Raw genomic sequence first — 221,259 nt, forward strand, 5'->3', positions numbered from 1 at the left:
TGGAAAAAGCCCCCCCCCCAAATACTCTTAGGTGACAGAAATCATTAATTTGTTAATGAAAAAACTTTTTGGGTGCACGGATGTCTCTAAATTGAAACTCTCACCTTTCTTTTACAAAGTTCTGCTCTGACAGGCAGAGACAAGGAAATGGTGGCAACGAGGAGAAATCTGACCAGCTTCTTCAGCACTGAAGGCTGTTTGTGAAAGCACTTCAACTTATGGAAAGTAAAAAAAAAAGGCTAAGCCCACCAAGCTGCATCCAGCAAACAAGCAGTCAGTCAGTGAAAATTGTAGCTTTAATCCAACCTAACTCACTTTGGGAGTTAAGATTTAACATCCCAACACAAAGATATTATTTTTACTGCTACTTTCAATTTTGTTAAAACTGATAATGAACAAGACATTTCACTGTTTCACTTCTTTTTCCCCCCACTAAACAACTGATGTAAAATACAAGCTTGGACATTAAAAAAGGTAACAAATATAGTGTAGATATACTTTAATACTAAATGTTAATTATTCAATATTATATCAAAAGCACAGTGATTTTAGTGCATAAAAAATGTGCATAAGGATCAATAATACAAGAAAGCAAAATCTTATAATTCATCTTAAACTGGTTTCTTTTAAATAACAAAATTAATTAGTTTTTGTTCATAAACATCACCTTTTCTAAATATTTTCCAAATAATTATCTTGAAGATGCTGTCTTGAAACTTGTGATTACAAAACAAAAAACTTTTTTTTCTATTTCTAAACACCTACAGTGGAAATTGAAATTGTGGGTCATTGGCTCAGTCATCACCTTTAAGGCTTGCCTGAAAACGTTTTCCAGTTGTAGGTAGACTGACTGGAATAACACATCCAAATCCTGTCAAGTCAACTGATATCCGAGAATGGAAATTATTAGAACTCCAAGAGAGAGGCCCTTTATCACACTTGGGAGCTGCTGGGGCTGCTCTCTCAAGGTTAGGGTAACCCTGCCTTTATGAAGCCTTTCTTATCTGGCCAAAGATCAAACCAAGAGTTTGATCTTTGGCCAGTCAGTGTGTTTTAATTTCTTCTCATATTCTGCAGTGAGCCTTGACAAGCCATGTTTTAGGGGGGTTTGGTCCAGCTCTGGAAAGTACTTCTGTTGGTAAGAAACATTTATCATTCCCTCAAGGCTTTGGCTTCATATCTCATATTAGAACTAAGACATGAATCAGTTTATACAGTGACAATATATAAAACTGTTTTTATTCCATGTTTGTTTTTTGAAATCCTGATTGCTCAACAAAAAAGTATACTAAAGTCACATGGTGCAGGTTTTATTATGCAATTACACTACCTATAAGTGCATTTTAAGCATATTGTTCCTATTACCTACTTTTGTTTGGAACATTATTGTGACTACGGATTGAGTACAATCAACAGGAATTCTTGTTTTGCACACTTTGCAGCACATAGTAAAAAGCAGACCTAAAATAAACCAAATTATAGCAAAAATACTGCTTACTGTTTTCCTCAGTCTTTGTAGTCGGGAGGTTCATCAAATCTCCCATGAACTGGCTAAAAACATTTGAAATGGCATCATGTTGCAACACTCCATCTGTCACAGGCTTAGTGCACATGCAGTGAAAATAAAGCCAGAAGCTTGGACTCTCTGCTCCTTCAGCAGCTTTTCAGTGCTGGTTTTTGAGGAAATGATCGGGTGTTTTCGAGCATAACTTTAAAAAGTTATCAAAATTCAGGACGGAGGCCTAAATGCAGACTTCTGAAGTGCTCAACGTTCTAATATATTTCAGAAGTGTGGACACATATTGCTACCATAAACCCATAGTGCTTGTCTTATCCATCATTGTTATACGTAATATACAAATATCACTTCAATAACAGGGTTGTATCTTGAGTAATATGACTGTCATCATGTTCAGCTACTTTTCCACCCTTACATGCTTTGTCATCAAAAGCACACAGCGAGAAGAATATCAGCACCCAGCAGCTGGTTGTGTAGATAATAGGCTTCAGTCAGTCCAGCTTTCAATAGCAGCTGACTGAGCCCACTGTGACTGGGCTTTCAGTTGAAGCAAACACATTAAAGTAATCTGTCTCGGTCTCCATGGATGCGTTTTAGAGGATGGTTGATTTATGAGTTACGCTCGGGTTACCTAGCTCTGCCCGGCTTGACCTGAGTGAGACCTGCAGATTAAGCAACCATCTGGGAGCTGCAATCTGAGCTCAGAAAAGAAGAAAGAGAAAGGCCAGGTCAGAAGAAAGTTTTCACTTTTCTTTTAAACTATGATATTGGGTGTTTAAAAATGCACATGAAAAATATCTCTTCAACCATTTTAAAAAAAAGCAAATATACCCATTTTGTGAGATACTGCCATTCTTGTTGCTTTAAGGGCAAATAAACTTGTAATTTTTACAGATTATTTCTCTTTTTTTATTATGTAATGAAACCCGATATTTAATAATGGTTTCTATTACTAAATGTATCTACTATAATCACATTATATAAATTCCCCTTCTTTAAAAACAAAAACAAAAAACAAAAACAAATTTTATTTGAATAAAACACCAAAATTTAAAAGCAGCGCAAAATTTAGAAGCAAAACAGAACAATCCCTGGTACAACAGGTCAGTCCTACATCATGCCCAAAGGATGTTGATCTACTCTTTACTATTGTGAAATCTTCCTTTTTTTAATTTTTTTATTTTTTATTTTTTTTAACTTGTCCTGTCCAACAGCTGGGCAAATAGATGCGAGCTGAAGGCGTCTTGTGTTGGACATATTTTACTTTAACAACAGGGGTTATGAATCTTCTGACAAACCAGAGGTATGTCTGAATAAACCCCTTTTGTAATCTAGGCCAAACTTTAATTATTTTAATCGTATTTGAAAATCTTTGGTGTTGGACGGGACGGAAAAGGATAGAAGGGTGATTATAGAAAGAGGGGGTAAAACCATGAAGCAGCATAAAGCAACAAGTTGCTGGATGGTTATAATCTTTACAGTGAGGTTCAGATGTAATACAAGTCTATAAGGGCGGGGCCTGTCCACACACACACACCCAAATCTTATAAACACATCTGTTGGCTCCAAAAATGTTCACGTTAACACAAATACTGTTCACACACGCATACTCATGCCTTCAAACCAACTAGTGTGAAATATTTAATTCGATCAAGCAAACTGTTTGTGCAAAGATGAGCTAACACCTGTGCTCAAGTGAGTGTTTATGTTCTTCTAAAATGGATGATGGAATGTAAAAAGAAGGAGGAGTGCCCAGCCATCCCCACACCAAGACCCCCCCGCCGCAGCAGCAGCGGCAGCCAGAATCCCCCAACACCCGCACGGCCGCAGATAGAGACCAACCGCCCCCCGGGTGATCACATCCACCACCCAGGCCAGGACCAGCAGGACTGCCACGGGGGCCCCTATTGTGAAATCTTCAATGAAGCAATCCACATATGACATCATTGAAATAAATCATGAATCCATTCTCATCCCCTAATGATACATTGCTGCTGAGAAGCTATAAAGGTGCGTTCACACCACATGCTATTTGCGCATCAGAGACGTCAAGTTTAGATGTTAAGTTAATATTCAGGTGTGATCAGAGGTCCTGTGGTGTGGTTCTGAGTGTCAGATGTGGTGCAGCGGTCTGGCAGGAGTGTGTTTTGGGCGTTGCAGCTTGTCCAGAGTTCAAATAACTGAACTTTGGCAAAGAAGACAACCAATCAGGGACTCAGCTTTGATGACGTGATCAGATTGAGGAGTCAAAAACAAACATGGAGGAGAATACGATCGTTCTCCTCCTGAGCCTTTGATACTTATCTTATTTGACTCAAGACTAAAAATGTACTCTAATTATATTCTTCAAGAACATATGTTGATGATTTCATCCACTATGAAACCAGAAAGGTTTGTGGAGTATAAGTCCTGAGGAGAGTAAAGCTCAATTATGGATTGTGTCAAAATGCTTTCACTGTAATTTTTCCATCTTCTGTTCGGAAAATGTAAATCCTAGATGCTCTGTTGAGTTTTTTTTTTTAATTCATTGTCATTTTTTTATAAGTTGTGAAATTTAAAGCTTCTCTGCAAGTTTCATAAAAAGGGTTCTTCAGGCCTCAGTGGTGACAGTCTTAATCAGTGTTTAGCACACAGCAACTGGTTTCCATCTGAGAAAGCAATAATAGCTCCTAATACCATCATCAGGACTCCTGCCCTGTCAGACAGCACACACCAGGATCAATTTATGGCAATTACACTAATTTTAGAAAAAAAGCCTTTCAAGTCTCTGTGACCTTTTGTCGGGACAACTCATTCCCTCAGTGGTTGGGGGGGGGGGGGTGCGCATACCACATGCCTGCATAAGCCCCCATGCATTGAGACTCTTGTTTTGGTTCCCATGGGACAGAACATTTGTTGTGAATAATTCCCTTACTTTTGCCGTCTCTCCAAAGAATCAAACCCAGGCCTAAATGCAGAAGATGCACTAATAGAGAAAAATCGTAAACATGCCTTCTCCTCATGCTCCAGCTGAGCTATCATCAGGGACCCCCCCCCCAATCAGTCGACCACAGAAGGCAAACAACCCACCAGTGACAGCCGTGACCATGAACTTGTCTGCAGGCAGTCAGAACTGATTGCTCTCTCTCTTTTCTGCAAAGCGTTTGTTCCAACGACAGCCACATACTTCACACATTACGATAAGCACAGACCCCACATATGTTGAACTTAACGAGCATTCAAAAACATGAAATCAGCATTCCATCAGCTGCTTTCGTCTCGTCCAGGTCATTAATCAAACCCCAAAGACAGTGCTGCCGCCACATCACAAGGATTACAGGGACTCGCACTGTTTTATATGACATCATGGTGTATAAGAACTCCAACATGAAGGCCTCTGTCAATGCGAGTCTTCGTTGATGTCATCAGACCATTATAAAGTAGATGTCTTTGAAAGCACTTTTAATCAACATCAGTCATAGAAAACTGATCACAGTGCACGTAATGAAGATACTAATAATAAGTTCAATTGAATGCATTCAAAAATGCTGTCTAAAGTCGGAAAAAAAAATATTTTTGTACCCTTAAAATGTTAAAAAAGAATATCAATAAATGCCACAATTTAAAACAATGTCTGTTTATAACCAACTTTGTTTAAAAAAGGATGCATTCAGTACCAGTCATAAAATACGCATTTTTACTCTTACTATAAAGACAAACTAATTATCTTGATATGTAAACTACAACAAACATGTGTTTACTACTTTATTTAACTCTATAATAGTTTTACTGTGATTTTTCTAATGTACTAGTCATATTGTCATTCTAACCCTCTTTTTTTATCTTGTTGATCTGTAATGGTAATTATTGCGGCATAGTTTTTAAAACCTAATAAGTTCTGAAAAAAAATATGAGTTATAAAACATGAAAATCAAATATTTTAGTAATTGTTAAAAAGTAAAAAAAAAAAATTATGTTAAAAGCAGCTCAGACTGCTTGTAGATAAAGGACTTTAGGTGAAATAAAAACGTCCCTTTTTAGACAAGACTCACACTTACAATTTTGATTCCCCTTTCTCTGACAACATAGTCTTTTCTCTTTTAAATTGACCGTTTATGAGATCAGTAGGAATCAGGTGATTCTGAGGCAGCTTTTCACATCGGCTTTGCATTTTTTATGGGTTTATCAAAGTTCTTTTTCATGTGTAAATTTTTTTAAACAGTAAGGTCTGGTACACACATTTGTTTTGTCATTCCGCTGTTCAAAAAGTGTCGATTTGGAACCAAAAATGTGTCACTCTTCAGAGTTTCTTTGTCGCTAAAGATAAACTTTTGAAAATAGAGACTGTCAGTCAGTGTCGTTTGTGCCCCCCCCCCCCCCACCCTTGTGTCAAGCTCTTCACTCATGCAAGATGCATGCAGAAAGGGGAAGAATCAAGGGCGGGGCTAATCAGCATCAATGGCCACACCCACGCAGAGGAAATTTTGGAAACACAGCCTTCAGATAGACGTGGACTATGGCTTTTTAGGACATTTAGGGATTGTGATTTTGGTTAAAAACTTCATGATCATAATTAAAACACCACTGGGAAAAACATTTTTAAAACAAAATTGTCGACGGGGGACTTTAAAACCCGGAGTATTGAAACGCAAATGAGCGGGGGAACACTGTATACTACCATCAGATAATGTCTATGGGGAATCATTGACAAAAATCCCCCAAAACTATTTGAGTAAGGCATTGTGAAGAGTTGAGGTTGGATGGCCACAAATCCCAGGCAATAACTCCCAGCAGGATGACAGTAGCAGACGGGTGCTAAACTAAAGGACTGTGTTAAGAACAACATCAATGAAAAACACCTGTTAGTCCAGGTTTGCAAAAAGACCGCAACTAAAGAACAAAGTGTTTGGAGTTAGGCACTTCTCAGAAGTGGGGTGTTAAACTGAAAACTACTTCATTGCCATCTGAAAAGATCATTTCGTCTTCTCCCCAGCCTAAAAATTTACTGCTTTTACAACAATATGCTCACTGTTAAAGAAGTCAGGAAGAAACATCTGGATTCCCCACGTGTCAGACATATTCATTCATGCGAAACATCCCTGTGATTTTAATTTTAATAAAACAGACCGCAGTATTTAATCATAATGGCACTACAAGGTTCACCTAAACTGAGCTCCAACAGAAGATGGATTCTCGGTTATAAATACATCCCAGACAGGATTTACAAATCCAGATGTCTGCCAGGACTCATTTCCCAGGTTAGTTCTTCAAATGGACGGACTGTGGTGGCCACTTGATGAACAAATTCAATATACAAATAATGATACACCAAGACATATGCGGAAAAGCAAACAACACACAAACAAACGAGTTTTTGTTCAAACTTGAATTAAACTGAAGATATAATATTTATAGCAGGTCCTTCAGAGGAATGGGGGGCTGCTAAATATCTGAATTTATATTAAGACAAACCACAGATAATTTAGGCCATAAACATCTAAAACAAAAATGATAGACAAAGTAACTAATAGCTTGTATAAAACAGTTGAGGTTTTAGTGGACAAAACAATAGGTTTTTGCATGAAATCTTATACAAGAATTTTTAAGCAGGCTTGGCTTATTAAACTGAACTATTAGGTAAATTAAACAAAAAGTGACTTTGTGAAATGAGTGGAAATTTATTTGAAATCAATCAAAAACCTACATAATAAATCACCTCAACTCAGCAAATCCAGGCATACATCCCAGTATTTATTGGGACCCAGTTGCCCCCCAAAGGGCCAAGAAACCCTGAAAAATAAATTAAAGAAGAAAAGCAACACACTTGTGAAGATATTGGCTCTCACCTGTGACATAAAGTACTTAAAAACCTCTAAAATTCCCAGTCATAATTCCTGGCTAAATGAGAACAAATTCTCTAAGCGCTGATAAAATATGTTTTTGTAGCTTTTGGATACAGACAGACTAAAAGACTGCCCAGATGAAGAAGCAGAGATAGCAAGGAGAAGAAATCAGAACACAGCAAGTAGGAGGAGGACTTATTTGTTGGCTGTTGTCCTTTGTCTATCAATCACTTTATTTATAAAGCACCTTTTATTAAAATGCTGTAAAACACAAGGTTCTTGGAATAAAAGATGAGGGTATTAAAAACAGTGAAAGGTCATAGGACAAGAAAAGCAACAACAATAAAAGACAAAACTAGGAAAAAAAGGTTGGGGCTAATACTTTGAAGAGACCCTGCATTTATTAAAAATTCAGAAAGGGAAAAATTACAAACATTAAAAGCCATAAAATATTTAATAGTCAAATTAAAAAAAGCATGAATTAATTAAATTAGTTATTTTTAAAGATTATTAATGTGCAGCGAGGGGGTTTTACCGTCTTAAAACATCTATTATCCAACTTCGCAGATTTCACCCATCACGGGTTATTTTAGGGCTGCACGCTGGAGCAGTGGTTGGTGCTCTTGGCTCAGAGCAAAAAGACCCCACTTCAATTTCTGCCTGGGGGACCTGAATCACCAATGGGGGACAGCCTTTCTGTGTAGAGTTTGCATGTTCTCCCTGTGCATGTGTGGGTTTTCTCCAAGCACTCAGCCTTCCTCTCACTGCCCCAAAACATGCTTCATAGGTTAATTGGTAAACTTTACATTGTCCATTGGTGTGAATGTGAGTGTGCATGGGTGTGTGAATGTGGCCCTGCGACAGATTGGCGACCTGTCCAGGATGTCCCCTGCCTTTGGCTGAGATGGGGTCGGGCAGCACTGTGACCCCGAAAAGGACAAAAATGGGTTTAGAAGAAGAATGAATGGGTTACTTTTAGACTTTTTTGCTAAATGCCAATAAATGTACAAAAAAGCAATCCAGGGTGTAATGACTTTATCATTTTGTCTCCAGTATATAACAGTTTAAGCGATGTTTAAGATTTATTTTGATTTCCCAACCATTTTGCCACTAAATCAGTATTTTCTGGTCTTTTAACACATCTCCTAAAACAGGCCTGTTTTTACCTTTCCTGTAAACTCAAGCTAGCTCCTATTTTTATCTCTCATGCTTTTACCCTCCTTCTGTCACTATTCTTGTAATCCCCTGTGCATACTTTCTGTGGCACCACTCCAGATGTTCAGCAGTGTCAAAGGTGCTTCTTAGATCCTTCCCGTCTCTTGTTTGGCATCAGTCCATTCATTTCCTTCAGTCTAGTTCACCCAGGATTCTGACCAAGAAGGAACAGTTCTCTTGAAGGCAACATGTTTTGCTCACGAAATGAGAGCATCCGTGATGACAAGCAAACACAATGTTCCAGAGAAGAAAGAGTAAATGGACCAACAGAAATTTTATGAATATTAAAAAGATCCAAGTTACATTTCGATTCCATTCATTCATTCATTCATTCATTCATTCATTCATTCATTCATTCATTCATTCATTCATTCATTCATTTATTCAATTTTGATTCCAGGATAGAAAATTAATTATTTCGCTGAAAATCGAGACCCTCATTTATTAAAAAAAAAAAAGAAAGAAAGTTGGTTTATGATTATAATAAAATATCTCTGTTTTCAAAATAAGATGCTTTTAAATTTGCATAAGGATACTTCTGTTCCCTCATAACATTCATGGAAAAAGATTATCCCAGTTCTGAGCTTGGAGCTCATAGTAAACTAAAGGTCTTGCAAACATACCAGCGGTTGGTTAATACTGCAGAATCAAGCACAGATGGCACACTTACATAACCGTAAGGGAGCTGGTGTTTTATCCATGCACGCTGTCCAGGTACACTCTGGTACTTAAAGTAATACCTTTTTACAGATTAAATAACCAAAATGTTTGACTGAGATGTGGATTAAGATTTTACAACAGAGATATTAAATTAAAATAAAGGAAATTATTTTGCTCAGCATAGTTTCTGTATGATGGTCCAACTAGTTTAACACAAAAATTGACAACATTGTTTCCCTGATGTAAAAACAAAACAAAAACAATGCTATAAGGTTAAAGGCCGTTAAAATATTTTTTTTTTCCTGAAAAGTGGATGATTTTTGGGAGAAGTTATTCTTAATTTTTAGAAAAATTACTTCAATTTACACATACATTCATAGTTACATAATAAGTGCATTTTTAGGGAGGTCCAAGAGCACAGGGGGTAGTGGGAAGTATGAAAACATTTAATCAATTATGTTCTGAATAAAATCCCATATTCAAAATGTATTCCAGTTTTACTCTGACTTCATCTTTAAAATCAGGAAAATTATCATATATCATTACTGTTTCAGGCTTGGTATCAGCGGTGAGTTCATTATACATTTTACGTGAAAGCATGACTCCTATATCTCTTTCGGTTTGGATTAGGCACTGCTGTCCAAACTAAATAAATGCTTCAAAAAGCCCCATGGCAAAGTCTGGTTCAAAACAGTAAACAAATGGAGTCGTTAGAAAAGAGACGCATGTAAGACAAAAGGCGAAATGGAAATAAAAGAGATTTTTTGGTATCGATGTTTATACTCCCAAGGCTCAGTCACATGACTAAAACAAATATTCAAACTCCTGCTCCTCTGCAGAAACTATGTCCTATAAAATGACAGATTTTTAAAATTGTGTCTAAAAACTGTATAATCATAATTAAAAGACCACTAGGAACGCTTTTAAAATAACTGAAAGGATTATCTGAGTCGGTTTCTAGGAGTTTCATCAGTTCACAGGAACATAAACCATGGAATCATTTATTTTCACAAGAGATATGACTTTCTCAAAACTTCACGGACTAAGACATTTCAAGTAAACAAAGCAAATGCTAATATAAAAGACAAAGAAAACACTATGTAAAGAGTGTCTTTGCAGCAGTCTAATATGAAACCACACATATAACCAGGCTTTATAGCCTTGTAAACTCAACACACCACTTAAATGAATCACTAGGTTTAAAAGACTGAATGTCTCAACTTTCTACCCATGTTTTTACTTTAAGAGACATGGGTATTTTACCTGAGGGGAGTATGTTGGTTTATGGGCATCCCCCAAGGAAGCATTATGGGTACTACAGTTTATTTTAGTTTATTTTCGTACCTTCTATTAGGCAAACCTAACATAGGACTCAGATGGACATAAATTCTATGTGAACACATACTGTGCAGTTAAGTACCAAGAAACAAGCAAAACATTTAGCTCCAGGCATGTAAACTTTAAACCCCGGTGGGTCAGTCAGCCCAACAAGATGTTGCCTATGTTTTATGCCCCAACGTTAAAATGATAGGTGTTTGCTTAACATTTTCAAAACCAAGTCTGGCGCGTTTCTAACATTATTAAAAGGAGTTTCCATTAAAACGCACTGCAATAGAACCAGACAGAGAGAAGTCACATTTCCATTCTGATTTAAATCAGGACAGATTTCTCTGGTAGACTTATTTTTGTGGTACATTTCCCTAAAGCCACCAATGAAACAACCTCTGTTACTGATACAACAGATATGACTAGGATGGTATTTTTCTCAATTCATAACAGAACTAACATGGGAAACGAGGACATAAAACACCAAGTACATTTTCTTTACCCAACTATGATAGAGGCGCTGGCCCTCACCAACCCTTTAATTCTGTCTATTCCACTTTCAGTCGTGACACGAGAGAAAGGCAAATTAACATTTTATGGCGAGGAAGTAACCAAAGAGAACAAGGTAGGAGGCATGGAAAGAGTCAAGATAGAGGAAATTTGACTGAGAAAGCAATGACACGGCCCGCCATTCACACAGTTGTAAAAAGGCTGCTAAGTACACAAACAAGAATGTGTAAAAGGATGATAAAGCAGTCAGAGACTGATGTTCCTCATCGAATGGGGCAGGAAATGGAAAAGATAAAGAAACAGAGGAAGTACTTGACTGATACCTGCTGCTTACTGTCTACTCAAGAAAAAAAAAAACAGCCTCAACGTGAAGATACAGAAACATAGTCACGGATATGTAGACAGCTCCTTTTAAATAAACTTCTTTAATGTTATGGGCAGTAAAGTTGTGTCACTTTGTTAAGTGTAATTAGGCATTTAACAGTATATTATCAAAGGAAATCAAGAAACATTTTTTTTAAGTTGCTAATATTAGATACATATATTATAAAAAATATGATATGTTGCAACAAGACTAATAATATATGTTACCACGTTAAAAGCACAGGTATGTCATGTTGACCAAAAACTCAGAAACAACCGTCTCAGAAGGAGTATACAACAGTTTCCGTTTAAATGTGCTTTTCTATTCAAACTAAAGGGAACAGACATTTGTTACACTAGCAGATTTCAATCAATACAACAAAAATGTACCAGATGTTTGCCCAAAATGTATGCAAACTGAAGAAAAATACTTTCACTTTAGTTGGAAATGCAAACATATACAGACATTCTGGGAAGGAGTAAGAAAAAGTAATCGGATTTGTTAACGTACAACTATGAATAGATGAATGTATTATAAAGTCTAAAATACCATTATCATAGTTGTAACTAATGTAAATGCTGAAAAGAATGGAAAGTTATTTTCTTTTTATTCAATAAAAAAGAGTCTGGCACAACACAATCTAAAGTAATTTGATAATGCTGAAGTAACCACCTTATTGTAGGGCCTTATTTATTTACCTACTTTATTTTTAAATCAATCAATCATGCACGGAAAGAGTGTTTTTTTAGTTAGTAATTTTAATTTTACAACTACTATTAAAAAAAAAAAAAACGTATGTTGCAAACTTGTGATGAAACTCATATCTTTGCTCTTGGATGGAGATCTTGTCCATCCCCAACAGTATGTTTGTCAGCAAAGTCTAAACCTTTTCACAAACTTGAAAGGCAGAAACCACAGAAGCTTCACATATGAAGCTGGAGACAGTTAAGTCTTTTGCTGTACGAGTATGAAAAATGAGCCACACTACAGATGACAAAAACATTTGTTTCCAAATGGATTGAAGGAGCACCACAAGTTTAGTCTGAAGTTGTTCAAAATGTTGTCCATCATTTGTCCTGCAGCTTTGGAGTTTGACATCTGCGTAGGAATCAGTGCTGCTTTCAGAGTTCAGCACAGAGCAGGATTCCTGATCGTGGTTCATCCCGACCATATGGAAGTGATAATAGGTAAAAGTATTTATTTAATGTATGATATATGTAATGAGTTGGACAACAATTTACCATCATGCAATTATATAGATTACTGAGCTGGCCATTTACTATGGAAAAGTAAATATGCCCCCCCCCCCTTTTTATGTTAATTAAATGCTTAAGTAGTTATTTTAAATGCAATGAAATGACTAAATTTTCCCTTCAACAACAATTCAAATCTAAGGGAAAACATGAGCTTAATGGTTTTTCAGTTGCTGTTTTTTATTTTATTTTTTGTAGGCAGGAAAAACATTTAATATAAATCATTTGTAATGAAAGAATTCAAGTGATCTTGCTTATAATCTGTTCGCTTAATGACTGAAAACAGGCAAATCAGACAAACTTTGTCAGATCTTGTGTGTAATCATCTGGTTATAACAGTTTCATAGATTTGGCATTTTTAGGACATAGTTTCTGCAAAGCAGCAGTTGTTCCAACCACCGTGTCTTTGTGCGACACAGAAAAGGTGAACGGATGGACTCTACCTGCCTGGTTCCCACCATGAAGCATGGAGGAGCAGGTGTGATGGTGTGGGGATGCTTTGCTGGTGACACTGTTGGGGATTTAATCAAAATTGAAGGCATACTGAACCAGCATGGCTACCACAGCATCTTGCAGCGGCGTGCTAGTCCATCCGGTTTGCGTTTAGTTGGACCATCATTTATTTTTCAACAGGATGACCCCAAACACACCTCCAGGCTGTGTAGGGGCTATTTGACCAAGAAGGAGAGTGATGGGGTGCTGCGCCAGATGACCTGGCCTCCACAGTCACCGGACCTGAACCCAACGGAGATGGTTTGGGGTGAGCTGGACATCAGAGTGAAGGCAAAAGGGCCAACAAGTACTAAGCATCTCTGGGAACTCCTTCAAGACTGTTGGAAGACCATTTCAGGTGACTACCTCTTGAAGCTCATCAAGAGAATGCTAAGACTGTGCAAAGCAGTAATCAAAGCAAAAGGTGGCTACTTTAAAGACCCTAGAAAATGACATTTTTTCAGTTGTTTCACACTTTTTCGTTATGTATATGATTCCACGTGTTAATTCAGTTTTGATCCATTCAGTGTGAATCTACAATTTTCATAGTCATGAAAATAAAGAAAACTCTTTGAATGAGAAGGTGTGTCCAAACCTTTGGTCTGTACCGTATGTCCTCCGTTGTGAGAAAAATACCCCAAAAATGTTAAAAATCACCAAAAACATGACTTTTATTGGAGCGGGTCTTTAAGTGAAATTGGTCATATAAGATCACGCACTGTAAGAAAAAAAAGAAAGAAAAGCTGAACATGCAGAATTGAAGTGAAAAAGTCCCACCCCTTTTTGCTAGCCAAAAAAAAAAGTATAAACTGTTACAGACATGAAACGTTAAAGGTCCCCGATGACAACTCTTGACAGAGCCAAAATTGTATCCTGCAAAATGAAGTTAAACTCCATTGCTCCCACCTGTGCATACAACTTAAACTTTTGTGGTCATTAATGCACACAAAACCAGCAGACACTGACAGAAGACTGAGTTCCTGTGAGGAGGTGGGAAATGTTTAAATCTGGGGGGACAAGTCCACATGTATCCAGCCACACCCTATGCTTTCCCCTTTAAAGGTTAACAGCAGCAGCCATCATGACTGCCATTTACTTAAATGGCTAATACAAACACACACCCTCACACACCAGATAATCATGACAGGATGCCGTGCATCTACCCACTCCATCGTGCTCTGACGTTCTCATCACCTTCCTCCGCACAATCAGATTTCCTCCACTTCACGAGCCTTATAAACAAACACTTTAAACGATAACATTTCGCAACACTTTTTGCAACTAGAGGCAAGTGTTGCCTCAAAACACCCTCACATAGCACCGCGGTAGAAGTGGCAAATGTTCCATAAACACAAACATCTGCCAATTTGCTTATCATTTAATCTTTAAGCTAATATTTCCCACTCCGGCTGTCATTCCTATCTTCTCTTTCACTTTTTTTGGTCTTCCATCTGTTACCCAGCTGTTGGAACAGGAGGACAGGGGAGAGGAGAGGTAAACGCTCCACCCATATTTTTGTGTCTCAACAGTCTAGCTTTCTTCCAACGAATGTTTCTTTGATGGGTCTTCCCAGAGCCTGACCCGGCTTTGGTTTCACCCCTCTGCACAAACATCAGAAGCCCACAGAGCACAAATACCAAACATTAACCCTGGACTCTCAGCCTTCGTGCTAATTCTAGATTTATTTGCGAGACCAAAATAACCTCCACTGTTTCAAAGCACCTAAAATCAATACCATCCAGTTCTGTTGCAGGAACAACAACCAGGAGACTGACAATAAAATGACAAAAAAGACACTTCTTTAGTAATAAAACTAAATTAAAAGATAAGCTATTATTACCCTAAATACAGTCTCAAAGCAGGCAATAATGTCTACCCGAAAGCAGGCTATTAAGCAAAGGAAGCACGTCCAAACGTGTCACTCATCAGCTTCTTCCTTCTCCTCAGTCTCCTGTCAGCCTCCGCCTCTCTGACAGACAGGCTTAGGGCCGGTGTGGGGTTGACAGCGCGTAACCCGACCCTGTCCAGAGCTCGCTTTCTCACTCTAATGGTCTTGGCTCACTCCCATTCCCAATGTTGGTTTAACCTAATGTTAATGTGCCCCTTCTGTGCTTCTGACACTAAGTTCTGTTCCTTGAGGTCTAGCATATGTCAAAGCCTCTGTCACCTCCGTTGTCACATGCAGTTCTTACAAGGCACCAACTTAAACAAGAGAGTCTGCATTTGCATATATGCAGGAACAGATGCTGCAGCCTGGCACAGTATGGAGAAGACAGGCAAGAGAGGGACTGCTGATATTCTGACAACTCAATAGATTTGATTTGATTTGATTTGAAATGGTTTATTTCAAGCAATCAAATAAGAATAATACACAACAACAATACAATCATCAGTTATCCATTCATACAAAGACGAATCAAACTTAAGATAATTAGACATATTAATAAATATTGCTTGAAAGGGAGCGGAAGGAAGCAAATTTATATAATCCCGCCCTGTTATACCCTAACTAATTCATACATGATTTATCATTATCCGGTTCGTAGCTTTTATCAGACATAATTAATAATCCCGACGTATCAATAAAGCACGTGACAAAGATGAATTACTTAAATTATTATGGGAAAAATAACTTTTAGAAATCAACATTGCAAATTCAGATCATTTATCCAAAATATATGCAGATTATGTTACTTATAAAAGTCATATATATGATTAATAAAAATAATAATGAAAATAATCCTGTATCAGTAGATGACGCAAGAGTTGTTATTGTAAGAAAAACCATGTTCTTTAGCACAGAAAACAGAAGAAATGACAAACTAACAAATATTTATATTATTGTAAAACTTACAAATCAAAGTCAGTTCTTCCAGTATTTGATAAGCACATGCATAAGTGCACTAAGAGGGCTTTGTTTTTGAAGTCATTATGGTTCAAAATATGAGCACTTGGCAAAACAATAGTTGGCAGCAGCTTTTTATAAAATCGTTAAAAACAAATATTTATCGAGTGACAGATGCTGATGTGAGTATACATGTTCTCAGAAAGAAAGCGCTACTACTATCTAAACTCCCTGCTTTTAAACGACTTTTGAGGACAAAACATGAGGGAAAACAATCAAGAATAGTCAAGACAATTGGTGGAAAATTTTACATTAAAAGTTAAAAACATTATCTTCTTGTTACCTGCAGGAAAGTGTTACAAGTGTTGGCCCCAGAGCAAGGCAGATTACCAAAGAGTAATTTATATATGCAAGTAAGTTTGTTCAGTAAAAAGAAAAGGCTTTTCTAAAACCTTTCCAGATTTTCTTCCCTGGATTAACCAATTTATGAACCGTGGGCTCCTGTCACACTTGGAGCAGTACTGGTCTGGAACACTTAACTTCTGGCAGTCTGAAACAAAATGATTCCGAGGCAGAAAAAGAAATCATTACCAGTCCATGTGTGTTTTTGAGAGAAACAGGATTTGTAGATGAAAAAAGTTGATCTGCAGTATATTTTGTTAACCCACAGAGATTTAACTTTACCTTTCTATTTCACTGCCATGTAATGTGGACTTGTTCTGGTTCATATCAGCATGGATCTGTGGTGAAACCACTGCTCCTATTGCAAAATCGTTGTGATACACAACATTAGAGCCAAGAAGGTTTTATGGATTCAATTCTTGATGTGTTGTTTTTTTTTTTTTTAAATGTGCTGCTGTTCAGTTATAAAAGTTCTCCAGAGAACAACAGAAGTACTTGGCGAGGAGAGAAACACACCCAGATGATTTCATAAATCAAGACTTTGAAGTTTAATGGAAGCAGAGCTGAGCTCTACAGATCCCTTATCTGCTCCAGTTTTAACACCACTTTTGAAAAAAGAACAACAATTTTAATTTCCAGCTCATTCTCTGGACACACAATTTACTTAAAGACCCCCTTCGGTCATTTTTTGATTTATTGTAAAAGCGTTCCTAATGACCATTTTGATGATGATTATGGTGTTTTTCATCAAGAAACCTTTGTCGTTTTCTAGGACATAGATTCTGCAGAGTGGCAGTAGTTCATTAAAAATTCACCTATGAGTTGTGGCAACAACTGTTGCCGCGGACTAAGCCCGCCCCCATTTTCCATATGTTTACACTCTCTTCCACTAGTTTACAGCCCCTAACACCCCCAACCTAACAACAAATCCGAGCAGTTTTGGAGTTATCCAGCCATTTGGTTCTAAGCCTGATGCCAGCTCAGATGAGGAAAACGAAGGCGTACATGGATCCAGTCGACTACAAGTGGATACACAGGAATAGAGCAGGGAGCTTGTGGCCCACCACTTATAGCACCAACATCACTGCTAAAGCTCTTTCCAAAGGCATGTTTTCATCTGCTCCTGAATAAACACAATTTTAATGAATAAATAAATACTCAGAAAAGCTTCATTTTCTTTATACATGAGAATAATGCTGCAAGGATGGGAGTGGGTCTTTATTGTGTAAACTGTGTTTTCGCCCCCAAGTTCTTCAGGAAGAGAACATTGGGCGACAGAGATGACATACGGATCTTATCCTAACAAAAACCTTCACTTTCACTGCTGTCCCCCCACCCCTATTCACACCATCTAGGCTAAAAGCCGAAGTCTTTCCTCATTCAACAGGATGCCTGGCCATTCTTAGCTTTGGTTTCCCCATCTCTTCAAACACAGAGAGGGTAGGTCTGAAGAAAAGTCCACCAGAGAGAAATCCCATCTGTGTTCTCATTCATTCTACAGGTCTGGACATGAGCAAACAGCATGCTTTCACCACCCTGGCAACCCTTTTCACTTCACACTGGCAAACCATCGGCGTTAACACACACAAACACAAATCAAAGTTCTTGACAGCCGGCCCAACACCCTCTCCTCGAGTGAGAGAGATAAACATTCTAGGAGTCACATACAGAACTAGACTTCCTGGTCCTTTGTAACGCTGGAATGAATGCAAAGAAAATCCTGGAGATGAAAGCAGGATGAAACCCGGCTTTCTAAACATCAAGCAAAAAGACAGTAGATAGCTTAAAGCCCCTGAATATAAATACAAGGGTTTAAACTCTGAAGTTCTAGAAACGTCTCTGCAGTCTAGGCATGCTTTTCTTACTATATTTGTCATGTTTAAGAAAAGCATTTAAGATCTGAAAATACACATTTATTAAAGAAAACCCTTTGATTATAATGTCTAATTTGTAATCATGAATGCCAAACTAAAATGTTTTTGGTAGCTTTAAATCCTTATCTGCAGGTAATAAATGACAAGTCCTGCTTTATAGAGCTTGATAGAGCTATTCTAAACTTAAGACTAAAGCCGGACTTGAAATTTATTTCACATATAGAACTCTTATCTAACCAAATATAAACAGTGCAGATGAACAAATTTTTCATTTTGAGCTTTATTCAAAGGCTCTCTGATGCTCAGTTCAAAGCACAACTCCTCTTTCAATTACGTGTCACGCAGACAAGGAGTGATGGGATGGAAAAGTCGAGGCCTCAATCGAGGAGTTTGCTTGGACAGATGGGACAAATATTTCTTTTTGTGTGAACATATCCTCACTTCAGTGTAGTCCTGACAGCCCCAGTGGGCAATACAAACTGCACTAGACTACGGTGTGGGTTGTCACTCTATAGAAGATAAACGGTATTCTCCCCATCTGTCTGTTTACGCTATACAACAAGCTTTAGATCTCAATTAGAGAAAGAAAAAAAAAAGCTGACATTGTTCTTTAATCAAATTAGTTGCAAGAGGTTTAACAAAGAGAATCAGTTTAAATGACGGGTCAATAACGATGTCCCCCGTCTCTAAAACAACCCACTAGAATCACTCGTTCTTCCAAACCAAACTTCAAACACAGTAGGGTCAGTTCTGATGTTTTTGCACCATATGGGGCCGCCTTAAGCGTCGGAGGCTCTGTAACAGCACACCAACTGCAAGGACAAACAGCAGACCACATGTTCTTGTAAATCAAACTCTGGCTGCTATTTCGTGTCAACAACTGACAACCAGGACATAAGAGCAGGTGATTATTGTGATCGCTTTATTGGCCTACTATTTGCCTTTTTTTGGGAAGCCAGACATACATAGTTGAACAAAGAGCCTTCACATAAACTCAAAAAATCTAAGCTCAGTTCCACTTCTTTGTTTAAAAATGTAGAAACTGCAATAGTTTGTTGTTGTTTCTTCAACTACTAAAATATTCATACTTCACCAAGATACTCAACAAATATTTAAATAAGCTTTTGATCTATTATAAAAGCTTTCACAGTGGTTAGAGCTCTTACCTCACAGCAAGAATTCAAGTCTGGGGGACCTGAAACAAAACACCAATGGGGGAACCTTTCTGTGTGGAGTTTGCATGTTCTCCCCGTGCATGTGCGGGCTTTTTTCCGGCTTCCTCTCACTGTCCAAAAACATGCTGCATAGGTTATTTGGTTACTCTAAATTGTCCCTATAGGTGTGAATGTGAGTGTGCATGGGTGTGTGATTTGTGGACCTACGACGGACTGGCGACCTGTCCAGGGTGTCCCCTGCCTATGGCTGAGATAGGCTACGGCAGCCCCGTGACCCCGAAAGGGGCAAAATGGGTTTAGAAGATGAATGAATGAATGAATGAATGAATGAATGAATGAATGAATGAATGAATGAATGAATGAATGAATGAATGAATGAATGAATGAATGAATGAATGAATGAATGAATACGCTGTTTTTAGGCAAAATCAAAAAAAGAAATACTCAGAAATCCAGTTTTAATCGCAATTTTCTTTAGATGTCCTCCATATGAAAAATGCAACAAGAACATGTTAAAAACACGATTTCACTGGAGTGAGTCTTTAAAGGAAAAACAGACAAATTGCATCAATACTTTAGGAGTAAAACAATGTAACCCGAGTCAAGCTCCTTTTCTTCTACACACGTAACACTTTTTCTTAAGTCTACAACCCCATCTCCCCAAAGGTGTGTCATAGTCACCAGCATCAGCTGTGCCCTCTTGTGGAAGGATGACACACATCTTTCTAATTAATCTAAACCCCAAGTTCATCTGAGGTAAAAAGATCACAGTTGCTGAAAGAATACATTTATCAACTTTTGTACTCCACTTTTTTCTCCCCAAGTTGCATCTTTCTTTTCTCTCTCCAAGCTCCTGGCAAATCCTGAACACGTCTCAGCTTCATGGACATAAATCAAAGGAGCTAGTTTCGGTCCAAAATATCCATTGTTTTGTCATGATTTTAAAGCCCAATAAACTTCTGTGTCCTGCATTTCTATGTTTAAGTCCAACTATGAGCCAACTTGTCACTGACATCATGGAGAAACGCTAAAAGCTTGTGGTTATTAATGATTGCTCTTAATTCCTTCACTTTATGAGCCAAAACTTGACATGAATGTATAAAACAATTTAAAGGGGGATTTAACAGGAAACTTCATAACCACTAGATAAATGCTTTTTCATTTTGGAGCCCAGAGAGCTCAAACTGAATCATCAAAAACCTTTTTATAAAGAATTTACATTCTAATTTTTTCACGTAAACTTTGGATTTTTCTTCAGTGGTCGGTCACTATAAGCAAACTAAACAAAGGAAAAGAAATGAGAAGTGTAAATTCCCACTGTGATCATCTTTTGATCTATTTTAAATTTGTTCCTAGTGGTCTTTTTTAATTATGATTATGCTGTTTTTGCCCTGAATCAAAAACCTTTGTTATTCTTTAGGACATAGTTTCTGCAAAGCAGCAGAAGTTAATTAGAAATTTGCCCCCAAGTTGTGGGTGGGACTGTTGGAGCACAGTAAGTTCACCCCCTTCCCGCCACTTATTCGTTTAAACTATCTCCTACTTACTATCTCCTCAAAGCCCCAACCTAACATTGCCGGTGCAACAAAAATGGCGAGCAATATCGGAGCTATCAAGCCTCATAATTTTAACCCAGATTCCAGCTCTGATGAGGAAAACCAGGATGTACATTGTTGTCATCTACAGGTGGATGCATCAGAATAGAATGGAGCAAGGAGCTTGTTGCTTGCCGTAGAAGCTTCTGTGTCAAGTCTACAAGCTTTTTTCAAGGGGATTTACGTCTGCTCCTGATTCACCTGATTCTGAATTAAGAAATACTCAGAAACAGAAAATTTAAGCTCAGTTTTCTGAATTTATGTCCTCCATGATGAGAAAAATGCCACAAGAACATGTTAAAAACACCAAAAAATAAAATTTTCATCAGACTGGGTCTTCAAGTATCTAAGGAATCTCTAAAATATGGGCTTCAGTCTTAAAACTAAATGACTTCAATAAACATCTTAAAAATATTCTTTGTTGAGATGCAACTGATTTCATTGATTTGATTCCATTTGAATTTTCTTTGGAATAACCACAAATTAACATATGTTTTTAAAAAATCAGGATAGTTTTGATTCAGTCAAAGAAAATCCCATAGTTAAACAGTCTTTTGACAGTTGATAACATTTGAGTGTGTGTGTGGACAGGCCCCGCCCTTTTTGTACTACATTTGAACCTTACCGTAATGATAAACAACCAGTAAACCTGCTGCTCTATGCTGCTTCATGGTCTTATCCCCCCCCCCTCATATTATCACCCTCCTACCCCCCCCGCCCCTCTCTAACATCCCTCTCTCTTCTTCCCTTCTTTCCTTTTCCGTCCGGTCCAACACCAAAGATTTTCAAACATGATTGAAATTAATAAAGTTTGGCCTCAATTACAAAACATTCCTTTGGTTTGGCTGAAGATTAATAAGCCCGGTTGTTAAAGTAAAATATGTCCAACACAAGAGGCCCTCAGTTCTCATCTGCCTGCCCAGCTGTTGGACAGGACAAGTTAGAAAAAAAATTAAAAAAAACAGTCTTTTTCAGCACCAACAGTGTTTTTCTAATCTGAATGTGTGCACTGCTGTATAAATCGTACTTTTGGGCTACAAAAGATGGAAGAATAGAAGCACATCTGCTCTAAATTTAAGTAGTCTCTACTTAAAAGGAGACTAAACACTGTGTGGCTACAGCATTGTTCCAAAACCAGAAGAGGTGGCCCATTTGCTCCCTCACCTTCTGACGCAAAACCCCCCTTTGGAGTTGACCGAGTTTCTGTAATGTAAGACTTTAGAGAAACGTTGCTGAAGGAGCCTGGAAATCAAGGTGATTTCGTAGTGGACTCAATGAAGAGATGCTCTGGGACAACTGTAAGAACATTTCATTCAAAAATTGGAACATCAAAAACTGGTAGATGGAAAGCACTTTGTGTAGCCACAGCAAAATAAAAATAAAAAAACACTTATGACTCACAGCTGTGGAAAAGCATGGAGCTAATCTTTGAATCTTGATACTTACAACATCCTAAACAAATCATGACAAACTCCATCACAACAAATGTTCCGTGTTAATGTTCCAGTCTGTCCATTGTACTTCATTTCAGGCAAATCTAAACAACCATATCATGGCTCCCAAATAGTGCCAGTTTGCACTGCATTTTTGCAACGTATACATTACATGCTATGAAGGTCTTTAGCATCTTAAAACAAACTTACTGATTTTAATATTCTTTCCTCTATGACTTTAGTTTTCCATATCTGTCATTCCTGCAAACTTTAAATGTCTCAGTTTAGTGGGAACAATAAAGGAATTCTCCAATTTATGTGCTCCGGGGAAAAAGAGGGAAAAAAAAGTGGAGAAACAAAGAAGCAGTAAAGCTTCTAACATTATTTTGGCTCTTTGCACCTTCTATGGAAAATGATCCATTCAAGACAAAACAGGAGACAGTTATACAGCTTTCTTTATTTTCTCTTGAATCATCAACTAAAGCATCCTGATTTTTGTTTCTTTATGATGCCAAAAAAGTGAGTCAGTGAGTCATGTTTCCTGCTTTGGGAGGCCAGGGTTAAATCATTGAAGATTGCAAAGCTTAACCTCAGTAAAAATGTAAACAAATTTGAACATCACTGCTGAAAATGTAAAATAATAATAAAAAACTGAAGTTCAATTTCAATCTATTTTACACACCTTACATGTAGTTGTAAGGTTAGCTTGTTTCAAATTATTTTATAGCTCCGTTCAGAGTAAGTCATGCATATAATCAAGCAACAAGAAGAGCAACCTAAAAAAATATCTGGTCTCATAATGCAGTCTTTTAGAGGGAAGTTGGTATGGACAGTGAACCATAACTCCCTGTAACTGAACATACCAGCATGGCAGCATCATAAATTAAAGGTCATGCGTGCATTTTTCAAGCTCCTCTGCTCTTTGCTTTGGTAGACCGTCCAAAATCTGAAAACAAGAGACATGTTTCTTTCAGGATTTGAAAGTTGGACTATGTGACACAAAGCAGACTGATGAGATGTGTCAGGAACTCGTAGGTGAGGACACAGGCGCAGACGCAGGGACTCGTAATCAAATCGTAGATTTTACTTATACTCACGATCGTAACAACAATCCAAAACGATCCCGTGACAGGGACAGGGACAGGGACAGGATCAGTGCAGGCTAAATACCCTCCAGGTGATTCAGCAACAGGTGAGACCAATAAGGTAAAGACAGAACAAACGAGCAGAGAAAAAACAAACCGGAAGTGTCAAAACAAAACCCAACAACCGCCCTAGCCCAGAACCTGACAAGATGAAGTACTCTTGCCATTCGATTTCAAATGGTCTGACTTAAGACAGATATATCAAAAATAAGCATCAGCTCTTTTTTTTTACATATGGACATGAAAAAAAAAGCTCTTTGTTTGTAAATGCACTTAAATACATTAGAATAAGTGAAGGACTTCAAAGCTGCTCAGTTTGTCTAGAGTATAGTGAAAGAAATTGATTTATTTTTCCATACACGTGTGGGTAAATTGTGACTGCTCACCCGCGTTTTAATGATCTCTTTAAGCTTTGGGACATATGTAGAGACGTGAAATTGTAAATATAGGGAAAATACGGTAATGTATGTTTCATTATACAACTGAATTGAAAGTCAAAATTAAAAGTTCTCATAATGCTACATTTTAAGTTACTTCAACCTTTGGTTAAGTTACCAATAATTGGAATTTACAGTTGTTTCAACTTAAAAAATTAAGTCTTTATATCTTATGCCTGAGTTGGGAAAGGTTAAGATTCAGAGTTAGGATTACGTGACATTTTAAGTCACTGTAACTTACATCTGAGTTGGTCAAAATTAGGATTCAAAGTTAATCCAACTTGAACTTTTAAGTTCATACAACTTACAACTGAGTTAGAGGAACTTAGATGAATGAGTTTGCAAACTCCAATACAAAACTTAAAATATTGAGTTTAGGTCCTTAACTCAAGATTTTGCAGAAGTTTGTAGCCTTACAATTTTAAGTACAAACTTTTCTTTTTTTGCAGTGTAGATCCATGTACTTCTTTGTTATCCTCATCTCAGCTGGTATATATCTCAAACTGTACAACTGAATATCTCCAATATTGCTCACCATATTTCTTGCATTGCTAATGCCACTAGGTTGTCAGGGGCTGTAAGCTAGCGGGAAAGGACACTGCTGCTATGCAGAAACAATGTCCCATTTTAGTGAAAAACTGCAAAGACATCTTTAAAATCTGTAAAACTGCAAAAAGACCACTGGGAAAGCTTTTCCAAAAGATCCAAAGATGATAGGAGTTGGACTTTAAGAATTTTAGACCTGCCAGCCCAAAAAGATTTTATTTTTTACTTTTAATGTGCAAATATTGAATGTTGTTAACCATCTTATAAGTGGTAGTTCTGCCCAAAAAGAAACATAAAGTTAAACTTGACCACAGCACAACTAAGTCAAAAAAAACAAAAAAATAATTGGAAGGACAGAATTAAAAACTAACCTAAGCTACAAAAGAAACACAACAAAAAAAATCAATGGCAAAAATGCAAATAAACTATTGTGTCTGTTATACTTGTTATACAAAGTGAAATAAAAATGTTTTGGGTTTTTTTAATAATCTCACTGCTTTGTATAAAAGGTTCACAGTAACTTTATAACCAAGCAAAGAAAATAAAAACCCAAAAGAAGACAGAAAGAGCCAACAAAAGAAAGAATGGCTGAGATTTACTGCATCAGTAGATGAGTTTCACAAAGCCTGAAGGACCTTTGGTGGAGGAAACAAAGAAGTTTGACAAAGTATAAATACGATCAGGTTAACACGTTCTTTGTTTCTCGGCAACTATATTTTGTCTCAATTAAATTCAGACTTGGGTAGAAACTCGCACTCCATCAAACGAAAACATTTCCAGCACATGGCTGGCCACCAGAGCAAAATCAGATCCTTGCATGTGTAGAGATTAATAACATAATACGCACATAAAGATTCCCTAGACACCTAAAGGCACTAAGTTTGGATGAGTCATCTGATCCAGGGCTAAGCTGAACCTACCACAATGTTTTGCAGTGGGTAACACATGGTCACACACACATACAGAGCCCAGCCTTTGAAATGATCCCCAAGCGTCTGGAAAAATGACCACATCACGGTCAGGGAGAGGAACCATAAATTAGTCTGTGTGAAAAAGAATGGAGATCCACACAGGACAGCTCGGACAGACAACCGTTCTCATATGATCACATTTAACCTTTACACTGTGACGGCTCCAACTTCTCTTTTAGTCAAACATCTGACTCACAGTTAGAGAAAAGAAAAAAAAACAAGATAGTCCATCTACGATGTAATCCTAATGGATTTTCTTTCAAACAACATGACACGTGATAATGATGTTCCACTGGATTTAAAAAAAGCAATTAAAGAATTTTTTCCAGAACATCAAAGGGAGTAAAATCAGAAACCTGACACTTTAATCGGTACAAGCAAAACAAAAAAGTCAAAGTCTATAAGCAAATTTATAATATATATTTATCTACAAAACAACTGAAAATGTCAAGAGACATATAGAGCTGGAAACAGTTACGCACTTGTTTAATACAGACAATATGTCCTTCAGCACTCCTGAGGTCCGGGCCAAGCACAACAGCATGAACTCTCTACACAAATATGATGGATATCTCCTGCTTTACAACGTTGGACAGAAGGGGGCCAAATGCTATTTCAGCCCAGCTGTGTGAGTGCAACAAGATGAGAACAGAGAAGACAGCCTCTGTGAGTTATGATGCACACAGAAACCTGTCATTTTGCATTAGACTTGACTTGGAATGAGACAGAGGCTGAAAGGGAAGCGTTTTCTGCATCACGTTTATTAGTGTTTAACGCAAAAAGTTTGTATAATTGATTTCCTAAAAAGTAAAAAAAAACAAACAAAGGAGACAAAAAGCTACACTTCCAGGAGTGTTCCTCCAGGAGAAAGAAGAGACACTTACCTTCAAAATAACAGGGGAGTGGGCTGATGCCATACCTGTCAAATATCACTGCGACTGCGCGACGTATTCTTTGTGGTAAAGAAATGAAAAACATTTTTATGCATTTTGCAAACCAAAATTAAAGTCTACAGGCTGTAGGACCACGCACATTACATGACCGCTTTTTTTTCTGATGGAAACTTCAATCACAACGCAGGTGTGCTGATTATGACGTCAGAAGAAGTTAATGAAGGACGGGGCCAATCAGTTCAGACAAGCAGAAAGGTTCCGTTCAACTACAGCCACTTCATGGAAAGTCTTTTACTTAGGAGAAAAAATATTTAGATTGAAAACCAATTTTAATATATAAAAAATACGAATACATTTTCGGAATTGTATTCTATCTATCTATCTATCTGTCTGTCTGTCTGTCTGTCTGTCTGTCTGTCTGTCTGTCTGTCTGTCTGTCTGTCTGTCTGTCTGTCTGTCTGTCTGTCTGTCTGTCTGTCTGTCTGTCTGTCTATCTATCTATCTATATATCCTTCATTTATAATTTAATGTGGAGTCAGGGATTTTAAAAATGTATCAATATGTATTTTTACATATTGAGGCTAAAATACATATTAATGTCATATGAGTGCTTTTTCATTGTATTAGCACATTATTGTTAAGGGAAGGACTTTCCATTACAAAAGAAAAGTATTATCTTAATTGTTTTTCTTAATTCCCCCATTTAATCTGCAAGGTTGTTTCTTCTTAAAAATGATTTTACAATATTTCATGTATAGCTCAGGTAATTTTAATCTTGGTTACTATAAGGTCACAGACGGATTTTACCTAATTATAAACATATATATAGGTAATCAACATAAATATAATATTGTGTGGCAAACCAAAAAGTTCCCAGTTAAGAGCTCTGTGGAACATCATAACTAATCATGTTAAACTATATCATTTGCTATTTTAAAATATGCAATTTTATATACATTTTAAATAAATGAAAAACACTTTGAAGCAACAGAAATAAATCCCTTATGTCACTGTAACTATATAATTTGATAAATTCTGTAAAATATAATACTGGGATCCTAAAATGCAAAGCGAAAACGTATTTTTTTGGCAAACATTATAGTAAGAAAAGCAAAATCGAACTATTTCCAAAAATCTAAAACGAAACATTAAATAGAATTCTTTACTTGTCTTGGATGTTACTAAACAGCAAGTTTTATTTGGAATGTCTGAAAGGTTATTTCAGGTTTAAAGCAAGTCTCAACAGTAGGATAACATGAGGTAAAAATCTTTGAACTGTAAATGATTATGCTCAGAGATACAATCATTGAGGAGGAAGAAGACTATCCAAACAGCAGGTGTGGGTTGTAAACAGTAAATTATGCAGGCAAGTCAGTGAGACGTGCTTCGTGTTTGCATTCATCATTCTGCTCCCTCGTCTGTCTGGGATGATATGATCTCTGCTACAAAAAGGCAAACACTACCAAGTCAAACTGCAGATGAAACCAACATTGTGGATTCTACAATGGATCTCTGTCAACAACAGAGGTCTTCGAAAACAACGTGTCGCTGCCAACTCTGGGAGAAGGACCAAAGCAGATCTCGCACTGTTTCAGAACTGGCTAAAATCCAATGTGAGTTCAGAAAATGCAACAACAATAGCAAGCAATATTGGAGCTATCCAGATGCAAGTTCAAACGAGGGAAACAAAGGCATACATGGATGTAATGGAGCATCAGGTACATCAGAATGAAGCGGGGCAGAGATTTTGTGCCTTGTCGTGGTAGCTACTATGTCAAAGCTACAATTATTTGTCTGCACTTGATTCACAACGATTTGAATAAAGAAATACTTGAGACTTTGTTCGATCGCCGTCAACAACAAGCATTGCAGGTGACCACTTCTAAAGAAAAGTCTAAATGAGCGTTTATGTGCGTATCGGGCTTATCCATTTAAAACTTTTGCACTCACACGTTGCTACACAAGTTTCTGAAACTGTTTTCTGGCTCTACATACAAAACGCACAGCTATTGAACACATGCTGAAAGTTAAACCAGGTTGAACTTTGAACAGTCAGGGACTCAGATTTAGCAGTGACGTATGCATGGGGTTCTTTATAATTCCCAGAAGTCCCAACCAGATCATGGAAGAAAAATAAATAATTAAGGGGATCATATAATTCCAAGTCTTTTATATATCGGAATAGAGCAGTAGCAGAAAACGCCTGGAGCGAGATTTCCTCTGCTTAACATTTCGCACCACGCCTCTTCTAACCATAGGTGGCGGACGTGCGCTAGTATTGGGTAGCGACAGTCCAGTGAGAACACCATAGGCTAAACGCACAATCAGGAATGCATGTTTGGTGGGTTCTTGAACACCCATCACATGCCAGGTGTGAACGTAGCATTACAATTATATGTAACATTTTAGACTCCTAAGTTATAGCAAACTTTCAACTATAGTATCATTTTTCTACTAAGCAGTTTCACAAACCTGTCTGCAGTGTATTTCTGTCACTCCCGCCCCACCCCTATTTTTCCACATATAGTCCATTCTCACCATATTGGAACACACTGAAGTCTATATTCACTCAAAGCATACCACCCATTCACATAGATTTATTTGTGCTGTACATCAGGCTAAATCCCGGCCTGCTCAATTGTAAATCAAGACGGGGGTCATTCTGCTGACCATTGATGGTGGTCCAGCTCTCCCTGTAAGTGGAGTGATGTCTGCCTTCCTTCCTGGGTGGCCTTCAGAGTTGATTTGAAAGTGCTTGGTGCAGTGCATGCACAGAACATGAACTTTAAAAAGATGCTGAAACCTTTTCCCAAGAGATTTGGAATTATTAAAATGCAACTTGATCTCTTTTTTCCCCCCTTGAAAATGGCACGATTACACACTATCATTTTTCTAAAATGTCATAATAGTCAAGTTTTATAGCTTCAACCTGAAATAGGATACTGTACAGAAAATGATGTGCTTCTACTACCTCAAAATAACATGTGGGGACATTTACACAAACAACAAAAGAAAAGGCATCCATTCACTGCTTTTGTGTGCAACTTTGGAGGTAATCAAGGTCTTCATCTCCCCATCTTTCTTGCAATAATCCAGAGCTCCAAGAGCTGACATGACAGATAAAAACTTGAACTCAGATATGTTGACTGCAAAACAGAGCTGACATCCTGATAATCTTTGTGGCAAGAACAAAGAGCCATCACCCTCTGCAATGCGTTCCAGCACAATAGGAGTAAAATTCCCTTCTTCTTACAGTAAATATTGTTTATAGTGTTGTAAAAACAATATCAAAGTGTCCCTGTTCTAATGTGTCTAACCACATCCCTTTCTTATGAGAACACAATGTGTGCAACATGACACGATGGAGTCTTTGGTGATAAGTCTCGTCACACATTTGTTTACAGGAGTGAGCCTGAGAGAAAGGACATTGGATATGTGAGTGGTTCGCTGACCACATCCAGAGGGACTGCTTCATAAAGGCACAGCTTTGGTGTGCCTCACCACAGAATTCAGCACTGTCTGAATGTGGGGATTCAACTGTATCCAACAAGGTTTTGTGGGTCTTCAGAGCCAGTGTTGACTTTGTAACCTAGATACGACCACAAGTTAACAGACACGTGCCCGAGAAAAGAGAGAAGCTGAGCAGTCACGCTCTGAACAGATTTCTGCGCCTCTGTCAACCCCTCTGTGTGAGTATGAAGCTAATTTGAAAGGAGCGTGTGCGAGGAAAGGTCCGGAAAAGCACAATAAAACAAGACATCTTTAAAATCTGTAAAATAATAACTTTAACAAGGATTAATTTTCCCAAAAGCATGTTGTTTCAGAAATTCCTTTAATATAAATAAGACCTATCAGGGTTCTGGTTTTATTTTTTTAGATCCTGTTGTTATAGTATGTTACTTTATTGTTGCACATTTATACTAAACATGTAATGAAGCTTAGAAGTTAAATTTCCAAAATGTTTTTGCATATGACTTTTGATTCAATTCAATTCAGTTTTATTTATACAGCCCAATATTACGACACAGTTTTCTCAACGGACTTCATACCGGTAATTGTACAAAACAAGAAATCAATTCTAAAACACAATAGCTGATTACTAAACTAAACTAAACTAAACTAAACTAAACTAAACTAAACTAAACTAAACTAAACTAAACTAAACTAAACTAAACTAAACTAAACTAAAATAAACTAAACTAAACACTAAACTAAACTAAACTAAACTAAACACTAAACTAAACTAAACTAAACTAAACTAAACTAAACAGACTAAATTAAACTGGGCATCCCTGCCCTTAGGCTCTCTTTCTCAGTAAGGAAAAACTCCTTGAAAAGAACTGATGGAGGGATCAGTTTCTTTCCATCACTTTGGTTTGATTTGACAAGCTGAACTTTTGAAAATACACTTAATCCTTTTTAGGGTCATGGTACCTATCTGATGGTGCCCATCCTAGCCACCACCTGGAAAACCAATGCAAGCACGAAGAGAACACATAAACTCCACACAGGAAGGTCCCAACTGGGTTTTGATCCAGTGCTTTCTCGCTGAAAGGTGAGAGTGCAAACTATAACACGGTGCAGCAATTTGGCAAATTTATATCAGAAAAAAATCCTGAAGCTTTAACATCAGAAAACCTTAGATGCCTACTAAGACAAGCAGGCCTCTATAAGAAGATACAACTGCAGGTCGCTGCAGTTGTAGGGTTCAGTTCCCAAGGGGCACAATGCGCTTCATTCTGTGTAGGTCCTTGGGCAAGACCCTTCGCGCTATTGCATTCACTGCCAGGTTGCAGTGGAGGCATTTTAATGTTTTCTGTGACAGAAACAAGGCTAAAGAGCTTTTTTTCACAAATTTCATTCATTTTCTCCAAAAATACTTTTATAATCAGAGAGGGTTTGACCGGATGTGTCTGTATTTGTGTTCTTGTAAACAATGGAGAGTGTAGTTTTGGGTTAAGCTAAAGTCAAGCACGTGGAATTCTTCTGCTTCTACTTTAGGCAGAAACAACACAACACACTCAGCTACCATAGTGTAAAAACTTGGATAGAATTCTTTATTTTCAACCTAGATTAGTTTTTAAATGGACCACCAAAGCTACTTATTTTGGTCTTGGCACTGAAACTTGAATGGGATTAGGAAAAATTTTACTACTTTCATCTTATTCATTTGTCGTCTTTTACTCATGTTTCTGCCAATAGTAGAAATGTGGAATATTGTCGGCCTTTTATGAATTAGAGCTGTAAAAGTGTTTGCACTCCCCTCCCCAGTGTTTTTTTTTATGTTTAAGCAATTACGAGTTTAAAAGAAGGAGAATATTAGTTCGGTGAAATAAAGATAAAATAAAATAAAAAATCAGTTTTTATCAAATGATTTTAATAAACAAGACAGCATTCCATAAATTCCCCTAACAAATTTTCTTTGCATTTATGTGAAAACACATTTTTAACAGTGTGTGCCAATAGGAATTTTTCAATATTGGTGTGCTGCTCTGACAGTCTAAATATGCACTTGGGCAAAAAAGAGTCCATTAAGGGTAAAATGCATGTTTTTCTTGAGTCCACGAATAAGTTCAACAGCATGCTGTGAGGAAAAAAATAAATAAACTGTATATTCCACATTCTCAATGAATTTATACAACTTCATTATATAGTTATCTGTAAAAAAAAAAGTATACAATCTTGTTTTTATTTTCATTCATTCATGATTTAAAAAAATATTTATAAAAATGTCCAGTGGTTTGCATAATGGTTTGGTGGGATCTTGGCCCCTCATCACTAAAGGCCTATGAGAGAAAAAATACATAAACATTAGTCTCCTAGGAACCAAAATCAGACACATTCAACCACAAATAGAAATAAAAGCTGGGGCAATTACTGTAAAACAATCATTTAATATCTGAACATGTCACAGACAAACATGAGGTGGAAAATGAGGCTTAATTCTGCCCAGTGAAGGTTCCAGTCCACATATTTCACGACACGGGAGTCTGATGGGGCAGAAGTGAGGTCTCCGTTTGGTTACCGTGGCAAAGCTCTTGCCTCACTGATGGCCAAACATCAGCAGCAGTCTGCTCTCAGAACTCCCTCCAGACTGGCACACTGATATTGGGAGCTGTGGGCACCTCTGGAGCCACAAGGAGAGCTACAGACAACCTCAAACCAAACAGACTTTCTCCTAAATGTTGACGCTGTCTGCTGTGTGTAAACTCTGAACCCAAGTGACTTAATGGAATTGGGCAACAGTACCATCACCACACACATGGCAGCTTTGGCCAATCACATTTTAGAACCACTGTGCCCTTTTTTTTAGGCTGTGACGGTAGTTAAACGGACCATAAATAAAGGTGGAGACCTCTGTTAGGAGTAATCCATTGGTGGTTACTTGAGTAACATGTTGTCTCTCTACGAATGAGGTCACTGAGCTTCTCTCAGTTTGAGCCTGTTATAATTGCAGAATACTTTCTGTTTATTCCAGGCAAGAGGTTTGGTTTTGTTGGGTTTTAGGCTAAAAAAAGCTCTTTAAGTGATCTCACCTGAAAACAAAGATCTTTTGCTGAGTTTTCTTGAATCACCTGTGGACAGAAAACAAAGTACATAAATTCTGTCTCACAAGACAGCATGATGGCTCTTAATGAACACTGTGGCTAATTCTCCAGCTTTCTGAGATTTATATGAGGATATAAGTGTTCCCACGATGCATCTTATCATTGAACATTATAAACTGCCTTGCAGAGTCAATGTAAAGTGAAAATTAAGGAGCTTGATGTTACTGCAGCAACAATACTTAAAAGTAGCAGCAGTCTTTTTCTTGTCATTTTCAAGAAAGCAACATTAAGGGGAATCATTGCTTAGGCAGTTAATGTGTTTTGTGGGGATAAACAGCACATTTTATTTATTTTTTTCCTTCAAAAGAAGGACAAATTCACATTTAAGTCACATATTTTACTGATTACAGCCATATAAAATAAACAAAGCACTTATGAACATTAAAAAAAGCTTTAAGCAAGTCTGTCTATAATAAGAACGAGACATTAATTTTCACTCTAAGCACCAGCCATTTAGTATTTAGGAACGCAATGTTTAGATTTAGACACGACAAGTGAGAAAAACTTTCATCTCCGTTTTGGAATGCGTGGTTGACGGAATGAGGAGGATTTCTAGAATAACAGGAAATAGTTATGGATTTTCCCCTATTATTTAGCTCTCAGTTCAGGAACATCTGTTGATGTTCTGCTTTGTACTAATGATGTGGACCCCGTGTTTTAGGATAGAAAAGAACATGCACACAGCATCTTTCAATTTCTACATCCTGCCCAGAAGACATTAATCAGATCTCTTAAAAGCCAATTTGTTTTGATTTGATATCCATGGTGAGTTATTGGAACGACTCATTAAAACATACTCAAATAAAAGTTTTATTGGAGTGTTGCCTCAAAATGATCGTTTTTCTACTTTTTGAGTGCAGTAGATTGCCAACTTTATGAAAAAAACATCACAATATATTTCAATATATTTGTACGATCCAATGACAACTTTAATGAAAGAGCCACGTTTTCTCGGTGTAAATTTGCTGTCTCACTCTGACTCATGAAGTCATTGTAATGCAACCACACGGAGACATCCAGACCAGATTTCACTGAGCAGTCCTACAGGCCTCCTCTCACGTCAGGAGATGCTTTGTCACGTCTTGTGGCTGCCGGGTCTCTTTTCTTCTGTCAGCGTCTCTTCACTCTTCAGGCCATGTCTAGTTCAATATGTGCCTCATACCCTATCATAACACACCATTACCATTGCCAGGGATTAGAATAGAGCCCCCCAGGGTCTGCTAGGAAATGTATCCCTTTATTGTGTAAGATACACATTTGACCAAACTACGACCCTCCAAATAAAACTAATCCTCGCTTTGACTGGAATTCTTGTTTTATAACATCCCTAAAAAGCCGCCTTCTTTTTATTCGCATATGCAGTTGAAATTCAATGAAACAGAGAAAGAAACTTTGAGTTTTTCAGTTGTTTTACTTTTATAGAATATTTATCTCCAAATTTTTCGTTTACCATTAATTTAATGTGCTTTTTGTTAGGGCTGAAAAGCAAAAAGAGCAGTGGCTCTTTGGTATATTCAAAGTGCTTTGTGCATGTAAAGCTACGTTCATGTCGCCCTCAGCAACGTGCGTTCAAGCGGCCACTTCAAATAAGAAAAAGTCAATGTAAACACAACTGAATGGACGTTACGGGCTTCCACACTTAAAGCAGGTCGAACTCTGACCAATCAGGAACTCATATTTGGTAGTGACACATGGATGGTGTCCCTTTAAATTCACAGAAGTGCCAGCCATTTGAAAACTGATCACGGAGGGAAGATTAATAGTAGGTGTTTGTGTCCGACAGGGATTAGATGATACCAAGTCTTTCATATATCTGAATAGAGCTGTGAAAGAAATAGCCTTGAGATTTATGAGATTTTAATTTAATTTAATCAGTTGTTTTGTGTGTGAGGTGATTTTAGCAGGCCTTTTTTTAAGAACTACCTTTCAATTTATGAAAAGCAGCTTTTTTACATGTTAGGTGCATTTAGTGCAGCAACTAGACTTTAATGCTGCATCTGTCTGAAAATACCAGGTAAACAAGGTACTCATGTTAGAATTTAGCATTTCTTTCTTTCTTTCTTTCTTTCTTTCTTTCTTGCACTGCATGCTGGGAGATTGGTAGCGGCGTCAGCATGGACGGTGTGGGTGAGTGAGTGAGTTTGAGAGTTTGACAGAAAGTTTGTGTGGTTTAGTGCTCCTTTGTTCGTTTTCTATTTTGAGTTATTTACTGTTTTTAACGACTTTCACTGGTGAGTTTGGGGGATCAGCGGTTCACCCGCCTCGCCGGGATGGCGTCTCAGACGCCGTCCTTGTCCCTGAGGCATGGGATCCGCGTCCAACCCGACCCACAGGTGTCTGTGGAGACAATTCTCCTTGCCGTGGGAGACTTAGTTGGTCACGCCAACATTACTTATGCTTCTCGGATGAACAAAGGAGTGATAGTTTTTCTGACGGAGGAGCGTTTGGTATCTGACTTGATCGCGTGTGGCGTCACTGTGGGCGGGGAGTTCCTGCAGGTGTCCCCGCTCGCGGTGCCGTCGACGCGTGTCATTGTTTCGGGGGTTCCCCCGTTCATTCCCAACGACGCTCTGGAAAAAGAGCTGCAGCGTTACGGAAAGTTTGCTAGCGGTTTCCGAACTGTAGGTTTGGGCTGCAGGAGTGAGAAGCTGAGACATGTTCAGTCTTTCCGCAGACAGGTTTTCATGTTTCTTAGCTCTTCTGCTCAGACTCTGGACGTGTCCTTCCGCGTGAAGCACGGGAATGGCAGTTATTTGGTCTCTATGCCAGCACGGGAAATATGAAGTGCTTTGAGTGCGGAAACGCTGGGCATAAGCGCGCCGCCTGCCCTCACAGGGCAGCTGAAGGGCGGCCTGATGAGGCCGCTCCGGCCGCTCAGGTGGAGCAGGGGCTTGCCGCTGCAGAATCTGTGGGTGTGAGGGACCCCGCCCTTCTAACTGGTACGGATCCTGGTGAAGGTTGCAGCTCTGAGGCTGTTCAGAGCAGCAATAGTGAGGTTAATGTTAGAGACAACACTGTTGCTCCTGCCTCAGAGCTTCAGGAGGAGTCTGAAGGTGGTGTGAGTGTCAGTGTTGAGAATGTTGGCGGTATTTCTGACCATTCTAGTGGTGATAAAATGGGCACAGGGGTGACTGGTGAAGGGGTTGAGTGTGCAGATGGACAGTCTGCTGTTACTGATGATTTTTCTGCTGTGATTCCTCCTCCTGTCACCACAGACATGGAGCTGGATTCAGACTCTGACTGTGTCTCTCTGGCAGAGTCCCAGATATCGTCCGATGACATTTATTCACTTGAGGAAATCAATCACTTCCTAGAAGATTCATTTGGTAGACCAGTTAAAGTGGCTGATTATTTTCCAGATTTGGAGAAGTTCATTCTGACGTCACTAACTTTGCAGAAACAGGTTGACTTTAATATACTTGATGAAAAGAAACGGTTTCGATTAAAGAAACATGTCACTACCATTCGTAAACAGTTGAAGGCTTTGAAGGGTAAAAGCTCCAGAAGGTTGAAAATGAAGAAAAAGGGTGAAACACTGACGTAGTTATGACTGTGTGTGTGTGGATGATTCTTTTCCTGTTATTTTCTTCACTTTTCCTTCTTCACTCTATGTTTACATTTAAGGCAGGCTCTTTAAACATTAATGGTGGGAGGGATGCGGAAAAGAGGGCGATTATTAAAGACATTTTTGAAGATAAAGCTCTGGATATTTTGTTTTTACAGGAGACACATAGTGATGTACTGACTGAAGCAGAATGGGCTCTGTGGTGGAGGGGTCAGTCTTTCTTTTCTCATGGTACAGTCTTCTCTGCTGGGGTGGCGGTTCTTTTTTCACCTCGGCTGAGTCTTAATATCTTATCCGTTAGTGAGGTGGCCGCGGGCAGGTTCCTCGCTGTGAGGGTTGAACTGAACGGGTTTAAATTTTGTTTAACTTTTATGCACCTGCAGAAGGTGCTCACAGAATCCCTTTTTTCCTCACTTTAGAGGATTTTTTGAAGAACTGTGATCCAGGGGACGTTATAGTGATGGGCGGTGACTGGAACTGCACGTTAGATTTTACTTTAGATAGAACAGGTGCAGAACCTCATTTCCAGTCATCAACGGTTTTATCAAAGATTGTTTCTGATTCTTCTTTGGTTGACGTGTGGCGGCTTAATAATCCCCAAACCAGACAATACACGTGGGCCAGGAATGTGGGTGGAAAATTGAGCCTCGCTAGACTGGACAGATTTTATATCACAGACAGTTTTAGAAACAGGGTTTATGGATGTTCCATTTATCCAGTTGCTTTTAGTGATCATCATATGATAACACTAGAATTACACCTTGGATCTTCTACAAAAGGAAGTTCATACTGGCATTTCAATGTGAAGCTTCTACTGGATAGAGTTTTTTGTGAGAAATTTGAGTTTTTTTGGGAGCTTTGGAGATGTAGAAGATCTGATTTTGTTTCTGTTAGCCAGTGGTGGGAGGTGGGTAAAGCACAAATACGGGTTTTCTGTCAGCAGTATACGAGCCATTCCACAGTTGCAACTAAGAGAGCAATATCTGCTTTGGAAAAAGAAATTTCTGGGCTAGAAAACACTTGTTCAACTCATAGTGCTTCACAAGGTCAATTACTTAAGAGCAGACGGGGTGAACTGAGTTCATTTCTCCGTGAAAGGGCTAAGGGAGCTTTAGTTCGAGCTCGGTTTATCACCATCAGAGACATGGATGCTCCCACGTCGTTCTTTTTCAACCTGGAGAAATCTGTTTCTAGGAAGAAACAGATGGTCTGTCTGCGCCTTCTTGATGGGACTGTTACTACGAGTCCGGCTGCCATGAGAACTCTTGCGGTGGATTTTTATAGCGGCTTATTCGGAAAAGAGGACTGCGACAGCGACTGTGTGGATCAGCTGATGGAGGGACTCCCACGACTGAGTGACGCAGACAGGGATCTTTTGGACTCTACAATCTCCATGGAGGAATTGACTGCTGCTGTGGGTCAGATGGCGCTCGGGAGGTCTCCTGGTTTGGATGGGCTGCCGGCGGATTTTTATAAACACTTCTGGAAGTGCCTGGGCCCGGATCTACTAGAGGTGTTCAAGGATTGCTCACAGACTGGATTGTTACCTTTCTCATGCCGTCATGCTGTTCTCTCTCTTCTTCCTAAGAAAGGAGACTTAACTCTCCTGAAGAACTGGAGACCGCTTGCCTTGCTCTGTACAGACTATAAGTTGCTCTCTAAGGTCATGTCCAATAGACTTAAGAATGTTTTAGGTGTAATCATTCACAGAGATCAGTCCTATTGTGTGCCTGACCGATCTATTATGGACAATCTTTTTCTTGTACGTGATTTATTTGATGTTTGCAAACACTGTGACACCTCAGTTGGACTATTATCCTTGGATCAGGAGAAGGCCTTCGATAGGGTTGATCATATTTATTTATTTTCTGCTTTGAGAGCTTTTGGTTTTGGAGAGTTTTTTACGTCTTTGTTGGCTCTTTTGTATAAGGAGGCTTTTTGTTTAGTCAAGATTGGTGGCAGACTGAGCAGCCCTGTTATGGTTCAGAGAGGGATTAGACAGGGATGTCCACTTTCTGGACAACTGTACGCTATTGCCATTGAACCTTTTCTCCATAGGCTACGTACTCTGCTTACAGGATTGATGTTACCAGAAATGTCCCACAAACCGTCTCTTGTGGTGTCTGCATATGCAGATGACGTAACGGTTTTTGTTCGACATCAGGCAGATATTGATTCTCTGTGCAATGTTCTGGATCTTTTCCAAAGGGCTTCTTCGGCTAAGGTGAACTGGGGTAAGAGCACCGCTCTATTGTTGGGACGTTGGTCGGGCTCCACATTGCCTCTTTTGCCTGGGAATCTTGATTGGGGAACGGAGGGGATGAAGTTTTTAGGAGTTTATTTGGGCAGTGACGTTTTTCAGAAAAAGAATTGGGAGGGTGTCATGGAGAGAGTGTGTGCCAGACTGTCTAAATGGAAATACCTGCTGCTTCAGCTTTCCTTCAGGGGTAGAGTTCTTGTTGTCAATAACTTGGTTGCCTCGACACTTTGGCATAGTATGATGGTGTTGCCTCCTCCTGCAAGCCTCATCACTGCACTTCAAAAGACCGTGGTGGATTTCTTTTGGTCTGGTCATCATTGGCTAAGAGCTGCCATTCTCTACCTGCCGGTTGAGGAGGGCGGTCAGGGACTGATTGATATTTCGGCCCGTGTAGCCGCCTTTAGACTGCGGACAGCGCAGCGTCTGCTCCACGGTTTTGGACTGCCGTGGTTGGATACTGCATGTGTGCTGCTGAGGAAAGCTGGGGGTTATGGATTTGACAAACATTTGTTTCTGCCCCAGCTTCATACCTTGGACCTGACTGGACTTTCACCTTTCTACTGCTCTGTCCTACAAGCCTGGCGACTGTTGCTCTGCAAAAGGGAAATAGTTTCAACACCTGGAATATGGCTGTTCGAAGAACCCATTTTTGGAAACGACCTCCTCAACTCACAGATTCTGGTTTCTGCTACCATGAGGTCGAAGTTGAGAGATGCGGGCTGTGTGAAGCTTGGACATCTCCTAATGACTCCTGCTCCTGAGCTTTCTGCTTTTACCGGAATAAGATCTCTCAGAACATTGGAAAATCTCGTGAAGGAGATTTGTCTCTCCTTGCCTGTGTCTTATCAAACCTATGTGATGGATCCTATTGCATCTAGCCAGTGGGTGGATGGTGTGGATTTCATCTTTCCTCCTCTGCAGGTTTCTCCGGCCTGCGAGGGATGGCAGGAGGACGGAACTAAACTCCTGTCCTGGACTACTCCTCAAATAGGAACTTTTGAAACGATTGGGAAGAAGGCTTCATATCTTTTATGTGTTAAAGTTTTGAACTTGCGCTCCTTAATGGACGTCAGAGTGTCGAGGTGGGCTGAGTTGTTTGGCACGGGGTCTTCCCCGAGGGGCTGTTGGAGATCCCTGTACAAAGCTCCTGTTGAGAAACGGGTAGGTGACCTCCAGTGGAGGGTCGTACACGGGATCATAGCCACGAACAGATATCTGGTGCACCTTAATCCTGGCGTGGGGGATGGGTGTCCGTTCTGTTCTGTTGCAGAAACTGTGGAACATCTTTTTTTGCAGTGTCAACGTCTGACTGGACTTTTTTCTCTTCTTCGTTCTTTTTTTGAGGGGCTGGGAGAACAGTTTTCATCTGTGTGTTTCATTTATGGGCCAAAATATTTGGCCAGAAAGCGGAGAGTCCATGTTTTGTTAAATTTTCTTTCCGGTGAAGCCAAGTTGGCGGTATGGTTGACGAGGAAAAATCGGATACGGGGAGTTGGGTCTGACGATGTCCTGTTTCTTTTTAAAAGACTTTTGGTGGCAAGGTTGAACGTCGAATTTGGTTTTTATAGGCTGACACATGCACTTGATGTTTTTGAAAATATTTGGGCTGTACAAAATGTTTTGTGTTTCGTCAAGGATGACTCTTTAGTGGTAAATTTTTGAGTTTGTTTCTTTGTTTTTGTGTTTTTCTTTAATTTTTTGATGTGAATATTTTATTTGTTTAATGATGATTGGTCATTAAAGGTGTTTTGAAACTCAAACTCTTTCTTTCTTTCTTTCTTTCTTTCTTTCTTTCTTTCTTTCTTTCTTTCTTTCTTTATTCTCTTTTAAATTTTGATTAGGATGTCAAAGCCAGGATTTCATTCTAGTTTTGGTCAACAACAGTTTAGTTTCAATGCCCTTTTGCCACTAAGTAGGCAGGACCATTCCTTCTAGCTCCGTTGAAGATTTACCACAAATTTTGAATTTTAGGGCACTTGCAAGGCAAAATTTGGCGTTAACATCAGCTTGAGTAGAAGATGTGAATCATTTAGAACTCATTTAAAGTCTAAATGAAAAATAATGTCCACATCATAACACATGGTTTAAAATAGAAAAAAATGTTTTGTTTCAAATTGTGCAAACACCTTTAGTAGCAATGTTTCCATGTTTTTTTTTTTTTTTGCTCTTGCATTTGTCAAGAATGGTGCTTCACTTGACATTTTGACAATAAAATTGCCTTTTCTCCAGTTTCTCATGTCTTCTTACATATTTCTCTTTGCCACACAGCAGGCTTTCAGAAATACTCCATGTTTATACAATTTGTTTTTCATTTAAAGCAGGAACAGACATAACGTTTTTTTAAAAATTTTCAAGTTTCTGAGCTGTTTAGCCATATGTTGAGCAGCACTAGAACGGCGTAAATCTCCTATCCTCAGTGGGTCGTCCATGAATTGAAAACTACTTAGTTTTACTTTGGTGAGTTTCTGAGTATCGGGGCGTACTGCCTCATATATTCATTTGATTTACGGCCCACAATGTTCAAGGAGGTCTGATCTAATTCTGTCAAGTTGGAAGCAAGTGGAATACACTTGGCTGTATCAACGCCAGATCATTACTCCAACAGGGTTTACGATGTTCAGCAAGAGCCATCCATGCCTATCATCTACATCTCGATTAAGATATTGATGCCAGGAAAGGAGATTTTATAGAACAACCTTCCCCCTTTAGAAACCCTAAAGCACTTCATCCAACAGTGAAATATGTTATTTTTTCATCCCTTGTGTTCAATCTTAAAAGTTTACAATGAGTACTTTTCCTTTGCTGCTTTAATGCTGTTGTAATTCATTGTGCTAAAATGACATAGAGACAAAAATGTGGGAAGGTAAAATCATTAAAGGGAATGATTTGTGAGCTGTGGATTCGCCAGAGAGGCTTTGACCACATACCAGCAAACTGAACTAAACTGTGAATAATTGCTTTCTTCCTTAATGGGAGCCTGGATGAGCAGAGAAATCATAAAACAAGCAAATGTAGGTTTGGAAAAATAAGCAAGTGCAAAGACCCACTTGTATCCTGTTCTGGAGGCTCCAGGATGTCACTGTCTGTGTCACTGGGAATATGCCAAGGCTGTCTGATGGCCTGCAACTGCTGGTAAAACTCATCCTGAGGGGGAAAAGAGCATAATCCAAATAAAAAGACTTAGAGGACGCCAAACAATAAATATTAAACCTCATTTTCAAAATGGCTGGGGATTTGTAAAACCTCTAAATCAAAGAATTCTTTATAGCTTTTTAAAAAATGTTCAGATTTGATGAAAAAAACAACAACAAAAAGGAGAAATGATTAAAGAAATAAATTGAATTACAGTCCAAAAGGAAAAGAAAAAAAAAACTTCATATGGTTCAGGTTTTCATTTGACATACCTGGTTAAATAAGTGTTAAATAAAGATAATAACTGATTACTTTTTAGAATATATTTGTTTTGTTTTTAATTTTACAACTGTCCCAGATAAATTAAACAAATGTAAAAATAAAAAAATGTGAATAGTCAAAACAATGTCTGAAAAACGTACAACTGGTCGAACTTTTACCTTCAAAATTGTAAAATACAAAAAAATATATGTAAAAAAAAATGATTTCTCAACAAATGACTTAAAAATGTTTGTGTCTATAGCAGACTATAGCCATTTTCCCAAAAGGTGCTTCAGCCTATTTCAGATTCTTTTAAGAACTGGCTGATAGTTGCTTATGCTGAATTTTCTCTGGAAATAATATTCATAAGACAATTCTGCAATAAAAACTGTTAAGTTTGTTGACTCAACCAGGTTTACAGATAAAACATGAAAAACAGATTTAGTTTTTTTTTTTCTATTCATCCTGATTTGTAAGATTTTTCAGATTGCCTCTTATTCTAACCAGACCTCACTTTGAGGTTTTAGTTCTTCTATATGAGCCCAGGTGGCCTCAATAAAAGTGGACTTGGTGCGCTGGTGCAGTGTTTTGGATATTGTCACAAAGTGTCAGCTGGTGTAACTGTCAAGAAAAATACAAAGAGACTGTAAAACCCCTGCTTGCCATTAAGAAAGCCTTCAAAAGAGCTCATATTTAATAGCACCGCTGTTAAGTAGATCATGAAAGGAATATAAGAAATCCCACTGAAAGTACCCCTTTAATGCCAAGCTCATATTTTCACAGGGAAATGACATCCTACTGTACAGACCTCCATGACTCCAAATGAAACCCCACACGATGTGCATGTATGTGTGTGCTGGGATTCAGTCTGCCTGTATTCTGCAACTTTGCTTTCTGTCAATAGCAGACAATGTAAGACATCCTAATCAAGTGTTTTTGTTTTTACCATTTTCCAAATAAACAAGAAACTGAATTATATTCTGTTACATTTTAGGGTTTTTTGTTCATCCAGGTAAAAAAAAAAAAGCTCATGAAGGAAAGCAGCGGGAAGACAGGTCACACTATTCACACTATTCTGACAATTACAGTTACATAGAAAACATTTGTTTGCTTTTTACTCTAGCATAAATCCTTTACATTTGATTCTGTCAGGTTAGGTTATATGAACAGTGTTTAAGTCCTAATGTATAGTTACCCAATCTGATATTTCAAGTCCAATTCCCCCTAGATGTGAATAAATACACACCAATTTTTATTTTTTATTCTAAGAAATTAAAAACTTTTAAATGTGGCCCGTGGGCCACATTTGACCCACGGGCCTTGAGTTTGACACATGTGCTTTAGAGCATCCAATTAACCTATGAAGCCTTTTCTTTGGACTGTTGGAAGAAGCCAAAGTACCCAGAGAAAACCAATGCATGCATGGGGAAGATATGCAAAGTCTACTCAGAATGGACCCAGCTGGGATTCAAACCAGGGCCTTAAGAGTGCTTACCACTGCTGCACTGTGCAATATGAGTCGCATGAATTTAGGAGCAAGAAACAAAAACTCTCTCTTTTTTTTCACATCTTACCTCGGACAGGTAAGCCCGAAGACTGGCACCAAGACTGTCTGTGGTGCTCAGCCCTGGAGGGGTGAGCAGCGGACGGGGGAGTGTGGGCTGGCACGTGGGTGTCACAGGGCGGCTCCTCGACCTCCTGAACGTCACCTCTTTATGAGTTCCAGGGTTAAAACTAGAGCGTGTCAGAAAGCTATTTGGGGTCAGGGGCTTGCTGGGTGTTCTAGGGGTTTGAGTCCTGCTTCCAGGGTTGCTGGGAGACTGCGTCCGACCCATGACCAGGGTGGTGGGCTTGGTGTTTAGCAAAGGGAAACCGATGCCACAAGGCTTGCCTGAGAAGCTAGTCGATGCAGGCGAAGGCCTAGAGAGAAGGCTGGGAAGAGGAAGTGTGTCCGGTAGAGTTCTGTGGTGCAGGGGGGTGTGCAGTAGACTACTGTGTGGATTGTTGGAGCTTCGGGAAGTCATCTTCCCTGCTTCTGCCAACTTGGCCAAGTCCTTTTCAACCTCTGGTAAAAACAAAATGACAAGCCAAGTTAAAATCAAAATGCTACACTTACAAAATCCTGCTAATCCAAAAATTTTGGGTTTACATTAATTATTATTTAGTGAACATACAGTGAATCAAGAGTATAATTGACTGGAAAAAGGATTTACAAATATTACTGAGCATCAAAGTGAACAAAACCGCTTGCTTTAAATCGTTCTCTGGCTAAGGATTCATCAATATTGTAAACTCTTAGATCCAGCTTCCTCTTTTAGATTAAGTCCCAGGCAGATGTATAGTAAGCACAGCATGTTTGCTCCCCATTTCTGCTCCTGACATAAACACGTTTGTTTGCTTCTCTGGTAGTTTCAGCAACACGGCTGTTTGTAAAAGCAGAGGCTCTGCCAACAACTGAGATCAACATCTGAGTCTTTTTCCCAGCGTTTTATGCTTTTGTTCCACATTTTGGCAAACTGTATTCAAACAAAAAAGGTCTGGGAGTCATCACCCAAAAGGCATCATTTCAGAGGTGACTCATTGGGATGGGGTATTTTTAGATAACTGAATACATCTGACGTTAAATAAGTGACAAAAGGAAGCATGACAAGGATTTCACAAATGTTGTCTTCCTTGTTAGTCAACTCCAAACAAACAACATTTTTCCAGGCAATAACAGGAAACATATGACAAAATATGCAGCTTTTATGAAAAGCAGAACATGTCTGAAATAATACCCAAAATTCACATTTGGAGATTTGTTTACACAGTTGTTCCAGACTGTTAAGTATACGATGAATCAAATACCAATGTTTATTTGACAACATATTCAGCTTTAGGAGAGCTGATCATACAAAAATATATTTCTGATTTAGTTAAAAGGCAGGAAACAGGGTTTTTAAAGCTTTTCTGATGTTCAGCTTTAACACTTTTTACTGATGGTATGAGAAAGTTATGTTACAGGGTGTAAAATGAAACCCCACCGATGATTTCCCAGTCGGAGTTCTTACCACCCACACCATGGTTAGCATGACTGGTGTTATCACATCCTGCTGTAAACAGGATACGTTCATTAGCAATCTGTTCCTGTAAAGTTGATATTTCCAGCTCGAGATATTTACCATTCTAATGGTAACACCACATGTTTAGGTCCGTAGAAATTTCCCCTTTCCTCCAGAAATGATCACTCCACTCATGACCTCACTGCAAGCTAGTTCTCCTCACTTCTTGGCGTTTTAAGAGCAGCTTATCAAATGCGATTTCATTCTGAAATCCCGTGCAGCCGATCACTCTGGGATAAACAAACATGCTTTACTCTCCCTAGAAGCTAATGCAAAGTGGCAACTCCCGGTAATCACAGACACAAGATGATTGTACACACGGTATGATAGTTTGATCCAAATTTGAGTAAGACGGAAAATAAATCAGAAGAAAAAGACGAGTAGGACGAGAAGAAACAGATCGAAGCTATTAAAGTCTTTGATCAAGAAGCAGTTGCACGTGGGAGAGAGAATGCACAGCCACAGCACGCAACAAAACCATTCAGAGCTCATGCAATCGTTATTGAGTCCCTCCTCTGAAAATAAACACGCGGACTAATGACATTTCAAATGCTTGCAAACTCGTGATTCAACCCAGTTAGTCTGCATGAATGGAAAAAGAAACCTATTTTTTGGGCTTGATTCACTTTAATGTAAGCTATTTAAAGAAAAGAAAAGACAAATATGGACTTTTAGACTACAGATTTGGTGTAAACCTTCAAAATAATGAAAGCCATGCCTTTCTGTTGTCTGCTGTAAAGAAACATCCAGTTGTTTTTCAAGAAATATGTCTGTGACCAATCATGAATTCTTTGATTATAACATCATCTCATGCTGTTATATATTTACATTAAATGTAGACTTAAACCTCAAATTTGTTCTGTTGTGAACGCTACAGTTCTTGTTTTCCTAACAAATAACCTGGTTTTCATGTCATTTGAGAGAAGGAAGAGAGTAACAGCTTTAAGTCTACGTGTCAGAAAATATCAGACAGCCAGGAAGGCCACAGCAGGTTCGGTTGTCTCAGTATTCCCCATGTTGAAGATGCTAAAGAGATGTGCTTTGGCAACACAGAAAATGGGATTCTTGTTACAAGTGTATTTTTGCCAGGAAGCTGGGGATGCACTTTATTTTTTTAAAAATATTAACACAGATATAAAGGTTTTTCTTTGGCTTGTTAACAAAACTGTGTATAAAGTTGGATTTGACCCAGAGCTGCACTCAAATCAAAAAGTGTTTAAAGTGGGGATTACAGGTGTCTGAATAAGGTATGGTGTAAAGGACAATTGGGTTTATTAAAATTCTGTTTAACTTCCTTTGACCAAAATATAGGCACAAATAGCGTAAAGATGGCAAATGTGTAATAGGAACCGGTTTTATCTCTTACTTGCAGAACAAATCAAAGTTTCTCCCACCTCATAACAAATTGTCCCCTGCCTGTCTGTGCACAAAGACTATATGGGTAAACCCACCTTTAAACAGATGGTCAATAAAAATATGGTTCAAACGTGTGTTAACCAATCAGAAAATAATCATTATCAGCAAAGCATTGCACAAAACATCTTGTTACAGAGTGAGATGGGAATGGAGCTTCAATAATTGATCTAAATTTAACAAAAAAATGAAAACTTTTGTAAAACCAATGTAAACAAATACCTTTTTAATGGTAAAATTAGACCCCTTTAAATGACTATTTGTATGGACCTGTGGATAATCTATTTTGACATATTAACTAGACCTATAAATTTCACCAGGTTGGCCTTTCATCAAATCCTTTACAAGTTATCCTATAACCTTAAACAGGCAAAAGTGAAAGCAGTTAAAGCAGTAAAGTCTGCTTTGGAGCACAATTACATTGCATTCAAGAACAATAACTTTTTTTTACTAAAAAAAAAAAAGTCCTTAGTTTTCACATCTCATATATAGTGAGTTTTAGTTGTTGTTGCTGCTGGCTATTGGCCAATCCCATAAACCATAATTATTCCTTCCTGAACAGTATAAGGAGGTGAAAAAAAACATAATCATCTGTAAACATTTGCCACTTCTTTGGACTTGTGACTCTTAATATGAGATGTTTTCCTTTTAATGTTCTTGTTAGATCCAAAACTGTCAATGTCAGTCCAACTCATGAGTATTTTTTTATTCCTGGACTAGTTCTAAGAAACAAACTTTAAATATATTTTTTTTGTTGCACAGCAATAAAGTGTTTACGTTTTCCTCAATGTTTATTTGACTAGAATTTTGTCTTGGCTTAACTTTTTTTCTTTGTTTATTGTGCTTTTAAATATTAAACAGTTTGTTAAATAATATAAGAATCAGTAGCACAATGTCTGAATAAACCCTGTAACTCCTTTACAACACAGTAAATCATACGCATTTTAGGGGGAAAAATGTCTCAAGACACAAATTTAAGTAACTCAGCAGCAGTGCAAATGAAAAACATGGAACACATTAGCAGCTACCAGAGTCCAAAAGGAACCAAATTTGCTAAACATTTTTAACATCAATTCTAGTGGGAGCCCTTAGAGCAAATATTGTTTCATTTATTATAGACCATTTAGAAATCAAAGTCATGTGAAAATCTCAGGAGACAAAAGTTGCTGTCTATTTAACACAACTGACTCCAAAAAACATATTCTGGTTTGTTCGGCCGCATTATTTTGATAGTTTATTGTCTGAAAATAACAAAGTTGGCTCAGTTTATTAACTGTTGAGTCTTGGTCACACTGTGATGCTGCAGTAAAAGCAAAACTCAGGCAAACAAACAAAAAGACACCATATGGCAGAACTTCTCTTTGATTACAACTTTACGCCAGTGCAAAAACATTTCCCAATAATGGCTACGAGGAAAAGTTATGTCCAAACTGCCTCATAAATGTAACTTTTGCACAGAGAAGCTTCAATCAGTTTAGCAAAGCATTGAAAAAATGTTGACTGGAGCTGTTGTTAATGGAGCTTCAATGAATTTTAGGCATATGGAAACAGTTCTTATAATTCATCTTGACATTTTTTTAGCAAGAAGGCTAGTTTTTAATTAAGTGAGGCAGTTTTTTTTATCCAAAAGCAGCACATTCTTTGGCCGGACTCTTCGCCTGGGTGCAATATAAACTACTTTATAAGTTATAATTCAAAGTTTGCTTGCATGAGTGTAAGTGTATTCTACATGCTTAATTTTATATTTACACAAGTATTTAAACCGTCTTACCAATGCAATTTATCATTAAAGCCACAAACACACAGACAGATTAACTCATATATACAGTATGCATAAAGTCACACCACAACCACATGGCCGTCACACGAGAACGTGCAAAGAAATGCCTACCAGCGAGCTGTTTGCCCATGTTCTCCAGCTCTTTAGAGAAGAGGGAGTCTCCCAGTAGTGGGTCTGTCTGCCCCACAGAGCTCCCTCTTCGCACAGCTTTCAGATCAGTCTCCCAGACAGCCTGACGCTAGTTAGTGAGGAGAACAGAAAAAAAAACAAAAGAAAAGTCAGTCACTTTAGAAGAAAGACCCTTCAATTAACTCTTTATATAATTTTTAGCTATTGCTGGAAATATTTGAGTCGTATATGCAAGAAGAAAAAAAAGAGAGCCAATTATTATTTTACTAGCTTTAGAAAAACACAAGAAACCACAGCAAGTGTAGATGAAAGTGTACAGCACGAAGTAAACTCTGTTAAATGAATGTGGGGCACTCAGACAGTCAGAAGTGGTTCTGGGCATTTTTGGAAGTAAATCTATAGGAGCTTGTATGCAGCCTAACAGCATATAACTGTTTATCCACATCTGGGGAGCCGGAATACACTAAATTGATTATCACTTATTTGTATTTTCTTTTTTAAAAAAAATGTCAGGGTGCAAATTAAAAGTGAGATTATATCCCTTTGAAGGTTCTGGACCACATTGCTCACACCACTTATTGTCCAGGTGATTGATTGGCAAAGGAACCGGCTTGACAGTTGAGCTTTGGCAGCTAAATCCTACTATTTACTGCTTCAATAGGACATGTGGTCAGGTGATTTTCATGGACCCAATGCACATGAGCTCCAAAGCGCAGATCAAAAATGAAATTTGTTAACCATCATTTCACCACCTGTGAGGTTTCTTTCCACTAAACAAGTTATGCCAACACTTACATCACTTATGTGCTAAGCCTTTTAATAAGAGACAGAGTTGACTTAACAAAATGCTGATGCGGGCAACATCTGGGATTACTAATATGATGTCTTTCTGCAATACTTTGAGGCGTTTGAGGATAGAAAGTTTAAAGTACTTTTCATCAGATAGGTGCTTGATTTTCACCACGGGGTTGAAACAACACTCATATGTTCTTTTATTTCATGTTGAGCAACTTTTATAGGAACATTATGGCATCTTTCTCAGGTTTTCTTGGTTTGTGCAACGCAGCATGGTGAGACCAACCTGAAATTAAAACAGGCTATAAAAGGATGAGTCACAGTCTTGATATACTGGGAATTCACCCCCACTTTGCTGTTAAAACAGGCCTGATTAGTCTCCGCAATGCTGAATTGTTGCTGTTAAAGCCAGAAAACACAGAAAAGGAAGGAAAAGACAAAGAAAACAGGAAAATTCTTTGAAATAATTCTTACAGAACATACATCAGAAGCCACTTTAAGTGTTTTCAATTTGTAATAACATTTTTGAGAGTGTGAAGTTATACATCCATTGGCCACAGGCAGAAGCATTATTTGCTCTACAGGTTTAGCCATTGTATTAATAAACAGCAGCCACACAAAATGCAGATTCAGTCATGTAACCTTTCAGCTTTGTTTACATTTTTTATCCTTGCGTTGGCATCTTTTTTAGGATTGGGAGTACGGAGTGCCCCACTGGTCTCTAAAGTAAAAAAAAACTAAAAAAAAACATTTTGATGAGTCCAATTCATCACTATAATCCCAACTCTTGACAGAAGCAGCACTTGACTCTGGACTACAGTAGCAGCGTGTTACTGATTTTCCTGGCTACAAGTCAATTCTTTGGCAGCAGAAACATTGAGAAATTCTCCATGCGAAGGCTCTGCTTCTTAAATAGAGCTTAAACCGCCTCGGGGCTCTGATGTGCGGCAGCATGAAGGCATAAATTCTGTGAAAATTGATATTTTGTTTGGATTTTAAGGTAGGTTTGACTTTCAATAATGAAGGATAAAAGATGACTAGACTTAAAAAAAATACAGGTTTCTTATGTCATGGCCACAATCTACAACAACAACCACAGAAATGTTTTTTAGAGGACAACAATGTTTAAACCACTGACTGTAACAGGAACAACACAAAAGGCCTCTGAGTGTTTCAGAGGTCAATGTGAAGAAACAAAGGCCCTCCATCAAAACAGAGACTAAAGCAGAACAATAGCCTTTAGAATTCACACAAAAAAGGAATTTTATCTAAATTTTAAAAAGTACAGTATTTTTGGGTTTGTAGACATTATTCCATGTAGTTAAACCAGTCTGGGGTCTGGACTTAGCAAAACACCAACTGCGGTTCTTGGAAACCTGTACCTGTTTGATGATTACATTTCAGCAAAGCTTTGGCTTTTGAGTTGATGGGTTCACATTTTATTTCTGGACAGGATTCAAATATACTGTAGTCGCTGAATGCAAGGGGCCAGGGTCATCCAGTCGCCGGGCAAGCACCGACCATCATTCTACCACTCCAGTCTTTGGTATTCAGCATGATGTTTGTAAGACTAATGCCTAATCCAGGGCTTTTATGTGCATTCTCTGAGTCTGGTTTAATGCAGAGAATGTGACCAAGGGCACCCAACATTCAATTGAAGACAAATCAAACAGACAATCACTTGATAAAGGGAGCAGCTGAAGGGAAAAGACGTTTTATAGTTTTTTCACTGCAGAATAGTTTGATGAGAAATTTTGGAAACAATGTCAGAGTCTCATTCTTGTCAGCCATTCTTTCAAAATAACTTTCTTGTACAGTTACTTATTGTATATCCTGGCCATTTTTTCTTTTTACTTTTAGATTTTCTGGCATTACCATCTCATTTTCAGATAACAACAACAAAAAATAAAACTTATATCTCTAACTATTGCCAGAGGTCACCTAAAGTTATGCTTTGGAACCCAGATTTTAGTTTATCTTGTGATGCTACAAAACATCCAGTGGTGATATTTATTATTTTTAAAAGCCCATTTTCAGAAAGGACATATAGTGAATGCATGTATTACAGGCTTGATGAACCGCTAAAACTTTTAGTCAAATACATGAGGAATTTTGCAGCTGTAGAACCACAGAACCACAAGCCAGCTCTTAACTAAAGCAGCAAGGAGAGCAGAACATTACGACTAAATAGACTCCCAAGCTTTTTTCTTTTTTTCTTTGCAGGATATTCTAAATATATGGCATCGTCTTCTTTTCGCTCTGGAGTTTCTCAAACAAAGCCACTTACTTTTAGTTTCCTAAACAGCTTAAAATCTCCACTGGATTTACAAATTATTGCATCTTATAACTCGAAAAGCAGATCTGAATCACAGAGTTATAAAGATTCAATTTATTGTTGTCTAATAAAAACTGTGTTTGGAAGTTTGTCTAGCTTTCCTTATGTTTGTAAGAAATCTTCCTTTTTGGGGGGGGGTTATTGGTTGCATTTTTTTTAGATGATGTCATGTTTTCTTTTCAGGTTTATGTGTTTCACCAAAATCTTACCTGGTTCCATTTGTTTATCCTCCACAGCTGTCTTCAGTTAGTCAATGATCCCATAGTATATTTAAGAATTTGCTTTCAGGTCATCCCTTCATCACCCTTTTTGTTTAGCCCTTGTTTTATGTATTCAACAGTTTGCTTTTGTCATGTTTAGGCGAAACAACTTCTGTCAAGTTTATGTTTGTTTATTAAAGTTTTAAGATCCTGCCAAATGCCTGGTCTGCTGCGTTTTGGGTGCACCGCCACCATTCCCGACACATTTGCCTTCCCCTCTGAAGCTCGTTTTCCTGTATGCTGTAATAAGGACCATACAGTACATCCTGTGGACTGCAGAGTGGGGGTTAAGGCAAAGGAAACTGTAGATATCTTAAAAGTAGACACAAATGTTTATATAAGGCTGCAAGCAATTCCTTTCCTCAGATATCATCAATACATAAACAAAAATTGCAATCAAAATGTGATTTTGGTCAAGTTTTGAATGTCATCAACACGTGCATTGTATAAAAGAAAGATATGATGGAGAAGTTTCACTGCAGTTCTTTCTGCAGCTGCTGTTCTTATCACAGACATGAGCACATATGGTCGAACTTTCACCCTCTTTGTTTGGATGCTTAATGGATGCTTTAATCTACAGAGGCACAGAGAGGAGAAGGAATGCCTTTTCATCTCCTAAAGAAAGAGCCGTTATGACTTCTGAGTGATGCCAGAGGCGTAAAACTCTGCCCTCTACAATCTCTCTATCACTATGTCCAAACTTAAGGATTCATAATGTAATGTAAGGACCTTAAAAAGAAAGCAGGGTAAGCCCTCTGCTGATGCCTCTGCCAAAAAGACAAACGTGTTTGGCCTCTAAAAAAATATTTACATGAAAGCAAAAAAAAAAAAAAAAATGTAATCCAGAGCAGAAATCAAAAAATGAAATATTATGCAGCATCATTCACCTTCTAAGCCTATTTTGCCCATTTTGCCTACAGATATGACGCCCTGAAACTGTCTGGGTGGTGTCAGGCTGATAACCTAATCCGGGACACCACCAAGACCAGGGAGATCATTCTGGATTTCAGGAAGCACAGAGCAGACCCACCCTCACTTTATATCAACGGTAACTGTGTGGAGAGGGTCCACAGCTTCACCCACCCTGGCACCACCATCTTGGCTGATCTCACATGGTCCATCAACACCAAGACTGTCATCAGGAAGGCACAGCAGTGCCTGTACGTCCTGAGAAGGCTCAGGAAGAACAATGTAAGCCAGGAGCTGCTGGTTACCTTCTACCGCTCAACCATTGAGAGCATCCTGTCCTACTGCATCACAGTGTGGTTTTCCAACTGCACTGAAGCAGAACGGAAGAGGCTCCAGGGAGTGGTAAAGACAGCGAACACGATCCTCGGCTGCCCTCGCCCTCACTGAAGGACATTTACCAGTCACACTGCCTTAGCAGAGTGGCTAGTGTCATCACTGACTCCACCCATCCTGCTTTCCCTCTGTTTGACCTGCTGCCCTCTGGCACGAGGTACAGGTCCATCAGAACCAGGACAAACAGACTCAGGAACAGCTTCTTTCCACAGGCGATTCCCACACTGAACACACCTACTTCCACTAACTATTCTATTCAATTCAATTCAATACAATTTTATTTATATAGCCCATAGTCACAACAACAGTCATCTCAATGGGCTTTGTACTACAAACCACTCTGACTGTTTTCCACACACTACACTATTGTTTACACAAAATCTACATACTGCATTATGTGCAGTATGTGCACTTCTGTGTGCACTAACTGATTTAATTTACTCCCACACACAAATTTATTTATGCTAACACACACCTAGTGACAAATTAGAGTACCGGTAATCTAGGGAAAATTTAGAGTAACCTATAACCCTATGAAGCTCCAGAGTCTTCGGAGAAAACCCATGCATGCACAGGGAGAACATGCAAACTCCACACCGAAAGGCTGTTCCCCATTGGTGATTCTGTTTCAAGTCCCCCATCCAGGACTTGAACTGGGGCCTTCTTGCTGTGAGGCAAGAGCGCTAACCACTACGCCACATGTGCTGCAATACATATGCAAAACAGGACAATTTCTTTTCATAATTATTTTTATTCTGGCCTTAAAAAAATTCCAGTGTAGGTTTTTAGGCAAGGCCCTTTGCGCTGCTGCCTATCTGAGTCTCCCTGTGTCTTGAAAATACAGCATAATATCAGGAAGGACATCCGGCGTAAAACTCTATGCCAACCTGTGCAAATCAGTGAAAGCTGATTCGCTGTGGTGACCGCTGATGGGATATGCCAAAAGGTGAACAACAACAACATTTTTATTTTGGCCTTAAAGGAAAATTTAACGTTTAGAACATGTTTTTCCTTTTGTGCAAATTTGAAGGAAAAAATGAACAAATTTCACAGATAGAAATTGTTTTTAAATGTGAGGAAAAAAATCTCCTGTATTTGGTTACAACATGGGAAAAACATTAAAAGCACCAAATACAACAGTTTGGAACACAAATATCTTCCCTTTTTTTGGTTCCGGAAACTTAGAGTCAGTCAAGCGTACTTTGTTGGGTTAGAATGACATCAAAACTCACACTTCCTCTCCAAGTCAAACTCTCAATTGGTTTAATTTGGTCAACTTTGCTATAAGAAACAAACAAATCTGAAAAATTTCTGCATAACTTCATTTAAAGCTGTAGCCCTATCCACATTGGACAGCAGTGAGAGAATATAGGACATGAGAGATTACAATCCCCTTTGAATGAATTCCTGTTTTTTTTTTGTCTCCCACCTAATAGATTTTATAGTCTTGTGTACAAAGGTCAGAGGCCCGTCAGCTCTCTTACAGCCAAAAGCAAACAGGATATTGACAATAACATGGTTAGACTTTCAGTCAAGAGGGTCTAAGGACTTTTATATTGTGTGGCATTCCACCCAACTCTCATCCATGGAGGATCAGCTTCCAGATAAAGCTTTGTGTCAACAAAAGGAGGATTATTTATAGGTGATAAACTAGAACATTAGCTGTAGCAGCATCACCAGTCCCTGACCATTTAAGTTCAGCTTTCTTCATGTGATCTCTCTTAAAACTAATGAACGGATGTTTATCTATGAGAGCAAAAATCCATTCATTTACTCTGGTAATCTTTAATTTTAAAGATTTAATGCTTTGTGGTGGTGGCTGCTTTAGAAATAAAGGATATATTTGCTTTATTAATGTTTTAATTGTGATATAAAAATCTCGTAAATCCAAACAGAAAAAAAAACTGAACAGCTGATCAAAGTAAAAGCTCAGAACGTGTGTCTAGAACAGTACTTCCCATGTCCCAGAACATTTTTCTAGTGGATAAACATGCACACATAACTGTGTAGGTGTGGAGAGAGCAAGCAAGTGCCAAATATTAAAAAGCCATGAAGCGTATCAGCTTGGTCTCTGCCAAAATCCCCATGGAAACAAAAACAAACCAATACAACAGCACGACTTTGTGTCATGCATGCAGTGCTGGATCACGCTAATTATCCCATTTCTGCAAAAAAGAAGTTTCCCCTTTCAGATTTTATGACGGGAAAAGCGTGACTAAAATGTGATTAAAACATATCACTCAGCTCTTACCGAGCAGGCCTCAAAAAAATTTCTCTGAGAATTTGCTCTCCCTATTGCTTCAGGAACGCATTTGTCTTTATGGGGCAATTATCACCTGAAGGAACTGGCAGAGGAAGGGGGCCTGTTAGACTAATACCAATAATAACTATTAACAGCATTTACCTTTCACTATGACCAGGCATTGACTGCCAGACCAGCACAGTCTACAATACATGATATGTATGAGCTGTAGACGGTCATAAATGTGCTAAAAATAAACCTTGAGTTCAAACTTGCACACACACAAAAAAGCCTTAAAGGTACTTTTTTGTTGTTTTATAGAACAAATGAACATGTTTAGTTACATGGAAACAGAAAAACATGTGGGCGGAAAGCAACCATGTTAGTAACATAATAGAGGAATTGTACAAAAATGAAAAATAACTTATAGGATTATAGGGTCATAAAAAATGGGGAACAAGAGAGAAAAGAAGTATTCTTCACTAATAAAACATAAAATCTCTAAAGGTATTGATAGACTAAAAATGATGTTAAAATTTCAAAAAAATATAAAAATTGTTTATTATTGTTAAATAAAAATACATACATTTTTGAATGATTGATTTTTTTTTAAACTGTCAAAATATAAACACTGTTGCAGTTTCTGAATCACAGTTGTGCTGAAACAACTGAAGAATATCAATCAGTTTGGTGCCAAGAATTAAAAAAAATAACGTTTTCCAATATTTAACTGAAATAATAAATAGTTGTGCAAATGCTGGTACACACCATGAAATATACTTGGATAAAGATATACAAAAAGCACAAAAAAGATCAGCCATTTAATAAATTACATTGTAAATAAACTTGTCATTAAGCTCCATCAAAGTATCATGGACCATTTGAAGCTTCATGATTTCAATCTAATGAAAAAATATGACATCGCAATACCAACATTTGAATCTAAATTCTGGTTATTCCTGAATTTGTCCATCAATACTAATATTTTTACATTACATGTGTGTATATTTCTAAAAAGTTACACCCTTGTTAGAAGACATTTAGAACTGGCACAAGACGTATGACTACACTATTAAAAGTAGAGACATTTGTTAAATAAAGAAAACTTTTATGGAAAAACCTTCATTAACTACACTTGAAAAAGCATTCCAGTTAAAATGAAAGCAATTATAACATCAAACCTCTGTGCTGAAGTTGATGGTGCCTAAATAATTACAACGTATCAAAGGAAAAAGCAAAAATTTAGTTCCTCATAAGTTTTACTTTCATGTGCTGCAATGAAGGAAGCAGTTTAATCTCTTTAGAGTGGTGCAAACTAATAAAAAGATCATGTCTTTGGGAGCCTTACTTTGTTTTTCTGCTTTTAAACTTGCAACATCTACAAAAGAATGTTTAATAAAAAGACTGAACAAAGGGTAAACAGTGGTTTTAAAAATGCAAAGGATAGTACGAGGCCTAATATTTCAGATCTCTGGTCCTTAACTATCTTAAAGTCTGCTCCCAGTTAGCATGGAGCCTTTCTGCATCTGTTCCACACACGCTGCAATGCTTTGGCTCCAAACCTCTCTCTTAAAAAAAGAAAAAAAGCAGTAAAAACCTGTGTGTAACACTTAATATGAGCAATTATAAAGAAAAGCAAAGGTATTGGGTTTTTTTCTGTGCTGAAACAAAGGCACCAGCTTCTTAGCATGACGTTTTATTAATGTGTGTAATGTGAGTGTCTGCCTTTATCCCAGTCTTATGTGGTGCCAACTTAGACCACTAGATTACTTCCCTGAAGCAAGCAGGTTTTCTAATGTAACTACCCTATTGAGGAGTACTTTGTGTACCAAAACCCACAAAAATGTAGCCCTGAAGCTTAAAAAACCTGAAACAGTCTTATTTTTGTAATTAGATATTATTATTTTCTCTATTTTACAATACGCACAAAGTACTCTAAGACGTAAGCAAAGTGACCCAGGTTTCTAACTGGAGTTTATTTATCATTAATTGTTGTGTGAGCTGCAATGACAATAAAGAAGATGGATTGGTTTTACTCGGGTCTTGTTCTGTTAACAAGAGGCTGGAGGTGTTTTTTCGCTCGCTCCCACACAATGGCAGCTCCTTCGGAGAGAGCGACCCAGGAATTGATGGCTGTAAAGTGATCTTAATTGTTCAGTGATGGATGTATAGGGAGGACACTTACAGAACTTGACACTTGAGATAAGGCCTCGCATTCCTGCAGTCGAACCGCCGCTGTGTCCACCCCGGGCAACGGCGCTGCGCCAGACAACACACACAAACAAGGAGGGCAGACCGCAGTGTAACAAAATTGCACGAGAATGTGGCGAAACAAAAATATTTTGAGGCTGGAAATGTGTTGTGAAAACTTACAGGAGATGTCAGGCACAGCCTGTTCGGAGATGTGAGGCCTGAGTTCCTCCTCGGATCGGCTGTCTGATACTGTGTCCCCCTGCAGCCTAGAAACCACACACAATAAATATACACAACAGCACAAGTCAAACGTGACGAGAAAAAGAGAAATCAGTTACTTTAGATAAAACTTTGAAACAAATCTGACATTTTGCATGACTAAAACCTGGTTGATAAAAGCTGTTTCTCTGCTTCCTCCAATGATTTTGTAGATTTTGTTTCCCTTAAATCGTTAAGGCTGTTTTTTATCACAATGCATTCCAAGCCCTTATAGCTTTTCTTTTCTCCCTTTTTTTCCCTTTCCCACCACAGGGATATCTGTTTTGAGTGAGCTAAAAGCAGGTCTGAGAGATTTGGCTGTCTCATAGAGGTACTTGAAGATTTACGCTTCCCAGAGACAACAAAGTAAACTGGGTGAAAGAAAAAACAGACGGAACTGCAGTTTTTGACTTCACATGTAGCCTCTTCAAACTAGCTGAAACACAGCTGTTGTTTAATATATTCAGGGAGATCATTCAGAAACTTTGAATCCTTGCAATGACAACCTAAAAGCTAATTTTGCATTACAGAGCTGCAATCTATTTGGATTATTTCCTCTATAAATGAAAAGTCAATAATTCATCCGAGTGTATTTTATTACAGTTTTTTCTCCATATCCTTCTAATTGTAACATATTTTGTTGATGGTCTTGAACTTGTCCAAGATAACCACAGCAATGCCCTCTTAGAGTGAACAAAAGCTGTCCAACTATAACATCCATTCTTTCACCTATCAAAGCTAAAAAGCTTTTTTAATTAAAGTTATAGAGAGGGAGTGCTGTCAAATAGGTTAAAGTCCCACTCCAATGAAATTCATGTTTTACATGCATTTTTGTAGCATCTTTCTTACGATGGGGAACATATATAAAGAAAATTAAGATTAACACTGGATTTCTGAGTATGTCTTTATTCAAATTGTGGTGAATTAGGAGCAGACAAAAAAGGCAATTTGAAAAAGCTTGTGGTTGTTATATACAAACTACAATCGGCAGGTCGCAAGCTTCCTGCTCCACTCCATTCTAATGCATCCACTATCACAGATAGATTGATGTACGCCTTTGTTTTCCTCATCCGAGCTTGGATCTAGCTCCAAACTGCATGGCTGGATGGCCCCAATATTGCTCGCCAATTTAGTTGCACCGTTAATGTTAGGTTGGGGGCTGTAAGATAGTGAGACAATGTAAATGAATGGATGATGGGAAATAAGAGAAGGCTTACTCTGCAACAACAGCTCTGCCCACAACTCAGAGGCAAAATTCTGATGCCAAAGAAACTATGCCCAAGAAAACAATACAGAGTTTTTCAAATTTTGTCTAAAATCATGATAAAAAAATTATCATAACATAATAAAATCATAATCATAATTTAAAGACCACTGGGAACACTTTTAAAACAAATCAAAAGAAGATTGGAGTGGGACTTTAAAAACACAGCAGTCCAATATATCGGTAAATGTTCCCACTTTTTAATGATTAAAATGATCAAAGCAGAGATGTTCTGGATCCGTCAAAGTGAGCAATTCCATGTTTGGACAAGACTTTAGTATTTTAATATGTCTGCATGTATGAAAAACTAAAATTGGACTCAAATAGTTGTTGCTGCATAAGGTAAATCTATTTTGCCAGAACACGGGTGGTTAAACCTCACCCTGGAAGCTAATGTGGAGTAAGAGACTTGTCACCTTCACGCTGTTGGTGTGAAATCAAGTGACACCTTCTCTGGTTGGCAGCACCAAGTGCAACCGGCTCATTTGCAGCTGAGTGGAGTGAGAGTATTGTACATGTGCTTTAACACAGAAACACTGACCTGTGTGAGTTCATCTGTGGAAAAAGATAAAATAAAAAACTGAACTTTAATGTCCCTGATTGGAGGATGACAGTGTGTCGGTGTATGAAAACATCCGGCTAAGCCAATGTTAAAAGCAAAGAAGATGCGGGCAGGTTTTTTTTTTTTCACGTTGGCACTGACCCAACTATGGCTTACTTCGAGTTGAAAACTCAACCTAATTTCCTAATTTGACAAGAGTTGGTTTTTTTCTGAGCTGAAAATTGTAAGACTGGCTATCTACAGTCATTTTTAACATGTATTTTTGGGGGGGATATGGGTAAATGCCCAAAAATACTTCTGTGTTTTCCCAGAACTCTGCATGCTTGTCTGAACGCTGCAACTCTTTCCTTTACCATTGCTGTTCACGTGTAGAAAATATTGCCAGTTTGATGCAAAAACATCAAAACAACAACACTGCAGTCATGTCATTCTCCTACATAACATTTGACGACATCCCGCAACCTCTGTGAGGATTGATACTGATAAGCTGCATGAATGAAAGAAATGTAGGAAACAAATCTGAAGCGTGCAGGCTGTATAGAAAGATGTGAGCCTGCTATATCTCTAGGAAGATACCCGTCTATCTCTGACTGGCATCAATGTTGGATTTCGCCTAAACCTGCCTTTGGTATCACACCCAAAACCCAGAAATCCAGCACTGGGCTGATCACAGAGAGAAGCAAGAAGCGTGTCATGAGAAAACAACTGTGATACAGAGGAAAATAGTGACAATGGAGATGAAGATAAACACATTTTTCTGCTTCCTAGGATCACACATACAGGTGAATAGAGGCTGGTAAAAATAAAAAAAGAACATTCTTTAAAATATAGGTTGTTACTTGCTTATTTAACTGAGAACTTTAAAGAACATATGTAGATCCAAATCTTTAGAAGTTGTTGAAAACGTTACCGGTCCCTCAAATGCTAAATTTGGAAGAAAACCACATAAGGAGTTTGTCCTCAGAAATTCCCAGACTCCCTTCATTTTATGTTTAATGTTGAAGACAGGTCTGCTTTAACTTACACTGTGGCTTTGTCTAGAACTCACCAACTGATTTCAGTGCCTAAAGCGACCCACACAGAAACTGAGAAGAGAAAATGAGGTTGGGAATCACAGACAAATTAAACTGTGGTCCTCTGAGTGAAATACCTATTTTGAAGCCATTTACCCACTAAAAGCGACTGCAGCTTTGGTGCTCCTTATTTTTCCCACTGCCTTTCAAAGCAGATCTGAAGACATATTACTGACAAGTTATGAGATCATAATGATTTGTTTGAGTGAAATTGACCAGTCAATAGATAGCTGTAGTACCTCTGCTGCTTCAGTATAGCTGGTGATGCATGATGGTGCATGCATTCACTCATTTTGAATGGGGAACATTAAACTTCAAGTCATTTGGAATTTTACACTTTGAGCCATTATCTCTGTCTAATGCGGGTTCAGACCTGACCCCACCGTCTGTTTTCCAATTGATGCAAACCAGGAAAAACAAAATGCTGCAGTTCCTCAAAAGACCACTAGATGTTAACGTCAGAAAGGAGCAATTTCCTAATTAAATCTGATGTTAAAAAATCATATTTTACACTAAAAATAATTGTGCAGCCTTTTGCCAAAATAGTTTTTAAAACCTTTTTGGTGACATTTGTTTAGCTCCTATGTGTGATTAGATTGGCTGTGTTGTCAAAAAAATGTTAACCTGCCCCGCTGTCATTTTGAGAACTCGAATGATTGGGATGAAATAGTCTCAGGTCGATGTGTCCTTCCCATTTCTGGTTTCATCTACACACCATCCGGAATTCCATGGGTAACATCAGAATACCTGTGCAGTATGTTTCTTTTCCTTCTAAAGATATCTAAATTTATACCATGGTCAGGGTGAATACTTGATTCTGATTGGCTGCTGGGTGTGCATTAAAAAGTGATATACCACAGGCAAACCGCACGGTGAAAAAAGAGGTTCCGGTCACCTAGCTTAAATGTTTTGTATCACTGCGCCGGCTTCTTTAAAACAACCTTTTGCTTCATCCTTTGGACAATAACAAACGGTAAGAGGTGAACTTTCTCTCTGAACCGATGCTTTTCTCAACCCATCGGAAAGATCAGCACATATAAATCGCTTTGTATCGCCGACTCTTGACTGCAGCGGTGGTGTGGCGCCACACGTAACAAATAGTTCGCTTTTTGTGAGAAAAGCTGTCCAAATTGAAAAAAACAAGAATTAAGGACTAAAAACGGGTTTGCGTCGGACGGTTCAGGCTTTCACGGCGTGCGTTAAAAATTGATAATGCATACTTTGTCAGCCATTAACCCTTACATCAATTATGTTCTATGTTTTGATTGAATGTGTTCTGCATTGGGATGAGCGGTAAACTTGAGAGCTGTTATGTGTAGGTGCATGCATGTGTGTGCTTTGTGAGTTTGTGTTGGTTAAATACCTAAATTGTTTAGTAGTTTGTATTTTGTCTGTTTTTCTTTATTTGTTTGTTCTTAACTGTACTTTGTCATCTCTTTTTAATGTTTTGTTATTAATCTAAAATGCCAAACCCCTAAAAAAACTAGATGTGGCATCTCAAGGGACTAATCCTTCCAATGCTTAGTAAATGTTAAAATCAATAAATAAAATCTGTCTATAGTTCAGTACGGCTAATTTGATCCAACATTTGACCCGTGCGTTTGGTTTTGGGCTGTAAGGCCATGAAAACAGGCACTATAGCTGTTGGATATTGTCATGGAAAACAGCAGCTGAAGAAATGTCACACAGTTGTGTGCTTGTGGGAAAAACCCTCAAGGATGAATGCTCAGATAGTATATAATGTTAGTTGTTTTCCCATGTAAAGGCAAACTACAAGACTGGCTACTTAATGTTCACAAAGGATACATTTTAGATATTTGCTTTTTTCCTCTCTTTGTGGTATGTGCATTGTTCATTCTTCTTTCTAAAATGCACAGTAACATCATGACTCAATTTGGATTGTTTGAATTTACATTTGCATTAACCTGCTCTAGGGTTTAGCTGCTCTAGGGTTAAGCTTTGAAGGGATGCTTTGGTCTTCCCCAGAGTTCAAGTGAACGTTCACACCTCCCCAAATGGAGGGGATAACTGGAGAAAATTAACTCTGGTTTAGTTCAAACAACCTTTTAGTGAATGTGCCCTTGGGGCTCAGACATCCAAGCTGCTCTCACAGCAGGTGGCAAATGCGGAGTAGTTCTGCCGAGTCAGCAAGAATCCCCAGGTGTGTGTCAGCAGTACAGAGGATTCAAACATGCTCCTGTTGGGAGAGCCTGTGAGACTCTCTCTAATGAAGTCCATTGACCACTGTCTATTTAAAGACGATTTTCCTGTCTGGTGTGGCTTAAATGGACACTCACAGAGGTGTAACGATTCATTTTAATAACGATTTGAGTCATATCATAATTTATGGTTGATATTTGTTCATTTTGAACGATTCGATTCACTGACCTAAAGCTTGTCTTTTGCCAAGATTTCAACCAGTGTGACTCAGAGATGAATACCTGCTACTGAACAGTGCAGGTGAGCTTTTCAGATTTCCCTGTATTTCTTGCAAGATAATCAAGTGTAAATTAAACATGTGTACAAGCAAGTAAACAAGAATTAATGGTGAATCCATTCATTTTTAGTTTTCCTAAAATTCTATCACACTGTATGATCACGTCTTTGCAAAATTTGAAGTGTTTCCACACATTGGACTGGAATGATTGATCGATCATTTTTTGCTGCCATCACATGTGTGTTGTCCGCTGTGATGCACTTGGTTGTTTTTCACGAAATAGTAAAATAAATTTATTGTGCCTCAATCCAAATGGAATTTTTCCAATATTTATATAATGGATTTATTTCATTTTGAAATGATTTTATAATGGTTTAGATTGTTTCAATTCAGTTAACAACTTGCCTCAGAAAGATCGATCTTGTTGGTTTGAAGGAATAGAAATCGATTCATTGATACATCGTTACGCCCCTAACAGACACTAAATTTGTTCTACCACTGCTGCAACAAGTAACCCTTTCAAACAAGAGAAAATATACAGGAGAAACACTTTTAAGAATATTTACAGTTGCAAGCAGGAGGCCTTTGATAATGTTAATTCGTGTTTAAAATCAAACTGAAAAAAAATCGTACTAAAAAAATGACCAGACAGAAGTTTGGAACATTTACCTGGCACATCTAGAACAGATGTTGAGTGTAACTTTGGCCTGTGGTTCAGACTGATAGGAGCTGCGTCCTTGGCTGAACTTGCTGCCGGATGGAACCAGCCCCATCACGCCTTCCATCCTCAGGTCATCCAGGTCCTCTGATGGCAGAGAGGGCAGTGAACACAGAAAACAAATAAGCAAGACAAGAAAGATGGAGAGAGAGAAAAAGGGAGAAAGTAAAGTAAGCATACTTTGGTTTGTCCTGTGTCTTTTTAAATGACAATAATGACACAAGTAGAATGGAGCATCAGAGAAGGCAAAATTGTTCTCTCACACAAATGAACATAAAGTAAGAGATTCTGAAGTTCCTAAGTTCTCCAAACTCTTTGCTGTGCAGGATGATGTAGAGGTAATGGCAGCACAGAGGCAGGAAGGTGTTATGACAGAGGTCTGGTAAACTTTATCTGATCTCTCACGGTGTCCCTAACAACAAACAGGGGCTACAAAACTGTTTATTTTCCCCTTCTTTTCTGCATGTTTAAACAGAAAGTATTCTCTTTTTTTTTTTCGAGATCACATAAAACACATTTCATTTTTTCCATCTCCACACCCTGTCCGAGCAGTTCTGCTTTTCCTCAACGCACAGCTGTTCCGTATGTGGACAGGCTGTCTACACGGAGCAACTAAAAATCTGACATTTGGATGAGATTCGAGGCTGAATAAGATCATCATGACAGTGAGTTTTCAACATCAAGACAACGTCCACAACAAGCTTAAACGCTTCTGTCAGAGACAACGTTCAGGAATAATGAGGAAAGAAAGTCCAAATCACTGCAGAAATAACACTTATGAACCAGGAGGGAACAGAATAACATGAAACCAATCCTCTGTACAGCACGGGCAAATGTTTGTTAATGAAAATTAAAGGCGAGGTTCGGAAACCGCTAAGCGGGTTTGGTTTTAGGATCATCCCCCGTGAGATAACATGCTGGAGTACTTTTCCGTGTCACAGTTCTTGCCGTGAGAATAAATAGTGAGTGGGTGTTCTGGCCCGTTGCTAGGATGCATGCACTGGTCAAGCTTTGTTTTTTTTTTTCTTTCAATCTTGAATCAACATTTTCAACGCTGTTCTTCTCACTTCAGAAGAATTTCAAAGCTTTCCCAGTGAGGGGAGTTTCAGGAAATGTTGGCTTCTTACCGCTGCTGTTTCTCTTGCACATGCAGAGCAGCCCCTGACTTTGTGTTTACCTAGTTATCTGAAACCAACACTGATACATTTTCCTTTGGGGTCATGTTGCATCACCCCTGGTTTGGAGAAGAAAGGACTGGGCCGCACACCTTGCAAAGGGAGACTACATGACTAATCACCTGGATTAGATTGGATGACAGTAGGTCCTGAGAACTAGCTCCCTCAATCCATCAGTGTGGCCATCAGCCAAAATACTCTCATCTATCTTCAGCCTCCAGCAGATGTCAGGAAGAGAAAGGTGTTGAGACTTCTGAGCAAAGCAACTCATGATCTGCAACATGAAGCAACTATGACTTCTTTTAGAAACTGAAAATCAGATAAAGGAAAAAAAAGAATTAATGATTTGTTCATTTTTGCTTTATAGGAAATCCTGAAATGCAGTGAAATCAGTGAAGACAAAGCCTTTGCTGCCACCATGAAGCTCCTTTTTGTGTTGCCCGAAGGAACATAATCACATCAGCTAGAAGGTTTTAGTTTGCTTCTATTAGTTTGATCTTCTGGCAGCAATCACACACATTCGCCCTCTTGCTGGTTGTTTGTCTGTTTATTAGAAAGAATAAATTAAAACAACCTCTTAAATTATTTAAAACTTTGCGCAGAGCCGGAAAACAGACAAAAGTTAACAATTAGGTTAAAAAGTAAAACTATTTATAATTTGAAACAGTTGTTTCTTGTTTGTGTAAAAGTTTTTGCAGCAACATTGTCTCACTTTAATTTCCAACATGCAGTAAAAATAACTTTTCCATTTCACTTTGCAGCCCATGCTAAAACATTGTTTTTTTTTTATTTTGTGCACTAGAATTTAGTTTTCATCTGAGGCTGGAGTCTAATTTTTTTAATATTTATTTGAAGTTGTGGATCAAAAATGCAAAGATTTATTTGTTTAACCATTTTTTCATAATGCTGCTATTGCTTTAGAGGCTGAGCATTTCTGTAGCTTAGAGCGTAAAATCCTTTTTATTTTAAAATACCCAATTTCACAAGTAGGCCTGCTTTTTAGGACAAATAAAATAGCAATTGCTAACTATCCTGCTATCCAACTAACCGCTTTACAACCCCCAAATCATCTCGATCCAGATCAGATAATTTGCAGCTTCTTTGATCTGTGAAACTAGTCATGTCACTCCTACGGACACAAACGTGTTGTTTTAGTGTTTCCAGCGGGACAGATAATCTGCATTCCTGCCATACCCTAAAGCAGGGATATATTAAATGTCCCATTCATCATGGAATGCATGAGAGGGGTGGGGACAGAAAAAGCCACCAGCGATTTGGTCAATTTTCTGGTCGTGGGAACTGCTCAGTTTGATGCTTTCCCTCCTTCTTGTCATCTTTTCTCACTTCTTTCTCTGTGAGCCATTAGCCTTTGCACTACAGCGACACACTAGATTTTCTTTGGGTCGCGGCCTTCAATGCAAATCATTACTTGACATTTAAAAACATTCACTTGAGAAAGTGCAGCTTTCATGAAACAGCAGAAGACTTGTAGTAACCTACCCTCACCCTGAACACAACATGACCTCAGTGTGCACAGCTGCTTGTCACTTCAACTCCTGCTTTGTCTTTTCAGTCAATTCCTTCTGGTACAGACAATATGACACAAAAAAGCAGAAAAGGACTGTGGTGATAGAGAAGATAAAACTTATCTGAGGTGCTCTAAGGTCATTGAAGTAAACATGGGCTTTTGTCTGGAGGCATCCCACACACACAGAAATTTAAACATGCTCCAAAAAAAATGCAACAGAAGTCGAAACACATACTTGTGCGCTCCCAACATGCTGTTTTGACAGAAGATTATTAGAATTAGCAAAAGCTACTCTGTAATTTGATTGTTCAGGCTACCTTCAGACATAAAAGACAAAAAAGTCAATAAAAGATGAAGTTGCTGATGACAAGGAAAGTGGTTTCTTTAAAGTTTACGTGTGTTTGTGGATATAAAAGACATACCACTTAACTGAAAGATTACATCTCAATTGTGTCTGGATCTATCCATTGACAACAGCATAGAAAATAGATAAATAAAGTCACTTGACATTTTTTTGGGACTTTTTTTGAAAAAGGGAAAATAGTTGGGACAGAGAAGCTTTAAAAGTCCTAAAGTAGCCCACACTGGCTGTTGTAGAGTTGAGTATTTTTCCTGTCAGTCAAGAAAACATGTTTTTGAAACCAAATTTTACAGATCTGGAAGAGCAACAAGCCATCTACATACTGGATGAATGGATTTGCCTACTTCGGTTTTTACAGTTACTCAATCCAGACGTCTGGATTCTTTGATTTTATTTGTCTGTATTGCTTTTAAATTAAGCTGCGAGACAAATATCTAGGTCGCTGCTCAGTGAATTTCTTTACAAGCTTATAAGAGTCCTCATCTGCACATCATTTGTGTTTTTAATTAAAATCCAAGACACTTATGGTTGCAGGCCCAAACTTAAAACATTGATCAGCTTCTTTCAGAACTTCAAAAACACCAATGTGAACATTTCTTTTAAGCCAGTTCAGGGGACACTCTCAGAAAAACCTCTGCATGTCTTGAAACTGTAAGAAGATTTCTTAATCATGAGCTGGTGGAAAGTGTTGTGGCCAGCACAACAATTTAGTTTGGTGGAATAACATGTTGATATGAATGCTTGAGGCTCCTGAGTACGATTCGCCATTGCCATGACAACCACAGGTAAATGGCGAATACCTATGATGCGCTTTTCTATCTTCCTTGACGGCCCAAAATCCTTTACAGTCACAGTTCCATTCACCCATTCACAAACAAAGAATACTGGCGCCAACTCATTACCACCAGAGGCAAAGTAGGGGTTCAGTGTCTTGCCCAAGAACACTTCGACACATGGGTGGGCAAGGTGGGAATTGAACCGGCAATCATTCCGATCAGACATCAACCACTCTTCCCTATTGAGATCCTATTGGCAGATTTTCTTTAAATAAACAGATAAAACCCGCCGAGGCTAAGAAAAATGGTCTTACCAAGAATTCTTATTTTAAAAAAAAATCACTCAGTCATGTTTTCCTAGACTAGGATTATTTTGCGTTTGGAAAACTTTCTTGACAAGATTACTTTTCTTACAAGATAGAAAATAATTTATTTATTTTTCTTGAAATGAGAGTTACTTTCTAAGATTCAGTATTTGCTGTGCAAGACTGACCATCAAGATTTTGAAGTTCTTCAAGACAGACTGGTTTTCTACAAAAAGTTAGCATCCCTGTGATTTAAGCAAGTGCAAGCCCATCTTTTGGTGTAATTATTGGTTGATGGTAAAACTAACAAATACATCAGCGCCTAAACAAGCAACGTTAATGTGAGCACAGAATTTTTCTATGCAAACACAACGATAGTTTTTTTTGGGGGGCAAAAAGCAAAGTAAAAGTGATTACATTTCAAAGTGAAATGTTTAAAAGTTTCCTTGGTTACTTGTTGTACTGGTAAGGTGTCTTAAAGTAATGTTGACCCACCTAATTTATTAAATAAACTTGACTAAATGCAACACATTGACATCTTTTCATGTGTAAATTCCCAAGTTAAATCAAAGATTATGTCAATATTAAATTCACTGGTTCTGTGTAGGTGTCTTTTCCTGCATCTATTTAGCCAATCACGTGTGCACACTCAAAAAAAGAGCTCAGCGTGCTTCCCACACTAATCAGCAGCGATTAGTGTACAATGTGTTGCCCAGAAAGCCAGTTTACCCTGAGTGCATGACAGCCTCCTAGGCCCCAGTCTAGACACAACAGACGTCTGTCCACAGGCCGTCAGATTTTCACTCCCCATGCACGGTGGAGGCCATGCGGGCTCCCGTCTAACTACGGGCGATGCAGGATTAATAAAACGTGCCTGCATTGGAGGGGGAATACATAGGTGTGTGGAGTGGGGTGGGGTAGAATGGAAACTATTCAAGCAATGTAATCTCAACAAAAAAGGTTTGAGCGATGAGGAATTCCGTCCCGCAATCACTCAATCGCAAGTAAAGCCAGAGAGGAGTGGAGCAGTGTGCACAGATAAAGCCTTTGTGTGCTTTTCTCTCCAAGTTTCCATGTAATTTAATGTTGTTTAAACAGCGACGGACTGACTGGCTCTTTGCTGCTCTGCGAGAAGCTAAAGACAGAGCTGGAGTCATAATTAGCACACAAGCTTTACAAATGACTTAATGTACACCTTTGCAGAAGCAGCGACGACAGATATACGAGGTGGATTCATCCGAGGCCTCGCCACACACACTCAGAGGGGGACACATGCACCTACACACTCCAGCATCTCTACAAGCCATGGCGCTTCAGCGAGTGCTGGAATTTATTGAGTCTCATCTGAGAGAAATAATTGAACTTTCCATTCTTTCATGATCTCTGGCAACGTGAAACCACAAAACACTGGGCTGTAATTAATGTTCTGTACGTGACAGATGCTTTGCTGCTTACGGTGTGCAGCCCAGAGAGCCACACATGTGTTTGCAGCACAGTTAGACGTCAGACGTGCACATGCAGCGACACTCGCAGACCCCACACTTCTGCTGCCCTCACACACAGTACAAGCAGCATTTGTGTTTCATTAAGCCTCCAACACAAACGGCTCCACTGTGCGGTTTGTTGTCACCACCTTTGATGGGATTCGCACCAGAGACAATTTTGTTTGCCGTGATAATAAAAAGGGTATTCCAGCTTACAAATCATAATAATGCATCGCATTTGATGACACCCTCAGCCTGAAGCCCCGCCCCTCTTAGAAGTAAAAATGTGGCTGCCGGGTTCCACGCTGTCACGGCCATGAGCGCAGCAGTAAAACCCTGATCCGAATCAGATGGAGACACACATGAGCGTGGCAACATAACAGCTCTGAGGTCTGTGGAAAGAAAGTCTTATCGCAGATTTTACTGTGAACCTCCCTTTAACTGGCTTTGTAGGTGACATCGAGGCACCGCCAGTCATTATTCCAAGCATTGAGGATATTTCTGGAAAAAGTTTATCTCCTGATTAATTCTTAAGAATCCAAATGAACCTTTTCATCAATTTGGCTACCACCATAAGTTTCAAATAAAAAACTATGAACTGATTAAACAAGGTGGCTATGGAGGGAATTCTGTCAAATAAACAACACAACATGATTGTGTGAAAATTTGTTTTGCCTGCTTTTTATTGGCAAACACAGAGCAACAATCAGCTTACACTTGCATTCTCTCACACACAAACCCACTTTTGTTTAAAGTCTTTGATTATCTTTTGATCTAGTTTAAAGTCTTCCCAGTGGTCTTTTAATTACGATTATGCCATTCTTTTGCAAAAACATGAAAAAACCTGAGTTGTTATCTAGGACAGAATTTCTGCAGAGTAGCAGTAGCCTGCAAACTGTTTGAGACCATCTAAGATTTAAAACCTGTTTTTTTCACATTCAAGATATTTGACCAGGTTTGGAGTTGTTTTAACTTCTCTTTGCTCTACACCTTCCCAAGCTTTAATCAAAATCGGCACATTTGAAATTGTTTTGCCTCATTAAGAGCTATGGGATCTAGAAATAGCAAAACTATTATTAAAATCAGTTAAAATCCCTAAATTGATTTGTGTCTAAAAAAAACCCTCATTTTGTTGGTTCCATCTTAATGATGTTATTTTAAATTTCAATAAATGTTGATCATTTAGATTGAGATTTATAATTCTGGAAACAAAAAAATTAGATTTGTGTTCTAAGAATAAGTTCTAGTTTTAGATTTTATGAAGATTTATTAAGATGGGCAAACTTATCCTAAGATCAGATTCTCATGTTGTTCACATTTCCACTTATTAAACTAGTTTTTTGACGCTGTCATCAAAACGAACTATAATTAGGTTGATATAAATTCAAAAAATATGAAGTAAATGCTTGGAACTAGTTAAAAAGTACTTGTTTTGGGCTGCATAACATTCAGTTTTAAGTAATTCTAGATTTTTCTGCTTATTTTTTCCTTTTGGAATGTTTGTGTGGAACTCTTTGTTTCTAGATTTTGATTTCTTATAACATTTCTTGTTAAGCAAAAATTACTTGCTGCATGGACAGATAATTTTACAACTTTCGACTGATTTTTTATTTAAGATTAGTATTTTTCTTTCTATTTTTAGGCTACCTCTTATGACAGTGTACATCAGAAATTTGCCTCTGAGTTGTTGGCAGGACCGCTGAAGATATCCCTCCCTTTTTGCTGAGAGTTTTCTGTTTACACTCTCTCCTGCCAGCTTACAGTCCCTCACAACCCCAACTTAACATTACCGGTGCAACATGAAGCAGCATTGGAGCTATCCAGACGTACAGTTTTGATCCAAATGGCAGCTCAGACGAGGAACTCAATGGATCTGTTCGTCTACAAGTGGATGCATCAGAATGAAGCGGAGCCTGTATCGCCAATAATCTTTACATACGTCCTCCATCATCAGAAAAGTGCCACAAAAACACCAGAAACCCAACTGTCATCAGAGTGGCTCTTTAAGCACTTCTGTGCATGTCTGCTTACTTAAGTTCAGAACTCACACGAGACGTTGTCCTTCATCTGGTTTCCTGGATCTTGATTTGGAAGCAGACAGGAGGCATGAGGTCTTATGCTAAACAATCCGTAATAACATAAAGCATCCTTTCAGACAGGTCTTATATCTGCAGGATACCTGCTCTATCTACAGATGACATGCTTGTGCACCCGTCTACAATCTTCTCCCTCTGTCTGGCTGCAGCTGCCACAATACAGCATCAGTGTATCTATGTCAGTTCATCTGAGGTGCACACGCAGGATGACGGTTGGTATCAGGCCAAGTGGTGCATAACACATAACTGTGTAATGTTATGATATAAGCATAGAAACCTGGTTGGCTACGGTTATTTGATTACAGTGTTGCTGCCCTAATGCATCAGCAATGCATTTGAACCATGGAAACATTTCCAGGCTTCCACAGGCCAAAGCTACAAAGTGGCTGGAAAGACCCTCCAATCCGATCTGAGTTTGATGTTTGGAAACTGACATATTTTTGTAAAAGTTTTGATGCGGACAGTCGCTGCTAAAACAAGCTTCCTCTCTCTCTGTGCACCACTATCCTGCTGCTGTGTTTTTTGGCCTATTGTGTTTCTGTCGTGACTGTTGGTTATTTGGGGAAAAAAGAGCAAAACAATAGTCCTTATCTGCTGAAACTGACAATCTCAAATGCAGGAATGTTCAGGTAAACAACGTTATTTTAGAACTATTCAAATGATATTTACTGAGTTCTTTGCATACATGTTTATAGTCGTTATACTTTGCTACTGAATGAAAGTATGTGATTTATAAAACTAGTGGTATAAGAAATAATTACCAAACAGTTTCATACCGAGAATAAAGTGTTTATCAAAAGCCTGAAAAACTGTTATGGTTAATCTCACACTGACTAAGACAGGATACTAAGATTTAACAGTTCCAGGCACGACCAAAAAGAGGGAAAAAAAATCACTTTCCCTTTCTGAGCTCAAAAACATGGGTCCTGCATGGTGGTGCAGGCAGCGTTTGATCAAGGTTGATATGACACCTCGAAAGAAAAGAGCCACACACAGGAGCTGTAACGTATCCGGCAGTCTCTGCTTGGCGTATCACAGATCAGACGCAGCTTTATCTCTACCTCATCTTGTTCCCGTCAAACCTTCCCTGATTCTGTTTCAAGACGAGAGGTTTCACGTTTGAAAAAAGTGAAAAATGTGCCGACTCAATGGGGTCTACTTTAAAGCAAATTTTAAAGGAGAATAAAAGGATTAAAAGGTTTAGCATAATCTGACTTCCTTCTTGCTGACATTTAAAAAGAGTGGAAGTGAAAAAGCTATGACGCAAACAATAACTCTGAACACGGATTTACCAAAAAATATGTTTCTTGGATCAAAAATTGTAATAAACTGGGAAAAAGTGATAATCCCCTGAATGTAATTATCTTCTTATGAGCTCCTTATGTATGTAACTCACAAAGAAAAATTAAAAGAAAGCTAAATTTGGTCTCATTCCAAACTGAAAGAACAAGTTTCTCAGAAATTTCAGTCTCAAATTTTTGTCTTGAGTTTCCTGTGGCAAAGTGTCATTTTCGCCTTTGATTTTACCTCCTGGCTCCAATAATTGCAACTTCCAACAGGTTTGCCTTACTGTTGGAGCAATCACCCTAACGAGCCTCTGTCCTGGAAAATGTCAAATGAACCAAGCAACGCACTGGCTTTTCACTCAGAGGGATGTATTGCAACAATTTAGCCACTTGAGGGCACCCTAAGCAAAGGTTTAAAATGGAAGCTTTACACTAGAAGCTGTTTCTATGGCATCACCCTTAATGTCTGCATTAAAAAGCAAATTGTTGAGGTCCCTCCAGCTTCACTAGTGCCCTTAAGCATCTTCTCAGTTTTTAATCTTTATGTGCACACCAGAAGAAGAAAAAAAGATGAATATCTCTTTTAAGCTTGAAATGTGCCTACTATCTCTATAAAAAATCACATTTGCCTTATCTTATTTTTGTCCTTATACTTATTTCTAAAAAGAAACGAAGATCTATTGAAGGTCTTCAAATTCTCTGAGCAGCCACAGGTTTGCAGCAGCAACTCCAACACCCGGTGAGTCAGTCAGAGAAGCTGCGTCTCCAACGAACAGCATGACCAGACCTTGAAAAAGAATCAGAAATTACCTCAGTGAAATGAATCGACCTCAGAGTTACTGCCCCAGACTGTGGTGGAAAAGTCACTGGGGGGAATATGCCTAGGTTTGAGAGTTATGATCCATGAGGTTCATCACAGACCACCGGTATCCTGCTTTATGGTTGTATTTATCTCCATTATGGACTGCTGTCGTGGGTCATAACTTTGAACGACTGGCATAACAAAGGAAGAAAAAGACTCTTGAGCCCTTTATTTCTTCCTCTCAGAACTTTGTGATGGAAAAAAATCACATGAGGTTTTATGGAATACAAAAGGAACCTAAAATATGTCCCATCTGGCATGCTGACATTTTCGGTTTTGGCCTGAAAATATGTTTTATAGGGACTGATGGAAGAATTTTGGATTTTTTTTTCTCTCGACCATTCAATTAAATTCTTAATTTAATTCTTAATTTAATTCTTTACACGCATACTGCATAATAAACTAAAATTAGAAGGAAGTTTATGTATGACAGTAAAAAAGCTCATTTGATAAATGGAAAAGGGCATTTTACATTTGTAGGTAGAACTTTAATATGAGCCAATGCCACATAAACTATTTTTACGTGTTTGACGAATCTAAGCGAGTCGTATTTGATATGTTTGACAATTTCAGTATCTGGTGCAGACCTTCTGCACCTTGTCAGCTTCTTTACACCCAGAGTCTAGAAGTGCACTATAATTGGAGCACATGTCGGCACAAAATGACTGCACCGTGGATTGTTTTTCCTCATACTAAAAGAAAATGACAGCTATTGTTTTTAACCAACCTGGAAGTCAGTTTCTACAAAAGCAGAATTTTGTGGTTGTTAGCAAGAAGAAGTAATGCTTTAAATACATATTTAAATACATATCTTGTCCCACATGCTGTGTGTGCAAATGCAAAATATGCGCAATGTGGCTTTCTGGTCATTTTTGCCAAGACATTCACCCCTGCAGATGGGGCTTATTGCACGGACAAAATAGGAGGAACAAGTGAGAGGACCAGAGGGAAACCTTCACTACATGAAATATTTCAGGGAACAAATTAAATTTGGCATGCAGAGTTACGCTCTGTGCCTGCACAGGCAGCATGAAAAGCTCTCAGGCCGTTCACTGGTGAGGCTGATAGATACAAGACTTCAAGTGAGGCGCTTATTTTCAGCAGTAAGCTTTTTTTTTATAAAGGCTGCAGGAGGTGGAATGGAGGATTGTGTTGCACTAATGCCCTAAACACAAATCAAAGAAGGTGTGTTTTGACTCTGCAATGGTAACAGTGAGAACAGACAAGAGGAGCAACTCCTTGCAACAGATGGATTACCACAGCACACACACTAATAGTGAGATGAACTCAACATGAAAAATAAATCTTAGGGAAATATTAACTTTACCATCACCATTTATGTCAGTTATCCGTTCCTTTTCTGTTTTTGTAAACATTTAGTTTCAATAAAATCAAAAGGTCACCCATTATGCTCTGTTTTTTCTAGATGAGATAACAGGGGAGTATTCAAATCTGCTGAAATAGCGGCTACATTTTGTGTCTTTACCCAGAAGCTCCATGGCATCGTCCTCGTCCTCAATCTCATCTTCCACCACGGAGGCGTTAGAGCTGTTCACTGAATCAAAGGAGTCCTGGGACAACATGGCAGCCAGGAGCTTCTTGTGATGCTGCTGCTGCTCCTTCAAGCCTTTACTCTTTGTTTCCATCTTCAGACTGAGGAAGACAGAAAAAGGTTGATGAGAGGGTTGTAGTCTGAATGAGTTCTTTCTAATCTGTTAAACAATACAGTGGGGCTAAAGGTTTCCGTCAGTCACAGATTCTACAAGTCATCCCACTTAACAAGATGAGAGAAGTCTGTAATGTTCACCATACACTTCAACTGTGAGACAGAATGGAAAAAAGTTCACCTCGATACTAAGTAATGGAACTTTAGTTGTCAATGACAGAGGTCATCAGCAGGTCATCACACACTCTAGCTGCCATTTCGGTCCATTCCTCCATGCAGATCATCTGAAGAGCAATGATGTTTTGGGGTTGTTGCTGTACAACACAGACCTTCAACTTCTTCCACAGATTCTCTTGGATCCAGACACTGGCCAGAACTCTCCAGAACCTTGAAATGCTTTTTATGTAGCCAATGCTTTGTTGCCTGGACGATGTCATTCAGTCATTTTTCATCTTCTAAAAGGTTTTTTCCCCAAACCTCTCCACACATGACCCCATTTATTGTTTCCTTTATACAGATCCCAAAGCTTCATGTCTCCACCCCCATGCTTCACAGTGTTTCTCTTAGGATGTAACTCAACATTCTTTCTCCTCTATATATGATGAGTAGCGTTTATACCAAAGAGTTTCATTTTGGTATAATCTGATCACATGACATTCTCCCAATCTTCTTCTAGATCCTCCAGATGGCCTATAGCAGGGGTCGGGAACCTTTTTGGCCAGGAGAGCCATAAACGCCACATATTTTTAAATGTAATTTCGAAAGAGCCATACAATAATGTAGTGTCCCTTTCCCACACTGAGGCACTGAGACTTAATCTATTTTAAGGTTCTTTATTCTGGTTACTGCAGACCGCAACAAACGCCGTACAATTAATTCAGCAACTCCTGAATCTCTCCCGCCGAGACGAGAGCACTTCTCCCAACTTTATATTCCCCCGTCCTGCTCCAGCCCTCCCATTTCCTTATTCGGCCCATGGCTGAACCCCATTGGTCCAAACTCCCTAACAACAGGCTGAGCGACAGAACTGAGGGCCAATCAGATCTCTGCTTGAACGATGCGTTCCATGAACTCCAGAACTTTTAACGCGGCCCAACAGCCAAGTTAAACTCAGTCCGCGACAATATGTTTAAAACTAAATATACAAATGAATGTGTGCATTTGATGTAATTTCAACATTTTTAAAGTCCAATAAGTCTGTGGATTCTTTTTAATAACATTGTTATACTGTTGCTAATAAATGATGAGTATTTCTCGTGGTGGTTTTGCTGATGGTCTAGTCTGGTTGATCCGTGGTGAGTTTCTGCTTCAAGCAGGCGTTGAGACTTTAAACGTGATCGTAGGTCTGAATGTTCTGTAGATGTGAGACAGACATGGAACCAAACACACACCCACGCTGCAGGAGTGACGGGCAGCGGGTTTACGTTTTTACCATCTCTGCGCGATTCACCTGCTGCCGGTCCCCCCCCACCCCCCACCCCCTCTGCTTTCTTCCTCACACATCCCGTCCCCAAAACTGCGCGCTCTTCCTCAGGGAGGCAATTCAAAGGTTTCCGGGTGGTACAAACTCTGTGAAATAATAGATAACAGTAAACTGATATTTTTTTCTCCAAGCACCGCTACTACTGCGCGCCTCTGGCATTGCATCGCGCCCGAGAAGGACTGGTCTAATGAAAAAAAAAAAGTATAATTAAGGATTTGTCTGCGAGCCACATGTGACCATCAAAAGAGCCATATATGGCTCGCGAGCCATAGGTTCCCGACCCCTGGCCTATAGTAAACTTTAGACAGGCTGGACAAGTGCTGGATTAAGGAGTGTGACCTTTGGAGAACTGCTGTGCACAAATCCATGACAATAATGGTAACTTTTGTTACTGTGGTCACAGTTCTCTTCAGGTCATTAACCAGTTCCTCAATGTTATTCTGAACTTTTTAAGATCCTTTTTTTCACACCAGGTAAGATCTTGCATGGAGCTCCGGGTGAAGAGAGATTGTCATTGATCTTGTATTTCAGTGGTTGGCTTCTCACCAAGCTGCTTGTTTTTATGCAAGTAATCATCCCAGTGTTACTCAGGTTCACAATATTGTCCCTGGTGTCTTTCGACAGCTCATTTTCTGCAAAATTATTTCAAGGTAAAATGAAAAACTGTTCAGTGTAGTTTTCTGGCTTCCTCTTTTTTTCAGTTGAAGTGATCTAAGATAAATACTGCAGACATTTCTCATTATTCAAAACTGTCAAATTTAGGACAAACAGTTTTAACAGCACTGAGGTAGAGGCTTTTCTTTGGAGATTTGTTTTGAACAGTTTGCCAAAAAGTCATTTCTTATTTAATACGTTTAAAGATTCCTGTCTTGTCTAAAAAGCTGCATTTACTGAGCTTTTGGAACTTAGAAGATTTTTTTTGTGGTCTGATATGAAATCATAACATCTCTGTTGTCTTTCTTAAGACTCCAGCTTCCAAATAACTAACAGACTGGAGAAAAGAAAATGTTGAATGAGTTATAGATCCCTTCGCTGGACAATATTCTCACTTCATTACATTTAATTATTGAAAACATGAATAGGTCAAAGGTGATCAGCATTTTTTGTACCTCCAAAAAGCATTTGCTTTAAATAGACTGCATATTTTTGAGCAGATGAAAAGATATTATTTTAAGATAACAAAAAAGGTTTTCTGAAGGATATTGGATATGAAAGTTTCATTTCACCCATTTTATAAAAAAAAATATTTTCTTTCTCATCTTCTTTTTGCTATAATCCTATATACCAAATATCCCTGTTTTGCTTTGAAAGACAAAATACAAAAAATAAGAAATATGAACTCCTGTGAGTGAAAGCGACAAGAATATTTAAGATTTCTGCCTAAAATAGTTTGAACATTTGATGAGATGGCTTTTGACAGGATTTTTGCACAATGCAAAATGGCGGTGACCCTACTTTATACTCCTTAATTTCTGGCACAGATTATTGTTACTGATTAGTTTTGCAACCAAACTTTTATTGCATTTCCTTTCACAAGTTACACTTCCCATGTAAATACATTTGTCCAGTTTGTTTTAGTTCATTATCAGTTTAAATAGTTACAATTTTTCCAGTTACCAGTGTTGGTCAAGCTGCGTGTTACTGCAGGTTTGGCCGGTCCTGCTCCTGGAGCCACATGGCTTTGGAGTCGCTATTGAAAGTTTTTTGAATTAGTAGCATAAGAATTTTTTTTTTTAATCAATCTAAGCAGATTATTTTAAGTACTCCAGACAGTGTCAGGATCATTCTCTGATCTCTTTTTTTTTTTTGGTTTCTGAAGCATCCTCTTGAGGATCAATCAATCAATCAAGGCTCTTGCGGGGGGGGGGCGATGCCCCTTCCTGGTGTGTAGAGCCGACCAAAAAAACAAGGGTCTTCCAAGCTTTCCGGTCTTGTGCCAGAAGCTCAGTATCCTTCATAGCAAATGCTATGAAGGATCTTGAGAATAGAACAACACAAACATCTTACGGTCTTCTTAGGTCGACACAGATCATCTCACAGGTGAATCAGCCCAACAACTCCTTCACCCAGCAGATTATCCTCTGAGGTGATTCCTCCCTGTAAGCCTCACATACAATAACCTAATGGGATTAACCGTCTGCTGGGGCCTGCTTGTGATTTATGGGTTTATATCTTGTTCAATCTCTGGTCACATGCAGTCATGTTGAATGATACACAAACACACACAGACAACAACAGAAAAGACTAATAACTAAGTTCTATTCTTACTTAACACTTAAAGACATTATTTTTATTTTGATCTTTACTTGTTCATCCCTAGATTAAACCCATATTACTGGTGAAATGTCTACTTGGATGGAATGGAGGGGGTAGAAAACGAACAGGAAATGTTTTAAAGGTGCATTCAGTTTTGCACAAATGTGATCGATCTAAAAATAACAACTCATTTTAACCCAAAAAAGTATTTCATGCTGCTCTAATAACTTGTTTCCTTTTATATAAGGGCCTCCATCCAACCATTTCTCTGGCAGTGGGGAATCGGGAAGCAATCAAAGACACCCAGACCTTCCTCTCCCTGATCGCCTCCTCTAGCTCTTCAGGGAGAACACTGAGATGCTTCCAAACTAGCTAAGAGATTCAATCTCTCCAGGGTGTCTGGAGTCAGTTACAGGGCCTCCTCTTGGTTGGACATGAATAAACGCTTCATCAGGAAGGCTTCTGGGTGTCAATCTCACTAGATGTCAGAGGCTCCTCAGCTGGTTCCTTTTGATGTATAGAAATAGCAACACCACTCTGAATTCCTTCTAAAGGACTGAGTCTCAAGTATATTTTTGAAAATGGAAGCATCAGACAAAATAACAAATCAAATTTGTGATACCATATAACACAAAAGAAAATATTGTGGATTTCCCCTTCAGGTTTTTCAAACCACCAGATTGTCTCCTATATATGTGAAGCTTTGGACAAATGGGGCAAGTGACGCACCCTGGACAAGCGGGGAGGGATTCTTCTCCTTTTTCTTATTCTACGACTAGCCGATGCTCGCCACCTACAGTTGGAAGAAGTGCGAAATGTCAAGCCGTGCAATACGCCTAAATTTAGCTCCAGGCTTTTTCTTTCCGAAATATGAATGACTTGGTGTCATAGAATTCCAGCCGGGCACAAACCGCAACGTATACCTCCCTGAGCAATGTTCACCGACACCAACACTAGAGTTTTGAATGTGGAAGCCCAAAACGTGCGTTCACATGGACTTTTCATGAAAAGTGGCCTTTATGAAAATGTTTCTGAGGACGGTGTTTACATAGTTTAAGCGAAAACCAAAAATGCATTCCTTTTTTTTTCTATTCTGTTTTTTCCCTTTTGGGGTCACGGGGCTGCTGGAGCCTATCCCAGCCACTTGTGGGTGAAGGCAGGGGACACCCTGGACAGTCTGTTGCAGGGTAGAATGTCCTCAATCACACACCCCTTCACTCTCACACTCTCACCTAGGGACAATTTAGATCAACCAATTAACCTATGAAGCATGTTTTTGGACGGTGGGAGGAAGCCGGAGACCCCGGAGAGAACCCACGCATGCACAGGGAGAACATGCAAACTCCACACAGATTGATGTTCCGTTCAAGTTCCCCCAGCCAGGACTTGAACTGGGGGCCTTCTTGCTGTGAGGCAAGAGCGCTAACCACTGCGCCACCGTGCAGCCCGAAAAACAAACCAAAAATTTTTTTTTAAACCAAAACTAAAAACAAGGTGATTTGGAAAAGACATACTTCATTTCCATTCTTATTCAAAACTAATAGAGCATCACGTAAACCATGTTGGATAGAGGATTCTAAGTGGGATAATCAAACCACAGTCAGTCACAATGTCTGCAGTAAAACACATGAACATCTGTTTGAACATCATGAACTTGTTTTACATTTGCTATGCAGACTGTCACAAAACTCAGACGTCCAGTTGCTGACCTTCTAGCTGGGCTGTTGTCTCTGCTGCTCCAGTATACTTCAGTTTTAACCCGGGGGACTGGAGGGTGCAGCATCTCAGCAGCCAGCGGGTCAGCATCATACTCCTCACGCCCAACCCATTCCCCCACCACCCGAGGGCGCAGAACTGAGTTGAATCCTCCAAAGGTCTAAAATAGGAAGCAGAAACATAAAAGTAAAGCAACTTCAGACAGACAAATGAAATAGCAACACAAGCAAAGGTGGAAGTGGATGGAGTCAAGGAAAAGCTGGGAACTTGACCTTAGGATTCTAAAAACAACAAATAGGTTTTCCTTCTGAATTTATAATGGCGTCCTTCACACTAGCAGCATTTTCGCATGCAGCAGAGCTGCCGTTTTTTTTTACTCACAGCAAACCAACAAAATCACCAGGATCAACACAGAGGGGAAACAAACCTCTGCTTATCCAGGATAAATCCACTATGCTGTTCTATTCTGATGAGTCTGTGTGATTACAGCAGGTTCTTAGTAATGAATACCTTTTTATAGGAAAAAGAAAAAGGAAATATATCCACCAAGCAAAAAGTAAAATCCCTTAAAAAACACATGCTGTGTTTCTAATCCTGAGCCAGCATTTCCAAACGGATCCAAGCATCTCCAGCCTGGCCAGCTTCTGCTCCATTGTGTTGGAAGAGATTGGAACCAGGTGATGAAAAAACCTGTATTCACAGATTGGTGCAGTGATGTGCACAGTGAAGCAAAAAGATGGAGAATTTGCTTCTAGAGGTAGATTACACTGTTGGATCGGGTGCTGGGCTCCAACCAAGTTATGAAACTGGGTTTTATTTCACACCGCAGGAAGAACTGAGCACCCGACTTTTCAATACCTGTGCCAACAATAAACTCAATGCAGTTTGTTAATTTTAATAAAGTTTCATATCTTCTTACCTGATCAAGTTCATCGGAGAAGGCAATGCCTGCAGAGAGAAGTGAAGGAACTGCATTAAAAAAAAATCAACTTCACTACCAGGTGGAAGCATGAAAGATTGAAAAATGATTATTCATGTTGTTAATGTTGGTTTTTATGCCATAAAGATGAGCTGTTTCTCAAGCGTGTAAGTCCCCCCCTGCTGGATTATTTTTGTACTCAGCATTGGCCCAATTTTTCTGACATTTGAGCTTAGTTTGTCATTTTCAAACAGTGGATATGAGTGTTTTCTCTTTACTGACACCATAAATGATTCACTAACTGTTGAGCAGCCCCATATATTAAGATGTAGGCAACTACAGTCTGACACAAGCGTGCACTCTGCTGAGGTGTGGCCACTCACTGCGTGACAGGCTCTCCAGGGCCTTGCCCAGCTTCTTGCTCTCCTGCAGAATGTGGCTGAGCTCATCAAAGTCCCGGCTTTCCCTCCAGTCCCAGGACGGGCACTCGACTGACCGTGGCACTAGATGTAACAAGCATGGATTAGTCCCGTTATAGCTTCTGTGCGCCCCCCCCCCCCCAGTCTTTGGGAATCGCTATGAAACAAAGTGAAATGAAGCACTGGCAGAAAATTCATCAAGTTGTTTCCAGAGGCGCAGAGCTCAGCGGTCTGCTTGCCAGGGGGTGGGGGGTGGGGGTGGGGGTTGTCAATCTCTTTGATTAAAAAAATTACCAAAACAGGAGCAGGAAATGACCCACATACTGAACTGACATCCCCTCCAGTGTCCTTTCTCCTCCTCTGGTTGATACTTAATTCATAAAGTATCAAACTTTATCATCTTGAACAAAAGAAAGTAAAAAAAGAGACTTTATTGCTGATGCGATCATCAGCTATCTGCCCACGTCTACCATTCTTCTTCTTCTTCTTCTTCTTCTGCTTCTCAATCCCAGCTGAGTTTGGATCAACATAACAAAACCAGCTGGGTGTGCAGACATGCCAAACAAGTCCTGATGCTACTCTTTCAAACATTACTTTCTGTCAGAACTGTAAAGAAAACATACCTATATCCACTTATTGGTGCTAAGAGTGAAAATCAACCTTTTTTCTGTCATTTTCACTCAAAGTAAGTCAGTAGTGAGTCTTTGACAGTGTTCCTGCCACAATCTGCCATGTTTACCCCGACTAAGCAGCTTGGCAAAGGAACACCCATAAACAGAGAAAATGTTTTTGCCAATAGCAGACTGGGAAAAAAGGAAAAACATGTCTCTTTTGTTTGCCAGGAAGGGTCTTCCCTTTCTTGTATTTCCCTGCCACAGAAAACAACTGCTTTACTTTAATGTTTAATATTATAGAGGTTTAGGATCAGAGCAGCAATATGAAAGCTTTGACTAAAAGGTGCTGCTCTCTGGAATTTTTCAAGCATTTTTTTTACAGCTGTTGCATAGTTTTGTAGCATTGTGATGCGAGGCGCCTCTTTGGATTTTTTATTTTTTTCTGGCCTTGTCAAAACATGTGTGCATGTATTTTTAATGCGGTCTGGCTAAAAGACTGGCTCCTTGCAGCCTGAAGGGTCAGCAGAAACGCAGCTCGTGCTCCTCAGATGAATGTTCCTTCAAGTACTTCTCCGCTCCTCCACTCGCCTCTTTTTTAGCTCACTTGTGTGCGCTCGTCTTCACGCCTGCTTCCTCTTGATTGTGAGCAACGCTCCAACCACATCCTAAAATAGACTTGGTCTGGCATTGATAGAGCACAGTCCTAAATTATTGAAGAAGTCTGAGGCTCTGCTTCCTCCCCATTTGACCCATCCCCACTGCCTCCAGACTAATGCTTCATTTCAGCGTCACAGCTACGGTCATTTACTTCCAAACTAAATCAAAAGTTTTTTCAGTTTTGTTTCTACGTTTTGTGAATAATTCATCAGTGAGGAGCAATGTGCTAAGATGTGTGGTAGTATTTTTTTTTATTATGGAGGGTTCCAAGAGGAAGGACACTGTGACTAACTTTAATTAGATATAATTATAACAAATTAAAAATGGAGATTAAAATGAATGAAGCATGTAATTGAGCAAACAAGTGATACAACCGGAAGAGAAAGAGTTGAAGACATGTATAAATGGGAATTGCAGGAAAAGCATTTGTAGAAAGGTCTTTTTTATATTGTATTATTGATGAAGGTAAAACTTACAGGACTTGGATTCTGGTGAAGGTGGAGAGATGCTTGAAACAGCCAGGTCACTTTTCGACTTTTTGGGTTTCTTTGGGTGAATTTGCCACGGCTTCTCAAAGTTGCTGTATTCCCTTCGAGTATTTTTATTTTCTGTAATAAGAAAGAATATTGATTCAGTACATGCATTCAGTAGCACCTTTCATCTATAAATGCAGCTTACAATAAACATATTTAAACCCCTTTTTCTATGGAAAACCAAATTAAATAAAAAAAGAAAAAGAAAAATACGCTTGGGTGAGGCACAGCTCCCTGCTGTGCTCCGTGCTGGAGAGGGGAAGGGGAGCGGGGTTTCTCTGCACCAACAGTCCCCCCTACAACTCAGAGGTGAAGTTTTTAATTAACTAGAAACCATGTCCAAGAACACAACACAGGTTCTACATTTAGGGCAAAATCCTAATTAAACCACTGTGAATGCTTTACAATAGATCAAAAGACGATCCTCTTCAATCTTTATGTTTGGAAAATTCCTTCATTTGACCGCATTCTTTAAATCACTATTTGGAGTCATTCTCTTAAAAAAAAACTAAGCTTTGTCACTACTTTCTAATTTTTGAGCTTCCTTGTACCTGAAAGAGTTTCCATGGGAAAGAACTAATTCATTACTGTTTTCTTTTTGTCCTACAGTCCCAGGAATGGAATTCTCTCTTTTTAAATACAAAATATTAACATGTAAACAAAAAAATAAAAACTTGACTGTCAACAGAAAAAAGGAGCACTTTTCGGTTATGACTGTGCGCCAACATACTAGCAAAACTTTGCTGGATTTGTAGTATTAGGGGTATAGTATATACCCCGGGCCAGATCTAATATCACACTCATAAGCACATTTAATCTGATCTTGCGGGCTAATTATAATTACACTGCGGGCCGAATTTGGCCCGCGGGCCTGAGTTTGACACATGTGCCCAGGATGGTTCTACAGCCCATGGGCCTTGTTTGCACAAGTTTTTGATTCATAGATTTCTCTGTCATGAACTGTAAAGGGAAAGTTGCAAAATAGACAAATGTTAATGATAATAATTTTGCATGTATTCATTTTCCGTTTATTTTAATAATTAGCTGGCTGAATTTTTAAAAAATGTTTTGTATTTATTCTGTATTTTTTAGAAATGCACTCTGGCAAAGTGTTATACCTTTGAAGCAAAAAATTGAGTTAAAACTAATCACCAGATTGTAGATTTTTATTCTCAAACTCTGTTAAAGTAAAAACTCACATACTGCATTAGAGTAAACATGACATCAATTGTAGAAAACAGAAGTTTATGGTAATTATTCTGATTTTGCAGTGTTTGGACCAACCTGGGGAGCTCTGCGCCCACAGCGCTGCAGAGCCAGAGAGAGCTCTGTGCAGTTTACCAGGGCTATCTTGCTTGGTCTGCAGATGATCGATGAGAAAAGGGATCGGATGATCTGGAGTCTCAGTTATCAATTTGGTCATCAACTCCTACAGAAGCAGAACAAAGCATAGAAGCATTAGACAAACGCAGAGAGAATGGAGTCGGGTGAGTGGTGCATCCATCAGGCTGACAGAAACACCCAATCCTCACTGTGCTTCCAGGATTTGTTGGGTTGCTGACTTCACTATCTAAAGGAGCAGAAACTGCAAGCAGTTGCAACATAATCCCTTTGTATTCATGGTACAGTCGAGAATGCACTTCTCTCTGAGTCAATATCTGTAAAAGCAAAAAGTCAGGGCAAACAAGATAAGACTTTATCCCTGTGGAAGCCGGCAGTCCCCTTCTGAGTCAATTAATGTCTGCGAGGTTCTTTAAATTCAAGACAAAAGTGAAAAGAAGTCAACAGAAACTGCACTATTTGACTATTTAATGTTGCTCAGTGTCTTTGTTTTGATGGAGCAGCTTCACATTTATTGGATTTGATGGGAAACTGCTGTCCGCACAAAACCCTACAGATTTTTATTTTATATACATTGTGTGAATGTAACATGTTCAGAATCTTAATGCGGCAAAACTGCTCATGAGGAGATTACCAAGACACTGAACAAATGCATTTTAAAACAAATGCTGAGAGGATGGAAGTTAAATCTTACACTACCTTCTAATTGTAGCTTTCAAATCAAGCTAAACATTATTGCAAATGCAAAAATATGTACACTCTTCCAAGTAGCAGAGCAGAATTGTTGCTTTGCAGCAGCTGTAATGAGAATCTGTGTCCCACTGAAGCAGATGGGCGAAGTGAAAGGAGCATATGTCTTGTTTGGTGGGAGTAGTAGCGTGCCCGTGCAGTATTTGGCGTGTTACGAGGGTGAACTCAGTTTGACCAGATAAAGGCAGCCAGAGCAGCTCAGGCTGACGGCCGCAGTGAAGCCGAGGAGCGGTAAGTGGAACGCAGTGAAATGGCAGTAATGTACGGCTAATGTTGCCGTGTTTGTCCAAGTGTTCGTGCTACAAGCAGAAGAGGTGAAGCCCCACGCTCAGATGACCGTTGTGTGTTTGCCCTTGCCATCATGTGCCTGCCAGTGAGTGTGTTTTGCAGGATGGAAGGGGATGCAGGGATACTGACTAGTCTTGGCTGCACTGCGTGTGCTCAGAGAGCTAATCAGGTAATTGTTCGGGGGGGACATTCCATGCCAACTCCTGCAGCTCTAAGAGCAAACAGCATGTGGACAAACAAGCATGTTGACATGTTTTACTGCGGACTGCCTGTCTACAGCCCAGAGTGGTCTATCTACCAGACAAAAAACCGCCTGAACACTTTAAAGAGAGAAAAGCTAACATTTTAAATTCATCGAGTCAAAAAACGATGATACTATTTTGCTAATTTACTGATGCTGGAAATTTATAATAAAAACTCCAAGGAAATAGATGACAGGAGGGCTTTTAGGAAAACCTGTAATTTTTACCAAAGCAAGAAGAAATGACAAAACCATGGACAAACTGTTAATGTTAAAAAATCAATCTTTTGTGGCCACAATTTAATAATTTGTGTGCTCAAATTAGCATTTTGTATGTACAAATGAGTATTGTGTGGGAACAAAGGAGTATTTTGTGCTCACACAAATTCATAGGAGGAATTGAAGATACAAAAAAAACAATTTGTGTGCACAAAATGCTAATTTGTGCCCTCACAATGCTACTTTGTTTCTTCATAATACTAATTTGTACCCACAAAATGCTTATTTGTGTTCTCAAAATGTAAATTCACAAATTCACAAATTCTTAATTTGATGGAACAATTTCATTTTTGTTGTTGTTTTTTGTAATAAAACTTATTTTTTTTAAAATAGATTTGAAAAGAATACGTACCACTTTAAAAAAAAATATTTCCAAAATATTCTGTAACAGGAAATGTATCAAAGAAGAACACTTTAAAAATACTTTTATTTCTATTACTGTTAATGGTTTGTTTTTATGAGCAACTTTAAAGATTCGGCTTCTCCAGAAAGCTTTAAAAGCTTCAATAGCAACAAAAAACCCATCTAAAAAAAAAAGAGAGGACATTTGAGAAGTATTGGTTTGAAACAACAAAACCAATACAAAACACAGTTCTGCCAGTGACTTTGCTTCACTGGCAGAACTGTGTTTACACGCTGCAGAAATCTTCTTAAAATCTCAGTCATAAAGCCAGGATACTGTGATGGCCATTTTGAAATCTTTTAGGATTTTTAGAATGTTGTGTTTTTGAAATTCCAATATATCAAAGCTTCTAGCTAAATCTAGCTAACGCTCAGTTTAACCCAGTTTACTCTTTTTATGCTCCCAACTGAAGCAACATCTGCCCTGGAAATGTATGTTTTTTCAGCAGGAAAAATTACAAGTATCAATTGTAAAGGTCAATTGTTTTAGATTAATTCGTCAATTGTACTATTAACTACTAAATAGTACAATCTAAAAAAAAAAATTAATAAATAAATAAAATCCAGTTGAATTTATTTTTGGAATTAATTTGTTTATTTTTGACAATTTTTCTCAATAAATGCAGTGCATTTAAAAAAAGAGACAGAAATGAGATCTGGGTCCAATAGTTTGAGTAAATGTCTGAAACAAAAGGTTCCTTAAACTTTTTGACCTTCAGTATGAACCCTGAGGTCAGCTAAAATGAGACACACACTTTACATCCTTAATATTCCTGATGACCAGATTCTGTGACTCTGACTGTGTGGGAGAGAAAATCATTACTCAAACATATAAACTGCTTTGTTCCCATCTAAAAAATGCCCCTATGTGCAGGGAGAGAAGTAGAGCTTTAGCGTCGGCAAAGGCGGCCTATTAGCGTGGCATGAGGTGAGTCGAGGAACACAGAGGGACAGTCCTTATCGGTGGAGATCTGAAGCACGGGCAGATATCTGCATGCCTCAGCCAGTTTCATTTGGTCCTAGTAATTGACAAGCTGTCAGGCAGCCAAGAAGCAAATGGCGTCCTTGGAAGCTCCCATGGACTCCCTCCAGGAACATTAGCAGTCATGATCTCGGGCTGACACTTCCTGGAGCATCGAACCAAATCTCTCTGGATGAAAAAGTGGAAACTAGCTAAAAAAAAAATAGTTTCGAAAACCTTAAATGTGGGGAGGCTAGTTGAGGCAAAAGAGTTTAAAAGATGGAGATGCTTCTGCAAAAACACATTGAATAAAAAACATGTGAGGACAGTTTGAAACTCTTCAGTATCTTTTAATTGAGTCAGTCTTGTTACATTTGTAAAATAAAAGGATAGTACATAAAAGAACCTGGGGTAACAAAGAGAAGTTCTGAATTACAGAAAAAAATGTGCTCTAATTAAAATTCATACCTTTAACCCTTTAAAGCAGAGCTTTAGCTCCAGTGTTTTACGTTCTCTCAGCTACTGTAACTCAACTGTTTATGCAGATTACGTAATTCCAGCGGGTTCTGAAGCACAGAAAAGCAACTTTGCTCTGATAGACCACACTTTATGTTAGTGATGTGTTGTGCCGCTTTTTTCTGCGTCAGAATCAGCTGATTCGCGTTAATTGTGTAAACAGTCAATGATTTATATAACGTCAAAGAGCGTGTGTTATTTCGGTGTGGCCGGTGACATACATGATGTTAAAAGGTTAACAGGTGGCCTCTGACATTGCAGTCTTTCAACAATAGAAAAAAAGAAAAAAAAAAGTTTGATCCAAAGTTTGTCCTGCAGGTGTTTCCATAAATGTCTGGCTTGTTCTTGATCACTCCATATTTTTAATGTCGGCACTTTTCTGTTGTTCTCAGGTGGATCTGGAATAGCTTAGATTTATGTTTTGGGTCATTGTCTTGTTGTAGGATGAGCCTGACCAATCAGTTGTGAACCAGTTGGAATTGTGTGATGCTGCAATAGTAGATGTTAGCTTAGGAGGCCTCTGACCAACACAGCCCCATACCATCACACTGACCGACTGTCCCACACTGTAGAACCATCCTTTCATGTTATCAACAATGAAAACAACTCTGTGCCATGAATCAAAAGTTTGGATTTTTATCAGTCCAGAACATCTAATTCCAGTTTTCAGTCATCCAGTGATGATATTTGGTAGTTTTTTTTACTTTCTTCTGTCAGTTCAGCAAGCACTTTCTTGCTGCAACTCGGCCTGTTTACTACAATAAAGCTGTTTATTAATTTTGTCCTGTGAGATGCTGATCATGCAGGTGGTAATGTTCAGAAACTTGTCTTTTGGTTATTCCTATCCATAGATGTTCATAGAGCTTTATTACTTAAGAAAGTACTTATCCCAAAAGGGCTCCTTTCTTTATTAGACCAGCAGTTGCAGCTCATCCATTTCAGTTTTTAAAAAACACTTGAAAGGAATTTCTGCATATTTGTGTGAGAGAAAGAAGTCATTTCTTGAAAATGGAACCATAAAAAAATAACCTGGATGACGGTGAACAGGGAAAACGGCCTTTGGAAGAGATCCAGAACTTGGTGGAAGAGGCTGACCGGACAAAAAACGAAAAGGCTCAACCGACCAGGCAGCAACTACTCACCAATTTACAACTAGTGAAGGTTGAGTGTGATGTGTTCTATTTTCAGTGGCTTTAGATCTGCTGAGTCTTTAGACCAGCTGTTCACATGGCATTTTTCTCTGAGCGCCATCATATTGCATGAGCCTCTGAGGAGGACACAGCAAGCGCAGCCAACCAGAACGGAGGCAAGAGCTTCACGTAGCATCTTTTTCAGAGCAGTTTGCTTTTTTTTCTGTGGCCTCTCAGAGCATTTGTAGTAAAAGAAGAAAAAAAGGGGGAAAAGTGCTGAACTTTCCAGGAAAATGACACTGTCATCATTTTTCCACACATCCCATCAAATGAGCAGAAGCCATGAACAATGGTGGAAGCTGAAGTCTGACACAAGTTGTCACAACAAATACTACAAAGGTGCCAATCAGGGCATATTAGCTTGGCAATAAAAGCTTGCTGTCGTGGCTCTTTTTAAAAGAACATTTCCATATATGATGTTTTCTGTGTCATCAGCCTTTTTGTTAAGCTTTCTCAGACTCAGCATTTTTCGGCGAACATAGAAAAAGGACAAAAGCTTCAGTTAAAGAACATTGACAAAGTCAGACTAACATTTGAGAGAAAGCAAAGATTAAGGATTTTTGTACTTTTCTGTGTCCTTTTTGCTATTTTTAGGCATTTTAATTGTACTTTTTTTGGGTTTTCAATTTATTTTTATCAAGTTTAGTTCAATAGTACTTTGTGTTTGGTTATGAAATATGCTTTCAGCTTATTTGTTGCATTCAGTCCTTCCTTGTATGCATCCTTATATATTTCAGATTTTCTTAAAATTAAGAATTTGTAAAGAAAAAGAAAATGTAAGTTAATTTTCAATGTTAAAATTAATCAGTTAAAATTATGCTTAGGTTTATTTTTTTTTAAATCTCCCTTCCTGCTCAGACTTCTGCATTTGTGTCCCCCAAAACAACCTTTTCTGACCTTCATCTTTCCAAGTATCCATTAGAAACCTGTCACTTAAAGGTTTCATCTTCATAAATTTCAGAACATTGCAAAAACCTGGTATGTACATCCCGGTAGTTTTCTTTTTTAACTTCTTCTAATGTCTTAGATTATGGTGTTCAGTCAATAAAAACCTGTTATTAACCAATCTGGCTGTTCGATCTCAAGGACCAGAGTTTGGAAGGTATGTTTTTGTACAAAATGTGTGATTTTTCAAACTACTTGTATCATATCTGTAACAAAAAGTGTAAAGAATAAAACTGTCACGTCTTCTAGCATCGCTCAGTAGTAACTTAGACCAAAAAAAGTTCCTGCATGGTAGGATTTTTCCATTTCAGTGGGCATTGTACAACCTGACCTTACAAAGAATTGACTGCCAAGGCCTGTTCTGGGAATACATGATACTGTCTTGAATGTTCTCCAACTGTAATTAATCTCTCTGCCTGTTTAATGATGGACTCCGAGTTGTTTGAAAATGACCTTATAATCCCTCAATGATCGATGGCTGTTTGCTTCCGTGAAATAGTTGACGCCTTTCCTCTTTGGTATTGTTTTAACGCAAAGCTAACTGCCTTACACCAGGAGATTGGTTAGCCCCACTTCCTAATGTTCCCATAATGACCTTTATTAGATTAGCCATAGATTAGTAGCACTTGGCTGCTTCTCAACACTTTAAAGTGCTAGGAAACTACATGGATGTACCGTGTTTGTGTTTTGTTTTTTTTGAGAATTTCATTACTTTTTAAAACATTTACAACCAGATATTTTTCAGTTGTGATCCAGTATGTCAGGATCTGTAAAGCCAGAGTTCTGTTTAACAAAAATCTAAAGTATTCTGTTTGTTTTCCATCAAGACAAAAGCATCGGAAAGCCAATCTTTAAATAGGGTAAAACCTTGCACATTTCAGTAATGTTAAATGGATTTCAGACAAAAGATCACATTAGAGCTGGATTTTCATGTGAGGCTGCTTTAAGGCTGCTTAAAGACACAAATGTGGTCACCATCTGCACAAATGAAAGGTAAAAGTCAAAAGCTTTGTGTATAACATGATCAGCTGCCCCGCACCATCACTACGACTATCAGTAACACACAGCAGTCAGCCATCAGGATCGATGGGCCATAAGTGGACATGATAATTTAATTAGCATGCACCACAGCTAGCGTGCACCACCCAAACCCTCACAAACACACTCAACCTTGCAATGCATTCCCCTCTCTGTATATTCCACATATTGAGCTTTTTCTTATCCAACTGCAGGATCTCGTAAAGATATCCTTTCTCCCTCATCCTGGTCTTGTCCTCCCTCAGGATCAACCAGGCCTTGGGCGGTGCACTAAGCTGCCTGTCTGGTTGTAATTACTCTAACTGTGCCTTAAGGGGAATCTGCATTAGCCTGTGCAAGACCACGCATCTCTCCTATCACATTTTATGAAGCTCAAAACTGACAGCTCCTCTCCTCTAACTTTAGCAGCTGAAGATTTCAAAGTGTAATCTCTCACCTCCCTGTGCAAATGAAGATAAAAAAGAAGAGAAAGAAGAGTTGGAGAAGACTGTTTCAGTGGAGCTGCTCTAAACGGATGACAGTAATTCTGTCCTGCAACAGTTCTGGACTGCAAGGACAAGATTGTTTTTGTAATTCTTCGTTCTTACTGCGCGTTTGAGCGAAAACTTTGTCCCCCCCACCACAGACTCAAAAGCACACCAAAATTTCCAAAATTGTACCCTGTAAAAATGAATTTTGGGCATAGTGACCACCCTTCCTTACACAAAAATGATGACATCACAGCCCTCGAGGGGAAAAAAAAGAAAGAAATGGGGCCAAAATCTCGTATAGACCACACACAAAAAAAAAAGACGTTTGAAATGAAGTAATGAAACCAAAAAAGTTTCAAAAGTATTATGGGATGGCCAAACCCATTTTGCAGCTAAGTGTGAAATTTTGCTGCGTTTTTTTCTATTGCAAGTTGCATGCAATTTAATTGATGGTCAATTGTTGAGGCAGTAGCACTGGAGTCAGAGACTAAAAGTGCAAAGAGCATTAAACTGTAGACAACTGTAGTGGAAATCACTGCATGGGCTCAGACACACTTCTGAACAGCTTTGTTGGGGAGTACAGTTTGTTGCAGAATCCATATAAAAGTTAAAAAGTTTTAGTAATGCCGCCGGTTCCTCATGGCCTGACCCTATTCATTTAAAAGGGAGAAAAAGAAAACTGTCCTGTGGCCAGACCATTATGCTTCTAAAATATCTTACAGAAATAATAGACTCTGGATCCTCAAGGCTTTGGAAGAGGAACTATCCATTATGCTGCAAAAGTACTTAGTAATACCAATAGTGTGTGCAGATGCATGAAAGCACAATAAGGAAAATAAAAAAACTGCTGAAAACTAGAATTTAAACATTGAAATTATGTCAATGCAAACTATTAAGAAGAAGCTGTCGCTGCCTAATGCACCAATCAACATGCTGACGTTAACACTGAGCAGATCCTGAGGATCTGCAAAGGAAGGTAAGATCTCATAGCTGAATATTTGATCTTACACAACAAAATCTTGTTATGTTGGGTTTCATTTCCTCGGTTTCATTTCTAATAGATGTGTGTGCGAGTGTAAAATGCTTCCTATAAGTCTGCTAGAGAAAAAAAAAAAGATGAGTTTGTGTGTGTGTGTTGTGACAAACAGCGCATTAACAGTTCTGTGTGCAATTCAAGTACAGCAGGGGTCGGAAACCTATGGCTCGCGAGCCATATATGGCTCTTTTGATGGTCACATGTGGCTCGCAGACAAATCTTTAATTATAGTTTTTTTTTTTTTATTAGACCAGTCCTTCTCGGGCGCGATGCGATGCCAGAGGCGCGCAGTAGTAACAGTGCTTAGAGAGAGAAATCTGCGCCAGGGCTATCAGTTACTATTATCTATTATTTCACAGAGTTTGTACCAGCTGGAAACTTGTGAATTGACGTGCTTAAAACTGCGCGCTCCCGTCTCTGAGAAAGAGCGCGCAGATGCGGGGACGGGATGTGTGAGGGAGAAAGCAGAGGGTGGGGGTGAGGGGTTGTGGGGACAGCAGGTGAATCGCGCAGGGATTATAAAAACGTAAAACCCGCTGCCTGTCACCCACTGCGGCGTGTGAGTGTGTGTTTGGCTCCCCGTCTGCATGTGATCAGTCTTTGTCACATCTACAGAACATTCAGACCTACGATCACGTTTAAAGTCTCAACGCCTGAACGAAGCAGAAACTCACCACGTAACTACCACGAGAAATACTCATCATTTATTAGCAACAGAATAACAATGTTATTAAAAAGAATCCACAGACTTATTGTACTTTAAAAATGTTGAAATTAAATCAAATGCACACATTCATTTGTATATTTAGTTTTAAACAAATTATCGCGGACTGAGTTGGATGGCTGTTGGGCCGCGTTAAAAGTTCTGGAGTTCATTGAACGCGTCAAGCAGAGATCTGATTGGCTCTCAGTTCTGTCGCTCAGCCTGTTGTTAGGTAGTTTGGACCAATAGGGTTCAGCTATGGGCCGAATAAGGGAAATGGGAGGGCTGCAGCGGTAGCAGGGGAATATAAAGTTGGGAGAAGCGCTCTCGTCTCGGCGGGAGAGATTCAGGAGTTGCTGAATTAATTGAACGGCGTTTGTTGTGGTCTGCAGTAAACGGAATAAAGAACTTTAAAAGAGGTTAAGTCTCCGTGCCTCAGTGTGGGGAAGGGACACTACATTATTGTATGGCTCTTTTCAAATTACATTTCAAAATATGTGGCATTTATGGCTCTCTTGGCCAAAAAGGTTCCCGACCCCTGAAGTACAGTGTGGGGCACAAATGTTCTTCATTTAAAAATGCTTGTGTATGTCCTTTAATCTCAAGATAGGCACAAATATATTTTTTATTTACAAATTCTCACTGTAGGCCCAAATCCGAATTTATCCCCTACCCCTCCCTGTTGCTCCAATTGTAGTGGCATTTGGAGCTGTAGTGTTGTCCGAACTTATTATTTTAAGGAGAACCCAAAGTGACTTGACAGGGTGATCTACGTTGCGCTTGTGACGCGGAGAAAAAAACGCATTTCTTCACGTGGGTGTGCTCTGAAGCACAGAAGTTTACAATTAAATTACTTTTTGTTTTCCCTCACTTTTTTAAAGTTATGAAACCAATGTTGTATTGGATTTTCTGAGTGCTGGCAGCTATGCGCTAACAAAGATGACCACTAACTATTCATGATGTCACCGAGTGGTAAAACGCCACTACTAAACGACACTATTTTTCCATAACTTTCCTCTTGGGGGGCTAAATGTAGGGGTAGGGAAGCAATTCGGATTCGGCCTAAGTCTCCAAACAAAGTTGGAGCTTTACAAGAAGTAGCTGCTTTAAGGTTTTCTTTGGGTGGCCTAATAACCTGCTAAGCATTGGTTTTCTAAAATATTTTTGCAGGGTTCATGAAATAGGAACAGTCTCACATGAGCTTTGCTTTACTGATGTTCTTTGTTTAGCTTGTTTAAAACTAAACATACAACATTAAGAAAAGCTCAGTGCAAATCTTTTTTATTCTCAACACTATTACCAACGTTCCAGGCAAAACAACCCCCAAATGAGCAGCTGCTCTTTTTCTTTGGTGTATAAAAGTAAAGCAAACCAAGTGAAGGTGTGACATTTATCATATTTGAAAGCTACCTGCTAAATATTGTGATAAATACCGTGCTCCACTTACTCAAACAACCCCTTTTTCAATATATGATAAAAACTTAGACGTTCTCCAAAAGGTGTACAATAAGGTTGAATCCCCCACCAGTCTACAACCTGCTGCTTTGGGGCATTAGAGCTCCTTGGAGACTAAGTGTAAAGTGGAATTAGGAGTGATACTAACATCCATTATTAAGAAAACTCCACAGAAATACAGCATATCAACATAAAGGCCCGTACACACCGGGACGAATATTCGCCAGGCGTTATTCGCCAGCGTTTTTCGCCACGTTTTTTGTGTTCACACCCAGGCGATTTTCGCTGACGATGAGTGGAGTGAACATGCTATTTCATTCCCTGACATTAGATGGCGCTTAATGTAAAACAGAAATACTCCTGTACACAAGGTGGCGCTGCGCAGCTTTACGCTTCTTAAAGTCGCTTTTCACTCAGAAGAAGAGAGCAAGTATTTACACGCTTGTCAGAATCAAACAAAGAAAACATGAATATTTCAAGCTCCAGTAGCTCCAACTGGTGCTTGGTTCGGGGATATTTTAGAATGTCCGTCATTATTGCTTCGCGGCAGTGTAGACGCTACTTGGCGTCTATCTTCTTCGCTGGTATGTGTGCTCAGCAAGGCAGTTTTGTGTTTGAGCGCCCCCAAGTTGTGTTTTACTGTAACTTCAGAAGCTCCAGACACGTGAGCAAAAGCGCCATTCTCATTGGTCGAGTAGATTTCGACGCGACGCGTCGAAAAAAAAAAACGAACCCGAGGCGTTTTTTTTTTTTGACGCTTTAACGCGTGGCGTTTTTTCGCGTCGGTGTGCACACTCTCGTTGGTGCCCTTTGTTTAGTCACGAGGCGTTAAACGTCGGCGAAAATCGCCGGCGAAATTCGTCCCGGTGTGAACAGGCCTTAAGGCTGTACAGAAAAACAAGTCAATTATTTAAACAAATGTGATGTAAATCCAGCTTTTGGAGTAACAAATTGACCAACAGATCTAAATAATATGCCTTTTTTCTCACATACCAATAAGGCTTCAACTGTTGGTGAGCTGGTTGACCACATGAACATTGCTGCGTGAGCAGAATTGTGTCCTGGGCCTCATTACAGGAACATCAGTGAATCTGTGGGTCTATATACTAGATGCTTGGTATTTTCTCAGTGCTGCAGGGAAGCATATGCCTTTGCTTCATCCAAACTGGTCTTCAAAGAAAACATGACAGAACTTAAATTCAAGAGTCTGATGGAAAACGGGCGAGGCTTTTGCATATTAGAATGTGTGCACAGCCCTGGGATGTACAACCATTAATTATAAACATGGTTTTCCTTCACCCCCACTTGTTCTGCATTGGCACGTCTAACATGATAACGTTAGAGTTTAATTATTTCTTTCTGTTTTCAGTTTAGTTTTTCACAACCTATTCTCTTTTATCATTTACATTCTATGTTTTAGCTTCGGTTGTGAAAAAAAAAAAATTGAATTACAACCTTAGAAATCAATAAAAGGTAATTTTGACTGCTTTTATTGACTGCTTGTGCCACTCAATAAACAGCTACTAAGTCACTTGCAGAGAGTTTGTGTTGATTGCAGATGCTGGAGGAAAGAGTGAACATCTGCAGTGGACCTGAAGAAACCCAAACAAGCCTTAATGCTGCTGTTCTGTGCGATATTTAGAAGGCAGCTGCTCGCGGCAAAGGTTTTTGCATGCACAGTGAGTAACAGAGATAACAGGCGGTCACTCAAAACACAGACAGATTCGAACGCCAGGTGTGAACAGTGAGCTGTTCACCTGCGATCCAATTACCTTTCATGCATGTTAATAGGATTCAGAAACATTCCCTAATGCTCTGAAACCCAATCATGAGAAATCCAATGCATTTCCTCATGAAGGGATCTGTCAGACCGTGGGAGAGTGTTTGTTCTCCTCCCTGATCTGCTTTGAGGAGACCTGGAGAACCCGAGGAGCTTCACAGCAGAGCAAGTTAGCATGGAGTGGTTCACTCAAAAAAATCAATACAGAGAGGCGAAGCCATTTAACCTGACTATAGGCAACCACCCGAGTGAAAGAAACTGAGCAGCTTGCAGGTTAAAATTCAAAAGGTATTGACTAAAACAAGGTGTAGTCATTTGCGATGCTCTCCTCTTTAAAGGAAATCTATTTCTAACCTGCAGCTTTCAATTTAGAACTGATTGAGATCCCCCTTTTGCCGAAAACGAACAAAAGAAAAGCTTCAAACTTAAGTTTGATTTGAAAAGAATGAACGCGTGCAAGTTTTTTTAATATGGTATTTAAGTGTTTTAAAGACCCACTCCAATCATCTTTTGTAAAAGCATTTCCATCGGTCTATTAATTGTGATCATTCAGTTGTTTGACAAAATCTGAAATCAGAAATCAGTGTTGTTCTCTAGGGCATTGTTTTTCAACCAGTGTGCCCCAGTGTGCCGCAGACTGGGTAGATGGTCAGGTGTGCTGTGGGAAATTACCCATTCACTGATCTAAAAACATTTACCATCTCCAGGATTTCAGTTCAGTGTTTATCCAAACAGGCCCTAATAAAACACTGAATACTTAGGTATATGAAAGATCATAAAATACTTTTTTCTTTGTGTTTATTTGATTCTATTAAAGACACTTTGATAAGAATGACGGTACCGCGATTTAGCCGCAGCTTTAGCTCTGTTTTCGGAAAAGTCCCGCCCCTTTAACTGTCTCCACCAATCATTTTTGGAGGCTTAATCATACGTCATCAGTCTGACCAATCAGAAGTGGTTAAAGTCCTCACTTCCTTGTTCCGATTTAGCTTCGTGAAGTCTCTCAGTTCCAACAAAAATAACAGCTAAAGCTCGTCTTTAGCGGTGTAGCTTTCCACAGAATCTGGTGTCAGACCGTAGAACAAGTGAACAAAACAATGAAGCTCTTTTATGGAATTACATATTACGCCCTTTCAGTTTATGGCAGATATGTAATTCCATACCTGTGAAGTAAGTCTTTCTGCCATCTGCGGCAGTTTTCACACTACATCTCCCATGATGCTTAGGGTTAAAGTGACAGCGTCTCAGCGTACAATGAGTCTTCTCTGTTAAACATCTTGAAACCACGACCAAAGAGTTTTTAAATCTTCTTGATGAAATCAGAGGTCAACAGTTTAGTTGTCCTTCAAGGTTTGTGTTTATTAACAGCCAAACATCGCAGAGTTTGGTTCAAGTCATCTTTCTAACTGAAACACTTTTCTTATAACGTCTGGATTATTTTATATGTTAAATTTAAGAAGTAAAGACAGCATTTAAGAAACAGGATTAAGGTGAAGTGGCCAAAAGACAATTAAACTAAATTCAAACCATTTAATTATCTAAAACGAAATAAAACATTGTTGTTAAAGTTTTCAAAGACTTTATCTTTGATTAAGACAAAAAAAACTTTAACATGTTCACTTTTTGTGTAGCTACAGAAAACATATATAACGTTAGTTTTTTATCAAACATATTGTGATCATATAATTGTTCCAAAAATTACAGTTGCCTTTGCACTAATATTGAAATAAATATTTTTAAAAAATAATCATTATTTAGAAAAAATATATTCGGTTTTGTCTGAGGTTACATAAAATTGCACGATAATAAACTGAAGGGTAAAACAACTACCAGGGTAAAATTTCAAATGATTTTGTTGAAAATTATTACTAAAAAAGGAACTTAACTTTTATTACATCTTTTAGAAAAAACAGCTGCAACTTCCAGCTTTTTCTGCCACAATTATCACAAAAATGCATGTGAGATAGCGGTGGGACTGTACATCAATACAGACTATAGAGTTTCTCCTATTTTCAATTTTTGGATGCTGGTGTGCCCCGGGATTTTTGTCAAGGATGAAGTACGCTTTGGCTCAAAAAAGGTTGAAAAACACTGCTCTAGGGTATAGTTTCTGAACTGTGAGAATTGGGTAGGAGTAATCCAACCCTTATTTCCTATCATCTCCTTGTTTACACTCTCTACCTCTATCTTACAGCCACTCACAACCACTCACAACCCCAATCTAACATTAGCGTTGCAACAAAAATGGCGAACAATATTGAAGTTTACCAGCCGTACAGTTTTGAGCCAGATGCCAGCTCGGACGAGGAAAATGAATTTAGTCGTCTACGAGTGGATGCATCAGGATGGAGCAAAACTGGGAGCCTTTGGCCTGCTGTCTAAAGCACATATGTCACAGCTACAAGCTTTTCCAACTTCATTTTTTACATCTGCTATTGATTTACAACGATTTGCATAAGGAAATACTCAGAAATGCAATTTTAAGTTTAGATTTGTCTTTATATGTCCTCCATCATGAGAACAATCCCACAACATGTTAAAACAGCAAAAACACAATTTTATTGCAGTGGGTCTTTAAAACCTTTTTTTTTTATTTAAATATTTTCTTTTCCCATATCTAAATCAAGGAATAAAAAACAACGTAAATTTTCCTGGACACAGCTCTGAAAAGTGAGACGTCATACTACATTGAAACTATTGTGGAACAGAGAAAGATGTCAATTTATCTCAACGTGTTTCCATAACTTGGAGCTCAATTACTCCAGTTATTACGATAGGCAGCTTGACTTTTTGGAGGATATTGAGTCAGTGTTGACTCAGCTTGCTATCTAAGCAAAGCAACCATTTCATTAGGGAGGGAGGGGGGGAAATCAATTCTCTGGCAAATCATAAGCTGGGTCTCATCAGAGAGAGTAAATGAACCTCCACTCCCCAAATCTCAGACTGTTGTAATGGAAATGAGAAAAGTGGGAGAAAAAAAACTTTTACAAATGAAACGGAGAAAAAAAGGGATTTATATTGAGGTCATGTTCGCACAAAATCAAAAATATTCACTGTCAGAGTAAAAAGTCTTCCTCTTCTCAGATCCTTTTTCTTTATTTGTAAAGGCTGTAACAGTTGAACAACCACTACCATGTTCCTGTAGTTGAGATAACTACTATTTGTGGCTCATTGTGAAGCCAGTTTGCTAACATCGCTTGATATATCCATGGTTTACTATTAATTATGCCAAAATTAAACATATAATATAATAAATAACGGTTAATAAAGATGAACTCAATTTCTTTATTCAGTCGTCAGCCCAACTTTTCTCTTTTTTTCTTTTACATAATTTCCCTTATTCTTTTCCGTGTCAGATGTTATAGATGAAGGGCCAAAAGACCAGCCCCAACACATAAACATTAGAAGTTGCAAAGTGATGAAACCATTTCAAGTGAAAAAAGAAAAAAGTTAAGTGGCGCAGTGATACATTTTAAAAGTTGAACACGTTCATTAAGAAATAAATACATTTCTCTCATGGAGCAAATACTTCCGCTTTACCAGCCACAATCCCCCCAGAGGAATGAAGGGTATTAAACCAAGGGAACAACTCTGAGTACTTGTAACAGGATGGAAGAAGATGGATGACAGATTACTAAGTTTGAGTGGTGCCTGTGGAAAGCAGTTGTTTTTTTGGGTTTGTAAGATGTTTATCCCCTGTAATTACACGTAACACAAAATCTTAGTCTTCTAGTTAAACCCATTATGTACTGTATGTAGATGTAGTTCCCACAAAACTAAGAAATTCCATAGGATGATGTGATTCACCATTAGTTTGCTTAGAAAACCAGTCAGTTTTTTAAATCTCAGAAATACGTAAGTACTGTATTTAAGGAACAAAATCTGATTTCCACAGTCAGAAATGTGGCTTTGGAGATTCCAATAGCCAAAAACACACAATGTTCTAGTTCACACAGTTCTGACCAGAAATTAGACGTTTCAATGCAACTGCGTGGGGAATTAAAAACAGTTTAAATATTTTCCAGAAAATGTCTGTCTTCATAGCAAAAAGGTATGAAAAGCTCTTCTTTTGAAAACATGGTGACTTTAGAAGTTCACCAAAATCATGAAATTTCAAAGTTGAAACCAGGAAGTTGTAGATTTGAACATTTCACTGCAGTTTCCTCCCACAAAGGAAGTGACAAGAATGTTTACTATTCCAAGTGTATGTTAAAAAATACTGCAACTTTGACATGTTTTTTTTTTAAATATTTCCATTAAAGACTGGAGATTTCAACCTCGCCATTCTGGACTTCAAAACTTCCTGGGGAAGTTTATTCTTACTTGCAGATCCAAGATGGTTCATAATTTTTATTTATTGGTGTATAAATAAGATGAAAAAAACAAACAGATGAGTTTCTTACCTCAAAGTCTCCCACTCACTTTACCTGTCTTTTGGTATGAAAGCAATAAAGAACAACAACTTTTTCCTATCCATTACACCAAATCTCTAATTCATCTTTAAAAAAAGCCAGACATAGTTCATATCTCTGCCTTCCTGCAATTTAAAAATGAGAAAATCAATTGTGTCTTTGCAAGTGAAAGGACAGAGTTTTAATGAGCAACAGCGGGTTAATACAATCTTTTTAAGAGGAAAAACACCCAGGAGTTTTTTTTTTTTTATTTCTACTTATTTGGCTTTTTCCCCCTCCCCCCGAATTCCATCGTTTCCAACCTAACAAATGAGGATCAATTAATCAATAAAGGCTCTTGCGGGGGGGGGGGGGGGGGGGGGGCGATGCCCCTTCCCAGTGCGTAGAGCCGACCAAAAAAACAAGGGTCTTCCAAGCTTTCCGGTCTTGTGCCAGAAGCTCAGTATCCTTCATAGCAACCCCATAAGGTTTAACATCCCCTGCAATAACATCTGTCCACCGAGTACGGGGTTTGCTTCGAGGTCGTTTCCAGCCCGCAGCCCCTGGGTTAAACTCAAAGATGGCCCTCGTCGGATGGTAAGAGGTAAAACGGAGAAGATGACCGAACCATCTGATGCGGCGTTGCGCAACAAGGCAAGAGGCTTGGGGCTGGCAAGTTTGAGCTCTTAAGGCTTTGTTAGAGACATGTTGGGGCCACTTGATGTTCTCAATGGTCCTGAGAGCCCGGCTGTCGAAGCCATCTATTCTTGCGGCTAAGCTCTTATTTAAGGGCCATGTCTTTTTTTTTTTTACATGGCCCTTAAACAAATGAGGATGCTTGTCCTAATTGAACTCACTCAAACGTGTACTTGCTAATTTAAAAACACACAGCAGGTAAAGGGTCCTGCTGTTGTTTCCTTTATTTATTTATATGCATTGTGGGCCTGGGCACTTTGCCTCAATCTTCTTCCATTGTCACATAAAGGAGACAATTTTCCCCCAACAGAGACAGGAACTCAGAAAAGTGGAGTGGTTGTGCAGTGAGGTGAAGGTGGAACACAATATAAGGAGAGACGATCAGAGGGGTACACAGAGGTCTATCTGTAGTAAGATTGGCTCCAGCAGTGGTTTAATTGCATGCACCTGAATCAGGAGCTGTCCATGGTGCTGAAATAAACCCACATCCCTGCTGCGGTTAATTCAGTCTGATCTGATCAGTCTGGTCCAAACAAAGCGCAATGTGATAAGCTGCATTTACTGAACATGATCAAGCCTCACAGCTGTGAAGCTGGTTTGAGTCCGATCAGAGCAGCATGCAGGAGAAGCCTCTGTTTCCGTCTCCAACAGCCTCGCTGAGAGTCTCCAACTTCAGCAAACTGCAACAGCGTTGCGTAAGGCTGTGACACCGAGGGTACATCCGTTTCCCCCTGAAATCATGTCCAGTGATCTGATGGAGATGTCAGGGCGAACCCAGCTGCCTGTGGTTCTGCTGCCGGCAGTATGGAGCGTATCCGGACGGGAGCGCAGCGGGACGTTTCAGGATCAGGAGGCTGATTTTCTAAAACTAACAGACCGATCTGACAGTGAGCTGAGGGGAGTACAGGCAAACATCACGGACAGCAGAGGAGCGCTCGTTCTTCAGCGATAAGCAGAGATGAATGCGCTCCGCAGCGCACAAATCATCCTTTTAACGCGCAGCCAATTAACTCCAGAGTTGCATATTTTGCGCACTCACCTCAAACAGGGGTCCGATTTTGTTCTTCTCCAGATACGACTGAATTCTTGACTGTTGAGGTGACGCCATGAAGAAACTGTTCTGCCACGCACAGGAGCTTTTAGCGGAATGAAATCATGGGGAGAGCCGCCGGACTCATTCGTCCTTCAAAGGCGGCGAAGGCGAAAAATGTCGCCCAGCGGGCTGCAGCGGTGAAGTTCCAACTAGAGGAGCAGGCGGTTCATCGCGGAGAGCCAGCCCGGGACCTTCACATGTGCAGAAGCCAATCAATGGCACAGCAGCTCTGTGACAGAGATTACTAATCCTCCCTCAATGGCTGCTGGTGCGCACGGAGCCGGCGCCACTCCCATCTGTCTGTCCGCCGGGCTGAGGAGAGCCCGCGCTGCGCTCCCCTCCTCTGCCTCCCGCCCCTGCGCGCAGGGAGGGCCGGTGCGGCGGGGTCCTCCTGAGGAGATCGCTGCCCTGCACGCCGCGGAGGGCTTCATGCAGTCCAAGAAAAAGCACCGCAAAAACTTACAATAGGTCAATTTTTTGAACAGGAAGAATTAAAATCCAGGATCGCAAACTATAATACTTACAAATTTTTCAGTAATTAATGCATTTTATGTATGTTTAAGAAAAAAAAAACTGAATGAATAAAACTAGTCTGGAATATCTTTACTTTTTCCAAATAAACTACAAATGAAAATAGTTGTATTAAAGAAACCAAACAAAGCCTACAGATTAAAAATATTGTTTGGTGTAAACTGCTGCAAAAAGGTGCTTTTTGCTATTGCAGAACCCTGTGGGAAAGTACTTACTATTGCAAAACACATAGGGAAAAGTTTAAAAAAGACTTTGAGAGGACAAAAATCTTTCTGAGTTGACTTTGTCACCTTCCAGAGAATTTGTTGGCTCCATGCAGTTTCTTTTCCCAAACTAAATCCACAGCCATCAAGCTGTGACTGATGTGACAAAGATATTCTTAAGGTGAAATATTCATGTCTTTTTGAGTCATAGCAAAAAAAGATTACACCTAAAGTGTATTTTATGATGTGTACTTGAGTATAAGTATAGATGTACATCTAATGTAGAAGGCATACTAACTGAATACTTCTTCAGACTAAATTGTAAGATTTTAAGTTTACAACATATAGATAGTATTGCAGTATACGGCCCAACTTTTAGTATAGAATACTTACAGTACATATTCATAGGTTACTTTTTGCTGAGGCAGAGAAAACAGAAAAATGAGAAAAAGTGGAGACTTCTTTCAGAAAGGCAGTGCTGGGGATAGCACATTGTACAAAGTACAGGTAGGATTTGAGTTTTTCACACTCATTTGAATAAAACACATTAGCTATCTACAAGTATTTGCTTTAATATACTTTACACAATGTATAAAAGTCAGCAAATGTTTTCATGAATAGAAAACATAAGAAAATAAAAGTCAAATTTGTTTTTTCTAAAGGTCTTAATGAGAACATTACAATAACATGTTTATATTTGCATAGAAGTGAATTTAGTTTTACTGACAAATCTTAACAGAGTTTTATCCATATAAAAACAGGAAAGTCTTCGTAGCTTTGTTTCCTAATTAATCACTGAAAGGCTTGTGAACCATATAAAATGCTTATAAAAAACATAAAAAGTAAGTTAAACTAAATATAAATATTTACAGCTTAATGTCAAGTAACACCAATTTGTAGAAAACATTATCAGACAAAAAGATAAATATGGATAAAAAGAGACTTACAGTGATATGATGATGCTAAATTTTAACATTATTCCTAAAAATGCTTTTTACTATCCTGTGATATTTGAACAATCATAACATGTGAATAAATCAAAAGTGAAAGTGTTTGTGTGATGTGACTGCACTGCCTATATCACTGCTGAGCTGCTGTGGGGTTTAACACAATGAAAATCTATATATGAAAAAAGTACATCCTTTAAAAATATAAAGTATTGTATCACTTAAAATTTGTATTTACACTACAGGCAACTAATCCAGGCATGTATAGGAACAATGTTTTTAATCAGGTTACTATATAGATGGAAAGAAAAGATGAGTCCTTTAGGCTGTAAGACGACTTGGAAGCAATGCATTATGGATCACCATCTGGGGGTGGAGGCTGGCACAGCTTGTATAACCTGATCAGAGAAACACATATGAAACGTGACACTTGATTACAAACGGCACATAAATCCTAAACACATAAAAAAATAATCACTCAGCTGGAATCCCATGTTGGGCTTCACAATGTGTCTGTTAATATTTACTGACTTTTTTTGTTTTTCCTGCCATTTTTGTTCCTTGAAACTTAGATTCATGCACTGATATTAAAATTAACAACTTAAATAGGAAATTCATATGAATTCTCGTTTATTATTTGCAACCCCCCCCCCATTTATTCTTAAATAAATGTGAATTTTCTCTAATAAAACTAATAAAATAAAAATTTTCTTTGTTGCTCACTCTGTTGACTCATTTAGATTGTTTTTGTAAACGGCACAACTAATTTATTGATCAAATTGAAAAGTTTACCTCATTTTTATTTAAAATAACATGTTTTACCAGGAAAAAACGATCATAAACTGTATATGAATCTAGGAAATGTGATGGGAATAGTTGATTTAAACTACCGGTAAATAGATTCATTTAAATTAAATAAAAGGAATTGATCGTTTAGACCAGGGGTCTGCAACCTGAGGCTCTGGGGCCACAATGCGGCTCTCATATCCCTTCATTGTGGTTTTTTGGCTTTAAAGAAAAATGCTAACAACCAATAAATAATAGATTTGTTAGTTAAGTTTTGCCTTTTGTGTTTAGATCTTTAACATGTCAGAGAACTAAGCAAACTGATAGTAAAGGTTTAATCTACTGTCTGAGTGGTTCATCATTGGAAGAATTTCAAAGCACGTGTCTTCTGCCGCACAAAAATGTCTGGTTCCTGTTCGAAGGCAAAATACCCTTAAAGTATACGCATAAATAATAACTCTAATTCCAAGTAAATCTGCTGCAGCAGGAGGATCTTGTTTGAAACAGGATATGTTTTATTTTAAAAAGGAACGTGTATGTAATTCTGTCAAAAGTAGTAGAAGTTAAAATTGTTATCTGTAGAAAATATAATACTGTTTTAATTTAATTATTGGAAATGTTTATAAATGAATGGCTTAATGGCATCACAAACCTAAATTAAGCGTATTTTTCTAAAAAGTAACTGCAGCACTTGCTGAGTAAGAAACTGTATAGTATAGCATGAAACTGGACCAAAAGGCTCTTCAAGTGTCAAAAGTTGCAGATCCGTGGATTAGACTTATAAAAAATAAATGAATAAATAAAATTAAGTCAAAATTACTTTATTGTACTTGTACAATAAAAAAATGTTTTTAATAGTCTAATAAAAAAATCTGAGTAATCAAATAAATAAATAATAAAAAATTAAAACAGAAAAAAATAAAAGTTAGCTTCAGCAAAGTGGACTAAGCTGATAAAGAATATCCTCAACTGAACTGCATTTATTATTACTCACCCATGAGTTATCCATGCTGTCCATTTGCTTGCCTTTACAATATTTATACCACTTTTTTGTACAACATGAAAGAGACGATCAAATAATTTACCCAGATAATCTGAGTTTATATAGTTTATAGAGTTTTCTTTATTTTAATGACTATGAAAATTGTAGATTCAAACTGAAGGCAAAAGGTGGCTACTTTGATGAATCTACAATATGACATATTTTCAGTTGTTTCACACTTTTTTGTTAAGTATAGAATTCCACATGTGTTAATGAAAAGTTTTGATGCCTTCAGGGTGACTCTACAATTTCCATAGTCATGAAAATAAAGAAAACTCTTTGAATGAGAAGGTGTGTCCAAACTTTTGGTCTGTACTGTACATCTATATAAAAACATATGAAGAATGAATCTGCAGTTGAGAACCAGGTTATCAGCCAAGTGGAAGTGTGTTCCTTTGAGGATGCAGACTGTGGGCTAAAATCAGTAATCTAGTTGTACAAAGACCAAAGAAATGGAACTCTTTGTCTACTTGCTTAATACTCAGCCTTAAGTGTTGGATTGGAGGTTAAATCACTGAATGTTCCAGGCTAGGACTGCAGCTCACTGCTCCCCCAGGGGGTAGGCTACCCGCTGGGGTATGATAGCTATAGGACTAACTATATCATCTAACAGGGAGCAAATGCAAAAACATTTTTTACTAATATTTCTCCTGGTAAGGATTTTTATTTCAGGCAAAACTCCAGATACGCTGACTTTCCTAAAGACCAATGAGCCACGACAAGACTCTTACCTTGGGACTGATGTGGGCGTTCGATCCCTAACCCCCAGATTCTTGGCAGAATTCTGAACTCTTGCCCCCTAAAAGATAAACAGACCCGCAACAATTAAGGGCCTCATAGATCGAGCTGAAACCGCAACAGTAAACGGGCAGAAACACAACAAGCCAGCTGACATTTGTGCTTTGTGAGAGCAGACTTTTGTTCTCTCCAAAAATCCCATTAAAGCATGACGGTGACTCACATTTTCCAGAAAAATAACCAAATATTTTGACTGAAATGTTATTTCGAGTCCGATTTTAATGGAATGCTTTGATGTGCTGGTAAACCATCAAAAATTGATGACTTTATTTTGGTGATTAAACTGAGTTTTTTATTCATAGACGTAAATTCAAACATTGATTCTACGGAACAGCTGACACAAAAAACGTGAGCTCACATTGCAGCGTCCGTGTTTATATTGTAAAATTCTCAAAAACGTCCAGACTGGAGAATTATTCCTCTTTTTGTGACATATTCAGGTTTTTGGCTGCTTTGTTTGAAGTCTTCTGAGGTTACCATGAACACATGAATTTCTAGATTCAAACCTTTTTTTTTGTGCTGCCTTCAGAAAAGAGAAAACACCAATCAGAGACGTCACCCGCTGCCTCTTTGAGGATGATGGCAGCATCCCTCCCAAACTGCAGGAGTTGACCTCTCAGTTCCAACTCTGACATCCAACAGTCTTCCCTGAGCTGCATCCAGCTCACAGAGGGCATCAACAATTATTCAGTTTATTTCATAGCATTTTTTCTGATGCTTTGAGACGAAATGTGAACCTTTGCAGAGGTAAGAGACAAAAATTTAGGGCATTTTTTCATTTGCTTTATAATTTTGGAGACCTACAAAATCATTTTTACTTTCTGAGGTCTTAGATTTGGTACACTTAATTTTTAAAATATTAAGTTTTGGACTTGTTAAACTATGACATTTAATCGAATCCGTACAAAGCAGCTATGTATTTCTCTAAATAGTTGCATTGTGTTTCATGAATTGAAAAACAAACGCAAAGAAATTAAATTATTACCGTATTGTCCAGAGTTTAAGTCGCATTACAGTATAAGTCGCAGGAGCCAAAAAATAAAGAAGAAAAAACGCTTATATAAGTCGCTCCTCAGTATAAGTCGAATGAAAAGAAATGTGACTTATGCTTCGAAAAATATGGTAATTTGTAAATTCATGCTTTAAATTGCATGACCTCTAATAGTGAAAAATGGTGGAGTAATCATGATTTGGCTTACATTGCAGATTAGTTCACCAAGTGACCACTAGGGGGTTTTACACAAAAATCTCAGTCATCTATAACTACAATATTAAACAGCATTACAACACAACTAAACTGTTTTATAGGTTGTACTGTTTTAGTGCTCTTATATAATAAACTAGCACAAACTGGCCCCCAAAAAGTGTGTGTGGTCTCTTGATTGGCAGGCTTAGCCACAAGGTCTGGACATTTCAACTGTAAAATAAAACAATCTAGGAAATCAAATTTATCAATTTTTTAAGAAGTTTTAGTTCTTTGCAAAAGTTTAAGGCAAGTGTGAAAAAATTGTGTAAACTAAGAATACTTTCTTGTATAAAAATAATATTACTTTCATCAAGTTACAAAATGCAAAGAGAGCAAACAACAGAAAAATCTAAATCAGGTGTCCCTTTCGCTTTTAAACCAGCATATTTATATAAATAAATATAATATAAATATATTATATATTATATGATATTTATATGATATATTGATGTATTATATGATATTTAGATACGATTTCACAAAGTCATGGATTTTGTAGGATTATAATCAGGTGTGTGATCAAATGATTCTACCAAATAGGTACTGATGATCATCAACGTCACACATCAATTGCAATCCAACCATGGAGTAAAACAGAAACATGTGTAAGAGGCTCAAGACCAGGTGAGGAACAGAAAAACCGCTACCTAGGAAAGGTTGAGGAAGATTGGTTCATGTCATGGTAAGACTGAGCACAGATCAAGTCACGAGTGCTTCCACTGCATCATCAAGGTCTATTCCTTCTCTCAGCTTTTTATGTGGGACAACATGCAGAATCCGTGACTTTCAAATACGTTTTATGCCCCACTAAAATGAAGTACTTCCTCAAAACATCTTTAAAAAGCTGTATTTTTCAGATACGAGTTGGGCTGAATAAAAGTTGGAACTCTCTTGAAAAAGTGCAAACAGTTTAACCCATATGGAATAAATGTGTTAATATTTACTTTAGCTATAACTGAGTGCGATAAAACTAAGGAGTGACGAGCAAAAATAAAGAGGAAATCTAGATTTTTTACGTCAAAGAACATTAAAATTACATTTACAACTCAAGCCATTTTACTGATAGGTTTTGTGCCTTAAGGTGTTGTTGACAGGAAACTATGCAATCAAATCTATGTGTTAACTTTTGCTCTCACTGAGGCTTTTGGATTCTTACAGAAACGCAGAGTTCCCAGAGCAGTCAGTTTACCGTGCCGCATACGTTAAGCCACGTTGGACCCAATGGAGCCTGCAGCTCAGATAATTATTCACTAAGCAGAAACAGGCTGTGGATAGAAAACCTCTCTGGCAGAAGATCTCTGCTCCCAGACTTTTGCTACAATAAACTCTGCCAGCGGCACCAGCGAGCTGCACACACAGGGAAAAAACCTCTATGCAGGCAGCAGAGCAGGTGAGAGTTACATTCCTTGATTAACCCAATTCGGATTAACTTAATTTCTGACCCAAGAATTTGTTACAGCACTCATAATTTAATGCAAAAATCTGCTTAAAATTTACACGATTTTCAGATTACAGTAGCTGCATAGTGCACTGTGTGTTCTTGACTTCATAGTACCTGTGTTCATTTCATTTGATGAATACCTTCATTCATATTGCCTCTCATTAATTTATTATATGTTTTGCAATCTTCTCTGACTACTGGCCGAATATAAAACAATCTAAAGCCCAGAGGTCCTGCAACAGACTTTAGAGCAACCGGTATATGTGATTGATCCTTTGACATTTCATCTCCAGCGTGAGTGTCCTTGAGCAGGAATGTAACACTGATTGACAGGTCATTAGAGTGAATACTTTCTCAGGAGTGCAATACTTCAAATCTTTGCTAACTCATTAATATTAGATCCATTACAGTCTTAAAGTGCATATTTCAACAGTCCAGTTCAATAAACGTGATTGACAGGACTTCTATTGATATCATGGCTGAATCGACATAATCTTCACAAATATGATATAGTTTAAAAACGTAAACATCACAGCTCTGTCCGACCACAGCGGGAGATCGGAATGTTTTTTTTTTTTTTTTTTTAACTTGTCCTGTCCAACAGCTAGGCAAACAGATGAGAGCTGAGGGCCTCTTGTGTTGGACATATTTTATTTTAACAAGAGGGGTTATTCATCTTCAGACAAACCAAAGGTATGTCTGAATAAACCCCTTTTGTAATTGAGGCCAAACTTTATTAATTTCAATCGTGTTTGAAAATCTTTGGTGTTGGACCGGACGGAAAAGGAAAGAGGGGAAGAAGAGAGAGGGACGTTAGAGAGAGGGGGGGGTAGGAGGGTGATAATAGGAGGGGAAGGGGGGTAAGACCATGAAGCAGCATAGAGCAGACAGGTTTACTGGTTGTTTATCGTTACGGTACGGTTCAAATGTAGTACAAAAAGGGCGGGGCCTGTTCACACACACTCAAATATTATCAACACACCTGCTAGCCGCAAAAATGTCCACATGTCAACATGTACACAAAACAGATAGTGTTCACGAACGCATACCTATGCCTTTAAACCAACTAGTGTGAAATCTTTCATTCATTCAATCATGCAAACTATTAGTGCAAAGGTGAGCTAACACCTGTGCTCAGGTGAGTGTTTATGTTCTTCTAAAATGGATGGTGGAATGTGAAAAGAAGGAGGAGGAGTGAGATCGGAATTTTTGATTAAGGTGTTTTTGAATGATCCAAGAAATGCTCACAAGCTTTTGTTGGCAGATCAAGAGATTATCATTACATTATGTGTGCAATGTTGTTAACTGTTAAAAAAAAGTGATTACTTTTATTCATATGAATATTTAGAACTATTACAGTTTAAAGTATCGTTTTCTTTTTCTTTTAAGTAAAGTGAATTTTGAAAGACAAAGCGGTGATAGAAAATGTTCAAACATTTCAAAAGGTTTCATCACTATTTAGGTGCAAAATAACAATTTCTCAAGAAATGTTTTGTCAATATTTAAATTTAGCTCAACATTCCGTTGAAATAAATGATGTCCACAATGTTTTTCAGAACGTGTATATAGTATGTTAAAGCTGAACTCAATTTTCTGTCATTTTGTTTAATGCAACACAAACTCAAACATCATCTGGAAGTAATATGACCAAACGTTTGTCCAGAATGGAAGATTTTGTTCAGGCTGTTTCCATTTCTGGGAATCATTCATGCAAATGAGCGTGTGCGTCATTTGTACCTGCTTCCTCATCACGTCAGTGGTCTGCATGATGCAGCGAGGGGGTAGGCCGTGATTGCGAGCCAGCAGGGTGGCCTGCTCCAGTGTCACACTCAGAGTGCAGCTGTTGATTCAACAGAAAACACGCTGTTAGGTCAAAACACTGTTGATTTAATTTGAAAATATCTACTGTTGATGGCTGTTTTTAATTTAAAATGATAAGAAGAAGGACAGTGTGGCGATTTTCTGGTTTATTTTCCAACCATTTGACAACCTTTTTGCACCTCTCCACACCTCATCATTACCGTCCGTCACGTACATGAATTAATCTTTTTTTTCATATTACTTCTACTGAAAGGTTAGTGACAGTCGGCAAACATGTTACATCTGGACAATGACAGCTCGCTCGTCTCTGCTTTAGACTGAGCGAAAGGCAGAGACTGTGAACCGGGAGCTGACCGTCAGCACCTGAGGAGCATCATCAGGATTGATGCTCATTGCAGGCTGAAAAGGAAGGGTCCAAGGACGAGTCAGTGTGTCTCCTGTGGACGATATGGCTTTGTGTGCGATAGGACTGTTGGCGTGAGCCTGTGATTCATTGGTTACAGCAAACTTTCTTCCCAGGCACATGCGTGGCCACACTTTCCCTCTCTCTCATCCCGACACACAAACACAGATGGCAAGGCATGGATAAATCCTTCAAGGGCTAGTGACAAGTGTGAAGGCTGCTGGGTGACCTTTGTATGATAACAAGCAGCTCCAGTGTATTGATCTGGGCCCTTTCCCTGCAAATTGAACTGTCCACACTCTTAACATTGAAAGCTTCACTTTCATTTAATAACATTGACTCTCTAAAATATGTTCGCAGCTTCATTTATCTTTTGGCTCTTTTATCTATCTATCTATCTATCTATCTATCTATCTATCTATCTATCTATCTATCTATCTATCTATCTATCTATCTATATATATATTTATATCAAAAGTAACTGTATCAAAAGTAACTGTTTCGGTAAATCAATGAAAAAAATGGAACCAAACAGTATTTTCCTGTAAGTGCATAGAGACATCCCACCTACAAAATAAACAAGGTTTACTTTCACACACCAGAATATTTCTAGCACTTTTATGGAGCTTCCCATGCTGACAAAAAGGGAGTTTGGGGGGGGTTAAATCATTCACAGAGGATCTTTAAATATCCCATCAGCTGGAGCAAGATGAAGGCCTGCACCAAATCTGTGTGCACAAAGCTGCACGGTTTCCCATTTCATTAGGGAGGGGGGAGATACTGAGAGATGATTTAAACCCCTCAGTTTTATGCTGTTCCAACCCGAATCCCATTTACATTGTCTGTTTCTGAAGAACCGAGTGCATGCTGTTAAATGAGAGGAGAGGGGAACACAAAGGAGGAAGAAGAAAGAGGGAAAATAACAGAAATCTGTCTTCCTTTACACTAAACGGGGGGGAAAAAGAACGATATCTGCAAATCGTTCAGCCTGTTAGTGCCGTTGAAAGTGGCGTCTTTTTCGTAAGACACTATCAAGTGTTTAGATTTGTTCTGGTATCAAAGGAAAAACCTCTCCCAATTTTTTTATGTGGTGGTGAGGAAGAGAAAAAAATCTGGAAAGGCACAAAGCGCACTGCGAACTGCTGATTCCAACAAAAATATTCCACTCTCCCTGTTATTAAAACTCATCCATCAAGCCAACGATCCAACCAATAGAGCTTGAGGAGGCTGCAACACTAATGAAACAATTTCCACACAATTATGGAGTATCCTGGCTTCTATAATTTTTTTAATCATCACATATTCTTTTTTTTTTCTTTTGCAGATATAGTCTTCTGTCAGCTTTAGGTAGCTATTTGTGAAGCTGCAGCTGCCAGAGTTGATGACACATTTTTCAGAGATGCTTCCACTCGTCTTTCCCTCTCCTGACTTCGACATGCTTGTCACTCTGCAGCTTTTACAGGCGGCGTTTAAGGAGAAAGCCGAAACACAAATAACCTCCAGTGTGGCAGCACGAGTCACCTGCTATGTCACACTACACTCAACATGCCTGTCTGGGTGAGTGTGCAATCGCACACAGAGATATAAACATGCATACACATGGGTTAATAAAGTAGCTCAAGTCATTGCACTGACAGGAACTTTCTATTAGAGCTCAGGCGAGCAGGCGGCTCCCTCTGCAGCTCTTTATCAAGCCATCAGTCACACAGAGGGCATGCACGAGCATGGGAGCCTGTGTGAGACAAAAAAGATATAGGAACTGTCACGGGGTGAAGAAAGAGGGCATCACAGGGATAGGCGGGCGGGCGGAGAAGACTATGAGATGAAGATGAAAGCTGAAACTGGAGATCAGTGATGACAAATGATCAGGATATTTCTGTGCTGATGCATGCTGCCCTCGCCAACAGGTGAATCAGGCAGACAGATAGTTTTCAATAAGACAGGAAGCCATCGACCTTTCCCACTCCTGTGTAAAGTGCTCTACCCACTTAAGACTCCATAATGTAGTCGTGGAAACAGCAAATCCTTTTAACGTCAACATCCTGCTATTAATTAAGGCAGAGAAATTTGTATGAACAATAAAGACCCGCCCAGGACGGAACCTGCAGCAGCTCACCCACCGATGAACGCCACTGTTGCACATGACGACATGCGTGGCTCCCAGGCGTGAGCAGAGCTCAGACGCCACAGTCAGCAGCCCCACTCCTGACGCCCCGCAGGCAGTGTACTGACAGGCGGCGGTGCGGCGACAGCTGATGAAGCTCTCCATGAGGCGGTAGAGATCCTCCAGAGCATTGAAGGGGCGCATAAACTGGACAGAGGCGGAACAGAAGAGGTTAGACCAGACATAAAGGAATCAAACTGAGAATTGTGACGATTTATGCTCTTTAGGTCGTCTTGAGGAGATTCTGTATTGATATTTCATTATTTAGCTGCAGAACCTCTCCAAACAATCATTAATTAACAAATAAACAAAAAAAAATAATATAGTGAATGATCTTTTTAACAATTGTCTTTTTAAAAATGTCATACTTTGTTCCTCTCTGCTGGATCTCATCAATGGGCACTCTAAACCTGCAAACTGAAAAACCTTCCTATGTCATAGAAATGCACAAATGCTCCCCTGTAAATGCCCGTACACACAATAAAACACACAAGGTTTTAAAAGTCACACCTTATCTATGAGAGCAGCTTTGGGTGATGTGCTAGGCGTCATGTTGGACTGATCGAGGAAAAAGGCCCTGCAGGAGACAAAGCACAGTTGGTCTACCAAGATGGAGATGTAAAGTTGTTGATTCTGTGGCACCACAGCATGAAATCAACAACGTTTCTCTGCATCATTAGGTCATCGAGAACTCTGGCAGCCTCTCTGGAAAAGTAGGCCAGCTGCTTATTATGGAGGACCAGCATCTGACCATCAATCATCAGAGTAACTTGGGCGCAGCGAGGCAGAAACACAGACTAAGCATCTCTTGTCCTGGGCGTCATTCCAAATGTCACTGTCTCATTCATTCACAGAATGAATGAGACTGGATGAAGCTGTTCTCCTCTTCCTCCACTGGAGGCAGTACTGCAATCTGTTTAAAATACAGGTTGTCTACAATAAAGGCTACATTTACTAACCCACAGCCTTTGGACGGACTTCATTATAAAGTATTGGATTTATTACGCAGTTCTGATATCACACATATAATTAAAAGAATCCGTGAAGCACATCTCATCTATTTGCATTAATTCTGCTCTCAAGTAATTAGAATGGGGCCAAGAAGGCATTCATTATGAGAGGGGTATTGCTTTATGACATAACATTAATTAAATCAATTAATCAAAGTGTTGCTCCACACCCCGGATTCAGAATTTGTAATTAATAATAGACCGTTCCGTTGAAATAAAAAAAGGCGTTCTGCAGGAAATATGTGTGCAGCAAGCAGGACACTGAATCCTGAAACATTCAGCTAATTCTCTAATGAGTCTGAAGACTGAGTAAATTTACCAAAGCTCCAACACGTACTCTATTTAGATCATTACCGGGAACATTTTACACATTCACTTGTTGCGGGTTTCCAAGCACCGAGTCACCGTCCGTCACGTTACACATTAACCTCGCAGCACGAGATGAGCAAAGTTTACAAAGTGTTCCGATGGAGCTAACAGCTCGGGTAATAGGTTCAATATGGCCTCATTATTGAAAAGATGCTCACATTGAGAAGGAGGAGGCACAGTTGGAGGACAGTGATTAAAACTCAAACTCTTGAGATGAAAGATAATACTACAAAATATTAGATGATATACCCTTAAGTTGTAATGTTTCTTTAAAAAATGGCTTCTGTTTTATGTAATAATTTGTAGTAGCAGTTATTTCCATCAAAGTGTGTTTGAGCCAAAATGTCTTTCAATCTGTTGTAAATATAAATCTTTACTGTGTGCATTCAAGCAAGTCTGCAAAGAAATGAGAAAAAATGTAGGATAAGAAACTGTGCAAAAATGATCCACAGTGAAATTTCCAGCCAATCAATCCTGCAAAATGTTTTTTTTCTTTTTTTATCTAAAAGACGCACTCCAATGAAAATGGTGTTTTTGGTGTTTTTAATACGTTCTTTTGCTATTTTTCTGATGACGCAGGTCATCAAGTAAATCATTAAGTTTTAAAATGTGTCAATTTAAAACAACATTTATTGTAAAATGTAAAATCAAAGAAATAAACATTTTAGTTGATTTAGTAGATCGATTTGAAACAATATGACTGGAATCTGACTGGTTACGTGTAAATTTCCCACAATAATCTAAACAACTGAAGTTTTATTGTCATTTCTGATGAGCACCTTTAGTTTTTTTAGTGTTTTTAACATTTTTCTAGCAGCATTTTTCTAATTATGGCCGACATTTATAAAGAGAATAAAGTTTAAAATTGCATTTCTGAGTATTTCATTATTCAAATTGTCGTGAATCAGGAGCAGACAAAAAAAGGTACAGTTGGAAAAAGAGCTTGTTTCTACACAAGCTGCCTGCTCCAAGCTTTCAGTTCGGGGTTGCTCCATGCCAATGGTCCCGCCAATAACTCGGTGAATTTCAAACTGCCACAGGTTTATTGATTTTGACCAAAAATGACATTAACATAGTTTAGAAAAAGAAGAAAAAAAGAAACTGTGAACGCTTTTAAAATAGATCAAAAGATGATTGGAGTGGAACTTTAAAGTTAAATATCAAATATTTGGGGTTACAGTTTGGTGAAACTAGATTTCTGATGCTGTTTCACAGCAACATTTTGTAAAACGTATATTAAAACGTATTGTATTTGTTTCGCTAATGCAAAATGTATTTCTTAAATGAACAATAAATAAATAAATCAATTCTCATGAGTTTTTAAATACAAAGTGGACCTGCATTACACCTGAGCACAGCCAAAAAGAAAAAGAGATGCATGGCTAAAAAGGGGCTGTTTAAGAGTGGCTTCCACTGTTTTATAATTGTCTGGCAGTCAAGCTTTATCTCCTCATCAAGCAGTTACTATAAAATAATCCACAAGAACATTGTAGGTGTAGGAGCAACAGCATTTCTTCTGTTATGTAAGCCGTTTCCTCCTCACATCTTTGCGTTTAGTAGCTATCAAGGCAACCATGGATAAAGCAAGCCTGTAGCTCTTGAGGCAATAGTTAAAGCCCCGCCGACTACACATGCACACACACAACTCAGCCAATAGGTTTTCACATGAGCCTATAATGGAGAACCTGGCTGCAAGCCAAAGATGACCTGCTCACTGTCTAGTGGGTTTATTTTATTGGGCCAGGGAGAACCTCTGATGCTCTTTCTTTCTGTTTCAGTTGTGACAAAACAAGCCTCTTTAAAGCTCAGGAGCAAATGAAAAAAAAGAGGCACGTATGCTTACAGTAGCACTGTGGGAATGACGATATTAGCTTCCCGCCCACTTAAAAAATGCAAAAGACATTTTTGAAATACAATCACAAAAAGAACATTTAATTAAAAAAAATTTGCCAAATAAACCAGACATTATTGTGTTCTATGACCCCTGATGCTTGAGGATTATTAAATTCTCCACAAACCCCGGCGGATGTAGTCAAGCTGCTTTAAGGCTAATGGGAGCATGGCAGTGTTCATGCTGCAAACACACCAGCAAGACCATGAGCAGGAAATGTGCTGATGTCACTTATTCACTGAAAGCCTTCCTCAGAATTGTAGGCAAACCAAAGCCAAATATAGAAAATTTAGCATAATCACAGTTTTTAACAGCAGTTGGGAAGATCTTCTAAAGTGAAGAAAAGGATCAGCGTTTGAAAAAATGCAAAGATTTCAGATGCCTTTTTTTAGTCTGACTTTTTTACAATGTTGATTCACATGTCAACTCTGAATTTTGAATTTTTTTCCTTGAAGTTTTGTCTGATTAAACTAAGGATTTGACTTTTACAAAAAAAAAATCATTTAGCCAACATGACTTAATATTTTATCAAAGTCCTCACAACTCGTCTTATTTTTTAAGGTTCTGAATATATCAAAAATATTGGCTTATCTCAAGGGTCTTTATTGTTTAAGTTAGAATTCGGATTAAAAAATTTAGAATTTATAAGCTTTCTTTTGCTAAATTTAATTTAAGGTATGTTATAGATTTCGACATTTTGTTTCTGAATTGTGTCATTGTTTCTTCAAGTTTCAAAAAGAATTCTCTTCATCCTGACATTAAAAAAAAGTAGTTTTTCCACCTTAAAACTCTGAGCTTTCTCTAATTTTAAATTGTAAAGTTTTCAAATTTTTGAGATTTTTCTCAGTGTTCTTAATAAAAAGACTAAATTCTGTCATGTATCAAAAATCTAAGTTTTTACTGGTCTAGAAATGTTGACTATTTTCAGAATTATTTTGAAATTTTTTAAATGTGATAAATCATCAGAAGTTTTCCAAAAATTCACTTTTTTTTCTCACTTTTCTCTCAGAGCTCTGTGGTTTTTTAATTGACATCTAAAACAAAACCCTAAATCCTGCCTTGTTTTTTTTTAAATAGTCACGTTCGTCTTAAAATTTTAGGAAAAAGAATCTAAATTTTCAAAACATTGAACCCATTTTTCTTTTGTGCTTGCTTAAATTTGCAATATTAAAACCTTCTTTAGTTGTATTTATTGCCATTCTAGTAACAATTTTTAAAAGAGGTCTTTTGTTTCCCCGAAAATAAACAACCAAACCCCTTTAGATCAACTGCCAGTGATGCTGTTTTAATTATAAAATAACCCATAAATATTTTTGGAATAACTACATTAAAAATGTCTGCTTATTTACTCACATACTCTTGGCTTCACACTACCTATCAAAAGGCTCTACTAAAGATACGAGTTATTTCATGGAAATGTAAAGCCTCATACGTGCAGAGCTGAAATGATTACAGTCCTGCAATGGTGGAATCAAAGAAAAGAATTAAATGAAGGCATCACAGCCCTCCAGGCTTAATAAAGACAGGTTCAACGCACAACGACTTCCTCAGCCAAAACGACTGTGGGAAAATATGGTAAAGGGCCCTTCTGCTTTATGAAAAATACATAAGAATCTCATCAAACCTTTAGGAAAATTCAATATTGCTATAAAACTTGAAGATCCCAGTGAATGAACTAAAAGGAAAAAGCAGATTTGGGGAACACAGCCTTAGTTTCTCTCCAATGCTCTGCCATAAATCACCTCCCATCCTCCCCAACCACACTTCATTTGTCATTGTTGCAACAGTCATGCTGCAACAATAGTGTGCTCACTTCATTCTGATGCCTGTTCATCCAGCTTCTAGCTTCAAAATGGATCATTTCTAATAAATGCAGGACTTTTATAACTCCTTTAGCATTCTTAAATATATTAGGATTCGAATTTATATTCAAGTAAAATATGTAAATTATTCATCAACTAATGAAAAATACTTTTATGAGGTGATTTTGTCAAAGGTGGGCCGGAATGTGTGTAATATTTGTGCTGATCCTTAGTATTTCTTTTGGTGTTGGGTGGTTTTGTATGTTGTGCTGTTTTGTTTAGTTTTTACTTTTGCATGCGGTTTAATTTTATTGGATCATGGACCTGATTACACACACCTGGACCTCATTGGGCAGAACCCCTCACCACTGCATAAATGGAACTCTGAGCAGTTGCCGGAGAGGGAAGCACCTGAGGCAGACGCACGCAGCGCAGTTGAAGCGTGCCGCAAGGAATGAAGCTCCGGTTGAGAGCCAAAGGAAGGCGGACCAGCTGATCGCCTTGAAGACGTAGCGGGAGCCGTGTGAGACGGGGGCGTCGACCGTGTGGAGGAACGCCGAGGCTGACCGAGAAGTTGCGTGTGGGACCTGAAGGCCTGACGATCGGTGCATAAAGGAAAGTCTGCTCTCCCGACCGGCCTGGATGCGTGTGGCTGATGTTGGTGTAACACCCTGAAGTTTTTTTCGTTTTTTGTGTGTTCGTTTCAGCCGCACAGACGCTGGTTTTTTCCCCTCCACGGCCGGATTCAACGGTGGACTTCGGGGGGGCGCGGCTTTGGGACTGGACTCTTTTAGCTGGGACTTTTAATCAAACTTTTATGTCTTTTATTTTTTTTACCATTTTACAGCTGTTTTTAGACTACTATTTATTAAATCCCTTTTTACATTTTTAATTGTTTCTAGTCATTTTTGCACAGTATTTTATCGAGCTGATTCAATCACCAGTGTGACAATTTCTCCCTTTGAAGGGCCTGAACTCTGTGCTAGAAGAAGCAGAAATAGAGACAAAAAAGGAAAATTTGCGAAGCGGACAATCACCAGCAACCAGAATTTAACATTCATGTCCAATAATGACAAACTTTTATGAGTTTGTTTACAAATACCTCACAGTTGGTGGAGGAATAACCTACAACCACGTTGTTATCTGGTGATAACAGATGACCAGCTAGCAATCCATGAATTAAAACAACAGAAAAAATGCGATACATCAACTTGTTTGGCAGAGTTAAACGTCCTGGTTTGTTGCTCATCTTTTATCATCATTATACACCATTTATTAGCATGTGTGGGCTTTTATTATCCAGATAAATGAAAGATTTTTATCCAAGGAAAACAGACTCACTTTCAAAACAGCTTCGTGATATAGTGCAGAGTATGTATCTACTAAAACTCTGTAAAGAAGATTTTGAGTGTCTGTAGTAAAAGATCAATGAAGATACCTGCAAGGAGTTGTTTCAATAAATTAATAAATACAAGGTAAAATAATTGACCCAGATGAAGTAACCAGGCGGCAAGGTTAAGGATTTTTCTTTAAAAATTGTTTTGCTGCCCAGAACTCTCATTCAGATTACATTTTACTCAGCTTTCCTCATGAAACGATCATGGCTCTCCACTGAAATCCTTCCTATGATCACATTTAAGGAAATGTGACCTCCACATTTTATATTTCCATTTTTGACAGAAATGAGGAAGAGAGAGAAAGAACCTTGTCTGTTATTAAGTTAACTTGTTAGTCAATAAATTAAGATATGATTGTGTTTTCAGACATTTTTTGGATACATTTATTTCAAACTGATAATTTTTTATTTTATTGAAACAAATGTATCACATAAATAAATAAATTAAAATGAAGAAAAACAGTACCAAAGTTCAAAAACGGCTTTGGATCACTTATTGAGTCACCTTTTTCAATTCAATCCAAACTTAAATTTATATAAACAGTATTTTTACAGAATTACATGAAACAAAATTATACACCAAAAACAATTAATTACGACCAAAAGATTTTTGTAAAACATAACAGTGAACGTTGTTGACTCCCTTATATCTATTGATCATATCACCTTTTATATTTGCTTTACATGCTTTTTATTGGATTAGGAATTTTTTTGTATTTCCTGAAGCCATATTTATTATCTCTCACATTGAAGAGCCTTTAAATGCTCTTTGGTAATTGGTTATTTTTTATTTTGAACATGATTTTAATTATTTTGAAATCAATCTGGTGGCCGCATATTCATAATTTATTTTATTTTTTTTAATTGACTAAGACAGTTTCTAAAAGCCTTTTAATATAGTGGAATGACAGATTTTGCCATGAGAATTTGCATTTTGCATACGATTTTTGTGAACATTCGATTTGTGTAAGTTCAAAGTCTCAGTTTATTCAGAATAAAGCCTTCTTTAATACTGTTATTTATTTGACATCACTTTAAAAATGTGTTTCTGCTCAACATTTTGTCCTCAGAAGAATATTGCTTATTTAAAATAGCAGTGCATTTAACATTAAAAAAGAAAAGAAAATGTTCTTTTTTATATAGTTTTGATAGTAATTTTTCTACAGCTATAGACACATTTGATTTCTGAATATTAGTAGTACATCAGAGGTTTAAAGTTCATGACGAAATCTCAGAATTAATGCAGTCTGGCTGACAATGCGAAAACTCTGAGCACACCCCTGGAGTTCATTCAGTTCAGGATTGCGTGTGAGGTGATCTTTCTGCCTGTCATTCATCCTCTGGCTCCAGCCCACATGTGGGTTCAGCCCAACCCTGCTGCGGCCCAGCACCAAGGATAACGAGCTGTCTGAGGTTGGAGCGCCACAGTGAAGAGCAAAGTGACATCTCAGCTGGGTTTCTGGTCAGCTGAAAGACTGATGGCAGCTGACAAAAGAAAACGAGACAGACCAATGATTGCTGAAAATTAAGTGGGAACACTTACTTCTTTTTCTTGAATTCGCTAAGTGTGTGTGGCTTGTAAAAAACTTTATTTTCTTTGTTTACAATGGGGCAAGAAAGTATTTGTCAGTCACTAATTCTACAAGTTGTCTCAATTAAGGAACAACTATCTATCTCCTTCTCTTGAAGACAACTGTCTTTATCCACAGAAGAACACTTTGACTTCATTTCTATGACTCAGACATTTGCCAGCAACATGAAGCCTTTTGCTTCCGCACTGACACTCTTTTTAAAATAAAACTGACAGAAGACACATAAAGTTCACTGAAGAGCCACAAGGGGCTCGTTGTGCTCCAATATTTAACTGTTCAAGTCACAGACCAACACACAAGCACTATTTGTATTTGTGCAAATTTGTAAATGACAATGAATTCAAATAATACCTCTTCTGTAAAGTATGGTACCTTTGTGCGTCTTGGTTTTTCAGCCTTTATTTTCATCATCTATTCATGCCAGTGTTTCATCAAGCACATTTTTAAAGTCCCACTTTATTCATCTTTTGATATATTGTAAAAGCGTTTCCAGTAGGTTTTTATTTATGACCATGCCATTTTTAGCCAAAAAAAAAAAAAAAAAGTGGTTTTCTACATAGTGGCAGAAGTTGATCTGTTCTGCGTTGTGGATGGGACTGTTGGTGGGTGTAAGCCTTCCATAATTTCCCATCATCCCGTTGTTTACGCTCTCTCCCACTAGCTTACAGCCCCTGACAACCCCAACTTAACATTAGCAGCGCAACAAAAATGACCAGCAATCTCGGACCTATCCAGATGTGCAGTTTTGAGCTAGATGCCAGCTCGGATGAGGAAAATGAAGATATGACTGCATGTATCTGTCTGCAAATGGATCTGAGCAGGCAGCTTGTAGTTTGTTTATATCAACTACAGCTACTTTTCAAACTGTATTTTTTTGTCTCCTCCTGATTCCCTACCATTTGAATAAATACTCAGAAACACAGTTTTGAGCGTAATTTCTTCATATATGTCCAGATCATGGGAAAATGCTACAAGAATATGTTAAAAACAACAAAAACACCCACCATTTCCATTGGAGTGGGTCTTTTATGGATTGTATTTAATTTAAGTGCAACCCCATTTCTTCTGAAATGTTCTGCAATGGATTTTATTTTTAATTCTATGAAACGGCTGAGATTAGTCTGAAACATCGCCAAAGTGACCTACAGTTGGTATGGTATTGCGTTAAAGACCCACTGTGAGGAAAATTGTGTTTTTTGTGTTTTTAACATGTTCTTGTGGCCTTTTTTCTGATTATGGAGGGCATATATTAAGACTATTAAGCTTTTTTGAGTATTTCTTTATTCAAATCATCAGACGATTTGAGCAGACGAGAAAATGCTGTTGAAAAATAATATATTTATTACGTGGAAAATACGCTGAACTGGCCAAAGGTTCCCTGCTACAAGCTCTCAACAATGGCGAGGTGTAGAGGGGGCGGGGTTGATCTGCACCAGTGGTCCCACCCAAAACTCAGAAGTGAATTTCTGAATAACTACTGCCTCTCTACAGATACTGTGTCCTAGGAAACGACACAATTTTTTTTATATTCGCAAAAAAACTGTATAATCATAATTAAAAGACCACTGGGAACACCTAAAATAGATCAAAATTGATTTAAGTGGGTCTTTAATTGGTTCAAATATTTACAAGTTATCACAAAATGTTTGTAAAAACTGTAGAGTTGCTCATCATGTTTTTAAAATGAATAATGGAAATGGATCAGACTGATGTGCCTGTGAAGCAGAGAGCTGGCTCCATCCAGAAAAATATTGATCTAGTATTTTGTGATTCAACATGCTCTGTGAGACCTGAATGACAGATTTGAGCACAGACTCCAGCATGTTCTCTGAAGTGGGCCTGTCTGCATCCTCACCTAAGACCACTAAAGCTCCTCACGACAACGGCTTGATTTTCTGGGGTTCATTAGACGACTGCAATGCGCTGTTGCTTAGAAAAAATGCAAAACATGATACAATTTCAACAAACATAAAACGTAGATTTTCTGAAACGCAGTGATCATTTTAAAATATGACTCGGCCTCATAAAATAAAAATGACTTTAGTGGTGAAAGGTCAACAGCAGAGAGAGCAGAATAAAGTATTAGAAATGACATTTAAGGTGCTGATCTCTCCACAACAGTGTTAACACGGAGAGCCAAACCAAATAAAAGAGATGGTGCAAAAGGCCAATTTTATGCCACAAAGGTTAAAAAATCTCCAAAGAGTTCCAAGGAAAACTAGTGACATAAAGAAACAGGAAAGCAGTTAAGATTCATGCCATGTTATCGCTGCTCGGTTTGCCTTTGGGAAGTCCCAATGCTCACTCGTGAATCTATAAAAGCTCTTGATAAACAACATTGTACTATTTTGTACTGCTGTAAATAAATCATTCAACTTCCTTCAGAATGTCCCTAAATAATAAGATTATGACTTTACCATGAGCACTTTGATCGTAGCGTTCCCGCTGAAGTTTATCCACAGAAGCATATGGCAGCTTAGCACTTTTCTTTTTTCAAAGTGAAATGGCACTTAAGGAATTATCGGTCTATAAAGAGCTACTTAAGATTCAGGAAGTTGCATAAAATAAAGTTTTTCATATGTCGTTCCCCCTCATTAAGTTATGCATTCGTGACAAATAACAAGCACTGTGGAAACCAATAGGGCGTGAGGTAAGCGAGTGCAGCAGCTGCACAGAAGCACTGCACCAAACCTGGGGACGTGCTGGGTATTCTCATCCAATCACTGCTTCCCCTGCTGTGAGTGCTCACAACCAATCACAAAACAGCCCCACTGCGCCCCTCTGAGCCAACCACCTTGAAGCACATGCTGAGTCTTGGAGAAGTTTAGTTAGAAGGTCATTTTCATGTATTTTATCTGAAAAAAAGCTGCTACATTATACAAAACGAGCATTATAGACCAAATAAGAAGGTCTCTTTAATATACCTTAATCTCTTGTGGTACTGTTTGACCTTATCCAGGGAGGCAGCATTGATCCGTGCCTGGTATTCCTCCACTGAAATGCTGTCTCTGTAGTAGTATCCCTCCATACTCTCCAAAGCTAGAAAGGATGAAAAAGTAAAGTTAAGGTGAGCCACAGTTATTCTGACTTCATGCAGAACCAATAACTGGTCATCATAGCTCCTGAACCAGTCCCACTTTACCTTGTGTGAAGAGCACTGGGTAGATCTTGACGCCTCCTCTGCTTTTCAGCCTGTAAGGGAGCTGTGCAAAGTGGAAACTCTCCAGGTAGAAACAGACCTTTAAGGCCTGCCGAGTGCCTTCTACTTGGTATGAAATGGGCGTATCTACACATGGAGAAACATGAGATCGCTAAAAAACGAATACTTTCAGATGAAGATGAAGTACAGTAATACAAAAAGTTAGATCTAAAAAAATTACACCTGAAAGAGGAGCCTTTTTAAGGCTTTCTTTTGTTTTACTCAAAAGTGCAGTTTTGTTTAAAGAAAAACAACTCCACTTCAACATTTCACTCAATTTAAAATAAGATATCAGTTCAAAGTATAATGTTGAATAATCATGCTACAAAGGAAGACATTTCAAGTTTCTTTGCTCAGGCAACATGGAAGTAAGAGGTGTATAAATTGCAAGTTTGTTGAAGAATTACTGAAAAAGTTAATCGCGAATAGGGGTGCACAATATGAGGAAAACCCGCTATATTTGTAATCAATATTGCGATGACAATATAACTTGCATAACAACCAAAAACATTTCCATTTCAATGCTACAGTTTAATTTAAATAAGAGTAAAAATAACAAATTATACTCCGATCTACATAGGAGGCGAAGGTCTAACATGAAAGGGCTTCATCCAATTGGTCAAATGCATAAATGGATATATCTGATTCGTTAAATAATTCAAGCTGCCATAAGATTGTTTTTTAATGTAACCATTTATTGCAATTTTTGCCATCTTTTGCAATATTCATATTGCACAGCTTGCAGGCCTTATCGAGAAGTTCTGATTTAGTACGACACTCCCTTTTTACAGACTAAATTTAGAAGACGAAAAAGATAAAAGTTTGTAATAAAACATTAGTTATCATATGAAAAGACTTTAAAGCCTAAGTTAAATGGCTCAAATGGATGTTTATTTATGGTAAAAAGATTGACAGCACATACTGGCAACCAGCGGTTCTCCTTCAAATTGCTGGAAGTAAAAAGTGACTTTTTCCAGATCCATAAGGGCCACCTGGGTGTCCTCCAGCATGGCCTGCTCGTCAGTCTGAAGAAGGAAAAGGATGGAGGCAAAATTGAAGTAATCCACCAAAAAGTAACTTATAGTTATAGAAAATATGTTTCTTGGTTTCATAGGAGCTCCAAACAGGCTGTAGGCAATTTTATTTCACTCAAACACAGGGTCCTCACACTTGGACCATCTACATGTTTGCTGTTTATCTCTGACTGTCCTTTTTTCTAGTAGTCTGCTGGTGGCCACAGCTGGATGTCGAACCCCCCCCCCCCCCCCCCCCCCCCCCCCCGTCTTACCATCCGCCAGATGCAGAGAGCAGACGGGAGGGGTGTCAGTAAAAGGTTTAGGGACCTCTGTCTGAGAGCGTTTTCAAGGCAGCACAGATGAAACCCAGCTGTTCCCTGTGAAGTGATGCCTGTGCGCTGTAAAGGATGTCACACCAACACATTCCTCCACTGATATGAGTGTACACAAAACTCAAACTCGCGGTAAACAACAGCTTCACTCCTGTAGCCTTTCATGTGGCGACCCAGAAAGGATAGAGCGGGAAGATCTCTTCAGGTGGTAAATCCTTGCTCAGTTCCACAGGGGATTTGAAAAGGGAAAGTTTCCCTGAATGTGTGAAGAAGCAGAAAAAATGGGTCTGGTGTTGGTGTTCATTTAAGGGGAGCAAACTTATTGTTTTCTAGAATCAACTCCTGTTGTTTACTGGATTGCTGTTTCCCCTTAAGTTAAAAAAAATATCAACTGATATGGTTGATATCAAATATCAACCATATCAGGTAAACCTTCTGCAGCAGATCATCACATTCATGTTTACATTATTTTTCGTTAAAATAAACTTCAAGAAATCAGCTAAATTTCTCCTCTTAAAATCAAGAAGCATTTATTGTAAAATATAAAATTAACACCGTCATGCTGTATGTCGCTAGTTCACAAAGTACCATTTAATATAGCATCAGCTTGAATGGAAAAAGACTGACGAATATTTTTTTTATAAATGGAAATAAATTCTGGCATGAAGAAGTTAGGGGCAAAAACATTTTTGTTTACTGACTTAAAACTGACTGTAATCTAACTAGTTCAGTGTAATTTTCTGACATTAATCTAATCAACTGGAGAATTCTTGTCCTTTCTGATCAGTACTTTTCATTTAAATACTAAGAATAGGTATTGTTGCGTGTCTCATGTGTTGGTTTTAAGGTCATACCAAGAAGCTCTGCAGTTAAAGACAGACCCACTCTGATGAAAAGTGGGTTTTTTGGTGTTTTTAACATGCTGTGGCTTTTTTCTGATGATGGAGGGCATATTAAAAAAAATATTGAGCTCAAAATTGTACCTCTGAGTACTTTTTTATCCAAATCTTGCATCAGGAGCAGACGGGGAAAAGAACTGTTTGAAAAAGAGCTTGTTTGTTATGTGGAAATATGCTGGGTGGGGCCACAAGCTCCCTGCTCCAAGCTCTTAGCAATTGAGGAGGGGAAGGGCGGCGGGGTTGCCACCTGACCCGCCCACAACTCAGAGGTGAATTTTGAATGACCTCCCCAGAAACTGTATACAAGAAAATGACACAGGTCGTTTTAATTTTGGCCAAAAACGGGATACTAGTAATTAAAAAATCACTGAGAACACTTAGATCAAAGGATGATCAGAGTGGATATTAAGAGCTGCTGTGCAGAGGGCAGGGAGCAGCAGATCTGATATGGGATCCAACTCAGCACTTTGAGCACAGGACCTCAATGATTCAGACTTACACGTCACGCAGTCACAGCGCGCAAACCTCAGACTCAGCAAATTCAGATGATTGTTTGGGTACCCACAGCGCAGAGTGCTCTTGCCTGATGATGCAGACTATTTCAATTAAAACAATTTCAAACACCACCATCTGTTTTCTTTTTTGGGTTAAAAACTGAGGGCTGGATGCCACCTAACTCATTACTAACAAGCCTCTCAGTTTAAGGAGTCACGTGATGAAATTCCCTTGAGTGTGTGTTAAATGATTGCAAATCAAGGCCTCAAATTCCTATGCTTTTGAAAGCATCATAAAATATTGCCAAGTGTTGGCAGAGGAAACTGCTGCTCACCAGATTCGGGGAGAGAAGAGACTGGAAGTGGAACAGGAGGCCAGCGCTGGCGATCTGCTCCAGCCACCGGCGGCTGGCTTCCTGGGCGTCGGGAAAGTCCTGGTCCAGCTCTTTTCCAACATTATAAAACTACCAGTGAACACGAATAAAGAAAAACGGAAGGTGAGCACAGGAGAAGAAGCATTTGAGCTGAAAAGGAGCCGATATCATCTACCTGGTTGAGGACAGCGAGCAGGTGCTCAGAGAAAGCACACACTGATGCAACAAGAGACTGACAAAACACCATGTCCCGCCGCAGCTGGATCTCTGAATCTAGACACCAAACAGAGCAACGTCAAAAGACAACTTGTCAGGACACATTTCTCACAAAAGATTCAGAAATACAATTGAGCAGAACAAAAGAAAGGATTAAAAAATGACACCCTTAAGAAGGTTGAATGAAAACTCTTAATTAACGGTTAATTAGACAAAATGAAACAAAAATCAAGCAAAAATGGAGAGGGTGGTTTTAATATTTACCTTTTAGGTCTATTACAAGAAAATCAGTCTTATTGCTACTCCAACCTCCTCAACCCCCTTTTGTCCCCTTTCTTATGTGCCCTTATACCCCCCCCCCCCCATCTCTCACACCCCACTCTCTCCTTTTCATTTCTTTATACAGTCCAACAGAAAATGTATGCAAATGTAAATTTTATCAATAAAGTTTAGTCTCAAATACAAAAAGGGTTTGTATAAATATATACCTAGTGTGTCAAAATGTTCATAATTCCCTATTGTAACAGTAAAATCTGTCCAACACAAGAGGCCTTCAGCTTCTATCTGCTTGCTCAGTAGCTGGACGGGACACGTTAAAAAAATAAAATAAATATATATATATATATATACCGGTGGGTGTGTGGGTGTGTGTGTATGTGTGTATGTGTGTATGTATGTATGTATGTATGTATGTATGTATGTATGTATGTATGTATGTATGTATGTATGTATATATATCAGCAACTACAGAGCTAAAAAACACATTTGTTAAGTTGTGTTTTGTGAAAAATTACATATTTTTTGACAATGTTTATCAAGTCACAGAAAAGCTTTCAGAAAAATGTTTGCTCTGTAAATTCAAAGTGAGAAACTCTGTACTTTCTTCTTCTTTAATTTTTTAACGCCTTGGATTCAAAGCAGAGAATTCACAGAAGATTTTTTTTTTTGGTTGTTGAATTTGTTTGTGTGATTCTGTTAATAGATGGTGAAACAAACCTGTGTACTGCAGTAAAACCAGGAGCAGCCGAGTCTTTACCTCTGAAAATAGAACAAATTGAACAGTGTATATTTTTCCAATCATTTAAAACATTTTTTTTATTTTATTTCAAACACTAACAAAAAATGAAAATAAACTCAAGATTTAAAAATGGATTTAAAAAAAACAATGCGCTTGAAAAGGAGTGTGTAGAAGAAAAATCTTGTACAGTCCAACCCCTTTTTACAACACCCTTTGTTGTGCAAAATTCTATTTACAGTTTTTTTTTCCTCAAAACATTGACATTACCTTCTGTGTAGCAACTATGCAGAAGTGACATTTGCTTATTTGCTTTTATTGATCATTTCGAGTCTTGCAAAGTTTTATCAGTAACATGTAAGTTTTTTTGAATCCATGTAAAAGTTTGCTTTGTTTTAAACCCTCATTCAATCCATTCCATTAATCCACACCACAAATTGATTAGCATCTTTTCTTTTTTGTAGTAGGAATGCACTGTTTTTAAGTTCATTTTCTGTTTACATGATGTATATTACAAAAATTCATCATGTAAACACAGACCTCTCAGCAATGGGGAGGGGAAGGGGGTTGCCGCGGGCTAATGGTCCCGCCCACAACTCAGAGGCACATTTCTAATTAACTACTGCAGCTCTGCAGGAACTATGTCCAAGAAGATTATGTAGTTTTTTTTGATTTAGCTTAAAAACAGCATAATCATAATTAAAAGACAAATGGTAATGCTTTGAAATTAGCTCAAAAGAAGATCAGAGTGGAACTTTGAGGTAATAAGCCAGCCTTACAGCTGTTTATCTATAACATAAATCTTTCTTCTTTTTTTTCAAAATATCATGTTCTGGGTTTTTAGTGGGAAACTGCCCAATATGTCCCTAGGAGTAGAATAAAAAACGGTGCTCTCAGCAGTGACCACGGGCTCACCTTTCCCAGGACTGTCAAACGGTGGGGATTTTGGTTTCAGCTGTTTGCGTCTGTGTGTTTGGCACTCTGCCTATGTGTGCACACACACTGCTCGTCTGTGTGCGTTTGTGTATTCCATCAGTGCACAGGCAAACACAGGAACCGCACACTTCTGCTGTCTCACTCAGAAAGACATTCTTCTCCACTCTGCGTCAGCTCTAACTGTGGACCCAGTTTGTCAAAGCGACAGTAATAAAAACGGAAAGTAATAGATGGGTTTTACTGGAAAGTGGACACACTTCAAGTACCTTCATGGGTTTTGCTCCAAATTCGATTGGGACTGACTGACTTTGTGGATATGTCATTAGTTTGTACAAACTGACCTTCCACATATTTAGAAATAGTTTGTGTGAGCGCCTGAACGCTGCTGGGAAGGTTCCAGGGATCCTGCTTGACATGGAGCCGTAACTTCTTGGTGCAGTTTACTTTGGGCTCCATCTCCTGCTGAAACTCTGAGGAAAAACAGACACACATAAACGAGGTATTACCAACAAGAAAATAGCATTACGCAAGGGTAAATATAAATATCAATTATTAAAAGATAGCAGATTACTACCTTCAGAAAGGGCTGCCGGTTTCATAATTACAATTTTTCTGCTGTTATGTAAATATGGGCTATTTTGGCTGATTGTGACTGACTGATTTTTTTTACAGATTTGCAAACTTTAGGAATCTGGAGTCAGAATTTAAAAAATATTTACTATTAAAATGCCAATAGAAAATCAAATATTTTACTCCAAATTCAGGTTCCTTTTACATTTTTGTCGAAAACATTTAGAGTGCATTAAACTCTTTAAAAAATGTATTCTTCCTTTCATTTACTCAAAGTTTGCCAAATGTGTTCTTTTAATCTATTAAACTAATGATTTTTCTTGTCTTAAGAAATGTCTTTTTCTTTTCAGTCATCTTTGGGCCCCCTGCAGGCTAACCTCATCCTTGCAGTAATAAAACATGAACAAAAAGCCCTTTTGATCCATTTTAATGCCTCTCAACGCTACAGAAATGACTCTTCAGCTCTAACAAACATCAAGATTGAACATTGGCTGAGTGTGACATTGCAAGCATGTGAGCCTGTCGGTGTCGGATCAGACGCAGGATGACTTTCCTCTTTAGATAATCCTATTTGCTGTGTTATCAGCCGCACACATTAGTGAAGATGAGATGGATCAGCACTGATCAGGGTTTCAAAGTACCTGCTCCTGGTGCTGTTGTTGCACATAAATGTGCACACAGACAACTCTGAAAGCTGAAGCTGAGCTATGTTTGCTCCGAGCAAATCTGCTCTCACTTGAGAATAGCTCGGTTGAGAGAGACGTCTGCAAGCCAAATGGGCCAGAGCATTTGGAGGCTTGATTTATCAAAATATACATACATAACTGGCTAACCAGCCATGTTGATTTGAAAGCACATCACAATGGATTACAGTGACCTTTAAGGGGTTCTTATGCACCACAATCAAAACACTTTTTGCAAAGCATTGGAATCATGCTCAATTCTTTTTTGCTGTGTTTGAACATTAGTTTGTTTATCTAAAAAAAATCTAACTTGATGAAGTTTCATAGTTACTTCCTTTCAACATTTTTACTACTTTTTTTTGCATTTTTAGCTAAAGGAGTATACAGCAAGTATATAAATATGAAGAGTTAGTTGAAGTCAGACAGTTGACTGACTCATACTGCTCCAATACTGAACCACTTCTGGAATGTTTTTGTGTGTTAACATTAAAGCACAACCGACACCATTTCAAAACTATAACATGAGTGGCAGAAGAAAACGTGACAAAAAAGACTGATGGCACACTAGGAAGCCTGACTTTTATTTCATTATTATTTGCTCTGGAATGCAGCTACAATACCCTCCTCTCTCTTCATCTTTTTCCCAAATGTGGATGTGCACACACGCATTATACAACAGGAAGTCACAGCCCCTTTGCATTCAGCGCCGGATCTGTTCTCTGTCAGTATCGACCTTGGGAATCTGTCAGATCATCTTTCTCCTCTCAGGTCCACATCTGCACAAACTTTCTGGGGAAACGCTGGTGCTGTAAAACATTTCCCCTTTTTTTTTTTTTTTTTAAGAACGCTTGAAAAACTTTTCAAGCACAATATATTAAAAAAATGTATACGAGATTTTTTTTTACAAGGAAACAGAGAAAAGAAAAGCTTTTTCAGTCATGTAAGTAAAACTTCACATTATCCACATCCTAAGAAAGTCACAGTTTATTTAATAATCTGAAAGATTCTTAATAAGCCTCTTAAATCAGGCATTTTTGTTATTTCATTTGCTAACTTCTATTTTATTTTATTGTATTTATTAATTTATTTAATATGGACAGTTCACATTAAAAGCATTGCTGCAATGCGCCAGAATTAGCCCAAAGGTTATTTTTCATCTGTAGGTGTTAAAAATTGTCAAATTTGGATTACTGTCCTTGCAAATTAGCAATTTTTACATAAAATAAGTCAAGGTTTAAGTCTTACACTTTGACATGGGATCAGTTCAACAAGTGAAAGATGTCCAGTAGCATGAAAACAAACCCATATCATTGCCTTTCCACCACGTGCTTGCTGATGGACTGCATTGGCTTTTGCCAAAGAAGCAGTAAACTATGCTGCTATGCTCCATAATTTCTACAAACCATACATTGGGGTAGGGGGCAAAATCCTGCTTAAAAATAAAAATAAAAATCACTGAGCATTTCAGATTGACCATTATTTGAGTTTCCTCAGCTGAGGTAACTTTATCATTCAGCTCTAATCAAAATGCAGAAAGTGAGAAGAAAAAGGCCAACTATCAAGGATCTCTTCAGCGTTCACAAAGAAGGCACATGTTATTTTATTTTATTTCTAATTCTACATTTTTACTTCATCTATATTTTCTAAGATTGGACTTAATCTCAGCCTTATTCACAGTCCTTCTGTCTGCATGTATCAGTCCACCTCTGCAGATATGCAAAACGGTCATTCAGTGTGAAACATTTAGCCACTTCATTGGCATCCATACCACCTTGTGCCACACAAAAATACTTGACAGAGCACTGTTTGCTTTTACATCTGAGAGCAATAAGATAAACCATTACCCTGAAATCCTCTTCCTGGTGTGAAGCATTTGGTTTGTTCAAACGCTCGAGCCACCACCGGTCCTCTTAGAGTGCTGGTGATTGTGTCCACCTGAAGGAAGAAATGTGGTCAGGGTGGCCCACTAGGCACCATTTTTCCAAATCAAGATCAAATATATGTACATGAAACAACAAAAAATGCCCCCAAGAGACCAACAGTTGCTTCTTTCACTCTTTTGGGGGCAAACCCACAGAGCTCCAGTGAGCTGTTTCTTCTCACTGTGAACAATAGCAGCTCTAATGTGCAGAAACAACTGCATTGGAACAAAATGGTGATTTCTAGAAAGCCACCCTGTGGAGAAATTGATGTTCTTGTGATTAAACGACCCACCTGGCTAAACAGATGCTCGAGAAAGCTGTGCAGTTTCTTCTGTTTCTCATGGGACAGCCACACGCTAGAGGGCACCTCATCCCCTGAAGAAGTTCAATTAGCAACATGTCAATCATTAACAACCACAAAAAGATGACAATTTATTCAAGCTTCTTTCTCAGTAGTTTTGTATTTCTACGGACTTAAAACATAGAAAACAGATGATACTTGGGTTAAAGTGATTTAATCAAATCCAACTTTATATGCAAAGCACTTTTCCAACTTGTGCTACTCAAAGGGCTTTAAATAAAAACATAATGGAAAAAATAAAATAAAAAAAGACAAGACATTACACAAATATTTTGTCTAAAACCCATACAATGCCCAATTCCCTGCCCCCACAGACACACATACAAATACCATGGAAAAGCATTAAATGATTTACTAAAATGATGCAATGTAGAAATCTGGCTTTGTACTGAAGTGGGGAAAAGGTATTTTTTTTTGACATGTCCAAATCAGTGACCCCCCCACTCCACTTCACAGAATAAGCTACCAAAGGACCCGCAGATCTAAGCAAAGGGCCAGACCTGGGAAATCCCATTGCAGCGACCCCAATTCCTCATAGGGTTTAGTCAAAGCAGATAAATAACCAGATAACTAAATAAATAAACCTTAATAGACTGATATAACTCAGTAAATTAAAAAAATACCGAACTACTAAAAAGGGAACATAAAATAACTTAAATATCAAATAAATTCCTAAATTTCAACTAAAAGCAAGATTAAAGTATTAAAGTATTGAGCCTTTCTTTAAAAACAGGAACAGTCTCTAGGGCCCTAAGGCTCACTGGGAGGCTGTTCCACAGGCGAGGTCCACCAAAACTGAATGAGGCCTCTCCAGGTGTTTTAGTTCTGACTTTTGGGATAACCAAAAAGCCTGTATCAGAGGACCTCAGGGTCCACAAGGGCTCATACTTTAAAATCATATCAGATAAATATGAAGGCCCGAGACCATATAAATAATGACACCATTGGCTCACTTAAAACTGAGTAAGACAAAATACCTGAGAACAAAGCTGTGTAGGATGTCAAATCCCAGCAAACATTAGTAGAAAAACTCCCCTCACATACATTCTTCTTCTCGAATGCTGGAGGGTTTAATCTCAGCGATGGACAGTAAAAATGACTCGCCACACAGAATTCATTTGAAACAACAGTTGACAAAAGTGGAAGAAGTAGTCACATGTTTCACACACTGTAAAGGAACGGAATCCAAGGAAATTGACTCTTTGCAACGTATGGCAAAGTCCTGGAATATTTTATGATACTAGTGGTTCAACAGGTTTAAGGACAATAAATGTAGGACTTGTAAATCCCTTTTTAATGTTAAGTTAAATCAATTTTAAAAACTTGTGTTTGAAGAAAATTGAACATCTTGTGTGGCTCGTACATAGCAAAAACAAATACTGCTTCATTTTGACAGAAGGAATCATTTTTGTGGGATTGCAGTTCTTCGTGAATATTTCTTGTGTTTATTTAATGATAGTCCGTCGACGTCTTTTTTACTAGCAAGTTAACTCATGTCTCATCATCTAACAGTAAATATTTTGGATATTGTGATGTCTAAGTTGATCTGTCACGTACAAGAACCATCCGATGTGCAGAGTTTCGGCTTCTTTTACACATTTTCAGCTGTTTAGTTTATTTCATTTATACTTTTAAAAAAGCAATGCAACTCAACACATCAGCATCATGAAAAAATGAATGAAAAAAAGCAGACGAACATTTTTCTACATATGCTCGTTATTCAAAACAATAACTTGTTCCTCTTTCTTACAGTTCTTTCAATCAGGATTTACAGCATCATCTCACAATTATTAGAATAATACAGTTTACTGTAACTTAAGCTATTACAAAGAATAGTGACACACATTAAATTTATCCCATTTTGTCAAAGATAGCTTTTATACTTTCTTAGTATTCTAGATTCTATTTCTTTTATTTATTTCTATTTTTTTTTTTAAAACTCAGAACAATTTAGACTATTTTCAAAATGGTTCATTTAATTTAAATACAAAATTCTATCTTTGTATTAAATGTAAATAACTAAAATTTGTGCTGATTAATTTTAATGACTATTCCATCGCAGATTTTTAATAATAAGAGAATGTGAGAGATTTAGATGCTAGCCAGAAAACTGCCATGATTAAATCCAGATTGTTGAGGAAAACCCCAATATTTGTGTGAAAAAAGGCATCATCTGTTACCTGAGTCCATCTCATCGCTGTGAAGGTAGGAGCTGCATTGGCTGCTGCAGATGCTGGTGAAGGAGGCGATGGAGTTTCTGTTGCTGTTACAATCACTGACGAAGCAAAACAACATAGATAAAAGGAGAAATTACTTGCAATCATAAATTAGATATTGCACATAATTTTATAGTCTTAAAAAAAAGAGTCTTTAAAATTACTTTAAAGTGTAACTATTAGTTTTCTTAAATATCCTTTAAGTAACCATTGATATTATGGTCAAAAAGCTGAAGTAGATTTGTTTGACCCTTGTGCTATCCTAGGCATTTTAACAGTAGGAGTTGGGTCATCTAGACCCACTAGACAGTGTGCTAAACCTTTTTTCTTCAATGATTTGTGATCTTCACTGGTGCCCATGGATTACATGAAATCTTTCCACCTTTATCCACCTTTGTCATGGTAGGGAGAACATGTCAATGTAAGGGTGGGGTCAACTAAGATAGCACAAGGGTTAAGAACAACAATAGTGAGAGGAAGTGGCCCCTGGAGAGGGAAGTCTGGGCATCTCTGCTTAGACTGCTGTCCCCGTGACCCAGTCCCAGTCCCCTGTTTTTTTAAGGAGGAGCCTTAGAGCTGGCTATCCCTCCACAGGTAGGGTGTTCTGCGTAACGCTGGTAGTACAGAGGAGAAATGCATTTCTTCATGTAGGTGTGCTCTGAAGCACAGAAGTTTCATTTAAATGTAAGTATTGAGTTTTTGTTTTTGCATGACTTTTTAAAGTTATAAAACGGATGTTATGTATTTTCCAAGCGCTGGCAGCTGTGCGCTAACGTAGATGACCATTACCACTCATTGATGATGTCATCAATGAGTGGTAATGTCCGAATTTGAAGAAACTATTTTGTCCATGTCTCTCCGCTTGGTGGGATAAATGTAGGGATAGGGAAGTAATTTAGATTCAGCCTTTGTGTTCAAAGTAGCATTAGTAAACCGAAGTTGGGCTCTAACTTAATGAGGATCTGCAATCCCAAATCTCACCACTGGGGACAGTGTTTTCAACAATAAAAAATACTAAAATTGTCCCGAAAGTAAAGGAAAAGAATGTACAGTTTGGAATTTTTTTAAGATCATATCACTTGCAATAAAATTAGTTAATTAAAAATTCAAAAATAATTACATTACTTGATTAAACTGAAAGCAAATTGCTTAATTCTGAAATAAAGACTCAGAACAATGTTCTAGAAACATTAGTTTGAGCTAAATATAAATAAAAGTATTTCCTATTTGTGTTTTCTTTAATCCTTTTGAGGACTTTTCTGACATTCCATGTACTATATTTAATGTATTAACATATAGAAAGTGAATCTCATCCTTTTAATTCCTCTCTTTACTGAGATTTCTGATGGTATACCATGTCGCTTGTTACCTGTAGGAGTCTCTGTTGCTGATTGTGTCGTGTCCCGAGTCCTCTTGCTCATCTCCTGCCACGTTGAAACACACCTTCTTCCCATTCCTCTCACACTTCTCCCCCTCGCTCTCAGCAGAAATGTAGCTTTCGAGGGTCCTTACCTCTGGCGCTGGAGGATGGGTGGTGGAGGATATGAGGCTGGCAATAACAGATAAAAGACAGGTAGAAAAAGTGGAAAGAAGGCAGCGACTATTCAATCACCTAAACCACAAATGATGCACTTGAGCTGCACAAAATGTTGCGGCTCCATTATCATAGTGAGTGGGCCAAACCAAACCCCCGACTGTTTGTTTGGCTTCCGCACAACAACTTCAGACTGTCAGGGGTCCACATTATATTTAAAGGTTCAAACACGCTGTAAGGTGCAGCTGTGTCAACACACACAGATCGGCTCTCCTGCTCACCATTACCATTGGCCTACGTTCTGTTAGACGGCTAACGGAGAAGCAGGAAGAAAGTAGACAGGATATTTTCACAGTTGCAGCAACACATGGTGGTGTTTAAAGCCATACCCCAATAACTGCTTCGCCTGGACTTTTTTTGATCTTTCCCCAAGTTTTTACTCAGACACGCGACGTCTATTCATATTTCAGACTCTTTTTAATTCAAAGCTGCTTACATTTTTTCCATTAAGTCACACCATCGGCCTCCAAGACATTTCTGAGTGGAGGTTCAGAAATTGGTCTGCAACGCATCAAAATAAACAACCCTGCTCGTGTCGTGCAAACCCGTTCCAGTCTTTCTAAATGCTCCTTCATTTTCCCCAACACAGCCTGATCAGGTCACAATCATGCCCTCATTACAGAGAATTTGGGGGGGCACAACAATGAGCCCCCAGAGCAAAGTGGCATTCCATCTCCATGGAAAAACTCTTCGAGCGCTGTGATTGGCTGATGCTCGATAAAGCGCCAAGTCCATTTTGGGGCCTCAGGGGTGGAAGGAGTGTGGCAGAACTGGACACTAGAGAATGATTGTTGCAATACTGCAACTACTCAGAAGGAGCTCTTTAATGTACTTCAACACATTACAGAAAATATTAGACTCCAATTGCCTTGATTGCATCTAAAAGTGCATTTGCATTACAAAGTTTCACTTCAGGCAATTTAATGGAAACACATTTGCATAACACCCCAGTCTACTGTGACAAATTTGAGGCCGAGGCAGATTTAAATCCCCGCCAGTTACTTTATTTATAATGAACACCAAAAAAAGAGAATGTAAAGGAGGATATGGGATCAAAAACTGTTCGTGGGTGACACCACTCTCGAACCAGGAGTGTCGGCCAGAACACTACTTCAAGGCCTGGATGAGGCTGTTTCTGTTAGTGGGTGCGTGGAATAAATGACAGCAGGCAGGAGGGTGGCTTCAATAATTATAATCCACGCTTCAGGCTTTACATCCTTTGACTTGGCATACAGTGGCAGGTAAATTTCCATAGGTGGATGAACACAGGTAGGTGTGTGTGTGTGTGGTCTCTAATAAACACAAACACAAATATAAACTTAATATGCAACTTAAATCACATAAAAAGAACAAAGAAGTCATGAGCGCCCACGTGCGCTTTATGCTCATTATTGACTAATTAACGCTTATTTAGCTGTGCACTACGTAAACATGCTGAATATTTGAACCAAATTACTCCAAGTAACATATATTAACATAAACTTACTTTGTCATCAACGCACACTAAACTTCCAAGAAAAACTTCTTCATTTCAACCTGCCACGCAGCGGCACTCTCACACGCACGGAGGAAAACAGACAGGCAGGTGCCGTGCAGCAACACGATGACGTCATCACTCTTTTAATGAGCATGCGTCTAACTCTAAACAGAACTTAAAGGGACAGGAACGTATTTTAACCATAAGTATCTGAGTCTTTTGTACAGCCGCCCCCAAAGGTGCGCAGTACGTTTGCTCCAACAAAAGACAACTAAGGAGCAAAGTAAAAATCTTACAAAGTCCCTTTAGAGTCTTTCGCAGGGAGCTCAGGTAAGGAGATTAGGCGGGCAACAGGTCGAGTGTAGGTCCTGTCCTTCACTTTCACGTCAGCTGACCTGACACACCCATCTAGGCTATGGTGCACCTTGATGACATGCCCAATAGGCCACAGTGCCCTTGGGAGCTGGGGATCCACGATCATGGTGACTGAGCCTTCCGTTATTGGGTCTGTTAAGGACTGCCACTTCTGACGTATTTGAAGTCCGGGAAGGTACAACTTGATGAAGCGGGTCCAGAAGTGGTCTGCAAGCACCTGCGTATGCTTCCACCGTCTTCGGCTCAGGAGCTCATTCTTTTCGTATACCACTTGTGGCAGTGCTCCGTCGGGCCGCCCCATCAGAAGACAATTAGGGGTCACGGGATCGGGGTCACTAACATCAGCAGACACATAGCCCAAAGGTTTTGAGTTCAGAATATTCTCCACTTCGATCAACACTGTTCGGAGCACTTCTTCTTGAACGGGCTGTGCTCCAACTGTGATGTACAGCGCTGTCTTAACAGATCTGATCTCCCTTTCCCAAACTCCTCCAAAGTGAGGAGAAGCAGGAGGGTTGAAATGGAACTGAATCTTGCTTGGGGCTAAGAGTCGCTGGAGGTCTGGAGACATAGCAGCAAATGCCTCATTCAACTCTCTCTCTCCTCCTTTGAAATTAGTTCCCTGATCCGAGTACAGCTCTGCCGGGGTTCCTCTTCGTGCAGCAAACCTTCGGAAAGCCATTAAAAATGAGTCTGTGTCCAGGGAACTCAGAACATCCAGGTGCACAGCTCTTACGGTGAGGCATTTAAATATGATCCCCCATCTTTTCTCAGATCGGCGTCCTATCTTGATGTTGAATGGTCCAAAGCAGTCAACTCCTGTAGAGTAGAAAGCAGGCTTGAAGAGACGGAGACGAGCTAGTGGCAAGTCAGCCATTTTCGGAACCGATGGCTTTGCTCTCCATCTTTGACACTCTGTGCAGGTTCTCTGGAGTTTCCGAATTACTTCCCTGCCTCGTAGAATCCAGTATTTGCGTCGAATTTCAGCAAATACACGCTCTGGACCTGGGTGCCTAAGCTCATTGTCATAGTTTCTGATGAGCAGATGAGTGAATGGATGTGAAGGGTCAAGCACCACTGGATGGAGAGTATCATAAGCCAGGGTTTCTGAGCGACGAAGACGGCCACCAACTATGATTAGCTGCCCAGTCTCATCTAACTCAGGGGACAGAGTTAGCAAGCGACTACTGCGTGGGATATCCTTGCCTGCCTTTAGAAGCTTTAGCTCACTGGGGAAGCTATCCTCTTGAATGCACTTGAGTAAAAACAACTCGGCTTGACGATAATCCTCAGCATTTAACGAAGTGTCCTCTTTGGCCGCCCCATGCAGCTTCTCTGCTGTAGTACGGAGCAACTCCTGCCAGGAGTTACTTTGGCTGAGCTCACTCATCCTAGGACTTGCAGGTGTAGCTGACATCCCACAGAAAGTAGTCTTCCTGAGCTCATCAGTGGTTGGAGCATTTATCTCATTAGCTGCTGGAATTGTTGGCCATGTGTCTGGATGCATGTGGAGGAAGGGGGGTCCAAAACTCCATCTGTTGGCTTTGCTGAGATCTTGCAGGGTCTTGCCTCTGGTAATATCATCTGCAGGGTTTTGAGCAGAGTCTACATAACGCCACTGATGATGTTGGGTTAGCTCTTGGATTTCCGCTACACGTGTGCCAACAAAGATCTTAAAGCGACAAGACTCTGACTGCAACCAGGTCAGCACAGTTGTTGAATCTGTCCACAAGAAAATGGCTGTGATTGGCAACGTGAGCTCATCCTCGAGCAGTTTGGCAAGCTGTGCTCCTGTTTGGGCAGCGCAGAGCTCCAACCTGGGAACTGAATGAAGCCGTTTTGGGGCTACTCTGGAGCGGGCCATCACAAAGGCAAGGTGAGTGTGATTGTCTTCACAGACCGTCCTGAGGTATGCCACTGCTCCATAAGCCAACTCGGAGGCATCACAGAACACATGCAACTCTCGGCTTGCTACTGACGCAGCTTCACCTGCAGGTAGGTATGGACGGCTGAAGACAATCTGAGGGAGGAATTGTAACTCAGCCTCCCATGTCTTCCATTGCTGCAGGAGGTCAGGTGGTAGCTGGGGGTCATCCCAGCCTCTTTGTTTATCCCACAAATACCTGACTAGGATTTTGGCCCTGGTGGTGTAAGGCAAAATGAACCCCAATGGATCGTACTGACTAGCAAGTACTCTGTAAATGTTGCGGAGTGTGGGAGCACCATACTGGACTGGGCGATGTTTGTAGCCAAGCATATCAGTGGCAAAGTGCCAACTGAGACCCAGGGTTGATTCAGGACTGTCCGTCCTGTCTTGCGTTAACCAAAGTTCTGCACTACTGGAACGATCTTCCTCTGGAAGGTGGCTAATGACCTCCGGAACGTTGCTAGCCCATTGTCTGAGGACAAAACCAGCCGAGGACAAAAGAGCTCGGAGCTCGTTGACAAGATCTCTGGCTTCTGTTGTTGTTGGTAGGCTTTGAAGACAGTTATCAACGTAGAAACTTCTCTCAATGGAGGTTCTCACCTCGTCTTCTGGCATGCAGTGATCCTTTACATGACGCCACAGTGCATACGTAGCACAACACGGACTGCATGTGGTGCCGAAGGGCAGTACTTGCCATTCATATACTGCTGGTGGTTCATCAAGGTCCAGGTTGCGCCACAGAAAACGGAGTAAAGGGCGGTCTTCAGGAAGAAGGCGGACTTGGTGGAACATGCCCTTTATGTCACCACTAATGGCTACTGCATGCTCACGGAACCTAAGAAGAACTCCAAGAAGAGAGGCGCCCAAAGTGGGGCCAGGCAGTAGATACTCATTCAAAGTCTGGCCTTGGTAACTGAAAGAGCAGTTAAACACGAGACGGTGCTTACCGTTGTGACTGACAAGGTGATGTGGTATGTACCAAGCCTCCTTTACGTCACTCAATTCTGACTCTTCAACTTTGGCAACATATCCAGCTTGAATGAGTTTCTCCATCTCTGCTGAGTAGATCTCAGCCTTTTCCGAGTCCTTCAGGAGTCTTCGCTCAATAGCTCTCAGGCTTGGCTTCACAGCATCAGGGGTTATTTGCAGGCATGGCATATCTTTCTTTCTGAGCAGAGGAGTAGCATAACGAGATACTCCACTGACCTCCACCCTTGTTGTTCTGGCCTCAAGCATCTCAACAGCGAAATGGTCTTGCTTGGAGCGAGTCACTATTTTGTCAATCCTGAGGGGGATGGTGTCAGTTTGCCACAATTTCTCCACATGCTTCATCAGCTCACTCATTTGGGGTGGAATGGAGGTCAAGAGGCACTGCTGTGATCTGTTGAACTGACAAACCACATTGGAGGGGCCTTGCAGTGTCCAGCCTAACCTGGTGTGGATTGCAGCTGGTCCACCAGGAGGTCCCAGCCTAACAGCCTCAATAGGAGTGAGAAGGTGTGGATGGTCGCTACCTATTAACAGCAACGGTTGGATCTTCTTGAAGGGCTGAATAGTTAGTCCCCTCAGGTGTTTGTACTTCTTCTGTAGTGACTCGATCGGGTATGTATGATCAGCGAGATCAATGTGGGAGGCCGTGAAGGCATTCCTGATCTGGTACTTAGTCTTGGGATTAGCCTTTGGTGAAATGGTAAAGGATATACAGGAGCCTCTCATATTCTGTATATCTTGCCTGATTGTGCGTAGAGGAAGGGTCTCTGGGTCACCTTCAAGCCGCAATTGCTGGGCGGCACTGGGTAGAAGCATAGTCCTTTCAGACCCATCATCTAGGATAGCATATGTATCCAGAATCTGACCCTTGTTGCGGATGAGAACTGGAACAACTTTGAGAAGAACACGACTGTTTGCTGTTGGCCGGTCGAGATATAAAACCCCAGTGCATTTCTCACCTCCATCTTGTGGTTGGCGTGCTGTGGTCTCTGAAGACCTCTTAGATGGACTTGTGTTGACATCATGGAGAACCTTTAAGTGACGACCTTGGCATAAGCTGCAAAGCTTCTTCAGGGTGCATTCTGCAGCACGATGAGAGCGGGCACAGCGCCAGCACCTTTGGTTGATTTTGATCCATTCAGTTAGCTGCTCCTTTGACAGTCCACTGATTGCTGTACACTGACTTAAGTGATGATCTCTGTTGTCACAGTAAGCACAATATGGTGGGGGATTCTTTTGTAGGACGCCGCTTGGTGATTTAAGTGATTGAGTTTTGGTTTCTGCTCCATGAAACACTGCAGTGGAACGTCTACCGGATGGCCCCTCAGGGTTCCGACCCTGTGGTTTATCTCTTACTCCTCTTGATGGTAGTTGGCCGTCAAAGTCTTGACACCAAGACTCGTACTTCAACCAGCTGGCTAAGTCTGCAAGGGTATATCTTTGGTCAGGGCGGTTGAACATGCACCTGCGGAACTCTGCTCGATGTTCAGGGGTTAACTTACTAAGTAGCTGGGCTACATGAGAGCCGCACCGCAGCTCCACATCCCCATCAGGGCCAAGTGTCTTTAACATTCCCACCAGCGATTGAACCTGGAGGGAAAACCTCTCAAAGGCAACAGCGTCACCTCGCCTGACGTCAGGGGAATTCATCACTTCAGCTATTCTCTTTAATGCAAGCTGATGAGGTTGACCGAACTTCTCGTTTAAAGTTCTCATGGTGTCTGTGAATGGTGTTGGTGAATAGATGTAAGCCTCAGCCACCAGCTTAGCATCTTCCAACTTCAAGTGATTAATCAGCACCTGGTACTTGAACAGCTCCGTACTGTCAGGAGGGAGTAAATTCTCCAACGCCATCTTCAGGTGGGCGAACTCTCCAGGGTCTCGGTTGACGAGGTTTGGGATTGATGGACGAGGTCCATGGTAAGTTGCATCCAAGCTTGAACTCCGACCATACAACTGACTGGGTGCAGGGGGACGGTTAGAACCAGAACTAGCCTGAAAGATGACATTTGGGGAATCCACATGCTTGTGATAAGGTGTTGATGCTAACCTGATGGGCGATGGAGATGCTGGGAAGGGATCTTCACCATAATTATGTTGTGTTGGCACAGCATAACGTTTGTGCCAATTAGTCTCTGGAGGTCTTAAATCTGTGTCATTTGGGGGTTGCCTAGTCAACAATGGCTGACTTTGCGGAGTTGAGAGCGCTTGGCTGCGCAAAATCTGAAGCTCTCTCATCATTTTATCAAGTCGCTCCAGCATAGGTGAGTGAGTTTCTACCTGCTCCTTTTTCTCACAAACTGGAGGTGGGGGTGCTGGCCAATCTTCTTCTTTAACATTTTCCACCTTTCCTAGTGGATCGGCATATGTTCTTTGGGTTGATTGGCAGGGTGGAGCAGTATTAGCAGAGTCCATCATCCTTAAAATGTCCCGTTGCATTGCACACATGTCTTCAAAATCCGCAGCCATCCGAATGTGTGATTGCTGAAGGAGGAGCCTTTCCTGACGGATCTCCTCAAGCTCAGGGTTTGTAGAAATAGACTGCCGTGGCTTCGGTGAAAGATCATATTGAAGAAGGGTTTGGTCTCTCAGCCGGTCATGCATAGGACTAAGGGGTGGCTTTTGGACCACTAGGTTTTCTCGCTCATGCCACAGTCTCTGAATCTCATATCTGGGGTCTATTTCTGATGCAACTGAATGTCCGTCTGAGGTCTCACTGGCTGCTTCAGGTGAATGGGTCAAATGTTCTCCTGTCTCATGTCCATGGAAGGTTGGATCTGTGAAATCCACCACATACTCTTCAAATCGAAGAGGGGGACGAACTACGCGTCGGGGACGTGCACCACTTGCTTCATAGTTCAGAGCTTCATCCATCTTAACTGGTTAAGGGCAGTGTCCTCAGGCTCGAAGGACCAAAATGTAAAAGGAGGATATGGGATCAAAAACTGTTCGTGGGTGACACCACTCTCGAACCAGGAGTGTCGGCCAGAACACTACTTCAAGGCCTGGATGAGGCTGTTTCTGTTAGTGGGTGCGTGGAATAAATGACAGCAGGCAGGAGGGTGGCTTCAATAATTATAATCCACGCTTCAGGCTTTACATCCTTTGACTTGGCATACAGTGGCAGGTAAATTTCCATAGGTGGATGAACACAGGTAGGTGTGTGTGTGTGTGGTCTCTAATAAACACAAACACAAATATAAACTTAATATGCAACTTAAATCACATAAAAAGAACAAAGAAGTCATGAGCGCCCACGTGCGCTTTATGCTCATTATTGACTAATTAACGCTTATTTAGCTGTGCACTACGTAAACATGCTGAATATTTGAACCAAATTACTCCAAGTAACATATATTAACATAAACTTACTTTGTCATCAACGCACACTAAACTTCCAAGAAAAACTTCTTCATTTCAACCTGCCACGCAGCGGCACTCTCACACGCACGGAGGAAAACAGACAGGCAGGTGCCGTGCAGCAACACGATGACGTCATCACTCTTTTAATGAGCATGCGTCTAACTCTAAACAGAACTTAAAGGGACAGGAACGTATTTTAACCATAAGTATCTGAGTCTTTTGTACAGAGAAGATAATAAATTGGTGGGGGTTCAAATTGGGAAGTTTGTCCTCTGATCCAGGAAGGGAGGAGGTCCCAGCATAAACTGTGTCAGCAGTTATGTCATCTAACAGATGTGACCTGGTCCCCGTGGCCTTGAGAAAAGGTTCACAGGTCGCTGCCTCGAAATGGATTCCTTGAGGACCGGCCAAGAAATTATGTAACATCGGGCCGTGTCCAGGTTTTTTTTTTCTCCTTCCAAAGTTACTGTAAGGATATTCCTAATCTGCCATGAAATGTTCTCAGACTTCCTCTCCTGCCGATGGGAACGGAAGGAGGTTATGTTTGACATGACATAAATTGGTCACTTTAGCTTATTATAGCAACATTAAAATACAAACTGTCTGAGCTGATGACGCCCAGAAGGAAAATGGACTCCGACTGAACAGATACTAAAGCAAGGAAGAATTGGCAACGACAAAAAAAGAAAAATTTTAAATTGAACACATAACCAGAAGTTCAATGGGAGGAAGGTTGAAGAAGGTCAAGTAGCAGCTGAAGTAATGACCGTAGAGAATGGGCTAATGTGCAAACATATCTAATGAGAGGCAAGAAAGGATCAACAACCTCTCAGAGGTTAAATCATGCACCCAGACAGGTACCCTATCAGTTTCCATGCTGTTAGGCCCTCGTGTGCTCCCCCAACGCTCCTGAAGTGTGAACAGTCTGCATTTTTGAGGAGACAGCTCAAGCTAAAGGTCATTATCGCCTCATTTGATGCGTCTAGGACTATTTGATGATGGTGGTGAGGTAATTCCTAGTGACAGGAGCATGACAAAGTTTGTCCAGACTCGGTGATTATCAGCCCTGCTGTGTACTTCTCTCATCATTTCCACCGTAAAGTGACAGCTCTTTTCTCTCCAGCAACTTTTAATGTCACTCTCTAAATTACAATGAGACTCGCAAAGCCTAAATCAATCAAATGATCATCAGAAAGATTCATGACAGACATTGCAATCAGCGAGCCAGCTACAAATTATGACCAACTGCTGCGGCTCAAATCTGTGAGTGAGACCTCATTAGCACCCTTGTTGGTGCTGCGCAGGCATTTGTCAGCGTCAAACACTTGTACGGCGCTCAGATTGCCAGACACTTCTTTACCTAGATTGCCTTTCCTGTTCCCGTTGGTAGAAAGACTAGCCCAGCTTTTCTCTTGAGTTATTTGCAAACAAACATCTGACCTCAAGTCCATGCAAAATATAAAAATTCGTCCAGCAATTACCAAATATAAAATCATGACAGGAAGGAAAAAGGGTATGATAAATGGTCATGGCCCTTGCACAGATGTTAAAGTATGTAAACATGTAAGTCCAATAAGTACCAGATGGAAAGTCTTGACCTAAAGTCAAAAGTTGTAAATTAAAACCGGCTGCTTCAAAAGTTTTCTGATTTCCCTACTTTATAAATAAAAAATAATCCAGGTGAAAAAAGAAAAACCAACACTTTGTAGATAATTATGAATGAAAAAAAATCATAAAGTTGTTAAAATAAGGCTAAAGTTTCAAAATTAAAACCTGCAGTTCCTTGAATGGCCACACAAGCCTTTGCCCTGAAGCTTAGTTGTTTTTTTTTATGCTCAGGCACTTTTGTTTTATTCTTTTTTTCGTGTGTGTCTCTGTATCAATTGTATGCAATATTAGGAGAGTCAAAACCAATTTTACATATTTTTCATGTTTTGATATTTGAAAACAATGTTTAAGTTATAACGTTTTAACTAATACTCTTTAGGTACGACAGTACTAGCATTTTTTTTTCTAGGTCTGTTACTTCTAAAACATTGTTATCCAAATAACCTGAGATAGTAACGTTTAAATACCAACTATGTCAGTGCATGAGGTCCTATAAAAAAAAGCATTTACAGGTTTCAGGTTACTTATGTGACAGAATGTACAGGAAAACATCCACACACTCACTCGTGAATATGTCCTCCGTGCGTCTCCAGGTCCTTGAAAACAGCGGTGAGTTTGTAGAGCAGTTTTTGGTATGCATCCAGCATCAGCAGGTCATCTTCCCTCAGCAGAAAACGAAGTCCATGGCCCTCTGTTCGGCCCAGGCTGTGACCAGAAGGTGCAGCCATGGTTGTGATGGCGTGCTGGACGTTTACCGTAGGACTCAACTTTCCTGTACAAACAGTTCCCATTCATTAAAAACGTTTGCAGAATAAAGATACGTTGACATCTGAAGTTTTTCTGAAATTTCTTCTCAAATTTGTTTTCTGACGAATCTGAATTTGACAAATAAGGTCAAATTCCTATAAGAAGACTGCAAAGTAAACACGAGTAAATGTTCCATAGGCTCACTTTGTTCAGCTCTGCTGCAGCCACCCTTCTCCAGAGAATTTTTCCTGTTCTCCAGCTGCACACCAAAGGCACTGCCCAAGGAAGTGGTGGTTTTCGGGTAGGACACCTCCATCACATTAATGTGACAGTTTGTTGGGCAAAAGTCACTGCTATGAAGAGGAGACACCTTGGCCTTGGCCTGTTTGAAGGTGGGCCATGCTCTGTTCTTTAGGACCCGAGAAAACTGGAACAAAGTAGAAAAGACACACCCATTGTTAAAATAATCCATGAAGAATGGAATATTTGAATACCAACCATAAATATAATTAAGGGTTTATATTAATATCTGTCACCACCCATCTTATATTGAGTCCAAAAAAAGTAATTCACGAACAAACATTAATCAAAAGTCATAATATTTGCCTAATTTAGCTTTTTAGCCATGTTTCCTAATGACTCATGTGAAATAAAGAGTGAAACCTGTCAACAAAAGGGGCCCTTTTATTTGATTTGCACAGTATGAAAGCTGGCCTCAGAAGAAAGGGTGGACACTCATTACTCTACACTTTCAGCATCCCTCCTGACAGCTCAAACACTCAAACCAAATCAATAATTTAAGACAGAACCGGATTATTATTGCTCACATATGTGGGAAACTGCAGACCCCAAAGCAACCCTCATCATTTAAACTGCAGCAAGGCGAGCTGTTTTTGGACTGTTCATGTTTAATTTTAAGCCTTTCAAAGGCAAACTCATGTTCGGAACTGGCTCAGAATGAGATGTTTTGGGTTTTTTTTTTTTAAATCAGATACATTTGCCACTAAAAATCCTTTTTCTACAAGTAAAGTTTAAGGTTTCAACACATGTAGTCTGTAATAGTATTGGACATCTGACTCTATGCAAACTTTCTTGACATAAAATCTCATCTGGAAAAGAATCTGCTATAATCTAGTAAAGTCTTCTTGAGTCCATTGTGGTTTGTTTGCACTTGACTTGAACTTTCTGTCACATCCTGTCTTGTATATTTACATGAATATGAATAGGTTTTGAGCCACCTGGGCAGACAGACAAAACTAATGTAATATGAGTAGATTTCAAAATGGGGAACCTAAAACAAACTTCAGTTATCCTAAAATATTAAACTTATTTTTTTCTTCTCTTCAGCTCTTCTCCATCTTTTTGGACTTGTCCAGAGGTTAAATGCGCATTACTCTCCATCATAATACACAACATAAGTCCTGACTGTGGATGCATACAAATAATTTTGAGTGGTAATTATTCCAAGGCCCCCTCTGATGCTGTGTCAGATCTGTTCCTGTTTGTCACGCACACTCATATGAAAACATCATAAACGGCCAGAAACTGCAGATGTAAATAAAAAATGATCAAAACCTTTGACAATAAACAGCTGTCACCCAATTATCTGCATAATAAATAATGATTTTATATTTATAGAATATGACTTTGGTCCCCGTGTTCAGTCATGATAGTTTATTTTATGTACAAATCAATGCTTTGACACACAGAGAAGCAGCAGTTTTGCATTAAATAACTGGGTTTCTTTGAGGCTCCAGCAAATATAGGATGGTTTTTGAGTGCATCACTCCACTCTATTGTCATAACACAAAGATCTGTGTGTCTACAATGTTAGTTACAAACACAAATGCATTTATTGATTTAGGAAGCAGATTTAGTTTCATTATGACTCTTATTCACAAAGTTGTCCTTTCAGAAACAGCAGGAATAACCAAAACCTTTTTTTGCAGCATGTCTTTCAGTGGAGAATAAACTGCATCCACTGCTTGTTGGTATGTGTGTTCTTGTTTCTGAGCTAAAAACAAATCTGGAGCATTTTAAGGTGAAAGAGCGTAAATTCCTCTCCTTCCTGGGTTTTGATTTTAACCCGTGTTTCATCCATGTAGGAAACAATGTGTAAATACAGTTTCAGAGAAGGTTGTTGACATTTGCATTTGCACAGAAAACATATTTACTTTTATTATACATCTAAAGTAATCAATAAAAAATAACCCCACCAGCAATAAGACCTCAAGCTAGTTGCCCTGAAGAACCCTTTGGTAACATGACCTGAATGACAGAATCTGAACAGACATATTTCTCCTTTGTTGCTGTGTAATACCATTATATTTTGTACCAAAGAAAAAGATTGTTTTCAAATAGGAGCTGAGCAGTTTTTATATTTATAAATCTGTCTCATGTTTATACAACTATTGTCAATCTGCAGAAAATTGCACCAAACAGATTCCCTGTTACTTTCAGCTTTCCTGAAGCTTGTACAGAGACATTCTATTCAATGTTCTACTTTTTTATGGATAAGTTGAGACAAATAGGCTGTTTTGATTTTTCACTTGTTTTTTTAGTTCTGCACAAAATGATAAAACGGTAGAAAAAAAAAGAGTCAAAGTAACAATGCCCTAAATTTTCACCAGTGATATTTGCTCGGCAGTCACCTTTCTGTAGTTGGCGATGCGTCGGTTGATGTGCTCCACCCTCTCAGTGTACATGCTGCTGAAGCGTTTCTGTAGCTCCTCAGGGATCACCTCACAGCTTGAACTCAACTTCCCACACATCTGCACCAGCAAGTCGTCATTACGTGCAAACATGTCCAGGATCTGGTCACAGAGAGAGAGAAAAAAAAACACGAGACACAATAAAATGATTTAAGATGGAATACTCTCACTTTAGAGAAGTAACATTTACTTGAAGGTACGGTATATTCTGTTGCAACCTGTAGTGAGTAGTTATTTTTAAAAATTTTCAAGTTCTCTTCATAAACCCCCCAAAAAATGTTATACACATACTCTAAGTATTACATCTGCCTTTGTTGATCAGAGAAAAGATCTAAAGCGATGAGGGGAATCAAGTCTCTGAGCCTCAAAAATGAGTAAAAAATTGAGAAACAGAAGAGGAAAGGTAACTACAGGACGGTCCAGAAGCCCAGGACAGGGCTGCCACCGTTAAAATTCAACATCAGACAAATCTGAGTGGACCCCACCTAATGCTGGAGCAGATGTTGAAATAAACACCAACATGTCTTTAACTTCACAGCAGTAAGAAACTGTCTAAAAAAGAAGAGGATATTCCAAGTTAGCGTTTGGAATGTCAGTGAGTCAGAATGTCAGTATTTTAACTGTTTTTACAGGAAAGACTGCTTAATAAAATTCACAAATCATCTTTGGACTCCACAGATGAGATCTTGGATTTAAAAACAAAATAGTAGCTGTTTGTCATGGGATCTGGCAGAAGGATGCTGCAAAGTGCTTTCCATTTTCCACATCAGCAACTATGCATCTCTGTCTGAGTGAATTTTCTGTCCTCAGTGTCTTCAATTAATTATAATCATTCTGTGAACATCACTGCTGGGATGTAAAAAGCGTGCTCTTAACCCAGATGGGGGGAGAAATGAACTAAAATAAAGCTGTCAGTTCTAACTAGCGTTAAGCACCGTCAGGCTGCACACCAACAGAGCTGCTAGCTTTAACAAAGCTGAGACACAGACTAAACATTACACAGGGATTTGTAAAAAATTGGTATTTCGTTTCAAGTAAAAGGGCACGGCAAAGCTCTTTTAACTCTCAATTCAAAGCAGATTGGTTATAAATCCCCCTATAAATAGAATAATAATATCTTTACATGGAAACTTTTCAGTTCATCATCTGAGACACCATTCCTGTCTGCTGACAGTGGTGTTCAGAATAGAAAGACTGTCCAACAGTGTATGATTTTATTAGCTGGCACACATTCGAAGGAAGTGATGATAAGTTAAAAAAAAAAACCTCCTCTGCTTAAATTTCCCTCATCCCCCTCTCTTTTTGGTGTAGTCCAGAACTTAAAAACATTCAAATTGAAAAAGAGATTTATATAAAAGTATATAAGACAAATCTAGACTTTTCAGCCTCTGAAAACATTTGGACATTTCTATGCCAAAAAATATGACAAAAGTGACCCCAGAATTTTACTTTATTAAACAAACGTTAGTTAGTTAGTTTTCAACTTCATTCTTCTTTCTCAGCTGCTGATCAAGACAAATAGTAAAAATGCCCCCCATATGATACTAAAAGATCATCTTTGTGTATTTTTAACATGTTCTTGGGATATTTTTCTGACGACGAAGGCCACATATTAAGAAAATAAAACTTAAAACTCGTATCTATTGAAATTCCTGTGGAAAGAGGAAAAACAATTATTTGAAAAGCAATTATTTGTGACGTTGAAAATACGCTGGGTGGGCCACAAGCTCCCTGCTCTGAGCTCTCAGCTACGGGGAGGGGAATGGTCCCGCCAACAACTCCGGGGGCAAATTTCAAGTGAACTACGCCCACTCTACAGAAACTATGTCCTATAAACCGTTTTTGATTTTGTCTAAAAACTGCATAAACATAATAAAAAAGACCACTAGGTGTTTCAAAAAAAGATCAGAAGATAACCGGGGCTTAAATAACACATTTTTCAGTTAGTATTTACTATTTTGCCAACATTGTAAAAAATATCTGTGAAGACTTATTCATCATGAATGGTACCAAAGCAGAAATAGTTTGAAAAAAGTATACTCTGGACTCAGTTTTTTAAATTGAGGACGCTGCAACCAGTCCAGAGTATGCTTTTTTTTAATAACTTTTTCCATCTTTACTTTACAAACGTGTATCATTTTCATTCCTTATGACTGGGGTCCTGCCAAATAATTTATAAAAACACTAAAATGTATTCAGACTGGGCTTCTATAGAACACTGTCAAATGTAACCAAAGTAAAGCTGAATTGATAGACTACCTTTGCAGTAAGACTGAAAAATCCCTTTGGTTCAACCATCTTCTCCAGCACATGGCACTTGATGCCTGCAGTGCTGTCGTACTCGTACACCACTCCATACTCCAGATGGACATTGTCTACCGTCAGACTCACATGGTCCTTCTTCCCGTCAATGATGGCTATAGTGTTAAATTTGTCCATCACCTCTGCGGATGAGAAAAGCATAAAATAAAGTTTTAGCCTGTGCATCATCAAGGTGACAAACACGTATGAAGTAAGGCATTGATCGTTTTTAAGGAGGCAAACTCAGATCAGTAAAACTCTTTTCCTGCTTATGCCTTTCATTCACACATATGAGTAATCATGAGCAAACCTTACACCAAACCAATGATTTCATAAATTGCACAGCAAGTGCTGTGAAGGTGATAGCTCCCCTAAATTACATTTTTATGGCAGTCCATATATTTTAGGGATGCAAATGAAAACTTGATGAACTAGAAAGCAAAATCCTTCCTCTAGAGGAGCCAGTTTGGTGCTGCATCTCATTGGTTCAGTACTAGAGAATTGGTTATGTTTACCGACAGAGATCCTCACTTGCTTTAAGCTACGTTCATAACAGCCTTGGCAACGCACGTACAAGCGGCCACTTCAAAGGAAAATTACATGTATACACATGTAAATGAGCACTTCAGGCTTCTCTCGCAAATTTTTAAGACCGTTTTTGGGCTCTACGTACAAAATGCGCGGCCACTGAACACACAATTAAATATAAACAAGGTTAAACTTTGACCGATGGGGGACTTGGTAGTGACGTATGGATGGTGTCTCTATTAATTCACCGCCAACCGTTTGGAAATTGATCATGAAGGAGACGTTAATATTCGCGGTTCGTGCACGGCACCGAGTCCTATCAGAATAGAGCTGTGAAAGAAAAAGCCTGAAGCAAGATTTACAAGACTTGCATCGCGTTTACAATTCGAAGTGTAGGTGGTGGACATGCGCTAGTAAACAAAAAGAAGAAGAAAAACAAGCCCCTCCTTGGTCGTTCAGTATAAACACATGGGCTAAATAGGCATTCAAGACGTGCATTTAGCTCGTGGCATCTGTGAATCTGCGTCAAATGCCCGGTGTGCCTGTAGCTTTAGAGCATCCTTGTGTGTTTGATCACCTTCCACTTTGCACTCAAAGCCATCTCCATTCTCTTCAGTGGTGGGTTTCTGGTTGGTTTTCTGGTTGTCCTCCTGAGCACTCTCACTGGTGTTGTACACCCACTTGATGGTGTCTTGCTGCAGAGACAACAATAAATCCAAAAAACAATTTTTTGGGGATAAATTAAAAGGAAATGGTAAAGAAAATGACCAATAGCAGATGCTTTTCTTGCAATACTGTGCACAAATTATATTAAAAAACTCTTTTTCCCTTCTTTTTACAGACTTTCAAACCCAACACAGAAGTTTGCCGTGTGTGCACATAGATAGAGGCTCAGGGATCGATGATGGTTGTTTCTGTCTGTTTGTGAGGTTTGGTGTCACAGTTGAGTTGGCAGTGCATACGCTGAAAAGCCTTCACAAACACATGGAGACACAGCCCTGAGTGAGACCACAAAAGCGAAACCCACACCAATCTCGTCAAGTTAGTCTAGCGTGCCTCACAGGCCTGTGTGTCTGTGTCGGTTCTCCACACCCAAACCCACACTGGATTGTCTGCCAGGGCTGCATGCTGCGGCTGCTCGCTGCGCTGCGGTGTTCTCGTGTACGCGCACAGACTGCTGCACGGAGAACGTAAAGAGAGGGTGGTTCCTCTGTCTCCACACTTGATATAAACCAGATCCCCTAGTAGTTTTGGAAACTGTGGTGCATCATTACACTCAAAGTCCCAACAGACTCTAATTATAATGACACACTCCACTGACTCCCACCGTACACTCAAAGAGCTGCTATTTTCACCAGTTCCCACCTTCTACAGGTGGTCTGACCATCTCATCCTCCTCACTTGTCTGCTGTCGACCGCTCTCTCATAATTAGAAAAGAGCTGCCTCACCCTCTTAACCCCCCCCCCCATCTTTCTTCTGCCACCTCCAGGTCCATTCTGCAGTCTTCCAGTCTCCCACAACAACCCCACTACTGTGAACCAGGGGTCAGCCCTCCAGAAGCCAAAACTATTTTTATTTCTGTGAAATGATCCAAGACAAGGAAACGTGGAGAAAGGGAGACGGGGGTAAACGGGAGCTAGGAAGTCTGTCTGCTCAGTTTAACAACTAGAAATAATTTGTTTTTGAAAACCTCATAAAGGACTTTTTTCTGTTTTATGACTATTTTTAACAACACATTTATTTGAGTTTTTCAAAACTTTCCCACTTGCATTTTGTCTTCTTCTTTGTTCTTGCCTCACCTGCGAGGGACGCCGGTACTTCCTGCAGGCGGTGACATGAGCGATCACGCTAGCGTGACTCTCCTTGCTCACATTGATGCCATTCACCTTGATGATGCACTGTCCCGGGTGGAGGCCGGCAGCGGCGGCCACTGTGCCTGTGGAGTGGCGGGGATTAGCACTTATTTCCAAACAGGTGCACGATGAAACAGGATTGAGGAACACAAGGTCATCCAATAAAAAGCCATTGTTCACAAACTGTGCACAAAATCAAGACAAGCTTTGCTGCCTTTTCATATTTACGTCTTTGCTTCCTGTTTTTAGCAGCTCAACAGGACCGAGAGGGAATGTGTTGTGCAGAGGGGGGAAGTTGCTTATCTGCAGCGGACAAGGACGCGATACCGATTATAGAAGAATCTTGAAGTTTAGTGCTATCATGGGGGAAAGAAAAAAAGACTAAATAGTCCTCCTATTTTTGACTATAGTGCCTTGAAATTGTACCAGCCGTAAGACACTTTCTTTCCAAAATTTTCATTCCCAAGTGTTCCAAGAATATCATCTTTCCAGCACGTTCAGGGTCTGCTACAGGGGCCCCTCCGGGTTGGACATGGTCGGCTGGCTTTCAGACCAGATGTACAAACCACCTCAGCTGACTCCTCTCAAAGTGCAGGAGCTGCAGCTCTAGAACAGCTGCCCTGTTGTGACAAATCTGTGGGATTAGTCGCAACAGCTGCATGCGAATGGTGCAGAACCAACTTATTTATTCACACTTTTAAACCCTCACAAGCACGCCCTCTGCCCAAATGCTCCTGTAAATCCCCAGATCCAAACTCAAAACTGGAGAGGAAAGCCTTTCTGGAATTGTTCAAGAGAACTGCTCAGTTAGATAAAACACATAAAAGTCTCATAAAAAAAATATTTTCTATTTTGTTTCATTCAAGTTAAGCAGACTTATATTATTGTCTATTCTTAACTTATGGGTAGCAAAAGGAGAATGTGTAACACTTTAATTTTAATGCTTTAATTTACCTGGGCTTTGTTATGTACAGTGTTTCCTCATCATGTCACGTTTTTGCTTAATTTTGCATGCCTTTTCTTTTTTTTAACACAGCAAAATGTGTTCTGCATCCTGATTGGCTATAGACCTTGTCAAACAATTACCATCGTGCTGTGTCTCCTGTACAGAACGAATTCAGTTTGCCAGATCTACATAAATCTTAGATTGCAGTTCTTTGTTTTTCTAATCTATAATACTGGACTTATTTTTCTACAAAGGTTTAAGAGTTAAAACAACAACCAGTGTGGAACAAGTGCAGAAAGGGTAATGCCTTTCTGAGAAAAGTGTATACAGTGTGTAGTGAGGGGTTTTACTGCTTACTCCCCCTTTGCGGATTTCACCTTTCGCTGGTTATTTTTAGAACGCAACTCCCACGATAAACAACGGCCCACTGTGCTGCGGTGGAAGCATGTCAGATTGTAAAATTGTCCTTTATGATAAACTTGGCTTCTTGGCTAATGCCTTGCTTAGAAGTTTTCCTTATGAAGAAGACACACCAGTATCCCAAACAACAACATATTCAAAGAAACACATGTAAACACAAAGATGAAGAACTTGCAAAAATATGGGATCTATGTACTGGTACTTTTATCCGTTTGGATTGTTTAAAAAAATGTGAAATTGCTCTGAGAACATCCAGACGAAGCTTTGGATTGTTTCTTGGTTGGGTCTTATCTGCCAGCAGCACGGATAGCAGCACTACTAAACACAATGCATTAGATTAAAGTTAAGAAACGTTTTGGTCATAGGAAGATTCTGAGATAGAATACAAATGCCTCTATTTAACCCCTTCATAGCAAATAACACCTGTGATCCTTGCAGCAGGTGTCTTCCAGATGTGTAACGTAAAACTGATGAGAAGCATCTGGCTGATGAAGCCACACACTTATCTCTTACCTCTCCCAACAGCGTGGACCACAGAAGGCCCAAATCCACGAATCTGAAAACCCAACCCATCAGCTGAGTCAGGGATCTTGACTGTCCTTGAGAGCAAAAAAAGAAGAGAAGAAAAGTTACTAAAGCTGAAAAACGTGGAAAAACCCAATCATTTAGGCATTCCTGTCAACTAAAGTCCAGCTTACTCTCTCGGCTTGGTGCTAACTAGGACTCTTATTGGTCCTTTGTTGGTGAAACATTGTCTGAGTATAACTTCTACTTCAGAGAACGATCTGAGGAAAACCAGGTCTCCATTTATGGCAAACAACTTCTTCCCGACCTCCAGGCCGGCCATCTACCAAGAAAAAAAACAAAATATCATAAGGGAAAAAAGAAACAAATCATCAAGAAATGCTTATAACGTTTTTTTATAAATACCTCAAGCAAAAAAAGAGAAAAATCCATTTTGGTCAAACAAACAAAGTGGTTTGAGTCGAGTAATCATTCATAGATTCAATAATTCTATCTATCTATCTATCTATCTATCTATCTATCTATCTATCTATCTATCTATCTATCTATCTATCTACATAGATAGATATTTGTTTTCGTGAAGGAAGCCCGCCCCCTTACCATCACTCATAACTAAGAGTCATCTTTTTACAAGCTCTCCTGCATTTTTGTTGCATTACCGGTGCAACAAATATTCAGTTATCCAGCCATACAGTTTTGAGCCAGATGCCAGCTCTGACTAGGACAACATAGACGCACATGGATCTAGTCGTCTCCAAGTGGATGCATCAGAATGGAGCGGAGCAGGGAGCTTGTGGCCTACTGATTGTATTTTCTACGTAACAAATAAATACAATTTTAAAACAAAGTTTTTTCCTCTGCCTCTTAATCATGAAAATTTGAATTAAAAAAACACTCAAAAATTGAAGGATGAATTTTAGGCTTCATTTTCTTTATGTATGTCATCAGTCATCAGAAAAATGCCAGAAGAACATGTTAAAAAAAAACTATAACCTAAAACCAAAATCTATAAACCTTCCGAACCACAATATATTCTTTATGATAAAGTTTAGGATCCATTTACCTTAATAAAAGATTTTTGAGAAGCTATAAATTAAAGTTAAACGGTCTAGTTCCCAAAGCCTGACATAGATCAGTCTAAGAGGGTGATGTAGTATCAAACATGCTGGAATGAAGTCAACAAGGTCATCTGTATGGGAGCCTTTTGTTTGCGTTCTTCACCTCCGCTGGAGAGCCCTTCTCCACAAATTTGATGATGGGAACTCTGTTTCTCTCTTCCAGGGTGAAGCCATAGCCTCCATCACTTGGCCTTATCTAGAAAAAAAACATGTGACGTCCCAAAGCAGCCGACTGAGACACTTTCACAGTCCAAACACACACAGAAAAACCAGAAGATGCTGCTAGTAGTAAGATAGCACCTGCTGTTTTATTCTGCTCACTCCTTCCAAAAGAATCCTTTTCTTGCTTACTGAGAAAGAAAATGTGACTTCTGCAGCATTTTCATTTCTTTTTTTATCCACAGCTGTGTGCTTTGGAAGGATTTACTGTTCTTTGAAGCTGCTTCAAGTGGTGCGACCAGTTAGAAAAGATCTTAACAGCTGATAGATCAATATACCACCAAGGAGAAACTCACCAGCAGAGACTTGGTGATGACATTTTCAACTATTTTTAGGTCATGCTTCAAAGGTTTGTGTTTGGTGTTGGATCCCTCCATTTCCTCATCAGCAAAGAAGCGAAACAGCAAAGGCTCATCCTTGAATTCACTTTTCTCCAGCACTGAGGGGAGTGACAAAAAAAAAAAAAACATTAGAAATAATCAAAAAGAGTTTAAAAAAATCAATATTTGGTAATGGAGTGCCATCCAAATTCTACAGGTTTTTGAAGATAATTTTTCAAAGCTGGTCTCTTCTTTACTCATAATGAGAGTCAAACAGCCTCGCGATGGACGGACAAATTATCCAGGGTGACCCCACCTTCGCCCAACAGTGGCTTGGATAGGCTCCAGCATCCCCATGACCCCCAGGGATTTAAACAGGTTTAGAAAATAAATGGATGGGAGTAAAAAAAAAATTACTCTGAAGTGTCTGTAAATTGAAAGAGAAGTCCACAATAATTACTAAAACGGTCGTGTGACTCAAGGACACGTTGAACTTAGTGCACACAGGGAAGCCAAATGCATGGTGCAAACATAACTTGTATTCAGTTTGAACTGTGGACTTTTGGAAAATGTGTGCACTTGCAAAACCCACATTTTATCTTTTTAGAGAAATTGAATTAAATTGGCTTATTTAATGCAGAACCTAAACTATCCCATTTACATATGGAGTTTCCTCAAGCAAAGTAACACACCTGCGGTTTGCATTACATAAGATAACATGCACAAACTGACCTAAAGAAGAGGGGAACCCCATCCATGCACATCCCTGCATCTCACTTTTGCATGAACTTAGTCTCTCTAGGAATATAGCATATCCTCTAAGACTTTAGTTTGGAAATAAAAAAGAGCCCTGAGGGGAAAAACAAGAGCTTCCATTTAACATTAACTCACTCCATTCCCCTTAAGATCAGATATGGTGCCAAAAGGTTTAATAGCCTCATCGTTAGGCCAAATAACTTACAGGCACGAATAGGAAAATTACCCCGGAGGCTGTGGAAGTGAAAGAAAGTTTGATGGCAGGGCTTGTTATGTTCCATAGATGTGCTGGTAAATTGTAGCGTGAGGCTGGGACTGCGGGCAATACTGGAGCAGTTACACTGTAAGGGCACTAGGAGACATGCTGTGACTCATGCTGCAGCCTGTATGATGTGGACTTTGGCATAAATGTAGCGTGGAGTTAAAAACAAACCTTACTTTTGTAAACAAGCTGTAACCACAGCTACAGTTCTTTTTTTTGGTGTGTGCTGGAGCAAACTTCGGTTGCTTAAAATTTATAGAAATACGCTTGGATGCATGAAGTTAATGATGGCTGTACAGAGTATCCACCAAGTGCATACATCTTTGCCGTAAGGAGAAAACTGCTATCTCAAAGACATCAAAGGGAATAAAAAAAACATAAATAGACAACGGGAATGGTTGTGTTCTTACAGTAAATGCTTAATTATGTTAGTCTCTAATGGAGAGATTTACAGAATCCATGTTGGAAACATCTTAAAATAGCTGAGAAACGGTGACGTACCGTGATGCATGAAGCCATTGTCGCATAGTTCCACACCCAAGATCAGAGCTTCTTCTCTTGATGTGCAGTCCCCCTGCAGGACAAGAGAAATCATGACAAAATCATAAAAATGTTTGGTTTCAATGATAATACAGAAATGAAAAAAAATGAAATATATATATATATATATATATATATATATATATATATATATATATATATATATATTATATATAATAAGCTGAAAAGAAAAACACCACACAGGTGTATTTTTCATAAAGCAGACAAATGAACACACTTATACTTTGTTACTGCATTCAAAAAAGTTCGGACCAGTGCTTTTTTCTAGTGCTTTACCTTATATGTAGACTGTTCTGACCTAAGTAGTAATATCCTAGTGGTGCAGCTATAAGACTATATGAAATCCACCTGCCATTTTGTGATGTTTACATCCTAAACCACAACTGTTGAAAGACCCACTCTAATAGAAATTGTGTTTTTAGGGCTTTTTTCTGATGATGTAGGATATCAGGAAAGAAAATTGACCTTATAATTGCAGTTCTGTGTTTTTCTTTAAATTCTGGTTAATAAGGAGCAGACAAAACAGCTGTTTAAAAAAGCTTTAAGTTGTTAAGTAAGATCCACAATCGGCAGGCCACAAACAAGCTCCCTGCTCCGCTCCATTCTGATGTAGACAAATAGACCCATGTACCGTATTATTTTCCTCGTCCAAGTTGGCATCTGGCTCAAAACTTACAACTAGATAGCTCCAATATTGCTCTCCACCGGCAATGTTATAGCTTGGGGTTGTGAGGAGCTGTAAGCTAGCAGTGTAAACAAAGGGATGATGGGAAGCGTTGGCAGGCTTATACATCACCAACAGTCCTGCCAACAGCTCAGAGCCTAATTTTTAATGAACTACGGCTGCTCTGCAGAAATTATGTCCTATAAAATGACATAGGTTTTATTAATTTTGGCTACAAACAACATAATCATCATGATCGGAGTGTGACTTTAAAATGCTAAAGCTTCCACTCAGAGACAATAACTATGAGGTAGAATCTTTTCCCCTCACTTTAATTTTGGATTCACAGAGTTATGATTTGATTTCACCCAACTGCATTAAGGATCACAATTTTTTTAAATTCCAAAACCTATTTCGCCTGGTTGTGAAAAATTATGTTGAGTTGTTTTAACATGAACAGAAATTGCATTAGCATTTTTGTGTCATTTAAATATCTAAAATAGAGACTGGTCTAAATCAAAAACTCAATTTTGTTATTGTGGACAACAGCACCATGTTTTTTCCACTAAGAGATGCAGATAAGTAAAAAACAAGTGAAAACAGAATGATCCCATAGTAAAACATCTTTCCTCCTTTTGTATCATTCAGGAACACCTTGTGCAATTGCAAAAATCATACAAGTTTTGCTCTAAATTTACCCTAAGGCTGATAGACACATTTGGCTTAAGCATCATAATAAAACCGTTCTGAACATTTCAAGGTACAAATGGAAACTATTATAAAAGCTTACCTGTGCTATTAGCCAGTCAATCAGCTTGTTAGCCATGACCACAGATTTGTATGTCCGCAAATGATAGTCTTTATCTCTGCATGAACACAGAAGCACAAACCTTTAGAAACTCGTCTTTAGCTGTTTGTTTATTGTCTCTAGAGTAAACCCTGTGAACTTGCAGCGCAGTAATTGGTCGGGCTATTCAACCACAATACCTAAAGGGTCTCTAACACTTCTGCCATGCAGGCATGGGTACTTTTTAAAGACAGGCAGAGAGTTTTTGAAGTTTGGTGACAGGAAAACAGCATTCCTCGAAGTGATGGTGGAATGGTGTTGCCTTTCTCAATGTTACCCACACAGCCGCAGCTTGCCAGACCCCGAGAATGCTGTTTGAAATTGAGCCGTGGCTTTCCCATGAACATGGGGGCCTCCCATGGGACACAGAGCGGCTGAGCAGCAGGGCCAGGAAAGTCTGTGACTTACAGCACCCAGACCGCCTGCACCACAGGCAAACACTCACTCTGACAAACACGCAACCACACACACATGATTTTCCATCACATGCAGACCAGACGAGTCAAACGAGGCTGAGTTTAAGTCCAATCTCAGCTGGCTGGTGTTCTTCAGAATGTGGTGCAGAAGAGGGTGAAAAGTTGCCCCGTTTTCTCTGCAATGGAACACTGTTATGCAAGTGTATCCTGTGTTTCTCTGAAGAGGCCGGGGCAGATGATTGGGCATGCTGCGCCGTTGCTCCACGTTGACCAGAAGAAGCAGCAGCGTTTCTCCTGAGTGGGATACCAGAACAGGAGAGACTCTGGGCCTCATCGGCTGGTGCTAAGTGAGGCTGTCAACTTGAAAAATGGGAGGTAAACAGCAGCCCAGTGGGCAGCCATATGTTGGGAGTGAGGAAACAGCAGTTTGCGGAATAACAGAAGAGAAGGTCAGAGAGGTGGTTTGAAACTTGCTCTCCAAATAAGAAAGTTCACTTGGACATTCTGTGAGTGAGAATGTAAGCAATTATATTTTAAAAGCACAAATCACCAGGAGGAAGTTAGAAGTTGAAGCTTTAATCAGCTCTTCTGTCCCAATAAATCTTTTAGGTAATTTGTCAATTGGAAATATTTCCACAAATGTCTCTAAATCTTGCGTTTCTGGAAAAATTTTGAGAATAATAAAGAAAAACTTTGTGTAATACAGGCTTTTCTGTTCAGTGTGAACATATTGTGTTCCATTTGTTGCATCGTGTAAGCCTGCAGCCACTTGTACATATTAAACAACTTTTCTCATTATGTCCTTCAAATTACTGTACAGGTCTAGTACTCCTTCTTAAATCTGCAAAAAAAGATCCTCTGGAATGACAAGATTTACTGATTTCTTTGGGTGAGGGGGTTGATTACTGTATCCTCCCCCCATTTGCCTCATCCTTCTTGCTTTGCCAGGAAATTCCACCTAATTAAGCAGGGACTGGTTGCTCCAATTAAATTCTGGCATTCCCAAGAGGCATTGTGCTTTTAGGGAGAACATGCTGAGGTAAAATGGTAGCTGACAACACTCAGTCCAACATCAAGAGGTTTAGCATGAAGACACCAATCCAGACCAGCCTTCTAAGCATTCAAACACATATTCACCCTTTTTTTGGTCTTAAGATGGAGCAGCAGAAATAAAGAGAATTCTTTGTTTGACTTTACGCTGGCTTAACATGCCCCACTTTACTGAGGAGGAATTATTTTAACTGTGAAATTTAAGCTCCTCTCCAGGCCTTTTGAAATCAAACATTTGAAGTGATGCTGTCCAGAAAAGCTCCAAAGCTGCCTGAAAATGCTATCCAAAGATATTCAGAGGAGGTAGCTCTGCCAAAATAGAAGCAACGTTAAAAAAAAAGCTTAAAAATTATTTTTTTAAAGTCCTTACTAACAAGATATTCAATAAAACTAATTTTTAAAAACTCATGACGTCAATTGATGCAAATACGTTTCTAACTGCTTTTGCTAAAATCCATCCATATTTCTCCTCTACTGTGTAATGAAAACTGGAAATCATTCCAGCATCAAGGGGTTGAAAGCAAGACATTTTTTCCAACAGATTAATGATTTTATAACAATATAGCTGTTACTTAATTTACATTACTGAAAATTTTGAGCCAGCTGTTTTGTATTTTCATGTGTTCTGATAAAAGCTGTTAATCTCTGTTAATCTCGGCATCTTAAAGGGAAAAACAAAATGCAAAAACTAAATTGTTATTAGTAAAGTTTATCTATCTTTAAAAAGAGACCTTTTCACTTAAAGGCTCAAAAACGTTTCAGAAAAAATCTCAGCATGGTTGGATTAGACCTCACTTGAGAATAATTTAAATAGCAATAAAAAGGATAAAAATGGTAATTGGTGTATACTTGTATAGCGCTTTTCCACCTTCCTCGAAATCCCAAAGCCCTTTTCGGTCACAGTCCCTTTCACACAATGATGGTGGCTGCACTGGAGGCAAGGTGGGTTTAGTGTCTAGCCCAAGGACACTTCAACACATGGGCAGGCAAGGCGGGAATCGAACCTCCAAATTTTCCAATCAGAGGTCAACCGGCCTACCACTGCACCATGGCCACTCCAAAAACTAAACGTTCATTAAAAAAAATAAAAAAAAACAGTTGAGCTGTTTTATTTCAGCTTATTTCAGTCAACATAAAAAATACTGCTCTAAACTTTAAGCTCAAACATTCAAATGGGCTAAATTTCAGTTACCAGCTTTGTGTTTTGAGACCGAGCAGATAAAACCTTCAAATCCCCAAACTGTCAGAATCTTTAGCAAATTCTTAAAAACAAAAAGCTTGCATTTCCTTCTCTCCCTTATTCTGGTTCAACTGTTACTTTTAGGACTCAGTGGACATTTTCTAAGTGATTGGAAAGAAGTGGAAAGCTAGGAGGACGTGTACCTGATGACAGGGGTGAAGAGGCTATGAAGACGGCAGTAAAGGCGTACACCCTGAGGACCAAAAAAAGACATGTGAATTCAGTGAAAGGTCGGTCAACTTTGAAATAAGTGTTAGCCTCTTTACCTTGGATATAACATCGTACATATCACTCCTGGGATGGAAGGTGCCATCGTCATAGCGGAAGCGGTACAGCACGGGCTCGGGTTTGAACTGATGCTTGTCTGTGACTGAAATAAAACACAGACGGAAACACAAGGAGCTTTTTGCTTCATTTATGAGGGGGAAAAGTATATTGTCAAACCACTAGGGAGCATTATTCATCTAGCATCTAGCATTATTCATCTAGGCCTGTGTGTAGGAACAAGCTTTCCGGACAAGAGCAAGACTCCAACCTCACACAAAGCCGTCACAGATAACACAGCTGCTCAGAGCACTATGCCCCAGTTGCTTTGGGGGCGACTTTTACCCAGAGCTTCCCACACAAATAAAAGCTGCCTGTGTGTTCATGGCTAAAGCCATGCAGGTTCCATTAAGAGTTCTTCTGAAAAGATATTCTATCGTTTTTCTCATGGGGATTTCTAACAGCAGCATAGTGAGCGGCGTTCCTCCCTGACAGGGAGTCCAATCTTATTTCACAATGAGGAAGCGATAAAGTCCCCCTGAGTGATTTAAAATACAACTTGACTTAGGGGCCTGCTCTTTAAAGAACAGATACAAGCAGGGCAGTATGTGCTGCTTTATGTAAACGTGTACAGGATCTGCTCACTTAAGCCCAGAGCAACTGAGAGAATATTACACAAACCTCGAGTCAAGCAGCAATAAATATTTATGGCACCTCAGCTAAACTTGATGTCAAACAAGCGTTGAGGAGGCACGCATGCAAAAAAACATACATAAAACAGCTGCTTTCACACAAGTAACAACCAACTGGTTACTGAAGGTTAAAACATTGAGCAGGACCAACCATGGTGGATGATGCCATTCTCCAGCAGAGCCTGGCCCAAGTGAACCCCTTCCTCAGGGTTTGCTGTCTCCCCAATTTCCATCAGCCAAGGAACAAGCTCACTTTGGAGACAAAAAACAAAACATCTCACAGAAAGAAAGTTGAGTTTAATGTAGGTAAGTTATTAAAGGAATGGGGGAGAGACAGGACAAACATTTTACTTTAAAATGATAGCAGTAATAATAACAAACAGACACAGTTCTGGTGGAAGGACGATTTATTTACTGTTAGAACAACCACAGACCTTTGCTTCTTGTGTTTTGTCTAGTTTTACATCATTTATTTTACAGACGCCACTATCTTATACAAAGTATTTAACCGACTCTTGGGCAAAGCTGAATGAAAAACATGAGAAAAAGGAAATAAACCTCCCACTAGAAAAAAAAAAAACATTATCTAATGCTTAGATGGCTCAAATAGGCTAAATGGGATAATTCTCTGTAATTTAATGTCTAAGGGAAGAAGGCAGATGGAGAACGATGGTCAGAGGACCAAGTAAGAGGGGGACAATGAACAAGGAAGACTGGCAAGCACAGCAGCAGCCCGCCTGATTACATCCTTTATGTCCCGTCTCTCCACAAAAGCCAAACAAACACAGCCAGTAGCTCCACTGGAATTCCCTGGAACTGGCTTTCAGGCCACGATAGAAGCAGAAGGGTGTCAAGCTCGAGTCAAATGGAACATTTTGCAAAGATTTAGGAGAAACAACAAGCCAAAAGCTGCCCACCTCAAACATCTTGCTCTCTTTAACCGCTGATCTATGCAGTTTGTTTCTCCCCACCACAGACACAAACCTTTGACCATGATTTATTTGAAACAAAACAAAGCAAAAACTCATTTAGAAAGCTTCGCTTTTTTACCTAGTAACACCCAAACCTAAGGAATGTATTACTCAAATAATATCTTTTAACATTTTTGGACTTGTAGTGTATGAACTACAAGGTTAACATAAAGCTTGTAAACACTGTGGTCACATATCCATCAGTGTGTTTCTGCCTTTTTTTTAAGAGTCCAGGCACAAACTCCTATGGTTTATAGATAATATATAAGTTATTCATACAGTTGGGGTTGCACATTATTTGTTTCTAAAGCACCCCATGATAGACAATGCACTTTTGCTCTACACATGGTGGCACCATCTGTCACCATGAAAACAATGTACAAAAACGTACAGTGCCAGTCAGTAAAGATAGCTTGTAGTTTTTTTTCTTTATGTTGTGTTGAATTAATAAAAACTCAGCTGCAAGTAGTTTTGCTAACCAAATTTTCTCAGAAACACAACGGTTTTAAATAACTTGCTGTTTACCTTCAAGCAATAAAGCTGTAACAAAACATGAGCTTTAGTTTCACAAGGTCACGACATTATCGAGTTTTACCGGTTTGTGTTCTTTCATTAAACAACAATCAGACATTAAGGAAAATTTGAAGTCGTGTCAATTGTTTTTAACCTCCAACAAACTAAACTTGCATCAAAAAACTGAAAATAAAAATACTTTGTTCTCTTTTCCTTCTTTTTGGTTTTAAAATAGGACGGGAACATCTGGCTAGGTGGTTGTCACACGCATTTTCTTTGATGAATTACTCTGTTGCAGAAAACCAACCACAAATGAGATTGTGCTATTTGAAGAGGAGGAGTTGGAAGTCACAGAAATAGCCCTGAAGCTGAAAAAGAAAAGTCGAGAGGAGGCGTGGTGAGAGAATAAAGCCGGTGCATTTCACAATGGAAGGAGTGGGTTGAGCTGAAGCCATAGGCAATGTGGTTTTCATTAAAGACATGTGACGATGTTTCTGCGTTTGACAATTACGCCTACATGTAATCATCTCCAAAAATCCTCGTAGACAGGGGACTAGACCAAAAAAAGTGGCCAACCAGGTGTTTTATGTGACTAGAGGGTTTTCAGATAGATCCTCTCTGGAGCTGCTTTCTCACCACTTGATCTTCACAGACTCTAGATGACCGCATATGATAAGTATTTGATCCTTTAATCTTTTCAGCTGACACTTCCATTCCTTCCCCAGACCACAAGGGATCTGGTGTTGTCTGCATGGACCATAAGAGAAAGTAATGCTCCTCTCCAAACCACCACTCCATGTAAGTTGGCCACAGATCTGTCTATAGGACTTTTTGGTTGTCGCTTTTTAGTTTCCCTCAATGCTTTTAAAAATACCAGATTTTCTTTCTTTTTTTTCTTTTTTTTTTTGGGACAAGACTGCTTAAGCTAGAGTGATTTGTGCGAGGCCAAAAAACCTCTTAGAAGATTTAAACAATTCGAAAACACCTGTTTCTTTAAAACGAAGGACGGAAAGCTGACAAGGCAAAAGTGTAAAAAAGGTTTCAGGGAAGACATAAATACAGTTTGGTTTGAACAGCATCAAAACCAACAGTGTCATGTCAAGATCTTGTTTTTTTTCTCGAAAATGATTGAGTCTTGTGACTCAATACAAAAGGCGAATGCAACTTTAAAGTTGGAACCAGACGTCTGCTGATGTTATGATCCAATTCCGACACCTTATCACTCACAATACTTGATCCTCATACTGACGCACAAAAGGCCAGTACCCAAATGCAACATGACTTTTAGAGCCGAACTTTTCACTTCAGGAAATCCAAGATAAACTGAAAAACATTGATGTGCAAACTATGGCTATATCACATAGTGTGAGCAAATGAAAATCAAGTTACCCACTTATGCATGCCTAAAACAAGAAAGCCCAAACGACACTTTCAATTTTCACAAAAAGCATGATGGAAACATTTTAGCTCTCAAAAGTAAATAAGAAATAAAGATAAATAATCCTTCTCATCAGATTTAGCAATGATGGTTGTAGAAGTGACACAAGAATCAACGTCAGGCAGTTCTTCAGGCAATAAAATGGGGGGGGAGCATGTTATTGAGCTACACAGCAATACCTTTTTTTTTTTTTTAGTTTGCCATTAAAGAGATTGTCTTCATTATACACCACAGCAAAAATATCAATTGATTGATTGATTGACAGGATTGGATTTCTATGAGACTAAAAGTCTTCTGAACATGTGCATGACCTTTTCCCTACATGCTGTATTTCAAAAGGCCATCATATTTAAAACTAAGAGCTTAGAAAATAAGGAGAGTTCAGTGTATATTTCCTATCACATTAAGAAACAGTTTTGTAGATACAAAATACCTCACAAAAACATATCAATAGCAAGAGCCTTACCTTCCCAGAAAACACTTGGGAAAGGTGGTGAGCTTGCGTTTCCGATCCTTTATGAGGTTCCCCTTGGTCATGAGGTGGTAGAGCTTCTCTCCTTTCTCTGAGACCATAACCCAAGTGTCCTGCTCCATACCAAGTCTCAAACCTAAGCAAGGGAAGGAAAGGGTGCAAATAAACCACAAATAAGTTCCTTTTTTACAATGATAGCAAGATATTTATAGCTCTTTCAGACTCAAAAATCGTGGAAATACAACAACTATCAAAGTTTTGCTGTAAACTCTTATGCAAGTGAACAAAACCAAAAAGCTGATGATAGGAATTTAAAGCAGTCTCTCACTTTTCCTCCGCTCCCTTTCTTGCATGATGGCCTCCAGCCACTCCTGTTTTTCTTCTGGGGTGTTCGCCATGCAGACAAACCACTTGTTCTTGGCTGTGTTGTGGATCTTCCAGCCGTTGTTCACAATGTTCCCGCTGCTGTGGTAGTCAGCTGCAAGGTAGATATGGAGGGAACACCAACAAAAGTAATCATGACTCAAAGTTTTATAGCCATCCTTTTCCCAGGAATGGTCCAACAAAACACCCTATTTGACTCACAGAAACTTTTTTTAAAGGGTGACACATCAGTTTGTGACGTTAGTGATCATTTCCCTATAAGTAGAATCACTTGACAGTTGAAAATAATTTAGATAAACTGTAATAAAGCGTTTTCCACACATCACTGTGAGATTAACATCTGAGGAAAAATCAGACAGCAACACAAATCGTCTGTCCTCAACATTCAGTCCCAAGTGACTTACAGTGAAGGTTTTCGGGATTTTTTTTTAAAGTAAAAACTGAAACTAAATTAAAACTAAAATCAAATTAAAAAAGCTGGGAATACTTTCATTATATGTCCAACCATCTGGTGTGGGCACTCAGCTAAAAAGATGGGCTGAATAAGAACAGAGGGGGCAGAGGGGGATGATGAATAGCTGTGGTACGCACAAGCATGTGGTAAGGGGATGCTGGGAATGTTTGGCAGTAGCTCCAGTCCTGAGAAAATGTAACTCTTAAGTAAAGTAGAGGGCTTAAAAGGCTTCTAATGTTGTGGGACCCAAGAAGAAGCCATGGGCTATGTTCGAATTCCCACCCTAACCCCTAACTTTAAAAAACTAAAAAAGTGTGGGACTATGTAGCGCCTTGGATTTTAAAAGCAATTTGGACACCATGCTCAATACTTTTTTCTTTTTTTTAAACGGAAAATATGTCGTCACCAATTTTCTGAAGTGAAAATCTTATTGATATGAGTGCATCTATTTATGTTCAGATAATGGATACGTTGATGGTTTATTAAAAAAAAAAAACATTTCAATACAGTTTAGGGGATTTAGGCATTTTGGATCTGGATGACAGTTGGACGGACGGACAGACGGACGGACAGACGAAAACCTTTTCAGTTTCCTTTATCAAGCCTGCTGTTTGTAATAAAACAAATATTAAATAATGTTTGCACATGTATTTAACTAACAAAGCAAACAAAAATAATGGCAGCAGCCATTTAAACCCAAATAAATGTATTATATTAGATATTTAGCAGGTGCTTCATTGTGAAAACTGCCACATTTTGCTCTTGCAGCTAACCCTTTCTTCATCTTATCCTGGCTAAAAACTACAAAATATGGTGGTGTTCTACAGAAGTCCTTTGCTTCTAGATGTCACAGGTGTTTTTGTATTTAAGTTCAATAAACTTACAAAGCCCTCAGCCCAAACCTAGTGATGAATTCTGTCCAACAAAGGTTCCAGCTCCAAAATAAAAGCTTTTGTTGGCAAAGGTAGATTTCCTTCTCTAAATAGACTGGTTAGAAAAAAACCAACCAGAGCTTCATGGACATATTAGAAAGATTTACCTGAAAATAATTTGGCTAAAACTGAGTTAGAAATAGTAATTAACTTCAAATTGTTTTTTTCAAATAGATTTTGATAATGAAATGGGGTTTGGTTGTAAAATGAAAACATTATTGGACCCTTAAGAAAAACAACTGATTCTCGACATACTATTTTATTTGGATAATTATTTCCATAACTATGCGGACATTTAACATTTTTCTCCAGCTGGCTGTTGGCTTTTCTCTGTGAGGCTATAGCATGGTACAAACCACTTTAATCATCTGTTATAATCAAGGCTAAAAGCATATATAATGCTGCGTTCTCTCTGTGGAACGCCTCAAAGGCATGTTTTAACCTCGGGCAGCAAGTGTGTGCCTGGAAAAAAGTTGAGGCACTTTCATTACACAGGAATCCAAGCTAAAATACTCGCGTCGCCCTGAATTTCAAATTGAGATCCTATGGCTGTGGTGCAGAACACCCACAAGTTTCTGCTCTGCTGCCTGCTTCGCATGTTTATCCTCCTGCTCGCTTCAGACCCAAATCCATCCATCTCTCACTGGAAACACCAAACACAACTCCCCGTGTGTGCCTGCTGGAAAGGAAATGATGGCTTCTACAAATATAAATGATAATCAGCGGCTATGACAGCCAAAAGACTCAAAAGCACAAGTTCACCAGCATAAGCAGTAGAACAGCCTCAAGGGCATGTAACTACCGGTATGTGTGTTAAAAAGCTCAAAGGTAATTCATATTCTTCCACTAAAACAAATATAATCTCGCCAATTTCCTCTCAGGATTACATGTTTCTTTTAACTTGTTGAAGAGCATAAATCAGTTCCCGAGAGTGAGGTACATTCTCACCTGTGCCGTCATCCACGTTCTCCACTTCCATCACTTCAGTGTTGATTCTTCCTCTGAACAGGTAGCGAGGACCCTCACTGGTCGCTTTGCTGTTTTTCAGTCGCCTTTGACGAAATAACAGCAAGTACAAAAAATTTCAAAAGGAAATTATATTTGAAGAAATGTTCTGATTCAACGTAAATAAGGAACCAGTTTTAGTGAGACTAATATGCCACTTAAAGTATTTTATTTTTGAAGGAAAGTGTTAGCCTTAACATTAAAAATCAAACTTGTTATATGATCATCGTTCCTTGATTTCAATTCTTTTGTTACAAAATGGGCAGACGGTTGGATCCATTTTCAGCAGGTTCATTAGCTCAGCTAAAAGTCCACAAAGTTAAATCAGGGTCAGGTAGGCAGGGGTCAATAACGAGCATGGGAGCATCAGAAAAGAGACTGGGGTAGTCAGGATCCAGGCAAGATTCGGGGCAGACGGCAGGCAAACAGAGTAATGGACAAAACAGGGTCAAGAAATCAGGTCTTGATATAATGCTCGGTAATGCAGGCAGAGTGCCACAAACAATAATTTTGCACTGAGTGAGGCTCAGTGCAGTGCTTCAGTATACTGTGAGTGATTGCAAATGAAAGTCAGGTGTGTGGCATCCAGAAACTGTGTGCTGGGGTTGCTGGGAGATGTGGTGTTTAGAAGGTTCCTGCCGATGACCAGAGGGGGACACAGAGCTCTGACTTATGACATCTTTACATTCATTCAAAGTTTTATAAATGACGGGATAAAAAAATTATCTGGACCTCAAAAGGTGCAAAAATTTCAGATAATGCAAACTGGACAACCAGGGAGTGACTTTTTTTTATCTTTTTCTACTGGTTACAAGCCACCTGCCACCTACAGTCGGAAGAGGCTTGGTGAAAAATATCAAAGCGGTACAAATCTTGCTCCAGGCTTTTTTTTACACAGCTCCATTCTGATACACGAAAGACTGTGTTATATAATGCCGGCCGGACACAAACCACAATTATTAAGTTCTCCTCTGATCAATTTTTAAACAGTTAGGACTAACCTTAAATCGAGAGGGATACCAAATCCGAGTCCCTGTTTGGTAAAAGTTCTACCTGGTTTAACTCTCAACATGCGTTCAATGCCGAGCGGCCTATATTTGGAGCCCAAAAACGGTTGTAAAAATCTTGCGTAAGGACGTGTGAACTCGAGAGTTTTAAAAGGGGAATCCTAAAACGGGTGTTTACATAGACTTTTATTGGAAGTGGCTGCTTTAACATGCGGGGCCGAGGGGGGCGTGAACATAACTGGAAACTGAGAACAGAATTTTTCCAGTCTTCTTCATAAATACATAAATATTTTATTTTAGTAAGGTATATCGGTACGCACTGTGCACAACTTGAAAATGCCACAATGAATGCAAGACTTAAAAGCAAATCAAAACAGGTGGCAACAGCACTGTTGGCAGATTAACAACAGATGACAAAAACACAAAATGTACAAGCTGCTGGATGAGGGGCTCTGTAAGCACAGCACCAAAATAAAAGCCTATTCATCAAGTGCTCTGCGACAGTGAAAACACTGGAATAGCTGGCATTCAGCAGGAGTTTCAACACCAAACCTGTCCTGATCTACAGATGAGTTAATCCCATGGTGCATTTTGTCTTCTTCTTTACAAAAAGGCAACAAACTTTTCCAATACATATTTAATAGAACCAATGCTCTGCTAGAGTGCAGACAAAGAGAAAGACTTCATAGGATAAGAAAAAGATTTTCTCTTCTTGTTTTTATTTTTTTTTAATGTGTGCAGCCTAATAAGAAGCTGAACACATCTGCTTTATGGTGCAGCAAAAAGAATCAGACATCATGAAACACAGGGAAAGCAGAAGCACCTGTTTTTTCTCTTGCAGTAGACCAAAAGCTTGTCGAACAAAAAGAAAATCCTTTCCTGTATGTTCCCAGCGGAAATCTTCAGCAGGACCCCCTGCTTTAGCATCTCAGTGCATGTATCTGTGATGTTGGAGCCCTGGAGACGAGATTGGATGGAAACAAAAAGATGGACTTATAAATGGATTAGACACAGAGCTTCAATTCAGACTGTTAAATAGTTATCTTTGCTATGGAAAGTTATGACTAAATGCCTGAATACCATTAAGTTGTGTTTAAACAGAAGGAGGGATTGCTTTTCCTGTTGGCTCTCATGGGGCTGTGAAAACACTCTCTGCTTCCTCAGAGAAAATTGCTGCGTGACTTTAAAACACGGGGTGGTTAATAGCTTGTATAGAATAACATCCCGTCCAGTGAAGCTATGTGTTGCATTGTCCTGTCTGGTGAACCATATTTGTTGGTGTTCCCGCTGCAAGTGATAAAGTGTTCCTTCTCTTCCCTCAACTTGTCTGCCTTGGGAATTTATGGAGCCCGTTTGATCAGCCCCTCTGAGCTAAAAATATCTTCCATGAGCGCAGAGGTGGAAAATGTGCTCAGCGTTTCCTCCTGCTGGAGGCCAAAACCTATTCTGCTTTTTCCTTCTTTTTTATTTATTTTTTTATTGGTCTGTTCCCCTCAAGTCCAGTCCTACAAACGGTTCTCACATTTTCTTCCGCCACTCTGTTCCTGTATGTCTTTTATTTATTGCTCCACGCCCTTTTTGTTGCCAATTCTCTCAGGACCCAAAACCAGATGTTATACCAATTATCACTAAGAGAATGAATGCAAAGTTGTGCCCTGGTCGCTCTCTGAAAGTAACATCAAACCTTTTTCAGACTATAAAAATACATTTCGGAAATCACAGGAAAACTATTCAATCATGTTTCACTTATTTTACTCTTTCATATTTCTTCCTTTTGCGGTTATTTTCAAACGCGCTTCCTCCAGCATTGATTAATCCCATTGTTCTCATTAGCCACATTTCTGGACTTATAAACGCCAAAGATAAATAAATACAAAGAAATGAAAAACATTTAAAGGTAAAGCCCAAAAATGTTTTTGCATCCTAAAAAGCTAAACCTAATAAGATTATTTTTATTAAAAAAAAAATGTAATATGCAAAACCCTTATCCAATATGGCAACAGTTCATTGCGTTCTGCATCCTGATTGGCTGTAGACCATTTTAAATCAACCCCCTCTATGCGTGTCTCCTGAACAGAATGAGTTTAGTTTGTCAAATCTGCATCAATTAATCGCCAGTGGATCTGAAGGTTTGAAGTTTTAGAGTTTAAACGAGAGGTAAGAAGTGAAAACGTTAACACCTGTCTGTATAAAAGCTTTTACACCCTAAAAGCATCTATAATGACTGTAAAAGATTTAGCTGACTACTTCACGGATTTCGTCCATCCTGGGTTATCTTTAGAGTGTAAATAAATGAGGGATCACTGTATTAAGAAAACTGTTTAGCAGCTAATGAGCGCTATCTTCTCAAGAACAAAACAAAACTTCCCCAAAAAAACTTCTTAAGCCTCCAACACATTCTTCCCCAACACAGAAAAACATGACAAGCCCATCACTCTTTCCATATCCTCCCCTTTAAGTCCCTTTACTCATTTCCATTTCCATCCCATCTGAAGCATCAGGATCAGTGTGAATGGAGTCCAGTTCTAGAATGAGCCAGTGTTACCAATTAATAAAGTCAAGAGGACAAAATGCAAAGCTGCTAAAGCTAGAAGTTTGAGTACAAGATGTACCAAACCCGTGCCTCATTTTAGATGTTCTATTAATAGACCTTCAACTGTATGTCTGGAACTATTTAGACCTAAAATCTTACAGTCTGTATTTTCTCATTCAGATGTCAACAGAGGTTTAACATTGGATAAACAATGTCATCGTACGTTTCTGAATCTGTGTTTACACGAAAACTGTCATAAAAACTGTCAAACCTTTTGTCTCCTGCAATATTTGTTAACTGCGAAGAGCAGTTGTACTCTGGTAAAACCCAAATATCCCTCCAGGGTTGTCAATGAGCTTTAAACAACACATAAAAGAGGGTAAAATCTTGTGGGTTTTTTAATGGGTCTTGTCCTTAAATCTGGGGGTTTCTTTCTATCCAGAGGCCCCATCAACACAATATCTCTCTGTGAATAAGTTTAAGGAGGCCTGAAGGCCGTCTGAAAATACAGTCAGGTCAATTACATGAGCATCAAGAACTCTTGTGGTACAATTGCTCCATGTCACCCTTTCCTAAGATCACAAGGCTTACTGACGCCTCCCTGAGACACGGTTTTACTCTAGAAGAAAACAAATCTGAAAAGCAACCCTGCTTTTCCCAATGTACCTGATGATGATGAATCGGTCATCCCAAAGCATGACAGCTCTGACTGTGTTTTTATCCATCCAGAAAGAATTTGTCCATCGTGAATATAATTCATTGTTCCCATGAGCATGAGAGAGCTTAAAGGCTATTGAAGTCATGCTTCTTAGGATTCATAATGGTGGCGGGGACTAAGTAGCTTTAAAAAAAAGTCACGACTTGGAGCTTTGGTGAGGAAAGCTGATATGAGAGTTAGTAAGGGCGATTAAAAAAGCCAAGATGAGATCGCTGGAGGCCAGAAAAGAGAAAAATTAAATTAAAATAGATTATATTTGGATCACAACACCACAGTATAAAGCCTGACTAAGAGCATACTCGCAGTAAACAGTTGTCTTGTTGTTCATATTTCTGTCTCATTGGCAACAATACAGATCTATTCATACTGTGTTTACTTCGAGTTCTTCTGAGAAACTCAGTATGGGATGTCGCATAGGTTTCCGCCATACCATAAGTGGCCCACTTCTTCATGCAGGCAAGCTAAACTGGGTTTGGACCATTTACACTAGAGAAACCAAACCAGACTTGCTGAGGGAAGCGATCCTGGAACCTACCTCCCAGCCTTCGATATGCGACTGCAACTCCTCTAAAATCTCCAGTTTTTCCATCTGTCTTTTGGCTTCATTGATGCTGGAGCAAACGGCCTTCATCATCTGGAGAGATTCTTGTACCTGGGTGTAGTCGTTGTGCTTCCTATGAGTTCTCTTCAGGAGCTCCTTAGCAGGTAGAGAGAAGACATGAACAAAAATGTACACATGGCAAAACAAAAACTGTCCAAACACATTAACAATTGTCTGTTCATCTAACACTGATTTTCAGAAATATCCTTCAGAAGAGCCTTCAAATCTTTGAAAAACTGAACATCCCTTCCTCTTCTAAATTAACATTTTTATTGAAATTCAAATATTATAATTGCCGTCACTGTTTTTTAGAATAAGGCAAGGCAAGTTTATTTGTATCGCACAATTCGTACACAAAGTAATTCAAGGTGCTTCACAAAACAGAAAAATGTATTAAAATCACAATACATCATAGAAATAATCAACGTAAAATTTACTTTAAAAGAAAAGAAAAAATTTGAAAATTGATTTAAAAATAAAGGAAGGTAAGGAAAGAAAAGTACAGATAGGACCTTTCAGTCATATACACGGCTAAACAGAAATGTTTTAAGTCGGAGTGAATCCCCTAACATAAGAACATTCTCAGTGTTTCTGCTACAACAGGGTGAATTAACACTCGTCCGTATATATCTGCAACCGCTAATGGCTATCTGTGTGATTTTAGGGAGACGAGGCAGCTGGAAGCCTTCATCTGGCAGAGCATCAGATTACACCCTTATTATCATAACATCTCTGTGCACATGCTGGTGGCTGCTTCGAAAAGTTAATAGATCCTAACAAGATAAATGAGTTGGGACAGCTCAGATCAGCCACTCAAACGAGACTTTGAAAAAGGATTGCGTTTCAGTCTTTGTGAAAGAACATTTTTGAGCTAAAAACTGGGATCACAGGTATGAAAGACTCCAGTCAAAACGTCCGAACTGGCTGTTGGAGGTGATGATAGGTCTTGTGTTATTGCTTCAGTGTGGCTGCGCCACAGAGCTACAGCAGAGACGGGTCAGAATACGAGCCTGGTGTTTCATTAGCGAGGGAAGGGTTGCTGTGAAGAGGACGGGGACGGTAAAAAATAAAGCAAGACGAGATGAGGAAGGTGGCCTGCAGCACTGCCACACACGCCTCAAACACCATACTTACTTTAAGCAGCAATGGGTATTTGCAAATCCTCTGAATGGGAGCTACCAAGTAACCTTCAAGTGGGACGTCTGTGTTTTTCCTGCCTCCCAGCAGCATGCAGTTCTGAAAATGCCAAAAGGAGGGTCAACATTAGAGCAGACAGTGCGGTTGCAACACTAATCTGCCCAACAAAATCAAGCCCATGATTTTATTTTCTATAAGGATGATTAATGGACAATTTGTACCCCAACAAAGACATCTGGCGGAGGTTATATGTGCTTAAAAAGGGTCAATTTTCATCACTGGAACACACAACTTAGTGTTTGAATTAGCATAATAGATGGCTGAAAAAGTGGGAGTATGGTATAAGAAAGAAATATTTGAAAAAAACAGCATCATAAAAGGCAAAAGATATAATTTAAAATATTATTTACCACCAGAGCAAGGTTAGCTTCTGGTAAATTAGCATGAACCGAGAAAAGGAAAACTGCAAAAAGTTTGGTATGTTTAGTGTAGGTGAATGACAGACATATTCCATTTTTCTTTTGTCGCTTTGTTAAGCTGCTGCACTGTATTGTGATCAATAAATGCAATCTTGGATCTTAGATTGGATTCAGTTCAGAGAAAACTAGCTGCTTGCTCTCATATGCCTCCCTCACTGCCACCAGATATACAAGCCCGTTGGCTTTGTCCTTCCTACATGCAACCTTCTACAGTTCAACTTGCAGAGAAGCTGCACAGTCTGCAGAAATAGCAAGTGTGCAGCTACATATGCATCATTTAAATGCATCCTAATGTTTTATTTTAGTCCTAATAGAAACTAAGTAAATACATTGACTTGTGTTTTTCCCAGGTAAAAAGGTAGAAGGTCAGCTGGTGATAATCATTCTCGACACACGTCTGTCCTGTTTTTCTCGAGGATGCACGGCTAAACTGCAGAGTAAACACTAAGCTAGCCTTTCCAGCAGTCATTAGGTCAAAGGTTTACTAGGCGTTAGAGGATATTCCCGCCCAGGACACAGAAAGTGACCCACAATTCTGCAACTAATGTCCAGCTGTAGCCAGTTGCTAACAAGAGAAATAAATTAACCCTGAAAGAATGATCACTAAAGGAGTCTCAAAGATATAAAGTCAATAAATGTGTTTTCCCTTCTGGCTGCTTAGATAAAGACAAACTGCAATAGTGATCTTGCTGCTTCTCTGCTTTGATGGTGTTTAAGGTACTGTATGATTAAAAAAAACAGAGGTCATGCTCGAGTTATCCTTTGACCTCTTTTTCTGAGTTTCTGTGACCACGGCATAAAAGAAAACCAGTGGAAAGCTCTGAGGCAGTTGAAGGGAGTGTTTTCTCCTCTCTTGGTGAGCAAAGCTGCAGAGGTGCAGTCAGCTTTGGTTCCAGTAACACGATGCTCCCCTGTGGAAGTGAGAGTTTGTCAGAGCAAAGGAGCAGGATGAGGGAGTCCACCCACACGTGGGACAGATTCACGTCAGCTGCTGTCAGACCGCACTGGAACACGGAGTGCAGGGTTTGACGCTGTCCAGCTGCTATGTGTGGGTGAGCGTGTAAGGAGCCGAAAGATCCACATCTGATCACATACGAGCCCCTTTCCGAGTATCAGAGTTTAAAAGGGTTATGATTTCAGTCTGTTTTCTATTTGCTAGACAGCCCTTGCTTTTTGTGTGCGTTAAATAAACGGATGTTTGAGCTCATTTTACACATCATGTTAAGGTTTAGAGTCATTTCTCACCAATAAACATGTCCGTACGCTCCTGATCTTATTGAGCTCCAGCAGCAACCTCTGGGCTTTCTCATGATTCCCGCAGTATTCACCATAGACCTGAAAACGGCTCCGCTGCAAAAGTTGGAGAGCAAAAAGAAAGAGGAACAAAGGTGAGCCAAGCCCCAAAAGGAAAGTCATTTTAGCTCAGAAATGTGGTGAATAATTTTTCAGTTCAACAAATGAATCCAATACTAAAACATCTTACTAGAAATACAACAAAAAACACAAATTACATGGATGTAAAAATTTTAGGACCTTGCGAAATCGTCAATCTTTTTAATGTTTGTTAAAGTTTCAACCACACCTCCTAATTTCTGTGAGGTTTTTTTTCAAAACTCGCAGAAAGATTGGACTTCATCACATCTTAATGCATTTTTAAAAATATTTTTTTCAATGAAAATCCATATTTAACCACAACTCATTGAATATAAACATTGCAGCATAGTAAAATGTTCCTTCTGTAATCATGTAAAACCGTCTACATTTTAGTTTTCTTCCCTCTGACGTAGTATTTATAATTTAGAAGCTTTATTTTAGATATTGTGACACCAAACAACTGGTTGGAAACAAAACATGCAAAGACTTCTTAAGTCCGGAACAATTTACAAAACGAATCACACAACTGTTGATGTGTTAGAGACATACAAGAAATTCTACCACAAAAATGACTTTCTGACATACTCAAACCTAATTTTACTCATTGGGACAAGTTCAAAACTGATTTGGGACAACATCAACAGTTTTGTGACTAAACACAGCATGCATTTTGTTTTTTTAATTGTGGTCATATTTCTATTAAAATGACAGCAGAATTCTGAGCCTTTGTGTAAAACAAGAAAGAAGTGCCAAAGTTTTAAGACATTTTACTAAAACCCTTTCATCAAGAGTCTACACCCAACAAAGAAGAAACCTTAAGGTTGAACCACTTGAAGTTTTGACTGCATAGGAATAGTAGGAAACAAATAAATGTATTTTACATTGGTATTGCACTAAAATGCCCAGACTGCTTGAAAAATGTGATTTTTGCTTCCCCCATAGCCTTTTGTTAACACACGTAAAATGTGAGAGTCTTATATTTGTCTCCAATTAGTCACAATGTGATCTCATAGAGCAGATCTCCTGACGAAGTCGGCTTAGTTGCCCAAGTCCATGATTTAGAAGGTTTGTCTTTATGGTGCAAATGGACAGCTTTAGGTCGTGACGTCTGTCCCTATTTTTTCTTATTTAGTGTAGAATCAGAGCAAATATAATCTTACAAGTGGTTTTTCAACATTTTTATCCTCGTTCGTCCTAAAATACATAATGCATGTTGTGGTGGTTATGATGGGGGGGGGGGGGGGGCATCCTGTCATCTGCCTTGCAGCTAGACAGCAACCATCCTCCTAAGCTTTTCATATAACTTCCACGCTGTTTTGTCTTTGAGAAGCAGACCACACAGCCTGTAAATCACTGTCTACAAAGTGACTTCAGAGCAGCAGAGGACTTCACAGTCTCCAGCCATTAGCTGGGAAGGCAGAGCGGGTGACGTGAAGAGATATAAATGTCTCATCGACAGGCCTTACACAAACATGAGGCTCTGATTAACAGAGAAGAATGCCTTTCCTGTCTTTCCTGAGCCCCGTTTTATAAATACTTAAGCTTTATTTTTTTGGGGAGGACAAAAATCGCAATGGGACGGAGATTTGAGCAGTCCAGTGTCCCATTGTTGTTTCTGCTACAAAGCTGCAGGAATACTTTCTTGAAAAGAAAATATGTTATCAACAAAGCTGCACAATGGATAAAAATAAGATGTTTAAATTAGTTTAATACATTAGGTTTCCTTTACATGAAATCATCTCATCAAGAACCTAACTGTGTTATCTGTGCCATTAGATAATCTCTCTTGCTTTTGCCAGAAGTAACGAGCCATGACCGACACAGAAGCTGCCCGGTCCAACAGGATAGTCAGATTTACGACACTTTGAAACTTCTTACATGCTGGGGAGCCTCCAGGCTGCGCATCAAAGAAAAGTGATTTACTGTACAGTGAGAGAGATGAGTACTTTAGAGCCACATCAAGCATATCACACATGTGAAGTGTCTCATCGTGAGTAATGCGGAGAGATAGATTGACAACATGTGGAGCTTTTTCCAGAGTGTTGGTGGATCTTGGTTTGGAGGAGACTGCATCTGCGTGATGGAGCTTCACAGGTTTGGAAGTTCAGCTTGCAGAAGAGAATGCATGGAGAACAGATGTTCGGACAGAAGCTACTCACAAAGTGCAAGAAGCAGCGCCCGATTTCATGGTGAGCATGAGGGTCAGGCTGCAGCAGCTCTTCCACCATGGACAGAAAGCTTTTGTGCACAGCAAGAACCTCCTCAATGTTGGAGAATAAGACCTGAGAAGTACAAATAAAAAGCACACTTGTTGGTTCTTTGTGCATTCAGCTCTCTTTTTGCGGGTCTTGAATCAATACTTCTTTTTTGCGGCCAGCAAGGCTAGACTAATGATTGTCTGGAGCAACTGCAGAGGATGAATAACGAGCCCCTTCCCCGAAAACTCTTTGATGCTTACATTTCTAAAATTAGCAAGAAAATCTCAAGAAAAAAAGCTAAAAAGAACCACAATTTTAAGAGCTCTTGCACAAAAGCCTTTCCTCTCATCTTAGGTTGGCATTTGCCCTCAATTATGTTTGTCGGGATTGTTTGAAAGCAAAAAAAAAAAAAAAACTGTCTGAAACAAGGCGGATAAAAAATGCAATCAAAGCATGAAAAGTAGAGGTCGTTAATGGTGTTCAGGGACAAAAAAAACATACCAAGCAAAGAGCAAAAGATCTATGTTTCCACTTTGGAGGACTGAATGTCATTCACTCAATGACACTACAGCCATAATAACTCCCTGCTATCTCAGCCGTCTCTGCACAGCGTGTTCCCAAACAAAACCCAACATGAGAGGAAATCTTCCAAAACACAGGACAGGCAGTAAATATCCTCTGGATGCCTGTTTACCTTAAAAAGTAAGCAAGCTTGCAGAAACTGTGAAGGAGCAGCCTTTATTATCCTGCAGCCGGAATCATTTATAAATAGATGGTATGCACAAGCTACTTCCTGCATCGCCCACTACTTCTTTCTCCATTCAGAATTAACCAATTTTCTGCCAAAAAAAGCCTCTCTAACAAGAGTTTATTTGGTTTTCTGTGCAATTTCCGACCTTTTCACGGATTGTATTTCCAATCGAAAGGTCAGTGTGCATTGATGAAAGTCAATTACTTTGAATGTTTTTGCAAGTGTTAATCACAAAGCACCCCTACTCACCTTAACTGTTTCCTCTGTGATATTCTTGTCCATTTTGGTGGCTGCGTACTGGTTGAGTCGATGTAAAAACACCTGCAGAAGAGGAAAGCAGCAGTTAACACGTCTGAAATGGCCCCAGGATTCAATTTCCTACAGCCATCCGATCGCTTGTACTTCCAAACAGCCAGATTTTAAGGCTTTGTGTGCAGCTGCAACACTTCCCCTCTACCTCAAATTGGCGACCCTCACAATGGAAACGTGATATTCTCAAAACATAATCTTTGTACTTGAAAAAGGACAACAATCATTGCAAGTGTTGTGTTACAAAAGTGGTAGTTCATGGCTATGGATGTGAGCTGTGGAAGCCAACAGTGTGTGAACTGAGACTGATGGAAAGTGCTTCTACTTTCTTCGACCTGAGGACGCCGGTTCCCATAATGCTTCGCCGCACAAGGCCTTAACTTTCTATTTAATGCTTCACAACCCTTTCTTAGAGTAACAAATTAAAAAGGTGTGCCTCCATTGTGCTTTTCCAATAAGTATGGGGGAAAAGGAAATCCATGAACAGGTAAAAGACCCACACCTTTGGATTTAGGCGTGGATTGTTTGAAATGCTTTTTGACAGGCAGAAATCTGTCATTAATTCATTTGAAAGTGGAGAAAAGTTTTTCAAGGAATAAATTACATTTAATAGCTTAAAATGGGATCTTTATCAAGCCAATGACTGCTCTACCTAAAATTCCTGTTAGGTAGGTTCCTAAAATTATGTGCTCTGGAACACTAAAGATACATTCCCAATCAACCACTTCCAATAAAGAGTCTATGTGAATGCATGTAGCATCTACGCGTGGCTATGCAAGTTTGTACAACCATTTTTGGGCTCTACATCTAAAACAAGCGTCCACTGAAAGTGCAAACTGGGATTTGGTATAGTTGTATTTGTGCCCGGCAAGAATTCTATGACACCAAGTCTTTCATACATCATAATAGAGCTGGAAAAGAAAAACCCTGGGGCAATATTGGCGACATTTGCACCACTTCAACATTTCATACCAAGCCTCTTCTAAGTTTACTAGTACATGTCCCCCAACATGCACTAGTAAACGGCACAAAAACCAAACGAAGGAGAGTGCCCTCCCTGCCTGTCCGGTCTGAACAGGGGAGCCTGAGCATTCAAGAACGTACTTTTAGCATGTTCTTGAACGCGTGTCACATGGTCGGTGTGAATGTGCTTTAAAAGGTCAATGCTCACTTAGTCTCACTGTGTTTTGCTGACTTGAATTATAACAATCCTTATGTCCTGTAGAAGATCCTATTAAAAGTGCCGGACCCTGAGCTACAGACCATCTGATTCATGTACTACTTCAACGAAGGCTTTGTACAATATACCATCAATAATTCATAATAATTTTCAATGAGAGTTATGTTCCTCTAGGATGTCCCTTTGTACTTATTCATAGCCCTTTTCAAAAGCATTTTATGGTGTCTACAGAGTGGTGGGGAATGGAGGGTCACCATTTCATTCTACTATTACCATTTTTGGAATACAGCCCTTTGGTTTGCTCTTGAGTCTTTTCAGAGAGAAAGGGAAGCAGCCCAGGTGAGGTTAGTCAGGAAGAAAGGCAGTAGCCTATTTGTTCCAATTTAAAGTAATTGGGATTTTGGTATTATTGATATTTTTATATTATGTATTTGGTATATAGATCACAACGGAGGTGGAACAGGACTAGATACTAGGTACCAGTTTTTAACTGTGATTAAATGGTTTATTTAAAAAAAAAATCACCCCATTATTTCTTGTAATGGTAAGATGTCAAAATGAGTATTAAAGCAGAAAAATTAGTTTTTCCATCTTGGAAACATAAAAAAAACGATTGTTATTGTTTTACCTAAACATCTTTAAATGATTTTATTTAATCATTTACAATAAACATGGTGTAAAAGTCTAAATTAAAATTAGCCATGTTTTTAATTAGGATTTGGCAACAGTTTCCCTGGATTTGGAAGCTTATTTCCAGAAGATATTTTACAAGCCCTGACATAATGAGAAAAGTTTGACTGCAATAAGCTGAGCAGACCACATGGGGATGGTTCAGCAGCAGGGCTGGTTTCCTCTGCATTTTGTAAGAGAAATTTAAAATATTCTGTTACAGAAGAAGTAAAAACACAATGTCTTGAACTTCTCAATGAGAGTGTTGTTGGCTATGAAAACTGTTTCTGATTTCTAATTAGGTAGCAGTGAATGCAGTTTATTATTTCTGGACAGATCAGGGCCGTGGAGATTACTTTTATTTGTGCTTCTTCATTGAGGACTGCTGTGAGAAGAAACTCATTTTAAACCTAGGTTTGCCACAAAGCTGTTTTTCAAGCCACAAAGAGTTTTAACTGGCCAAGAGTTATTGGCCTTGAAACAGTTTTTTATGTCTTCTATAAGCGCGCCTCAAAGTACCAGTGTTTCATACATGCCCCTCTAAGAAAAGGTAAATGTCCGAGACTCTTGAAGAAGGAGATCTGTACAACAACACACAATGCAAAAGATAACCTTTGCACACTTTTTTATTATCTCTTTATTTAGTTGTTTTCTATTTTGCACATTTCTTTTGCACATCTTTTTACTTGCACTGTTCTGTAAATAGCTTTTAAATTATAATACCTTGATGTCTGTATTTATGCTACATTTTCTTGTTCTTGCTTTTTTTTTTTACTTAATTCTAAGTCTTTTTTTTTCCCTCTTCTGTCAGTTGCTATGGTGACAAACAAATTTCCCACGTGTGGGATCAAAAAAGTATCTCTGATTCTGATTCTGATTCTGATCTGGTAATCTGTTCCAATTCATTCTAGTCTCTGGTAGTATTACCGGTAGATATGGATGTAAAAATTAGATATGTATGTAAAGGTAATTAATACTTTTATCTCTAAAAGTGGCAAAATAACAAAACAGCATTCAAAAAGAGGAGAAAAATGATCTCTTTGCTGTGAACTGATAAAAGGGAATGTTACAGGCAAAAAGTTCATATAAAACTTCAACAGATTCTGTCACAAACATCTTTTCATGGTGACACAAAGCAACAATAAGAGTTCTATGCACACATGACTTACGAACTATACACTTACTTTGAATGATAGAAGCTAAATTACTTTTTTGCGGTTAACCTTAATCATAGACATCCTTTTTTTTAGTGCCCCTTTGAGAGCCAAATCACCATCTGTCTACTGATGTCGCCTCTCAGCAGGCAGCCTGACCAGGGCAGGCTCCCAGAACGCATCCAAAGAGTGTGTAAACAGCTTGTTTTAATGAGCAGACAAGCCAAAATCTATTCCTTGACATCAACAACTAAGGGGGTTAGAAGCGTAACAGGCTTATTGAAAAGTTTCACTTGATTAATCCAGAACAGATGGGAATATGATGGTGCTAATTCAGTGGTAAAACCTACATTCTTTTTGTTAACTACAAAGCCGGCCCTGTCTTAATTTCAGCAAGAAAGCATGAAAAAAGATCATCTTAATCAAAGTATATTGACATAAAGCAGCACTTCAAAAGGAGCTGCACAGGGGAATGCTTGAATCAAGACTTGTGGCTAGAAAAAAAACGTGTGCTTGGATAATTAGCCTCTTTTTTGTTGGGCAATTGCAGGGCTGATTACCATTCTGTTGCTGCTTTGCCTTGCAACCCTGCCACTCATGAGCATTAGCATCTGATTAGCAAGTCTAATATGTACAAAGACCAAGCAGAATTCATCAGAACCTCATAGAAGTCTGACAGGCTTTACCGTATCTGATCAAATCTCATCAAAAGCAGATCCCATCCTTTCAGGCATGACATCAAACAGTCTTTTCAGGTAGTTTAAAACAGCACTTACTGTCTAATACCAAATAGTCTGCTTAACAGGAAAACGCCTGTTAATGCGGGAACTGTTAAAGAGCCAACATGCATATCTAACCAAAAAAAGCTAATGTGGTGGTGGTAAAGTTCAAAATGATGTGTTTTTATTAAACACTTGCTTTGAAAGCTATGTGATGTGGTTTTCAGAATAAACCTTACACATATAAAATACACAGTGGCTGAAAACCTGTTGAATCTATTCTATGAATTGTACAAGTGTCAGACTAGATTTGTGGAACAAGTCTCTTCTGAGGAGACCGCCAGACGGCCTTGTTTGGGAATGGGTCCTGGAATGGTTCCATGAACAGTGAATGGGGAAGCTGGTTGACTGGAATTTATGGACACAGTACCAGTACAGAGGCTCTTTAACCCCATTTTTATGTTTTTGGTACTGGACAACCCTTACACATTTTGTAGCTTGTTTGTATCTTGAATGTATTTGCATGAGGGAATAAACATAAACTTAAACCAGATTTTGGATTTAGTTTGATTTATTTTATGTAATCAAACAATGAGAAAAAGATAGTTGTATTGCTAGTTTGGTATAAAAATAGATACAAACTTAAATAATTTGGACAGATTTCCCTGCATCCATTTACTATGGATGCATTCTTTGTCCTCACAATTGAATTCCTAAAAGGGGGCTGTAATCTCTGGACATTCTTTGTTGTGGGAGTCCATGATGTCTAAACACAGGACAGATCTTTACCAGAAGCAGAAAACTCAACAGGAAAAAAGTCTTAAAACAAGATGTTTGGCAGCACGAGGCCAGCTTTTGATAGAAAGGAAATGAAGTTGTATAACAGCTGTGCCTTTTCTTCCAGAATTCCTTCCAATTCAAGCAAAAGTCAGTCCAAGATGACAAGATGCTTCCTTTTGCAAGCAAAAAAACACTCGTTCAGAGCCTTTGTCACCGTCTATCATGAGTTTTACCAAAAAATCTGTTCAAATGGAAAAAAAAAAGACAAAAAAAGAAACTTTCTCAGAGAGTCACGTCATTCCCTGAAGCCCAGGTATAATCACCTGGATTGTCACTATGATAGCTGAAAGGTAGCCTACACATTAAAACCCCATTAAACTTTTCATTATTCCACCAGACCAGATGGATGTGATGAATAGATTGGTCCAATAACTGCATGTGGCCCAACATGCCATTAATCAACAACGGCCCTCTTGCTGTGGGCTACAAAGACGTGGGGGTGGAAATCAAGGCAGTGCTGCCACATGCAGAGGTACTCAGGTTTGGAAGAAAGAAAAAAAGAAGAAAAAGCAATAATGACCCGACTTTGCTGTCACGCTAAAATTAGACTGGTGATGCTGATATCAGGTTCAGTTTGCTAATGTGCACCCTAACCACAGGACCTCTAACCGCTGACTTAGTAAGACAGGGGAGCTGCTTGAAGGGAGGATTGAACCGCCTTGGTTTGACGGACAGCTCAATAAATAATGGCAGTTTGTTAAAATATGCACTCTGGCAGCAGATGGGCAGCTAATCCCAACACAGGGCATCGTGTAGTGCTTTGGAGCATACAGGAAAGGAGAAGGCCAGACTGGCTGACCAGAGAATGACTTAGTCTAAGACACTTTATGAATGGATATTATGTAATGCTGCCCTACTGGCATTTCTCCGCCAGACTGAAAAGGTACAATTGGCGGAAAACTAACCACTCTCCCTGCGTTTGTTTATCTCTCTGTCAATAAAATAGAGAAATTACTGCATGGATGTTTGGTTAAAACAGAGACCACTTCCTTCTTAGAACACGTAAGCCGCCAGTGGCACCACAAGAAAAAAAGACAAAGATGGAGTGTCTTGCACTTCAAAATTAAAGTGCCTGTTGGTTTTATTCCCCAAGTAATAACTGGATCACGTGTACTAGGATGAGAGAAAGGCAACCGTTCTTGAGCAGGGAGTGGAAAACTAAAAGAAAAAAAGTAGTCGATCAGTATTCAAGAATGATAGAAGCATGCTGATCCAAAAGAGCAAAGAAATGCAAACAGTTGTTCTGATTTTAAAGAAGAGAAAGCTCCCAAGCTGCTTCCATTCTACAGTCTGAACTGAGAACAAAGCCAGCCTCAAACATCTGTTTTTTGCATTCAAGTCGAACAAGTGGACAGACAAGTAGGCAGGAGCGGGCAGGGGTGTGTTTGATGTACAACATACAATAGAGCTACTTTAGGTCCTTGAGGACCAAATGCAGAACAGCAATCCTTAAAATGGTTATTTCCCTTCTTTTTTATTTAAAAAAGAATAAATAAATAATGAGTCCACAAAGCAACACCAAACTGGTTTAGTTTTAAAATTTCAGAACAATTGGAAATGAAGTAATAATGTAAAGTCTGTTCCTAATAAATAAAAACCTAAAAGAACAAACAGTTCTTTCCTAAACCATCTGCCACTGTTGTCTACTGCTGAGTTTGCTGTCAGGAGGCTAAACAAACAGATGCTTAAACATCCAAAATATCACCATGGATGCACATTTGCTTCAGTATTTAATAGTAAAAAAATAAAAGATGGGGAGCAGTGAAGTCCATTGCAAAACGGGAGAATGGTACACAAATAACAACTTCCACATTACAGACCCCAATGGAGTGAGTCACTAGACTGTTAAAGCTTTGCACATCAACAACAGAAGTGCAAAATAAATATCTACGATTACATATGTGTGCATATTTGTATTAATCATTCATCATATTCTTGGGAGTGAAGAGTACAGTGGGAAAATAAACAGCTATGACAAGAGACAACAGGTGAACAAGCTGCTCCTCGGCACGACTGAGCACCAGGCCCTGAAAGCCCCTGAGTCACTTCATGTACTTTTCAGAAAATAAGACAGCAGAGATGGAGAGGAGGAATAAATTATGCAAGAGATTTCAGCGGGAAAGAAAAAGAACCTTTTTATTTTTTTAATTAGCCAAATGGGGAGGATAAGGTGACTTCATTTCCTGCACAGGAGAGCTACTTTTAAACCAGAGTTCAGCATTATGGGGTAAAATCTCCTGCCCAGAGGCCTGCCGCACACACACTGCTTGACACAAAGAACCAGGTCTTGGCAAATGGGAAACTTAACTTCTTTTACTAACCAAAGAATTAGAGCCTACTGGGAGAAATCTGAAATGAGAAAAAAGGCACTTTGTAGAAAGTTCTTCCAATAAGCCAGAACTAAGTTCCCTCCATTAAGGCCAGACACCACCTCCAAGAGTCACCCTGGCCTTTCCATCTTATTAGCATGGGTGTTGCCATAAATGAGAGAAAATATACTCTCCCAAAAATTGCTAAGTTCTTTGGCGCGTTCTCTAGAGAGAAAAAAAAAAGTCCTTATTGACTGAAGAAGTTCAGAAAGTTTTCCACTCTTTGATGTTTCTTCTGACTATTTTCAGCACAAAAAAACCTGTTACACAGTCTTTCATCAGGATAAATGTACGAGTCTGCATTCAGCGTTCAGCTTCAAGTGAGTGCTCAGTACGACCAACACACGAGCAAAAGCAGTTCATGAGAGTGAAATGATGCCTGCTGGATTTGATCCATTTAATTTATCACAGAGTTTTTCACAAATGAAAATGAGCTCTTTCAAAACTTCACATTTGAAGAAACCTTACACATCATTCGCTGATTGTTTGGCAATTTTGAGCAGCACTACACACCAGAACACTGATCTCCTAGATGATTAATCAGAATTGAGAGTCTTCTTAATGTCGTTCACTGTCAGATTCTTCTTTCTTGTCACCTTTCTTAAGTTTCTCTGTAGTTATTTAGTTGACTATTTTCATTGGTAGTATTGTTTTTTTGTTCTGATCTATTTAAAACATTGTTTTGTATATTCAGCTGCATCCTCCTCCTACCCTGCCAGATGATGAGCTGCATGTAGACAAAGGAAAGCATTGTTTGGGATTTCTGCTTGAGAGGCCCAACTGTCTTGTTGGTTCAGAATCCAGATTCTAAGGCAAACTGTGCCTTACCCGACCCTAATGAAAATTTAATGAAACTGCATGACACACAGGAGATAAACATTGGAAAGTCTAGAAACAGAGCTTAAAATGCTGACTTATTCATTAAAAGACTTGGAAACATGTAGTTGCACATTTGTGTAGTGGTTAGCACTCTCATCTCACAGCGTGAAGGCCCTGGTTCAAATCTCAGTCTGGAGTTTACATGTTCTCCATGTGCATGCATGGATTATCTTCGGGCACTCCGGCTTCCAAAAACATGAGTCATAGGTTAATTGAATACCCAAAATTGTCCCCTAGGTGTGAATATGATTATTTGTGGTTGTGTAGTCCTGCAACAGACTGGAGACCTGTCCAGGCTGTACCCCACCTTCACCCATAGGTCGCTGAGATAGGCTCCAGCAGTTAAGTGACTCCAGGGGGGATTCAGTTAGTTTAGATGATGGATGGACCTGATACTGTTTGTGTGAAAATGACACATTTCTTGGTTAAGTGACATTAGATGTCCTTCACAGATAACAACGTTGATCTGGATTATTTTTAAGTTTTAATATTTAATCATTAATCAAAAAGGAGAGAAAGTTTTAAATGCAGCCACATGAAGTTTCCACAAACACCTGCATCTCACGCATTTTATGCATCATGCATGCTTGTACATCTGCCACCTGCATCATTTGGTGAACTGTTCAACCACATTTAATAAATATTTATACAAAAGATTATACCATACATTAACCAGAGTTCTATATACCTTTAGGACAAAAACTCATAAACAAGCAGATAAAAACAACAAAAGACAGACATAAAGAAAGTGTGGAGCAATCTGGCAGAGAAATGTTTATCCAGCAAATCCTATTCAGCTGACACAACTTGTGCAGTGTTTCTTCAAGTAAGCATAAACCCAAACAGTTACATTTCCAGAAGCATCTCTTAACTGTAGTAAGAATAAGCATACGGGTGAGTTTAAAGGGTTTGAAGCGTTTGAAGCGTTTGAAGCATTTGAAGCGTGCCAACTAAAATACATGGTCTGAAAATGTGAAGAATCCCTCAGTCTTCCTCAAAAAGCCCAGTCCCTGACTTGTCTTAAAGAAGTAAATCAAAAACCAGACCAAAGAGGAAGCTGGCACCATCCTTAAGACCGCTGGGTAAGATCCTGAGCAGAAGACACTCAATAGATTCATCATTTACTGCTGGCAAGATCCACCAAGTGAGGTGGGGAAAAGGGTTGGGCTTTCTCTGCTCTGGTTGAGGCAGAGTAAAAGGTAGGAAGGGGTACGAGCATGCATGAAGCAGGAAACACGCGGCACAATGTAAAGACAGGGAGGTCCAGGAAGGAAGGAAATTCTGTGCAAAAAACCAGCCTGTGATACAAAGTTAATGCACCCTCTTCAGTGCAGGGGAGCACCAGAAAAGTGACCAGACACAGTGACACAAACCCTGACACGGTGAACTACAATCCCACATGAATCTCATATTTAAGTAAAAAATGTCCTTCAAACTAAATGGGGGAGGGGGGGTGCAAGTTTATTCATTATTAATCTGGGACTTTAGCTATAACTTTAAACAACAACATTTTTTTGCAAAGTACAAAACCATATAAAATATGCATAAAAAGTTACTTCACACAATGTTTTTAAAACTGGATTAGTCTAAGTTCTATGAACCACGGTTTTTCTATGAGATAAGGAGCTAATCACATTGTGCACACAAATGCAGCAGAATGCGATTACTGATAAAGCAGGAAGTTACAGGTGCATAAACTTTCAGAGGCAACTGGGAGGAGGATGAATATACATTTTAAAAAAGACAGGCTGCAAGGAAAAGTGACAAAAGTTAGTGGTGCTCTCAAGGTAAAAATATTAAATGCCTAATAGCAGTGACACGTTGATATGCAAGTCAGCAACTTCATGGGTTCAGGGGCCTCAAAAGGAAGGGCAGAAAAAAACTGTAGAATCTGTGCAAATGTTATTGGAAGAGGATCTCACCATGCATACCTTTCACCCCTTCCATGTTGTGCATTTGAGTTGACCTCCATGGAAATGTCAGCTTTTTGTTGAAATGTAAAAGAGTGCTGAACTGTAGCTCAATGGGTTGTCGTAATAAACTTAATTGAAGGAAAAACTTGATCTAATGGCGTGGCCCTCACAGGTTATTTCAACACCATTCCACTTGATAATGCTTTGAATACTTTTTACAGTTTGTTGGTGGAGCCGGCACACATTTTACACAAACAGTGTTTCAGTACTGGAATCTTATAATGAGGTTTTTCTTCTAAGTAAATATACCTTGTACCACCACCACTTGCTGAATGAAAACACTCAAACTTGGTGTTTGAACATTTCTCTTGCAAGGAAGAACGAGTCCATATAATCTATTAAAACTAATTGAGGGGCGGAGTTCTGTAAGGAGAATGTTGGTGCAAAAAAAGGGTTTTCATCTCAGTTCGCCTTTTACGGTTTTCATAAAAAGTGTAAAGCTAAAAAGGTTGCCCTTTTTCCCATGATTCCCTACTCATAGTCAAATAAGGAGAGATTGGATCGGCGTACAGGTTCGTTTGTTTCTAAAGCCACATATTTGTGATGTTTGCAGTAGAACTCTGTCCGAACAGGAACAAATAAACATGTATTGAGAACCGGTCAGCAGACACGGCACTCTTGGAGATAAGACCATATCAAGCTTCTTATCTGGACAACAGCTGTAAACAACCATTCAGTCGTGGAATGGGGGAACTAACAAGTTTTATCTATTGTGTAAGGGACTGGTAGGGGGTAGTGTCTTGCTGAATGGTGACAACCAGCAAACAGGCCCCTAAATTGGGACGACAGTGGCACAGGTGGTTGAGCGGGTCGTCCAATGATCGAAGGGTTGGCGGTTCGATCCCTGCTCCCACCAGCCAAAATGTCGTTGTGTCCCTGGGCAAGACACTTCACCCTCCTTGCCTCCAGTGTGGCTCCACTGGTGTGTGTATGCGCATGAATGATCCCGGTGATGGTCAGAGGGGCCGTAGGCGCGAAATGGCAGCCACGCCTCTGTCAGTCTGCCCCAGGGCAGCTGTGGCTACAACCATAGCTTACCATCACCAAGTATGAATGAGGAGTGAATGAATAATGGACACACTGTAAGCGCTTTGGGTGTCTTGAAAAGCGCAGATAAATCCAATCCATTATTATTATTAAAGAAACCAGTGAATCACATCAACTCACTTAATATCCACTGACTGTTTTGGTAGCAGACAAATAGATTCATGTACTGTACGTCTTTGCTTTCCTCGTCTGAGCTGGCATCCGCCTCAAACTGTACAGCTGGATAGCTCCAATATTGCACCGGTAATGTTAGGTTGGAAGTGTGATGCGCCGTAAGTTAGCGGGAAAGTGTGTAAACAGATAGCTCTCAGTTATGGGTGATGAGGAGGGGGGTGGGGATGCTCTGCGGTAACAGTCCAGAGTCAGAGTCAGAGTCGAATTTCTCATGAACTACCGCCGCTCCGCAGAAACTATAACACAGGTTTTTTGTTTTTTTTTTGGCCATAAACGACACTCAGAGTTAAAAGGCCCCTGGGAACGGTTTTTAAAGGATTTTAAAAAAGGCTCAAAAGATTATTGGAGTGGGTCTTTAAACATTTGTGTTTTGTAGTTGTATAGAGAATATTTCAATAAGGCTACAGCACTTTGTATCAAACCTGCAAAAATGTGTAAATATTTGGCATTCTTTCTTGCTGCATAATCCCCTTAAAATGCATAACATTTAAAATTTTGTATTTCATTGATAACAGAATATTCTGGCCTTATTTCCATCATCCTGGACAAAGGAAAAAGCTGAATACTGCCAGGACATCTGCTTGATTAACAGGCAGGAAAGAGATAGGAACAACAGGCTGTAACCTTTAGGATCATCCATAGCGTGACCAGAGGATATGACCCTTGACCTGACCCCCGCCAGGAGGACTTTCCATGGGTCAAACGTTACACGCACAAGAAAAACCCTCTTGGTTCTACAACTTCTGCTAAAGCAGCTATTCCATCAAGGACGTTTTTTTTTTTTTTTTAATCCATAGAGAGTGAAAGAGAACCTCCAAACACAAACAACGTTGGCTTGAGCTGCTGGGTCTCGAGGTGCCATTAAATACTCATTTTCTGTTTTCTCCATTATGCCTGAATTTTCAACTTCCTGCATCTCCATTTTCAAAGACATGCATATTGACCCTTTTCTCCCATAAATCCCAGGAACCACTGACCACAATATTCGAATGCTTTTCTATCAGGAAAAAGATGGTGATTTTGCAGCACTGCTAATTTCAAAACACTCTTTTCAAAAACAGATTTGATTCACGCGATTAACATTTTTTAAACATTACATTCATTTACTCTGTTTGAGAAAGAGAAGGCAGCAGCAAAGGGACCACTTGATGTACTGCAGGGGCTCTTTGGAATATATTGAGTCAAGTTCTGGCTCAGATCTCGCTCCAGGTTCGGGACATTGAAGACTGTTGGATTCCCTGTCCTAAGAGGTTATCGTACGAGCCCTCTGTGACTGCTCTAAGAAAAGCATTTCCTCTGACAGTCTGAGCAAGAAATCTGTGAGCATCTGTTTACGCTTCATTTTGATTTGTTCTTCTCATTGCACCACTTGCTAAGAGCAACTGTTATTTCACTGTAGCTGTCCAACATAAACACCAGCATCCACCATTTATCTGGAGCTAAATTTGTTCATTATGTAAAACGGAGGAGATTTCTCAGACAACTTTCCTGGAGCTTTCCAACTACAGGGACATTACTGTTGACATTTAGTGGTGGATCCAAATCCAAAAAGGATTTCTAGGAAAATCTATTCTCCCAACTTTGAATATTTCATCTTTCTGTTTTCCCACAAGAGAAAGAATATCACAGACAATGGGCTGAGGCTGTCCTGGGACACGTAGACTCTAATCATCCACTGCTCTCCACTGCTACAACGGATCCCACAGATCAGCAGCAACAAAAATCAGCTCTTCAGTTCAACTTTGCCAACTGACCAGAGCCTCATTGTTCTGCAACATTTCCTAACCTCAGAGGAATTCCTCCTCCAGGAAATATGGCTAAGAAGAAAGGCACAGAGCCCAGGAGCTCCCAGAGAGAACAGCCCCCTTCCCTTTACCCTCCTGCAGGCTATATCTACTGTGGGATCACAAATCGCTTCCCTTTCACCCCTCTGGAAGCTCTCTCTACATGTTGGTTCCCAGAAACCTCTGGATTAGAACCCCCAGGTCCCATACAGAGGGGGAGGTAGCATTTTGACCTCAGGACACACAGATTGGTGTTGTTTTAAACTGCCTCATGCAGTGGAAGTGGCAGGGTCCAATGTGTGATTCTCTGGTCAGATGATAGTCTTAAAAGTGACCCTGCTCCACAGTGGGGCTACTCTTTGATCGTCTCTAGTGTCTCCTCTGTGGGACTTCCAAGAAGATGCAGCAGCAGATAAGATTTGCTCATCTCACAGCCATGTCGTCTAGAACAGAGCTGACCAGAGCTTCTTTGCACTGTTCCATCTCAAACTGATGCTTCCTTCCATCTTGACTTTCCCAGCCAGAATCCTTGTGAGGATCAGGCAGTTTTGGTGGGAATATCAGCTCCATCACAGCGGGGAAGATAAAGGATGGATGGCTGCATTCAAGGACACATTCCCCAGTGCAAGCCCCACCTCTTCTCTTCCTCTGACAAAAAACAGTTGGCGATCCCTTCTTCTGACAGAAGCGCATTCTGCTTTAAGCTTGTGGATTGCGTTTTTTGTTAACCATGAGGCTCACGACTTCTGCAATCCTGCAGATGTGTGGTCAACTCCGACGGTTTTCATTTGAGTCCACCTGTACTGCCTCCGGCAAGACTCGCGCCATATGGAGTTGATGAGGCAGCATATGCCTTCAGCATGTGATTTTTATGCTCTGTGGCAAGTGGGGTAATTGTGGGATGGAGTCATAACAAGCGCAGCACTAGACAGGAGTTAGCTGCTTGGGTGTGACAAATTCACTTAGGGGAAAAAAAGTTATTATACAATTTTCTGGGTTAATTTGAGCTTAGTATTCCATAACTGTTGGTGCCATCTGTTTCAGAGGAATTAACCTTAACATGTGTGCACAACTTAAGACCCTATCTATCTATCTATCTATCTATCTATCTATACATTTGGTGGTTTGGCATGACTTTTTCTTCTCCCTCTGGTGAACATAGAATCACCACACAAGCCCCTCCAGTGTGGGAAATGTCAAATAACCTCATGTGAGTCTTAAACATCCCATGAGCAGCCTCAGAAGAGGATTAAAGGGGACACCGACCGTGCAGTGCCTCTTTGTGCCTGCCCCTCCAATTTCACACTTGCAAGCTGCAGGGGATAAGATCTCCATCATGCAGAAGATTGGAGCAAAGTGCTGCAGATATCTCTATAATAGTTGCATACACTTCTAGAGCAGGAAAAGTTGGGTTTTTGCTCTGCAGCCTGCTGCAGCGTGCATACTAAACTGGTGCATTTATAACCCCCCACCACCGCCAAAAAAATGCACTTTGCGCTGATTTCACGGGTGTCGATACTCACCGAGAGGAACTCCAGCGTTCCGACGTAATCCCGTTCTGTCTTCAGGAGTTCGTTCAGGACGCAGACGCGCAGCCGCAGCTGTTTCTCCAGGTCCTTGCCGCTCTCGGCTCTGTGCTCGTTCCTGCTCTCTTCGGTCATTTTTAGGGCTTTTAAAAGTGAACAAGTTGCTTGTTTTGTCTCCGCGGCTAACGGTCTCACATCACAAAGCGGGATGCAGGGAGGGCAAAAAAAAGTTCCTAAAGTCGAGGAGCAACCGGTGTCTGAGCTTCTTTGACTCCTCCACGAGCAGAAGAAAAGTCTTACTGAGTGTCGGGATTTTATTTTTTATTTTTTAATAAAGTCATCAAACAGTGAGAAATTAAGCGGCTAACAATGCTGCGACAGCAGTCCGATTAAAGTTGAGTCCATGTGTCTCCTTGGACCTTCATCCTGTCCCAGCCTCCTCCAAAGCGCATTAAAGTGTGGACCAGAGTCAAGCTAGACGGAGACTGGGGGTGACTTCCGTTTGGGGCTGTCAGAATAAAGCGGAAAGCGCCACGAAAGCGGGTTTGTTCTTGCAATGCGGTCTTCGCGTAAACACCGGTAATTTATTTTGAAAAGACAACAACTTTGTTTGACCTTCTCTGTACTTACAGAATAAAATAAATTTGGGAAATTAACTCTGTGTGGGACAAGAATTTGATTAAAACGCAGTGAAAACACGATTAGAGAAAAAAGAAGTTACCATGTATTTGGAATGGTGTTTTTTTGCAGTTTCCTACATTTTGGAAAAGCAATTCTTTACTAATAATATGTTAAGATATATATTTTTCATCATTCCAATCTTTCTCTTCTTTTACTTCAACAGTGTTATCTTCAACAATATAGCCTAATTACTGGAAAAAATAAAGAGCATGCTTTAAAGTCAGAAAGACTAAAATTGCCTGATTATTATCAATAAAATATAAACAAAGTTCATATGGTTTATGAGCCATTTTTAAATTCTTGGCTTCAAGACATTTAAAATCAAATAATACTTTTTATAACCTCAATAACATAACGCTTTTTGGGATAAGAATTTACATTTTCTGTACAAATCTATAATGTACTTCAAAACGCCTCATATACACAATGTTAGGGTCCAATCTTTTCTTTACTAGCAAATTACAACAAAAATCAGATTATGTAATGTCAGTCTTTACTCATATAGTGGATTAAAAAAATTGTCTAAATATTGTCTCCACTTTTACTTTATTGACTCATGTTCAGGCTGGACTTTTGTAAATTAAAAGATTTGAAAAATGAAAGATATTTCAGAAAAAGTATGGTACTGACAAAATAACCAATAAGACCTCTCTGCTTTAATTGTTTATGCTTTTATCTTTTCCCAAAGATGAAAGTTACAGAAAACAACATTTTAAATCAATAAACTGATATTCTGTGGCAACCTATGCTCTATTCTTGATTTGTTCTGTGTAGCATCAGGGGAGTTACTGAATCCCTGTTACTTCATGACAGAGAACCCTGGGCAGTTTATCAGTCCCAGTGCAGGACCGCACAAAGACGTACACACTCACATTAATTCCTAATAAGCAATTTAGTCACCAATCAACATGTGCTGTCTGAGCACATTCACACATGGGAATAACTTAAAAATTCCACACAGAAATTAGCCAGCCAGGATTCAAACCTGGTCTTCTTTTGAGGGTCCTAACCACTACACCAAAATGTAATGCCAATATTCTTTATTTAAAGCAAAAATATTTCTTTAGCTAAAGTATAGGCTGGTTTGCCTCAACTTTCCTCTGTTTGCAAAAGAGCTCTCACATTTCCAGACCTAAATGTCAGTTGTGCTCTGAAGTTTAAATTCTTCATCTGCATGGAGGTGATCTGAAAAATTGGCTCCAATAACAAATTTAAATCAAAAAACCCTGCAGAACTGAAGACGCTTTATCTAAAAAAAAAAAAAGTATTTATATTATTGGAAAAAATCAGAGAACTCAATTCTATTCAAACAAAGAAACACTTTGGTCATGTCAGCACAGAGGCAATGGTCCTGAATCTGCAGGAAAAAAGAAATGAAATATTTGCCAATATGGAACAAACCTGAAACAAAAAATATTTTTTTAAATTGTTGTTTAGGAAGAAAATCAAAAAGAAGAAACACACTCCTGGACAATTTTTCATAAAATGCAGCTTGTATTTTTCAGTGACTTTCAGATTAATCCCATTCTAACTCCGAGTCTCAGCTCTTGACCAGGCCTCTCCATTGACTGCCCCTTTGTTTTAGTTTCCTCACTAAGAGCGTGCAGACACAGAATCCAAAACACTTACTTTCAGAGGAAGTGAGACACAGGTGGTCAGGCAAACAGAGAAAATGAGTTTCCAGTTGTGTTGAGATCTGTGCAAGACTGGAAGGAAACAGAAAAAACTCCATGTTGTTCTTTTTATTGTGTTACTTAGAACAGTTGATTTGAGAGATTTTCTGCTCTATTTTCATTGCATAATTGATTTTAACTGCTAAATAGTTAAATAGCTGTAATTTTATGTTGTGAGTCAATGGGCTCTGCCTTTGGGATAACAGTTTTTCTAGACAATTTGAACTAATAATTGTGATGTTCTTTCTAATTATTTAGAAAAAGAAATATCCCATCGAATGGAAGTGTGCTAGCTGTACCTGCACAAACTGCTGTGAGGCAAATTGTTCAAGCAAACCTCTACAAACTATGACATCTAATTAATCAGGCTTTAATCAGGACATAATTTCCTCTTACTGAGCTGAACACTTATTGGAGCTCCTCTGACTCTCAGCTCTCACTCCAGGGCTGAACGAGTTTCTTGCAGGTGAAGCGTCTCTGTTTTGCATTAGAAAACAGCCAGGGTAATTTGGTGCAAATGTAAACATGCTTGCCCCTTAAACAATCTTTTAAAAATGTTTTACTGGAGTGGAGATAATAAGGCAGAGTATAACATGTAGAACAGACTGTGAGGTTGTCACTGAGGGAGTTCTGCTGTGAGTTTGGGTCCAACATTGTCTGCAGAGACTAGAAAAACAAGGAGGGTGGCCCACTTTACCAGCACCAGAGGGAGAGTTTATTTAGCTACTGTAGGTCTCAGTTGTGGTTCGTTTTGTTTAGTGAGTTGTGGATTGGCCCTTGAATCGGAATAAATCTTGACCTGCACCATCCTCTGGTGGTCATGTGAGGTACTACATATTTTAACACCCAGCAAGTAGAGGTATTAGGTTGTACTGTGCCTTAGCGGCCACTAGAGGGCAGTGTTGATTTTTGCATTCATGCAGACATGGGGGGGGGGGGACTCAAACCTGGGGGAAATTAATTTAGTGGATTATTGGTGACATTTGCAGAAATAAAAAGCTTAATTGAAGTTTTAGGGTCACAGGTCAGGTGAATTTATGGAGTATTACTTTTTATTATGACTTGATCTGCAAAAATAACACCACTCATATGTAATTTAGTTTAATCTTTATGAATTGGGAAATGCTGCCAAGACTTCTCCTATTCTTATACCTGGGTGAAATTGAGTCATCATGCATGAAACACTTTAGTGCTTGCATGGAAACATGAAACACAAGGGGTGATAACAGTGTTAATTTACGCTGATGCAAACATTACTTTTGTGCAGATGCTTTACAGTTACGTGATCAGTTCATAGCAGCAAAAACCAAACATAGCTCACAGGTGGACCCTTATTGGGTAGCGTTCACATATTTTTGTGATTTTAGCACACAAAGCAGCAGAAAACAAGTACAACAGCCTATCCATAAATCCATCCTCATTTCCAGCTGAATCCCTTTCGGGGTCACGGGGCGGCTGGAACCAGCTACCATTGGTTGAAGGCGGGGGACGCTCTAAACAGGTCGCCAGTCTGTTGCAGGGCAACACACACTCACATGCACACAGGAAAAAGTTAGAGAAACCACTACAAGACATGTTTTTGGACTGTGAGGGAAAGTCGTGTGAGACAACCAATACATGCATGAGGAGAAAATGAAAACTCCTACAACAGCTTATGTAAATGTATCAGAAAAGGGGTTCTTTAATGGGTAAAAATACAACATTTCTCCAAAGTATCAAATCTTCTGTTACATTAACAGCATTCTTCTCAGCTTGTAGCTCCAGCAGTTCACAATCAGTGCATTGTGCTAAATGTGCTTCAGTTTTTCTAGCAGTGGTGCGTAACAAAAGAAAAAGATAAGCAGTGCAACAAATTCCTGGTAAGTTTCTGACACAGACTGGCTCAATTGACTGCACGGGTTTTGTTTAAGGCATTTGACTTTTTTTCTTTTTTTTAGTGATCTTAGATGGTACTGAAAACCCCAAAATACATTTTTCATTTCGAATTTTTCTACAGACTCAGTGACAAATGACAACACATGATTCTCTCACTGCTCACTGCAAACATCTTCTCCATAACAAGGAAATATAAATATTAAAATGCAATAAAGTTTGTTTTTGAAAAGTATAATAAAATGTAAAGACAAACATGAAACTCAGATGACTTTAAATGGTAAATACAAAAGTCATATTCATCTCTGTAATTCTGTTTAAGTCAAGAAGGGCCCAAGTCCAGAGACTTTAGTTTGCTAGTCCTCTGAAATTATATCTTATTTATTAAGATAGAAGGTTGTCATAAAACTCTTAGTCATGGGGCAACATTGGTGCAGAGGTAGAGTGGTCAACCTGGTCTGGTTACCCTTGCCTATGTCAGATCTCAAAGTATGCATGGGAAAGACCCTACATGGTGGTCCATCAGTGTGTGAATGCATGTATGAGTGTCTGGAACTATAACCATAGCGCCTGGAGATGTGACACAGCTAGAAAAGTGCACAATAAGTAGAGGCCAGTCACCAGTTAACTGAAACATTAGCATAGGAAGTTGATAAACTGAAGCCAATAAAAAGAATGCAACCACAACACCTCTCACTATGTGGGTTTCTGAAACTCAATTTGCCCAACAATAATAAAAAAGAAACCTTGTTAAATCCTAGTGATTTGATTTTTTTTCCAACACTACATTTAAAGTAAATTTACTTTTTCACTACTTTTTCAGTGAACCAGAAATGACAAAATGTGACTTTTTCATGTTACTTTTATCCTTCTTACATTTTTTTTAAAATTTAGAAACATATTTTACCTACATTTTGACTGTTCCTGAGGACCTTTTAAAAAATACATAAATAAACCCTTCAGTTCTCTATTTGGGACCCCTGTCTTCTACCTTAAACTTGTCCAGTTTGCCTGGTTTTATATCACCACACTAAATTCTTACCAATCAAGGAGCATTTTTTGCTAATCTTAATAAATGTGAGAGCTAAGATGAAAAAACCTCTTTGGGCCTGCTGTTCTAAGATTGCTGGGGTTCATCTTAAAAAGATGCTCAGTCCTTCGTTTTGCTGTAGACCGCATCCCAGAGCCTGAAACATGTACCACACAGCCAGGAAAGCAGTCCAGAGTAAAGAAAACAACATCAAACTGACTCCAGGCGGTGCCATGCATCACGGTACCCAACATGTGCCTAATGTAAAAAACACTACTCTGCCAGTTCTCCCTGTAGGTCTCTGAACATGATATCCATAGAAGAAAAAAAACATCATTTTATGAATGTGTGCCTGTGTGTGCAGCTGTCAGTGCAGCTCAGACACACTTTTTTCTTAATAGTTTCATGTTTTTCTTGCTTTTTAAAACACTTACTGCAGGACCTCCAGTATTGGAAAACATGACACGCTGAATTTTGAGTTTGTTGAAACTTTCTGAGGATGTTTGAATCACATTCAACACAAATTGCTTTACATGCAATAGAAACGTGGATAGTAACATTAAAGTTGGGGCAGAAATGAAACCTATTTCCTACATTTAATTTTAGAGTTTTACTTTTTAAACAAAGCAAATTTGGTTTCAGAAAATTATTTAAAAAGACTAAACTTTGTGTTTAGGTTAAAACCGGAAAGGGCAGGAGGTATTAAAGAAAAACAGAAGACCTGTTATTTTCTGATCTGGTCAGGGTTAACACAAAAACCTTTTCATCAATATACTATTTCTGCTTAAAACTCTAAAACAGATTCATGATAAAGCAACCATCATGACTAATACCTTAAATGTGCTGAATAGTTTCTTGGATTTTGCTTTTTAAATCACTTACCGTCAAGACCTCCATATTGGACACGCTAAATTTAAAGTCTGATGAGACTTTCTGAGGATGTTTGGATTGCATTCATACTAAAAAAAACACCTCTTTGTATGCAATGGAAACATGGGAACTCAAATCAGACTTAGGGGAAAACCGAAACCGGTCTCCTAAATATAATTTCATATTCTCTTTTCAAAATTAAAGCAGATTTGGTTTTAGGAAATCATTTAAAAAAAAGACTGAAGTGTGTGTGTTACTGTTAGAACTATACATAAAATAAAAGGTAGCTGGGTAAAAAGCAGATGATCTGTTATCTGCTTTTTTATCAGCTGAATGTCAGGGTTGACACAACACATTTTCACTGGGTGTGTGAATACATTTACTTAAAGCTCTTAAACAAATATATGATTTGATCATATCTCAATGTGCTCTTATACGTCATTATTGCCATTTTATTCTAAACCCGTGAGATAAAACAGCAGCCTTTCTGAAGTGTAATTGGAGACAACTTGTTTCATCCCTCCTTTCTTTCAGCAAGCGCACAGCGCTGCGTCTGTTTGGAAGCGGGGCCGAAAGGGTGTGTTTGGAGAACTTTTGTACAGTAATTGGTGCAAAACAGGTGGCCCACTGTTGACACCAGAGAGAAGCATGAGAAAAATGTGCTGCCGTGCACTCACAAAAGGAAGAGGCAGGCGGTTGACTTAAACATTTAATCACCGTGTTGGGTGATAAGTGGAGGATCAAACGGAGGCACGAAGGCTGGAATAAAAGGAAAAGTCCTCTCCAGCTCCACAGAGGAATTCCAGCAGGGTGCGAGCCAACTGAGGTCGTAGTTGACAGACTCAGGAGCTCAGCTAACAAAATTAGGCGACTTTGACCTCTAGGTTAGATTTCTTCTACTCGTCACTTATTTGTGTTTAGGTTTTTATGCAAAAAAACAAGTTTAAAGAGACTAATAGCCACAGTAAATGATTTATACGAGGATGTTGTTCCTTTCCCCGAGTGATAAAACTTCCAGATACATTTGTTTTGAGTGATATCAATAAAGCAGGTTGTATTTAACGAATACAACTTAAAAAATACTAATAATATCTCCTTTTTTACGCATTGGCAGCAATGCAAAGGCGCGTATTTACTTTTGCTCGTGCAAATGTGTGCACAAATCTTTCTCTTGGCGCTCAAGGAGGGATGGAGTTTTGACTTCGCCAACTGCCTGGGGACCACGTGACTATGGCCCTCCTAGTTTACAAAACCTAACCTGAAAACTCCCTCCACTGTTGCAGCGGAGCGGAGGTGGTGCGCGATTCCCCGCGGAGGAGCGAGCTGTTTGTGCGCCACATGTGGAGAAGTTACCAAGAGCGCATGATCCTTTTACGCACCGGAAGCGCACGGCTGAGCGGCATCATGGAAGTTGTCTCCTGCTCTCTGATGTTCTCGTCAAGGTTGATTGTGGTTCATCAGAGCGCATTCCGCGTCCCAGCTTTACTGACGTCTGTGATGATCTGCAGCTCCCTGCTATGTCCTGCAGGCGCATTTCTCTACAACAACCGCTATGTAGGGTGAGAACACACATTTCTCTCATGTATTTAATTTATGGGGGCCGCCCTGACTGCTGCTCAAGTTCAGAGACAGAGACCGGAAAAACACTCCAGAGTTATTTGCAGTCTCTTATCTTGGATGAACAAAAAAAGCCTTTGTGATCCATCTGTCGTTTTTCTGCGTAAACCATTAAGTTCACTCTCCAAGCTTTTCTATCCTTGTTTGTTTAAATGACGCATGATACAGAAAAGCTGTTGATTTTTTTACTCAAATACAACTCCAAGTTCTCTGCGTGGTTATGATTACCAAAATGACAGTTTTAAAAAGGTCAGATATCCTGCTCAAGCAGCCTGTGTGGATAAAGAATACACACGTATACCGTAACAGACGAGAAAAACGTATTTTTTGCTTGTGTCACATTTCTGGAGTCAAGAGACTTTGAGCTAGTTAGGCCATTAATCTGAGTAAACATATAGACAAGAAGACTTTAGGTATGTACAGATATTTATAGCCTGTGTCTAAAGAGCCTTTGATGTAGGGGCAGGGGAAGACTGTCACTGCTGAAAACTGCCTGTCTCATACAACTGAGATTTGAATATAAATGGATTCACATCATTAGTTTAAGATTTAAGACTACATATTTTGTGCAAATATATGTTTGAGCACATGTCTGATGCCCAGATATTCCTATGACCCAAAGGTCTGCAAAGCTAACATGTTAACTGAACACTTTGTACCTCTATACCTCTCTGACAATGTTAACAACATTCTAGCTTTAGTGATGACATGTCAAAAATATGTCTTGGGTTTGAGAGCTAAAAGCAAATTGTTTTCACCCAGGAGAGTCATCCATTGTAAAAATGAGAAAAGAAGCAACTGAAAAATGGATTTTTGTTGCAAAAAGAATTTAAATTACAAAAAAAAAGGTTCACACAAAAAGGACTATTTATTTTAAAGTTGAATATTTCTTTATGTTCATATATTCTCCTAATTCTTATCCACTATTTCTAGTAGAAGGTGTTTTACTCCACCTCTAATTTCTCATTCATCTCCTTTTAATGCTATAAGGCAATAGGGTTACAGAACCATCACTTGCACTAAACCGAAAAGTCCTCTTTTAAAATAATTTTTAAAAGAACAGAAAACAAAAGGGGGTTCAAAAAAAGAACAGAATAAAATGTTGGTTTTCAGATTTTCAGAGTGAACACAGCATTTTAGAAGATTCAGGATTAACAAAAAGAAGGTCTTTGTTTTGTTGCACAAGAAGATAAAGGATATGCTTTTCAGATTGAGTTACAAATGCTGTTGAGCCTCTCTGCTTACATGTTCAGTTCCAATTATCAGCAAAAGCATAAACATCTTCTGTTGTATTAATCATCTCAGTTCACTGTTGTGTTTCACAAAAACTGTTTTGCTGTCATCTTGCATTAAAATAGTCTAACAAAAACGTTCGAGTGCCACGCATTATCTGCTTAAAGCGTTTCAATCAAAAACCTATCATGACTAACCCATCGAGGGTTTTGTGTAACCAGACTCATTGTTTAGGTCTTACTTTTCATTGTATTGTGTCTGTAAAAGAATATGTATTGTTTTTAAGCTGAATAAAAAGTTATTTAGAAGTAGGATATAAAAAATAAAAACCTTATGTCTGCAACATTTACTATACGTGTGTAGGATAACTTTGGTAGACTTTTGCAACGTAAAATGTAAACGGCAGCAGAAACCTGTTCCAGGTGCCGCCTACAGAGCTGGAAATATAATCCTATAATGATGTTCTTAGTGTCTAGGTCAGACAGGTTGCTGTATGGTCATTGGTTCTCTCATCTACTGGAATCTGGAAGAGAAATCCCTTTTTGGCATCTTAAATCTGCTAAGTGTCCCTGTTAGCTCACACAAAAGCCAAGTTTCATTGCATGACTCCACAGCCCAGATGTTTTTGAAATGAGGTGCACTCAGGAGCGCTTGATCAAAGTGGATAGAAGTGCTGTTCAAACCCCTTCAGGGCAATTTGATTCCAGCGATAACAAAACTCTTGTGCCACTTTTTTTCCAGCGATCAAGTCCTCAGGATTATTCCGACTAATGAGCAGGAGGTCCGAGCCCTGAAGGGAATTCTGGGACTGATGAAGGTTTGTGACCATCTCTCTTCACACACATGTTCTCTTGTAAGATCTGTTTCCTGCATGCTTGATGGTACTTGTATTGCCCCTTCAATAATAATAATAATAATAAAAATCTCCAAGATAAGTGTTTTTTTTTGTCTGGGTGTTTTTTAGTTTGCGAATTCAGCAAACTTTTTAGACATATTGAAATTAGGAGTGACACAAAGGCCCTTCCCTTTTGCCCAAACTCATTTGGAAGTAATTAGCTATCACTGGGAGCAGCTCAAGTAAAGCCTTCTTTACTTTGTTCTTCTCTGAATAAAGCAGCACATCTTTCAAAGCACAAAATGCACCAAAACCAGTTTTATTTTAGCAAATTCAAAAAAAAAAGAAGTGGATTGAGTTTCTGCAGCTAATACATTAAAGCATTTTTCTAATTGTTGCATTTTAAAATCTTGGACTTTTTCTAATGAGTTCTCATTCATTAGTAAGTTTTTTTTTAATATTAATCTATCTTAAACAGCAAAATATAAGTTGTATCTGCTTTTATCTATACAGGAAGGAAAGCTTAATGCCTAGTTAAAGGATGAGTTCATGTTCGTTCCCCGCAAGCTTTTGTTTCAGTATTTGCTGACCTCGTGCTGAGTGACCCCTCAGATCTGGAGGAAAAGGACAGTAAAGGCCACAGAAGGACACTGAGAATGTTTATACGCGAGCTGCAGCTGGTACCAGGAGAGACGAAAACCTGTGGTCAGGATTTAGCCTGACCTTTCTGAATGGAGGTGCAGCGAACATGTTGCTGCAGGGCTGAGAGAGGCTGCAGCAGCTACTGTTTGGACAGCTGCGGAAGTGCACTCCCAGCAGCTTAGTCACATCACCGTGCCTCCAGTCAAAAGGTTTCAGCTTAGGCTGCACACAGACACCAACATAAGAACTAGTTTTTAAAACAAAATAGATCACTTTTGCTTGTTTATTGTGGGGGGGGGGTTTATAATTTTTCTTTCGTTTGAGAATTGAAGTCCCACTCCGATCATCTTTTGATCTATATTAAAAGCCTTTTTTAATTACGATTATCTAGTTTTTAGCCATGATAAAAAAATAGTGTTAATTTCTAGGACATATAGGTTCTGCAGAGCAGCAGGAGTTCATTAGAAATTCGCCTTTGAGTTGTGGGAGGGACTGTTGGCACAAAGAAAGCCCAAACCTCCTAAAAGTGGCAATTACCTTGACAGAATAGAAGGAAAAACAATACAAATTAAAGTATTACAGACTTTAAGGAATATCTGAGGAACTTAGTGCGTAAAAAGGGTTTTGTGTTTATTTTATGTATGGGACTTTTAAAATTAGCAGAAAGATTAGTTCACATTTTTAACTTCACAATACAGAATTCCTAACAGTTACTTTTACAGAGAGCTGCACGGAATTCCTTTTCATAAATAAAAACATGTGGAAAAGGAAAAAATATTTAACAGGATGCGATAGTTACCTGTGAACGAGAAACAATCTGTAATTTCCAGTTGAAATGACAGAACTTTGAGCTTTGAGTTCTCAGTTGGACTGCAAAAATGTCTGCTGAAAACATAATTGCGATAAATTTGGAACCTAATGATCTGATGAACGTTTTTGTCCATGAAGCAAAAATGTTTACTTGGTTAAAAAGAAGGAATAAGATTTAGAAAATGTAGACACAAGAATTTTTCTCTGCAAGATCTCAAAAAAATCAACTCTAACAGAACGTAAATATAAAATAACGTAAAACCAATTTGTAAGAAATAAACAAAGTTTTTTTTAATTTTTAAACGGTTTGCTTTTACAGGCTCCTTCTTTTGTGTTCGTTGACCGATTTCTTTTCATTGAGGTGACACTGTGAGTTTGTGTCTTTCCATCTGTCTGAAGAAAAGACGGCCTTTTATTTTATTGACCTGGATCCGTTCCCTCCCACTGGTGCCAGCTCAAACAAAAACAACACAATTTTAGAATTTTCTTTTATAGGTCTGTTGGAAAATAAAGGGACAAGACGATTAAAAAGATTTTTAATGCAGACAAATAATACGTCTTTAGGGGTCTATAAGTGCACCTATAAAGTGTTTATTTGGGAAGTTTTTTAATCTGATTAGGGATATTTAAGGGCTCTTTCAGTGTTCTGGGTTTTGCAGCATCCTGGATTTGTTTTTGCTAACAGTAAAAAGAGGGGTGCCAAACCATTTGGAAGGGTTCAATAAAGTTTCCAGATGAGACTTTACAATCCTTTTGGCTCCAAACAAAGTTCAGCTCATCTGCTGGGTTAGTCTCTTAACAATTGAAACATTTAAATGGTGGATTTTTTTTTTTTTTTTTTTGGTGTGCAACAGTTGACATATTTTTTCATTGTGGTACCTGCATTTAAAACCTGTATCACAGATTTGGGGTCTCATGTGATAAAAGAAAATTTAAAGTTTTGTCCCAATAAAGCTGCAGAATTGTTCAGATTCAATTTATCACTAGAGGTTTTTGCAACTTTTTGCAGTTATTCTTAAATTTTTGACATTGATGCCAACATCTTCTCTCTTCATTTTACTTTCTTGACGTTAATGTTGAGTAGCAACTGTAGACCGTCTTTCTAAGCTTAAGTATCTTTTTTTAAACATTCCAGAACTAAGGAGATGTTTGACTCAAAAAGGAACATTCATTTGATCGGAATTGACCATCAAATTTTATTTTACGACCATTTTATAATATGACGTTTTTTGGTGATAATACCGTATTTTCTGGACTATAAGTCGCCCCTTTTTCATAGTTTGGCAAGGGGTACGACTTATACTCCGCAGCGACTTATATTAGAAATAAATTGAAATAAATACATTGTTAACCCTCCTGTTATGTTCATTTGTGAGGAACAGAGATGATGTTCCTGGGTCAATTTGATGTATGAGGTATGTTAAGAGTTAAGAGTATGTTAAGTGACTCAGAGAATCAGCAAACCTTTTTTTACAGTAAGATCTTGAAGGCTAAAAACATAATATTCTATTTTCCAATGATTTCATAGATTCAGAAATGTAATAAAAATGACAACTGTTTCTACAAATACAGGATGAAAACAGAGTATTAGTTGGCCAATGATGCTTCAAGAAAGGAATAAATAAATAAGTACGAGAAAGAATTACTGTGAAATTATGAGATCTGCAGTCTGCTATGATTGTGTCATATGAGGTTGTGCAAGTTATTAGTTCTTGGTCTCAGATTTTGTCAAATAAATTTCCCGTCAAAATGCGACTTATAGTCCAGTGCGACTTATCTGTGTTTTTTTCTACTTTATAATGCATTTTTGGGCGGGTGCGACTTATACTCCGCAGCGACTTATAGTCTGGAAAATACAGGTAGTTTAATATTTGGGCAGATGCAAAAGTTTACCATAATAAAAACCTGCCACTGACTTGTGTTTGTACGCGATTAATTTTTTTTTTCCATTCTTAGCTATTTGCAGTCCTTTTTGTTCACATAAACCCTCAGAACATATCATTTTAAGAAATTTAAATAAAGATTTTAAAATGCATACATTTGTTTACATCCTAAAACAAAAAAAAACTGCTGCCTAGCTCTTCAAACCCTGTTTTATTCTTCAGATGTGGTGAAAATGTTGTGCCTCTAGTGTATCTACTATTTTACTTTCCTTTTTTTTAATTTACTTATCTGTTGTAATCCAAAATGTTCATCAATAATTTAAATACATTTAAAAGGTCAATTTAAAATAATATTGTGGATATTGACTAAGAAATCCTGATGTGTTCACTGCAGGTGGACTTTTGGCAACCCAACAGTGCTTCTCTAATTCACCCAAACCGATCTGTGGATGTTCATGTGAAAAACCACGACATACGAGGAATGCATGAACGCTTAACCGACGAGAAAATCCAATATCAGTAAGTACAGAAACTGTAAACAGCTGAGTAGTTCTCTTGGTTTTTTTTAGCCATCCCACCAGAGCCTCTCCATCCTTTCACATGTGTGTTATCCCACAGTCCTTGAAGTTACCAGCTCTTTTCAGACATGAAATACGATTCACACATGCAGAGTGGTCCATTGGAAAGCTTTCATTCCCCCTCAAAGCCGGGGCGCACACAAACACAGTCCCTCTCTCCATATCGGTTCCTCAGAGCAGCACTTTTATCTCCCTGCACCATCCCTCATGAAAATTAGTGCTGAAATGATGGAGATTTATCAAAGCAACCGCAACTAAGAGCACTTCCATTTTTGTCCCTGTCCTTTGGGAGAAACCTCTGTGCTGAGGATGAGAGCGGAGTTTGAGTTTTATGACTGAGAATTTGTCAAAAACAGTTTACTCCACACCACACAGGGCTTGGAGAAAGGCTTTGAGGGAATGAGGCGTCATAAATTACATTTTATTTATGAGTTCACCAGCTGCTTATAGATGAAATGTGTAAGGAAGAACCAAAGGGAGGAAGATGGAGAGTTTATTTTTATGACGCCAATGACTAAGCCTCATCTTTTCTGCTCTGGGTGATTTTTGTGGATATATATCAGCTAAGTGTTGAGGGTGATGGTGTCAAAACTGCGAGAAAATAGTGAGAAAAACAAAATACGGCATTTCACTTCCGCTCCAAAATTAGTTTTAGTTGAACCTGGTTTAGTATTTGAAGTTTTTTCTTTTGATAGCTACTCTCCTGGGTTGAATCATTGGTATGTTTGACAAACAAATGTCAGAGATGTTGATGTTCCAGCAGCTTTTCTCTCATGTGCATCATGTTTATCTCCTCTCCACACAGGGTTTTGATCTCCAATCTACAGAAAGAAATTGAAAAGCAGACAGGACATCGCTTCTCCCGCAAGCGGAGGGCAGAGTCCCAGTACGACTACGAGGTTTATCACTCTCTGGAGGAGGTAGCTGGGATGTCCCCCATCTTCCCACCTGTCCCTCACACTCCACTAATCTCAAGAGCACTAACTAAATAAACAGTATCTTTAAGCTGCTCTCCAGCTACGGATTTCTCCCCTCTGCAGTGAGATTGTCTCAACTCAAAACACACACTCTGCTTAAAACACTTCCCAGCCTTCAACTTTATTTACAGTCACAAACCATCAAGATTTGTGACTAAATCCTACCTTAAAAGCCACTGCATATGACTGTACAGGACATCTTAAAAGATAAAAAAACTAAATCTTCCAAAAAGTAAATGTTTTAAAAGATTTTAATGTTGTTTTTTTCCCTGCCTTTAAGATCCAGAGCTGGATGTTTGAGATGAACAGAACACAACCTGATTTAGTTGCCTTGTTCTCCATTGGAAAGTCGTACGAAGGGAGGCCTCTTTATGTGCTTCAGGTAAGTCAAAAATCACAAAATTTCAACATATGTGTTTAAAAAGTGACTGTGTTTGTGTTTTGTCAGCTAGGAAAGGGAAACCAGAAGAAGGCGGTGTGGATTGACTGTGGTGTTCATGCCAGAGAGTGGATAGGGCCAGCCTTCTGCCAGTGGTTTGTCAAAGAGGTAACTGTGTGACCTCTAAATCCAACTGTTGAAAAAAAATGTTGTACTGTATTGTAAAGATGAGGCATGATTTTACAGTACAACTTGATCCATTTCCTAAATTCCTGCATGCATTAAGTCATTTTTGGGCACCTAAAAAACACAGCATCTGTTTTCATGCACAGCTGTGGGAAAAAAATCTGAGTTCAGTTCAAAAAGAGTTTCATTGCCCCCTCTCAACACAGTGCCATTTAGAGTAAGAGCCAGTCCAGAGACACCCTTAGACAGCAAGAATATTTTGGCACTGGTTATGAGCCAGATGAGCGGGATTTGCAGTGCAGAGTCAGCCAACCAGTGCCAAAAAATAAGAGGAAAAGTCGATAAATTTAAAAATGTAAGGCTTTTAAAATAAACAAATGGAATAATTTAAGAAAAGGTTAAGAAACACTTTGTCAGTATGAGTAGTTTTGGATTTATAATTCTCTCCATTTCCTCTTTTTCTATGAACATGAGCAAAGGAGTCCAAGTTAATGCTCAACAGGAGAGGATTAGTATTTTTTTTGCTAAGTAATGCTTGTTTTGCAGTCTTAAACTGATGCCTATGATAATTTATTGCAGCTGCAGTGTTCCGCGCCTTTGCTGCATGTCATGGAGCATTTCATCTCTTGAAATTCCGTTTGCATTATGGGAAATGTGTCAACCCGCTTTCCACTGGCGTTTAAGAGACTTGAGAAATGAGGGTTGTTTTTTTTTTGTTTTTTTTATAAATCATGCTAAAAGCTTTCTCTCTGCTCCAGATGTCGATTTTGAAATTGAGATGAGCCTCGGCGTGTTTTGCTGAGACCATATTCCAGGTCACAGGCAGGAATAGAGATAAGAAATGGGAAAAGGCAGGTAATTCGAAAAAGGGTATGTCACAGTGTTGACATTTGTGCAGCAGAAATATTAAGTAAAGGGGAATGGAAAGAGATTTGCTGCAGGAATAGACAGGAATCGCTTGGTTTTAAAATAGAATGATCTAAAAGATCAACGCATTAAAGATGCAAGACAGTGTGACTAAGATGCAGTTCTGAAGCAGGCCACTGGAGGTCAGAGTGCCCTGTCTTTCAGGTCTTAAGCCCATTAACCTTGGCCTGTGTCTGGTTAAAGAGTTGCAGATAAGGAGAATTAGCCCAGTGGCCAGATCGCCTCACTTCCACCCTCATTCAAGTGCATGCAAAACACAATCCAAATGCATGAAAAAAGGGATCAAAAGCCAACTTTTAAATAAACCTGTTGTGTAGTTCTTATTTTATCTTTCATTTCTTGCAGGCCATCAACTCATACCAGTATGACTCCGCAATGACAAAGCTCCTCAACCAGCTCAGCTTCTACATTATGCCTGTCTTCAATGTGGATGGATATCATTACAGCTGGAACACGGTGGTCCTCTATACTGAGAACATTTCATGAAAGGAGTTTAGTTTTTAAATGTTGTCCCTATATTATTGTGACACTCAAAACTTAAAGACCAAATGTTTTCTGATTCAGAACAGTAGCAAAACAGTTAGGTTGTTTATTGTGTTAACCTGATCAAGTAGGTCTGAAAACTTGATTTAACTAGTGAAACCATAGCTTTTAATTGATCAGAATGAGTCTGATAAGTTATTTTTTAGGTTAGTTGTGTTGTTAAATATAATGTTTTACATCAATGTAATGCTTAATGTCTTTATTTACCGTGCAGGATCGATTCTGGAGGAAGACACGGTCTAAAATTCGCAAGTTTCACTGCAGAGGGGTGGATGCTAACAGGAACTGGAAGGTGAAATGGTGCGGTGAGTGTTTTAAAATGTCAGGGGGATGCATTTAAGCTATCATTATACCAAAATCATGTCAGGTAAGACAAAAATATGCAACAAGAAAAAAAAAAGAAGTACTTAGCTATTTAATACAAGCTATAAAGTGGAAATGCAGAAATGAAAGGAGACTGAAAGTCCTGCTAATTATTTTTATGATGGTAATTGTCACCTAGTTTCTGTTATTTAAAGAAACGGTGTATTTACAAAGACTTCTGCATCAGATTAACTTTGCAGAATAAACCTGCTTGTAAAAGAGGAAACCACGTTTTCAAGAATCACAGCATTAGGGAACTACTTCAGTTATGAACTTATTGCAGATTTTGCTTCCTCTTTCTTTAATTTATGCAACAGATAATATGTTTTAAGTGTCTTTAGAATCCTGCGATTTAAATTTGACGAGGTATATCTCTAATTCTTTCCCTTTGAACCTTCGGCGATGTAATGTGAGTAAAGTTGATCTGAAACTTTTGTAGAGGGGATGGAATACATATTTTTATTTAATTTTAATATTTATTTATTTATAGAAATTTGCACATATATTTCTACAGATATTGTGAGAGAATCTCTTGGATTTTTTTCCTCCCAATGCCTCCTTTTCCATCTCTGTTTTTTTTCCAGACGAGGGTGCCTCCTCTCATCCGTGTGACGACACGTACTGCGGCCCTTTCCCCGAGTCTGAACCTGAAGTCAAAGCCGTGGCCAAGTTCCTGCGCAAAAACAAGAAGCGCATTAAAGCGTACATATCCATCCACGCTTACGCACAAATGCTTCTGTACCCGTACTCCTACAAATATGCAATGATCCCTAACTTCAACTGTGTGGTAAGACAGTGTGTGTTTTCCTATTTTACCTGTGAAAGCTAGCTATGCCGTCTTATCCTGTTAACCTTATCTAAACTACATAAAAAGGCACAGTATTTCTGAAATGTGCTTCCATTGTGCAGGAGTCAGCAGCGAGCAGTGCAGTTAAAGCTTTGTATTCTGCCTACGGAGTCCGGTATAGATATGGACCCGCCTCCACAACTCTTTGTGAGCTCTCTCTTTTTTTTTTTTTACATCTTGCAGGCTTCCGTAGCAAAGTTAGAGCTGTCAAGTCATAATCTCTGCATTTGTTAAGCATGGGATTCATATTCTGTGCTGGCAAAGTTTTAATCTAACTAAAAAGGTGGACGTTTTTCTTTTGCAATGAATGAAACTCGAGTGAAATATTTCCTAAATTTAAGTGTGTTTTTAATATATATATATTTTTTTTTAGATGTGAGCTCTGGCAGCTCTATCGACTGGGCTTACAAGAATGGGATCCCCTATGCTTTTGCATTTGAGCTGAGGGACACGGGATATTTTGGTTTTCTCCTGCCCGAGTCACTTATCAAGCCCACCTGTACGGAGACCACCAGAGCTGTGAAAGCCATTGCATCAGGACTGCTGAAGAAGTGCAACCCAGACAAGGACAGATTTCAAAATATATGAACCTGATCACCCAACATCTTCTCATGAGACTTTAAATTCCTCCCAGGCATTATCTGGATCAGAAGAGGGAAGTCAAAGCACACATTAATTTTTTTTCTTTAGGTTTGTTTACAGAAATATACATTTCTGATGAGAAATGAAGTCCAGTTGGATGCTACACTGAAACCAAAAACAAAAGCACCTCTTTGTGACACTACTTGCATTCAATGCCAGTTTGGGTTTATATCCTGCATTGCAGGGTTCTGCAACCTTTAACCCTAAAAGAGCCATTTGAGTTAGTTTCTTATAGACCAAAACCTAGCAAGAGTCACAAAGTCCCACTTTACTGTTTGGAAAAAACGCTTTATTTGTATTTTTGTGGCCATTAAGTAATTCATTTATATAATGTAGCTATAAAAGTGTTACATTTTTATTATGTTACTTTTGAAAACATCACATACAAGTTCCTTTCAATATATCCTGTGTCAGACAAGATGCTCCTGCTGCAGTAGATTAACTTTGATTAATTTTGCCTCTGAATATCAGCTGGATTTAAGAGAAGAATGTGAGCTTCAACCTATTTTAATCATTAACCACTCTGACAATAGATCACACCTTTTACCATCATTTTTTAAATTATTCGATGTGTGCATTTTGGAGGAATGGTAAACTTTCGATTCAGTAATGTCAATTTAATTTTGGGCTCGGGGTAAGTTCACCTCAGTGTAAAAATCTAAATGACATGACAATTTACCTCATTCAGATTGTTAGCATTTTTCTTCAAAGCCAAAGAGTCAGAATGGAGGGATAAAAGAGCTGCAAGTGGCTCTGGAGACCCCAGAGTGCAGACCCCTGCTCCATTGTGTCCATCGATGTTCAAACCACGCTGTTATGCATCAATATGTGTTTTTAGTAGAATGGTTTGGTTTTTTTAATGACCTCCCACCTCAGTATCTCTTCTTGTCTTTACTCAGGTATGGCTTTAGAAATGTTTACTTTTGACAGCTTCTTTGCTTAAACTGAGAACGTAAAACTTGAAATGTTTTTATGACTCTAGATACCGGTATTTTATTTATAAGGATATTTTCTATATATTTGTTTTAATTCTTGGGATATTTTCCAATTCCTACTTTTTTGTGGAAATCCGGATATAGGAATACTTTAATAAAATAAGAAAAAATTGTGAAATGTTGTTTGTGACCCCCTATTTGTGTTAAACCAATGTTTTTACTACCGTACATGCTGGTGCCTATGTTTGATAGTAAACATGGTTCTAGTCAAGCAGCATGAACACCGAAAATTTTTAGTATTTTTTTGTATAGCTGGGATGTTTTATCTTAATGAGTATAGCTGCTGATTCCTCATTTCTGTTCTCATTTATGAAACTAAAAGGAAGGGACAAGATGGCTTAAAGTGAAAGTGCTCTCACTGCTGCCAAATCTGTTGTCAGGCTGCCAGGTTTTGTGTGTTTGGTTTTAGACTGTGCTGAATGCTTGTTGATGCTGCAGAAGGCGGTAGGTGTGGGAAGAATAAATATGTAGGTATGCACACTTAGAGGCAAGCTGAGGCATGGAGCAAAGTAGTAGAAACAATAAATCTGTCAGAAAGTAAGTTGTGTTGTTTAGTAAAATCTGAATATTGATTATGTTTTTACATACAATCACATTAAAATCTGATAGGTGAGAATGTAAGGAGAAATTTGAGGCTCAAATACTTTTCACAACATTTATCAAAATAAACTAGACTAAAAAAAAGAATATAGTAATTAAAAAGTTTACGTTTTTTTTTTTTTTTTTTGCAGACTAAATTCTAGAGATGGTGTGTATAAAAAGATGAGAATTAGCATCAAGGACTCTATTTCTGTAAACATATATATTTACAGAAATATTTACACAATATATATTTGTGTATATATATATATATATATATATACATATATATATATATATATATATATATATACATATATATATATATACATATGCACAAACACACACAAAAAACCTCATCCTGGGGGAGGATACCTCCTTCATGTGGGCACCCCTGAGGTTTCTTCCTTTTTTCCGGATTCCGTTTTTTTTCCTTACCGCGTAGGAGGGTCTAAGGGCAGGGATGCCAGTTTAGTTTGGTCTGTTTAGTTAAAGTTTTAGTATTATCCGATTGAATTCTATGCATTTATGATACTTTTTGATTGTATGTCTACCTTACAATTACCGATACGAAGCCCGCTGAAATGACTGTTGTGAATTTGGGTTATATAAATAAAATTGGATTGAATTTAATGTGTTTGTGATGTGGAGGAACTTATAAAATTGAAATTTACTTCTTTTTGTCAATTGAAAAAAAAATGTTTTTGTCCAAAAGCAGAACTTGGTTTGTTTAGTGGTTTTGTGTTTACTCTTCTATAATGAACTACTTTTTCTTGTTTTCTTTAATCTAGATATATTAGTAATATAAAATAGAGCAAACCATAAAATTAAAAAATGTGTTGTTTTTATTTTTTGCAATGGATTTGGACTTTAATGAGTCAATTTAAAGATCCACTACAATGAAAATTGTCATATTTTAATTGAATTTTTTTATAAGATGGAAAACACATTTAAAGAAAATTAAGTTTAGAATTGCATTTGAGTATTTCTTTATTCAAATTGTCTTGAGTCACAAGCAGAGGAAAATATTTTGTTTGTAAAAGAGTCTATTTGTGACATAGAAAATACAATGGGTGGGCTAAGTCGCTCCGGAGTACGAGTCATAAAAATGAAGAAAAACACCATGAATAAATTGCACATTTGGCATAATTTTATTTAACAGGTATCTCATCTTTAAAGAAAAATCCTATTCACAGAACATTAATAGACTAAGTATATGTATCCTTTCTAACATATTGATACTTCTTTAGCTTAATGAAACATAGGAGGAATCTAGTATATTAGCACAACATTTAACTGTTTTCAGATAACAATAGCATAAAGAACAAACCAACATCTAAACTGTATTCACTTCAAATCACAAAATCCATTGAATTCCCTCTCTGTGCCACTTTTAAACATCACCACAGAGACTGGCGCTTCTTCTGTGTTGCTGTCAACAGCTTTTACTGATACACACCTACAGTGCCCTCTAGTGGTTGCCAGTGGGAAAATAAACACATGAACCTATTTATTTAAGGAAGTGACAATTTTCATGTAAATAGTACAAAGTTGTTGTTTGGTTAGTGTTAAAATAAGTGTGGCCAATGCAGCAATGTGCATTTTGGCCAAGTATTCATTTTTTTTAACCAGTTTTTGTGCTGGGTCGCACATAAATACGTACAAATAACATCAGCCTTTATGTTATTATTTTATTAAATCACATTTAAGTCGCATCTGAGTATAAGTTCCACCCGGCCAAACTAAGTAAAAATAACCTTATTTATACGTCTCTGGAGTATTGGGGCCACCCAAAAAAAGTATGAATATGCGATGATCCGGTCATAGATTTAAAACTTTCAATCTCTTAAATTTGCAACTTTATTTCTCATAAATTTACCCGATTAAAGTGGAAAAGAGCATACAGAGTAGCAGGTAACTTCGCGCTGACTAAAAACTCAGTCAGTCTTACTGAAAAAAAACACAACTTGTACTCCAAAAAAATTAGTGCATCTTTATTTTCGTTGTCCAAGATGGCACCAGGCTCAAAACTGGATAGCTCTCAGATATTGCTTCCCATATTTGTTGCACCAGAAATGTGATGTGAAGGGCTGGAAGCTAGCGGGAGAGATGTAAACAGAGCTTTCAACAAAGGGGCGGTGTTGCTCAGCGCCAATGGTCCCGCCCCCAACTCATGTCACT

At 38.9% G+C, this 221,259-nt stretch overlaps 3 protein-coding genes across 4 annotated transcripts; 1 reads left to right on the forward strand and 2 right to left on the reverse strand.

Moving 5' to 3' along the window:
• Window positions 1–31,833: 31,833 nt before the first annotated feature.
• On the reverse strand, window positions 31,834–104,174 carry c20h8orf34 (chromosome 20 C8orf34 homolog). The gene is made up of 15 exons (XM_023949896.2): window positions 103,823–104,174; window positions 85,586–85,730; window positions 84,245–84,376; window positions 82,462–82,581; window positions 82,079–82,107; window positions 81,153–81,319; window positions 75,525–75,691; window positions 64,117–64,252; window positions 58,034–58,119; window positions 57,846–57,919; window positions 48,709–48,835; window positions 43,878–44,368; window positions 41,958–42,054; window positions 33,014–33,052; window positions 31,834–32,263 (listed from the first exon to the last, which is right to left on the reverse strand). The coding sequence occupies exons 1-15, from the start codon at window positions 103,889–103,891 to the stop codon at window positions 32,256–32,258; spliced, it is 1,887 nt and encodes a 628-aa protein (XP_023805664.1). The 5' UTR covers window positions 103,892–104,174; the 3' UTR covers window positions 31,834–32,255.
• A 988-nt stretch (window positions 104,175–105,162) lies between these two features.
• On the reverse strand, window positions 105,163–199,387 carry prex2 (phosphatidylinositol-3,4,5-trisphosphate-dependent Rac exchange factor 2). Of its 2 annotated transcripts, none has more exons than XM_023949895.2 (41): window positions 198,914–199,387; window positions 184,543–184,614; window positions 183,504–183,626; window positions 181,216–181,320; window positions 179,489–179,590; window positions 178,289–178,450; window positions 175,326–175,459; window positions 173,439–173,542; window positions 171,049–171,198; window positions 170,715–170,856; window positions 167,478–167,578; window positions 166,637–166,740; window positions 166,514–166,563; window positions 163,608–163,683; window positions 162,094–162,166; window positions 160,551–160,693; window positions 160,139–160,231; window positions 159,091–159,239; window positions 158,906–158,991; window positions 156,973–157,109; window positions 155,750–155,867; window positions 154,603–154,787; window positions 152,284–152,445; window positions 149,837–150,059; window positions 149,450–149,657; window positions 138,921–139,100; window positions 137,516–137,610; window positions 135,267–135,349; window positions 134,897–134,987; window positions 132,141–132,269; window positions 130,845–130,886; window positions 129,808–129,905; window positions 129,594–129,722; window positions 127,440–127,542; window positions 126,461–126,604; window positions 126,243–126,357; window positions 115,769–115,835; window positions 115,215–115,405; window positions 112,608–112,710; window positions 108,117–108,184; window positions 105,163–105,955 (listed from the first exon to the last, which is right to left on the reverse strand). In XM_023949895.2, the coding sequence occupies exons 1-41, from the start codon at window positions 199,049–199,051 to the stop codon at window positions 105,910–105,912; spliced, it is 4,824 nt and encodes a 1,607-aa protein (XP_023805663.1). In that variant the 5' UTR covers window positions 199,052–199,387; the 3' UTR covers window positions 105,163–105,909. The 2 variants fall into 2 exon arrangements, with proteins under 2 accessions (XP_023805663.1, XP_078794809.1); XM_078938683.1 differs by having other exon boundaries at window positions 156,943–157,109.
• A 6,856-nt stretch (window positions 199,388–206,243) lies between these two features.
• cpa6 (carboxypeptidase A6) lies at window positions 206,244–218,617 on the forward strand. The gene is made up of 11 exons (XM_004081260.5): window positions 206,244–206,601; window positions 208,634–208,709; window positions 212,457–212,581; window positions 213,446–213,560; window positions 213,898–213,999; window positions 214,066–214,164; window positions 215,455–215,565; window positions 215,867–215,957; window positions 216,600–216,802; window positions 216,925–217,009; window positions 217,236–218,617. Exons 1-11 carry the CDS (start codon window positions 206,381–206,383, stop codon window positions 217,448–217,450), a joined length of 1,443 nt encoding a protein of 480 aa, XP_004081308.1. The 5' UTR covers window positions 206,244–206,380; the 3' UTR covers window positions 217,451–218,617.
• Window positions 218,618–221,259: the final 2,642 nt, after the last annotated feature.

Source organism: Oryzias latipes, chromosome 20 (assembly GCF_053564925.1).
Source record: "Oryzias latipes strain Hd-rR chromosome 20, Olatipes_Hd-rR_3.1".
Classification (NCBI taxonomy): Eukaryota; Metazoa; Chordata; class Actinopteri; order Beloniformes; family Adrianichthyidae; genus Oryzias; species Oryzias latipes.

Excerpts from the sequence above, each read along its gene's own strand:
- c20h8orf34 (XM_023949896.2), bottom strand. The coding sequence starts at position 103,891 with ATGGCGTCACCTCAACAGTCAAGAATTCAGTCGTATCTGGAGAAGAAC. Across the intron at positions 84,377-85,585 it reads GTGGGCGCAGAGCTCCCCAG|AAAATAAAAATACTCGAAGG; the intron begins GTTGGTCCAAAC and ends TTCTTATTACAG. Across the intron at positions 33,053-41,957 it reads GCCTCCAGAACAGGATACAA|GTGATTCAAGAAAACTCAGC; the intron begins GTGGGTCTTTGC and ends TTCTGTCCACAG.
- prex2 (XM_078938683.1), bottom strand. The coding sequence starts at position 199,051 with ATGACCGAAGAGAGCAGGAACGAGCACAGAGCCGAGAGCGGCAAGGAC. Across the intron at positions 171,199-173,438 it reads GAACGTGGATGACGGCACAG|CTGACTACCACAGCAGCGGG; the intron begins GTGAGAATGTAC and ends TCTACCTTGCAG. Across the intron at positions 167,579-170,714 it reads CCCAAGTGTTTTCTGGGAAG|TGAGCTTGTTCCTTGGCTGA; the intron begins GTAAGGCTCTTG and ends TTGTCTCCAAAG.
- cpa6 (XM_004081260.5), top strand. The coding sequence starts at position 206,381 with ATGTGGAGAAGTTACCAAGAGCGCATGATCCTTTTACGCACCGGAAGC. Across the intron at positions 208,710-212,456 it reads GAATTCTGGGACTGATGAAG|GTGGACTTTTGGCAACCCAA; the intron begins GTTTGTGACCAT and ends TGTTCACTGCAG. Across the intron at positions 214,165-215,454 it reads GCCAGTGGTTTGTCAAAGAG|GCCATCAACTCATACCAGTA; the intron begins GTAACTGTGTGA and ends CATTTCTTGCAG.